Source organism: Lissotriton helveticus, chromosome 5_1, assembly GCF_964261635.1.
Source record: "Lissotriton helveticus chromosome 5_1, aLisHel1.1, whole genome shotgun sequence".
Lineage (NCBI taxonomy): Eukaryota > Metazoa > Chordata > Amphibia > Caudata > Salamandridae > Lissotriton > Lissotriton helveticus.
The window spans coordinates 662028912-662317269 of record NC_136065.1 but is presented as its reverse complement, the minus strand read 5'-3'; the positions used below and the strand labels follow the sequence as shown (position 1 = coordinate 662317269).

General features: G+C 46.5%; 1 protein-coding gene across 1 annotated transcript; it reads right to left on the bottom strand.

Annotated features, from left to right (window-relative positions):
- Positions 1–84929: 84929 nt before the first annotated feature.
- Positions 84930–257150, bottom strand: NDUFB8 (NADH:ubiquinone oxidoreductase subunit B8). The gene is made up of 5 exons (XM_078641066.1): positions 256992–257150; positions 158306–158432; positions 123035–123134; positions 88996–89151; positions 84930–85124 (listed from the first exon to the last, which is right to left on the bottom strand). Exons 1-5 carry the CDS (start codon positions 257104–257106, stop codon positions 85032–85034), a joined length of 591 nt encoding a protein of 196 aa, XP_078497192.1. The 5' UTR covers positions 257107–257150; the 3' UTR covers positions 84930–85031.
- Positions 257151–288358: the final 31208 nt, after the last annotated feature.

Here is a 288358-nt window from a genome sequence, read left to right as displayed (position 1 = left end):
CCACGCCCTAGTTTCAAATAGAACTGGGGTTGTAAAATTGTGGATTAGGCTCTGCCTAGAGTGTGACAGCAAGCCATCCCTCCACATTTTAAACTGTTTTGACAGGTTGGTGCCTGTTATTTTGGCTTGCTTTGGGGTATACACTCCCCCTGCATTGCCCTTTGGGTGTCGATATTTACTTCTCCTCTTTGGGCATATTACCTTTATTAAAGGTCAGAATGACAGAGTACTATGAGGATGAAGAGGCATATTATTACGCTGAGGATGAGCCCGCAGGCTCAGAGGGTGCTGAATATATGGATCAAGCCTTGTACCAGGCTATAGCTCCTCTTAAAAGGCATTTGGCTGAATATGCCACTTAGCAAGGCTGGCTACCTTCTTCAGGTCGTTCCAAGAAGTCGCCTAAGAATCCTCATAAGGCGGATTTTGTAAAATTGGCTAAGAATCTGTCCACCTCCAAGACTTCCAAAAGATCTGCTTCGTCTTTTCAGACGCACCAAGTTTCTACCATGACTGATGATTCTTCTTCCACTGTCACTTCTTCAGATCCTGTAGTTCCACCTCCCAAGAAGAAGACTCGCAAGGAACATTTCGTAGATGCCCCTTCAATTCCTCAGGTGTTGACCTTTGACCCGGATGACATTATTCATCCAAATTCTTCAGCCTGGCTTCCCTCTCCTGAGGTAGCTGAATATGTGCAGTCACATATTCGTCGACCCATTGAAAAGGATATACGCGCACGGTTGCGCTCTGAATGTCCCCGACCGGATCTTGCAGACAAGTTAGCGGATACTCCCGAAGTTGATCCGACTATGGTGACTTACATGCGCAAGTATGCCAAAGACCCGAAAAAAGGTCTGGACAGATCATGGAGGTCCTGCCAGGACAAGTTATTGGATCTTTTGGGTCCTTTGACCAAGATTTTGGACTTGGCGTATTGTGCAAAAAATTCTAGCTAAATGATTGATCCCGATGAATTAGTGGGATGGTCTCAGAGGGCCATCTGCATTTTGGGCAATGCAAATTGTGCCCTGTCCTGCGAGCACCGCCGCTCCATTTTGCTGAAGTTGGACCCTAAGTTGACAGATCTCGCCCCTTCCGAATCAGGTCCCTTGGCGCAAGGGTTTCTCTTTGGCCCTCCCTTTCTGAAAGAACTAACTAACTTTGTTGCTACGTTCAGTGGCCTAGACAAGGCGCAGTCCAATCTGCGTCGTGCCTTCCGTCCGGTTTTCGGACGGGCCGGGCGAAGGGGACGTTCGTCCGGCCGGGGAGGTACCCATCCTACCCAACGAGGTGGTCAGTCCCAGAGAGGAGGCGGCCAGGACAACTATGGCTCTGGCAAAACCAGATTCTATCCTTCACGTAAAGGCAGAAACAACTACGGCAAGGGAAGCTACGGCGGTGCCCAGGGAGGACGTCAAGATTCCTCCAACTCAGGTGAGCTTGATTCTGGCTTCCGAGGTTGTTTTGGGGGGCAGACTGAAATATTTTCTCCCCAATTGGCTGCTAATCTCCAGCGATGCCTAGGTGTTGGAGACGGTGCAAGGCTTCAAACTAGAGTTCTACGAACGCCCTCTCCAACACCGCCTTCCGTTACCCCTTGTTTTTTCCCAACTAGATCAGGACTTAATCTCCGAGGAAGTCGAATCTCTTCTGGCGAAAGGAGCCATCATTCCTTCTTCCCGTCATCCCGACGGCTTCGTCAGCAACATTTTTCTAGTGGAGAAAAAAGGGGGAGGTTCCCGTCTGGTCCTCAATCTCAAAGATTTCAACGGCGGTGTTGTATACCGTCATTTCAAGATGGAGGGTATCCATCTTCTTCGAGATCTTCTTCAAGAAGGGGACTGGAGGGTCCGTTTGGACTTGAAGGACGCCTATCTGTCTGTGCCGATCTATGTTCCTCACCGTCGCTTCCTTCAGTTTCAGTGGTTGGGGAAATGGTTCGAGTACACTGTACTCCCCTTCGGTCTTTCTTCCGCTCCATGGTGCTTTACGAAGCTCATGCGGCCAGTGATGGAACCTATCTGGGCCCGTGGAGTCCGTTTGATTGTCTATCTCGACGACATTCTTTTGATGGCTCATTGCCCTCTTCTTCTGCAACTTCATCTACAATGGTCCATAGAACTCTTACAATCTCTGGGGTTTCTTGTCAATCCTCTGAAGTCAGACTTTCAACCCTCGCAGACGATGGACTTTCTCGAGTTCCGCATCGATTCGGTAGCCTGTCAGCTTCTTCTTCCAGGTCAGAAGATCAGAGCGATCAAAAGAGAGTTGCGCATGGTCTTGTCCAAACAAGTGGTCTCTTTGCGGTCAGTGGCTCGGATCGTGGGGCTTTTGTCCTCTTCAATCCAAGCCATATTTCCGGGTCCCTTACAGTATCGCGCTCTTCAGTGCCTCAAGATAAGGCATCTTCAGAAGGGCCTTCGTTACTCCGATCTCATCCCTCTTTCGAAGGATGATCGCTGGGAGATGTTATGGTGGCTGGACCACATGGAATCTTGGAACGGTCGTACGCTGTTCGGGAAGTCTCCAGACGTGGTTATCGAGTCCGATGCGAGTCTTTGGGGATGGGGAGCCCGGTGCGGTTCTCTGACGACGGGGGGCCGTTGGTCCCAGGAGGAATTATCCCTCCACATCAACTGTCTAGAGCTTCTTGCGGGCTCTTTTGCGATCCGTTGTCTTTCCCCTCAGGCGACGAACTGTTGCATTCTCCTCCGCATGGACAACATCTCAGCGGTGAGGTATGTCAACAAGCTAGGGGGCACGAAATCCAGACTCCTTTCGGAGTTTGCGACGGACTTTTGGCATCTATGCTTGCAGCGCCAGATCACGATTATTGCCGAGTACCTTCCGGGTCGCGACAATCGTATTGCGGATTGGAACTCTTGCCATCTGCGGGATTACAGCGACTGGCGTCTTCACCCTCGGGTGTTTCGGACTTTGGTCCGGACTTGGGGCCAATGCCACTTGGATCTCTTTGCCTCTCGCCTAAACAGACAGCTTCCCCTGTTTTACAGCAGGCGTCCGGTTCCGGAGGCCCTCGCCACGGATGCCTTTTTCCAGTCTTGGCCGCCTCTCCTGTGCTATGCGTTTCCTCCCTTCATGATGATTCCCAGGGTTCTGGCCCGCACGAGGCGTTTTCTCTCGGACATCATTCTCATCACTCTTCTTTGGAGGGCTCAGGCGTGGTTTCCAGTTCTTCTGGAGATGAGTTGCTCTCCGCCGCTCCTTCTCCCCTACAGGTGGAACCTGTTGCTGGATCCTCTTCTCCAGCCCCACCCTCTCATTCTGTCAGGGCATCTCCGTCTTGTGGCGTGGCGGATTTCGGGGGACGCTGGCAAGTCTCAGGCTTTTCTTCAGACGCTGCCCGATTTATCGATGAAGCTTGGGCCCCCAACACACACAAACGTTATGCGTCAGCTTGGAAACAGTGGTGTGATTGGTGTACTCAACGGTCAGTGGATCCCTCTTCTGCAGATGTCACCTTAGTTCTGAATTTTCTTGCTTCTCTTGCTTCTTCTGGTTTGGCGTACAGAACGGTAAATAACTTTCGTTCTGCTATCTCGGCTGGTCACGTTCCTGTGGATAGTAAACCTATTGGGGAGCATCCTTTGGTTTCCAAATTACTCAGAGGCATCCGGATGGTAAAACCTCCTTGCCCTAAGTATGACACATTATGGGATGTCTCTGTGGTTTTGCGTTTCTTGAATTCTTGGCCTGTTAATTCATTGCTTTCTCGTAAGCAATTGTCGGCCAAATTAACGATGTTGCTATGCCTCTTGTCCTGCAAGCGGGTGTCAGATGTTCGTGCACTGGATCTTGCCGGACGCACTTTCTCGCCGGAAGGTGTTTCATTTTCCATTTCTCGCCGTACTAAATGTAACACGTCTTCTGTGTCTTATCCTTCTTTTCCACACAATCCGAAGCTGTGTGTGGTACAATGCATTAAGGATTATGAGGTGAGTACTGCACCTTTTCAACATGATTTGCAGGGTCAACTGCTTATAGCTTTGCAAAAGCCTTTTAAGCCTGTCTGTCCCGCTACCTTGGCACGTTGGGTACGCTGGCTCATGTTAGAAGTGGGCATTGACGTTTCCGTCTTTGGGGCCCATTCTGCTCGGGGAGCCATGGCTTCAAAGGCTTTTTCCTTGGGGGTTGGCCTCCAAGAAATCATGAAGGCCGCTGATTGGTCTTCAGAATCTGTATTTAAGACGTTTTATTTCAAACCTATTGTTGATGTTGCTTCTGTCGTGGTGGATGAGCTTTGAACAAGCATAATCGGAGCCTCCGTCCTGACATAGAATTTAAAATTTGCTAACATTCGTGCCAAGAATTTTCAATTCTATTAAGGACAGGAGGCGAGGATTATCCCACCCTTATTTACAGTCTTTATATTGTATTGATGTATGCATTTTTTGCTATTCTGTTATGTTAATTAATCTATGACTTCTCCCGCCCTGTTTTGAACTTGTACTCCTTCCTTTTGGAATGGCCTTTACGGCTCTGTTTTTTCTTTCCTCCAGGCTCCGACCTTAAATGATATGTGTTGCGAGTTTCTACTTTTCGTTGGACTACTGTTGTTCCTGTGGCTATGGGAGGTTCCTTCGTCCCTTCATCCGGATGATGACTTCTCCGTGGGACGTTCTTAATGGATTGTTGGACTTCTGTTGTTCTTTATATATGGTTCTGGACAAAGAAAGAGGAAGTTGGGACCTCTATGACTCTTCATATACTATCTATGTACTCTATGGTTACCCAGGGTTTATGGGTAATGTAGTTTTTTGCTTTCTTTACTGTGTTTTGATTGGCTGCTGTGTTCAGTAAAGAAATTGAGATAAGCATAATCCTCGCCTCCTGTCCTTAATAGAATTGAAAATTCTTGGCACGAATGTTAGCAAATTTTAAATTGGACAACATACAGCTATTCACTCAAGGGTGTATCATGTGCAAAGTCCAAATCATTTATGGTAAAACATATCTATCTATCTAATATGTATAGGGTACTTCTCTCTATAAGAGTGTCAATGGTTCACCCTAACAATGTTTGATAAGTGAGTTATTTAGACCAAAGCTAGAAATGTTACCCAAACTCTTTGGCCTTCAGCAACAACTCTGAGCTTCGGACCATGCCCTGTGTCGAGAGATTTTGCACCAAGGCCATGTTTCCCTTGAATCCATTGACAATAGCCTTCAGCCCAATATAGTAATCTCTAAAATCCTCCAAACCTATTGCACATGGCTGTGTTTAGTGTTGTTTAACACTATCAAATTTTGTAGTATTATTGTTTTCTGTTGTGTTCATGTAGCTTTGTTCGACAAAGTGTTGCTGTGTTGTTATGTTTGCTTTTTTGCTTTTGTTGTGAGTTTTTGTGCCCTCTTGCGCTTTAGTTGTTTTCTGCTGTGTTGCTGCTGGTTTTCACTGTGTTCTTATGTGGTCCAATTGTTTTAATATTTTGGGACTTTCCAAATTTATGGGTCTCGACAAAGGCACCACTCCTGGAGACCATTGTAACACTATAGAAAGTTGAAGGCAATTTCCAGTAGGCTTGGAGAGTTGATGACTGCTATACACTGGGGCCCATGTTTATTTTTCTTCCACACAACGCTGACACAAAGACACTTTGCTGCACTGCCTTGTGTAAAAGGGAGAAAACAAAAAAGGGCTCAGTATTTACAAAGATATGGAGCATTTCTGCTCTTTCCTTGCACTGACGGACTGTGTGGAGCCTAGGAACAATGCTGGCACACCTTGCACTATAGTGCTGGTCTAACATAGCTGAATCTAGTAATTATTCGCAAACCCTCTGAGAGAGGATAACCCTACAGACCTATCTTGTTAGATATATTTTTGAAACTGTAGGATTTTGAGTTTTCTTTTCAAGGTTTTAAAAGATTTAATAAAACCCATAAAGGGGGGATTAAGTGTCATACTTTAGGACCACTCTCTGGGAAAGCTTGGGTGAGACTTTTCTTGAGTATACTTGATCCACCACAGATTGCCAACTTGTTGGCCAGATAGCTGGGGGGATGTGTTGATTATAGACCTTTGGACAATGAGGGCTATTTTGTTAAAACCTCTGTTTTCTATGGGAATCTGTTTGAATGAGTCCAAAATTGGTGTGATGTTCTATGATCAGACATCAACCAAGCTTCAGTGTTGAGGGCTGCTTTTAACCCGTTAAGTGCGCCCGTCGGCCAACGGCCGTCGCAAGCACTTCGGTAGTGCTGCGCACGTCCGTTGGCCGACGTGGCCCCACCCACTCAATGGAACGCTCGCACCAAGGGTTAATGGAGCAAGGTGAATTATTAAAATCCAGAAAGCATGGAAACATTATTAGAAACTATAGAGAGGACAACGGTTTGTAGAACAGATCAGAGGTTATTTTGTGGAATGATGGATTTAATGCCTCCTACGACGTGTCTGTTTTGGTGGTGAGAATTTTGAGCTTTGGCATTGAAGTTATTTTGTAAATGCATTTTTTTTTAAATGTTCAAACACTCATTACAATTCTTTGCAGTCCATTATGTTAGTTGCATTTAACTTTGTTTTCATTGGAGTTGTGCATTTCATTGCAGTTCAGAACGGGAGCTAAATTTTCAAAGGTTTCAACTTTAGGTGGCTGTGACACATCAATGACAAAAGGAGTTTTAGTGTCTCACCCACTTCAAATAATGTCTTCTAGTGAGGTGATTCTCAGACAGAGCTACCTGTTGTTCACATAGAGGCAACATATGTTTGAATGATTCAGAAGTGAGAAGAGGTGTTCTGTGTATGCATTAAGGAGTGTCAGGAAAAAAGGGACTGTTGGATTACTCCTTGGTAGTAAGGCTAAAGTCCTGATTATGACCTTGGTGATTCGATCGCTAGGACGCAGAATGTGGGGGAGGGGGTCCGGGGAAAAACGCTAAGCCAGTGGCATCCTGACTGCCGCATTTAGAGTTTTGCGCGGTGCTGGCGTCGGTTTGCCTGAAGGCAATGCTGCCACACTACAGTGCCTGCACTATTGTGTGCGCTGTATTGCCATGTACCATGACAGTGCAGGCATGGGGGACACAACACATGCCCCTAGCCACAATACTCAATGGGTTAAACTGCCCAGGGGCCCCTAACCTGTCTTTCTGCCGACCTTTTCATGCAGAGCCCCGCCATGAAAAGGTCGGCGGAAAGGCAGGTCAGAATAGGCACATTGGTGCCGGCATCAACACTGCCTCCATTCCCCGCTGCTTTCCCCACCGCCGCAGGATTCGGGATCCCGGATCCTGGCAGTAGTCTTCTGTCAGTCCAAACGACATTGTCATAATCAGGCTTTCGGACGAGCGAGGAGGTGGTGTTTTAACAATTTCAAAAAGCTTCTTGGGCTAATTTTTGAAAATATTGATCCCATATTAATGAAGATGTTGGTCTCCAATAGGTGATACTAGTATACATTCCTTTTTGATCTTATATTTTCCTATTTTTAAAGTAGAAGGGTATTTCCCTCATATTCTATTTGTTGCGATAAGAAGTTTCCTTTCTGTTGTAATGGAATTTTTGGGCCTTGAGGGGAATCTGCTTAGTGGGTGTCCCAAATGTTCGGTGTGCTATTGGGACAGTGTTGGTGTGGCGTTCTCCTGCCGGCAGTTGCTTGCTGCTTGGCTGGGGGAGCACCACGTTGAGAGTTGTTCTCTCACTTAATAAACCTAACTACGTGAAATACATCCTGCATGTGGAGCTGATTACTTAAATGTTGGCAAGGACTGGCCAATGCAGCATTTGGGGCTCAAGTGTCGCCTGACATGGTCACACAAGAACCCAGGACTCGTTAAAGCTCTTGAACCCAGGACTTTGATTGCTTCAGGTCAGATTGCGTATATAAGCGCATCGTCAACTGTTTGGGCAAGCCAGTACTGTTTTCGGAGCACTATTTAAGATTCTGACGTTTTGGGGAAGGCCGCGCCCACCACTGCAGGTGCACACATTTTCAAGTATTGTTACCTCGGCAACCATGAGGTATGGTTAAAGACGCTGTTGCTGTGTTAGCTCTGACGTATAAGATCTTTGTGCTGTCATGCAACCTCCCATCCCAACGCCGAAGAGCTCATCTGCATTGTCTCACACGACTCGCGTTACCAGGCAACGCATATGTGCTCTCATCTTCTTAGTAAAACAATAGATGGGAAGGTGCACAGCTCAGGATTTGTACCTGATACTTTGGATAAAGTTCAATTAAATTTCAATTAGATGGGGTGCTCTCGCAGGAAGTGTGTCCGTCCAGTCACACTATCTAAATTCAGTAGAAGTAGTGCATACATGCATATGAATGCATCCCTGTGTGAGGCACACCTCTGGATTCATCAAAGGTTGACTCCCAAATTAAAGTTAATTGAGTTTTGTCAAAGTCTATATTTAATTGTTGATATCTTCAAATGTTTTTAACATATCATTTAAACGACTTGCGTCAATATTCATCATATATGCACATTTCATAACTCCAATGCATTTTGGGCTTGTGAGCCCTTTTTCAAGGAGCTCTAAAAAAGGAGATTAAGCAATCAATGTAAACAACGCTGTATTACTGTGTAAGGATTTCAAAAGGTGTCATGCGGTAACATATCCGACAAAGTGCTACCTTATGGGTCACCAGTGTGGAAAGTCGGGGAAAGCGAAAAGCATGCTTAGTGGAGAATCTATCACGCAGTATGGTGTCCACGATAGTACAGCCACAAAAGTCGCCAATGTGAGTTGATAAAGAGCTAAGTGTTCAGTGGAAAGAAACTGGAGTGCTCAGTGTCAAACGAAGTACGACGACTAAAAAGTGATTAAAAGGGTCAAAGGGGTGCTCGGGATGTCAAAACAACTTACAACTGCAAAGTGTGATGAATAGTATCAGCAGGGCTGTAAAAAGTAAACGACATGGCGTAAGGTTCTATTCGCGGTCGAAAAACCTGTCCCATCTAGCTATGTAGTGGTGCGGGAGAAACTTACTTGGGGGTTAGTCTGTGTAGCATGCTGATGTTACGGGTCCATAGAGCGTCCTACGGGAACATTGTGAAACGCGGAAGTGCGTTCATGTTAAATCCGTGTGATTCGTTATACTCGTAACGTGGGGTTAATGAAAAAAGATGACGGACTATCGGGGCGGCCATCTTGGGTGTGTGTACCGGTGGGTGTTAAATAAAGTTAGTGAACATGTGTTGACTAGCAGAGGCAATGCAACTGATAAAAAATTACCAACAGTGTACATACAACGTAAATAGTATATAAACAAACCACAGCAAAGTTACTGCATCAGAAAGCCACAAAAAATGGCTGAAAACGATATGGATACAGACTAAAGTTATACATTTGAGAATTATAAATAACAACTGAATTCAGTTCTGTCATTAAGTCCAAAGGGCTTCATTGATTGTAAACGGTAAATCCATGACATTTCACGTTGGAGTAAAAATTTGTGATTGTCTTTGCCTTCTGTTTTTTGGATAATTTCAAGTACCATGAATTTCAATTGTGCAACAGTGTGTTTTAGTTCGTTGAAATAGACAGCCACAATGGATTTTTCGTTTTTGGTTCTTATGTTCGATTTGTGTTCGTTTATACGAACTTTAATTTTCCTCTCAGTTTTCCCCACATATATCTTTCCACAGGGACATTTTAATGAATAGATGACATTAGTAGAGTCGCACGTGGCATTAACGTTTAGCTTAATGTCGTTCCCTTTCATTGGATGGGTGATGGTATTCCCTTTGATGATATTATTGCAGTTATTGCAGTTCATACAAGGGCATGTGCCTTTATTTTCAGTTATGGTTGGAGGTTGTTTAGCTAGTATTTCCTTGATGGTGTTACTCCACGTATACGCGAATATAGGAGGATCTTTAAATATATCTTGAAAATCAGGCTCTAGTTCCAAGATCGGCCAGTGTTTTAAAATGATTTTCTTATATTTAGCACTCGTCGTTGAAAATTTGGATACTAGTACCATTCTGTTGTCTTTGGGTTTAATGTTTTTTTTTTAGAGCCTCTTGTCTACTGATATTTTGGACACGTGTCTTGGCGTTCTCAAGTATGGTTTTGGGGTATCCTGTTTCTGAGAATCGTTTACTCATTTCATTAATGCGTTGTTCAGCCAAATGTTCGTCAGATGTAATGCGTTTAACTCACAGCATTTGTGAAAATGGCAAGTGGCTTTTTAATGAACCCTGGTGGAAGCTGGAGTAATGGAGTGTGTTGTTACGATCCGTTGGTTTACGGTATAGATCAGTTTTAAACCCATTGGGTGTTCTGGTGATGGCTACATCTAAGAAATTGATTGATTCTTTACTCATTTGCCAAGTGAGTTGAATTATTTCGTCTTTAGTGTTCAAAGTGGTGAGTGCTTGTAGCAAATTACTTTCAGAGTCTTTCCATATGATGAATAAATCATCGATGTACCTGATGAATAGCTTAATGTTATTGTTCCAGTTGTCGTCTCCATAGATGTGTGTTTCTTCATATTCTTTCATGTATATATTCGCATACATGGGAGCCGCACAATTCCCCATGGACATTCCGGACAGTTGGAGATACCATGTTTCGTCATACTCAAAGTAGCTGTGATATAGTGTGAACATCATGAGTTCCATCAGGAACTGTTGCATCGGGGGGTCAATGTTGCTGTTAAGAATGGCTTTTTCAATTGCTTCAATACCACCACCATGGAGGTTGGAGGTGTATAGGGCACTTACGTCTGTGGTGCATAAAACTAGGTGTTCATCTGCTTGAATTGGAACTTCCGATAAATTTTAGCAAAAAGTCCGTGGTATCCCTCACGTAACTTCTCATTCTGGTGACTAAAGGTTGAAGGTACCTGTCTAAAAATTTCCCCACAGGTTCGTGTAGGGATCCTTTCGTAGATACAATCGGCCTAAATGGAAGGTTTTCAATATTTTTATGAATCTTAGGTGTCATGTGTATTGATGGGCTTTTTGGATATTCTTGAAGCAAACATTTTTTTTGTGCGATCATTGATAGTACCTGACTCGTGGGCCTTAGTGACAATGTTTTGGAGTATTTCCTTGAATTGAGTGGTGGGGTTAGATTTCAGTTTCATATACGTATTGTCATCCATGATATGTTCAGTTATTTTTCTGGTGTACATTCCTGTGTTGACAATGACTAGAGCGCCACCTTTATCTGCTTTTAGACATTTTATATCCTTATTAGTAGCAATCTTCTTATGAGTGTCTTGATCTTTTTGTGTTATGTTTTTGGTAACTTTTCTCTTGTAGTTGATTTTTGTCAGATCACGCTTTACAAGGTTTTCGAATAAATCTATGCATTTATGAAAGCATGGTGCTTGGTACGTGCTCTGTGGACGTAATCCCATGAGTTGATCGGGTTCTTCCTGTGTTGTGGGTGGTAGGACGTTGTCAAAGAAATGTTGCAGTCTTAATTTACGTGTGAATTTGAAAGTGCTTACTTCCAGCTCAAGTAAATTAGTTTGTGTAGTGGGAATGAAGGATGTTCCTTTTTCTAACAGTTTCATTTCGTATGGCGTCAAGTTGGTATCCGAGATGTTGATTACTAGGTTTTTTTGGGGTTTGTTGTCCTTCGTCAGTATTGTGCTTCGTGTGTTCGGATGTCCTTTTTCTTTTCTTTGGTTGCTCCTCCTGGGTCGTCTCTTTCGTTCTGGCCTAATTCTAAAAAAGGAACCGAGGTGGATGGATCTTCTCTAGAGGAGGAAGTTTCAGTAGATGCAGTTGTTCCTTGTGCTTGATTTTGCCTAGGTGTGGTGGTAATGGAAGTGTTGGTATTTCTAAATGGACCGGTTGACGAATCACTACCTGACGATGATGTGTCGGTTTGGTTGCTGTATGGTTTGTTTCTACATCTTTGGGCATACACTTCCGCCCACGTATAAACTTCGTCCAATTTATAATCTAGGGTATCTCTTCTATATTTCCTCACTTTTCTCTCATTGATTTCCTTAGTGTGCTTGTCCAGTTGTACTTTTATATCTTCTATGGTTTTGGACCATTCGTCAGTTGTTATGGAGTCAGCTAATTCTTTTTCTATTTCTTTGATTTCTTTTTCAAGGTCCGCCACTACGTAAGATAGTTCTTTGACAATAAGTAGTATAAGATCAAGGCTGCATTTATTAAGGATGGCATTCCATTTTTCTTCAAAAGGGCTCACAAGCCCGAAATGCATTGGAGTTATGAAATGTGCATACATGATGAATAATGACGCAAGTCGTTTAAATGATATGTTAAAAACATTTGAAAATATCAACAATTAAATATAGACTTTGACAAAACTCAATGAACTTTATTTTGGGAGTCAACCTTTGATGAACCCAGAGGTGTGCCTCACACAGGGAGGCATTCATATGCATGTATGCACTACTTCTACTCATCTTCTTAGTGCCTTTCTGACATTACATTATTTGACAAGAGCCGCCATTGCCTGCTTTTGGTGACATGCACACCACAAAGTTGTGGTTAACATATGGATAGCAGCATTCTGGTAAAGGAACAATATTAAGGAGCACCTGTGTTTATTGTGCCAACGGTTGATCAATTAGCTCACGTGAGAGGGACATTTTGAACATTAGCAATGTGGTAATTTTGTGGTTGGTGCGCCCAAAAAAAAAACACTGTTAAAACTTTGTTTGTTGGTGTTCATTCATCTTATATGTTTCCCCCACAAACCTAGAACTGAGACTTTGTTTACTCCAGGACAACGTCCTTCATTGAAACACAAGAGTTGGAGTGAATTGGGCATTTTAGTTTTCTGCTCATTTTGGGTATTTTGTTATCTGTAAGAGTCTATCATTAAGAATAGAAATTGAATAGTAATTATGAAGGTCACAGCGATAAATCCACCTCCAGTTTTCCTCGCTCAACCTGGGGTTCCATCAGTTGACATTTTTGATAATTGCCTTGAAGTGCTAGATGGGTTGGAATTCAGTGCAGGTAGGAAGAAGGCAATTTTCTTCATCACCTTGGGAAAAGACGACCAGCATGTGTTCAAGTATTTACCCAAAGCTGTCAACCAGGCAGGGGGTCCCATTGAAGATGTCGCATGATGAGACAAATTTTACACACAACCCCAACATATGAGAGTCAGTAAATGAGTTTGTCACAAGATTAAGACAATTATCGGTCAACTGTAAGTTTGGCGTCATTGCTGAAGAGATGATTGGAGACCAGCTCATCGGAAGATGCAGAAGAAGTTGTGGGTGGCTAGGGACCCCTCGTTGAAAGATGCTGTTGAGATAGCAAAGGTGGAGGAAGAGTCTGAGTATTGCATGAAGGAAATGGAGCGAAAGGATATCAAGGTGGTGGAGGATGTGTCAGTTGTGAAGGGAGATGTTGCACTCACATACAAGTGGTCAGCAAGGGAAGGTGGTAGGTCTGTCAGTAGTGGCAGTGATTAATAGGATGTGTAGCAGGTGTGGTAGTAGTTATCATTCATCTGAGGCAAAACAAATTGCTATGCTATTGGGAAGGCGTGTAGGCGGTGTGGATGGTAGAGGTATTTTGCTAGGATATGTAAGAGTAAAGACAGCATCAAGGGGAAAGTGGCTGTGGTGATAGATGATGCAGATGGATTATTTGACTCTGGGTCATGTGCCAGAGTGTTATGAGTTACCCAGGAACAGGGCACTGATGCTGGATTAGCCAAGCTTGAGACCCAGAGCAAAGTTCACTTTCAAGAACAGAATAGTTGAGCTGTTGGTGGATTCTGGTTCTCTGTACCCAATAATTACGAAGAGTAGGTTTCTTGAGGAGTGGCCAACTGTGTGCTTGTTGCCCAAAGACATCAATCCTGGAGGCTACCAGGGTGAACAAACTGACATTATTGATTACACGAAAACCAATATTATATTTAAAGATAGGAGTGTAAATGGAAAGGTGTATGTGGCAGGCAGAGTCTGGATCACCCACCCATTCTGGGATGGTACCATCAGTATGAACTTCACATTATCATAAATCCACATGCTCCAAACCAAGTGACAGTGTTGAATATACCACTCTACAAGATATTTTGCATGGTGCAGGCAAGGTGTTCAGGAAGGACATGGGTGAGTTAAAGGGTTGTGTGCATGAGATCAAGTTGAAGCCAGGTGCAGTTACTGTGCAACATAAGGTCAGGAAAGTACCCATAAGGGTGAGGGAGGAGGTCAGGAATATGTTGGGAGAGATACTGGAGAACAGGGTGTAGGAGCCCGTTGAGACATCAAATTGGATTTCTCCTGTGGTCATCACCAAGAAAAAGGACAGAAAGTTAAGATTTTGTGTTTGCTTATGAGGCCTCCATCAGAACATTGTAAGAGATAGTGCCCAGCTTCCCAACATCAACTAACTGATTTTGTTGCTTAAAGGCAAAAAATATTTTTCCATACTTGATCTGAAGCATGCATATCACCAAATACGTCTCCATAAACGGTTCAAATCTCCAACAGAATTTAACAATATGGAAGGCACTTACCACTTTACTATGATGCTGTTTGGTTTATCTTCTGCGGCGTGCGTCTTCCAGAGAATTATGAATAAGATATTTAGGGGTTTGGACAATGTCATCTATTTTCAGGATGATTTATTAGTGTTTGGAGATACTGTGGACAGCCATAATGTAACTTTAAAGTTGTCATTGGATTGTCTTGCAGAGCCAAGGATGGCATTAAGGCAAACGAAATGCAAGTTTTTTTTGGGAAAAAAAATGAGTATCCTGGTCACATTCTATCTGCTGATTGTTTAAGCCACAACAATGATTTGTTATTCTATATCAGGTCTTTGCCAGCACCTAGAGATAAGGAAGAATTGCACTGAGCGTTTAAAAGAACTGATGCAAAAAGGGGTGTGCTTTGAGTGGGGCGTGTTACAACATAATTATTTCCAACGAATCAAACATGAGGTGTGGAATGCTCAAATTATGGTTCCTTTTGATACAAGGTACAAAACAATAGTCACAGTGGATACAAGTGCAACGGTTATCGGAGCTATGATGTCTCAAATGAATAGCACCACTGAATAAACTGTTGCGTTTGCATAGCGCACCATGACTGATACCAAGCATTATTATACAGTCATCAAAAGGGAGGCACTTGATGCAGCTTGGGCCCTGAAATATTTGCGTACCTATAATCGGGGAAGTCGGAATACCCTGCGTTCTGATCACAAATTGCTGTTGAAAATATTACTTCCAGGCAGCATAGTCAATGAGTCCGCTAGGCTAGCTTCACGCCTCCAAGAGTATGATTATGTCATCAAGCATATTCCTAGTTGGAAAAATGTCCAGGCAGATTGTCTTTCAGGTTGGTCAATTGATTGGAAGTTAGTGGATAAAAGAGGAGTTGTATGTGGAGAGAAGGAGCTGTCATGAGTGTACAGAATGTTGTCAGTTGTTGTGGTGTTATAGTGAGTGAATGTGAGTGGACTGAGGCAGTGAAGTACTTGTGGGGGTGATGCACATGATAAGGAATGGTGGTAGGAGGGGACAGTACACTTCCTCTGGCTTTACGACCTATCAGCAAGGTTCTTGACAAACTTTCTGTCGTCGGTGTGCTATGGTAATGAGGAGAGACAAGGTGGGTCCTCCTTTTGGTGTGGTAAAAAGTTGTTTGATTTATCGCACTTGGGGCAAATTATTACCAAGAAACATGTTAGAAAGGAAATCTGGATAGAGATATTGTCAATTGGTGGAGAAAGAAACTGGGCGCAATTTCCGATGGTGGTAGTATCACGGATCCAGGCGTGGCATGGTGTATGCTTAGACTTCATTAGCCTTATGTGCAGTCTCGGACAGGGCAGAAGATTTGCCATGGTTATGATGGATGCCCATTCCAGGTGGCTGGTGGTTAAATTCTTTAAAGAAATTACCACACACGCAACCATAGGAGCCCTACTCGAGGTGTTTGGAGTAGATGGTTACCCAATCCAACTCATCACAGATAATGAAACTCAACTAACCTCTCATGAAATTATGGATTTCTTTTTGTCATGTGGAGTGAGACATTCACTCACTGCTCTATACAATCCTCGTGTCAATGGAATGGCCGAGAGGGCGAACCGCATTCTAAAAGGGGCTCTGCAAATGGCAGATTCAAATTGTATGATCTTTGATTTGGTGTGGTCTTACAGCACAACGGAAAATTCTGCCACTCGTAATTTTTCTTTTTGTGTAATGAGAGGGAGGAAATTGGGTTCTGAACTTTGCCTTTAATGGATGCGTGATTTGATTGCAGGGATGGGCACAGGTACTGGTGGTTTCGGTCAAGGTAGTTGTGCTAGTCCTGAAATGGAGTCCGTTGGGTCTGTACCAAACAATGTCCCTCAGGTTAGCATTGGAAACATGAGGGTTGATTCTGGTGTTTGGGTAGAAATTAATTCTGGTAGAGGAAAAAAGGGGTTCAATAGTTTCTTAGAGCCCTTCAAGGTCAAAGAGGTACAGAAGTGGCACGTTGTACTGTCAAATGGTGAATGTTAGAACTTGAGAATAGTAGCTAAATATGATGGACAAGAGTGTTTGCAAGAGGGAGTTGACGGTGAAGGATACAGTGGCTTCAAGTTTATTAGAGATGAAGATGTAAACTAGTGGTGGTTTGGGGTGAGATTGTTCTTTGGAGATCGGTGCCGATGGCTATAGAGGTGTGCAGTCTATGCAAGTGGGAAGTTTGGTGCACCTGGTGTTAGTAGAATACCAGGACCAAAAAGGCACCAAATCTACCTTCTGGACTATATTTAGTGAATCACACTGTTTTTTTTATAGATGTTTTGCACAAACACAGATGTGAAAACAGAGTCGGTTTTATTTAAGGTCTAATTGTTCACAATCAACGTATTGAGAGATTGTGGGCACAGGTAAACACACTTGATGTTTTTTTCTTCAATGAAGTCCATCTTTTTACAATGCATTTTATTGATCTAAGAAGACTAAATAAAGCAGTTGCTGAGTTTGTAAACAAATGGAATAATCACCATTGGCACACAGTAGGGCACTTAACTCATTTACAGTTACGACTGGTGTTAGGTTCTGTACCACCTCAATGTTAGACACCTTTTGGGTGGGATATGATTATGGTGTTGATAACTATGGGTACACATTTACTGCTAAAGTAAACAACTGTGTACAGGTCCCAGAAAATGTTTTAATTTTAAGTGAAGAAGACAGGGTGGAACTAGAGAATTCAATACATCCTGACACCTATAATTCTAATCATGCAGTAGACATTTTTATTAACACGTAATTTTCTTGCAAATCTAAAAAATAATGTAGCCAATGTTTAAATTCTGAGAATTTTGTTCTGCTTTTTGATACACTCCAATGTCTTGTTTTCCTTTACAAAATACTTTTCTTGTTTGTATGCATCACTGAGAAAAGTATATAGAATTGTCTTTACTAATGTAAAAATTACATATTTTGTATAACACTCGAGATATTTGTGATGTCAATGGTTGTATTCAACACTGTGGATTTAGAATTACTGTAGCAATAACATTTTTTTTATTAAACGTGGCCCTTGTATGTCTCACTGATTAAAATAATAAACTGGGGGAACTCTGAGCTGGACAGCTACTGGAAACAGTTTTATGCTTTAAAATGTTGGTGCTAGTTGCAATTGTGTTTGTCAATGGCCACTTAACATGCAGTAATTGTAAATATGTTCTGAGAGCAAAATCAGTTGCAGATTATTGTCAGCAGAGAATGTAACCGAAACACATGTCTTTCATGATAGCATGAGTGATGGCACGTTCTACTTATGCAGAAATAAAGTTAAATAGAATAAAATTAGTGCTATATAAATCATTAAAACTGTGAGGATAATGTCCAGGCACTGTAAGTTCAAATTAAATACACAAACATACAAATGTAATAGTAAGCATTAATGACAAAGTTTTGGCTTAAAAGGACAGGACTTAAACTGGTTATACCATGTAACATTTTTTAAAAAGCAGCAAATTCTTGGTGACTTATTGGTGGTACATAAAGGGCATTTGAACCCACAGACAGTAGGAATTACTGGTCTTTTCATGTGCTTGATTTTATGAACTGGTGTTTATAGAGGCTCAGTTGCAGAGATTACATTGGTTGGATACATATTGAAATACAGAAAAACAATCTATTTGTCACAAAACTTCAATTTCAATATACTTTTCTTGATTCAATTTGTAGCAAGTACAAAATTAAAAACATACACAAAATATTAAAACTGCAAAGAAAAACTGCTGACGCGGGGTTTTGGTGAATATATGTTAAATCTTCACCCATTCAGGACAAGAAACTTTTCAGTTTATCTAGGTGACATTAAAAACATTCATTATACAACCGTTATTAAAAAAGCATGAAAACGTCATACAATTGTACCACAATAATTGCAGCAACTACCAGTAAGTACCATTATTAATAAACCCCCAACCGTACATATATCACATGATCCATCTATGTTACCATCTTCAGTCATCTCCATAACCTCATATTTTAGAATAAGAACCATAAGAACCTACCTAATAAATCTTCAAAAAGAGACTCTGGGATAGTCGTCTCTCTATTTCAATGGCTTATTGTTCATGATAGAATTCTTTTTAACGTAAACGTTATTCTATCAAGAAAAAATAATATTTTTTATTCATTAAGTACTTAAGTTTAGGGTCACCATTAGTCTAAATTGGACAGAGCACAATATTTTCATAATACCTCCAATATGGCGGCTACGAAAACACACGGCCGGCCACTTTTTATTTGGTCTTCCGCATTCTAGTTGGGCAAAAGGTGTTGCTCATTACAAGCAGGAGTCAACAGATTTATAATAATAATAATCTTTCTTTATTCGGAATTTCAAAATTAGAAATCCATAAAAGCATGATAATACATAATAACACAGTTATAAAAAAGTGCAAAGTGATTGCATATAACAAGTAAGTTCCACATCTGACTTATAAAGACGTTAATTTGTTTAAGGAAATTAATTTAAAGATTTTTTCTGTGTCTATATATACACTTCAGAAAATTAAGGACATGGTAACAGGTAGCTTCAGTGTCCAAAAGCTGTAAACACAGCATGGCAGGGCGACATTTCCTGAGACCCCAGGCTTTTAATAAAGTCAATAACCAAACCTTGCGATGTTCATAATAAAACTTGCAAAACAAGACAGTATGCAAGGTAGTTTGTATTGACTTTTCATCACAGGGGCATAAAGGTGGATTCGGATCCCAAGCATTTGCTGTTGGAAAAGCTACCAGTCTGTGAAACATGTTTAGTCTAAATCTTGTCAGTAGGAGGCGGTCAAAAGTGCCAATATTAAGGTTTAGATAGGGCTGAATTAGAAAAGTAGATTGGACCATTATCGCGTGTTGAACGGGCGGTTTGCCTACTTCAGATTGTAATCTCAGGTTTTCCAAATGTCCCAGGGCTAATGCTTTTAGTTGTTTCTTTGTAAGTTCTCTGATTTTTTCGGGATTTGAATAGTATTGCTCAGCCCCAAGGTCTATGAAAAAGTTCCTGATATAGGCTAACCATTTGATTTTTAGGGCATGGTCCAATGTCATAGCGTCTGCCACTATCATCTTGGTAAGGTCATTTTTTTCCGAAGTCCAGATACGGCGCCATAAAAGTAGCGGTTGAATTTTTGCAAGGTCCTCAATATGTGGGACACCTAGTTCGGCGTGGCAAGCATAAGTTGAGGATCGCTTTGGGGCTATCAGAAGGAACCTTAAAAAGTTATTTTCTGCTATTTGCAAGGAAGTGACGTCCGTGTGACCCCATAAACTTGCACCATACAGGGCTGTCGGTTGGCATTTGGCCCTATATATCGCTAACAGTTCCACGGGCGGTCGTTTCCCCAGTTTTTGTGAAAACGTCACCAATGCCGCTAGCGCTCTTTTAAAGCAGTGTTTCCTCGCTTCCACTTCTACATTTCCATTGTTGTGAGAAAAATGGATAAGGGAATCACCTTCCTCTGTCACCATACCAGGACATTTTTGCTCTGGTTGGGTACATTGATGTAGATTGAAATCTCCTGCCCATATTATAGACAATACACCCCTTGCTCCTTGTTTCTGTCTAAGGGTAGTTAATTTTCCATGAAGGTGGGCCAAAACTCTCTGGAGCTGTATTTCCTCGAGGTTGTTATAAAAATTGATGAGGACTACAAACTCATTTTTAGGTAAAGAGAGACCAATGATCTGGAAGTTAGGCTCCAGTTCGATGATATTTATTTTTATGTTTTGGATGGAGTTAGCTATGTAGATATTTAGTCCTCCCTTTGGTCTGCCCTTTTGTCCCACCAGTGCCGGGGAAAAATATGTCTTATACCCCTGCAAGTGAAGTTCTGATTGTGACCATGTCTCCTGTAGACAGACTATTGAATGTCTGTGTACATGGTGCATGATGGTCCCATCCTCCAGCTTTGGTCGTAATCCCGCGATGTTCCAGGTGATCACGCTCAAGGTTGGAGGATTATTTTTGGAGATATTATCTATTTGTAGGTTGCTGGGAATGGCTAGGTCTTCAGGGATTAAAGAGTTATCTGAACTTGGCGGGATATCTGGAATTTTAGAGGTCTGTTCTTCTGGCTGTGATGGTCAGTCGACACACTCTAGGCCACTATACATATTTGTTAGTGGTAACCCATTCCAGCCGTCCCAGCGTGGGGGTTCTCTATATTTTCTCCACTGTTCTTGCCCTCTCCATTCATCCCTTTCTCTGCCTCGATAACGAGGGCCTACTGTGTACCAGGGTCCCTCTATTTGCGAGGGAGCATCTTGAAGTATAGGTGGGTAAAAGAAGGAAAGACGTTTTATTCCTACCCCCCCATTTAAAGTTTGATACTCTCCTGAGCAGATGTGTTCTACTATTCTGGGGTCCTCAAAGGTAATTAGGACGCAGTCCCCCTGTATTGTTTTTTTGCCATGGCCGACCCAAGTGGCTCTTCTAATCATCAGAATTCTAGTGGAGCAGTAAGGGGGTGGTGGTGGACGATTTATGCTGAGCCAGTGTTGTATCTTTTTCGGGATTTGAATAGTATTGCTCAGCCCCAAGGTCTATGAAAAAGTTCCTGATATAGGCTAACCATTTGATTTTTAGGGCATGGTCCAATGTCATAGCGTCTGCCACTATCATCTTGGTAAGGTCATTTTTTTCCGAAGTCCAGATACGGCGCCATAAAAGTAGCGGTTGAATTTTTGCAAGGTCCTCAATATGTGGGACACCTAGTTCGGCGTGGCAAGCATAAGTTGAGGATCGCTTTGGGGCCATCAGAAGGAACCTTAAAAAGTTATTTTCTGCTATTTGCAAGGAAGTGACGTCCGTGTGACCCCATAAACTTGCACCATACAGGGCTGTCGGTTGGCATTTGGCCCTATATATCGCTAACAGTTCCACGGGCGGTCGTTTCCCCAGTTTTTGTGAAAACGTCACCAATGCCGCTAGCGCTCTTTTAAAGCAGAGTTTCCTCGCTTCCACTGCCTTTTTCCAGGACAATTTATTGTCTATTGTGATTCCCAGATAGCAATATTCAGTTGCAGAGTCTATTTTTTGATTATTGAGGGTAATGTTTTTCAGATGTTTTCTCCCAGCAGCTGCCGTCATCACAAAAGTCTTTTTCACGTTTATGTGAAGGTCTAAAGTACCCATAAACTGAGAATACCTGTTAAGGGTCTTTTGGAGTTCACAGGGAGTCCGTGCCAGGAGGACAGCGTCGTCCGCGTAGAGCAGAGCGGGAATCGGGCGTTGTTTTGCCTGTGGGAGGTCCCGGGCGCCCTTCAAGAGCTCAACCTCCAAGTTGTTGGTGTAGAGGGAGAAAAGGAAGGGCGCCAGGACACATCCTTGTCTGACTCCACGCTCCACTCTAAAGGACGTTGTCAGCTCTCCCTTTGTGCCAAAACGGACTCTAGCAGAGGGCTTGGAGTACATTTCCCTTAGAAAATTTACGAGTGGCGGATCTACCCCCATTTGGGCTAAGAGGGACCACAATTTGGTGTGAGAAACACAGTCAAACACCGCGGATAAGTCCACGTAAATCATATAAAGTTTATCTTTTTTGGCGTGTATGTGTTTTCCAATAATCACAGAAAGGTTTAGGGCTTGCTCCACGGTTCCAAAGCCCTCTCTAAAACCAAATTGTAGTTCAGACAGTATGCCTCTCTCCTCCACCCAGTCCTGAAGTCGCTCCAGGATCACCCTACCTGCCATCTTTCCCAATGAATCCAACAAAGATATTGGGCGGTAGCACGCGGGGTCCTGGCGGTTACCCTTCTTGAATATCGGTACCATGACGGACCTTGTCCAGGACTCCAGGATTCCTTTCTTTGCCGCTGCCGTACACACCCTGGTAATAATCGGGGCCCAAAGGTCTGTGTTATGCTTGAAGAAGTCAGCCGGGACTCTGTCCGGGCCTGGTGCTTTTCCATTTTTGCTTGAGTTCAGGGCCAGAAGGATCTCGGAGATTTCAAAGTCTATTTGAATAGGGTAGAGCAGAGCTTTTGAATTCTCATCTTCAATTTCCTGCTCAGAGGATGGTTTTTGGAAGATTTTTGAGAAGTGTGATACCCATTCTGACTCATCTATCGCAACTTCAATTTTCGGATTTGTGTCGTCAGCCAAAAAAGGGGTTCTTATTACTCTCCAGAAGGCCTGACTATTTTTTTCCTGTGCACTAACATGGAGTTCATCCCATAGAGCTTGCTTTAATTCCGCTTTTCGCTTTTTTCTGACTGGAAGGTATTCCTTTCTTAAAGCGGATATGGTATGAGGATCCCTTTCATCTTTGTTTAGTGCTATTTTGAGTTTTGAATGGGCCTGAGTACATTCTTGATTAAACCAACCTTTTAGACGGCGTGGTCCAGCTTTATGTTTTGCTGTGAGTAGGGACTTTGTTTTTTCCATAATTTGAGCGAAGCTATTAAGGAGTTCCTCCTCTTCTGTCAGTGTATCTAAACATTTCTTAATTTGGGGGTAAACTGATTTGATCAAGTCTTTGGTGATTTCCTCTGGGTTTATCTTCCCCCACTTTATTGAGTACCCGTTCAATTGGCCCAGGTTTATATTATCCTGGGTCAGTGCACTAGCTATCGTCGTAGGGAGAGATTGTTGATGATTTGTAATCATTTCCATTTTAAGAATAGCGTGGTCACTTTGGATGTTGGGTATGACTTCAAAGCTGTTTACTCTGGGTTGTAGACTAGCTGATATTATAATGTAATCAACCGTAGTGCTGAAACCTCTTCCTATATAGGTCGGTTCTAATGAGCTAGTTCTATGATCCGGGATGTTTGCTATTTGAAGGTCCAGATCCGATAGGAGATCATTCTTTGTTTCACCCGCATTGTTGTGAGAAAAATGAATAAGGGAATCACCTTCCTCTGTCACCATACCAGGACATTTTTGCTCTGGTTGGGTACATTGATGTAGATTGAAATCTCCTGCCCATATTATAGACAATACACCCCTTGCTCCTTGTTTCTGTCTAAGGGTAGTTAATTTTCCATGAAGGTGGGCCAAAACTCTCTGGAGCTGTATTTCCTCGAGGTTGTTATAAAAATTGATGAGGACTACAAACTCATTTTTAGGTAAAGAGAGACCAATGATCTGGAAGTTAGGCTCCAGTTCGATGATATTTATTTTTATGTTTTGGATGGAGTTAGCTATGTAGATATTTAGTCCTCCCTTTGGTCTGCCCTTTTGTCCCACCAGTGCCGGGGAAAAATATGTCTTATACCCCTGCAAGTGAAGTTCTGATTGTGACCATGTCTCCTGTAGACAGACTATTGAATGTCTGTGTACATGGTGCATGATGGTCCCATCCTCCAGCTTTGGTCGTAATCCCGCGATGTTCCAGGAGATCACGCTCAAGGTTAGAGGATTATTTTTGGAGATATTATCTATTTGTAGGTTGCTGGGAATGGCTAGGTCTTCAGGGATTAAAGAGTTATCTGAACTTGGCGGGATATCTGGAATTTTAGAGGTCTGTTCTTCTGGCTGTGATGGTCAGTCGACACACTCTAGGCCACTATACATATTTGTTAGTGGTAACCCATTCCAGCCGTCCCAGCGTGGGGGTTCTCTATATTTTCTCCACTGTTCTTGCCCTCTCCATTCATCCCTTTCTCTGCCTCAATAACGAGGGCCTACTGTGTACCAGGGTCCCTCTATTTGCGAGGGAGCATCTTGAAGTATAGGTGGGTAAAAGAAGGAAAGACGTTTTATTCCTACCCCCCCATTTAAAGTTTGATCCTCTCCTGAGCAGATGTGTTCTACTATTCTGGGGTCCTCAAAGGTAATTAGGACGCAGTCCCCCTGTATTGTTTTTTTGCCATGGCCGACCCAAGGGGCTCTTCTAATCATCAGAATTCTAGTGGAGCAGTATGGGGGTGGTGGTGGACGATTTATGCTGAGCCAGTGTTGTATCTTGTTTTTTAATGACCAGTTTGGTTCGTATTTTTGGTCCGTCAGCTCTGGTACACCAGTCAATATAGCAACAAAGGGACTCGCTTCTGGTGGAAGTGTTACTGGTCGTGTTACTGGTCGTGTTTCGCCCTGTTGTTGTCTTTCCCTCGGTCGATATATTTGGGATTGTTTGGTTGATGGTTGTTTGTTTTTTGTGGCTATGCTGGTGCCACTACAGGGGGTACTATTTTTTCCTGGTGGGATTGTTGAGGCTAAGGTGTCTGGTGCTTTATTCTTAGTTGGTATTATAGCTGGGGGTTTCGGGGCTATGGTGGGTACAGGTATCGAGTTTTTTGCTTGGGCCACGGGAATTATATTTACCGGTTTTGGTGCCCCGGGTTTTTGTGCTTTTTGTGAATCTTGTACACGATTTGAGGCAGAGTTAGCTTTCATCGACGCTGAGAGTTCAACTACGGAAAATATGTATATGCCAACCCACTCTGTTTAATTTTGCTCTAAATCATTAGCAACAAATCAAACTCAATTTTGATTTGTTAGGTATATTTATTTTTACCTTCTCTTTTTTAAGTTCACTTCATAGAAAAAATCAATCGTTTCTATGTCAGAAAACAACACAACATATATAACAAATATATACATCAACTTATACACACCATTTACAAAAAAACATTAACCAAAAAACATTATTACATCCACATTCACTGTACACTATACACTAGACTTTCATTATGTACAACCTCATTTATACAAATCTCTTTTCAGCCGTTCCTCTGGCAAATATTAGCTCTTCGCCTTATTGACCCTCAATGATTACAATTAGAGGAACAGTAGTGAACAAAGTCATAGTCAACAGGAGATAACACCATTATCAATTCTGTGAGTCAATGGTTATTAATATTTTTATTTCTTATATTCGCTGTCCTCCGTGAATATAACAGGGACATTTTTCACCTGAAGGCCCCATGGGATGGTCCCACCCCTGAGGTGTTTCAAGAGAAAATGCCCGTGAAGCTCCGTTCGGATATGTTTTTTCTTGAGTCTGATTAGTTTATCCGACTCGTTTTGTTGTTGAGCGGAGGTGCTCAAAGTGATATTATCAAAAGCAGATGAGGCTAGTAGATTTTGAATGTGTGATTCTGAAAAAGACAGTGTGTCTTTTTCCGACATCACCTCGGAGGGGCAAGGGGACCCTCCGCGTTTCTTATGATGAGTAGTTAAGGGGCCCTTTTTAAATGCCCGTATTCTACTCTCGCGGGTATACACCCGCCCTAAACTTTTTGAAGAAGAGGAGTTAGGTTCTTGGAATGTGGGGATGGCTGAACCTTATATAATATGGAAAATATGTATATGCCAACCCACTCTGTTTAATTTTGCTCTAAATCATTAGCAACAAATCAAACTCAATTTTGATTTGTTAGGTATATTTATTTTTACCTTCTCTTTTTTAAGTTCACTTCATAGAAAAAATCAATCGTTTCTATGTCAGAAAACAACACAACATATATAACAAATATATACATCAACTTATACACACCATTTACAAAAAAACATTAACCAAAAAACATTATTACATCCACATTCACTACATCTGCTTTTGATAATATCACTTTGAGCACCTCCGCTCAACAACAAAACGAGTCGGATAAACTAATCAGACTCAAGAAAAAACATATCCGAACGGAGCTTCACGGGCATTTTCTCTTGAAACACCTCAGGGGTGGGACCATCCCATGGGGCCTTCAGGTGAAAAATGTCCCTGTTATATTCACAGAGGACAGCGAATATAAGAAATAAAAATATTAATAACCATTGACTCACAGAATTGATAATGGTGTTATCTCCTGTTGACTATGACTTTGTTCACTACTGTTCCTCTAATTGTAATCATTGAGGGTCAATAAGGCGAAGAGCTAATATTTGCCAGAGGAACGGCTGAAAAGAGATTTGTATAAATGAGGTTGTACATAATGAAAGTTTAGTGTATAGTGTACAGTGAATGTGGATGTAATAATGTTTTTTGGTTAATGTTTTTTTGTAAATGGTGTGTATAAGTTGATGTATATATTTGTTATATATGTTGTGTTGTTTTCTGACATAGAAACGATTGATTTTTTCTATGAAGTGAACTTAAAAAAGAGAAGGTAAAAATAAATATACCTAACAAATCAAAATTGAGTTTGATTTGTTGCTAATGATTTAGAGCAAAATTAAACAGAGTGGGTTGGCATATACATATTTTCCATATTATATAAGGTTCAGCCATCCCCACATTCCAAGAACCTAACTCCTCTTCTTCAAAAAGAGAGTTCAACTACGGCTTTTTCTAACTTAGCCAGGGTATCTTGAATGGGTGAGAGGGATTTATGTAGGAGATTTCCAATTTTTTCCAGCAGGTCTAGATTGTAATTATAGTCAATTTCGTTTATTGGGGAGCCCTCAGATACTATCACTAAGTTTGTGGTAGGTGAAGCATCGTGATGTATACTCACAGTATGCCTACTCTGGTTTCCCAGCAGGGGGGGACTAAGTGTGTTTCCTATTTCCTCTGTAGCAGATGGAGTTAGATTTCTCATTGGTGTTTTATTTGTCGCTACATGATTCTTTTTCTTTTTTATAGCTCCCTCCCTCCTCCCTCTTGCCTGTCTTACCTCTTCTGGTGTAGGGTGTAGATCTAAGTCACGAGTTTTTTCTAAGTCAGAGTCAGCTATTAGTTGAGAATCTAAGAGTTGTGACACCGATAGATCAACTATATTTGGGAGGCTCTGCCTGTTGTTAGTCCCGTCCTCACTGTGTCTTTGACCTTTAGTAGGAATTGGCGTTCTAGCGGTTGCTAGATGACCCAGTGATGATCGTCGGGCCTCCAGGAGGTCTTGGGATACTCTCCGTTCTATGAGTGAAATACTCTGATCTATGAAGGTGTTAGCCTTTGTTATGAAACTGTCTATGGGACCAGTTAATTGTCCTTTTTTTGCTGCAGTCTTACTTCTGCTTCCCCTTGGAGACATGTTTGTACAAGTGGGGATATTTACGAGAAGTTTTTTAATTTTTTCTTTTTTTGAGCTAGGAGTTAGGGGGGTAGCCCGGCCCGGCTCTGTCCGGCCTCTAACGGCCTAAAACGGCCCGCTCTTTGCCCGGTCTTAGCCCCGGGGTTCGCCCCGCGCACGTCCCGCGGTGCGCGTCACTGGGCTTGGTGATATAGTCTAGGGTGGAGAGGGGGCGTGGCACTGGGAGGGGGCGCGGCTCCCCCGGGAAGAGGACACAGCTGTGGATGTTGTATGCTGGTCCTGGCAGTCCCGGGGCCGCACCTCTCGCCTCCTCTGCGGCCTCGCAGCTGACACCTCCTCACGCCGGCAAAGTAATGGGCTGGAACAGTTGATAGCTACTCCTGTAGCACGATCAGAGTTTTAAACGAAGGGACTCCTCGGAACGAGCGGCTCCCGCGAAGCGGGGGCCGCGAGAAGTGAAGAGCGCTTTGGTGGGGGCGGGCACTGGGAGGGGGCGCGGCTCACCCGGGAAGAGGACACAGCTGTGGATGTTGTATGCTGGTCCTCGCAGTCCCGGGGCCGCACCTCTCGCCTCCTCTGCGGCCTCGCAGCTGAACCCTCCTCACGCCGGCAAAGTAATGGGCTGGAACAGTTGATAGCTACTCCTGTAGCACGATCAGAGTTTTAAACAAAGGGACTCCTCGGAACGAGCCGCACCCGCGAAGCGGGGGCCGCGAGGAGGGAAGAGCGCTTTGATGGGGGCGGGCACTGGGAGGGGGCGCGGCTCACCCGGGAAGAGGACACAGCTGTGGATGTTGTATGCTGGTCCTCGCAGTCCCGGGGCCGCACCTCTCGCCTCCTCTGCGGCCTCGCAGCTGACACCTCCTCACGCCGGCAAAGTAATGGGCTGGAACAGTTGATAGCTACTCCTGTAGCACAATCAGAGTTTTAAACGAAGGGACTCCTCGGAACGAGCGGCACCCACGAAGCGGGGGCCGCGAGGAGTGAAGAGCGCTTTGATGGGGGCGGGCACTGGGAGGGGGCGCGGCTCACCCGGGAAGAGGACACAGCTGTGGATGTTGTATGCTGGTCTTCGCAGTCCCGGGGCCGCACCTCTCGCCTCCTCTGCGGCCTCGCAGCTGACACCTCCTCACGCCGGCAAAGTAATGGGCTGGAACAGTTGATAGCTACTCCTGTAGCACGATCAGAGTTTTAAACGAAGGGACTCCTCGGAACGAGCGGCACCCACGAAGCGGGGGCCGCGAGGAGTGAAGAGCGCTTTGATGGGGGCGGGCACTGGGAGGGGGCGCGGCTCACCCGGGAAGAGGACACAGCTGTGGATGTTGTATGCTGGTCTTCGCAGTCCCGGGGCCGCACCTCTCGCCTCCTCTGCGGCCTCGCAGCTGACACCTCCTCACGCCGGCAAAGTAATGGGCTGGAACAGTTGATAGCTACTCCTGTAGCACGATCAGAGTTTTAAACGAAGGGACTCCTCGGAACGAGCGGCATCAACAGATTTATATAAAAGGAAGGATGTTAGCGCTTGTCCTCTCTCTAACGTATCGAGAATCAGAACCATAGAGTCGTTAGGACGCTTCTGTCTTTAAACATGGTGAGTTCAAATAGCGCGATCTCTCTCGGATTTGAACAAGAAAGTAGTTTTCCATGCATTTTTCCCCTGCCGATCTCAGATAGTCGTGCAAGCCGGCAGGGGTATTTTATGTTAAGTTTCAACTTGAAAAATTGTTTATACTTGCCTTATTCTCGTCGATATTTGATAGTGGCTAAGAACAGGAATATCGGTTTGCGACTAACTATATCAGGGTGCATACCGTTAAATTGCATACCTTGTTGAATTTTAGACTTTTTAACAGAGACAAAACACCCTTGACGCACATTAAAAGTTTGAATACACAGGATGATGTAAAATTTAGATATTCGTCTTATCCTTTCTATTTGTTTTTATCATTCACCAGTCCTTTAATCAGCGGCCGTAATTAAACTGTTAATCAAAGCGAAAACACGGCAATACCAATTGGATTGCCAGGTAAGATGTAGTTGCATCTAGTAGACCTTGTCTTGGCTATTCTTTAATCTGAATGTAAAGTCAGATGGCTCACATATATCTCCTATATAATAGGGAAGGCCATGCTAGAAGAAAGAAGGATATTCACGGTGTAGGCGAACAGCAGTTTAATGAATAGGCTGCCCACTTAACTTTTATCAGGTGAGAATTCCCATTTAATATCTGGCAGAATTATTAGGTTTTAGGCAAAATTAAAAAAATATTTATTTTAATTCCCTTTTTTTTGTAGAAAATACTTTATTTATAACACATACGACTCATAGGTAACTCTAAAGAAACAATTGTGGTTTGAAATACATCAACGCACATAAGAGGTGGGTTCAGATTCAGATTTATTTCGCATGGTAAACCTAAATTTAAATACTTAATGAATAATAAATATTCTTTTTTCTTGATAGAATAACTTATTCTTACGTTAAAAGAATTCTATCACAGACAATCAGTCTTTGAAATTGAGAGACGACTATCCCAGTGTCTCTTTTTGAAGAATTTTTGGTAGGTTCTTATTCTAAAATATGAGGTTATGGAGAGTACTGCAGGTGGTATCATAAATGGATCATATGATATATGCATGGTTGGGGCTTTATTAATAATGGTACTTGCTGCAATTATTGTGTTACAATTGTATGATGTTTTCATGCTTTTTAAATAACGGTCGTATGATGAATGTTTTTATTGTCACAGATAAACTGAAATATTTCTTGTCCTGAAGAAGGTAAAGATTTAACATATATTCACCTAAACGCCACGTCAACAGTTTTTCTTTGCAATTTTAATATTTTGTGTATGTTTATAATGTTGTACCTGCTACTTTTCTATTACAAATTGGATCAAGAAAAGTATATTGAAATTGATGTTTTGTGACAAATAGATTTGTCTGTTTTTCTCTATTTCAACATCAACTGTTTTTAAATTTCTCAACATAAGATCGTTTTAATAAAATAATATATAGTTTTTTTAGAAGAAATATTGGTTTGTGTTCCTAGTGTAACAGTACAGCAACTTATATAGGCCAATCGTTTTTCAAGTTGTACATTTACCCTGTTGATAGCTCTTGATTCCAAGTGCCTACAGCATATGATTCAAATAGCAAGTTGCAGTTTTACTTACCTTGCCCAATATTTAATCTGTCAGAAAGGGGTTTATTTTCCTTGTTTGATGTTACCTGTACCCATCCCTTCTCTAAGTACCAGGGTATCTCCCTCCATTCTTGACATTGGATACATATTCATACTTTAAAATTTTTGGCAATGGAGTATAGATTCAGAGCTTTACTTTTTGTACGGTTGTGTTCCCAGTTCACTATACTAGAAATTATTTTTTTGCTGATTGTTTCCTTTATACTTGTCACAAATGACCCTCTTGAGTGAAGGTGATACAGTGTTTTGGCCTCTCCAAAATGAGAAGGTTCTTCATGTCTCACATGATACCTGTCTGTCAAGAAGACAGCATTTACAAATTCCTATGGAAAGACACATTTTTGCAACTGATCCACACATATACCAGTATTATCCCTATGCTCAATATTACACATTTGTAATTTACCTGATTGCCTATCTGCATTGGATCATTCAGGTGATTGATTTAATTTGCTGCCGGACACAGTGAAATAACACATTGTTAATACATTTTACTGGGACTGAACTGGACAAACATTAAAAGCAGTGGTGGAGTGCTCGATAACTAAGGTGAGCCATTCAGAAATGTCCTCAGAAAGTATTTACATGTGCATTAGTGTATCTACAGTGACTGAATCCTCATTTTTCCAAACTCTTGTTTAAAATTATACGGTGGACATGAGGAATTGCACCAATTTACAGGCTCATCGTCTTTGGTTGACTCTGTACACTATGGTACTGCTGTCAGTGTCCAGGGTATGTGCTATCAACCCTAAAACCTTTACACATTGACTAATCAATGATTGGCATGCTAAGGCCATATTGTATGATGTCGAAACTGCACCCAAGGCATGGAAATGTAAAAGTCACCTGAGGACTGCAGCACTTATTGTACACTCCACTCAGTATGAGAAAGCAAACATGATGTCAGGGCTAACATTGTAGCAGACGGCTGCACTGTAATACCTGCAGATCATACTGTTAAAATAACCCTATGTCATATGTAAAAACCTCCCTTTTAAATATTTGTAAGTCACTCCTGTGTAAGTGTTGTAGCTAACACGCTTGGTTGGATGGTATTTAAAAGTGCCAGATGTTAAAAATTAACATGACAATATCCCTACAGCAATAAGTCCTTAAAAGCTTTTTCCGGTTGGCAGGTCTGGTTCTTCTATGTAAAAAACCCAGAGTGATTTCGAATTTTTAATGAACAGAAATAATAAATAGAAAGTTACCATTAATCTGCCTGAGCTGTCCGAAGGTTAAATAGCATTAACATTTGCCAAATCCCAGCCTGCACTCAAGCCTGGTAATAGGTGTGAAAAATGAGTGAACTGCATTCGAGGAGCAAACATTAGGCTGATCTGAATGGGCAGAGATGACCCCTTGGAATTCCACAGAATATTCAGAGGGCATCCTGTAACACTGTAATGTGCAATTCTGTTCAACAGTACTGTTGAGTGACAACTAACGCTTCACATGGAAAGAACAGGATGCCAAGAGAATTATTGTGTATCTAATGCCTTTTACTGAAAGACCCTACTTGTGACATACTAGGCGTCTGTCTCTGGGTTTCTTGTGGGTAAAGTTAGTGCCTCAAACTAAGTTTTATATCTAGATGTGGGACGGCACTAGGGTTACACACCTCACTCACATCCCCACTCTCAGAGCCCAAGTTTAGTGTTGCAAAGTCTGCTGTGCCTTCGTGGATTTGCTCTGATACATTGCATTTTTGGCCTGTTTACAGGAACTACTGCAAAAGCAGGTTCGTCACGGCCTGGGAGCCTTTACTACATTGGTCTGTGTCCCATGGAACTAGGAGTCTCAGAAAATTGCGGGACTTGTGAAAGACTACCAGGCAGACGGAGTCTGCTGCACTTGGCTCTGTGACCTGTGAGACGGACCTGAGGCGTTTGGAACTCCTTCCTCTTGAAACCCAAGGACAGAAAGGTCTCAGAAGATCATGAGGCTGATCCCCTTGGTGGCTCCAAGAACTTAAAAAAAAGCTGAAGAGGACACTTCTGTGAAGAACGCAGTTGAAATTGTACCTGGACTGAACTTTGCGGTTTTCGTCTGCCAGACACCCTGAGGGGCAGATTTATAATTTCCTGCAGTGCAGAACTGCGAGCCACCTTGCTGTGCAATGCTGCCTGAAAGAGAATGGTCAGGATTGCACCATACCTTTGCTTGCTCTGGTGTAGAATGTGCTCCATAGCTCCAACGCAGGCACCGCTGTACCGTGGTGCAAGGGTAATTGTGTTGCAGACATGATTGTTTTGTGCAGGAACAGGAACCTTCCTGCACAAAAGCAATCCTCTGAGGCATTTTCCTCTTTCTATGTGTGCTGCAGAATGCAGCACACATAGAAAGAGGAACAAAAGAGAAGAAATACCGAGATTACTCCTCCCTACGACTCACCTGGGAGGCTTAGCATTTTGACACATTCCCAGGTCTGACAGTAATGATATATCTCAGATTGTGCCACAATCCATGGTGGATGCAGGAGAACACCAACGCTCCATCCATAAAATGCCTCCTTGGAGCAGAGTAACACAATGCAACGATTTGCGCTGCATTTCATTGCTCTAGATTTATCAAGCCACCCAGGGACATGCAAGGAGGCCTTGGATGTGTTGATAATTCTCACTTAGTAGTTGTGTCGCAGTACTCCACCTCAGGTCCTGTAGACCTTATAGGTTCCCTGCTGTGGTTGTGCAGGCACCACAAGAATTTTGGGAACTTAACTTCAGAGCTTCAAGGGGACTGATGGCAAAAATTATTTGATTGGCAGTTCACTGTGTCCGAATGAAATTCCTCAGAAAAACAGTTAAGGACTTTGAAATTATTTCAAACTTCCCTACTTCCAGGCCTTTGATGGGCCAATCTACTTAGCGTTTACAACTTGGTGAGGCAGCCCTGATGTCAAAATGTTCAACAATCTTCTATCTAATGAAATTCCCCTGTCTTTTGAGGCAATGCCCTCCTGTGAAGTCCTCTGGTTGTCAATCGTGGGGGAATCTCTCTTGCACTTTGTGGGTCTACTATTATGTGCTATTGGTAGGATATGGAAGAAAAAGACTTCTTTACTCATAACAGTTCTGAATCTTTTACTTTTGTATATAGACATCAAGACAGTCACAATGAATAATATGTGCTTACATACCGAACATATTTCTTCCAATGCCCTGTATTACTTATGCAGTGAGTCTGTAGCTAGCATGGCTTCAATGAGAAGAGAAATAGAAAGGAGACCAAATTCTTCCCACATTTTCATATATAGAAAGAGGAAAATGCCTCTGAATTGTTTTTTGTAGGGTCCTGCACATAAACAGTCCTGTCCTTAATGCAAGCACCCTTGTAGCATGATGCAAGGGTGCCGGCATTTTTGTTAAGCAGCAACAAGTGTGCAAGCACTGTAGGAGAGCTTAAGAGTGCCATACATTTTAAATAATGCTGTTCTGAACTTTCTCCAATTCACGTATCGCAGTGCAGAAACTTGCATTGCTGCACTGTGTTGCATGAATTCTTAGTATATCTGGCCCTAGACCTGAGCCTGCTGAGCCTGCTGAGCATAGCGCATTTCTTCGCAGCGCTCCAACATTGTGCAGCTCTAAAATTTTAAAATACCGCGTTTTTGCTTTGTTAGGATTTTATTTAGGAATATCCTTTTTAGTTTTAAAAATTGTTGGCCACGCTTACCTACACGCTGCCACCTTCACTCGCACTCTAATTTGTTTAAACACCGCATTTTGCGGGTCCCTCGCCAGAGTCTCATTTTTGGGGGCCATATTGGTTGAGGGCTGAGTCATCGCGCGGTCTAGTCCTCGTTTAGGAGGCTGGACCAACATAAATTGCAGCCATGCCTACGCGCAGCGTCATCGCGCAGCGGGATCGCCGGATTTCCGCCGGAGTTACGCCTGAGTTCAGCCCGGCTGCGCCCGTCCGCGCTGAGGACGGGCTGCAGGTCGGGCTGGACCTGGTCTCCGCTCCTCTGCTCCTTGGTAAGACTCTTATTTGCTATGCTTCATCTTCGCTTCTGGCCCTTAGACCCCCCGCATGCCCCTCTGCATATCGTTTTACTCCGCTAGAGCTACTACATTCTCCCTGCTGTTTGGCCTGTTCTTCTTCCTTCCATCCTCTTGCCATCGGTCGCACTAGCCCCTGCCCTTCTTCCTCAAGGTGCACTGTCTCTTGTAACACGGGGTTTTTATTAAATGTGCGCTCACTGATTAGACATAATCTTGCCTTTCATGATTTTGTGGATGAAAGGCAGCCAGACTGGGTATTTATTACAGAGACCTGGGCCACTGATTCTTCTGGACATGACCTCCTCCTAGCCATTCCTGAGGGCTATTCTCTACATAGACTCGATAGACCTAAACGTAGAGGAGGAGGGATTGCGATTCTTTGCAAATCCTCCTTACTATGTACGGTTACTCCACTCTCCTCGCCCCAAGATCGCTTTGAAGCCCTGTACTTCTGTATCGCATGTGCCCCTTCAGTTTCCTTTACGGGGATACTGATCTACAGGCCGCCTGGTCATAGAGCTAACTTTGCCTCTGACATACTTAGGATCCTTGAGCCATACTTTGGAAAGCCCTCTTTCACCGTTCTGGGTGACCTCAATTTCCATCTTGATGAGGCCCAGTCTAAGGACACGCTCTCATTGGTCGAATCTCTTGGAGCCTGTGATCTTGTCCAGCTTGTGACTACAGCCACTCACACAGCAGGTCACATCCTTGATGGAGTTTTCTCTAATGATCGTAAACTCTCGAGTGGCACTCCCTTACCATTGGTGTGGACTGATCACTTTGCGGTTCCTCTCTATTTAACCTTTTCCACCTCTAATTCCATTAAGAAGGGGACTACCCCTTTCGTTTCTAGAAGAAATCTTAGAAACATTACGAATGAGGCTTTTGTCCCTTTTGTTCCCACACCAGAGGCTCTCTCCCTTAAAGACGCGGATGAGGCAGCACAAGTTCTGCAGGATTCCATCATTAATGCAGTAGAAAAACTTGCCCCTGCATCCCTGCGATATGTAGCCCGGCGGAAGCCATCAGCGCCATGGTTTTCGGACCATCTGAGACTTCTAAGACAGGGCTGCAGAAGCAGTGAGAGGAGATGGAGGAAATCCTGGGACCCCATGGATAGGGAGGCTCATAAGTCTGCTCTACGGGAGTATAAGCTGAAAGTGATAATGGAGAAGCAGGAATACTTCTCCAATCTGACTAGCTCACTCACTTCCGCTAGGGAGCTGTTTAAAATCGCGGACTCACTATGCTCCCTCCAACTTCCTGACCCCGTAGTTAGTTCTCAACGTCTCTGTGACGACATTGCAGACTTTTTTCATAAAAAAATCTTTGACATTCATACTTCCTTAGAAGTACAACGTCTCTCCTTGGTTGGAAATCATCTTCCTGGCATACGCTCCTTTGAGGCATTGGACACAGCTCCTTCCAATCTCTTCTCCGATTTCCCCCCTATGTCTTTGGAGGGACTGAATCTTCTTTTGGACAAGACGAAGTCTTCTTCTCCATTAGATCCACTGCCTCTTAAAAAGTTAAAAGAGTGTAGGAACAGCCTCCTTCCTCCCCTGCTTGAGGTGATGAATAAGGTCATAGCTCAAGGCTCCTTTCCATCAATATGGAAGAAGGCCATTGTGAGGCCGCTCCTTAAGAAGCCCTCACTTGATCCTGGTCTTCTGAAAAATTTCCGACCCATTTCTCTGCTCCCTGCACCGGCTAAAATTTTAGAAGCACACCTGAACCGCCACTTATCTTCCTTCCTTGAAGCCTCGGAGTATCTTGATATCACCCAGCATGGTTTCCGAAAACAACACAGCACAGAATCTGCTCTCACCTTTGTAGTCGATAACATCCGACGCAAGGTTGATGCTGGACAAACCACCATTCTTGTGCTATTGGACCTCACGGCCGCATTTGACACTCTGTCCCCTGCCATTTTAACATCTCGGCTTAGGGAGGCAGGTGTCACTGGTTCGGCCCTGAGTCTCCTCAACTCCTTTCTCCTTGATAGGGAACAGAGAGTGATGCTCGGCAACCACCTCTCCCCAGCAAAGTCTTTGCAATGTGGGGTGCCACAGGGGTCGGCATTAAGTCCGACCCTGTTTAACATCTACGTGGCCCCCCTTGCTAGGCTTGTAAGATCGCAGGGGATGGAGGTGGTATCATACGCCGATGACACCCAGATCATGGTTTCACTCACTCAGTCCTCTGTCATAACATCTGCCTCTAGCTTCAGGTCCTGTATGCAACATGTTGCAGATTGGATGGTTGTCAACTCGCTGAAGCTAAATGGCGACAAGACTGAGGTCTTGGTCTTTGGGAAGGACCATGATATCTGGTCGAGTGAATGGTGGCCCTCCTCGCTTGGCATCTGCCCCACTCCCTCGCAATCTGCCAGAAATCTGGGTGTGGTGTTCGATACTTCACTCTCGATGTCCCTACAGGTGAATCGGACTGTTTCGACCTGCTGGGGTGTGATCAGGACGCTCAATAGAATTCGCAGCTATTTGTCTCTTCAAGCACGCAAGCAGATTGCAGTCGCCCTTGTTGGGTCCAGACTAGACTATTGTAACTCGCTCTACATGGAATCCAACAAGGGCCTTATACATCGACTGCAAATCGTGCAGAATGCTGCTGCACGCTTTGTCTTGGATCTTCCCAGGTCCTCTTCTGCTACTGCTGCGAGAAGAGATCTTCATTGGCTGCCTATTCAGCACAGAATATACTTTAAAATTCTGTGCCTGACCTATAGAGCTCTCGAGGATGGATCTAATGGCGCTATCAGCTCCCTGCTTACCCGTTATCACCCTACTCGGTGTTTGCGTTCTTCGGGTTTACTTCAACTTGTTGTCCCCCGTTTTAAGCTCACCAGATGGGGAGCTAGGGCCTTCTCCGTCGTTGCGCCACAGCTCTGGAACATCCTGCCGATGGAGTTGAAGACCTCACCTTCTCTATCGCTCTTCAAAAAGGCCTTAAAAACGTGGTGCTTCTCCAGAGCCTACACAGGTTGAGCTGCAGGGTTATCTGCTATGAGCTGGATTTGGAATTAGGCGCCTTGACGCCCACTGGGCTAAGTTTGCGCATGACAAAACCCCCTTAATCTTGTGGCACAGTTGTGTCTTCCCGATTTAAACCCTGGATTGTGGGGTGTGATGCGGTCTGGAAGGTGTACACTACTACCTAGATCCATGTTTTGGTCCTATGAAATTTCTGTTTTCATTCTACTTGGGCTTATCCTATTCCTTTAGCCTTCAACATTCAATTTGACATGTTGTTTCTTTGTGCCAGTTTCCCTGGTGGTGTGCTTTGTATTCTGTGTGCTTGGGCTACCTCTTCCATTCCGTCCTTTTCCCTACAGAGCCTTGACCCCTTGGAATTGTCCATTTCCCCACCTTCTTGCACACTTCCATATACTATTTCTTTTTAGATCCAAAATTCCAATCTGGGTCAATCCCCTGCATTTAGTCCTTTACCTTCTCATGTGTACCCCATCCTGGTATTGTTGCCTCAACCCAACTCAACTGGGTAAGAACTCTAGTAGACTTCTCTTCCGGGCCTCCCCTTAATATTGTGGCCTTTCTTTCTTCCACTCCCCTGTACATAATGGGTGCATCCCATGCAGTCTGTTTTTTCCTTTCCTGCTTTATTCTTTCCTTCTGCTAGTTTCTGCCCTGTATCCCTTCAAGCTTTTTCCTTTGCTGTGTTGTGACTGGACTCCTGGACACCCCCACGCTGCCTATTGTACTTTTGCACAATAATGCCATTTTCATCACCTAGTCCCAATGAGACCTTACCTTCATATATATCTCTCCCCTGCAGCACCCCTCTTCTTGTGCAATTGCCTACCTTGTCCCTCTAGCCATTGCAGTCTGTTCCTCACCAGAAGAACAAGGTACTTAAATTTGGTAATATTTTATCAGGTAGAGAATCTATCTAGCCGCAGATTCCTTAATTTAAAATATTCCCCAGACATCAGAATAGATCAAGAGGTATTCAAGGAGTCCCCCTGCGCGCCGGTTGGTGTAGTTGTTCAACTCTGTTTGCAGTGCCTGCGGTGGCAATGAGATGCATGGTGCCTATATAAATGCCACCGCGGAGCACTGATGTCAGTTCCTGTCACGCTCTACTTTCCATGTCAGGAATGAAGAGCCATGATGAAGACTAACTGGACTGAAATTCTAAGACCCATAGAAGGGTGACCCTCACACTGTAATCAGCTCTGAGAGTGTGGAGGATGGGATGACCAGTAAGGACTCTGCGGCTACATAGTCTCTCTACCAGATATGGTGTTACCAAGGGTAAGTAACTTGTTCATCGGATAGAGACTTTAAGCTGCAAGTCCCTTACCTTAAAATAGAAAACCCAAGCAATACCTCCTGCGTGGAAGGTATGCAAAGCTGAGTTAAACCAGGAAATCTTACAAGACTGAACAGACAAAGTGCCCATCACGACAGACCGGACTGCCCTGGCAGTAGCGCTTGGTGGACATGTGCAGAGGTGCCCACGTTGCTGCCTGACAGATGTCCAGGACAGGTACTTAGGCTTACACTCAGTGGAATGAGCACGCAAGCCCTCTGGGGTTGCTTCTTGGCCAATACACAGCAGATATTTATGCAGTGTACCATCTCACTTCAGATGGTCCATTTCTGCACAGACTTCCTTTTCTTAGGCCCTACGTACCCCATAAAGAGGATCGTCTACCTGGAACACTTTTGTGAGATATAGGTATAACAACTCTCTTTTTGAGTCCAGATGGTAGAGCATCTCCTCCTCTTTTGAATGTGAGGTAGAGAAACAAAGTTAGGCAATGTGATGCTCTGGCTTACATGGAAAGGATTAACAACCTTCTGGAGGATGGAGGCATGTGTCGAGTACCAGATTGTCCAGATAGAAGATGATGTAGGGAGGGTGTAGAAAAAGTGCCTGCAATTTGCTTGCCCTTGTGGCCGATGCAATGGGCATTAGAAAAGCAGTCTTGATGGTCAATAAATGGAGAGAGCAATTGTGCGGTGGCTCAAAGGGTGCACACATGAAGTCCCACTGGGGTGTAATTAATGGCCTCGGAGGAAATATATGTTGCAAACCTTTGAGGAACCTATGACAACAGGTGACTTGAACAAAGATTGGTTTGGGAAACACAAAAAGGCTGAAATGGCCGAAAAGTAGCTGTGCCGAGAGCAGGGCCCTGCTGGGCCAAGTATAGACCAAACAGAAGAACCTGAAAAATGGGTGCAGCTAGAGGATTGTTGTTCCTAGATGAACACCATGCAGCAAATTTATTGCAGTGACTGGCGTATACCCACTTGGTGGAGGGACGCTTGGCTGCCAGATTAACATCACATAGTTTTTTAGGAAGTTTCAAAGCGGTCAGCCGTCACTCCTCCATCTCCAAACAAAGGTGAAGGGTGCGCAGGTTTGATGGCAGGACCATCCCCTGGTGCTGCTACAGAAGATCCTCTTGATGATGCAGCCTGATCGGGGGCCTGAAGTACATGCTCAACAGCTAGGGATACCAGACTCTCTGTGCCCAATCCTGTGCCAAAAGAATGACTTTGCCCCGGTCATTCCTGACCTTCTTTAGAACTCTCGGCAGAAGTGGTACTGGCGGGAAGACATACAGGAGCACGGAGCTCCATTCGAGGCGAAAAGCGTCTGAGCGACAGACGACTTGGAAACTCCAGCGCACATAATTGCAGACATTGCGCTTTCTTGGTGGTAGTGAACATATCTAGGAAAGGCTCTCCCCACTCTAGAAAGAGACCTTGTACCACCTCTGGAGGGAGACGCCATTCGTGATCCACTAGGCATCATCCGCTGAGTTTGTCCGTCTGACCTTTAAAGAGCCAGCCAGGTTTTAAACCACCGCCCTGATTTTCCAGCCATTTCCAGAGATGCAGAACCTCTTGACAAAGGGTCTACAGCCCTACCCCACCCTGTTTGTTGCAGTACCAGATGGCAGTTGTATTGTCCAGGAAAACATGCACCAGTCTTATTTTTATTGAAGAAGGAAGAAAGGCTTCTTCGCCGGAAACCAGAGTCTTCCGATCTCCATCTTTCCCAGATGGCTGCACCAGCCCTGGAATGATGCATCTGCCACTGTAGTCAGCTCTGGTTGAGGAAGGTAGAGAGCTTCCACTGACCCAATCATGGTTCATCAGACACTGTTGCACATCTATAGTAGTTACCGCCAAGATCTAGACAATGTTGGAGAGATTCACCTGATGCTGTGCCCATTGGAACTTCAGGTCTCACTCAGGGCGTGCATATGCCAACAGTCAAGTGTTACAAGCAGGATTCAGGATGCCATGAGGCTCAACAGCCTCAGCGTCAATTATACCAAAATCCAGGCTAGAGGCTGATAAATATGTATCACAGTCTAAATATCTTGGACTTGCTAAAACTAAACTGTGCACAGAATAGCTCTGATGAAAGTGAGCACCTTCGAGGGAGACAGGTGTGACTTTGGCACATTGATAGTAAAGCCCAGCAAGTACATGAGGTTTGCCATTGTCTTGAGGTGGGAGACAACTGCCTGTTGTGAAGCCCCCCTTAAACAGCCAATTATCGAGGTAGGGAAAGCCTGGAATCCTTGACCTCCACAGATGTGCTGCAACTACCGTCATCACTTTGTTGAACACTTAAAGGGCGCTGGTTAAGCTGAAGGGGAGCACGTCAAACTGAAAGTGCTCTTGGCTCACCATGAATGGCAGGTAATTTTATGGACAAACAGGACAGGGATGTGGAAATGTGAGTCTTGCAAGTCCAACCATACCATCCAGTCTCCCCTGTGCAGGGCAGACAGGACTTGAGCAAGCATGAGCGTTTTGGACTTCACAGTTTTCAGAAATAAATTGTGAAGGTCTAAGATAGTATGAAGGTCTCTGTCCTTTTTGGGCACCAGAAAGTAGAGGCTATAGAAACCGTGAACTACTTCTGATGCCTGCACCCGACGACTTTGAATGAGACAATGATCACAGGATGCAGCTCTGCAAGTGATACCAGGACCTTCTGGAGTGTCGCGAGGTCGTCCGACATCGAACTACGAGGAACACTCCCTTAGCGCCTTTGGCTCCTTGGCTCGGCAGTCCTTGCAGGTTCTGGAATAATGGTCCTTCTCCAAGCATCATAGACAAACGAAGTGTGGATTTGTCACAGATATCAGGCAGTGACTGGCACCACATGATTCATAACCAGTAGATTTCTTTGAGAATATCCTGTCACACCAGGAGAGAAATTTCTCAAAAATCATTCGACAAAATTCAAGAAAAAACTGTCAGAAAGCGACTAGGGTAGCTCTTCATGAATGAGTGGTATCTGGCTTACAAAGGAAAGAACTGAAGTCAGTGTGCTGGGGCGGCTCCTGTATAGGCTCAGCGCATGCAATTTCCAGCGCTGACAATGCCCATGTGGAGCCGAACTTTGCCACCTACCGACGTGCAAGGGTACTGATCAAAAACATCCGGATTCAGTCGGACACCGAGGGAATAGTCTAAAGCAAGGAATCTGCAGCTAGAAGCCTCAATCAGATAAACCAGTTGCTTCTGCCGTGCCCTTCTCCTTCCCATACACCTTGTTTATGCTTTTATATCTTCCACGCCGGCCCAGGGAAGTCTAAGAAACTCAGTTATCTAAATGTAATGCTAGCAAAACTTGGGCATTCTGACAGATAACGGTGTCCATGATCTGCTAATTTATTTCCTTCAACCAACTGGCGTGGGCGGGCTGCCATTGGTGTGTCTGTAGGCCATAAATTCAATAAAGTTAATTTAAAAAATAAAATTATCACCTTCATAAACACTCAAGTGGGCACCATGGCAACACAAACGCATAGGGCATGAAGCTGAAAGAAGTGTGCATATTTAAACCACTTGGTCCACAAATCATATAAGTTTACAGGAGTACCTGCAATGCTGGCAGTAAACCTGGGAAAAGTCCTGTCACTTTGTTTTTTCCTCTAAGGTAATATTAAGCAGGGACAAAATGATTCGCATCTGTTAAATCACTATTTTGTGTTCCGTGCATTTGTAAATCTTGTTATTAACACAAATCGATTTGTGAAACAGGTGAATAGTATATTTAAAGTTGCCACCTCAACTGCAAATGCACATGAAGCTATTTATTTTTCACCCTCCACCAACAGAACAAAATCAGCACACCCACGGCTCATCATATGCTCAAAATGGCAATACAGCCACTTCTTCGTTTAACAGCTAAATATTCCATTACCATAACATGTCCAATCCGTCTCAGAACTACTTAGAATAAGCGAACCTAAACATGGCAACTTGTTAGAGCCATATAATCAGCCAACTGTGCTTTTAGATTAAACTGCTGGCCCTATCAGATAACTGCAAAACCCTGAAGCACAACCAATCCCAAAACGCACTGCACATTTCAAGGACAGGTTCTGGTTTGCTAGGATCCAATATGAAGCCTTACTTTAGACTATATCAGATAGTTCTACCTCAACCAGGCACTACTGATTAAGTACAACTATTGAACAATGGCAAACAACCCCACACAATGATTAAAAGTAGTTACACCGCTTATTAATCTTCCCATTGCTGAAATGGGCATCCATCCCAGAAATTGCCACAGAACCATGAGTAGATGTACTACCGAGATGCTCATAACATCATACAGCACCACATCACATTCAATTAATTTTATGCCATGTTTAAATACATTTTAGTGAGGATCCTCAGCTTCATATTAGGGAATATTCAAACAGCACCTCAACTGTAAAAGATGCAACACTGGAGAACTGGCATGGTCTCCTGGTATCACAAGAGACAATGGTATGCCAATTATATAGAGGCCTTTAGAACTAACCAGGTTTTGTGTTAAACAGTGAAAGATTAAACTTTGAGAATTTTCTGTCAGATCAGATCACAAAATACTTTATTCGACTCTTGAAAGAGCCAGAAAAGATGGCACAACATGTTTACAGTTTAAAACTTTAAAAGCCAGCAGGCCCTTATACACAGAGATTATACGTTTATAAACAGTAGTTAATATTTGCTACGGATCTTAAAAGCGGTAAAAAGATAGTTTAAAAAAACAGTATATATAATTTCAGTTGTTTCTAATGAGAGTAAATATTCCATTGCCAGTTTGTGGTTTCTGATCCCAACAGCAAGTAAGAGTGGGCGAATAATTCGCTTCCTCTGGGGGGGTAGGTATAAAAACTACAGAATTAAATAAAGTACATAGTGCTTTGGCATGAACGACTATCACAAGGGCATACTGGAAGTGATGCAAACCAAGTGCCTCGATTAGGGAAAGCGACTAGGTAATGAATTATTTTTAACCGCAACGTATTCAGCAGAAAATTCCGCCTTTCATTTAGGTCAATTTGTAAATAAAGTGCGGATTCTCTTTGTAGCCGGTGGAAGGGCCCTAGATGATTAGGCATGTTACAAGTAATTTCTGTCCGTTGATGACTAGTAGAAAAGAGATTTAATAGAGGCAGGTGAAATATTCTTTAGGATGACAGGATTTGTGTTCCATTCTGAGACACCCATTTTAGTTAAATTAATTTTGACATATCTTAACCAAGGTATATCTAGGCTCTTGTGCAGCCCCATACAATCAGCCAATATTGTCCAACAAATGGTAGCCTCACGGTGTTTCCAAATGTTTAACCAAAGCAACAGCGGTTGTAAGGTTTTGTATTAAACAGTGAAAGATGTAACTTTGAGCATTTTTCTGTCTTTTGGGACGGAATTTGCCCTGCATGGTGTACAGTTCTCCCCTGCCCCGACTGTGTATCTGGTATCTTGATTTTTTATATTTGGCCCTAGCTTCATCTTAATGTAGATTGTGCAAGAGGCCTAGGCATGTACTTTAACATGAGCGAGGCTCTGGACATGTCCTGTGACCTGGTGGGGCACACCAACTGTGCTCTCATTTACTAACAAAGTACCACTGATCCTGTCATAGGTTTAGCATGTACATAAGTGGTGGTAGCTTACCAGGCTTTCTGAATCCATAGTTTTGACCAGCCCTTTTTATCAGTATTAGCGAGGAGAGGCCTACTAGGACACTCATGTAATAGTCCATGCACTAACCTAGAACCGGTCGCTAACATGCCAAGTTTATGTTATGTGTATGTGGCCTATATGGTACATGCATGTTGTTTTTAAATGCGCCAGAGTAATGGGCACCTGTGGGTTTTTATTTTGGAAGACACTGACTGTGAGAAGCTGGCCTGGTATATGATGTCCACTAATGTAAGTGGGCACCTTGCCCCAGTCCAGACAACCCCTACGGCGATTTAAGTGGTCTTTGACAACCTTAGAAGCTAAGTGGTAGCTGTGGAGAGTAGCCTTCCGGCTTAGCCTTGAACGAGTTTAAAGCAGCTTGTTTTACCAGAATGCAATCTTATAGTATAGATTAAATGAAAAAGAACCACACAAAGTATTTATAAAAATATGTATTTATTATATAACACTATTTAGTATGTTACAGTATCTCCTACCAGAGATAGACACAAAGCACACAATACTTTAGCAAAGAAATCACAGTAAATAGCACTAACACACAGGGGGCCCTGGGGGGGGGGGGGCAATCAATATACTAAGAAAGTGGTACAAGAACCACGACTCGAGTAAGGACGATGTTGAGCGGACATAGAATTGCTGGGACCCCAAGGAATCACCTAAGGTGAGTAGATATGGACTCTATGGAGAGTGTGTGCAGTGTGGGAACACAACAGTGGTTTCGTACAACTAAGTGTAAGTAATGGTTGGGGTTTTAAAGATTATGGACCCTGAAACCCCATGGAAGACCGAAGGTTGGAGAGCTACCCCACCTGTGGATACCGTGGTACCCAAGTTACCTATCCCAGGGAAGCCAGGTGCATAGGTGTTAAGTGGGGTCAGAAACCGCAGTTGAACCCAATGGAGGACTTCAGGAAAGCGCCGCTGCTGGAAGAGGAGAATGTGTCCGTGGGAATCCATACATGGATTCTTGAAGAAGAAGAGTACCTGAAAGCAGAGGGGACAGAGTCTATGTCACTTAGGAGTGACCAGGAGACTTGGAAGACGAATGCCCTCCGATGTCAGGTGCTTCAGGGATGATGTCAATGACCTTGACTCTGCAGCTGTGGGGACCAGGCGACTCCGAGGACGACCAGGAGGCGGATAATAGCTGTCCCACGAAGGATGTCTAGTACTGGGGGGGGGGTCGGTGTCCGGCGGAAGCACCAACAAGTCTTGGCAAAAGCAACCCACACACAAGGTCAAGAAGTTGCAGGAAGAGGACCAGCAAGGTCCAGGAGACTCACCACTGGCAGGGGAGTCGGGGCAAGCCCAAAGCAATCATGGGAGCCCAAAGACGACGTGGTTGACCCCCCATAAGACCCAAAGGTCGCAGACACTGGAGTCATAAGAGGACCTTGTGCAGGTTTAAAAAACAGGCCACGGAGCACACGGTTCAAGATTTTTGCAGGAGAAGTTGCCAGATGTTGCGGCTGCTTGGAGCCCAATTCACTTGCTGCAGAACTGCCAACAAGCATTTGCACTTGCAAAAGTACACAGTGCACAGGGGTTTGGGTATTGCAGCCCGCACATGGAATTCTGGCTCAAACTTGGTGAGAGGACAGCTCTAGCCTCGAGGGACGTAGAAGCCCACCTCCTATGTTGTTGAACCCTTCGGAGTCCGTAGGAGCTCGGTGCCAACAGACCGGTCAGCAGTGTTGCGGTGCCTGCAAATACAGGGGAGTGACTCCTTCACTCCAAGGGAGATAACTTCGGTAGTCCTTGATGCTTTACAGGCCTTGGAAGGTTCCTGTATGATGCATGGACGATGCAGCAGATGGGAAGGGAGACCAAGTCAGCCCCAAACAGAGTCCCGCGAAGTCAGAGTACCCAGACAGTAGAAATGCAGTGGTATCTGTTCTGAATCTTATCCCACGAAGAATCTAGGGACCTACACTCAAGTAAGCCCTTAAGTACCTTAAGGAAAGGGTTGGGACGATTCAGGGGACCCTCTCAGGGGAGGGTCTGGACAGGGGAGAGGTTACTCCCATGTCCTTTGTCCAGTTTCGCACCAGAGCAGAAATCAATGGCTCCCAGGAATGGTTTGAACTGAACTATGCACAGGGACACCAAATTTACCCCTCATGCAGACTTTCAGGCACTGACAAGAGCATCCACCCAGCCCCAACAGACTAAATCCTGCCTGGGAGGTGGTCACACCTCCCTGTGACAGGGTGCCTATTGTTCCACCTTCCGCTGATCGAGCTTGGCTCAGCAGCAGGAAGGCAGAAATCGGTCTCTGGTCGGCAGCAACCATTTTGTGCTGTCCGGGTCAAGAAGGCTGGAACTGGGAACACAGAGCCGTTTACGGTGTGGGGTATGATTCCAACATGTTTGATACCCAACATGATAGGATTAGTTGTAGCCAGTTTCAAGAAGGGCATCGCGTAATTACACTGTACCCCTCTATATAGTAAATGGCTGCTTCACTGACAACCCGGGAGAATGGACTCCTTAGGCTGCAGGGGTGTCCTGCTCATGCAGGGGCACCCTCTCACTAAGAACCAAGCACCTTGCCCTCAGGATTGTGAAGGCCTGCTATAGGGGTGGCGGATAGGTTTTAAGTGCAGGGACCCTTGGATATAGTAAACCTAGATTTTTAATAAGTGGTGCATGCACCAACTTACACAGGCTGCAATGGCAACTTACACAGTTTGCATGGTCTCTCATGGGTGGCATAATGCATGCTTCAGCCCATGGGAGACCTCTAGGGTACCTATGCCCTGGGTACATAGGTACCCTTATCAGTCCCTAGTATATGGTACACAAGTATCCAATCTGGGATGGTACCTAGGTACTAACTTAACAGCTTAGGGAGAAAGCAGATAGACTGGGGTCCTGATTAGCAGGGTACCAGTCAGACTAGTCAAAAACAGCATCACATAAAATGCAAAAAGTGGGGGTAATCATAAGAAGCAGATCCTACTTTCCTACAACCACTCATTGTGGTAGTTGATAGCCAGGTGCAGCAAGCGCACACCTTTGTGACTCTGTTGTAGGTACTCCAGGCTGGTAACCACCTCATTAAAAGGAGCATCATTCTTCACAAAGACTGGCCTGGAGAACAGCTTGCAAAGGACACTTGAAATAAAAACACCCAAAACCATTTATGAAAGCCCAGAAAATCCACACCCTCCAGTCTGTTTTAACTGAATACATGGATTAACAAAAAGGAGAGTAAGGGATAGTGTTCACGAATGTGAACGGAGAGTACTCCTGTTCCCCTGGGTAAGGATTAGAATAACAAAAGGAGGAGTATCGCCATAAAGAATCACAGGATTCTTAATGGGATGTGTGTAGAGAACAAAAGGAAATAATGTATCCTTTTGTTAAAAACCCCTCACTCACCAACCTAGTGGTGACATGCTTCGTCATTGGGGTCCACCCTGATGACCGAGTGCCACCAGGGTGTGCTACGACACCTGGATTACAGTGGAGCTGGTTGTGAGTGTAAAGTGCAAAAAAAGTGTTAAAAATTGTCCTGGTTTAACTTAGTGACGAGGTAAATTTTATTCATAAGCAACTGGACAATGTTAAAAAGAATGTGGAGATACTGTGAGGGTAATTAAGGCCAAAAGTATCTCAGTATGTGGTCTGGTCTACATGTTTCAACCTTGAAGGAATTTACCAGGTTTTCGTCAGGAGCGATGTAGAAGAAGATGGACGGTCTGCGTCCCCTAAAAGACGCACCCAATCCTTCCTCCTTATGACCATATAAGCAAAAACTCGCTTATGGTACAAGCTCTAGCCACAGTGAGCGAGCGTGGAAAAAATATATAAAAATGAAAAGACCTGTAGGAGAAAAGAGAACGGACAACTGTCACAATATAATGCATTTACGTGCCTGTAACGTTGTGTCGTGTCGCTTCTCCAGTGTCAGCATGCTTCATGCCACTCCCATTGAGTTTCTAACTGTGGCCGGCTAGCAGAATCAGTGCTAAATTATACAGATAGGCGCCGGATTCTCGTGCTGCTAAAGTGCTGCTAAATAGCCCCTAGGGGGACATTCTTGTTGCCATCACATGCACACTGATCAATAAGTGCGTGCTCGGTGGCATACTGTACAGTTATTTCTATCACACGCGCTTCCAATTAATATCGTGGCGTGGTAAACCCTCCTCGCATACATATTCGTGAGGGAAGTTTTTTTTTATAGTGCATGTGTTACCAGTATTACTCACAGGACAGACCGGGACTCACAAACATAGAACATATATAACGAACATACATATATTCGTAATAATGTAGGGCTTACTCCTATTAGGTGTCTTTAGGCATCGGAGGGCAGGGGGTGGTTAAGCCTCGGCTAAAAACATAATCTGTGGATGCAGAGAGGCAAGTTTGAGGGGAAATTGCCGTTTGGGTGGATCGCGTTAGAGAGCGGTACGATCCCAGCTCCAGATTTGCATAGTACATCGGAGCTGAAACTTGACAGTGTACTTACAGTTACGCCGTGATCAGGAAGGCCGTTTACCTACATGCCATGCCCGCTGCCCGCTACAATGGCAAATGGGCTCGTGTTCGACAAAGTGCGGAGCCGGCTTCCGGGGTGGGCGGGGTTACGTCATGGTCACGTGTTAGGTCGTCCGGGCAACCACCGAATGCTTGGTGGGTATGGAGGCTTGCAGAGACCAAATCTCACGCGTCTGAGTGTGGACGCGGGCCGGAATTGCTAATAAAGTTCTCCTAATGGAGAAAGAAAGGTAGTGGCTCAAGGTGGTTGACATGGCAACCGTGATAACCACCGGCTGTTGGTAGACTCGGAGGTCAGAGTGAATTACTTTATGCTACAAAGGGTAGCATGAGGTTAAAAGATAACTACAATGGGCGTAGGTATGCCGATAAATATCTGGGTCAATTAGCCTCTTAAGGAATAAAAAGACGTTTGGCCAGGCACCAATAAAGTTTGAACATTAGATTAATGCCTATGGGTCGGGGCCATGTCAGAGTTGTCAAATAGACCGACATTTCATAATATCATGTGAAGTAGGGTTAGAAATACAGACACACAGAACAGGAGTATCCCAGGCACCCACATAGGTATTGGGTAGTCACCAGGCAACAATTTAGTTTTATTCGTAAAATGAATGCCCATGGGGCGGGGCCAGGCCTAAGTTGTCGAATAGACAGATATTGCCCGTGATATTGCAAAATATCGTGTGAAATAGGGTTACGTATGCTTAGGAAATGCAAACATATATAACAGGAGTATCCCAAGCACCCACTTAGGTGTTGGGTTGTCAGCCGGAAGGATCCGTGCTGGTGTGCACGGAGGAAGATACCGGTGGTTTGGCACCTTTGGTTACTGTGCATCAATAGTAGTCTGTTTCAAAATTATTTGTGACCCTCATGGAAGCAGTGTGAAGTCATTTAAGCACATAGGCCCAAGGAATGTTATCATTCATACCTATTTTGTTCGTGGATAATCTATATATCCAGCGTTGCTCCTTTTCATATAGGCGGTTTTGCAGATTGGGTCCTGGTTGGACCCGCTCTATTATTGTCCATCTCATGTCGTTGGGGGTATGATGTACCTCCAGGAAGTGTTCTGTCAACCTGGTCGCACTCTTCTTACAGCGTATAGTGCTGCGGTGTTCACTGATGCGTTGTTTCACCTTGCGTGTTGTCATACCAATATATGGTTTTCCACATGTGCATTTGATCAAATAAACTACATTACTACTGTTGCAGTTTGTGTGGGATCGTTGTTGCCAGGTTTTGCCTTCTTCCAGGTTGAGTGTTTTTGTGTTTTCCGTCAGATGGCAGACACTGCAGTCCCCGCATCTAAAGTGTCCTATTACATCTGGGAGCCCCCAGATCTGTGTGATGCTTGGAGTAGTATTCGCGATTGTTACTTTCGGTCTGGTATTTACCAAAGTGTCTCTCAGGCTGTGTGCCTTTTTGTATGAAAACAGTGGTTTTTCCCATTTGAGATTGCCAGTGTTGAGTATTGACCAATGCTTGTTGATGCTTCTGCTGATTTGGTTGGAAATTGCATTGTATGTGGTGACACACGTGAGTGGGATTGTTTCATTGGTGCTAGTTTTGGGTTCAAGGAGAGCTTCTCTGGGCTGGTTTCTGGCCCTTTTCTGGCATTTTTGTACAATTTTGGAGGGGTATCCCCGTTGTCTCAGTTTGCTGGTGAGATCCTCCGCTTGGTCTTTGTAGTCAGATCATTTACTACAGTTCCGGCGCAGTCTGAGGTATTGACCATAGGGGAGGTTTTCCCTGAGGGGGCGCGGATGTAAGCTCTCGTATCCTAAGAGGTTATTCTTAGCCGTGGGCTTGAAATAGGTCTTGGTTGTTAGACGTTCATTTTCCTTGTTTATTTCAATATCAAGAACGATCATTCTTTTCTTGTCATAGCAATGGGTGAACCTCAGGTTGGGGCCACATGTGTTGATCCAGGTGATGAATTCCTTGAGTGTTTCTTGCGGCCCTTGCCAGATAGCCAGGATGTCGTCTATGTACCTTTTCCAAAATTTTATGTGGTTTACATAGGGGTTCTCATCTGTTAGAATGTGTTTCTGCTCGAAGTCAAACACATATAGCCCCGCCACGCTAGGGGCAAAAACGCTGCCCATTGAAGTGCCCCCTATCTGTAGATACAGTGATCCCTCAAATAAAATAAAAAATCCTTTACAGGGCAAGGGTGGCGCATTCAAGTATGAACGTTTTTGGTGTGTGGTGGGTCCAGGTACCGTTATCAAGTGTTTTTTTGAGGACAGTTATTGTTGCATCTTGTGGTATGCTCGTGTACAGGCTTTCGATATGGAAACTTAGAAGGATAGTATCCTCATCCACATTGATATCCTCCAGGAGTAACAGTAGGCTTTTTGTGTCCTTTAAGTATGTAGAAGTGGACTGGACTAGAGTCTTAAGGAAAAAGTCGCAGAACCTGGATAGCGGTTCTAAAAGTGAACCTATCCCTGATACAATTGGTCTCCCTGGTGGGGGGATTGTCCCTTTGTGCATTTTTGGTACTATATAAAAGTATGGGGTTTTTCCTTCCGTTTTGCACAAGTAGTCTGCTTCTTGTTTTGATATCTCTCCTGCAGCTTCTGCGGTTTCCACAAGTTGTAGGATTTCAGCCCAGAGTTCCTCAGTAGGGTCTGATTGGAGTGGTTGGTCATTTCTTGCATCTCCTATTAGTCTTGTGCATTCTGCAGTGTATGTTGATTTGTCCATTACTACCGGGCCCCCACCTTTATCTGCTGGCTTAATTATGATCGTGTCATCTGATTTCAGCTATGATATAGCATTGCTTTCTGCTCTGCTGGTGTTCTGGAATTGCGTGGCAACTGTTATTGCTTCAATGTCATTATACACTGCTTGCTCAAAGGTGCTGATTTCCACCGGGTTGGTGTGTGGTGGTGGTGTGAAAGAGGACTTAATTCTCAGTCTGGTTTCATTGGTCACTTTTTCTGTGTCTGTAGTCTCGTGTTTATCAAAGAAAGCTTTCAGTCTCAGCTTTCTGAAGAATGATGCCAGTTCGCAGTGAAGTTTGAACTTGTCCAGGCGCGCTGTGGGGACAAAACCTAGTCCTTTGTTGAGGACCCTCGTTTCCGTCTCCGTGAGTGGCCTGGAAGATAGATTAGTTACTAGGTCTTCGCATTGTTTGGTCCCGCTTTGGTCACTCCTGCTTTGCTCCTGGTGTAGCTGCCCACTGGGTCTTCCTCCTCCCACTGTACATTGTTCCCTGTTTTTTTCCATCATCTTCCGCGTCTGCCTCTGGCTAATAAAGGAGGGCCGAATTGGTTTTGCTGGAAAGGGTGCGGTTGGAGCGGAGGTTGCCATCCATACATTGGAAATTGTTGATGTGGTTGGAATGGCCCTTGGAACAGGGGGTGGCTGTATTGTGGCCATTGGTGGTGGCCTCTGTAGCCTCTTTGTCTTTGTCGTGGGTTTCCATTTCCGGATCCGCCACTGCTATTGGAGGTATTACTCGAGGCATCAGAGTCTGGGTCAGGTGCTGAAGATGCTTTATAGTCAGCGTCTGAATATGGGTATGTTTTCACAAACGAGAACCGTTTGAGGACTTTTTGGAATTTTTGGACTTTTTGCTGCGTGAGATTGTCCCTATATTCACTGATTTCCTTGTTGAGGTCATCTAATTTCTTTTTGTAGCCTGTGATACTGGCCTTAATTTGGGCCTCAGTGACTTGTATTTCTATCATGATCTTCTCTGATAGACGGAGTGCAGTTTTGAGTATTAGCAAGATCCAGTCGTGGGTGCAGTGGCAGGCGATGAGGGCCCAGTCTTTCCTGAACTTGGGTCATCCAAAAAGATCCGTGGCCCTGAAAAGGAATTTTTTTGAATTTGAGGGATCACTGTATCTACAGATAGGGGGCACTTCAATGGGCAGCGTTTTTGCCCCTAGCGTGGCGGGCTATATGTGTTTGACTTCTAGCAGAAACACATTCTAACAGATGAGAACCCCTATGTAAACCACATAAAATTTTGGAAAAGGTACATAGACGACATCCTGGCTATCTGGCAAGTGCCGCTAGAAACACTCAAGGAATTCATCACCTGGATCAACACATGTGACCCCAACCTGAGGTTCACCCATTGCTATGACAAGAAAAGAATGATCTTTCTTGATATTGAAATAAACAAGGAAAATGAACGTTTAACAACCAAGACATATTTCAAGCCCACGGCTAAGAACAACTTCTTAAGATAAGAGAGCTTTCATCCGCGCCCCCTCAGGGAAAACCTCCCCTATGGTCAATACCTCAGACTGCGCCGGAACTGTAGTAAATTATCTGACTACAAAGACCAAGCGGAGGATCTCACCAGCAAACTCAGACAACGGGGATACTTCTCCAAAATTGTACAAAAATGCCAGAAAAGGGCCAGAAACCAGCCCAGAGAAGCTCTTCTTGAACCCAAAACTAGCACCAATGAAACAATCCCACTCACGTGCGTCACCACATACAATGCAATTTCCAACCAAATCAGCAGAAGCATCAACAAGCATTGGCCAATACTCAACACTGGCAATCTCAAATGGGAAAAACCACTGTTTTCATACAAAAAGGCACACAGCCTGAGAGACACTTTGGTAAATACCAGACCGAAAGTAACAAACGCGAATACTACTCCAAGCATCACACAGATCTGGGGGCTCCCAGATGTAATAGGACACTTTAGATGCGGGGACTGCAGTGTCTGCCATCTGACGGAAAACACAAAAACACTCAACCTGGAAAAAGGCAAAACCTGGCAACAACGATCCCACACAAACTGCAACAGTAGTAATGTAGTTTATTTGATCAAATGCACATGTGGAAAACCATATATTGGTATGACAACACGCAAGGTGAAACAACGCATCAGTGAACACCGCAGCACTATACGCTGTAAGAAGAGTGCGACCAGGTTTACAGAACACTTCCTGGAGGTACATCATAGCCCCAACGACATGAGATGGACAATAATAGAGCAGGTCCAACCAGGACCCAATCTGCAAAACCGCCTATGTGAAAAGGAGCAACGCTGGATATATAGATTATCCACGAACAAAATGGGTCTGAATGATAACATTCCTTGGGCCTATGTGCTTAAATGACTTCACACTGCTTCCATGAGGGTCACAAGTAATTTTGAAACAGACTACTATTGATGCACAGTAACCAAAGGTGCCAAACCACCAGTATCTTCCTCCGTGCACACCAGCACGGATCCTTCCGGCTGACAACTCAACACCTAAGTGGGTGCTTGGGATACTCTTGTTATATATGTTTGCATTTCCTAAGCATACTTAACCCTATTTCACACGATATTTTGCAATATCACGGGCAATATCTGTCTATTCGACAACTTAGGCCTGGCCCCGCCCCATGGGCATTCATTTTACGAATAAAACTTAATTGGTGCCTGGTGACTTCCCAATACCTATGTGGGTGCCTGGGATACTCCTGTTCTGTGTGTCTGTATTTCCTAACCCTACTTCACATGATATTATGAAATATCGGTATATTTGACAACTCTGACATGGCCCCGACCCATAGCATTAATCTAATGTACAAACTTTATTGGTGCCTGGCCAAACGTCTTTTTATTCCTAAAGAGGCTAATTGACCCAGATATTTATCGGCATACCTACGCCCATTGTGGTTATCTTTTAACCTCATGCTCCCCTTTGTAGCATAAAGTAATTCACTCTGACCTCCGAGTCTACCAACAGCCGGTGGTTATCACGGTTGCCATGTCAACCACCTTGAGCCACTACCTTTCTTTCTCCATTAGGAGAACTTTATTAGCAATTCCGGCCCGCGTCCACACTCAGACGCGAGAGATTTGGTCCCGGCAAGCCCCATACCCATCAAGCCTCCATACCCACCAAGCATTCGGTGGTTGCCCGGACGACCTAACACGTGACCATGACGTAACCCCGCCCACCCCGGAAGCCGGCTCCGCACTTAGTCGAACACGAGCCCATCGGCCATTGTAGCGGGCAGCGGGCATGGTATGTAGGTAAACGGCCTTCCTGATCACGGCGTAACTGTAAGTACACTGTCAAGTGTCAGCTCCGATGTACTACGCAAATCTGGAGCTGGGATCGTACCGCTGTCTAACGCGATCCACCCAAACGGCAATTTCCCCTCAAACTTGCCTCTCTGCATCCACAGAATATGTTTTTAGCTGAGGCTTAACCACCCCCTGCCCTCCGATGCCTAAAGACACCTAATAGGAGTAAGCCCTACATTATTACGAATATATGTATGTTTGTTATATATGTTCTATGTTTGTGAGTCCCGGTCTGTCCTGTGAGTAATACTGGTAAAACATGCACTATAAAAAAACACCTTCCCTCACGAATATGTATGCGAGGAGGGTTTACCACGCCACGATATTAATTGGAAGCGCATGTGATAGAAATAACTGTACAGTATGCCACCGAGCACGCACTTATTTATCAGTGTGCATGTGATGGCAACAAGAATGTCCCCCTAGGGGCTATTTAGCAGCACTTTAGCAGCACGAGAATCCGGCGCATATCTGTATAATTTAGCACTGATTCTGCTAGCCGGCCATAGTTAGAAACTCAATGGGAGTGGCATGAAGCATGCTGACACTGGAGAAGCGACACGACACAACGTTACAGGCACGTAAATGCATTATATTGTGACAGTTGTCCGTTCTCTTTTCTCCTACATGTCTTTTCATTTTTATTTATTTTTTCCACGCTCGCTCACTGTGGCTAGAGCTTGTACCATAAGCGAGTTTTTGCTTTTATGGTCATAAGGAGGTAGGATTGGGTGGGTCTTTTAGGGGACGCAGACCGTCCATCTTCTTCTACATCGGTCCTGACGAAAACCTGGTAAATTCCTTCAAGGTTGAAACATGTAGACCAGACCACATACTGAGATACTTTTGGCCTTAATTACCCTCACAGTATCTCCACATTCTTTTTAACATTGTCCAGTTGCTTATGAATAAAATTTACCTCGTCACTAAGTTAAACCAGGACAATTTTTAATTTCAAATTTGTTTTATTGGTTTCAGTAGCAACAATATACAAAACAGTGCATGAAATACGTGTCAGGTATAAACAGCAATCAGGCGAGGAGTTACGCAATGTACAGCAGTCTCTTATGCGATTGCCTGTATTCAATGAGTTCGTAATGCAGTGCAGGGAGTTAAAACACTCCAATCGGCGTGAAAAGGAAATCATGGTAAGAAAAACCCCAAACGTTAGCCCCGTCCCCTCCTCCCAACTCCCCTTCCCGCCCCACCCAGTGTGCCGAACCAAAGGGACATACAATGTCATAGGCCTATATCGATCGGTATCATCAGTCAGAGGAGGTTGCAGGATCCTTCGCAGTGTCAATGAGTCGTAGAATGCGCAGGTACTTGGGGCACGTGATCTCATTGAATTCTTTGGACAGAGGGAAAGTAACGGAAGCCACCCTTTCTGATAAGCAGCGGTGGAGTGTGGAGTGTGGCGTGAATGCGCTCCATGCCCAGGACAAACCAGATTTTATGTAGCCAACCTGTATGTGAAGGTCTGGTGGTGGGGCCCCACAGGGACAGGACATGTTGTGTAGCGGCTTGCATGGCGACCCCCATCTGACGGCCCCTCTGGGATTTTAGGGGAAAAGTGAGTGCGTTGGGTAGGCCCAGGAGGGTGTACGCTGGGAACCTGGGGACTTCTGTGTGGAATGTGGAGTCAATCTCGTCCAAGACAGACTTCCAGTAGTCCTGGACCTCGCGACAATCCCAGAGGAGGTGTGTCAGGGTGCCCTGTTCTCCACACCCCCTCCAGCACAGCGCACTTCGCGCGGGGTTACCCTTGTGGAGCCGGGCCGGCGTAAGATGCCAGTATATGGCCAGTTTCGTCGCTGCCTCCCTAGAGGCCGTGTTGCGTGGGGTGTGGGCAGCCCTGTAGTATACAGACCGCCATTCCTGTGGTGATAAGGCCCTCCCCAGTTCTGCCTCCCATCTCTTTTGGCCCGCTGATTTACCTTGGGGGGAAAGTCGGAGTGAGCATCTTGTAGAGGTCTGTTATGAGGTGTTTGTCGGAGTCTTTCGTCACCAGCCACTTCTCAAAGGTAGTCATGGGTCTGCCGACCAAGGGTGCGACCTCCGCCTGGGTGAGCCAGTGACGGAGCTGGAAATATTGAAATAAGTGTGGGGAAACGACATCATAGCCTTGGGTAGCGTCTGTAAGGGTGAGGAAGACATTCAGGTCGAAAAGATGACCGGCTGAGAAGTTACTGATATTGCGCCATTGCGGGAAGGCTCCGGGGGTGTTGCCCGGTGGGAACTCCGGGTTATCCAGGATAGGCGTTAGAGGGGATGGGAAGGTGGTGAGACCTCTCTTGACCGCCACCGTGTTCCAGACCTGCAGGACAGTACGGGTAATGGGAGATTTCAGGAGGTAGCGTGGCCGGTGTTGCCTAAGAAGAAATGGGACTTTCCAAAGAGAGGTACCTGCCATGGCTCTGTCCTGAAACAGCCAGCGCTTTTCGGATTCTGGCCTGAACCCCTCCACCAGATAGCAGAGCTGCGCCGCCTGAAAATACTGCAAGAGATTGGGGATGCCCAAACCTCCCTTGTCCGGGCTTCTGTATGCTAGGTGTTTGTGTATACACGCTCGTTTGCCCCCCCAGATGAAATGTTGGATATCGGACTGCAGAGACCGAATAGTGCCTGCAGGGGGGAACACCGGGAGTGTCTGAAAAAGGTATAAGATTTAAGGCAAGGTCGTCATCTTAATTGCTGCAACACGGCCCAGTAGGGAAAGAGGTTGTTTGCCCCAGCGTGCGAGGTCGGATCGAATCCGAGAGGACAAAGTCGTGTAGTTGAGGGCTAGCGTTGAGATCGTGGAAGCTGTGAGGGTGACACCTAGGTAGGGAAGCTGTGCCGTTGACTGAATTCCCCCGCCGTACGCAGGCGGAGTAGCTTGCGCTTGGGCATTACTGCCTAATGGCAATATAAGGGATTTCCCTCTATTGATTTTGAAGCCAGAGACGGCACCGAAGGCCTCCAGTTCCGCCAGAAAGGCAGGAACGGAGCGGTCCGGGCTCTCCAGGGCGGCGATGATGTCATCCGCATATAAACCTATTGCGTGGGGCTCTCGACCAAAGGTCATTCCGTGTATGTTAGGGTTGTCACGTATTTTTTGCGCTAGAGGTTCTACGTAGAGGGCAAATAGGAGGGGGGAAAGGGGGCACCCCTGCCTCGTGCCTCGCTGGATCACAAAGGGGTCAGAGCGTAGAACTCCTATGCGGACACGAGCCTGTGGTCAGTGGTAACAACTCGCAATCCAGGCCTGGAAGCGGTCTCCCACCCGGTAACGTCGCAGGACTTGCTGTAGGTAGAACCAGTCTACGCGATCAAACGCTTTCTCCGCGTCTATAGTCAATAATACGGAGTCGGAGTTCTGGTAGTGGGCTTTATCAATGAGGTGTAGAAGGCGTTTTGTTTTGTCGCTGCATTGGCGATTAGGGACAAAGCCGGACTGGTCCGGTTCCAGAATGCCCGGCAGGCATGGGCCCAGGCACACGGCCAAGATCCCTGTGAAGATCTTCAGGTCGAGGTTAAGTAGGGATATGGGGCGAAACGCGGAGCAGTTAGTGGGTTTTTTGCCCGGTTTAGGCAGCACAATGATCTCGGCCGCTAGCATGTCTGGGGGATAGAACTCGGTCCTTCGAAAGAATTGAAGAGTCGGGTGAGGATTGGGGCCAGTAATTGGCTGAAGGTTTTATAGAACCCGGATGAGAATCCGTCTGGTCCCGGGGATTTAAGAGGGCAGAGGTGAGAGATGGCAGCCAGGACTTCATCAAGGCGGATGGGGGCATCCAGGGAGTCCACATTGGCTTGTGACAGCTCTGTGATCTTCGCGGTCACGAGATATTTACCAAACTCGTCCGACGAGACAGAGTCCGCCCCGTACATAGTGGCATAGAATGTTCTAAACGCTTCAGCAATTTGGGACTCGCCGGAGATGTCCTGACCGGAGTCATCTGTTAGAGTAGAGATCTGGGATCGTTGGGTTTTCGCCCTCAGGGCACTGGCGAGCAAGCGGCCCGTTTTATTCCCCCCGACGTAGTACGAATGACGGAGGCGAAGGGCAGCGAATTCGGCCTGGTCGGTATCCAGGCTGGCCAGCTGGGCCCTGGTGGACTTCAGTTTTCTCCAAACCCGAGGGGCGCCAGTACGGCTGTGAACCCTCTCGAGTTCAGAGACCTGAGCCGTGAGGTCGTTCCTCTTCTCTTTGCGGTCCTTGGCCTCCGCCGCCGCGATGGCCATGAGTTCGCCTCTGGCCACCGCTTTCAAGGCCCCCCATAGGGCGGTCACATGGGTCCCAGGGATGTCATTAGTGGCATATAGCCATGTCCGAAATGGGGTGGCTGAGTGGGCTAAAGAATGGTGATGGATTAAACCCAGATCAGTTGACTGGGGGTGAGTGTTTGATTTGCTCAAACGCTCCGTCCATCATCCCCTTTTGTATCGCTTTGTTCGCCCTAAGTGTGGCAGGGTATGCTCAGACGTGAGTCCCTTGCTCACTTGGCCACTGGATTCAAGATAGCCTGGCTGATGAGGATTATGAATCCGAAACCGGTCCCAGGATGCTTGTTTCCGGTCCATGGAAGACATGGCTTGGCAGTTCGGGCTGGACTGTTCCCATGAGGCACAGGGTCAGACTGATTTGCATATAGCCATGTCCGAAATGGGGTGGCTGAGTGGGCTAAAGAATGGTGATGGATTAAACCCAGATCAGTTGACTGGGGGTGAGTGTTTGATTTGCTCAAACGCTCCGTCCATCATCCCCTTTTGTATCGCTTTGTTCGCCCTAAGTGTGGCAGGGTATGCTCAGATGTGAGCCCCTTGCTCACTTGGCCACTGGATTCAAGATAGCCTGGCTGATGAGGATTATGAATCCGAAACCGGTCCCAGGATGCTTGTTTCCGGTCCATGGAAGACATGGCTTGGCAGTTCGGGCTGGACTGTTCCCATGAGGCACAGGGTCAGACTGAATTGCATATAGCCATGTCCGAAATGGGGTGGCTGAGTGGGCTAAAGAATGGTGATGGATTAAACCCAGATCAGTTGACTGGGGGTGAGTGTTTGATTTGCTCAAACGCTCCGTCCATCATCCCCTTTTGTATCGCTTTGTTCGCCCTAAGTGTGGCAGGGTATGCTCAGACGTGAGTCCCTTGCTCACTTGGCCACTGGATTCAAGATAGCCTGGCTGATGAGGATTATCAATCCGAAACCGGTCCCAGGATGCTTGTTTCCGGTCCATGGAAGGCATGGCTTGGCAGTTCGGGCTGGACTGTTCCCATGAGGCACAGGGTCAGACTGATTTGCATATAGGCATGTCCGAAATGGGGTGGCAGAGTGGGCTAAAGAATGGTGATGGATTAAACCCAGATCAGTTGACTGGGGGTGAGTGTTTGATTTGCTCAAACGCTCCGTCCATCATCCCCTTTTGTATCGCTTTGTCCGCCCTAAGTGTGGCAGGGTATGCTCAGACGTGAGTCCCTTGCTCACATGGCCACTGGATTCAAGATAGCCTGGCTGATGAGGATTATGAATCCGAAACCAGTCCCAGGATGCTTGTTTCCGGTCCATGGAAGACATGGCTTGGCAGTTCGGGCTGGACTGTTCCCATGAGGCACAGGGTCAGACTGATTTGCATATAGCCATGTCCGAAATGGGGTGGCTGAGTGGGCTAAAGAATGGTGATGGATTAAACCCAGATCAGTTGACTGGGGGTGAGTGTTTGATTTGCTCAAACGCTCCGTCCATCATCCCCTTTTGTATCGCTTTGTTCACCTTAAGTGTGGCAGGGTATGCTCAGACGCGAGTCCCTTGCTCACTTGGCCACTGGATTCAAGATAGCCTGGCTGATGAGGATTATGAATCCGAAACCAGTCCCAGGATGCTTGTTTCCGGTCCATGGAAGACATGGCATGGCAGTTCGGGCTGGACTGTTCCCATGAGGCACAGGGTCAGACTGATTTGCATATAGCCATGTCCGAAATGGGGTGGCTGAGTGGGCTAAAGAATGGTGATGGATTAAACCCAGATCAGTTGACTGGGGGTGAGTGTTTGATTTGCTCAAACGCTCCGTCCATCATCCCCTTTTGTATCGCTTTGTTCGCCTTAAGTGTGGCAGGGTATGCTCAGACGCGAGTCCCTTGCTCACTTGGCCACTGGATTCAAGATAGCCTGGCTGCTGAGGATTATGAATCCGAAACCGGTCCCAGGATATTTGTTTCCGGTCCATGGAAGACATGGCTTGGCAGTTCGGGCTGGACTGCTCCCATGAGGCACAGGGTCAGACTGATTTGCATATAGAAATGTCCGAAATGGGCTGGCTGAGTGGGCTAAAGAATGGTGATGGATTAAACCCAGATCAGTTGACTGGGGGTGTTTGATTTGCTCAAACGCTCCGTCCATCATCCCCTTTGGTATCGCTTTGTTCGCCCTAAGTGTGGCAGGGTATGCTCAGACGTGAGTCCCTTGCTCACTTGGCCACTGGATTCAAGATAGCCTGGCTGATGAGGATTATCAATCCGAAACCGGTCCCAGGATGCTTGGTTCCGGTCCATGGAAGACATGGCTTGGCAGTTCGGGCTAGACTGTTCCCATGAGGCACAGGGTCAGACGGATTTGCATATAGCCATGTCCGAAATGGGGTGGCTGAGTAGGCTAAAGAATGGTGATGGATTAAACCCAGATCAGTTGACTGGGGGTGAGTGTTTGATTTGCTCAAACGCTCCGTCCATCATCCCCTTTTGTATCGCTTTGTTCGCCTTAAGTGTGGCAGGGTATGCTCAGACGCGAGTCCCTTGCTCACTTGGCCACTGGATTCAAGATAGCCTGGCTGCTGAGGATTATGAATCCGAAACCGGTCCCAGGATATTTGTTTCCGGTCCATGGAAGACATGGCTTGGCAGTTCGGGCTGGACTGCTCCCATGAGGCACAGGGTCAGACTGATTTGCATATAGAAATGTCCGAAATGGGCTGGCTGAGTGGGCTAAAGAATGGTGATGGATTAAACCCAGATCAGTTGACTGGGGGTGTTTGATTTGCTCAAACGCTCCGTCCATCATCCCCTTTGGTATCGCTTTGTTCGCCCTAAGTGTGGCAGGGTATGCTCAGACGTGAGTCCCTTGCTCACTTGGCCACTGGATTCAAGATAGCCTGGCTGATGAGGATTATCAATCCGAAACCGGTCCCAGGATGCTTGTTTCCGGTCCATGGAAGACATGGCTTGGCAGTTCGGGCTAGACTGTTCCCATGAGGCACAGGGTCAGACGGATTTGCATATAGCCATGTCCGAAATGGGGTGGCTGAGTAGGCTAAAGAATGGTGATGGATTAAACCCAGATCAGTTGACTGGGGGTGAGTGTTTGATTTGCTCAAACGCTCCGTCCATCATCCATTTTTGTATCGCTTTGTTCGCCCTAAGTGTGGCAGGGTATGCTCAGACGTGAGTCTCTTGCTCACTTGGCCACTGGATTCAAGATAGCCTGGCTGATGAGGATTATGAATCCGTAACCGGTCCCAGGATGCTTGTTTCCGGTCCATGGAAGACATGGCTTGGCAGTTCGGGCTGGACTGTTCCCATGAGGCACAGGGTCAGACTGATTTGCATATAGCCATGTCCGAAATGGGGTGGCTGAGTGGGCTAAAGAATGGTGATGGATTAAACCCAGATCAGTTGACTGGGGGTGAGTGTTTGATTTGCTCAAACGCTCCGTCCATCATCCCCTTTTGTATCGCTTTGTTCGCCTTAAGTGTGGCAGGGTATGCTCAGACGCGAGTCCCTTGCTCACTTGGCCACTGGATTCAAGATAGCCTGGCTGATGAGGATTATGAATCCGAAACCGGTCCCAGGATATTTGTTTCCGGTCCATGGAAGACATGGCTTGGCAGTTCGGGCTGGACTGCTCCCATGAGGCACAGGGTCAGACTGATTTGCATATAGAAATGTCCGAAATGGGCTGGCTGAGTGGGCTAAAGAATGGTGATGGATTAAACCCAGATCAGTTGACTGGGGGTGTTTGATTTGCTCAAACGCTCCGTCCATCATCCCCTTTTGTATCGCTTTGTTCGCCCTAAGTGTGGCAGGGTATGCTCAGACGTGAGTCCCTTGCTCACTTGGCCACTGGATTCAAGATAGCCTGGCTGATGAGGATTATCAATCCGAAACCGGTCCCAGGATGCTTGTTTCCGGTCCATGGAAGACATGGCTTGGCAGTTCGGGCTAGACTGTTCCCATGAGGCACAGGGTCAGACGGATTTGCATATAGCCATGTCCGAAATGGGGTGGCTGAGTAGGCTAAAGAATGGTGATGGATTAAACCCAGATCAGTTGACTGGGGGTGAGTGTTTGATTTGCTCAAACGCTCCGTCCATCATCCATTTTTGTATCGCTTTGTTCGCCCTAAGTGTGGCAGGGTATGCTCAGACGTGAGTCTCTTGCTCACTTGGCCACTGGATTCAAGATAGCCTGGCTGATGAGGATTATGAATCCGTAACCGGTCCCAGGATGCTTGTTTCCGGTCCATGGAAGATGTGGCTTGGCAGTTCGGGCTGGACTGTTCCCATGAGGCACAGGGTCAGACTGATTTGCATATAGCCATGTCCGAAATGGGGTGGCTGAGTGGGCTAAAAAATGGTGATGGATTAAACCCAGATCAGTTGACTGGGGGTGAGTGTTTGATTTGCTCAAACGCTCCGTCCATCATCCCCTTTTGTATCGCTTTGTCCGCCCTAAGTGTGGCAGGGTATGCTCAGACGTGAGTCCCTTGCTCACTTGGCCACTGGATTCAAGATAGCCTGGCTGATGAGGATTATGAATCCGAAACCGGTCCCAGGATGCTTGTTTCCGGTCCATGGAAGACATGGCTTGGCAGTTCGGGCTGGACTGTTCCCATGAGGCACAGGGTCAGACTGATTTGCATATAGCCATGTCCGAAATGGGGTGGCTGAGTGGGGTAAAGAATGGTGATGGATTAAACCCAGATCAGTTGACTGGGGGCGAGTGTTTGATTTGCTCAAACGCTCCGTCCATCATCCCCTTTTGTATCGCTTTGTTCGCCTTAAGTGTGGCAGGGTATGCTCAGACGCGAGTCCCTTGCTCACTTGGCCACTGGATTCGAGATAGCCTGGCTGATGAGGATTATGAATCCGAAACCAGTCCCAGGATGCTTGTTTCCGGTCCATGGAAGACATGGCATGGCAGTTCGGGCTGGACTGTTCCCATGAGGCACAGGGTCAGACTGATTTGCATATAGCCATGTCCGAAATGGGGTGGCTGAGTGGGCTAAAGAATGGTGATGGATTAAACCCAGATCAGTTGACTGGGGGTGTTTCATTTGCTCAAACGCTCCGTCCATCATCCCCTTTTGTATCGCTTTGTTCGCCCTAAGTGTGGCAGGGTATGCTCAGACGTGAGTCCCTTGCTCACTTGGCCACTGGATTCAAGATAGCCTGGCTGATGAGGATTATCAATCCGAAACCGGTCCCAGGATGCTTGTTTCCGGTCCATGGAAAACATGGCTTGGCAGTTCGGGCTGGACTGTTCCCATGAGGCACAGGGTCAGACTGATTTGCATATAGCCATGTCCGAAATGGGGTGGCTGAGTGGGCTAAAGAATGGTGATGGATTAAACCCAGATCAGTTGACTGCGGGCGAGTGTTTGATTTGCTCAAACGCTCCGTCCATCATCCCCTTTTGTATCGCTTTGTTCGCCTTAAGTGTGGCAGGGTATGCTCAGACGCGAGTCCCTTGCTCACTTGGCCACTGGATTCGAGATAGCCTGGCTGATGAGGATTATGAATCCGAAACCAGTCCCAGGATGCTTGTTTCCGGTCCATGGAAGATGTGGCTTGGCAGTTCGGGCTGGACTGTTCCCATGAGGCACAGGGTCAGACTGATTTGCATATAGCCATGTCCGAAATGGGGTGGCTGAGTGGGCTAAAGAATGGTGATGGATTAAACCCAGATCAGTTGACTGGGGGTGAGTGTTTGATTTGCTCAAACGCTCCGTCCATCATCCCCTTTTGTATCGCTTTGTTCGCCCTAAGTGTGGCAGGGTATGCTCAGACGTGAGCCCCTTGCTCACTTGGCCACTGGATTCAAGATAGCCTGGCTGATGAGGATTATGAATCCGAAACCGGTCCCAGGATGCTTGTTTCCGGTCCATGGAAGACATGGCTTGGCAGTTCGGGCTGGACTGTTCCCATGAGGCACAGGGTCAGACTGATTTGCATATAGCCATTTCCGAAATGGGGTGGCTGAGTGGGCTAAAGAATGGTGATGGATTAAACCCAGATCAGTTGACTGGGGGTGAGTGTTTGATTTGCTCAAACGCTCCGTCCATCATCCCCTTTTGTATCGCTTTGTTCGCCCTAAGTGTGGCAGGGTATGCTCAGACGTGAGCCCCTTGCTCACTTGGCCACTGGATTCAAGATAGCCTGGCTGATGAGTATTATGAATCCGAAACCGGTCCCAGGATGCTTGTTTCCGGTCCATGGAAGACATGGCTTGTCAGTTCGGGCTGGACTGTTCCCATGAGGCACAGGGTCAGACTGATTTGCATATAGCCATGTCCGAAATGGGGTGGCTGAGTGGGCTAAAAAATGGTGATGGATTAAACCCAGATCAGTTGACTGGGGGTGAGTGTTTGATTTGCTCAAACGCTCCATCCATCATCCCCTTTTGTATCGCTTTGTTCGCCTTAAGTGTGGCAGGGTATGCTCAGACGCGAGTCCCTTGCTCACTTGGCCACTGGATTCAAGATAGCCTGGCTGATGAGGATTATGAATCCGAAACCGGTCCCAGGATGCTTGTTTCCGGTCCATGGAAGACATGGCTTGCCAGTTCGGGCTGGACTGCTCCCATGAGGCACAGGGTCAGACTGATTTGCATATAGCCATGTCCGAAATGGGCTGGCTGAGTGGGCTAAAGAATGGTGATGGATTAAACCCAGATCAGTTGACTGGGGGTGAGTGTTTGATTTGCTCAAACGCTCCGTCCATCATCCCCTTTTGTATCGCTTTGTTCGCCCTAAGTGTGGCAGGGTATGCTCAGACGTGAGTCCCTTGCTCACTTGGCCACTGGATTCAAGATAGCCTGGCTGATGAGGATTATGAATCCAAAACCGGTCCCAGGATGCTTGTTTCCAGTCCATGGAAGACATGGCTTGGCAGTTCGGGTTGGACTGTTCCCATGAGGCACAGGGTCAGACTGATTTGCATATAGCTATTTCCGAAATGGGGTGGCTGAGTGGGCTAAAGAATGGTGATGGATTAAACCCAGATCAGTTGACTGGGGGTGAGTGTTTGATTTGCTCAAACGCTCCGTCCATCATCCCCTTTTGTATCGCTTTGTTCGCCCTAAGTGTGGCAGGGTATGCTCAGACGTGAGTCCCTTGCTCACTTGGCCACTGGATTCAAGATAGCCTGGCTGATGAGGATCATGAATCCGAAACCGGTCCCAGGATGCTTGTTTCCGGTCCATGGAAGACATGGCTTGGCAGTTCGGGCTGGACTGTTCCCATGAGGCACTGGGTCAGACTGATTTGCATATAGCCATGTCCGAAATGGGGTGGCTGAGTGGGCTAAAGTATGGTGATGGATTAAACCCAGATCAGTTGACTGGGGGTGAGTGTTTGATTTGATCAAACGCTCCATCCATCATCCCCTTTTGTATCGCTTTGTTCGCCCTAAGTGTGGCAGGGTATGCTCAGACTTGTGCCCCTTGCTCACTTGGCCACTGGATTCAAGATAGCCTGGCTGATGAGGATTATGAATCCGAAACCGGTCCCAGGATGCTTGTTTCCGGTTCATGGAAGACATGTCTTGGCAGTTCGGGCTGGACTGTTCCCATGAGGCACAGGGTCAGACTGAATTGCATATAGCAATGTCCGAAATGGGGTGGCTGAGTGGGCTAAAGAATGGTGATGGATTAAACCCAGATCAGTTGACTGGGGGCGAGTGTTTGATTTGCTCAAACGCTCCGTCCATCATCCCCTTTTGTATCGCTTTGTTCGCCTTAAGTGTGGCAGGGTATGCTCAGACGCGAGTCCCTTGCTCACTTGGCCACTGGATTCGAGATAGCCTGGCTGATGAGGATTATGAATCCGAAACCAGTCCCAGGATGCTTGTTTCCGGTCCATGGAAGACATGGCATGGCAGTTCGGGCTGGACTGTTCCCATGAGGCACAGGGTCAGACTGATTTGCATATAGCCATGTCCGAAATGGGGTGGCTGAGTGGGCTAAAGAATGGTGATGGATTAAACCCAGATCAGTTGACTGGGGGTGTTTCATTTGCTCAAACGCTCCGTCCATCATCCCCTTTTGTATCGCTTTGTTCGCCCTAAGTGTGGCAGGGTATGCTCAGACGTGAGTCCCTTGCTCACTTGGCCACTGGATTCAAGATAGCCTGGCTGATGAGGATTATCAATCCGAAACCGGTCCCAGGATGCTTGTTTCCGGTCCATGGAAAACATGGCTTGGCAGTTCGGGCTGGACTGTTCCCATGAGGCACAGGGTCAGACTGATTTGCATATAGCCATGTCCGAAATGGGGTGGCTGAGTGGGCTAAAGAATGGTGATGGATTAAACCCAGATCAGTTGACTGCGGGCGAGTGTTTGATTTGCTCAAACGCTCCGTCCATCATCCCCTTTTGTATCGCTTTGTTCGCCTTAAGTGTGGCAGGGTATGCTCAGACGCGAGTCCCTTGCTCACTTGGCCACTGGATTCGAGATAGCCTGGCTGATGAGGATTATGAATCCGAAACCAGTCCCAGGATGCTTGTTTCCGGTCCATGGAAGATGTGGCTTGGCAGTTCGGGCTGGACTGTTCCCATGAGGCACAGGGTCAGACTGATTTGCATATAGCCATGTCCGAAATGGGGTGGCTGAGTGGGCTAAAGAATGGTGATGGATTAAACCCAGATCAGTTGACTGGGGGTGAGTGTTTGATTTGCTCAAACGCTCCGTCCATCATCCCCTTTTGTATCGCTTTGTTCGCCCTAAGTGTGGCAGGGTATGCTCAGACGTGAGCCCCTTGCTCACTTGGCCACTGGATTCAAGATAGCCTGGCTGATGAGGATTATGAATCCGAAACCGGTCCCAGGATGCTTGTTTCCGGTCCATGGAAGACATGGCTTGGCAGTTCGGGCTGGACTGTTCCCATGAGGCACAGGGTCAGACTGATTTGCATATAGCCATTTCCGAAATGGGGTGGCTGAGTGGGCTAAAGAATGGTGATGGATTAAACCCAGATCAGTTGACTGGGGGTGAGTGTTTGATTTGCTCAAACGCTCCGTCCATCATCCCCTTTTGTATCGCTTTGTTCGCCCTAAGTGTGGCAGGGTATGCTCAGACGTGAGCCCCTTGCTCACTTGGCCACTGGATTCAAGATAGCCTGGCTGATGAGTATTATGAATCCGAAACCGGTCCCAGGATGCTTGTTTCCGGTCCATGGAAGACATGGCTTGTCAGTTCGGGCTGGACTGTTCCCATGAGGCACAGGGTCAGACTGATTTGCATATAGCCATGTCCGAAATGGGGTGGCTGAGTGGGCTAAAAAATGGTGATGGATTAAACCCAGATCAGTTGACTGGGGGTGAGTGTTTGATTTGCTCAAACGCTCCATCCATCATCCCCTTTTGTATCGCTTTGTTCGCCTTAAGTGTGGCAGGGTATGCTCAGACGCGAGTCCCTTGCTCACTTGGCCACTGGATTCAAGATAGCCTGGCTGATGAGGATTATGAATCCGAAACCGGTCCCAGGATGCTTGTTTCCGGTCCATGGAAGACATGGCTTGCCAGTTCGGGCTGGACTGCTCCCATGAGGCACAGGGTCAGACTGATTTGCATATAGCCATGTCCGAAATGGGCTGGCTGAGTGGGCTAAAGAATGGTGATGGATTAAACCCAGATCAGTTGACTGGGGGTGAGTGTTTGATTTGCTCAAACGCTCCGTCCATCATCCCCTTTTGTATCGCTTTGTTCGCCCTAAGTGTGGCAGGGTATGCTCAGACGTGAGTCCCTTGCTCACTTGGCCACTGGATTCAAGATAGCCTGGCTGATGAGGATTATGAATCCAAAACCGGTCCCAGGATGCTTGTTTCCAGTCCATGGAAGACATGGCTTGGCAGTTCGGGCTGGACTGTTCCCATGAGGCACAGGGTCAGACTGATTTGCATATAGCTATTTCCGAAATGGGGTGGCTGAGTGGGCTAAAGAATGGTGATGGATTAAACCCAGATCAGTTGACTGGGGGTGAGTGTTTGATTTGCTCAAACGCTCCGTCCATCATCCCCTTTTGTATCGCTTTGTTCGCCCTAAGTGTGGCAGGGTATGCTCAGACGTGAGTCCCTTGCTCACTTGGCCACTGGATTCAAGATAGCCTGGCTGATGAGGATCATGAATCCGAAACCGGTCCCAGGATGCTTGTTTCCGGTCCATGGAAGACATGGCTTGGCAGTTCGGGCTGGACTGTTCCCATGAGGCACTGGGTCAGACTGATTTGCATATAGCCATGTCCGAAATGGGGTGGCTGAGTGGGCTAAAGTATGGTGATGGATTAAACCCAGATCAGTTGACTGGGGGTGAGTGTTTGATTTGATCAAACGCTCCATCCATCATCCCCTTTTGTATCGCTTTGTTCGCCCTAAGTGTGGCAGGGTATGCTCAGACTTGTGCCCCTTGCTCACTTGGCCACTGGATTCAAGATAGCCTGGCTGATGAGGATTATGAATCCGAAACCGGTCCCAGGATGCTTGTTTCCGGTTCATGGAAGACATGTCTTGGCAGTTCGGGCTGGACTGTTCCCATGAGGCACAGGGTCAGACTGAATTGCATATAGCAATGTCCGAAATGGGGTGGCTGAGTGGGCTAAAGAATGGTGATGGATTAAACCCAGATCAGTTGACTGGGGGTGAGTGTTTGATTTGCTCAAACGCTCCGTCCATCATCCCCTTTTGTATCGATTAGTGGCTATATAGTCAGTGAGGCGTGTGTGTAACTGTGTGGTGACCTCCGGTCGGTGTAGTAGGGTCTCGCGCAGCCGCCATAAGCCAGCCGGGCGGGTGGGTGGGTGGGTGGGTGGGTGGGTGGGTGGGTGGGTGGGTGGGTGGCCCTAGGGACCTGTAGGGTTAGTTCCACAGCGTCGTGGTCAGAGAGCGCCGCCGGTGTGATGGTTATATCTTTAAGGGTGGGGAGTAATTCAGAGGAGCCCAAGAAGTGGTCCAGTCTGGCGTAAGTGTGGTGAACGTGGGAGTAGAACGTGTAGTGAGATGCAGTGGGATGAAAGGACCTCCATAGGTCCACCAAGCCCTCGTCGTGTAGCCAGTATTTACCAGCGGACGTTATGGCACCCGTGTCCCCATATCGGTGGCCTGATCTATCCATGTGTGAGTCCATCACCAGGTTGAGATCCCCCCGATTAACAGAAGCGAAGTAAGGGGTTGAAGAGACTCGGAGACAGCTTGTTTCAAGAAGGGTTCCTGACCGGAATTCGGTGCGTATAGTGAGGCAATGGTGAAGCGCTGCCCCCCCACCAGGAAGGTGTGTGCCAGTAATCTGCCCTTAATCTCTCCCACCCTGTCTCCCACGCTGCCGCGGAAGCCCCTAGAGACCAGAATAGCCACCCCCGCTTTCTTTGTCGGCAGCGAGGAGAAGAACTGTTGAGGGAAAGCGCGTGAGCGCATCCTATGCCAATCTTTAGGTAAGAGGTGGGTTTCTTGCAATAACCATGCATCGGCACCGGAGTTCTCTAGGTAGGAGATCACGGCCCTACGTTTGATCGGGTTGTTCAGGCCTTTGACATTAAGGGTTAGCACCTTCAAACTGGACTCCATGATGGGGGAGCACAAAGATCCCAATGTATGTGAGGCCTGCTTACCTGGTGCGACCAAAGATGAAGCGAAGGGCGAGGTAGCCCCAAACAGTTCCCTGGCACACTGGGTCCCACCCACACCCCCAACCCCGATCCGAACCCCCACCCCACCTCCGCAAACCCCCCCAGAACAAACAACATCCCTCCCCACCTCCCCGAACCCATCCCTCCCCACCCGTTCCCAATACCCCAAACTTCAGCTTTACATCCTCTGCTCCAGGCCCCAACATGCAGGTCAGGATGATAACCCCCCTGCCCTCCCTCCCTCCCCCGCAACCCCCAAATCAGAACAAAGTATAGTCCCAGTCCTGCCAATCCTTGCAGGGCTGTGGTAAAATTACGTCATGGGGTCATCTCCAATAGCGGCCAACGCGGGCCCCCGCCCGTCACCCCCCCGCCATTCAAGCAGAATGTGTGCCAAGAGCTGGCTCTCCAATGGGTACCCTGTTCATTCCGGAGGGGAAGTCTCTCGGGCCACCTCAGCCACCGCCGTCGCTCTCTCCCGGGCGACCTCCAAGGCGGCGGGTTTCAAGCGAAGCAACGGGGATCTTCTGCGGCGCACCGTTTGCCACCCTCCCCTGGTCGGTCCCGTCGGCTCTTTTACTACTGTGTCGTCTGTGTCCAATTCCAGGCCAAGAAGAGTGCAAGTGTCCCTCAATGAGCGCATTTGGTGCAAGGTACCGTTCCATTTGAAGATCAATCTAAACGGGTGACCCCAGGAGTATGGGATTTCTTGTTGCCTTAGGAAATCCGTTGCTATTTTGAACTCCTTCCGCTTTTGCAGAGTGATGGCCGATAGGTCCTGTTACAGGGCGACAAGGAGACCTTTAAAGTGGAGGGGCTGCGCACGTCGAGCTTCTCTGAGTATTCTTTCTTTGAGCGGGAAATCAGGGAGAAATGCCAAGATGTCAGGTGGTGGAGCTGATGCCCTCCGAGGAAGCCCTACTCTATGTGCGCGGTCAATGCGGATGGTGAAGTCGGCAGGCTCGCCCAGAATGTCGCGGAAAAGTTCCTGCAGATAGCCGGTGATGTCCGACCCCTCCGTTTTCTGAGGGACTCCCCGAACCCGTATGTTATTGCGACGGGAGCGGTTTTCAAGGTCCTCTGCGTGGGCCTGGAGATCTACCTGTTGATCGGTGAGTCGTAGGATCTCTTGTTGAAGCTGCTCAATCTCAGCACTTCTGGTTTGGTCGGCGTCCTCCACGGCCGCCACACATTCCCCGAGGCCCTCCACCTCCCGCCGGACTTCTCGGACCTCCCCCGCCACCTCTTGCTTCAGGGATTTAAAGTCTTCCCTGAGGGAATTAAACAATGATTCCAGGATGGATCTGGTGATAGGCACTTGGTCATTGGCCGGCTCCGGCGGCGTCCCCACGTTTTTCGGGGATGGTGGGTCCTTGCTGGACCGGGGTTGGGATTTGGCCAATAGTTCCGGGAGTGTCTGGGTCCCTTTCTTCCCCCGAAGGCTCGCCATATTATGGTTGCAAATGGGCCCGGTTAGGCTGCGGCACTGGAAGAGGGAGAGCGTGGGGGGAAAGCGCAGCGGCTCCGCGGGGTCCCAGGAAGTGGCAGGCCGCGTTCTATCCTGTAGGGCACAGACAGGCTGAGGGCCCTCACACTCCGTCGGCGGACGGGATCAACCGAGGACAGCGGGCAGCAGGAGACACCCCCAGAACAAGTTGGTGAGCTTCCCACACCACTGGAAGCTTGTGGAAGGGAGGCTGGGGGGGGTACTCTCGTGTGTGGGGCAGTGCGGGCCAGCGGGGCCGGACTCCCTCCTGGATTGCTGGGCCGCAGGTGGCCCCTTGGCAGCCGGGCTTCCCCTCTCCCTCTCAGTTCATGAGGCACTGTCTCCGGACCCAGTCGGTTCGGGCTCCGGGAGCTCGAGTGTGCTCCCCGGGTTCCCCCGCAGCACCCACCTCCTCTCTCCTCACCTCTGTGTTCAGTGCTCGTATATTGGGGTACGCACAGTTCCAGCCGCTATCGCCACCACCTCCGTCGCGCCGCCTCTGGTGGCGGGCCCTGTGGGGAAGCAACGGTCCCACGCCTCAAGGCCGGGGTCTTTATGCACTGTGGCTGCCGCAATGGACCCCAGCCGAGCGTCCTGTCAGCAGGGAGCCGCAGCGCAGCTTCGGCGCTCCCCTCGGCTAGGCCTCAAATACGGGGCCCGGACCGCGAGTCGTCCAGTCGGGCCCTGCCGTGCTCGCCACTGGGTTGCTGTATCTCCTGCAGGTTGTGGCCTTACTGTCTCGATCCCCACCAGGGGTATAGTCCGGCAACCACCAGCAGCGGGGGCCAGGCTCCAGTGCTCAGCAGCCTGAGCGTCCGTCCTCGGCAGGAATGCCGCTCCTAGGCCCAGGAGCCGGGGCCTCGATTTTCGCGGCTCCCGGCCGATCGTTCCCCCGGTTGGATCGCGGGGGCTGGGTCTTCAAGACAGCTAGGCAGCAGTCGCCGACCCCCTGGGTGGCGTGGGCAGCGGCGCCAGGTGTTAAAGCGCCGAAAGGGCAGCGAGGGCTCTGCGATGCATTCCACCTCCTCAGATGGCCACCATTACAGGGGAGCTCCGCCGGAGCGTCCCCGCCACGAAGAGCCACTGTATGTTCAAGAAACGTCGCAGCCCCTGGAGGAGTGTCGCCGATGCTAGACATCAATGTCAGAGACAATCTGGGTGCTGGAGAGCCGTGGTGCTAGTTGTAAGGGCTTTCGGCGGGATACGGGACGGGGAGCCGCAGAGACCCACGTCCGACTAGGTCGCCATCTTGGACACGCCAACCAGGACAATTTTTAACACTTTTTTTGCACTTTACACTCACAACCAGCTCCACTGTAATCCAGGTGTCGTAGCACACCCTGGTGACACTCGGTCATCAGGGTGGACCCCAATGATGAAGCATGTCACCACTAGGTTGGTGAGTGAGGGTTTTTTTTTTTTACAAAAGGATAAATTCTTTCCTTTTGTTCTCTACACACATCCCATTAAGAATCCTGTGATTCTTTATGGCGATACTCCTCCTTTTGTTATTTTAACTGAATACATAACTGGAAACCATTGACCCACTTGTTGGTCCAGCTCCAAGTTCTCTTTGACCAAGGAAGGGAGCGCTCAACTGAGGAATGCAGTGCTACCAGAGCTGGTGTCTGGCTGAAAGCCAGATTCCAAGAGGTGAGGGGTCATCACCAGAAGTCTTGTCTTGTTCCTCTGACCTAAAGAACCTAGAATTGTATCTGCCTGATGAGAAGGACAGCGTCTGCTAATTGAGCAGGTGTCTGTCCAGGGAGAATCGGAAGTAGTTTGACACCCCGATGATTTGTGTGTTTTTCCCAACAGGAAGACTGAGGAGAGTAATCTGTCTGTCCTAAGGAGTGTGGGCACAGTCTTTTCATTTTAATGGTTCCAGGAAGGAAGGGAGACAACAATTTTGCATGAGAAAACTGTGCCACTGCAACAAGGAACTATGCCTGAACAGACTGTGCTGCTGCAGCAAAGAACTGTGCTGCAAATGGACTCCGCTGCATTGGCAAAACTCTGCCCTAGGCGGAATATGCCACATTAGAAACAGCACACAAAAAGTAGACTTTCTTGCAGTCTGTGGCCTAATCCCCTTGTCTTTATCAAGTCCAAAAGCAGGTTCATAGAAAGCCAGAGGCATGTGTCTTCACTGGAGTTCTGATACCTCTAAGTATAGCGGCGAAGGTTCTGCTGCTACCGGCTGTGTCCTCTACCCACAAATGGGAAGAACCTTCCGTCAGCACGTCACCTCTGGGAAAAGGGAGCAGTATGTCATGGAAAATGACATGCGGCATGGATTTCTTGTCTGACGACGCTTGCATGTTACTCGGTAGAGTGTGTACGTGCTAGGCTTAGGGTCTGGAAAACTAATGCTTTGAATGGTGATAGTACTTAACAGAGCGCGCAAGATGGTTATATTAGCAATGTCTTGGTCATCAGATTACAAATCCATTTTAAAGGTCTTATCCACCCTTTGTGCCGACCCGCAATACGGCCCGAACACAAGACAGCTAATACAGGTTTCATTGTCCCCCCACATGTCCCAAAGCCATGGTGATAGAAGGGGACATGGAAATCGCCTTCGACTTTACATTGTTGGGAATATTTGTATGCTGTCATCACTAGCATGGGGTTGGGCAGAGGTTACCTCACATGGACCAAAGTCCCCTATAGAGATACCATTATGTGTGTGAAGACCAGTGCCTTCATCTTGGAAGCTTCTGCATTGAAAGGGGCACCAAGCAGGGATGCCCCTCATCACCAGCGCTCTTTCCTCTCACTCTCCGGCACGGCGAGGCACATTGAGGGTTGCCAATAGATAACCGCACACTGTATGTTTCCCTATACTCAGCTGACCTGCTGCTCTATTTTTGCGGAGAGCCCCATAAATGGCGGGAGCACAAGAAGCTCACAGTTTGGCACAGTGTCAAGACTGGCGGTACACTAGAATAAATCCCATATATGCCCTGTCCACGAACCAGAGGATGAGGCACAACCACCAGACAAAGGAGAACACTTAAATTGGGAAACACACCTTTTGCTACTTGGGAGTACAGGTTTACTGTACGGAAACCCTATTGCTTGAGGGTAATCTAAGAGCAACACTTGCCTCACTATATCAAATTATAGCACTCCGTCATAAACGACCTCTGTTAGCTATGGGTCGAGACGCTTTGACCAAGATGGTGAAGTTTCCCCGCCTACTGTACTACTTCGCTACAGTCCAAATTCAAGTATCCCGTACCATATTTAACTAAATAGACAATCTACTATTATCCTTAATCTGGGGCACATGTCATAGAATTTCCCTTGCCAAATTTCTGCTTCCTACAACTAAGGGCAGTCTTGCAATTCCTGAACTCTATTATCTGGCTGCACAATTGGTATGGGCACCTAAATGGAGAAAGACTTGTTGGAGTGGGAGCACTCCCACACTCTGCTTCAAATAATTCTTCATCCTTTACACAACTCACAAAACACTACACCAAATAATCTGTTAGACACTCAAATATGCTTGGCCCAGGGCATTGCAGAGAATACACTTTAAATACCTATATACCAGAGACCTCCCACTAACTAACGGCTGGGTCTATCCTACACCCAATGGGGACTGGAGGGGTTGAAGGAATGGGAGTAGGGGTATCTGAACCATGGAAGACCTCTTTGAGAACAATGCACTCAAAACCCTTTCAGGATCTACTCAAGATATTTGAGTACCCCCACACACTATTTATTAACACATGGAGCAATGAGGGCTACAATCCAGGCATACTGGCATAAGGGGACTGACAAGCAGATGACCTAGGAACCTTTGCAGATCATTTTCACCACGATTGGTACAATTAAAGTCATTAGCTTACTGTAAAAGAGCGCTCTTTCGACAAGCCAATGGAATGCTGAGGGGCCTGCGAAACAGGTGCACGGCTGACAGACCTTCTGATCTTGAATAGAGATTGGCCCACTATTTTAGAACATACCCATGCACACAAAGGAATGCTAGGTTTAAGTTCATCCAATATTATTTCTTACAGTTTACCTCACACCTAAAAAAAAAAAATTTGATGTTCAGTGCAGCGCAAGCAGCGTGTCCAAGATGCAATAAGGTAGACACTGATTTTTATCACATGATCGGTCATTGCCCTGCCCTCTTCCGTTACTGGGACACGGTTATTCAATACATGGCGACGGCCACCAGCCACCATATTCTTAAAACACTGTCCTATTGTTTGCGGGGGCTTTTCCCTAGGTCCAAGATAAAAACAATAACTAAATCTCAATGTATTGACTTGGCACTGATCCGAGCCCAACGCCAAATTGCATTCTCCTGCCCTATAACATTGGACAGCAGAGGTGCTGAAATGGGCAGACTATGAATAATCGGCCCTTCGGAAGGGGGCTCTGCGGGGCATGCAGTCTAAGGAACATGCACAGACGCACAAGTTACTTACCTTCGGTAACGATATATCTGTAAGAAACAGTTGTTAGTATTAGATTCCTTACCTTAGAACATCCCCAGGCATCAGACTGGATCCGGAAATTTTTGCGTAGGAGTACCCCTGCGCGTCGGTAGGCGTCGTCCGCGGCCGTCGTAGGCGCCGTGATGACGTCGGAGTACTTAGACGCCGCCCTCGCGCGCTGACGTCAGTCCTTATACACAGCTTTTTCGCGCCAGAAAACGCAGAGCCATGATAAAAACCAACACTGGTGCCATGAAACTAGGGCCCTGAAAGGGATGACCTTAACCCTAGATATCGGTTCGCAGAACGGGGAGGATGGGTGGGTCGGTAAGGAATCTAATACTAACTACTGTTTCTTACAGATATATCGTTACCGAAGGTAAGTAACTTGTGCATCTGAAAGAAACAGGTTAGTATTAGATTCCTTACCTTAGAATAGATACCCCAGCAATACCAACCCCGGTGGTGGGTCTGCGAACCAATAATCACACCAGAAAGTCCTGGAGAACGGAACGGCCGAAAAAGCCATCTCTCCGCACTTGGCTGTCCAGGCAGTAGTGTCTTGCGAACGTTTGCAGCGAGGCCCACGTAGCTGCCTGACAGATGTCCTGCAAGGGGACTCCCCGGCCCAGGGCAGTAGTAGCCGTCTTGGCCCGAGTGTAATGGGCTCGCAGCCCAACAGGAGGCTCCTTTTTAGCCAAGGAGTAGCATGCCTTGATGCACAACACGTCCCACCGAGAGATGGTCCGTTTGTGCACCGCCCGTCCCTTCTTCGCGCCCACGTAACCAACAAAGAGTTGGTCATCCACCCGGAACTGGCGTGTGCGATCAAGGTAGAAGGAGAGCGCACGTTTTGGGTACAGACAGTGGAGCCTCTCTTCCTCTTGAGGGATGCGGAGGCGGAAAGAAGGTGGGCAAGGTGATAGCCTGCCCGATGTGGAAGGCTGTGACTAACTTGGGAAGGAAAGAGGGACGTGTACGAAACACAACCTTGTCTGGATGGACAGAATGGAAAGTAGGTTTGGAAGAAAGAGCCTGGAGCTCACTTACTCTCCTGGCAGAGGTGATGGCAACCAGGAATGCAGTCTTAAGGGGAGAAGACGAAGAGGACAATTATGAAGCAGCTCGAAGAGAGCTCACATCAAAAAAGTAAGAACAAGGTTCAAGTCCCACTGAGGAATCATGAAAGGAACAGGAGGGAACATATGAGTGATGCCCTTCAAAAACCTATTTACAACTGGGACTTGAACAAAGAGGGCTGATCAGGGAACCTTAAGAAGGCGGAATGGCAGAAAGGTAGCCCTTGATAGTGCCCAGAGCAGAGCCCTGCTGGGCAAGAGAGAGAAGAAAGAGAACCTCAGAAAGAGGGGCAGAGAGAGGATCCACAGCCTTTGCTGTGCACCATGCCACAAATCTGTTCCACCTGCAGGCGTATACCGTTTTTGTGGAGGGACGCCTGGCTGCCAGAATCACATCACAGACTTCAGGAGGCAAGTCAAATGGCCTGAACTGTCGCCGCTCAATCTCCACGCATGGAGGTGGAGACTGGACGGGTTCGGGTGGAGGACCGTCCCCTGGTGCTGCGACAGAAGGTCCTTCATAAGAGGCAGACGAATCGGGGGATCGACTGACATGCTGAGTAGCTTGGGATACCAGTATCTTTGTGCCCAGTCCAGAGCCACAAGGACAACTTGGGCCCGGTCGCGCCTGATCTACTTCAGCACTCCGGTCAGAAGTGGTATAGGCAGAAAGGCGTACAACAGACAGCAGCTCCACTCGCGACAAAAAGCGTCGCCGAGCGAGTGCCGCCTTGGAAATTCCAACGTGCAGAACTGATGACATTGCGCGTTCTCTTCTGTGGTGAATAGATCTAACCAAGGCTCTCCCCACTGCTGAAAGAGGCCTTGCGCCACGTCCGAGTTCAGACGCCATTCGTGAACCATCATGCACCGACGGCGGAGTTCGTCCGCCCTGGCATTCAGAGAACCTGCCAGGTGTTGAACCACCAGGGTCACGCCCTGATGTTCCAGCCACTGCCAGAGACGCAGAGCCTCCTGGCAGAGGGTCCACGACCGCACCCCGCCCTGTTTGTTGCAGTACCACATGATGGTGGTGTTGTCCGTGAACACCTGCACTACACTCTCCTGGACAGAGGGGAGGAATGCCTTCAGTGCAAGCCAGATCGCCCGCAGCTCCAGAAGGTTGATGTGGAGCCGGGACTCCGCCGGAGACCAGAGGCCTCTGATCTCCACCTCTCCCATGTGGCCTCCCCAGCCCTGGAGAGACGCGTCCGTCACAACTACGTGCTCCGGTTGGGGAAGGGAGAGGGATCTGCCGCTGACCCAATCGCGGTCCTCGAGCCACCACTGCAATAGTCGTGCAGTGCCCTCCGAGATCAAGACATGGTCGGACAAATTGCCTTGATGCTGGGCCCACAAACTTCGGGGCCCACTGCAGAGCCCGCATCCGCCACCTGGCGTGATGCACCAGAAGGATGCAGGAGGCCATCAGCCCCAGAAGCCACAGCGTCAACCTGACCGAGACTCAGGATAATGGCTGAAAGATCGGAATCAGAGCCTGAATATCCCGAACCCGCTGTTCGGAAGGATAAACCCGAAACTGCTCCGATGAAGAGGAGCTTCTGAGAGGGGCACAGGTGCGACTTCGGCACATTGATGGAGAACCCCAGCTGGTGCAGAAGGTCGGCCGTAGTCTGGAGGTGGCTGACGACTGTCTGGGGCGAGCCCGCCTACAACAACCAGTCGTCGAGGTAGGGGAAGACTGAAACCCCTAACCTGCGCAGATGAGCTGCGACCACCGCCATCACTTTCGTGAACACCTGTGGGGTGCTGGTAAGGCCGAAGGGGAGCACGATAAACTGAAAGTGATTTTGGCCTACCGTGAACCGCAGGTAACGCCGGTGGGCCGGCAGGATGGGGATGTGAAAGTACACATCCTGCAAGTCCAACGCTACCATCCAGTCTCCTGGGTCCAGGGTAGCTAAGACCTGAGCCAAAGTCAGCATCTTTAACTTCTTCTTGCGGAGGAAGCCGTTGACATCCGTGAGGTCCAAGATAGGGCGTAGGCCCCCTTTGCCCTTCTTGTGAACCGGAAAGTAGTGGGAATAGCAACCACACCCTACTTCTGGCCCAGGAATGCGCTGGATGGCCCCCTTGGCCAAGAGGGCCGTAACTTCCTCCTGCAGAAGTTGCAAGTGATCCCCCGACACACGGTGGCATGGCTGGAGGGGTCGCCTCGAACGGGAGGGAGTAGCCCCTTCGGACGATTTGCAGCACCCACCTGTCCGAAGTGATGGTGCACCAGTGGAGGAGGTGATGGCGAACCCTGCCCCCCACTGGCATCAAATGGGCCTGAAAGCTCGGACTAGGAGGGCTTTGAGGCAGATGCTGCGGGAGTGGATGTGGACTGGCCTCGCCGCTGTCCCCGGGCACCGCCACAGCAGGGACCACGTCCGCCGCCGCGCTGAATGTTAGTCTGCGGCCCGTGGCTGGCAGGACGTGTGAGGGCGCCCCTTCCTTGGCTACGAAAGGAGCGTAAGGCAGTCTGCTGCGGACGCGGAGCCGACAGGCCCAAGGACTTGGCCGTAGCCCTGGAATCCTTAAAGCGTTCCAGCGCATGATCTGCCTTGCCACCAAAGAGGTGGCTGCCATCAAACGGCATGTCCATGATGGTGTTCTGGACATCGGCCGAAAAGTTGGCGGACCTCAACCAGGCATGGCGGCGAACCGCCACAGTCGTGGACATCGCTCTGCCCAGTGAGTCCATAGTATCCAGCCCACATCGGATGGAATACCGTGCCGCGTCTCTACCCTCCGCGAGGTCTTGAGCAAGTTTTGCCCGGGCCCCTTCCGGACACTCAGGCAGCACGATCGCAACTGTATCCCACAGAGAGTGGGTATAACGGCCCAAGAGGCACGCGGTGTTCACTGACCGCAGTCCGCAACTAAGGGACAAGAACACTTTCTTCCCAAACTGTTCGTACCTCTTGGATTCCCGATCTGGGGGAGCAGTTGGGAATGCGGATTGGGAAGTAGAGGCCTGGATAACCAGGCTCTCGGGGTGGGGTGGGAGGACAGGAAGCTAGGGTCACCCGGGGCTGGGCGGTGGCGCCTGGCGACGTGCCTATCTACAGGAGGGCCCGTAGCGGGCCTGGACCAAGTGCCCAACAGGACGTCCATGAGAGCCTCATTAAACGGCAGCAAAGGCTCCGGAGAGACAGCCTGCGGTCTAAGGACCTCAGTGAGGATATTAGGCCTCACAGTAGTGACGGGAAGCGTTAAGCGCCAAGGCTTTAGCTGCCCTCGTCCGCACCACACTATAAGCTGCCCCTTCCTCCGTAGCCACGGTAGGAGGGGAGACAAAACCAGTGTCAGGGGAGGTTTCCAGACCACTGGCCTCCCCTAGCTCCTCTGTCCAGTCCTGATAAGACTGTCACTCATGTGCCAGAGGGTCCTCAGACACCTCCCAACCCTCCTCGTACTCCATGTCCTGGTAGGCAGGGTCAAAGGATGGAGCCGGACCATAGTAGAACAAGTCTTTGGCCGGCGCCGAATGCGGCGTCGAGCGACGCTGCTCCGGCCCGAATGAGGGAATCGGGGATGACGTAGTCTGGAGACGGCGTCTGGGACGACACCCTGGAGGTCGGCGCTGGTGGAGGGGTCGTGAGGTCGACCAGCAGCGACCCGGATAATGCGGATCCGGCGTGGCCTGGCGGCATCGAGACCAAAGTCGACGACTGCGCCGGGCCGAAGCACCCGACGGCGCCGAAGCCGCCGGCTCGCCAAGGCCCCTAGTCGGGGTCGCGGGGCCCGAAGGTGCGCCAACAACCCGCGAGGGAGGGAAGTGAGTCCTCATGGCCACGAGGAAGTCCCGAATCTCCTCCGGCATTGCATTAAGCCCAGGATTGGCGGGTGTGGGGCTGGCTGCGACGCCTGCGGCTCCGCGTGGGCGTGCCTCTTACCCGAGGACTGGGAGCCCGACGAGTGGTGACGACTCGGCGAGCTGTGATGACTCCGGCCCCGCGACCAGTCCCTCGACCTCCTCCTGGACCGGGACCTCGAACGGCACGGTCCGACTGCCAGAGCGCGAGGCGCTTACGGGACCGCTCCCGCCTAGCCTTCGACGTCAAGGCCCGGCAGTCGGGGCACGACTTGTCATCGTGGTCGAGCCCCAGGCAATGTAGGCAGCTGCGATGGGGGCCGGTAACCGACATCAGTCAATCGCAGTCGGAGCAGGGCTTGAACCCGGGCATCCCTACCGGCACCTACGGAGTCGTTCGACACGAAAAACAGATCAAAAAAGGATCGAAAATCCTTCTAGTGATGCCCCAGCAGGTTATACTCAATGCCTTGCATCCTTCATTAATTCAGCACTCAGGGGTGTGGCTGGGTCACCGAACAAGATGGCCACTCAACTTGATCCCTCGACCCCATAATATTCAACTCAACATTCTCCCATCCTTCTACAACGCATCACAGCACTTACCTCACCCCAAATATCAGCCCTAATATTCCCACTGCAGAATGTTGGGCGAACGACAAACACAGGCTCTAAGGAACCAATCCGGAACAAAGGTTTTAGGCAGAGGCCTGATAAACCAACCCCAGCGTTAATACACCTGAAGAAATAGGGCAGTGGATGAATCACCTGGAGCTGTCCAGCACATCCTTGCCTGGGTGCCTGCATCCAGAAACTTGTTCCTACAGGGTTGAGTTATGACTGATTGCCAGCTGTGCTTGACAAGGTCAGCTGCGGCCTCAGACACTGAGCCGGTCGATGCCCATGCCATGGCGTCAGAGAATGTGGTAAAGGATAACCAGCCTCTTCCTGGGTCCTCTAGTGCTGAACCAGCGATGCACCACTTTAGAGTAGAAGGGAATCTCCGAAGGTGTGAATTAGTCACCAGAACCCTCCTGTTAAGTTCAAGTGCACTCATCGCACAATACTGGAGCAGCATGCCTCCAGTGCGACACACTCTTCCTGGGAGCTGGAAGGAGTGCATCCAGAGATGCAACCCACCACAACATGATCTCGTATTGGGGGCTCAACGATCTCCACTGGCCCACTCCTTAAATAGCTATCAATTTGAACATTACACTAATCCTTGGCCTGCAGTGGAACTGGGAAGTGGACCTTGGCAAGATGATACCTTTACAGTCTGGGTCCGACCAATCCACCATTGCCTCCCTTAGGCCTCATTGGACCGGAATGAACACCCTCTTGCGCTATGCTTCCTCACTGCATTGGCGTGGACTGCTAGTGCAAACACTATCTGTTGCCAGACCCCACTTGGTGGCCAGGCACAGCCTTTCACTTTATTTTCCTTCAAAATAATTACTCAGACCGAACCCACCTTCCTAGTTGCTCAACTTTAGGACTACTCCAGTCCCTCACTGCACATGGCAACCTCAGAAGTAGGAAAGGAGGAAATTGTATCAACCAGTCAGCAAGCACGGTTGACACCCAACTTACTTTTTGGTGCCCTCACAAAATGATCACATTTGATCAAAAACAAACACAACTGTCCTCTAAAAATAAGTAACACCTCAAACTATTGAGGGCCTGGAGGACGGTCTGAACACCAATTGCCTCAACACACTCTCCAATGCTCAACAGGATGAGATACAACCAATTTTGTTGCAAATGCGTACTAGTTTACAGGTTGTAAACACTAACGTAAATAGCCTTGCAACAAGTCTTGATCAGATGACAGGCTGTATTGACAAACAAGTCGCAAGACTTGACGCCACAGAAAGTAGAGTCTGAGACCATGAGGATGTCCACAATAAACTCAAAGAAATTTGAGAAAATTGAAAAGACTCTACTGAATGTCGAAGCCAAGAATGAAGACATTAAAGTGAGATTACAATGAAATAATTTACCCATAACTGAATCCTCTGGAATTGGCAGAGTGGAAACATTTGTTGAGGCTCTAATTGACCTATTCGGTATAGCACACCATTAAACTCGGACTTCTTTGGGGTATTAGGTATTCAGCAAACGAGCACGGTTATAAATACTGTTAAAAATAGTACCATGTGCAGTGTTATTAATATCATTTTTGAAATGATACTTCAAAGGCGTGAGCGTGTAATTATTCTTTGATGAATCAACAATAAGTGTTGTTTTTTCATTTTAAATACTAGATTGCCTTTTATTTCCCAAATGTGTGGCGAGATGCAGTGTCAGCTGACTAGCAATTGGTTTATATTAATTTGGATGACTCGTTAAGTGGCTTTATTCTTTTTATAAACAAAGAAACTATGGGATGATGTAGCAGACAGGCAGCGTTCAAGTGCTCATTTAGCTAGGTGACACTTAACTGCAGCCTCTGCCCGTTATACTCAAACGGTCACCTTTACATTGGCCTTCAGACTCCACTTTGTTCCTGCAAGACAGATGCCTCCCATGTCTGTTGCTGTCTGGAGTAATGCTCACTCTAAAAGTATCAATACCAAGGGACACAAGCTCAAAAAGACCCTGTTAACTACGGCTAATGACATCAATGTTCACGCTAGAGCAGGGTTTCAGCCTAGCAAAACACACTACCATCTCACGCCTCACATATCACATGGAAACTACCACACCACAGGCAATCTGATACTCAACAAAACACTTACAGCAGCAGGCCTTTGGTGTATCCACCGACTGAATGCAAACGTGCTCCCCTCATTTACTGCATACATTCGGCTTGAACCACAACTACCACCACAGCAAGGCCTAATAGACAGGCAACGGGTCACAGCAAGATCACAGAATGCGAGCGTCAAGGAATATACATGGACAATCGCGCTCTCCGTTTGCAAAGCTGGTTGCCAGTAAATGGCTCTGTGGGTTAAATACTTGTTTAACTTGCTAAAAAGTCCAATGTAATCATTTATTCTCCTAAAGTTGATAAACTAAGTGCTTTGAAATGTAAGACACAGAAGAAAGAGCTTGAATAAATATATTTAATTCAGACCCAGTACTGTTGCGAGTAAGGAAAGCACAGCCTGCAGGAACCAGTTCAGTACAGAGTTTTCTTGGGGGAAAAACAGCTCATATTTCATAATGCTTCTCTTCTTCAGGTTTTTTGTTGGGGTCACCACCTCTCTCCAAGTATAGGTTATTGTATGGATACTGCTTTGGTCCCTGTAAAAGAAAAGATTGATAACTATATTAAATCTAAATTTAACAGTGAAACAATGCTATTTACAGTGCAACATCATTGTACCCCGAATTCATTAGCGTGCTTTAGAAACTTTTTTTTGGGTTTGGAATAGAGAAATCTTTATCTGTTTTGCTATCCTCAAGTTTCCAAAAATACTAATAAAAACAGACACATACAGGGGATTTTGGTCAGCCCTCTTCTTCCATGGGTCTTTTCACATAGCATTCACATGTTTTCACCCACCATAGCATACATTGTGGGACAATGGTATGGCCAACTTCATCCACTGGCTGCCTTGCCTTGCTCGTGGAATGTTTGCTTTATTGCATGTGCATAGCCACCGGAAAAAGGAGTGCACTTAAGTGCCAGAGTTGCTGTGCCTCGAAACTGGTCCCAGGATGCTGGTTTCCAGTCCAGGGAGGATCTGGCAAAGCAGTTCAGGCTGGACTGTTCCCATGAGGAACAGGGTCAAGACTGATTTGCATATGACTTGATCCATACTGGGGTGGCGTAGTGAGCAGAAGAACAATGGATTTAACCCAGATCCTTGTGACTGGGGGTGAATGTTTGCATTGTTCAGCATTCCGTCCATGTTCTGTTCCTTTTGCTTCTGAAATGCTAGGCCATCATTAGTTTTATATTTTTACATGCGTGCCAAAAAAGAAGCGCACACTATCCAAGGTCATGTCTACTTACTTTGTCAATGCAAGTCCTACTATAGGGATGTCCTATCCTGCTAAGATAGCACTTCCCATATTACTTACACTATATAGTAAGCACACGGGTTCACGGTAACCCCTACATAAGCTGTCCAACTTCTGGCCCAGCCATTTCTAAACTACAGGTTCTGTATACCAGTTTCCTTGATTTTATGTCCAACCTTATAGAACACTTTCATATTCTACACTTTAATATATGGGGCTGAGTTCTGCCTGCCACTCCACACCAACTTCCTCTTAAGCCTGCAAAGATTCCAAGCCCGAAGAGAAACCAGTAACGATGGAAGAGGTAAAGCACCAAAGATGTTGGTCAGCATGGCCTCAGAAAGCATAGTGCTTTGAAAAAGATGGAGCCAACCTCTTTCAAAGTGGTTTGGAAAAGCACTCATGCGGTTTTTTAACCATTCTGTGAGCATTAATACACACAGAGTAAAACAGTTGCTGCATAAAGTATTATCAAGTTCTTCAAGGAATCTGCAACACTGGGTTTTCAAGCCTCTTTCTGGGATGGCACCAGATGAACAAAATGATAAGAGTCCTGTAAATATCTAGGTTATCGAGTTAGGTTGTGTTAGAGGAACCCTTTCAAGGTCACTTCACAGGTAACACCTGTGACTCACCAATCATTATGACATAGTGTTCACTTAGATAGCTTTTGTCAATGAAAAACACTTAAACATCACTAGAACTTAATTCTACAAGCTCGTAGGCTTAAAGATTTTGTCACACGGCAAATAGAAAATACATGTAGAGAAGAGCACCCTCAGTTGCTGTTTGAAGGATTTCTTGTTTAAGACACCAAGGACGGCATTCCACGAGTATAGTTTTGGTTTTATTTGACCGTGGAGGTATGTAGGGTACCTCATTACACTGGAGCTGCAATGATTTCTACTTTATGGTTTTAGAGGAATAAGTGCGACATATTTTGCACTCCTTTACCAGATGTTGATCGTCCACATGTAGCCTTTTCTTCCCACAGATTTTGCAGGATCTCATGAGGCCTTTCCTAGAAGCATCATACATAGTAGTTGTAGGTAAATCTTCATTTATAAAGAAGAAATTAAATGAGCAGAGCTCAGGGAGACTCCCTTTCCACGACATGTAGTAGAAAATCTGAGGAACTCAGACTCTGTTGGGAGTAATCTAGTGGATCCTGTCACTTGATTGGTTACAGTTCAAGTTTGGTTCTTTACAAAAAAATAAAAAGGACACAGAGAGCCTATTAAACTGACTTTCCATTGCCATTATAGCCTATGATATGGATACTGATTTACTATGGTACGGTGTGACTCACACTTCGAAGATGGGGAATGATTCAAGCATGTGAATCTATGGTAGAGCCAATACTGGAGAACTTGAGTCATCCGCCATGCAAAACACATACATTTGCCATTGGTACTGGAAAAAAGGTAACTGGGCAAGAGTTAAACAAGGGGGCAATGAGAGTTATGTGCAGAAATGGCAAATTTCAGTGCCTTTGTACATTTGAGCAAGAACCAAAACTCAGTTTTTTGCGTGAATACATACATATGTATCTCATGACCAAGGGTTCATTCATGATCGACAGCTTGTATTGTACAATATTGGGTATCCTATGCAATTCGGTTATCTCCTACTATTCAGCCATCTCTGGGACTCCTACCTCTCACGTTTGGTGATCTCTACAAGTCTTGGCACTGCTTCCTCACAGAGATCTTTATCATATTCCTAGCCTCTCAATGAATGGAGTGTCATCATAACCCAGGCTTAGTACAGCAAAGCCAAATTGATTTTGCTGTGCTGCAGTAACAAACTAACATATAGAAGGAACAAATGTGAGTTTAATGAGAGCACCCACGTACAGCGTCACCACAGGAAAATAATCAACATCAGCCGATAATAACACACCATGATAAGACAAGGTGGGTGCTGGAGGGTCATTCCCTCAGACATCCATTCTGCAGACTGTGGGGTATTTCGTGGAGTCCAGTGCTCTTCACGAGGGGGCAGGAGAAAGCCCCTACCTGTAATGAGCATTGCCCTTCCAAACCAAGTAACAAGTGGCTCAGTTAAACAATCACTGTCTTTACTTACGATTGCTGCTACGTTTTTATCAAATGCTTTGTTATAATTTAAGTTGGCGGAGTTCATTTTACACATGTTTATACCTGTAGTTTATGCAAATTATTTGAGACCACTCATAAGCTGCACCAATTAATTATATTAAATGTTCTGCTTGCTGTTTTATGTACACAAAGGGGTGCTTTCTGGGTTTGCATTTGTGGATGGAATGTATACAGTCGGGTACCATTCACTAAAGCTATAGAAATAACATCTAATGGCTCAAACAATTTTAGACCTCAACTTTCACAATAATGTTGTCAAATGGTAATTACAGGTATTGTGATGCATGTTGGTCACTTGTACGGGGATGCCTCACCACGCACTGGGGTTGCGTTTTGCAAAGTGGCCAGTATCTGCCACTTCTTTGAAAGTCAAAGTATCTTTAAAAGGATTCTAAAAAAAAAAGCCACATTTCTTCAGTGCAGATTTTAAAACTGTAGTGGGGCCTCTCAGCAGATTTGTTCTTTCTACAGGTTTACATTCACAGGTTGCATGGTATCCAAAATAAAAACCACAATAAACCTCCGCCCCCTAGATTCCTATAACCCTTCATAAAACATTGACTTGGACCGAGCAGAATAACCTTTTCTTTCCCCTTCACCTTCTGCATACCTCTCGAGTATCTAGACTACTTTAAGTCACATGCCTGTGTGCCTTAGTCTTCTTTGAAACCATATCCCAGCAGCCAAACAATAGATGTATTCATTCGATCAACAGTGTGCTTTTTACATAGCCCCCACTAAAGATCACACCCTCCTCATTAAAGTACAGAAATAAATTGGAGTAAATGCATTGAAAGGGTTTCCTTGAGAGCACAAGACAAATTCCAATAACGACTAGACTAGCAACAAAAATTGGGTTCTGGAGTAGTGTGCTAGTTGCTGTAAAGAGCTTCAATGCATCGTCCGGCTCATGCAATACAAATTCAATTTTAATTCAATATAAAATATTTTCGTCATCAAACAAGCATTTTCACCAAGTCTGGCAAATGTGCTCTCATAGCTGCCTGTAACAAACTCATAAAACTTACCACTGGCTGGTATGAAGGAAATTGTTCTCCAACCCAAAACAAAAAGAGCATGGCACCCATAAAACCAAAAAGCTGTTTGCACATGGTGTTCCAATCGACAGGGGTTGGAGATGTGTCCACGCGGTTCCTGATGTACATGTCAAAGTGCCAATGCATCTGAAACAAAACAATGCCATTACTATTCAGTTTCATAGACTGGTAAATTGTTTTGTGTAGTCTTGTCAAATCACCACGTTTACAGTGCATTTAATCACACAAAGGTAACTGGGCAAGCAAACATTACAAGCAACATAACCTCTAACCAGTTTTTAAATCCAAAATTGCGCTTGCCCTCAACGCACTCATTGAGGGCAGTTATGCTACATTTCCACCAAGCAAAGTCAAGCCCTAAACATTTGGCTTCGATCGAATTTCAGGCAGCTCAGTGAAAGCAGCAGAGGCACATATGTAGTGGGTCATCTAACAGAGCCCTAGCCTTCACATGCACAAGTGTAAAGGTAACCAGGCTCTTTCTCTAAGAGGCAAATCAAAAGGATTGTGTAAATAGAGACATGCAGCCCTGCAAGTACCATGCATCATCTGTTAGACGAACGCATTCAGTGGGGTGATCCACATCAATGCATTGAATGCAAAGCCACGCATAACAGTGCCTTCTCAGCTGTGAAGCTGGAGTGCTATGAGCACCACTGATAAAAAGTTGGCTAGCTCTGCGCTGCTTGCAGGTAGTAACGCTTGGGGGGCTGGCTTGGCTCTGTTGTGTTGGCTTAGGCAGTGCACAAAACAATGTACCAACATTCTCACCCGCGGCATTCACCGACGTAGCAACTCAGTGATGAGTTCACCAATAGACAGGACGCACAGCCGCACGAGCAAGCGGCAGCGCACACCGTGCTGTTGAGCTTCGCGGCTGTAATGATGTGAGGACCTGCTGCAACTGGACCTAGACTGGAGTGGAGCAGTACTGCAGTCCAGCAGCCATGTGAATGACACGGAACGAGTCATCGAGCCCTACACTGCAGTCGCTACAAGGAGTTTAGTGCAAGGGGGGGGGGGGGGGAGGTGGGGAGGGGTCTTTGGCAGGACAGTCATCCTGATAGGCTAACCCTTTCCACTGGTGGCGCTGCTTGCTACAGACTACTAGTAAGTGTGTCACTAGAACACTCTCCAATCCTGCTCCACTTTACTTTAAGCACGTCATCATGAGCCAGTTCAAGTAAAGTTTTAGCTAAGCCTGGGGCATCAGAGCATGTAGCTCCACCTTGAAATGAAATGAAATGCGATATTTATAAAGTGCAAACTGTCACTCTGAAAGGAGCCTCCTGGCGCTGTACACATAACAAACTTATTATACAAATAACTTTATCCTAGGCAACTATTAGGTCCTGAGAGAATAGCAGGTACTATGAAATATCAATTGTTGTAGCCAAGAAGTAAATCAACTAATGTAGTGCACATATTAATATCAACAATAAGAAAAATAATTATTCATGATTAATTTATTGAAAGTACAAAAATTCTTAAGCAAACCATTGACATAATTAAAAAAATCACACAATACATCATGGATGCACAGTTTTACATATAACATCAATTTAAATGTATACATATATATTAAAAAACAAATTAAAAACCAGACAAGTGGACAAATCACCCACTTGTCTGGTTTTTAATTTGTTTTTTAATATATATGTATAAATTTAAATTGATGTTATATGTAAAACTGTGCATCCATGATGTATTAATTGTGTGATTTTTTAATTATGTCAATGATTTGCTTAAGAATTTTTGTACTTTCAATAAATTAATCATGAATAATTATTTTTCTTATTGTTGATATTAATATGTGCACTACATTATTTGATTTACTTCTTGGCTACAACAAATGATGTTTCATAGTACCTGCTATTCTCTCAGGACCTAATAGTTGCCTAGGATAAAGTTATTTGTATAATATTTGTGCCCTGACCTAGGAACTATCTAGCAGTATCAGGGGGTCCCTTTGTTATATATTACAGATAACAAACTTAGCAATGGAGAATGGAGACCTAGATGAAGGCTTGACAGAGTTAGTCTGGTGCTCCATTAATCCAGGTCTTTAGGTCCTTCCTAAACTGCATTTCAGGTTCTATCGATCTCAATTTGTTTGGCATGAGACTAAAGGTCTTTGCACCCAACACAGTTGCAGATTTCCCTACCCAGAGCCGTGCACGTATTGAATAAAATTCGGCTAAGTGAGGAGCCCTGTGGCACTCCTGTCGTGATGGTGCATTCTGAGGAGAGGAAGGGGCCAAAAGAGACTGCTGGTCTCCGATTGGACAGGAAGGATTTTATCCAGGCCAGTGCCGTGTCGGAAATGCCGCCAGATTTTAGTCTGGCCAAGAGTATATCATGGGAGATGGTATCAAAGGCGGCAGACGAATCAAGAAGGATCAGCACTGCCTTCCTGCCATTATCTGTGAAGAACTTCAGAGTGTCTGATATCTCTATGACCGCCAATTCTGTTGAATGTTTCCGGTGAAAGCTGGATTGTCGAGGGTGGAAAATCGGAGATGTTTCACAGAAATTGGAGAGCTCCTTATATACCATTCTTTCAGTAATTTTCCACAAAATTGGCAGTAGGGATATAGGCCTAAGATTGGAAAAATTGGAAGGGTCCATATTTTGATTTTTCTTTAGTGGCTTCACTATGGCAAGTTTCCACTCATCAGGCACTATGCCGGAGGACGGTCTGACGGGCTGACTGTTCAGGTTGCGGCTGGTGCTGTGACGGCTGTGGCGCTGGGGCAGCAGCGCAAAGCGGCACCTCCACCGGAAACCGTTGCTTTAGTGACAACCCTCTTCATTTATACCAAGACACATTTGCTGCCCTCAAATTTCCCCTTTGCAGGGGGTTCTTCATCAGAGATAATTGTAAATGAAAGCAATGTTTTAACGTGTTTTACGCTGCGCTGACGTGGCTGTTAATGCAACGTCGAGAGAAGGTGGCACGAATTAACCCTATGCTTTGTGGTCTTTGGGGCCTGTAGGTGGTCATAATCCTGGCTGGGCAGTGGGCGCAAGATGTTTTTATTCAAAATGAAAACCATGCATCTGACCATCGTTCATCCAAGGCCAAGAGCACACCTTCCTCAGTCCGCATCCCTGTGATTCCCCCAGTTTGAAGATTATTGCAGCTATCGTCGGTTTCAGCCCGTCCTGGCAGACAAGTCTGGTTGGCATTGATGTGGGCAGTGTCAGAGTGTGAGGTATAGGCAGAGATCATTTTAAACTGCATATAAAATAACAGCGGGCACGCACTTAAAAAAAAAAAAGGCAAGTGCAATTTAAATCAGTCGATTTTTTTTTTTTAACATTACCAAGCCTTAACCTTTTCCATTACACTATGATTTTTTCATCACATCCACCATACTGCATAGAAGAATTAGAAGAAAATTAACGTTATCTTCTCTTGTTTTTCATCTGGAATATTATGTCATTCAGAATGTTGTGTAGTGTTACATGAGCTATAGTCAAGTGCTGGCTATCTGACTGCAGAGCTGCCCTGTTCTTGGCGTTTCTCTGTACCTTCCGTTATCGGTTTTAATAACACTAACGTGTACTATGGTATTGCTACGAGCGAGGAAGATGAGACTTCCTTCTAGTAACAAGTTGTCTACTTGGAGACAGGTTTCTCTATGTGTCATGTCAGTTAAAGCCCTTCCATTTCTGCTGCTTTGCAGCGGTTTTAAGATCTTCTTCGTGTTTCTTGTTGCTCAGAAGGGTGTAACCTCGATATGTATGTTTGGTCATTGTTTGATTTTTGCTCTCAAAAAAAGTGTCAGTCACTCATTGCACGTCACTCATAATTACACTGATATATATATATATATATATATATATATATATATATATATATATCTCCAAAGCAATCCTTACTCCTCACATCAAGAAGACACGAAGACAGCAGGATCAAGGCTTCTTTATTTAAAAAGGGCCTCCTTCAAGCCAGCGACTAAAGAGACCCGTTTCGGCTGACTCAGCAGCCTTTATCAATCTGGTAGGTGCCATCTCATTTCAACTTCTATAGCCAGTCCCCATTGACAGACACAGAAAAAATCCAATCACCCAATGTGAAAATGTAAAATACATATGTATACATTCATCATGTAAAACAATCAATACAAAAGTACATAATGAAAATTGCAATAAATGAAAATTATCTTTAAAATGCAAATTGCATTAAAGTATGCTGTGTCTGCCTAATGCATAAGCAATTCACTATTGATTGTACACAAATTAAACGATTAGCATGAAAAATGTAACACCATGTCTAGCGATGTTTAGGGGAACATCCGCTATTATTAAAACATATCCTTTCTTATGGCGCCAACCCCCTCAGGTCGTGTGTGTGTGTGTGTATGTATATATATATATATATATATATATATATATATATATATATATATATATATATATATATATATATATATATATATATATATATATATATATATATATATATATATATATATATATATATATATATATATATATATATATATATATATATATATATATATATATATATATATATATATATATATATACATATATATATACATACATACACACATAGATATATTTTTTTCATACTCACACAAGTTACAAATTGAGGATCACACTTGCCCGAATACACTGTACCGAATGAGACCTTATACACCTTTACTCGGTCTTATTAGCAAGGTAAAGCAATTTGGTGAAACCCCTGGAGTGTACACCAGAGGGGCAGTGAGAAAGCGCGGGTAGAAAAAGTTCGTTTAATCGCAAGTCTTTTGTGCTCCTTCCTCTTTAAATGTCTACCAATTATAAAATGTGATAGCACTGCCCCCTAGTGGCTCTTGCTCAAATTACTGTCAGATATTTTAAAACGGGAGTATAAAGTTCCTCCTCAGATAAAGGATTCAAACTCCAGCATGACCAACGAAGTTCTACCCAATTCTTAAATTGTTGTGTGTAATGCTTAGCTGGACAATGACAAGCTGTATTCATATCCCTACTAAGCTTGTGGTATGCACAATGTAGGGGTTTTTATTACGAAGGATAGGTAAGCACTGCCTCACGTTAGTGAGAAAGGATTTTCTCTAAATTCATTAAAGGTATACCATCCCTACGTACGTAAAAGATTCACGAACACATTTTTAAAATAAGTTATAGAAGACAATCCCATAATGATTTATAAGTGAACTGTAATTCCTTAAAGTCGATGGCATTCTTGTGGTGCTTGCTGTGCATGATAGGGCTGCTTACAGAGTTCTCAAAATGATTTTTTTCTTTTTTCTTTCACATACCTAACCCGTATTCGAATACCAATTCCTTTTCTTTTTTATTTAAAAAAGTGATTTACTATCATTGTCTTTCATTCAGTTATTCGAAACGTTATACCTTGCCACGATTAATTGGGATTATTTTTGATATTCGTGAACAGTACAATAGAGTAGCAGGTTTAACCTCTACAAGCTCAGATGCGCACAGCCAATCATGCAAACAGATTGCGCAGTGAACACTGATCTACAACGGTATTATTTCTAGAGTCTAGGCTGCGCTTTACAAAGGGGTTATGTTTAGTAAAACATTTTTTTGAAAAAGGACTTATTACTTGCTCTAGGGCAAAGATTCCCAATCTGCTGCTCAGGACTTACTGGCGAGTCGCTAACAGATGTTTGGTGGGATCAAGAAGTCATGCTCTACATGTAAATAATATTTAAAATGATGAGCCCTATTTGTGCACCTGTTTGAAGGTGCTAAACAATGTCCATGACTCCAGTTTTAAAACAAACACTTGTGAGCATTCCTGCATTCCTAAGCAAGACTCCGGTTGAAACCTTTCAATATTGGTTGCTGCTGTTTTTTTACTTCACAAAGCCATTTCAGCAGAGATTTTGCTCACTAAATCTAATCACACACAACAATACCCCTTCAATTGAGAAATATAGATGTGGCCTGACTGGGTAACCAGTTTTGTGTCCCTAAATTGGCTCAACATCCTTTGATTATTGGAAAATCACTTAATCTCCAGTGCTTCTGATAAAATTAATCTAACCTTGTGCAATGTAATCTGATGCCCTTCGGCCGTATTTGCACTATAGAAAACTGCAAAATATATCTATGGATATAGGCTTATGGGCCTTGTTTTACCCCCAAAAAAATCATACGAGTCCTTAACCGGTACTCTGCTGCAGAAGAGGATGTGACCCAACGGCTAAAGCGGTCAGCTTTGAAGCAGGGGACCTGGTTTGAGTCTCGGCAGCGACGCTCAACATCATGTGATTGTGGGCAAATCACTTAATCTCCCCGTGCCTAACAAAAAAATAAATGTGTCAGTCTATAAAGCTCTCCTATACAAAAAGGATTAGTTACTTACCTGTAATCCTAGTTCTCTTCCAGGGGTATCCTCATCAAAGTCATAAGCATTAGAATATTCCCGCCCATGTGCGGGACCCCGGAAACACTATATTATATGTGCCCCACATATATATACTCATATATATATAAATACATATATACATATAACATGCAATAGCAGCCAATAAAAACAGAGCTGAAATATGCTGTGTAGAATTTCCACCATACATGTAATAATAATAAGCATTAGAAACATGAGAAACAACACAAAGTTTGTTTTAGAAACTGTTTTAATGCTCAGAAAGCAGTAGAAATTCTTATAACTCACTGGGAGCAAAGAAAGCTCCCAGGCTGCATTGCAAACACACAGTCTAAAAAGACTGAAAAGCTAACCCGTAGCTACATAGCAATAAACTGACACCGTGCCTTTAAGGCACTCATGACCCCCAGTATCCCATCATGCCTCAGGGGTGACCGTTAGGTCAGTTGTTCTTTTCGGAGACTGAAAATAAACCCAATAACAAATAGGTTAACCATATCTCCTTATTAAAGAATGTCCTTTGCCCGGGGAGGCGGGAGGGTTGCTTATGACTTTGATGAGGATACCCCTGGAAGAGAACTAGGATTACAGGTAAGTAACTAATCCTTCTCTTCCAGGGGATCCTCATCAATAGTCATAAGCATTAGAATAGAATAGCGAGCCTCACCTCATCTCCCTGCGGGCAAAGGAGTAACAATACAGTAATAAACCATATTAAGCCTAGTTTTCACTAAGCTTGTACAGGCCGTAGGCTACCCAAATAGATTCCTCAAAGAGGCTTGTCCTACTTGAGTATCGGCCCTGGAATCAGACTCGAGACAGTAATGTCTCGTAAAGGTATGAACTGATTTCCAAGTCGCAGCCTTGCATATCTCCGACATTGGAATGTCGTGCAAGAAGGCTACTGTAGCGGCCTTCCCTCTAGTGGAATGCGCTTTGGGTGACTGCAACAAAGGCTTGCCTGAAAGCTGATAAGCCAATTTAATGCAAGAGACAATCCATCTCGCGATGGACCTCTTGGCCGCTGGAAAACCTGTTCGCATTGAACCATAGTTCACAAACAGTTGATCCGTTTTCCTAATCCCTTTGGTCATTTCCAAATAGAACTTAAGCACTCTTTTAAGATCTAAGGAGTGAAGTGACCGCTCGGCTGGGGTCGTAGGATTTGGAAAAAATGAAGGGAGGGAAATGGACTGATTTATATGAAAATCAGAGATGACTTTAGGTAGGAAAGCTGGATGAGCCCTTAGGACTACCCTATTGTGATGAAAGATAGTGTATGGTTCTTTCGCACAGAGAGCTTGAATCTCGCTGACTCTGCGAGCAGAGGTAATCGCCACCAAAAAAGGCCGCCTTCCAAGAGAGATGTTGGAAAGAGGCCTTGTGGATGGGCTCAAAAGGTGGTGACATTAACCTGGATAGCACCAGGTTTAATTCCCATGGAGGAGAAGGATTTCGCACAGGGGGATACACTTTCTTCAACCCCTGGAGGAAGTCCTTAACCACTGGAACCTGAAAGAAAGAAACCTGATCTGGAGATTTTCTGTATGCTACTATGGCTGACAAATGCACCCTAATAGAAGCGTATTTCAAACCAGCAGTAGCTAGGGAAAGGAGGTATGGCAAGATGACGTCCTCCTGTCCTGTAGTCGGATCAAGGTGATGATCCCTACACCATAGGAAAAACCGCTTCCACTTAAACGCATAGGACGTTCTCGTGGAAGGTCTCTTAGCCTCCTTTAAAATGTTCATGCACTCAGGAGGCAAGTTCAAAGGTCCATATTGCAGGACCTCAGGAGCCATGCTGTTAGGTTCAATGATGGGAGGTTGGGATGCATTATCCTCCCGTTCATTTTGCTCAACAGGTCCGGCCTGCAAGGGAGTCGTCTGTGTGGACACACAGACAGATGTAGAAGGTCCGGGTACCACCACTGCCGCGGCCAATCCGGAGCTATCAGGATCATTTCCATGTTCGACCTGCAGAGCTTGGAAACTACTCTCGGAATCAGAGCCAGGGGAGGAAACGCGTAAGCGAACGTCCCTGACCAATCCATCAGCAGAGCATTCCCCTGAGTTCCAGGCCGGTGGAACCTGGACGCGAAGGCGTGGCATTTGGAGTTTTCGTCGTCTGCAAACAAATCTATGGCTGGACGACCCCAGCAACGAAAAAGCTCTTCCACCACATCGTCGTTTAGCACCCAGTCTGGCTGATCTTCGAAGTGCCTGCTGAGTGCGTCTGCTTTTACGTTCAACTCGCCTGGCAGGTGCACCGCCACTATCATGAGGCCTCGAGAGAGGAGCCAATGCCAAATTGCCTGAGCCTCTCGAGACAGAGGGCGAGATCTTGTGCCTCCTTGTTTGTTCAGATAGAACATGGTGGTCGTGTTGTCTGTCTGAACTAGGACTGAGTTGGACTCTATCGCTGGTAAAAACGCTTTGAGAGCCAGGAATACCGCTCTGAGTTCCAGCATATTGATGTGGTATGTCTGCTCCTGCGCAGACCACAGGCCTTGAATCTGAAGCGGACCCATATGCGCTCCCCAACCTTGTAGAGAGGCATCCGTCACTATCGACTGGTTTGGAAGAGGCTGGTGAAACCGAACCCCCCACCAGCAGATTCTTTCTCCGTGTCCACCATTTGATGGCGTCTTTCGTCGCTTGGGAGAGCTTGATGCGATCCTCCCAAAGTCCTGTCGCCTGGTCCCATTGATCCTCCAGGGCCTGCTGTAGAGGCCGCATGCTCAGCCTTGCGTTTGGGATGAGAAAGATGCAGGATGCCATGGAACCCAGCAGGGATGCGACTTGTCGGGCTGTTGGAAGCCGAGAGTCTATCAGAATTCCACATTTCTGGTTCAGGGAAAAAAGTCTCTCCTCCGAAGGAAACGCTTTTCCCACTTTTGTGTCCAGAACGGAGCCTAGGTAGTGAATTGACTGTGTAGGCCGCTGGACTGACTTCTCCAGATTCACATGGAGACCGAGCCTGTGCAATTGGAGAAGACATAGATGTAGATCGTGCTTTACCCGCACTGGAGACGGACCTTTTAGGAGCCAGTCGTCCAAGTATGGGTATAGGAAGAGTCCCTTCTTGTGCAGAAAAGCCGCCACCACCGCCATGCATTTGGTGAAGACTCGTGGTGCGGACTTGAGACCGAAGGGTAGCACCGTGTACTGATAGTGTTTGTTCCCTACGACAAACCTCAAGTACTTGCGATGTTGTTGAGCAATTGGGATGTGAAAGTACGCATCTTGCAAGTCCACCGAACACATCCAATCTCCGACTTGAAGATGTGGGCATATTTGGTGAAGAGCCAGCATGCGGAACTTTTCTCTGATGATGATCTTGTTTAGAAGTCGTAGATCGAGTATTGGTCTGAACTTGTCCTCCTGATCTTTTTTGGGGACAAGAAAGTACCTGGAGTAAACTCCCTTTCCTCTTTGAGCGAGAGGAACCTCCTCTATCGCTCGCTTTTGTAGTAGGACTGTTACCTCTCTTCGGAGCAAGCTTATTTGGTGAGGGGAAGCGCTCTTTGGAGGTATGTTCTTTGGAGGAGCAAGGAAACATAGTTTGTATCCATTGCGCAGTATATTCAGCACCCACTGATCCTTGGTGATGCTGACCCACTCTGCCAGGTGTTGTGAAGCACTTCCTCCCACTGGAGTGGGCAACGGCGCCAGAGGAAGCCACTGATCAGGCTTTTCCTCCTCTTGTAGTGGTAGAGGATTGTTGATGACCTCCTCTACCTCTGCCAGGTTTACCTCGAAACTGGGGTTTTCCTTGGGCTTTACTTTGGGACCATTGAGGGGTTTGAACCCTCTGTTGAGCCCCTCTCCCCCTGTTGGGCTTGAAACGACGCTTGAACTCTTTCTTCTTTTCCAAGCCCACCGCTTTCACTGTGTCCAGTTCCGTCTTCATTCGGGTCATTTCTTCGTCCGCATGCTCACCGAAAAGAGCGGAACCAGAAAAGGGGAGATTAAGGATGCGATGTTGAGCATCCGGCTTCAGGCCCGTCAAGCGTAACCATGCCGATCTCCTGGCACAAACCCCATGAGAATAGGAATGCGCCGACAGGACAGCCCCATCCGCAGCCGTGCTTATCATCTGATTCGCCACCAGACATCCTTCAGTCACGGTCTCTTCAAAGTCCTGCTGGTCTTCTTTTGGCAGCTTGGCTTTGAACCTTTCCATAGAGTCCCATAAGGCTCTGTTGTACCGACCCAGAAGTGCAGCCGCACTAGAAACCTTAAGAGTCGACGCAGCTGAGTTGCAAACTTGCGACCCCAGGAGTCTTGCGTCTTGCTGTCCTTGTCTGGGGGGACGGAAGAAGAACCTGCCACTGCGTGTGTCTTCCTCGCCGCCGCCACAATAACAGAGTCTGCTGGCGGGTCCGATCTTACAAAAACCCGGTCAGAAGAGGCCGGTTTGTATTTCTTTTGGATGCGGGCTGGCACCGCTCTGATAGCCGCCGGAGTTAGGAATACCTCCTTGACAGGATCTATAATCCCCGGAACTAATGGCAGTAGAGGACGAGTGATCGCCTTTTTGTGTAAAGTCTCAAAAATGACTGTCGTGGTAACCTGAGGGACAGACATTTCAATGTTCAGCTTCTGAGCTCCTCTTTGCAAGACGTCCAGATACATGCCAATGTCATCCACTGGGGAGGATCGGGACGTAGGACTGTCCGTCAAAGTAGGGGAGTAGTCCCTCTTGGAAGACCTGGTAGAAGAGGTAGAGGAAGTAGACGGAGTTCGTCGACGTCTACGGTGGACACTGTGCCTCCTCTCTTCGGATCGTTTCGGACGCACTTCTCGTCTAGGAGAGCGAGACCTGACCCGCTCCTCTGGGTCTTTTCTGGGAGATCGGGTCCTTCTGGGAGATCTAGTTGGTGTTCTCACCGGAGATTTGCGCCTGGGAGGGCTATGCTTGTCCATCTCCTCCACTAGATCCTGAAGAGGAGACCTGTGCTTCGAGCTGGCGTAGTCCTGCATACGTTTTGCAGCCCCAGAATCACTCCAATGATCCAAAGACCTATACCATCTAGGTGAAAGTCTGACTTTATCCGCCCAAGGGTCCGTCCGACGCTCAGGTGACTTGCGTACTGGACTTCTGGACTTCGAAGAAGTAGTTGAGGAGCCAGAGGACCTTGAGGTGGAATGACGGGAAGCTGACTCCGTTACCATCACCACATCTGAACATCTCGACGCCGAGCGATCTTCCCTCGTGGTCGAGTGCTTTCGGGGAGTCGGCGGATCAAACAATCTTGTTTGCGAGGATGTATGGTCTCTCGACGTCGAGCGGCGATGAGCAGCCGCCGACGGAGTTCCACGTCTCGACGTCGAACGGTGAGTACCGGCCGTCGACGGAGCCCTCTCCCTCGACGTCGAACGACGATGCCCAGTCGTCGACGGGAGTCTCGACGTCGAACGACGATGTCCTGTCGTCGACGAAGCACCCTGCCTCGACGTCGAGTGACGATGTCTAATGGTCGACGGAGGTCTTTCTCTCGACGTCGAACGGTGATGATCAGCCGTCGACGGAGATTTCTGCCTCGACGTCGAATGTCTGTGCGACGACGGTGGAGGGGTATTGGACACCCTCGACGCCGAGAGCTGACGAGACACCGACGGAGACTGCATCCTCGACGCCGATCGACTCTTCCCTGTCGACGGCGGAGGGGTCTTGGTCCTCGACGCCGAACGTCGCTTCTTCGACGACGGCGGAGGAGTCACACTTCTCGATGCCGGTCGACGTCTGGATGACGACGGCGGAGGGGTGACCTCCCTCGACGCCGGTCGTCGCCTGGTTGACGACGGCGGAGGGGTCCTGGATCTCGACGCCGACTGTCGCCCGGTTGACGGCGGCGGAGTTCCCTTCCTCGACGTCGGACGTCGCCCGGTTGACGCAGACGGAGGGGATTTCGACGATGGAACTGGATCCTTCGACGTCGTCGACGTACCTGGTCTTCTCTTCGACGGCGAGCCCGCCGTCGACGGTAGTTTAGACGATGAATGATCCACCGGTGGTTCTTTTCTCAGCGCCGAGCCCGACGCTGAGGGTGAGGGGTATGAAGACTTCTTTCTGGAAGATGAATGAGTCTTCTTGGAGCCCTTCCTCACCGGAGATCTTCCTCTTGATGACCTATGAGCTAGGCCATAAATGCGAATCCTCTCCCTGTCCTTTAAAGTTCTTCCTGACAGGTGTTCACAATGAGGACAGGTGCCTGGATCATGTTCCTCAGGCAGACACAGGATACAGACGTCGTGGTTGTCTGACTTGGCCTTCTTGTTGCCACAAGAAGGGCATTTGTCAAAGAGTGAAGGCATTTTCAGGAGAAAATGCTCACCAAATTGACTGAAAAAGACAGTATCTTACTTGACTATATGTTAAATGTCGAGTAAGAACAAAAAATTGTCAAAAGTGAAGAGTTTTTCTGTCAAAAAACAGGAAAATTAGTGGAGCTGTATAACCAGGGTCCTTCTCTGAAGGAGCCGGAAAGAACAACTGACCTAACGGTCACCCCTGAGGCATGATGGGATACTGGGGGTCATGAGTGCCTTAAAGGCACGGTGTCAGTTTATTGCTATGTAGCTACAGGTTAGCTTTTCAGTCTTTTTAGACTGTGTGTTTGCAATGCAGCCTGGGAGCTTTCTATGCTTCCAGTGAGTTATAAGAATTTCTACTGCTTTCTGAGCATTAAAACAGTTTCTAAAACAAACTTTGTGTTGTTTCTCATGTTTCTAATGCTTATTATTATTACATGTATGGTGGAAATTCTATACAGCATATTTCAGCTCTGTTTTTATTGGCTGCTATTGCATGTTATATATATATATATATATGTATTTATATATATATATATATATATATATATATGAGTATATATATGTGGGGCACATATAATATAGTGTTTCCGGGGTCCCGCACATGGGCGGGAATATTCTAATGCTTATGACTTTGATGAGGATCCCCTGGAAGAGAATAGGAGGATTCTCAAATTTAGTCAAAATCACTGGTATCAACACCAAGATTTTTAAGAAGCCTTGTGATTTTATTGAAAGGATGTCACAGGCCAGCACCATACTCAAACTATTCCATTTCCAGACTTCAGTGAAGTTCAATATCTGCCACTTTTACGGGCAGGTTAATGTCTTGGCAACAGTCCTATATTGAATGGTGTAGTCAAGGTTGTGGAGTTTTCAAACAATTGCTTTTATTATATTGAAAAAATTACTCAACTCATGTTCATTAAAGCTAGGTAAGTCACGAACATTTTTCATTCTAATATTTGGTTTGTAGTTCTAAGAAGAGTAAAAAGCACTGCTCTAGGTTAATGATCCCAGGGTTTAGCCAGTAAAAGCCTTCTGATAGCAAGTTATGATACAATATACTACCAAACTAGTTATCAACGGTTTGGATCTGGGAAAATTGTTGGGCAGGAAACAGCCAAATTGCTATGGAAATCTGCAATACACTAAAGCAGAAAAAAGAAGTCCCTACGGACACTTTCGTAAAATGAAAGGTATGTAAGGTTCTTTGATAAAAAAAAGAACCTGAAGTTTCCTTGCTCATCTAGTTTTCACGATACCTACTGAGAAGGCAAACTCTGGTGCATTTTTTTAGGAAGCTTCAAATAAAATCTTTGTTGCGTCTACAAGAGGTTCTGTTTTCTTTGGCCATTCATGATTTGCTCTATTGTACATATTTCTGGTGTGGTCAATGGTATCAACAGCTGCTGATAGGCCCACAAGAGCCAGTGTCCTGACACCGCCTCCATCAACCTCATGCCGGATGTCTTTAATTACTCATGGAACTATCAATTCTATGCTGTTAACTGGCCTAAACACAGGCTGAAAGGGATAAGGTTTTGCAGGATATTGCAAAAGGTAAATAAGTATTCTTTAAAAAAAAAATCAAATTATGGTAACTAACAAAGTCATTTGAGTGAAATGCTTAAAGGCAATTTATTTTAGCGGTGGTTTGATTGCAGATTATTCTCTGCATTAGGCATTTCACTGCTTAGAGGTATTAAACAGCATGGTTAGGTCATCGACATTTGATGCCAGTTGCAGATTTTGAAAGGCAGAATTGCCAGAAGAAACAGTTAGATTTGTTTTGCTAACAGTCTGTAAGGTATGTATGCTTGCTTTTACAGCGAAATCCTACCACCTTCTATGATCGATTCCTGCGCAATCTGAGCAATATATTTTTGTTGCAGTTTACATAGGAAGTGGTGAGATTGTCTGGAGAGCCAAAGGGTTATTATTTAGGATACAATCTTTAACAATTATGTAGAAATGCGAAGGCCGTTAATAATTTTGACAATTAGTATATAACTTGAATATTTTTCAAAATATAAGTTTTCGGCATAGTACTTCCTACAAGTTTTTTCTTCATTGCAGTTTTTGATGCATTTATTTTCAGTTCATAGCAGAAATATTTGATACACCATAGGTATCTTGAATCTGTGCCGAACTTGTTTGAATGCAAAAGACACACAGATGACAGAGGGAATGCAGAGCAAATCAAACATTCTACCCCAGTCAAGAGATCAGGTTAAATTCATCGTTCTTTTGCTCACCATGACACTCCAGTTTAGACCCGGCCATATGCAAATCAGCCTCGACCCTGTTCCCAGTGGCGTAGCAAGGGGGGGCGCTCCGCCCCAGGCGGCACCTTTTTTGAGGCGGCCGCGCGGCACTGGAGGCCCGTTGCGCCCTTTAGAATTTATTTGGGAGATGCTGTCCATGGGCACCGCACCAGGAGATAAAGTGATTTGTCTAGAATCACGTGTTGTTGAGCCAACGCCGAGACTCGAACCTGGCTCCCTAGTTTGCGAGTCCGGAGCTCTGTCCGCTGCCCTGCATCCTCCCTCGCCTTAAAACAATAGTTATTGGCCGCGCAGCTTTCCCATGACTCACCTGCTGATCTTTCAAATGTGATCATTTCTAGCCTACGAGGGTGAGAATATGGTAGACGGCCATCTGTGGATGATTTATGTTTGGTGTAGTGGGATGTGTTGTAAAGCTTGGATAAGCCTGGGCGAAATTTTGCGGTATGCATTTCTTGAAAAAGCGCAAGGGGATTTAGCCGAATTTAATACTCCGTAGAGCCGCACTAGTGTTTTTTCCTGTAATCGCCCTGAGTGCCCGTATTTGGACAGCTTTCCCCCCCTTTTACTACAGATGCATTAGGGCCTGTATCTCTCTTTTTACCCAAAAGTGCATAATCTCCTTAGAACGCAGGTTCTGCCATTACAATGGTCATGTCCTAATCTTACCTATCCATCTGGATGTTTGTGTCGCTAAGGGTTACACCCTGCCTGATTGGTGACCTCTGGTCCCCCTCAAACATATACTGGGTTCCAAAGTGCCACATCTGACAGTTTTGCCTATCACTACACCTACCTCTTCCAGGAGATTATGCAGCCTTCAGAGAATGTCTACATTGAGGAGGAGGCTTTGTGCTTCCTGCCTTGGGTTGGTAACTTCTAGGAGACAGTGGAAGCCTCCATTCATAGAGCGGTAGCGGAGGCTATGGCCCCGGTTAAACAGCGTCTGTATAGCAAGGTCATGGAGGATTATGTAAGAATAAATTTTGCGTGCCTTAAATGGGCTTTTCTGGCCCACACTCAACCCCGAGCCGGTCCATGGGGCACGGCAGATGATTTGCTGGACTGCAACCCCCTGTTCTCGCCAGATGTTGGGGATGGTGAAGATTCCCACAGGGATTCTGACGGGAATCCATGTGGCCTTGCGGCCTTGGCAGCCTCTTGCAGCTAATGATGCCTCAGGCCAGCCTTCTAATGACATGACTTCCGACATGCTGGATCCTGGCAACATAATACATATGCGCTCTGTGGAGTGGACCCCGGTGACTTAAGGGGCAAACTACTTTGAGGGTCGGTTGTGTAAAAGGCACACAGTCACTGGCGGGCAGAATGTCCCAGACCTTCATTGGAAGGGAAATGAATATGCTACTTACCAGTATGCATCTGTTCTTGGCATGTAGGGCTGCTAACATTCATATCTTAGCATTAGATCGCCGCCTAGTGTTGGGTCCGGATGATCGCACATTGTTGTCCTGGAAGAGTCTTCGAAGTATCCTGAGATAGGTGGCTCCTCCCCTGGACTACAGTGCGCATGGGCATCGGCTCCATCCCCAGATTGTTTTTCGCCATTGTGGCAGGAGATGGAGTGAAAAGTGTAAAGGATGTCCATGCTAATGAATAAATACAATAGTATATCTGCAGCTGCGACAGGCACCGGGGAGGAGGGCGGGCGATATGAATGTTAGCAGCCCTACATGCCAAGAACAGATGCATACTGGTAAGTAGCATATTCAGTTCAAGGCATGTGGGCTGCTAAATTCATATCTTAGCATAGAATACATAGCAGTCCCTCCATCAGCGGCGGTTGCCCGTGCCAGCTGCAGAAACCTGAAAAAGTGTTTTGAGAACAGCCTGTCCTACAGCAGCTTGCTGCTTGGAATGCACATCAACACAGTAGTGTTTTGTAAAGGTGTGTGGTGTAACCCACGTGGCTGCTCTGCAAATATCCTCTAAAGGAATGTTCCCTAGGAAAGCCATGGATGCCCCCAGTTTGCGTGTGCAGTGCGCCCTTGGGGGTATTGTTAAAGTGCGCTTGGCCTTTTGATAACATATCTGGATGCACTTAACAATCCATCTGGCTATCCCTGCTTTGGAAATAGGGTTGCCTTTGTGTTGTGGTGCGAAGGCAACAAAAAGTTGTTTTGTCTTTCTAAAGGGTTGTGTTCTGTCTATGTAGTACATCAACGCCCTACGTACATCTAAGGTATGGAGCATTCTTTCTGCCACCGTTTGCGGGTTTTGAAAGAATGCTGGCAAGTCAATAGTTTGGTTTAGATGAAACTGTGACACCACCTTCGGAAGGAATTTGGGGTTAGTGCGTAGCACTACCCTATTTGGATGAATCTGAATGAATGGCTCTTGGATTGTGAGCGCTTGCAGTTCACTGACACGCCTCAGAGACGTAATAGCTACCAGGAAAGCCACTTTCCACGTAAGGAACTGGAGTTCACACGAGTGCAGTGGCTCAAATGGCGGTCCCATCAGTCTGGTGAGAACGACATTGAGGTTCCACACCGGAGCTGGCGGTGTTCTTGGGGGAATGACTCGTTTCAGACCTTCAAGGAAGGCTTTAATGGCGGGCACTCTGAAGACAGAGAGCTGCTGCCTGTTTTGAAGATAAGCCGCTATGGCGGATAGATGTATCCGAATGGAAGTGTACGCTAGATTGCACTTGTAAAGATGCAACAGATAGCAAATGATGTTGGGGATAGATGCATCTAGCGGGTTGATGTCATTGGCTGTACAGTAAATGACAAAACGCTTCCATTTCGCAGCATAGCATGCTCTGGTAGTTGGCTTCCTTGCCTCCTTGATGATGTTCATGCATTCTGGAGGTAGGTTAAGGTATCCAAACTCTAGGACTTCAGGAGCCAGATCGCCAGGTTGAGCTGTTGCGGATCTGGATGCTGAATTTCTCCATGGTTCCGTGTCAAAAGACTGGGCGTGAGGCGCAGTCTTTGATGCGGCACCACTGAGAGTTCGAGGAAAGTGGTGTACCAAGCCTGGCGCGCCCACGTTGGAGCAACTAGGATGAGAGTCATCGCGTGTTGCCTTAGCTTTCTTGCGACCAGCGGTATCAGAGGGGCTGGCGGAAAAGCGTACGCAAATTTGCCTGACCAGTTCATCCATATCGCATTCCCCTGCGACTGTGGGTGAGGGAACCTGGCGGCAAAGTGTTGGCATTTTGCGTTTTCTTTTGTGGCAAACAGGTCTATCTCCGGATGACCCCACTGCTGGAAGTACGGGTGGAGGACAGATGGGTGTATCTCCCACTCGTGCATTTGATGGCTGAACCTGCTGAGCAGATCCGCCATCTGGTTGTCCTTCCCTGGGAGGTGTTCTGCCATGAGGAAAATGTTCCTCTGAATGGCCCACTTCCACATGCTCTGAGCCAGATGAGACAGCTGTGGTGAGTGGGTGCCTCCCTGCTTTTGAATGTAGTACATCGCAGTCATGTTGTCCGTCCGGACTAACACTACCTTGTTGCACAGATGTACAATGAAGGACTTGATCGCCATGAAGATTGCCATCAGTTCTAGATAGTTGATGTGCATCTTTTGCTGCCGCGTCGTCCATAGTCCCTGCACTGTGTAAGTGAGCAGATGAGCTCCCCATCCCTGGAGAGATGCGTCCGTTGTCAGGATAATCTGCGGCACAGGCTCTTGGAACAGTCGGCCCTTGCAAAGGTTGTGTGGAGTCCACCAATGCAGAGAGTCGTATGCCCGACTGGTAACCAACACTAGGTCTGTCAATTGCCCCTGAGCCTGTGTCCACTGATTTGCTAAGCACTCCTGGAGCGGGCGCATATGTAACCGTGCGTGAGGGACTATGAAGATGCAGGAGGCCATCATGCCTATTAACTGCATGAATACTCTCGCCGGAAGCGAGTGTTGTGGTCTGAACTTTTGGATCAGAGACTGCATGCTGTCTATCCTGACCTGGTTTGGCTGAGCCATGGCCGTCAGGGTGTTGAACGTCGCACCTAGGAACTGCCGGACATGTGCTGGTTGTAGATGCGACTTTGGGTAGTTCAGCGAGAAACCCAGATCGTGAAGAAGGTGAATTGTAGTTGACATGTCCGCGGCGCACTGTCGTTCCGACTTGGCTTGCACGAGCCAGTCGTCGAGGTAGGGGTAGACATGGATGTTCTGCCTCCTGAGGTGCGCTGCTACCGTCGCCAGACACTTGGTAAACACCCTTGGGGCTGTGGTGACTCCAAAGGGTAAGACCTTGAACTGGTAATGCTTGCCTTGAATAGTGAACCTGAGGTATTTCCTGTGGGACCGGTGTAGTGGAATGTGGAAATAAGCATCCTTGAGATCTAAGGTTGCTAAGAAGTCCCCTTGGTTTAGCAAGGGAAGAATCTGCTGCAGTGTGAGCATGTGGAAATGTTCTGACAGTATGTACAGGTTGAGGGGGCGTAGATCTAGAATGGGTCTGAGAGATCCGTCCTTCTTTGGAATAAGGAAGTACAGGGAGTACACCCCTGTGCCTTCCTCTCTCACCGGCACGAGCTCGATTGCTCCTTTTTGCAGCATCACCACCACTTCCTGCTGCAATAAGAGCAAGTGCTCTGCGGACATAGGCCTTTGCCTTGGCGGGATGTTGGGTGGAGTGGATTTCAACTCTAGGCAATAACCATACTGGACTAGTTGTCGCACCCACCTGTCTGTGGTGATGTTTCTCCAGACGGGCAGGAACTGCTGCAGTCTCCCCCCGACAGGTGTTAAGTGGTCGGGGGGCAGTGACGGAGAGTCACTGTTTGCTTGGGGTAGAGGAGCGGGAGCTGTTGTTTCCTCTGCCGCGACCTCTGTTGCTGTTATTTCTGTAACCTCCCTTGTTCTGCTTTTGGAACGAGGATTGTGCTCCACCTTTTGAGAACTGAGACTGTTGACCCATTTGTCCTCTGGTGACTCCACGTGCACCTGAGCGACGAAAATTGTTGCCACGAAACTGTTGCGACTGGAGGGCCCCCATGGACTTAGCAGTTTCTGTGTCTTTTTTTTATTTTTTCTAGGGTGGTGTCAACATCTGGACCAAACAGACTATCAGGATTGACTGGCTGATTGAGAATGGTTGTCTGTATATCTGGTTTAAACCCCGAGATGCGGAGCCACGCCTGTCGTCTCAGCATAACGCTAGTGTTGATAGCTCTAGCAGCTGTGTCTGCGGCGTCAAGTGCACACTTGATGGCTGCGTTTGAGATTAGCTTCCCTTCCTCAATAAGCAGTTTGGTGCCTTCTTGGAACTTTGGAGGCAAGTGTTATATAACCTGTTCTAGGGTGTCGTAATGCGCCCTATCGTAACGTGCTAAGAGTGCCTGTGTATTGGCAATGCGCCAAAAGTTTGCGGCCTGCGCAGCTACTCTTTTGCCCCCTGCCTCTAGCACTTTGGACTCCTTATCCGGGGGAGGAGCTTCACCCGTTGTCTGGGAGTTGGCACGTTTCCTGGCATTGGCGACCACAAGAGAGTCCAGTGGCAACTGTCCCCGAATGTATGCGGGGTCTGCAGGTGCAGGTCTGTACTTCTTCTCAATGCGTGGATTGACCACTCGTGCCCTGGTAGGCTCCTTAAAGATATCCCCCGCATGCTTGAGGACTCCCTTAAGCATAGGCAGCGTTTTTACTGTCCTTTCAGAGACTGAGAATGTGTCGAAAAGGAAGTCTTCTTCTATCGGGTCAGCATGCATGTCCACATCATGATTGGCCGCTGCCCTCTCAAGTAGCGCATGAAAACCTGCTGAATCCTCAGTGGGGGATGCACGTGCATTAAAAAGCTGCGGGTCCTGCCCCACATTTTGGGTGCCCTGGTCACCAGTGTCATCATATGAATCCGGTTGTGCATCTGGTTCATTGATAGGGAAATTGTATTGTTCATCCTCATCATACCCCTCACCCGCAGAGTGTTCTGGTGAGGGAGTAGGGCTCCGTCTTGGAGGAGGCAGGATTGGTTCTGTGAGGCCTGAAGCATCAAGGGGCACCCTTTTCTTTTTCAGTGGGATGACATATGAGTCCACTGACTCTGAAGTTATTTTCCTCTTATAGAGGGTCAATTTGCCGGTGTCTGCGTCGATGAACTGCTCTGAATCATCCTCTGATTCGAGAACCCGACGTGGAAGTGGGCCAGCCGTTGAAGAAACCGTCTTCTTCGGTGCCGATTTGGTGGAAAAGGCTTTCGGCGCCTCCTTTGGCGGCAAAACAAAGAGAAGTTTACCAGAAGGCTTCGCTGGATTGTCTGTTTGTGCCTTCGGCGACGAAATCGGAGCCGACGGAGCAGAGGCCTTCTCCCTAATTCGCTGTAGTGATGCGGCGACGAGGGACGCCTCACTCTCAGTTGGTTTTGGAGCCGACGAGGACGTTTTGACCTTTCCTTCGGATCCGACGCCTTTGTGGGCCTTGTGGGCTTTCGACGCGGAACCCGCTGACACCGACCCCGAGTCCTGGGACCGGTGCGCAGACGTGCCAGTCTTCGTTTGCGTAGACTCCGTGGAGCCGGCCTTTGCGGGCTTGGACGGCGGCGCCGATGCTGATCCGTGCCGACCATCTTTTTTAGAGGACCCCTCCTCAGGCGTCGATTTCGAATGAGCAGCAGCGGAATCGAGGGACTTCTTCGACTTCTGCGGACCGGAGGTCGACGGAGTCGATGGATTAGCGGGGACAGTCGTTTTCGCTGGCACGGCAGCCATCTTAGGGACGCTCGAGTCCTTAAGTTTCGGTTTCGTTTTCGGGTCGGCCATTTTAGATGGAGTCGATCCCGATGCTTTCGGTTTCGGTTTCGATACAGTCTGCTCAGCAAGTAAGTCCGTGGCCGGGCCATAAGGCGGGGCTGTGGCTTGCGGCATGGGGTCGTGGGTAAGGCCTACAGGCGATCCCGTGACCCGGTCGGTATCCTCGAAACCTTCGGGGCAGAGCTCGTCCCCTGAGCTATCCGCCGCGGCCCCATAAATCTCTTCGTCGTCTCCTACCTCGTCGACGTATTCAAGGCCTTGACCCACGACACCGTCGTCGTCTACCGGATCCGCCTCGACCTCCGTCTCGGGTGGGGAGATCTGAAGATGATGACCCTGGTCCTCTTCATCTTGGTCGCCGAAGATGTTTTCCGGATCCGGGGCCGCTTGTCTAGCTTCCATGCGCACCGCGCGCCGAAGCTTGAGAGTCTTCTTAGACCGGAACTGTGCACAGGCCTTGCACTTGCCGTCGTCGTGGTCAGGCGAAAGGCATTTGTTACAAACGGGGTGTAGATCGATGTGTGGGTACTTGGACCCACAAAGCGGGCAGTATTTAAACGGGCTCCGCTCCATGTCTGAAAAGTTTTGCAGTCGAGTCGCGATGAGAAGGCCTCAAAGTTCGAAAAGCGAAACAAGACTCCGCTTATTCCGGCTCCAAGAGACGGAAGACTCGAGACCGTACGCAGACAATACCGACGCAAAAAAACGAGGCCTTTTGGCCGCTAAAAGATAGTTTTACTCGGTTTCGACAGAGAGACGTCGAGACCACATCCGAACCCAATGGCGGAAAAAAACAATCTGGGGATGGAGCCGATGCCCATGCGCACTGTAGTCCAGGGGAGGAGCCACCTATCTCAGGATACTTCGAAGACTCTTCCAGGACAACAATGTGCGATCATCCGGACCCAACACTAGGCGGCGATCTAATGCTAAGATATGAATTTAGCAGCCCACATGCCTCGAACATGGGCCTTACTCCCGAAATTGACAGGAGGATGGCAACCTTCTTAGCCAAATTAATCAAGGATCCCAAGAAAGGGATTGAGTGTTCCCAGCGCTCCTGCCAAGATCAACTTTTGGATATTTTTGGGCCACTAACCAAGATTTTGGATATGGCAGAGGAGGCCAAAGTTTCAGGCTCCTTGATTGCCCCTCAGGTCCTGTCTGGCTGGGCTCAGAGGGCCATAATCTTTATAGATAACGCCAACTCTGCCCTGTCTACAGAGCGCCGCTGTCCCCTACTCAAAGGGGATCCTAAGTGGGGAGACAGCGTCTTCGGAAGCAGGACGGTGGCCAGGTTGGGGGGCGTTTTTGGAGATGGTTTTATTAAGGAGCTGGGAAAGTTTGTGACCATGTTCTCTTACAAGACCCAAACTTCCGATATGAGTATCTTCCACCCTTGTGTTTTCAAGGGGCCACCCATGGTAGGGGCTGCTTTGCCAGCCGTTTCTCATCCCAAACCTTCTCCAGAGGGGGAGGCTCCAGGCGTGGTCAATACTGGACCGAGCCATGTGTGCGACATTCTACCCAAAAAGAGCCTGGCGCTTCTGCAGCAGAGGCAGTTCAAGAGGGCAAAGCTCCAACCCCTCCAATAATGGGGAGTATTCACCTTCTTCCCTTGTAAGGGTAGGCGGCTGTCTGGCTCAGTTTTTCCACAGGTGTGAGTCTCTCAAGACATATGCATGTGACCTTCAGACTGTTCAAGGCTTTCAGATAGAGTTCTATGGTTCTCCACAGCAGGACACCACCCAGCACCCGATAAGATTCTCCACAATGGAGAGAGCTTTAAAAAAAAAAAAAAAAAAAAAAGGAGGTCAAGGCCCTCCTTGACAAAGGGGCCATATACCATACTATTCATCCCTCATAGCTTCTTAAGAAATATGTTCCTGGTCGACAAACACGACGGACGTCAGCGACCAGTGATCAATCTCAGAAAGTTCAATGAATGGTCGGTGAACCATCACTTCAAGATGGAGGGTTTCCCTCTTCTGACGTGCTCCAACCATTTGATTAGATGGTGTGCCTGGACCTGAAGGATGCCTTCTTGACAGTGCCAATTTTCCAACCTCACGTCAGATTCCTGCAGTTTTGCTGGAGGAACCAGGCTTACGAATTCCTCACACTTCAGCTCCGTGGTGTTTAACTAAACTCCCCAAACTGGTGGTAGGACACCTTGGAACACAAAGGATGAGGCTCATCATTTACCCGGACAACATGCATGTTATGAATCGATGCCCATGACCTCTGTCTTTGCAACTGCAGTCAGCGGTCAACCTTCTGGAAGGGTTAGGGCTTGTGATCAACAAGAGCAAGTCCCTTTTGCATCTGTTGCAAATGAAAGAGTTTCTGAGGTCTGTTATAGACTTGGAGCCTTTGCTTCTTTCATCTCCGAAGATGGCAAAGATCCGTCACGAGTTGAGGCAAACTCTCTCCAGAACATACACCTCTTTGTGCAAGATAGCGAGACTGGTGGGCCTACTGTCATCGTCGATTCAGGCGTCTCAAGGCCCATCATCTCCGGTGTGGGCTCACATACTTTCTATTGGTGCCCTTGTCAAAGGAAACTAGGGAGGAGAACCAATTGTGGCTTTCCCAGATGGAGGCTTGGAATGGGAGGGCAATATTTGGTTCCAGCCCCAACTTGATAATAGAGTCCCACACCAGCAAACTAGGATGAGACGCTCGCTGTGGAGAGTTTTCCAGTTTGAAATTGGTCACAAGACGAACAGAGGTTGCACATTCACTTTTGGAGCTACTCGCAGGTTCCTTTGAGTTGTGTTGGACCAAGAACAGCATTCTTGCGTCCTTCTAAAAATGGATACGTCTGTTGTGTGTTATATCACCCACCTAGGAGGGACCAGGTTGAAAGCACTGTCAGACCTAGCAAAGGATTTCTGGCAATTCTGCCTCGACCATCATGTATTGATCACAGCACAGTATCTTCCCGGGCAGTCGAACCAGGTGCCAGATTGGCACTCTCGCTATTGCCAAGACTCCTGTTTTTGGAAAGTAGACCCAGAAATCTTCTCCATTATTTCAGACAGGTGGAGGCTGTTTTCTGGCTGGATGGCTAGTACAACAATAGAGGGGGCAAGCCCAGGTATGAGCTACATTTGCCCGTGATAGTGTAGGCACCCTCTGAAGTTAAATAGGTTCATGGGCACAGCCCAGTTGGCCATCCAGTCAGGGAGAAAAATCATCTTCCCACACCCAAGCCCTTTGTCCGCAAAACGCAATACACCACAGGGGAGCCATCACCAGTCAGTTGCCACTGAACACGGACATAAAAGCAAATTTGGCTCAGGCTGGAAAAGAAAAACTTTCTAAAATGTATACATTTTCAAAATACTAATATATAATTAGACTTTGCCATGATGTTGGATTTTACATTACCATGAAAATGATTAGTAAATAATTTTTCTAGCTATTTCCTAAGTGAAGTTATGCATAACGTTTTACATTGTAACCCAGTGGGTTTTTTGCACTCCTTTTCTAAATACCATACTCCTTGCTCTATGGGCATGTAGGGCCTACTTAGGGATTACTTAAAAGTACTAAGAAGGAAGGTTTAGGCATGGCAAAAGGTTCATTTTGTCAAGTTGAACTGCCCATTTTAATACTGACTACCCAGGTTGGAGGGGTAGGTCTGGAGACATGATTTGCATTGTCACTTTAGTGGTGGCACAATATATGCTGCAGTCTGCTAGTGACATTAAACTTACAGGCCCTGGGTACACTTTGGTACCATAAACTAGGGACTTATGGGCAGGTTAAATGTGCCAATCAGGAGTGTAGGCAATTTCAACATGTTTAAAATGTTTTCGGGGTCAGAGGATAATTTTTTGTGTCTCTCCAGAAAGGTGCAGAACCTCTGAAATTCTAATATGTGAGATTATGATACCAGACTACATCTCTTGGTCCGAACCTTAAAAACATGTACAGCCAAGCAATCTAGTCCTCTGTTTTTACCTGAATCATGGTAATGGTGCTGCCAGTTTAATATCTAGCAGAAGGGCATTACATTTCAAGGATGCTTGAATGAAGAATAGCCTCTCAGGAAGGTAAGCAGAATTTAAAGAGTGAGGGCAGGGTTCCTCTTTCCTGCCAAGGCCACTGGCATGGATGTAAGCTCAGAGTTTTGCTTAAAGATAAGTTGGGCACCTGAATGCCAGGCATATAATCTGGAATCTTGTGCGAAAAAGTCTAGTGCTGGTACTCATTCAGAATAGCCATACATTTCTCAAATGGACGTACTGCCGGTACTCAAGGTGAACATTATCAAGGTCAGCAATAAAATGATAGAAAAGAAGATATTGTTGAGGATGCTAGTGAGAAGGTCTGTTTGCAAAGAAGCCTCATGTGAGACTGGATGGATAGCTGGTGGAGATATGTATAACACCTTTGAGGAGGCTAGTCAGAACAATGACATTAACTTACTTGAATGGCTTTCTATAGAGCTGACAGGCCCCAATGGTACTGCAACTCAAAACAATGATAAAGCATCATTGCACAAACAGGTATAAAAGGCAGTCCATCATACACTGCTTAACAATGCATTAAAAAAAATTATAATTTATTTGGTCCTCATATGAGACAAACCAACAAAGGATGTATGTTCCGGTATAATCAGGTTCTGGAGTCAGGTCGTGTACCCACAGCCTGATGAGTATTTCCTTCCCCTGATGCACCTTCCTTCAGCCATTATCAGGGAGGTAATGGGGGTGCCCCCAACTTACCTCTCTCCTTGGATGAGGATGTCTTAATACTTGGACCATTGAGTGACTATTGCCCAATTGTGATTTGAGTTATACAGTACCAGACGTTCCCAGGTGCTAACGCTCTTTACAGACCCATTTATACAGTCCAATCTACCTATCCGCCTGCTGACATTAACCAGGCTGTACAGGCTGGCAATGTGCTGGAGACCCAATTAATACATATTTCCCTAAGTCTATTATTATCAGGACTAATAGGAGCTGTTCTTGCAATTTCCTATTCTTCCCTTTGAAACCCGCCTCTTCAATTATCCCAAATATAATCAAAGATACGCTTACCTCTATTCTCCTTTTCATGGTAGCTGTTAAAAACGTACCCACTTCTAGCCAGTACGCTTGGGCTCCTGGGCACTGCCAGAACATATGCACATCATCCGCTCTCTCCATTCCGCATTTTGGGCAACACCTAACTTCTTGGGAGACCAGTAAACCCCGAGTAAAGTAACCAGATGATTTTTCCTTAAAGGAGCGTAATTAACAAATGACCAAAGCATAGTCATTGATACTTGCCAAAGAGGTGATGAATCTGCTGTAGGTAGTGCTCATTCTATTTTCCTTCCGGTGATATACAAGAGCAGTCTTCCTCTTGAGCGAGCATCCAGTACCACTTGGTCACCTCTTTCTTCTGCAGGATGGTGCCGCAAATTGTTTTCTCCCAGTTATTTGAACATACCACATTTACTTGATCTCGAGCCCAACTCACTAGTTGCAGGTATTTAAACCTGTACAGCTCATTATTTGTTTTCTTCACTAAATAGTCCCAGGCGATTAAGTTGTTCTCATCCGTCAATTGGACACATGTCTCTATTGCAGCAACCATTTGTGGTGTAGTTAATGAGTCTTGGAGACACAGAAGAGTTCCGGGAGATCTCCAGATTGGAGCCATCCGACTATAATAGGGTATACCTAAAATTCTTCGGACGTGAATCCACAACTTGCATGCTTAACTGGACCTTTATGAAAAATTTGGGATGTCCATATTATAAGAGAACATAACTTCCTTGTTCTGCAAAGTCCTTGTTTAAAGTTCCATAACCTGTTGATAGTTTTGTTAACAATATTCTAAAGTTTTTCAATTGGAAGACCCAACAGTACAGCTCAAAATCTGGAAAAGCTAGACCGCCATCTATCTTTTTCTTGCGTAGCTTTTTCCAGGAGATTTTTTAACTTTTGCTGGCCCATATGAAGCTACTCAGTTCCCCATGTATTTTCCTAAGCCATTTTGCCTCAAAGTGCAGGACTAGACCATTAAATATGCAGGTAAACACTGGAAGAATCATCATCTTAAATAAGTTGACCCTTCCGATAATGGATAAGGCCAATTGAGACCAAAGCTGTAGTAGCCTCTTGGTTTCCCTCATAAGCTTTTGAAAAATTACCTGGGCCATGTCTTCCACATTTTTAACCACCTGGACTCCTAGATATCTTATCTCTTTTTTCACACTTTTTTCCAAAGTGGCATCTAGCTGTGCATTCCAGCCCATTAGCTTGTTTTTTTCTTTTTTGACCTGATATCCTGCTACCGCCCCAAAGTCTTTACTATGTGCATAATGACAGGGAAGGTTTCTATGGGGTCTTTTGTGTATATCAACAAGTCGTCAGCATAAGGGCCTTCTTGTTAACCCAGTCTTGGTATTGGAAGGGCCGAATCCTTTATTCTCTACTGACTCTCCTAGCCAAGGGCTCGATGTATAAATTGAACAATAAGGGTGATGGGGGCAACCTTGCAGAGTGCCTCTGCCTATCTCCAAATGTTGAGTAAGGGAAACCATTGATTAAAATCCTTGCTGAATGGCATCTATATATATTTTTTATTGCATACTGAAACTTATTCCCCAGTCCATTCTATCACATACCTGCATGAAGAGAAGACCAGCTGGCCCTGCCAAATGCCTTGGGCAGCGTGCCCAGTCATGATAGCTAGGGGGAGGTTTTTATCTGTGGCCAAAACTATGGCGCAAAGAAAGTCATGAGTGAGATCATTTAGCTGTCTGTCCTTCATAAGCATTTCTTGAGATATGCCAATTAGCTCTCCCATTAATTTATCGAATCTTTTGGCCAATATGTTTTTGTATAACTTTTAATCATTAGTAAGTAAGGATATCGGCCTATACCACTCACATTTCTTAGGGTTTTTGTTTGGTTTCAGGATTAATGTTATTATGGCATCATTCCGTGCATCTGGGACAGGTGCTTCTTCTATATAGGTTGCGTCGGTACCCGGGCGAATTCGTCCGCTAAGGATTTATATACATAACTTGGAATTCCATCTGGCCCTGGACCTTGTCCATTCTTTAAACGTTGAATTGCATTACATACTTCAAGACTGATTTGCTTATTAAGATATTGCTATTGGTCTTATGCCAATTTTGGTAAAGGATCACTTTGCAGCCAGGAAGTAATTTGTTCATCTGTTACTTGAACCTCTTCCTTATATGTTTTGGAAGAAGCCGGTAAAAGCCCTCCTAAGGTCTTGCTCTTCATAGCAACGTTCACCCGTTCTCTCCAAAACTACTTCTTTAAAAGAGTTCCTTACCAGGTCACCCCTTGCCTTCTCGGCCAGTAACTTCCCGAACCCTACACCGTATTCGTAGTGTGCAAGTTTCTAGCAATCCATTTTTTCTTAACTGTCCCCTCTAGATGCTCTACTAGCTCTTTTTTTGCTTCGTCTGTTTGCATTTGCATTTTTATTATTAAATCTTGGTTGACCTCATCATACAAATCTTTGTGTCAGGCAGTTATCCTCTTTTCTATCCCTCGGATTTTATTATTGTTTCTATAAGCTGCGTAATTGATTAATCTCCCTCTAATAAAAGCTTTATAAGCATCCCAAATATTTTGCGGGGGCAGAGTCCATATTTAAATCAAAGCATACTTGGGTATCCTGCTTCAAATTAATTAGGATCTCCTGCTCTTCTAATAGAGACCTACCCATTGTCTATTTAGGTCTGGTTGTGCCGTGATCGGAGGCTAACTCAAAGTTTAACTGCAGAATGATCTGATAAGTGGACTAGTTGATGAGTAACTACCTTAACCTTATTCCTTAATCTAGAGTCGATCAGAAAATAGTCTATGCGGGAAGCCTGGCCATATTTCTTGTTCTGGTGTGTGTGTACCCTTTATTTCTGTCTCCTGGGATCTATCAATCTCAAATTCCTCATTACATTCTGTATAAAAGCTCTCACCTTGGGTGTATTAACTGTCGGCCAGGAGGTGGATTGATCTAATTCAGGGTTGAGAAGTGCATTAAAGTCGCCCGCCATTATAATAAGATTCTTGTTGTTTAAAAGTTGTTGAAACAGATCCTGTAGCGATGATGGAACATCTATTTGGACCTATAATAACTTATCAAGGTGTATTTTACGCTATGAATTCGGATTGTGGCGATTACCCATCTCCCTTTAAGGTCTGCAGTTACTTTTATTAATTTAGCTTGTGCTGAATTTTTTATCAAAATTGTCACCTTTTTTATATTACAGTCCGATTGGTGCATGGAAACTGGTTAATCCATCTGTGTCCCTTAATTATTGACTCCCACTCGGCCTGTCGTAAATGCGCTTTTTGTAACATTATAAGGTCATATTTTTGACTGTTTTAAAAATGGAAGGATTCTCCCTCTCCTGCCCGGTACTCTTAGGCCATTTATATTCCAGTTTAAGTCCCTCAGGCTGTGTGTTTTATCTAAAGCAGCAATCTTCCTAAACCCACCCACTTCCAGCACTCCCTTTTCTGTTCATGTCTGTCACACATAAGGACCATGTATTTTCTTTGTTTTTCTCCCACTGCTTCCCACCCCGTGTGCTATTTACATTATGTGTGAAACATTTCTCCCCCTAATCCCACTAACCCCCCACCCAGGGGAACCCTCCCTTTAACCAAAATGGGCATTTGAGCATGCCCGACAGCTCTCATCTCTCCGGGTTATATTGTGTGTCCTTGAAGTGCCTATGGGCTTAGCCTAGCATTACGCTTTTATTTGCTTCATTAAATTCTCAACTTCCTCCGACTCTTTAAAATGATACATATTATTGTTCCACATTATTTTTAATCTGGCTGGGAACTTCAATTGAGCCATAGCTTCTAAAGACTTGAGCTCTTGTATATAATATGTCTGCCTAGCTCCCATTGTCGGTTTGTGTTTCTTTTGCTAAATCTGAGCGAATGCGGAAAGACCAGCCATCTTTAGAGTATGAGCCTACTTTTAATGCTTTAGAAAGTGTATCACTGATTTGATTTAATAGGTGTTAAAATTTATGAGAATTTTTCTAGGCTGGTCTCTAGTACGATTCCGCCTAAAGGGATCCCTTTGAATTTGTTGGATATCCTGTTGGAGGTCTAGGTCCCTGACATTCTGTATTAGCTCTTATCAAATTTACAATAAACTCTTTCAGGTTCTAGCCTTCTTTTCTCTCGGGATGTTAAGAAACCTTAAATTTGTTATTGTCTAATGTTTTAATCTTCTCCTGGAGAGCGGTCTCTCTCTCTCCTTGAGATTTTGGATTTCTTTGTTGTTACCCGCTACCTCCCTTCTCATGTCTTCTGAAGAGGTTTCCAGATTTCTAATCCCATCGGTTAACTCAGTTACCTTACTTTCAAGACTCTTACAAGCTTTGCAGATTTTTGCTTGATTTGCCTCGGACATGGCAAATCTATTTTTAATCTCTTCAGAAAGTGTGTACAATAATTCCCCAATGTTTTCCTGCCTTGTAGAATATGATGGTGTGCCCTCCACAGGTGGAAGTGTGGGCATTCCTGGTTCGATGAGGGATGCTGTTTCAGGTTGCACTGTTTCTTCTTCCAGAACCTGATATCTGTTTGTTAAGGATAACTTCTGGGAAGTTCCAACGTGATGTTGTTCCATTTTGCTAGTACTGCCTGGGGGACCTAAAGCGCCTGAATAGCTGGTGGGTATATTTTCGCCTCCCCCGACTTTGAAAAAAGACATTAATGGGGGTGTGATTTTAATTTTACCCCCGCCCCCTCCCCCAACTAGGTCTGATATATTCCCAGAGTTGCCACCTCTTTAAAAAAAAAACGTTTTTATACATATGTTCAGAGGTGTGGTCTTTGGAGGGTGCTCGTAGCGAGGAGTTGGGGACCTGTGATGAGGAAGACATAACTGGTGGGGGGGGATTCCTTAACCCCACCTGGTTCCTCCCCCTTTGACTGAGTGTCAGAAAAATTGATACGATGATTCCTTAAAGTGTACCGGTTAATAGATGATATTCTTGACTATGCAGTTGAGACAGTCAACATTTTCTCTGTTTTCTCCCTCTGCAGGTTTTTTTTAAAGTAGTTGGGGACTTCCCGAGTGGCTTTGCTTTTCTCCCTGGCACTGGTGTCTTTTTAGGGCTCATGTGCCGGGAGGAGCCACGAGGATCCAACAGTGTCTTCCGTGATGGCAGCTGCGGCAGCACACTTGTGCTGAATCTGCCGCCTGGTCCCGGAGGTGCAAGCGTGCTGCAGCCCACCGATCCCGACCAGGAACCAAGAAGAACTGTGCGTAGCCACCCACGTCTCGGGAGGCGGTGTACCGTACAGCTTCCCCAACGCTCACCAGCCTCAAAAAGAATATAGAAGAGGACAAAAGGGCAAAAGAAAGGGAAATAAGCAAGGGAAAAACCAGAGCGAAGAGAAGTTTGCAGTTTTTTCTAGGCGTGGTCGGCTCCGTCCATCAAGGTAAGTCTTCTAGAGAGAAGCTCACAGCCTGCTCCTTAGCCGGCTGCCATGTTCCCCCACGCAAGAACGTCCTCGAGCACCTTGCTGACAGCTCAGTCGGCGCTCTCCCCTTGCAGTTGATCGCATTCGGATCCACTGCTCAATCGCTGAAATACTCGGGGTTGACCCACCGGCTCCCCTCCAGGTTGTGATATATCCTCCTGTCCTACCAGACCCCAATACCCCCCCACCCCCCCTTCTTGATAAAGACCCGCCGCGACCACCGACTGGGGCGCATCAGGCTCGAAACGTCGACGCTCAATATTGGTCAAGATACCTCCAGGAACTTGCACAGCAACCATCTGTTTTCCTTGGAGTATTAACTCAAAACTCTGGCCTTCCAACAAAAGAACTCCCCCCTGTATAAATGTGTATATACGTGTCACTGAATTCAATGCACTGGTCACTTTGTTCACCTACAGTCACTTTTCACCACATGTTTTAGCATTAATTGAAACATAAAACGGAATGAAGTAATTCCTGCATATTTGTGATTGTGTTTTATTATATAAAGGTTTGAACTTCAGTTGTTTTCAGAGAGGTTTACTTTATTGTGTAATGAGCTGACCTAGCCTTCTTTCAAAACAATTCTTGCTGCTACCCAACAGAACCACTTTTGTTTTTAATCATGTTCCCCCAGCAGCAGCAATGCATTATCACACAAGTTTCACTAGCGTCGTTTCGGAGAGTGAAGCATGGGTTGCATATGTTAAATAAAACAATCACATCAATTAGTAAACTTCCAAACAGGAGGTATTACTTGCTAGTAATCTAAGGCAGTTAGTTTGTCACTAGCAACAAGGAAGTTATGTTTTCAAAACTACCTATGTGTATTGCTGTTCACTGTGACAATTTACCAAGTGTTGTCAGATTGTCCAAATCAAATGTCCTCCACACAATCCAGACTATAGCAAGTCTTTACCATTTCAAACCAAAACATGGTTGTTTAAAGAAGACTCCATGTAACTAGTTCTTTTGATAGCTCTACTGGATGAACTTGACTGCAGCAGATAAACATGGAACAAAAGAGAAATACACATCACCCAATAGCTCAGAAAAGGAGAGACTTCTAGGACTGTTGGAGGACATGTAATTGGATACAGTGACATTTCCTTTCTATACGGAGTCCATTCCCTGAAGGAAACAGTTCTGCAAACTTGGTATCCATCACCTCTCCCAAAGATTGAACGACCCCCCTGGTAAAGTGAGGCAAGATATTACACAAAATGTTGTGACCCAGGTCTTGAAGAATGGCTATTGTAGTTGGTTGTGAGGAGTTGATTATCCAGATAGGATTGGATGACAATCCCCAGCAATGATGTTAGGCTACTACCATCACTGGGCACTTCAAGATCACTTGAAACGCTGACTTCAAGCAGAAAATAAGGAATTGGCCAACCAAGAAGCTCAGGAAATGCATGCTCTGCGAGTTTGCAGCACACATCGTATTACCTTCACATAAATGAGGAAATATTTGATGAAATCTCAGTCAGTGGGGTGCAATCCATGGGAAACAGAGCAACCTTTACATAAAGTAATAGATCACTACAGAAGGTGCTTGCAACAAAGACGGCATGCCCTTGATATCCTTGACCCAAGTTACATAATAGGAAAACAGGCACTTAAATCTGGTTTTTATTAAGCACAAGCTAAAAGGAAATTACTCAAAATATAAGTTGGCCACGAGGGAGTAAAAGTAACAAAATACTACAGGTTTAAAGATAGAGAAGGGTTACTTTGGAAAGTGATAAAAGGGGGGAGAAGTGTGGTAGTAAAGAATGTTTTGCCATACCGGCTCGCCCCAGTTCCTCCGAAGGTCCGGATGATCCCATGAATACCAAGGGTCTCTCTCCTGCTGAGATTTATCTGGTAGTTTAGGATAATCACCAAATCTGTCGGAGACAAAATAGGTAAATAAGAAGTTTATCAAAGATGAAGAAAATACTTTTACTAGATAAACCAAGGAGAACTTTATATTTGTTATAGTTACTGTTAGTTACACAACCGTTATCGAAAATAAAAAGTCAAAACCAAATATTACAACAAAAAAAAGAAAAGAAAACTCCAACATTAGATATGTACCTAATATTCATTTATAATTTTCAGGGAATAATATCTTGTGTATGTCTGAGGCTTACTCATAGGACTCCCAGCTGCAGAGTGCTGGGGAAAGCAGCTACCGAGCTCACTTAAGAAGTGACCCTTTTGAGATTCTCTTTATTAAATCCCCTCTACCCTGCCTCGACCCATTGCAACCTCGTGGCCACCACCAATGACTAGGCCTCTTGAGAACAAGTCTGGCCAATCTATACGACAGTTGCCCACCTCACAGAATGCTTGGCCATTCCATTGGAAGTGACTAGAGACACGGGGTGCTAGGAGTAGGCATCCTCCAACGTGTACTGTTTAACACAAAAAGAGCCGCTCCTAGTATGATGACCTAAGTGCTAAGGTGTAAAACGGTTAGTTTGTGAGTGCAGGCATCTCACAAAAAGTGAAGGACTGGTCTCACACACCACCTGGTGTCATGCTTCATCATTGACCAGTCCTCGCCCTCTGAAAACTTGGTTTGATAGAGGGCGGGCATACACCTGGAGACAGGGATGCACTTCTAAAGCTAAGTGGGGGCCCTTACAAAAAGTGAGGTTAAAAACCCATTACATATGCCATACTTATTTTAATGTAACTGGCAACTGTATGGTGGTTAAAATAAATGGTTGGTATTGGGGATTCTATTGTCCCCCCCACCGTGTTATAGATGGTCAACATGTTTCTGCCTGCTGGCCCCTAGGGGTCCTTGGCATTCATCTGGACCTATGCTGAAAAACGGCTCCGCCCTTACCGTGCTAAGCTGGTGAGGGTTCCACTGGGTGGGGTGAACACTTTCACACACCACCGTGTGTGGGGTTAAAAGTTAACGCGTGTTGGGAAAGAAACAAATAAAAAGTGAAGAACACACTCAAGTGATGCAAAAGCACTTTTGGTGAAGGTCATCTGGTATACCACATACTCATACAGTAATAAGTGTGTGGCTATAAGTGCAACTCATTGTGACATTCATCTGTGCACTTAGAAGAGAAAGGGGGACACAGTCCCCAAAGCTTACCCTAACTGATGGGACCTACAAGCCCCATAGGAGAGTAAGGAGGAGAGACCCCTTTGGTCAAGCACTGAAAATGAGGAGAGAAAGGAGAAAACCAGGGGGGTCAGGGATCTGTTACAAGAAAGTCCTGGAAGATCCAGTTTTCAAATCCATGTCAATACCTAGATAAATGTCTGGAGTCCATTCTCAAGGGTTAACACCACATTCATTCATCCCAGGCATACTCTTACTGTGACTGGGGAGTGCTCCCGCCTCTGCGCCTACAACCGATCTCCTTGCTTCCTCGCTGGTAAACAAGGAGAAAACTCCGCGCTATTTGTACCCTGGATTTCCGGAACATAATCACTAATTGGGGCTAATTGGTGAGGTTCCGGTGTCGGGAGGTCCGCTATGTAAAAAGATGCCCGACTCGCCTGTTGCTTGTTTAAGGACTACGTAGGCCCTTACAAGGACATCTGCTGTCCCCATGATTGTTTGCCTGAGTCTTACGGCATGGCCCGGAGCCGTTCTTGCTGTTAACGTTAATCTCCCTTAGGCGGGTGCGCGCCTGGTCACAGAGGAGGCTTATGATCCCGCTACTGTGGGCTGGTGCATGACGCGATAGAAAGAGTCTACTTATCGCGCATGCGCACCACATTTCCCTTTTGGGGAAATGAGCCCGGGTTACTGTGCCTAACGTGGCACACTATTGCAGCATTAAGAATGGCAGCTCTTACTGAAATCCCACTTTGCAGGACAGTAGCACCTGCTGTTAAATTAGTGGCAATCAACCCCCCCTTATCACTTATTCGCTGCGTCTGATGTAGAGTATTTTGTTGTGGAATCTACAATAGTGCTGATAAAAGCAGAAGAGATATTTATATATATATATATAAAACTACAGACAGCACCTGTTTCTGAGACAAATATCGTTTCAAAACTTTTATTCGATTAACATTCAGTTGAATCATAAAAAGTACATCATAAAAATCGAATGAATTGTTTAAAACACAGAATTATAATACAGATAAAAAACAGTAATATTTAAAACATAATTAAAAACCTGTATTTACAAGTTGATCGATAAAACATCAATTCACATCAAATCAAGGAGAAGGGAGCCCTATGTTACAGCGTATTCTCAAACATGATTTTAGAAAAAGAGCTACACATTTGGCTACATATGGTGAGTCTAACAGCTGGAGTGCCAAATAAGCTGGCCGACATGTTCTCAACCCCATTGATCGAAGAAGTGGGATGATCCAGCGCTTGCGAGATTGCTCATAATAGCGACAGAACAAAGTAAGGTGGATGGTCGATTGTGATGATACACCATCGCACGGGCATTTTGCCAGGTCATGTGACCAATTTAACACATTTGGGAAGGTAACAAGGAGAAACAAGCATTGCAAATGCAATAGGTCTCGCATTAGAAAAGTTGGAGTTATTGGTCTTGTAAATGACATATTTTATTTATTTGTTGGTTTTTAAAATTGCTAAATTGATGGCTTTGGCATTTACAATGCCAATAGTTATAACTTTCGCGAATGTGACACCTATAGCATTTGGAATGCAACATGTTTTGTATTTACGTGACTTAGATGGCAGCTCTGGTCGTTAGGCCACATCTCTAGAGAGCAGGAGAGTGCAGCAGGGGAGAGAAGCACAGCAATGCAATAGGTCTCGCATTAGGAAAGTTTGAGCTATTGGTATTGTAAAGGACACATTTTTTATTTATGTGCTTGTTTTGAAAATAGCGAAATTAATAGCTTTGTTATTTACAATGCCAATAGTTTTATCTTTCGCAAATGTGACACCTATTGTAACACAATATGTGTTGTGAGGGTGAGTGAGGGTGAGGGGTTGAGGGTGAGTGGTTGAGGTTGAGGGTGAGTGAGGGTGAGGGGTTGAGGGTGAGTGAGGGTGAGTGAGGGTGAGAGGGTGAGGGTGAGTGAGGGTGAGTGAGGGTGAGGGGTTGAGGGTGAGTGAGGGTGAGGGGGTGAGGGTGAGTGAGGGATTGAGGGTGAGTGAGGGTGAGGGTGAGGGTGGGTGAGGGGTTGAGGGTGGGTGAGGGGTTGAGGGTGAGTGAGGGTGAGGGTGGGTGAGGGGTTGAGGGTGAGTGAGGGTGAGGGTGGGTGAGGGGTTGAGGGTGAGTGAGGGTGAGTGAGGGTGAGTGAGGGTGAGTGAGGGTGAGTGAGGGTGAGTGAGGGTGAGTGAGGGTGAGTGAGGGTGAGTGAGGGTGAGTGAGGGTGAGTGAGGGTGAGTGAGGGTGAGTGAGGGTGAGTGAGGGTGAGGGTGAGTGAGGGGTTGAGGGTGAGTGAGGGGTTGAGGGTGAGTGAGGGGTTGAGGTTGAGTGAGGGGTTGAGGTTGAGGGGTTGAGGGTGAGGGGTTGAGGGTGAGTGAGGGTGAGGGTGAGTGAGGGGTTGAGGGTGAGGGGATGAGGGTGAGGGGGGGAGGGTGAGTGAGGGTGAGGGTGAGTGAGAGTGAGGGTGAGTGAGGGGTTGAGGGTGAGTGAGGGGTTGAGGGTGAGTGAGGGGTTGAGGGTGAGTGAGGGGTTGAGGGTGAGTGAGGGGTTGAGGGTGAGTGAGGGGTTGAGGTTGAGGGTGAGTGAGGGTGAGGGTGAGTGAGGGGTTGAGGGTGGGTGAGGGGTTGAGGGTGAGTGAGGGTGAGGGGTTGAGGGTGAGTGAGGGTGAGGGGTTGAGGGTGGGTGAGGGTGGGTGAGGGTGAGTGAGGGTGAGGGGTTGAGGGTGGGTGAGGGTGAGTGAGGGTGAGTGAGGGTGAGGGGTTGAGGGTGAGTGAGGGTGAGTGAGGGTGAGTGAAGGTGAGTGAGGGTGAGTGAGGGTGAGGGGTTGAGGGTGAGGGGTTGAGGGTGAGGGGTTGAGGGTGAGTGAGGGTGAGGGGTTGAGGGTGAGTGAGGGTGAGGGGTTGAGGGTGGGTGAGGGGTTGAGGGTGGGTGAGGTTGAGGGTGAGGGGGTGAGGGTGAGTGAGGGTGAGGGGTTGAGGGTGAGTGAGGGTGAGGGGTTGAGGGTGAGGGGTTGAGGGTGAGGGTGAGGGTGAGTGAGGGTGAGGGGTTGAGGGTGAGTGAGGGTGAGGGGTTGAGGGTGAGTGAGGGTGAGGGTGAGTGAGGGTGAGGGGTTGAGGGTGAGGGGTTGAGGGTGAGGGGTTGAGGGTGAGGGGTTGAGGGTGAGGGGTTGAGGGTGAGTGAGGGTGAGGGGTTGAGGGTGAGTGAGGGTGAGGGGTTGAGGGTGAGTGAGGGTGAGGGGTTGAGGGTGAGGGGTTGAGGGTGGGTGAGGGGTTGAGGGGTTGAGGGTGAGGGGTTGAGGGTGAGTGAGGGTGAGTCAGGGTGAGGGGTTGAGGGTGAGTGAGGGTGAGTGAGGGTGAGTGAGGGGTTGAGGGTGAGGGGTTGAGGGTGAGGGTGAGGGGTTGAGGGTGAGTGAGGGTGAGGGTGAGGGGTTGAGGGTGAGTGAGGGTGAGGGTGAAGGGTTGAGGGTGAGGGGTTGAGGGTGAGTGAGGGTGAGGGGTTGAGGGTGAGTGAGGGTGGGTGGGTGAGGGGTTGAGGGTGAGTGAAGGTGAGGGGTTGAGGGTGAGTGAGGGTGAGTGAGGGTGAGTGAGGGTGAGTGAGGGTGAGTGAGTGAGGGTGAGTGAGGGGGAGGGTGAGGGTGGGTGAGGGTGGGTGAGGGTGAGTGAGGGTGAGTGAGGGTGAGGGGTTGAGGGTGAGTGAGGGTGAGGGGTTGAGGGTGAGTGAGGGTGAGTGAGAGTGAGGGTGAGTGAGGGTGAGTGAGAGTGAGGGTGAGTGAGGGGTTGAGGGTGAGGGGTTGAGGGTGAGTGAGGGGTTGAGGGTGAGGGGTTGAGGGTGAGGGTGAGTGAGGGTGAGGGGTTGAGGGTGAGTGAGGGTGAGGGTGAGGGTGAGTGAGGGTGAGTGAGGGTGAGGGGTTGAGGGTGAGTGAGGGTGAGTGAGAGTGAGGGTGAGTGAGGGGTTGAGGGTGAGGGGTTGAGGGTGAGTGAGGGTGAGTGAGGGTGAGGGTGGATGTGGTGGTGGATGTGGTGGTGGATGCGGTGGTGGTGGAAGTGGAGGTGGTGGTGGATGTGGTGGTGGATGTGGGGTGATTGCGGCTTGCAAGCTTATTCCGCTCACGTTATGCAGTTTCAAACATGATTGCCACTATTACTCTCAAATTCACTTGGCAGCAAACTGGTGAACTAATTAAAAGAAAGTCGTATTCAGCGTTATGGCCGGTACTTTATTCCAGCAAAGTGGCAAGCCAGTACACACCAATGAGCTAGTAAAGCTAAAAACACACCACATGGCACAATTGCTGGCTGAGCGAGCAGAAGTAAGCCAAACAGCTTTCCCATAGCTAAGGAGAGCTGAGCTCTTTTTGTAGCAGCACGCATAAGAAAAGTCCCGTATTTTCACCAAAACACTCTCTGATAATGATCAGCCGAATTCAGAAGGCTTCCTGCCCTCATATATTCCCAAGAGAGCAGTAATCTTATAAGGAAATGCTGTCATCACACCTAAAGCTACGGATGAGGAGAGCTTGCTGGAAGACATTCAATTAATGAAAAAAAAAAAAAAAAAAAAAAAGGAGACACGGCCGGCCGGCCGTGAACTGAAAGCACGGCCGGCCGGCCGTGAAAAAGCCTTTGATGACGCAGGGGGTAATTAGGGGAGGAGAATGGCTGGGCTGAGGCACAGCGCCAAGCCTTTGATGCAGCAGGGGGCGGAGCGGGAAGAGCTGCTGGAGGCACTAAGCTGACGATTTGATGCTGTGCACGCGTATTTTAACTAATTGCGCTTGCGCATTGAGTTAAAAGTGCACTTGCACTTCATCAAATCGCCAGTGAATCGCCAGTGTAGGTAAGCTTTGTTTAAGCCCCCATAGTCTCGCTCTGCTCAATGCGCATGCGCTTTGACAGGCGAGACCTAAAAAGGAATTAAAACGAAACCTAGTTATAACAAATTTTTCGTGGTTAGATAAAAAAGAATGTTAAGTAAGGCTGGATGCCGGGGGAAGTTTGAACCATAAGAATTTGCACATTTGTTGGCTTTGATACTTCATTTAAAAGGCGGAGATTTCTCATATGATTTAGACAGAGAATTTTCAGCGCCTTTCTACTGATGTCTGATATTGAGGATGGTTCAATGAAGTAAGATGTGCGGTTCAAATCCTTTAGGAAGTTGGAAACATACGATAGCCAGGGTATTTTTTTCCAACTCGCCAAGGATAGGCAGTCTTGTAATAAGGAACGGGTTAGGTGGCATTGGGGTTTATTCCATATACGGTGCCATAAAAGAATCGGCTGGCATCTGATGTTATCAGTTATGTAATCGATACCTAGCTCGATATGGGAGCCGTATATTGGAGCACTTTGGGGAAGTGCCAGAATGTATTTTAAAAACCCATTTTGGACCAATTGTAAATCGTCTACGGGAGCATAGCCCCAGGCGCCAGCACCATAGGTTGCTACGCTATGGCATTTTGCGTAGTAGATTTTAAGCAACTCTTTTGGGGCTGGTTTGCCCAGTTTTCTTGAAAAGGAAACAAGAGCTGAAGTTGCTCTCTGAAAGAGCATTTTTTACTTGCCACTGCTTGCTTCCAAGCTAACTGGTCGTCCATTAAAATGCCTAAATAAGGATATTCCCTAGCACGCTCCAATCTAACGTGTTCTATAAAGATGGGTTTAGGGTTCTTTGCCTTAGGACCGAAGTGCATGACATAGGTCTTACTTTTGTTAACTTTTAACCCCAAGGAGAGCATGAACTGGCAATATTTGTCTAATTGTTTTTGTAACTGTATTAATGTCCTTGCTAAAATGACGGAATCATCCGCGTATAATAAAGCGGGAATTGGGCGATGATTGATAGATGGTAAGTCCTGGCTTCCTTCCAGCATGGCCGTTTCCACCCCATTGGTATAGAGGTTGAACAGGAAAGGGGCCAGGACGCACCCTTGCCTAACTCCTTTATTTATTGTAAATGAGGGTGTTAATTCACCGCCTATCCCGTATCTCACGCACGCTGTGGCGTCAGAATAGAGCTCACGAAGGAATTTAATGAGGGGGGGGATCTACCCCCAGTTCACTAAGAATGGACCACAACTTAGAATGTATCACACAGTCGAATGCTGAGCTGAGGTCGACATACACTATGTATAGGTTGCCACCTTCAGCCCCGGCATATTTGCCTATTAAAAGGGTTAAATTTAATGCCTGTTCGACTGTGCCAACTCCCTCCTGGAATCCGTACTGGAGGTCGGTCAAGATGTTGTTCCCCGACGTCCAGTCCTGGAGACGTTCCAGGATCAAACGCCCTGCAACTTTCCCCAGGGAGTCCAGGAGAGAAATGGGCCTATAACAGGCTGGGTTGTTACGGTCCCCCTTTTTAAAGATAGGGAGCAAAATGGAGGAGGACCAAGAATCTATTAGGCCAATTTTGGAGACTGCCGCCATCACCTGGGTGACGATGGGGGACCATAATTCAATGTTGTTTACAAAAATATCTAGTGGGACTCCGTCGGGGCCAGGCGCCTTACCAGTTTTGGAAGATGTTATTGCGTAAATGACCTCGCTTAGGCTGAAGTAAAGTTCGATGGGATAAACTTGTGCCTTAGTAGGGTCATTTACTGGCTTGACCGTTTTTGTGATGTCAACTGGGAAGCCCCCGAAATTTTTTTGAGAAATGGGTCACCCACACGTCAGCGGGCACAGCCACAACCAGGTGCTGGGGAGTTTTAGCGTCAGCTACAAAAGGTGATTTAACGACGCGCCAAAACTGGGAGCTGTCTTTACTTAGGCAGCTCTCATGCAGTTGGGCCCATACATTTTTCTTTAGTTCCTTTTTGCAATTTTGTTGAGCCATTTTGTAGTCCTTTCTTAATTTGGCTATCTCAACTATGTTTCTGTTTGGATTATGTAATGCTTTTTTAGGGCAGAAAGCGCTTTTCGACAAGCTGAATCAAACCATCTTAGGGATTCCTGAGTACCAGGTTTGTGATTGCGGAATAACACAGACCGCATTGCTGTTAAAATCTCCGAGAAACTAGATAGGATCAACTGAGGTGGGGAGTCCTCTGCCAAGCAATTGTTTATCCAGGGAAGGGTTTTGGATATAACGTTGCCACTGATAACTACGGGGTCGATTTTGGACCATTTCACAGAAAAGCCGTTGACTTTATCCATGGCCAGCGATTGGTGGGTTAATTGGCTGATCCTAGTAGGATGAAAAACATCAGTATCTATGGACAAAGTGATGCTATTAGGATAATGGTCACTTGAGATATCAGTACCTGTAGTAAACTGTTGGAGTTTGCCCTTTAGCGCTAGTGAACATAAAATAAAATCAATAGTGCTGAACAAGCCCCTAACGTGGAATGTGGGTCTGAATTCAACTGAAGGGTCCACTAAGTCATTAGCATAATCTAGTTCCAGTGTGAAAAGACTATCATTCAAGGCATTGCCTAAGGGTATGTGCGTGAAATGAGTTAGTGGGCAGTCGTATTCATCTAAAAGATCGCAGATACCTTTCTTATGGTTGGTACACAGAGGAACATTGAAATCCCCCCCCCCCCCCATATCACATAGCATACATATGTTGGGTGCTTGTTACGTTGTTCATTTATAACTGAGGAGATTTCATTTACAGACTTAACACATTCAGCGGGGCAAAGGTTGTTATAGAAATTAATAAAAAGATGTAACATACAATTACTAAATACAACCATGATAATTTGAAAGTTCGTAGTGGTATATAAAACAGTTGATTTCTTTGAGGGTAAATTGTTTGAAATATACACCACTAAACCTCCCTTAGATCTGCCATGAGTGGTAATGCCAGCTGGGGAGTGGAACGTTTTATAGCCCTGAATGTGTATGGGATCTATAGCCCAAGTTTCCTGTAGACAGACTATTTGATGAGTGTTTACTGTGTCCAACCATGGTTTAAGGTTTAACTTTGAACGGAGACCCGCTACATTCCAAAATAGAATGGAGAGCTGTTGGATGGAGGGAATGGACTTTCTGCTGTTCAACATGAGGTCAGCAGACAAAATTCCTGGGCGGGGAGAGGTATGTATTAATGGAGCAACGGGATGTGCTATGATATAAACCTCTTTCTTAGAAGCAGGAAATTGTGCTGATATGGGTAATAAGGTTGGTGCTTCTGGAGTGAGTAGAGTACCAGCTGTGGGAAGTGGAGTCAAAGAGTAATATGGTTGTTCTGGCAAATTAAACCTTGGGGAAGGGGAATCGGTGCATTCCTGTTTACTGTCGGATAATGGTCAATCCACCATTTCCAGGCAGTCATATCTGTTGGTCAGTGGCACAGTGACAAATATCAAATTTATAATGTCTCCATGGAAGGCAGGTCGCTGCATTGAAATTGAAGCACACGCATAGCACACGCATTGATTCATCCATCTATACCAGGTTAAGTATGGATTCTCTTAGTTCACAAAACATCCAACTTCATGCACATACACTCTGACAGGCTGGGGAGCATAAAGGTAAAATTTATATCATCACAGTTGTTCACGTGTTACAGAGGTGTGAATGACGTAAGTGTAGTAAATGCGGTTTACCAGTGGGCTCTGATGGTGGAATCATTGTTACTTTAATTTAATTTTACTTAAGGGCAGGTTGGTGTGCTATGCCAGTTGGAGCCAAGGTATCTCATCATTGTGAGGAAAATTGAATTTTGCCTTGTCATATGTGCCTACGTGTTCCCCATCCTATGTTGTATGTGCATGATCGATATGCATATGTCCCCCTATGATCGATTAAAGACGCAATTATAGTTGTGTCCAACTCTAGTATGCCAGTTTCCAGTTCTCGTGATAGCAACAAGTATTAGGCCTATGTTGCCACGTTTTACATTGTGCACGTTAATTCATTGAATTGTCCCAGTTTCTAGGCCTCAAAAGGGCCCGGACACCAGATTCAAGCTCCAGTCTCCTGAACCCACTCCGAGGAGCGATGCAGCCCCCACCTGCATCCCTGACCCTTCACTTACTTCCTGCCGCGCAGCGCGGTGCCCGGCCTGGCTCTGCCTGCCTGTCTGCCAAGAATATGTTATGCCTCTAGTTATCAGTTCAGCTCTTCATCTTCACATTCCTAAGCTAGCGAACCGCATAAACAGCTTCAGCTATAGTCTAGTCTTTCTGTCTCCATGTAAGAGAATTACTGTATTAATATTCATGAAGATTCATAGCACACGCAATACATGTAGAATATATGCATGCACCAGCCTTAGTGTCAAGTAGCCTTTGCCCTGATAACTTTTAGATTCTATCAACATGTACTCCAAACACCAGATACCAGATATGCTATAGGTACATGTCGTCCTGACACCACAGACTTTAGTCTCCTCTTCTAGTGCAGAAGTCATAGCCCCCAGTTCTCCCCGGTAACACGTCATTGTCCGTTTGCGCGCACCACTAGGTTAAAGGTTCCAGCTGCTCAGGTAGCCCCCTCCATGTATCCACCCACTTTATGACACTTCTGTGACGTTCTCATCACATGTCTACGTGCACGCCCTGTGCACGCCTTCTTTTCACTCCCATGTGTTCTTATCTTACGCTTGTCACTTGTTACGCCTACTGTATGTAATGTAATTGTGATATTTTACTATATATACCTTGTACTGTTAATGAGACGTTGCAGCTGCCTTCTATGCCATTCTATTTCAGGCTGTTCCGATCCTGTCCCTTCCCTTGTGCCTGATTAAAGCCTGTTAGACTCAGATTCCCCGGATCCTGCCTCTTATTTATTGAGCTATCTGTTATTATTAATGTATTCAAAAATAGTACCGGTAATTAATTATTTATTTACCACATAAATGGCGCCCGAATAGGGACGAGCCCCTTCCCCACGCGCCGGCGATGTAACGCAGGCCCCCTGACCCTTCTACAGCCGTGACGGAACTCTACCGTGCACGTGCAGATATTTCTGCTTCAAGTCTCCCTCAGGCCCACGGAGGAGACGGAAACTGCGGTCCGGCATCCAGACGAGGCGGTGAGGAATGCGGTTCGTCCCGACCAGAGCCCAAGCCGAGAGAGCAAGGTCCGAGGTATCCGGAGGCCCACCTGTTTCTGAAGTCCGAAGTTCGTAGTCCGACGTCGTAGCAGTCCAGTCCAGTCCGAGGCCTTCAGTTTCTGCTTCCCGGTGAGTACCGTTGCGGGGGAAGTATCTAGACAGGTTCATTAGTTTGTTCCTGGTCCGATGGGTTTGGGTACACAGATCCAGTCCGAAGTATTCACCTAGGTGGATACGGTATGACGTGTCTCTTTACGAGACCGGTATGTTCTGTACTGTTTTAGCAGTGCATCCAGTAATTCTAGTAAGTCCGTTCTCGAGAAAATCAAGTGTTATGTTTTCAGTGTATCAGGTAGTATTCTGTTCGAACTGTTATTAATGTATTTCTATGTCGTGGTATGAGTGATTTGTTTGCCATTTCATTACTGTGATTATTGTGTATTGCAACTCAGACATGCCTCTGTTTTCGAAATTACGTCAGATAAAAACCAGAAAAGGGTTGCTCGAAGAAGCAGTTCCTGTCCCTCCTAGGGACAGTCCTGGACATTTCATGTATCACAAGCATGGCTTAGATGCCATATTATATCTAGACTTATGGGCGGATTACACGAAGGATCTTGAAGAGAAATATAGATGGCCTGTATCAGGTACATGGGATGCCGAGTGCATCATGCGAGTAGAAGAAGCATTATGGAAAAAGAAAGCCAGACAGTCCCAGAAAGATGCCATCGAGTTATGGCGCAAAGAATCTCATAGAAGAACCGAAAAAGAATTCAGAAAAACAGAATTAAGTAGGGAATCCTCAGAGAAAGCCCAAGAAAGGGAATTAATCGAAGAAGGTGAACGAGTCAGAGCAGAACAGTCAGACAGACAGAGAAATGCCCTTATTAAAGGTATGTATCCTCTTCTTGCCGAGGGCTTGCCGAAGGCAACCCCGGAAGCACCCTGTAATTTACCGCCACCATTGGTCCCGATTAAGCTACGTCATAAACCGACCACAGCTGAAATTTTTCTTTCGTCCTACTTGGACGACACAGTCCCAGCATATGCAAATCGTATTCCGCCCGTTCACCCTCAGCATCCTGTAAATAATGTAATTCCTGTTCCTCCAGCCACTGGTCCCGGGGACCAAGTTAATGTGCCAGTACCCCCGGACCAGCCCACATTAAATGTACCCGGTTTGCCAGTCTCTTTACCAGCACGTACAGTATTAACTGACGATTCTAGTTCAGGAGCAGCGGGGGGGAGGTGCTCCTATCACCCCGCCTCAAGTAAGACGACTGACGCCGCGAGAAGCAGCGTTACAGCGTACGCCAAAAGTGGCTACATACACAGACCTCAAGCGACTTCTTACTGACTGTATATATGATCCAGTTCCAGGCGAAGATCACATGGTATTATATTCAGTACGTTTAAGAAGGGTTGCCAACTTTTTGGTCACCCTGCCCGACATGAAGGAACATCTAGACAGAATATATCGTTTTGTCCGTACAGGGGAGGATCCAGGAAGTATTCACGAAGCTATGGCACACAGAAAAGCAGAGATTCAACATATGATTTTACAGTTCTTGATTAACTGTTTAATAAGAGAGCAAGATTATCCTGATAAAGATAAAGACGAGACGAAAGGTCTGACTAGGTGGAGTGACAATATAGCCGAGGGAAAACACAGGACACAAGGTAGTGTAGAAAGTATGTACAAGAAAATTCGTAAGGAAATTATAAGTATACACCAGAAGGAGGAAGCAAAAAGAGGAACCGAGAAAGAGAATGACTCTTCTAGTGAAGAGGTAGACAGCGAGAATCCCTCCAGAATAGCGTATGTAGGTAGAACTAGATTTTCCGACAGACATTCACGCCTGGATTACAAGAAAGTTTTTCCTCCTCCAGTACCAGAACAGTGTTCTCTTGAACAAGTATTCCAGGCCACCGATCAAATTCTGAAATCACGAATAGGTTATAGCGAGCTTAGTACAATGCATGAACAAGAACTAGCCCGATCAGCAGTCCGATGGACTAGTGATTCTACCACGTTTCCAGATGAAATAGTGGCCCAAACGTTTCTGAAACTGCCCCCAGCCGAGCAGCGTCTGGTGGGTACGTATATGATCCAGCACCTCATTACACTGTATGAGGATCAGCATTCTGATTCAGGTCCTTTACATGATGTATTGAACGAGTTACTCCTAAACAGATGGAAAGGTCTAGGTACCGATTTAATTAGTGTCATATTAGAACAGCGCCACAAATACAGAACGTTCCTGAATCCACATTTTGTTCCCGTTCCACCCCCAGAAAGAAAATCATTCTACATAGACAGACAGAATCCGCTATGAGAAGTACATCCAGTTAAGGGAGAGGGGGGTGGTCTAGAACGAGTATTTGTTTACACCCCTATCACGAAAATAGAACTTCTGGAAATGAAAAAGTTAATACCCTGTCACGATAAAGATCCAGCAGGGTTCCACCGTGAATTAAAGGACATGCTCCGTATGGGAGAATACACGTATCCTGATATCATTAAAATGTTAAAGGTCCTGTTGCCTGCGGGCATATATGAAAAACTCAAAGAAAAAGAATGGGAGGTGGGAGAGAAAAAGATAGATTGGACCGCATTAGAAACTGAAGATAACACACGAGTTCCAGGTACCGGTCTTGGGGATAAAGCTAAAGCATTGCCCGAATTGTTAATCCAAGTTTTGCCAAGATTACTAGCCACGAAAAAGGAAGACTGGGATGCCATCTCAGCCTGTAAACAGAAACAAGACGAAGATACTAGTGATTTTTATTCTAGATTTGAGAAATGTTTCATTATTAATAGTGGTCTGAAAACAAGTAGTGAATCGTATCCACATCTTTTTGTTACCAAGCTAGTTGAGAATTCAAGTCCACAAGTTAAAAATCGAGTACTGAAAGTCGAAAGTACCTGGCAAGCTAATACTCCGTCACAGATGCTCCAGATGCTACAGTACCACCAGAACAGAATTAGGGAAGAGCAGGAACATGAAAGGAGACGTATGAAAGACACGAAAATGAAAGTACTAGTTGCACAGTCTGTTCCGCAAGACAGTCAGAAGAGGGGTCCGAATCAAGCTAGTCATCCTGCAGCTCCCGTTAAAGGGACCTGCAATTACTGTAAACAGCCAGGTCATTATATAAACGAATGTGCAGTTCTGAAACACAACATAGCTACTGGTAAAACGAAAGAGAGACCACGTCCGCCTAGACCAGAACAAGTTTCACAGACTTCCCAGCCACCGCAGAACGCACCACAGACAGTTACAGTACCGCAGCCTATAGCTGCAACACAACACGTTACACAGCAGATGTACCAGTACGCACAGTCAGAGTATCCAGATTATCAGCCGTATTCATGAAACAGCCTAGAGAGGGAGGTTGGCTTGCCTCTCATCGAGATTCCTGTAGATCAAGAGGGTCCCTATGTACACAGTCAAGTATTAGGGAAAGACAGAAAGTTTCTGATTGATACAGGGGCAAGTAGGACTACCATCAGTCATGACGAGGTTCCAGGGGCTCCACTCTCAGGCTCTAGAAATGTTTCCCTTGGATTTTCAGGAAAGCCTATTGTTAATGAAATATCGAAACCAGTTACTCTAGAAGTTGGTCCATTGTCCCGAACTACAGACTTGTTACTCACGAAATCATGTCCAGAAAACTTACTTGGTATAAAGACCCTGAAAGAATTAGGAGCAGTTATATGCTGTTCCCCAGAAGGGGTGCGATTGTTTTTGCGAGATTTTAAAGGTCATTATGTATTACGTGATTTTGATCCAAGATTATTGAATGTACCACAGCATTTATGGGCGCAAGGTACAACTGATTTGGGTTGTATGCACATCACACCCCATCGTGTCACTCTGAAGAAAGGTGTTGTATTACCACGAATCCAACAGTACAAATTGCCACCTGAGGCTGTAGCAGCCTTATCCAAAATTATTGACGAGCTCATTGCTCAAGGAGTAGTTGTAGAAACTGACTCCAATGTATGTAATTCTCCTATCATTCCGATTCTGAAACGTACTGATCCCAATGCACCTCCAGTTTATCGATTAGTGATTGACCTTCGAGAACTTAATAAATGTATCATACCCCAGTACCCAGTGGTTCCAGATATTTCCTCCCTATTGACTGCCATTGATTCCGAAGCTACGTTCTTTACTGTTATCGATCTCAAGAACGCTTTCTTTAGTGTCCCCATTCATCCAGACAGCCAATTCCTTTTCGGATTCTGTTTAAATGGAAGAAGCTACAAATTCACACGAGCTCCTCAAGGTTTCACAGAAAGCCCTAGCATTTATAGTCAAGCACTTAAAAGACAACTAGACAATATTCACATGCCAACTGACACTGCTCTGCTCCAGTATGTCGATGATCTATTGATCACAGCCCGTTCTGAATGTGACTGCGAACGTGCGCCACTTACAGTTTTGTATTTCCTGGCCGAGATGGGGCACAAGGTGTCCCCTTCCAAACTACAATTCTGTGTCCAGCAAGTGGTCTACCTTGGACACTTACTGTCCAAGAGGGGTAGGCAGTTGACACCAGACCGTATCCAGTTAATAGCACATCTTCCACAGCCCAGGACTCAGAAGGAGGTACGAGCTTTTATCGGCCTCACTTCTTACTGCAGACAATGGATTCCTCGGTACGCATTTCTAGCCAAGCCACTGATACAGTTAACGACACAGGAGGCAGCCGTATCGACTGTCCTCCCTTGGACCCAGGAACATACACTTGTTTTCAATGAGTTAAAGAAAGCTTTATGCCAAGCACCTGTTCTAGCAACGCCAAACTACAGTAAGCCTTTTACACTTTTTGTCACTGAACGTGATGGTACTGCATTATCTGTTCTCACACAAGATCAAGCAGGACAATACAAGCCCTGTGCTTATTTTTCTAGCACATTAGATCCAGTGGCCCAGGCTCTGCCTGCGTGCCTGAAGTCCGTTGCAGCCACAGCTCTAGCTATCAGACAAAGTGATTCCATAGTGTTAGGACACTCCCTGACAGTACAAGTTCCACACTCCGTGGAAGTACTTTTAAACCGAACACAGACTCAGCACTTGACAATTGCACGTTTAACAGGTTATGAACTGACACTGTTTCAGCCACACATAGAAATCAGACGCTGCAACATTTTAAATCACGCTACACTGTTACCGTCAGTTACCTCAAATCCTGCCACACATGACTGTGTGGAAGTTGTTAACACCATGACAAAGCCAAGACAAGACTTGACAGACATTGCATTACCTGATCCCGACCTGACACTTTATGTGGATGGTTCATGTATGAGAACAGGTACAGGAGAACTAGTAGCCGCGTATGCAGTGACTACTGACACTGAAGTTATAGAAACACATCGTATTGACACCCTGTCTGCTCAAGCAGCAGAGCTCGTCGCTCTGACTCAAGCCTGCATACGAGCTAAGAACCTGAAAGTAAACATATACACAGATTCACGTTATGCATTCGGAGTCGTACACGACTTTGGAGTGCTCTGGCAAGAAAGAGGTTTTATGACTTCTCATGGAACCAAGATTCAGCATGGCCCCCTCATTCAAGCTCTGTTAGATGCAATACATTTACCGACAGCTATCGCTATCATGAAGTGCAAGGCACATACGAAAGTCACTGACATCATTTCCCAGGGTAACGATCTAGCAGATCGAACAGCCAAGCTTACAGCTCAGACTCCAGACATTCCAGTTAACACGACACAGACAGACATTCCAGATCAGACTACTTGTATGACAGTTAAGGACCCTATACAAGACGTACTAGATATACAGTCACATGCTACTCCCGATGAAATGAAGAAATGGTCCGAACAAGGAGGGGTCCAGACAGATCAAGGATGGTTGACGAAGGGAAAAGCCACATGGTTTCTCCCCGACTCTATGGTTCAAGTCATTATTAACACCGCACATAGTCCAGCACACTTAGGAGAAAAGGCCATGTTAGACAGTATTCAGAACCTCTGGTTCAACAAGCATTTACGAGCAGCAGCCAAGCAGAAAGTGCGTACCTGCATGATCTGTTGTCAGTTCAATCCAGGTAAAGGTGTCCCGGTGGAACAAGGTGGATTCCATCCTCCTGACCACCCTTTTGAAGTCCTCCAGATGGATTATATTCAGATGGAGCGATGTCGAGGTTTCAAGTATGTCCTCGTAGTTGTATGCGCTTTGTCCAGATGGACAGAAGCATATCCAGTTCCAGATTACACCGCCGCGACCACTGCCAGGCAGTTGGTTCGTGAGTTTTTCCCCCGCTATGGATTACCTAGGGTCGTGTATTCAGATAACGGCCAGCCATTCTCATCCGAGCTCATGAAACAAGTATCTCTTCTGTTAGGGTACCAGTGGAAGTTCCACTGTGTACGACATCCCGAAGCAGCCGGTCTCGTAGAGAGACATAATCAGACTCTGAAAATCCGCATTGCCAAAGTATGCGCAGAGAAAGGCGTAGATTGGATAATAGCATTGCCAGTCGCCCTTTTCTATATGAGAATGGTCGCTCACTCCCGTTCAGGTCTGTCCCCTTATGAGGTAGTGTTCGGTCGTCCCCCAAACATGTGGGGTACACCTAGACCACGTACAATTACAGATGTCGACAGTAATATGCTGACAGATTACCTGGCTTCCTTGATGTCTGCACTACTCTCTTGTCGTTCACAGGTTGCCGCTGCTTTTCCAGACAACACCCAAGTGAAACCGCATGAGGTCATACCAGGCGACCTCGTCCTCGTGAGGAATTTTGATCGTTCAAGTCCGCTGGAGCCCCGCTGGAAGGAGCCAAGACTCGTATTGCTAACAACAAGGACGGCCATCAAGGTGGAGGGCCGGAAGGGGTGGTTGCACTCCAGTCATGTGAAGCGATTCCATGGACTTCGGCCAAAAACTTTTTTCAAAGACTGCCCCGTTCTCAAGGACTGCCCAGATACTGAATCTAAGCTTCCCCTGTTAGAGAAAACTCCGCAGCAGGAGTATAAAGAAAAGTTAAGGTCTAGTAAGTCAGCCAGTTTAATTGTCTAAGTCCCTCTCGGGTGAAACGGTTAGACAGGTTCCTGACATGTATGAGATAGACCCACACAGTGAGAGAGTTAGTCTAAACTCTAAGAGAATACGTTATTGTAAGAATGTTCGGAGTAGATGCATTGTTACTCTGTTATTCATGATATTTCTGAGTCTTATGGTTACCTGCATAAGTTATGCCTTACATTTATGTTTTCCCATTAATTCACATGTACATTTTTCTTCTAATGTTACAGTAGAGCACACTTTTAGTGACCTGCCTCCTCACGAGTTATCCTATCGTCTTGCCATGCGCAATAATACGTTTATTCGAATGTTACACTATTCACATCAGACCAGCAATGCCACTAATTGTTGGGTGTGTGGTCGACTCCCCCCTTTCCAGACACCGAAGGGAGTTCTGCCACTCTTTCCTTATCCGTTTTCACACAATGGTTCGTGTGGAGCATGGTCCACGTTAACGTCATCCTCAAATGATATGTCCCTTCTGAATAGAACATGTTTCCCAGACAAGGAAGGTCTTTCCCATAGAACAGGGTTGGATCTAGAAAATGAAGTATATGATCTAGGTAATTATTCCTCGAATTTCATGGTAATGAATGTTCAGTCCGAGACTACTCCAGATTTGCCTGCTATTTCAGTTCTACCCGTGAAAGCCGAATTATGTGTCAGAAAGAATGGTTCCGCACATGTAGGTCATAGTGATTGTACTACTGTGGTCGAGTATAGTGACAGTGGGAAATCTATTTTCAAAGCCTCACGTCATTCTTATTTTGTGTGTGGTCAGACCGCATATGTTCGTCTGCCCCTCGATTGGGATGGAACATGTTACATTGCCTTCCTACTGCCACCAGTTTTCCTAGCCCCATCCGATTATCACAGAAACACACATCTAGTACACGTTAGACATAGAAGGGAGACTGAGTCCCCAATTGTCGATCAAACTGAAACTGCCTTGGAACAATATCAAGATTTCAATAAAGGTTTCTTTTTCTTCATAGGTCCTGTCCAGAATAGTAAGTTAATACGTAGGCTAACCAGAACCCTTGAAGCAGTAGTGAATGAGACTACTTCCGCTCTAGGTAACTTAACCGAAGAGCAATCTGCTATGAGATTTGTCGTGCTCCAAAATCGTCTCGTCCTTGACGTCATACTGGCCGATAGGGGAGGAGCTTGTAGAGTCATCGGATCTAGTTGCTGCATTTTCATTCCTAATAACGCACCGTCTGTTTATTCAGCCATAACCAGACTTCATAAAATTGCCCATCAGTTACACCAGAATCCAGGCACTTGGACATGGTCCGGTTGGCTCTGGAGTATAATATCTGCCTGGGGATGGAAAGTATTGTCATTCCTGGGTATAGCAGTAATGATCATATTCAGTTGCTGTCTCTGTTTACAATGTGGCCCTGCGATTTGCGGCTTGTGTGCTACCTCTTGTATTCCTAGTCCTAAGTCCCGTTCCAAGAAAATTCGAGACGAGCAAATGATGCTATATGAACAGATAGATGGTATCATGAATATTGATGTTTCCTGATGGAAACGTAGGGCACAAGGAGGGAATGAGGAAAATTGAATTTTGCCTTGTCATATGTGCCTACGTGTTCCCCATCCTATGTTGTATGTGCATGATCGATATGCATATGTCCCCCTATGATCGATTAAAGACGCAATTATAGTTGTGTCCAACTCTAGTATGCCAGTTTCCAGTTCTCGTGATAGCAACGAGTATTAGGCCTATGTTGCCACGTTTTACATTGTGCACGTTAATTCATTGAATTGTCCCCGTTTCTAGGCCTCAAAAGGGCCCGGACACCAGATTCAAGCTCCAGTCTCCTGAACCCACTCCGAGGAGCGATGCAGCCCCCACCTGCATCCCTGACCCTTCACTTACTTCCTGCCGCGCAGCGCGGTGCCCGGCCTGGCTCTGCCTGCCTGCCTGTCTGCCAAGAATATGTTATGCCTCTAGTTATCAGTTCAGCTCTTCGTCTTCACATTCCTAAGCTACCGAACCGCATAAACAGCTTCAGCTATAGTCTAGTCTTTCTGTCTCCATGTAAGAGAATTACTGTATTAATATTCATGAAGATTCATAGCACACGCAATACATGTAGAATATATGCATGCCAACAAAATCAACAAGAGAGATAGGGCGCGAGTAGACACTCCTGTACCCCAATAATTATATTTTAAACAACGAAGGAGTGACTTAATGAAAACAAAATAAGACAAAACAAGGTGTGTTAGGTTATGCAATGGTCCCTACCCGGTTGGCGTAACTGTAAGGTTGGAAAAATCCAATCCTAACAATCAGGAGGTCGCAACCCAGAAAAGTAGTATAACTACACATAACTGGAAAGGACAAGTAAACCTCTTTGTTAAAAGGACCCTCACTCACCACTAGTTGGTGACATGCTTCATCATAGGGTCCCCGCTGGGGTGGCCGAATGCCCCCCCAGGGTGCTACAACGCCTGATTTACAGCGGAGCGGGTTGGTGTTGAGTGTGACAGTGGTTTAACTCAAAAGAAATTGTTGCAAAATAAGTGAGTGCAGAATTTAAAAATTACTAGGTTGAAACCCAAACAAAATCTTCAATGTGGGCCAACCTGTATCCAGATTAAAAAGGGCGGACAAAATAGGTTCTGAATTTGGAGACCTGTGTCCTTGAGTGAGATATAAGGTCAACATGTTTCTGCTGTAAAAATGCAGGATCGCACAGCATTCGTCAGGACCATAGACCAATAGCACTCCGGTGGTATGTACACACTAAGGTACACCCTCCCGTGAGGCACTTGATGTAAAAAATTGAAAGAGTATGATGTAATTACTCACGGATATTGCCCGTGTCGGCACACTGTGATTCACAGCAGCCCGAGTTACCTGTAGAGAAAGGAGAGGGACACACTAACACATAGACACACAAATCAACATGTTATCCATTTTTACAACATGTAGCAAGGTAACGTGAGAATTATCACATCACCTCTGTTTCCTTAACACCCTATTAGAGTGGTAGGATAAAGTACCCTCATAATCATGAATTCGATATAGAGGGATGTCTAGTTACAGACTTCTAAACAAAAATTATTCATATTAGAATAGTGGAACCAAAGAGGGAGGTTCCTGAAACGCAGTAGATTTATTTAAATCAGCGTATTTTGGGCTAAAGTTTTAGAAAGGCTAAGGATTTCTTACCCCTCCATAGTTTATACTTAAGCCGGGTATATAATCAATAATTAAAGCAGACAAAATATATTATTTTGGAGACTCATAAAACGGCAAAAGGGGGGGCCTCACAATGTGGAAACCAGAGCGACAACATGCATTAATCTGCAAGGTTCAATAGCGTGTCAGCAAGGAGCTCAAAGCACTTACAGCTAGAAGGAGGGAAATTCTCTTCATGGGTCAAGACAGCACGGGAATTGTTCACGCGGTGTAAAATCTAGCGTGTAGAATATATGCATGCACCAGCCTTAGTGTCAAGTAGCCTTTGCCCTGATAACTTTTAGATTCTATCAACATGTACTCCAAACACCAGATACCAGATATGCTATAGGTACATGTCGTCCTGACACCACAGACTTTAGTCTCCTCTTCTAGTGCAGAAGTCATAGCCCCCAGTTCTCCCCGGTAACACGTCATTGTCCGTTTGCGCGCACCACTAGGTTAAAGGTTCCAGCTGCTCAGGTAGCCCCCTCCATGTATCCACCCACTTTATGACACTTCTGTGACGTTCTCATCACATGTCTACGTGCACGCCCTGTGCACGCCTTCTTTTCACGCCCATGTGTTCTTATCTTACGCTTGTCACTTGTTACGCCTACTGTATGTAATGTAATTGTGATATTTTACTATATATACCTTGTACTGTTAATGAGACGTTGCAGCTGCCTTCTATGCCATTCTATTTCAGGCTGTTCCGATCCTGTCCCTTCCCTTGTGCCTGATTAAAGCCTGTTAGACTCAGATTCCCCGGATCCTGCCTCTTATTTATTGAGCTATCTGTTATTATTAATGTATTCAAAAATAGTACCGGTAATTAATTATTTATTTACCACAATTGAGTCCACGTACGCAGCCTGTAGACCCACCTCTGTTCTGAAGTTTCAGATCATTTTTGTGTTTTTTCATGACTTCAAGGATTCCCCATCTCAGGTTGCTACCCTTATGATTGGATTCCCAAAAATGTCTGGTCAATTTCATGTTTGTTTTTATGCATCGTATCGTACTACGATGTTCGTTAATGCAAACCTTAATCTTCCTGGTGGTCATGCCCACGTACATATGACCGCAGGGGCATGTCAGGAGATATACCACGTTTTCGGTGTTGCAGTTACTAAAACTGTTGAGTTTCCATGGATTTCCCATGCATATGTCCACTTCTTTGGTAGTTATGGTGAGCGAGCATGCTACAGAGCCTCCACAGGCGAAGTGGCCAGTTGGCCTCTGTGTGTTCCATAGGGTGACCTGGTTGTTTGCCAATGTTGGGGGGGGGGGGGGGGGTCTTTTGCACGTACTAGGACATCTCGGATGTTCTTGCTTCTTTTGAAGACAAAGAGTGGGGATGACCATTGCTTGTCGGTTCCATTCAGAATGTGTCAGTTCTTTTTGATAAGCCTTTGTACAGTGTTCGAGATCGGAGTTTATGTTGTTACACATACAATGCGGTCTTGCTTCTCCTGATTACTGTCCTCCAATAGGGCCTCGCGGTTATTATTCCTAGCTCTTTTTTTTGCTTTGTTTACCATCTTCTTAGGGTAGTGTCTGTCCACCAGCTTTTTGTTTGACTTCTTCTTCCTGTATAGCAACATTTTCTGTCTCTGAGCAGTTTCTGCGTACACGTAAAAACTGGCCTACTGGCAGGTTATCGCGTAGTGCTTTGGGGTGATAGCTCTCATATAGTAGGAGGCTGTTTTTGTCCGTTGGTGTATTATGTACTTTTGTTCTGATGACCTCTTCAGTCATGATGATGTCCAGGTCGAAAAAGAGGGCGTGAGCTTTGCTGATGAAATGTGTGAATCTCAGATGGCTATCTTTCGTGTTTACCCAGTCGACAAAGCTTTGTGCTGTGTCCTCACCCCCTCTCCATACGATGAACACATCACCGATGTAACGCTTCCATGTTGTTATTTGGTCAGCGAAGGGATTGTTGGTGTTAAAAATGTAGTCTTCCTCGTATTGGTGCACGTACAGACATGCCATGCTAGGGGCAAAAGTGCTGCCCATCGATGTACCTGTGACTTGATGGTAAATCACTTCTTCGAATTCGAAGAAATTCTCCGTAAGGGCAATCTCTGCACACTCCATGATATAATGTCGGGGGTGAGGAAATTCCATTCAAAGTTCAGCAGGATTTCCTCAACTACTGCCAGGGTCCGCCTTTGTGGGATGCTCGTGTACAGGGCTTCGATGTCCATAGTAATAAAGCTATCTTCCGTGCTGTTGATTTGTAGATCTCGAAGTAGGCACAATACATCTTTGGTTTCATTGAGATAAGATGGAGATTTCTGGACTATCATTTTCAAAAACCAGTTGCAGAATTGCGAAAGAGGCTCCAGGATCGATTCAATGCCTGAGACTATCGGTCTGCCTGGAGGTGGTATTCTCTCCTTGTGAATTTTGGGAAGTGTATAGAATCTTGGTGTTCTTGGGGTCTCATTAATGAGGAAATCAGCTTCCTGTTTTGTAATCCAATCATGGCAGAGTGCCTCATCCACCATGTTTTTGATTTTGTTAATCAGACGCGGTGCTGGGTCTTCTGTGTGGATCTCATAGCTGGTGCCACCTGAGAGTAGCCGGTTACACTCCTCCTTGTACATGGTTTTGTGTATCAGCACAATCGCACCCCCTTTGTCAGCTGGTTTTATCGTCAGGTCTGTGGTGCTCTTCAGATCTTCCTGTTTCGTTCTTTGTTTTGGAAACCTTTTTCCCGTCCAAAATTGATTTGTTCCACTTGTTTAAGAACCCGTTGTTCAAAAGCTAGTATGTGACATGGCACAGTCTGATTGAGGGGTACAAATGTAGATTTCTTCCTAAGGGCTGTATCCCTCGCCTCGGGCTGTTCTACTTCTTTGTCCCCAAAGTGGTTGCGGAGTTTGATCTTCCTGAAGAACTGTGCTATTTCAGTATTGAGTGTGAAAGGGTCGTTTAGGGGTGTGGGGAGGAAAACAAGGCCTTTGGAGAGTACGGTTTCCTCATCTTTGGTTAGGTTGGTTGTGGTTACTCAGATCAACAATATTTGTTAGTCTAGGCTTGTCGATGGGCCGTTCCCTCTCCCTCTGCTCCTGGTTCCCATGGCTACTGGAGGTTGCCACCAATAGAGGATTTTATCTCCTTTATTAATCTGATCCTTTGCAGTTTTTCGAAATCTTCGACTGTCCTTTTGTAAAGACAGTATTTACATCACCATAAAAATCTTCTATTTTGCTTCATCTTTCAAACAATTTGGTGTACCAAGCCTATTGATTTAGCGATTCGTTTTAAAACTCAAACCCAAAAACACTGCAACTTCCCCTAAATACTTGCAGTCTGGTAACCTTAAAGCATACACCAAGAATGCACTACTTCCCATAGGGATCAAATTTTTATTCAACTGCTTCCGGTCCCACTAACCTAAAATGTGGGCAATAATTATGACAACAAATATAACCTTCTCCCACTCTGTCTCTGGTCGCAGGTTAGGCTGCAGAGATTTGGAGGCAAAGATGCACAATCATTTACCATCTCACTTGCATGTGTACCATCAAAAAATTCTGTAAATACATCTGCTTCCTCAATAGTTCGAGACTCATTGAGTGGTAAAATCTCAAATGGTAACTTCCCCTGTGGTCATGATACACTCAGGAGAGGTACTCTTGAATCTTTGTTAGATTGAGGGCTAATGTTTGTTTGTCACTGCTCAGAATTACTACCAACCACACAGTAAGTTGTTTTCAATTCCATTATCTATTAGTATGACATACACATGGAAAGTATACAAAGTATACTGTTCTTATGCGCATTACATTCTTGCCCAGTAGGCAGGATTTATTCATTCTTTTTTTATATAACCATGCTATATGGTTTCTCTTAAACGGTAACGACACTTCAATGCCTACCACTTATTTTCATAGTTGGTACATTACAGACACCTATATACTTGTATCCGTTTCGTCACCAACCATTCTACCCACTTTTGGCTTCATATCTCAGTTTTTCTCCTCGTTTTTGCCCATATGCCTCACAATTCTGAGTGGCTTAATGCTGCAGCTGCTTGCAGTGGAACTGGATCTGCAATGGAACTAGATCGACCTTGACCCAGAGATCTTCTTACATTTCTATAAAGTTAATGTGCATTACATTTTGATGCCCCGTTACCTTACTCTAGAACAGAGGTTTTCAAACTGTGGGGTGCGCCACTCTGGGGGTCCAGGAATGCACTCCTGGGGGAGGTGGGAGGGGGTGTTGCAAATACCTCTGTAAGTACTTGTAAATAAAATGGCCTGGACGATTAACATTTATCTTGTGCATTTCCTGGTTGCCTTCATTTCCGTGCAGGGTTTAAGTGTTTAAAAAAAATAACTGTAATCTGTGCCATGGTTTTCATAGTGAAAGACTTAAACAAGCATTTGCAATGCAATAGGTCTGGCATTAGGAAAGTTTGAGCTATTGGTATTGTAAATGCCAAATTTTGTATTTATGTGTTGGTTTTGAAAATAGCGAAAATGCCAATAGTTATAACTTTCGCAAATGTGACACCTATAGCATTTGTAATGCAATATGTGTTGTATTTACGTGACTTAGATGTATTGATAACAATGGCTTTTAATTATTTTTAATAATTGATACTTAAAATAAAAGTTATTGTAATTTATAATGACAATAGCTTAAACTTTTGTAAATAACTTTTGTGAAGATTATGTTCAGTGTATTTTGTGACGAAAATCCAAGAACAGAAGTGAAATATTAACATCTTTTTGTGACATTTGTAATAAAGCTTGAAACACTGAGAGAAAATATTTGAACCAGTTGTTGTTGAATGGTTGCACTGATTGATACTGTGGTGGTGCTGAGTGATGCTGTGGCGTTTAATGATGCTGTGGTGCCCCTGAGTGATGCTGTGGTGGTGCTGAGTGATGCTGTGGTGGTGCCGAGTGATTCTGTGGTGATGCAATAGATAGAAGGAGGGTGATAGATCAATAAAGCGAGTGCGATAGATAGAGTGAGTGCGATAGATAGATAGATAGAGGGCGATAGATAGATAGATAGAGGGCGATAGATAGATAGATAGAGGGCGATAGATAGATAGAGTGAGGGCGATAGATAGAGTGAGGGCGATAGAGTGAGGGCGATAGATAGAGTGAGGGCGATAGATAGAGTGAGGGCGATAGATAGAGTGAGGGCGATAGATAGAGTGAGGGCGATAGATAGATAGATAAAGTGAGGGCAATAGATAGATAAGATAGATAGATAAGATAGATAGAGGGCGATAGAGTGAGGGCGATAAATAGCTACCCTGTGTGTATGCACAGAAGTTCCAGCACGGCATGGACTTTTTTTGTCCATGTTGTGCTGGAACTTCCTTTGACATTCCTATTGCGTTGTCTATTTTATAGGCACAGCAGTGGGAACGGCAAAAGAAAACTCCCACCAATAACTAAAAAAGTCATTATACAGTGGGCGCTTTTCACGTGGGTTTGGCATTGCGCCGGTCCCGCCTGGGGTGACCTCTGTGTTGCTGTGGAACTACGTTTTCAGTCATGCACAAGAGATGCCTCATTAGAAAATGTGCTTCCAATGCTTAAGCTGGACTTTTACGGGTTACCCAGCGTCAAAGGACACTCGTCCGCAAAAACAGGAGACCTGCATTGCTATGTGTTCCTTTATGTGCAGAGTGGTGGCCTCTGAAGCTGGAGTCCTCCATTCAAGTCCCAGCCATGCCACAACTTTGTGATTGTAGTGCAAATGTGTTAGTGTGGACATGTAAAAAAATATTAATACAGCCCCCCCAAACAATGCAAGTGAAAGCAGTATGTGAAGCATTTTCTTATTTCAAACAAGACGGACCTTGCATGTGAGGCCTTGTTTATTTACCTTTATTCCACCTCGAACAATGCTGCATTTCAATTCATTTGTTAGACAGTTTTAAACAATGTTTGTGACTGCCAAAACACAGAACATGAGCAATGTACACAGAAAAATATTCAGATTTTAGCTTTAAGGTGTCCAAAAAAGCAATCAAGAGGGCAACATTTACAATCAGTGTTACATTTTTTGGGGATCTCTGTGCATCCATAGGCTGTAGTAGAACAGGGGTCCAACCTATCTTGGAGTTTTCTAATCCCCAAGTGTCCTGCTAAAGACACTTCATGGGCCAGTGACAACAGGAAATTCCTGTGCACTAACGGAACCACTAGCCTCTTGCTAGTTCCTGGCTCAGGATTCACTGGTTCACTGTAAAGTAGACCATCCTCCCAGCCAACATAGTGTTTTCCGACCACCCCTTTGCTGACATGTCCCTGGGTTTCCTTCCTAAGTCCTACAAGTGTGGGGCACTTCTGTGCATAGCAAACATTTTCCTGGGTGGGCCACTCAGCAGCTAAAAAGCTCTGAAGATCTAGAAGTAACCCAGACTCCAGCAGCTGCTCTGCTTCGGAAGCCTCATCCTCCCCTCCCTCTGGAGCAGAAGAGATTACCTGAATGGCCATTGCCTTCATGAAATTTGCCCTGTCCTGCAAACTATCTTGTCATGGCCCCTGCAAATCGGAGATGATCCGAGACGGATTTGCAGCCTGTGCTCTGGTTAATACAGCGGATGTTGTGCAACCAATAAATGCTTCTGGTCCTAGCTCCAAGCCAGGGGAAATCAGGTGATTGCCACAGAGACACCCAGCGCCTTGCTTTTCCCTTATTGAAACATCAATCAAGGCCGCCTTGCGGATTCTCCCTGCAAGCAGATACTCCATACTCTCTGTACTGGCTACCAAACCTGTATCCTTGGTTTCATAGAGTATCTCCTCAGGCTTAAGGTACTTCCTCACAGCCATAGTGAGGAAGGCTCTAGTATCATTAAGTGCAGACACTTTCCTCCCACTGATACTAACTTTCTGCACAAATTCCATTGTGTTAGGATGTATGTGCTTCAGGGCATCTGAGTCCCTTTCCCAAATGTCCACGGCTACAAGGACAAGCGCAACCGGTCTCTTTACCCATGTGTAACATGCTTCCTATCAAGGGTGTTGCTGGATTTAGTTCCTTCTCTTGACAGTCTTTTTAAAAAAAAGTCACATCTTGTGGAATCCAAAGCAAGCCATTACTTTGTAAGGACTTCCTTGCCTTCCCTTATCCAGAGTCTTCTTTATGGCTACACTATTAGGATTCCCATGTGTCCTGGGCCCTCCTCGAGAGCCATGATTATTACCCTGACCTGATCATAAAGTTTGAAACTAGTCTGTGGCGATTTCTTCTCCACTATTGGCTTAGAACTGTGCTGTTCTAGCCATTTGAGAACCCTGACAGCGAACACTACAAGTTTGTTGGATCCCCTTTAGCCAGATCAGTCTGGCATTGACTAAGTGAGGGTCAGCACTCCTCCTTGAGTCGCTCTCTCATCATCAGCTGGTGAAGGGAATGAAAATCCTTGGCCAACGATCCTCTTACCCCCTCATTCCAATCATGTAATACAGCACGAATCCAAGTCTCAGCGGAACAACATTAACTCTCTTTATCATCACTGAAGCTCTGCAGGTGTGGAGCGGTTTTCAGTCCAAACCGCTTAACGAGAGCTTTCTTTATTTGCTCCTCGACCATCTGGTCTGCCAAAATATTAACTCAATGATTGCAGTCCCTTCCAATGGCATGAGTTCCATTAAAGCAGCTGCCGTAGGCACCTCATTTAAGGCCTGTCCTTTACAAGCCACTGGAAACCTCACAAACCATTAAAAGAAAATACTGACCTTCCACAAACACATGCACAAGGTTCTTTGAAACTTTGGCCTAAACCTGGTCTAAATTGGAAGTAGAGTCACTTAACCCCAAATGAGTTGTCAATGCTGCCATCCTACGTACCTCTCCTTCAAAGACTAGCTGATCCCTTTCCAGTTCTCCTATTTTCTTCTGTTTCTACTCCCTTTCTCTCTGTTTGTCACATTTGTTCTTCCTGTGTCCATTCCTCCCATCTCTCATGCCTCCTTCCCTCTTGTTCTCGGTGAGCTAGTTTTGGGTTCTCCCTCTCAAACTCTGGCTCTCTCATCTTCCTCAGCCTTAGCTATCCAAAATGCCAACTGTAAGCTCAGGGTCTCTACTAGACTCAACCCACCCAAGGGGTTTACTCCTTGAATTGGTGTGAGTGGTACCCTAGAAATTTGAAGTGGTGTACACATCGGAGATATTCTAGAAACTAAAAGATGGCGAGTGTCTTGGTGAAACTATGGAAAATGTATTAGGGGACTTACTTGGCGTATGTCTGGGACACATCTGTGCTAAGGGGATCCTAAAGCCTGAATCCACAGAGTTCTCCTCACAGGTTCCTACCATGGTTCCCTACCCAGAGTTAACTACATCCTTATCCCTTTACTCAACGACTTAAACTTGTCCCTAATAAAATTAGCAAGGACCTATCTGTCCCTACTCCTAGGAATGCTCTACCCTCTGTACCTACATAACTCCTTCATCTAATCTACGGACATGGTGCCAAGGTAAATTCTCAACCCTGTGTTTTTCATTGTCTATGCGTGTTTAAGAAAAAAACTGGACTTATTGCACTACTGGTGAAAACTAGTACTGGCTAATGGCACCTCTGTTTTTAGGCTCCTAAACGTTAGGCACTCCACTGCTTGCTGTCAATTGTCAGAACCCCGTTCAGAGAGCCACGGGACACACAGGGGTTACTGGGCCTGACAGTGGGGGGCTGAGGCCTTTTACTCTTGATGTCCCAGAGCTTAACTTACTATGGATCCTGAGCAACTGGGCCAAGTCCCCCTTCCGAACTTTACTCAGTGGTAGTTGTGGTCGAGCATGCCAAGGCTCTCTCTGGAATATGATGGTGGTGGGTGTAAGTGTGAATACAGGTTAGTGAACAAGACTCATAACTCAAAGAGTGTGCAGCAGGGTCAATAAAATCAATGTCCAGTCAAATGCTTATTTTTAAATAATTTTTATTTTGGACTCTACGCAAAGTAGTATTACAACATACATGAACAATAACACATTTCCTTTGAGGTCAGGTCTCTAATGTTCTGTTTACTAATCCCTGTCCCATCCGCTCTATGTAATGTGGTAGGGGTTATTCCCCATTCATTGGTAGCTACATCCAAAGAACGCTCCCTAGTAGGCCTTAACTCAAGAGCCACTCAGACTCTTACCAAAGTAGTCAAAAGTGTCTTGGTAGACCCGTAACCAGTCTTACACGCTCCAGCAACGAGGAAGGTTGCAGTGTTTCAGTGGGCGCCCAGACCACGGGCACATACTCTGGTCCTGGTGGAAGAGTTGGTTGCAAGCTGGAGGAGTGGCAGCACTCTGCATGTGGGCTCTCTTTTGAGCTTATACTGCTGGCTCCAGCAACGATCAGAGGCGATACGGTGCTTCTCCTGCACAGTATGTCTGGTGCTCTCCAACAGGAAGTGTGGGGGGGGGGGGGTGACCGACCGATCCTCAAAAATTCTTGATAGAGGCACCTCGTCTGGTATATGGGCTAGCAGTACTGCTAAAAGAACAATTGATAGGCAGAATGCAGAACAATGTCATACATTCACCCCAGTACAGAGATCTGGGCCTAAATCCATAGTTTGTTTGCTCACCATGCCATTCCAGTTAGGACCCAGCCATCTGCAAATCAGTCTTAACCCTGCGCCCAATGGGAACAGTCAAGCCTGAACTGCCAGACCAGGTCCTCCCTGGACTGGAAACGAGCACCCTAGGACCGGTTTCCGTCTTTCAGCCCTCATCAGCCAGGATAGCTTGACTCCAGTGGCATGGAGAGCATGGGACCCACATATGGGCATACCTGTCCCACTCGGGGTGACCAATGCAGAAAGAACAACTGATGGACAGAATGCAGAACAATGTCATACATTCACCCCAGTACAGAGATCTGGGCCTCAATCCATCGTTTTTTTGCTCTCCATGCCATTCCAGTTTGGACCCAACCATTTGCAAATCTGTCTTGACATTGCGCCTTATGGGAACTGTCCAGCCCGAACTACCAGGCCAGGTCCTCCTTGGACTGGAAACAAGCATCCTAGAATCGGTTTCGGGCTTTGCATATGTTGCCCTAAGTGGGAAGGGTATGCTCAAACGTGGGTCCCGTGCTCATTACACCACTGGATTCAAGCTAGCCTGGCTGATGAAGGGTGATGCCCTGAAACCGGTCCCAGGATGCTTGTATCCGGCCCAGGGAGGCCCTGGCTTGGCAGTTCGGGCTGTACTGTTCCCACAAGGAACATGGTGAAGACTGATTGGCATATGGCTGGGTCCGGACAGGGCTGGTGTGGTGAGCAAAAGAATGATGGATTAAACCCACATCTTTCTGACTGGGGGGGAGGTTTGCATTGTCCAGCATTCCGTCCATCAATTGTTTCTTTTGCATATGTAGCAGTACCGCTACCAGCTAAGGCGCAAGCCCTCAACACACGATAGTCCATACCACAGGGGCTCTTCCTAGCATACAGGGTCGCCACTAGGCTCTGCACAGGACTCAGCACTTGCACCCCAGCAATACTTTCATGGCAGCCTCTCCTGGCATACAAGGTCATTGCAACAGGCGCCGCGCAGGCTTCACTCGTCTCACCCGGTACTCTGCTCACGGCTATCCTCATGGCGGCACTCTCCAGGCATACAGGGAGGGAGAGGGGGTCACTGACTAGAATTTGCACACAGGCAACACCCGAACACTGCAGCAGCCGTCCCCTCAAAAGCTGCACCAGGAGTACACATGATTGGGCTCTCCAATGGACCTATCTCCCTCCAGAGCAAGTAGCCTTTGATTCCTTGGGTGATGTCACTTCGCCCAGAAGGGTGAATAGCAGGCCTTGGCTCGCTGTCCTAGTCACAGAAAGAAGTTTTGCAGAACATCTACTCCTCACACAGCCTGGCTTCTTGGCAAGTAACAAATGTTGGCATCTCAAGCTCCCCTTATAATAGTCTATTTCCAGACACCAAATGTGATTTGGGATCTGGGTCTTTGAAGTTTTATGTTGGGGTTCTGCTTCTTTTTAAGTACACCCTTCTCTCCTCTCTTAATCCCCATGAAAGGATGGCTGTCACAGCAGAAGAGACTCTGAAGCGGATAGTCCCACAACAGGCCATGGGAGTGACTAAAGTTCACACCTGGAAGTCAGTCAAAGTGATATGTGCATCAAAAGGTTAATCCCGGGCTCCCAGCCCTGCTCTTTATAATGACCTTATCAGCCTCACCTCCTTCCTGAGAGGCCCTTCCTTGTAATCTCTCACTGAATCAAAGAGCATCATTTTAAGTGACTGAGAAAGTCTCTCTCTCCTTTCTTCAGTGTGTCCCACACAGGTCACAGGGATGCAGCAATGCATAAATTGTCTGTCGAGATTCCTCTATTTCCCGTGTTTTCACCCAGTAGACTTGGGCTTCGCAAAATGGAACCCTGCGACCTCCACGTAATGTACCATTACGGGAACACTGGCACTCAGTGTATGCATACAGCACAAAAACTAACTAGTACTGTTACCTCCATGCACTGTGTAACTCCAGGCACACTTGCATCCAGCACAGACATTCACACTGCATGCACTGCTTAGTACAGTAGCCTTCCTGTATTGTGCCATACTGTGCTACTTGCGAGAACACACATTCTTCAAGCGTGCACTGTACAACACTTCATCCTTCATGATTGTACTTTTCGCGAACACACTCGTACAAATTGGACAGCACTACATCTCTCATGTAATCCATTCTATTCTTCTCTGGTATACATACACACAGTACAAGCACTAAGCATGCATGCACTGCACAGGACAGCTCTATTCCTCTTCTGTTCCCTTTACAGTCTCACACACACACACACACACACACACACACATCCGGCTCAGTCACCACTCTGGCGCTGTGCAGCATTTAACATTTAACTGATGTAGGCCGCGGTGAGTTAAAAACCGACCAGCAGAACTTTAAAAAGGTTGAGTGAGCTGGGAGGCCACACTCCTGAGACACGGGTTAAAAAGGACCTGTTCACTCTTAATTATCACTACATTGTATGCTGCCCCCGGCACGCTTGGGCAGCTTAACACCCGGTGAAGGTAGTAGCCTTCCACCACTATGAGAGTAGCACTTTCGGCGCCCCACCCAGTCCAACAAGACTGCAATTTGCAAGACAGCCCTATGTCATGGCGCACATGCATGCTCCATGTTTGCCTATGACAACGACAACAACAAACACAGCATCAGTGATCGAGACATCAGTACAGCTGGGCACTCAAGTTAGGGATACAGGTCCATAACCATGCAGAGAACTTTTCCGGCCCAACAGAGCCCATCAGTGGACACATATTTTAGGTCACCAACAAGCATCCAAAGTGGGGTGGGGGAGGGGGGGGGGGTTTAAGGTGAAGGGGGAGGAGCAGGAGGGGAGAAAGATGGAAGAAGGGAGGCGGGAGGAGGTGGTTGTGTGTGTATTATTCACATTCTAAGAAGGGATTCCATTATTCCACGGATGGGCGTCTGAAATGCAATATCATATATGTATAATTTTAGTAACCAAGGCATTTACTTAGCCAACACCTGTCTGACATGTATTTAACAAAAACAGATTTTGTATTCTATGGCATGAAAAACTGCCTCTCTCTAACCAGCTCCTGAGAGGTTGATAGATCTGGGCAGCAGCCAGTTGCATACCTGCACAGAGGCCCCAAGTCATGGATGAGCAAGTTCTGGCTTAATAATAAATGAGCCTTTCACATGCAGATACTTGGGAGTGTTCACCTATAACATAAAATAATCAATACTATAGGTCCATGGCTAATATGTCCGGACAGCGCTGTAATCAGGTGTCACGATGATCTCTGAGAGATTGGCAGACTTGGAGCACAGGCTATAACCTGTCAGCATCACCACTGGCAGACTGAAAGGAATAAGAAATGGATCACATCTCAGAACTCCACTAGTTTTACCTTGGAAACGCGATATAGTTGGGTAAATGTCCAATGCACACTTATATCCGATCGACTCCCTCAGCACTACTACCTCATGATGGAAAATTAAATAAACAGAAAAGGGTTATTTGTGAAGGGCAAATTCACCCCAAGGGCCCTTTGGTGCTAGTATTTCCCAAGTCATTTGGTTTTCATTTCATCAACCAAGGAAGGTTGAAAAGGTGAATGGACTCACTGGGATATGAACATGTTTCTGGGGGGGGGGGGGACACTGATTCCTGCGGTGGATGCATTCAGTGACCAACAAGCCTCGGATTTAATTAAATAATTTCCTTGAATTAAAAGAAAAATACAACTAAAATACATATTTTGATGTAATTTTATGAAGACAAGATATATTGGCGACCTTGTTGCTCGAGTAACTTATTTAAGTTACTCAATCTGTTGGTCTAGGGACAATTTCATGAATTTTCAAGGCATCTGTTACCATTCATAATATACCAGAACAAACTTAGCCTCGTGGGTTAATCTGCAGATGGTACACAGAAAATTAGAAAAGCAGGGACTCACACCATTCCTGGACATTAAGTCATAGTAGCTATGACACAGAACAGACAAAACGGAACACACATTCTACTACAAGCCTAATTCTAAACAATGGACATTAGCAGACCATATTATATTTGCAACACAGGTACAAGTTATTTACGTTGATAAAGACTGAGTGTACTTCTGGTTTGCAACACAAGTTAGCACTCCTTGAGATACAATCACCTTACGCAAGACTCAAAATCTTACCCCATTCCGTCGTCTGGATAAGGCTCATAATCTTCCACCCTCATGTTGTACTTTTTAGCTGCTGCAGCTCTTTCTTCTGGTGTCTTTGGGTACGGACCAGGAAGCATTTTCTTGGACATTCCAGAAGCTGTTAAATTGGACGGAACCAAACATGAGACTAATGTATTCAAATCAAAAACTTGAGTCAGTGCATTCATGCTTTCGGCAAAGTGTATAAAACACTTACAATGAACGACTGATCTACATACTATAGTTGGAAGTGGCTGCTATTTGCTTTTTTAAGGTTTGCCTCAAAGCCCAACTTCAAATGACCAGAAATATAGACGAAGGCAGAATGTGAACTTAGTAAACAGGAGGACGTAATCATTTATTGGATTATTATAGGGATTATTACACACAAAGAAGGTCCCAGGGGAATAGTTTATAGACCCTACTGTTAAGCCCCCTGTATAGAAGTGACACCAACCTAAAATTAACAGAGAGTCAGAAAACATGCAATCAATGTACCCAAATACAGTTGTACAGGAAATAGTTATTAAACTATGCGAGTTCCCATCAGTCCACCATCGAGACCACCCTTCATCATCTGGGATCTCTGGTGCATAATTTCTGTCACATTAGCGGCTGAAAAAACCTGTGCTGGTGGATGACTAAACCAGGCACAGGAAAAACCACAACAATATTTACAGATGTGAAGCAGAAAAAGCGTATCTAGATGGGAACTAAAAATAGCAGTGCGTGAGAAAAAAGTGTGTTTGTGAAAGTGAAAGAAAGATGCTCTAAAATTAGGTAGTGGTCGGGAAAACAATTTAATAAACACCCTCACACTCCTAAATCAATAAAAACAGTGCAATAGTGGTTTAACAAATAGCCACTAAAGATGAAAGGTCGACATGTTTCTGCAGACACCCGGAGTCTAGTGATCTCCTGCTGCTTCCTCGGGACCATTAATGCTACTGCTAGAGAAAATAATAATAAATAACAAGAACCATATCACCTGAAAGTGTATGTATCAACATCCTCTCATCCCATTTGATGAGAAGGAACCACTCCACCTCACCTGGCACGAGCTCAGGTAAATGGATGCACCGCACTAAAAACAAACAACAAATCAAAAAGATGTATCCACACCTAAATGCATTCCTAAACTGATCGATCCTAGCATGCTCCACACCAAGCATCACATTCCTACCAGCGCCATGGAACAGCACCTGGTTAGTAAGCCATAGTTCATAAAGGGTAGATATGAGTTGATGACAGCACTATATAAAGTCATCACTGTTTCCAGCAAGTGTAAACATGCATACGCACTTAACTACAATGCCAGAATGTTACGCGGGCAATATTGCATGTGAAAACGGAACACAGCCTTTCTCACTCATACGCATACATGCCAGCCTTCTTACCTCTCCGTCGGTGCACCGGTCGTCCCTCTAAGCTCTATCGTAGGGAGGAAGCGACTCGGTGCACCGGCGAGGTAGATAAACCTTTCTCGCTTCCGCATTCAATGCGCACCAATGTCCAACGCCCCCTGCGCGTGATGACATCATGCGCCTACTCGTTGCTTGGTGCGCTCTTGCTGTTGGGAAATGTAGTTCCCGAGTACTCTCTGTCCCGTGACAGAGTATACCGAGAAACCCCGCCATGTTAAAGCGTGGTTTTTTTCACTGATTATCTTATATCTGCAGCCAATAGCAGGGAACGCATTTTCATATTGAATGCGCTGCGTAAACAACAATTATTACGATTGAAAAATCATATTAATGATAGTTTAGTGAAAATGCAGCAATATTTTTTGAAAATGCAAAACTATTTGCATTATGGAGAGGATGTATCCTTCTTTCTAATACTGAGGAATCCAATAGCAAGAGAGCATAGGGATGCCACAGCTCACGTTTAAAATATTGCTAGCTGTTAAACCGATCCACTGCTTTTCACTTTATTTGACATAAAACAAGAGAGCGGACGCAAAGTTTAGCGCCAGAGCTTTTCGGGTTATACATAGAATTTTGGAGCAACTGCATGAAGGCACGGTGATATTTTACTAAGAGGTTATATTAAGAGACTTGAAATGATAGTGGTAGTAAAAGCATTCTTGCATTTGAGTGATGAGGTGCTATTCACCATGCCACATCTGCATAATTCAGTGATGACTCAGGTCATCAACTCTGCAAAATTCCAATGTATTGTGCTAACTTGAGACAATAACCCAACCTAGAAATTAGGGTGCCCCATGACACTTTACTTCATGTCAATTTACGCAACTTGAGCTATTTCACTAATACCAACACCAGCTTTATGCATCACCAAAATAGAAGCCTCATAGATTCAAGTAACTGGACAGTAAAAATTGAGAACTTTGCTGACAATGCAGGAAAACAAACTAGGTGCAGTGAGGGATATGTCAGTTTGAGAGTTTGCAAAATGATTTAGAACAAGTTCCCAAACGATATAAAAAAACAGTCACCCCACCAACAATAAGCAAATTCTGTGGATGAAATTATGAACAGCGATAAAATGCCTTCCATTCATTAAAAGTGGGGAAAATGGATAAGGATAATAGTATCGTCCTATAATTCTATGCAAGATCTTAGATGCCAGGGATGAACTACATGCTGTTAGGGCACTAAACAGAAAAAAAACATAATGCCCTCGTCAGATTTATATGAAGTAAGGTAAGTTTTGCATGTTAAAAGTTTACATAGTAGCTTTTACTTCAACATACTGTGAAGGCAATGGCCAAAATGTGAGCCAACATTAAGTTTCTTTACCACCTTCACATTTCATTTGTCTTAATAAAAGGGCGTATGCTTATTTGTTGGAAGCCAGTATATTACCGCTTATAAAAGCAATAGCAATGGTCGATGAAGACTGCAAATAACAGATCACAAATAATATCTGTTAACGGTTCTTAAAAAAAATAAAAAAATAAAAAATACCTTGAACCTGCTGCTCTTCACTTTATTATGGGCCCTGCGTTATTCAGCTCAAAACCAAGTGCAGCCTCCTTTGTCAATCTAAGCAATGTGATCTACTCTTTTTATGAGGATATTTTACACTGGACTGAGGCACGACCCCTTCAAAGGATTACTGCCCAGTTTGCAAAGCAAATTTATAAAATGTTAAATGTAATTCACAGGTGGATACGAGATTTGCACCTGTACACTGTATAAAAAGAGCAAGTAATAATGGAAAACATGGTTATCTAATATGCACTATCAACTCTTCATATTTGATTAAAACTAACGTAAGTTTGGCTGAGTGTTACGTCTACAGACGAGTCAGCATTGACTGTCACTTGCACTCTTTAATTTCAAAAAGATGAAAAATTGTATTATTTCTTTTATGCTAGCAACGTCAGTCTCCGAACTGCATGCAACTATACTGTTTATTCTACAAGTGCAGATAATGTTCTCTATCTGAGCCATCTCCACAGTATAACGACCTGGGACCAACGTCTTATCCAACATGTTTTTGATGATCTCATATTTAAATTATTTTTGGCATTTAGACCATCGATTTTTTTGTAATCCAACACTAATCCATATAGTTTAACATCGCTGAAAACCATATATATGATGCATTTTGTGCACAAGGCACTTAGTCAGGGCAAAGTAAACTGGTGCCTACAGAGAAGCAATCAATAGAAACAAAACAGTACGCTGGACTAAACAATAAAAAATGAAATGCACAATGAAATATATTGGGCTCTTGTCATTATTTTGTGCAACCTGATCAAGCAGGGAACATTACACATGGCCGTTTTTAACCCGGGGTCTGGAAAACTCCGAGTGCCAGCAACACCCAATAGGAAGGCCCATGACTGCTTATAAAATTAAACATTAGCAAATGTTATATATTACTCAGTGGCGTATGCCACTGGGTAGTTATTGTTAGCTCAGTGTTTCCATGGGAAAGGCGTTTTATGTGTTGCTAATAACTTTGGCACAGTTTGACGAATCTCGGTAAAACGTTCCAAAAAAGTGCTACTTTTTTACTAGTTTTTGCATGGAAAGCTTGGGGGTGATCAGTCAAGCGGTGACAGAGGAAAAAGGGGGGTTCCAAAATGCTAAATCCCCATGAATCTTCCATAGACCTCTTTAGCTAGACCAGCCGCGGCCCGTGGAGGGAGTTAGGTGGGGCAGGGAGGCGGTGCGGGGGAAGGGCAGGGTGGACAGTGGTAAAAACTGGAATATGGATAATTGCAGGTAAGTAAACAATTTAAAAAAGAAAACGAATTTCGTAGCGCACCATGCATCGCAAAATGCGATGCAGCTCGCGCTACGAAATTCGTTTTATTTTTTAAATTGTTTACTTACCTGCAACTGTCCATATTCCGGTGTTTACCACTGTCCACCTTGCCCCTCCCCCGCACTACCTCCCTGCCCCACCGAACTCCATCCACAGGCCGCGGCTGAGCTAGACTCTCCCAATTTTGAAAACATAGAACACTTTGACTAGCCCAGGGAGCTTTTTTCCCCCCCTCGGGCCATCTCTCTACTGCAGGAGTCAGACTCCCACTGGAGCGAGTGTTCTGATTGGCTGCCAGCAATATGAGAAACATTTTGCTGGCAGCCATTACAGGACTCATGGACTTGGCCCTCTGTCCTGAAGTAAATAAAATAATATAAGGGGACCGAGTATTGGTATCCTGCCCCACTAGGCCCCAAGGCGGGTGGGGGAGGACCTTCAGCAGCCTCCCATGGGCCAAAATAACAAATAATAAAACAGAAATAACAGCAATTTTTACCACATTCCCATGGGACTCCTGCAGGACACCCCAGACCAACTCCCCCACCCCCTTCTTTCTCAGGCCATTTCCAACATCAGGGGTCACATCCCCCGGGTCCCAATGTATTCTTTAAGTGGAGGGGATTCCCTCCAAAGCCTCGAAAGGTCACAGAGACCCTATTAACCAGGGTGCTAACCTTCTTAAAGGTAGTGGTAACGGGGGAGCAGGCGGTCCACATAACAGCCATTATTGGCCTCAGATGCAGGCAGAAAAACCTGTGTTTGCTCCTAACTGGCGGGAGCAGTCTGGGATCCCATCCAGAGCCTCTAAAGGTCTCAGAGACATCATCCCCCAGGGCCAGTCCACCCCCTGGACACAGTGGTTTCCCTGCCTGCACTGGCAGAAAAACCTGTGTTTGCTCCTGACTGGCGGAAGCATTTTTTTATCTCCCGCTACGCAGGAGCAAACACAAAGTCTGCTCCCAGTGGGTGAGAGCTTTGAAAATGCTGCCGCCGGCTGGGAGCAGACTTCTAATCAGTTTCCCTGCACACACTGATGCGGGCAGGGAAACAGATCAATATATTGCTCGCGCCAGACGGGAGCAGCATAAGTAGCTGCTCCCTGCAGGCAGGAGCAATGCTAGCTCCTGCAGTATGCAGAGAGATGGCTGGGGCCACTGGAAGCTTGAGGCCCCCTCCCCATGACCCCAAACGTTATGATGGATGGTGGGTGGCCTGGGTGGGCCTTGAAATAATGTGGGCCTGGTGGATGAGGTCTCTGGTGCAGAAAACATCCTGCCTTCTCTTTTATGCAAGTTTCTGCCCAGGGAAAGATCCCCCGGGAATATAATTGCTCGAGGAAGGTGGGGGGGGGGGGGGCACGTAGTCCCTCTCCCCTTTACAACTAAACAACGGCCCTGGGGATGGGGAACCTAGGGCCTAAAGAGGCTCAAGGACAGGAGCTGCGTTGAGGATCGGTTCAGCACATTATAGACCGACTTTCCACCCTATGCCGAGAAGAATGATGGATTGAGTGGAGGAGCTAAGAGGAGTTTTGGGGTTAAAAGACATTCAGTCAGTCTGAAATCATTTACAGAGGGAGCTAGACTTATTCTAACAGCCTTCCGTTTTTCCCACAAGGAGTTGAGCCACGTTTTTGGGAGTATTGTCAATTGTATGTTGAAAGTAAGTAAGAAACCTATTGGCTCTGGACTTCGATATGCAAAAGCGTCCACTTTGACTAGCATATACAGTCAGAAAGACAGGCCTTCTGTACCCAAGGGAGGACACTGGCATGGACCTAGGAGACACTTGACATGGGTAAGACATACAGACATTAATGGTGGGGCAAGAAGACATGCACAAAGGGATAATTAACACGTTGACACTGACAGGAGATCCACACAAACATTCAAAAAACGGACTGGGAGAACCAATATTCAAGGACTGGAAAAAGCTAAATGGACACATGGAACCTAGACTGGGGTAAGGCACGGGGCATGAAGGCTCAAGGAGAGCTAAAGGGAGACACGGACACTGCAGGTCGAAGTATGACTCACACTCGCAAGGCTAGAATAGTGATTCGCTGTATTTATAACAATTTTGCTTCCTACTTAGAAAGCAGAACAGAGTTAATTTTAGACTACCTCCCACATATGAGGTTTTGAATATGTAAGAAAAAACACTTCTTGGTCCCGGATTGGTCCATTTTCATAACCTGCGAGTCAAAGATTCTGCACTCCGTTACTAGGGGTATAGACAATGTTTTGAAATATATGAACAATACCATCAAATAGCCTTAACAATGGGACCTTACAACATAATTCACCACAATAAAATACAACACTGCAAACTAGCACACCACAAACCACAATTCAATCAACATAAAAAAGGCAACAAAGAAATACAATAAAAATGAAGAATGCAACGGAGCATCACAAAATACAACACATTACAAAATGGCCACACAGAATTAAAACACAAAAAGAAAGAAAAAAGGCACAGCAGAAGAGCACCATACAACAAGAAATTCCACCCATCACCCATGCCCCACCCATCATCCAAAAGACTAGCATAAACTGAATTATTAACTTAATGGTGTTATGTGCAAATTTACATGTGGTACTTCATATATCAAGTACGGACTGCACTATCTAGTTACATGGTGTAGGTCTATTCAATCTTTGGGAGGTCACATGTTCATACAGCTTGTGACATCTCTCATAGGCCATACATGTACACAATATGTTGTGTGTTAGCTTTGTTAATACCATTTTCCTACCTCTTGATGAGGAGCTAAAACGATTTAGGTTATTTGAGTAAATAGCTACTTCATTTGATGTTAATAGTCATAAGAAAATGGTGGCATCGTAGGAGGTAGTTGTAAAATATATGTGTTTTGGTGTTGTTTGGTAGGGTCAGAGATTTACTCTATGCTTAACACAGCCGCATACAGAAGCACCTTATGCGTGAAAGATCATGCAAATGGAATGGAATTAATAATTTGCATATACAACTAAGGGAATGTGTCTGTGAAATACCAGAGTCATGAATTTGGGTACAGCCAGCTCTTTAATCCTTTAGTAAATTCTAGGTGATGTATGATCTTCAAGGTGTCCCTCAGATTTGTGTAATTGCTTAAGATTACATCATCTTTAGTGAAGTAATTTTACATCTCAGCAACACTGCTCAGAAGTGAATGACACAATTTGCCTATCTGTGCCCCAAGCTTCTGTATGCTTTTTTTTATAATTTATTTTTATTGAGAAAAAAAAAAGAAACAATCGCATCAGGCGAACAACAATGAACATCATTGTGGGCTTTTGGTGCGTCTTACGTACAGATTTATAAATTATCGTATGCATACAATTTGGGATCACTGGGATATCTGTGCCTCTATTTCTCTTTGACATATTGGGGGTGTGCACAACTCACCACGATAACTGTTCCAAGCCCCCCAAATCTTCCCCCATTTCTCTAGACAACCACTGGCCACATATACTGCTTTTTCCCTGAACATGCACCAATCTAAATCCTCGGTCCACTTAATAATCCGGGGCGGCCGGCTAGCTCCCCACAACTGAGCAATATTTCGCTTAGCCACCATATTTGCCAACGTCACCCACTGTTTCAGGTATGCATTCAAATCTGTGGGTTCCCATATATTAAGTATGCATCTCCGGGCCTCAGGCTGTACCCCCACCCCCCAACACCTCCTTAATTTCATCATGTATCTTAACCCAAAAGGTTTGTATCTCCTCAGAGTGCCATAGTATATGCATGAAAGTCCCCAGTTCTCCACAACCTCGCCTGCATTCTCCGCTCGCCGCTCGTCCCATATGCTTCAATCTAGGCCCCGTGATATAAGACCTATGTAAGATCTTAGGTTGCACCAATCGGAGCCTCATCTGAAAGGCCACTACCTTAGGGGAGGAGACCGCCCCTACCCAGTCCTCATCATCTAATTCCAGTCCATCCGCCTCCCACGCTCTTCTAAGACTTCCCAACGGGTCCGCCATATTGTTTACCAACTTCCTGTATATCAAAGAGATAGTCTTTTACGGGATGTGTCCATCAAGCACTCGGTCCTCAAGAGGAGAAGCCTCCGGAAGTTCCATATCTCTGGGTATGTGAGCAAGAAGAGCATGCCTAATCTGCTGGTATCGAAAGTGTTCGCTATCATTTAAATTGTATTGTTGTTTTAAGGTGTCAAATGTCTGCACACTGCTCTTCCCCCACACATCCCTAATCTGACTGACTCCAACGAGGTCCCATTTATCCAATCCCTTGGATCTCCACAAGCTCCCTAGCTTCTCTGAGCAGAACAGGGGAGTGGCCAAAGTCAATCTTCCCTCCCATCCCAGACCTCTGGTAGCAGCGTGCCAAACTTGTACAGCGTGTGCTGTCGGCCCCGCCAGCGTGAACCTCCCGGGCCTGGCATACAGGGCTTTAAGAATATCACCACCTGGCGCCTGTCCACGATCCATTGTGTAGCCTGGGTCTCCAGGGGGGCCATAAACCATATGATTCACAGCCGCAAGGTGTGAGGCCCAATAATATTTCCTCAAATCCGGGAGGCCAATGCCCCAGTCATACCACAAGAAGGTTAACTTGGCAAAAGCTATACGGGGTCTGCCGTCCAAAGAAGCTGCCATTGTAGCGTCTCTATTTCCTTAAAATAGGATAGTGGCACCGGGTCCATTGTGTTTTGGAGTATATATAGGAACCGAGGCGAGGCCATCATCTTAAATAACACTGCTCTCCCAGGCAGTGACAGGGGGAGAGCCCTCCAACTCTCCACATCTTTCTTAAACAGATTCAAGGGGGGTCTTAGATTATTAGTATATCTCGCTTTCGGATCCAAGGTTGTATATATATACCTAAGTACTTAAATCCCCCCAGTTCAATCTTTATAGGGCATGACTGCGTAATCACAGGCGGAGCCCCGGATAGGACGAACAATATCGACTTCGACCAGTTTATAGCAAACCTGGAATATCTGCCAAATATGGCCAGGACATCCCAAAAATGACTAAGGGATGCCCCGGGGTTGGTAAGGTACTGTCATGTATTCCTATAGGTTCTGAATCGATCCCCCTATTCCTGACCCTATTCTAGTTAAACAAACCAACAAGTTAACTAGCAGTCAGCCCATGAGGCAGAAAACCCCCATGATGCAGATACCGTTATCTGACGCAGTCACACTACGGCACAGGAACGTGTTATCTGATTAGGTCATAACGCTTGCGATCTAATTAGACAAGCGATATTCCTCCAGCCCCTGATAAGGCATACGGAGTTCTCATAACAAATCAAACCTATGACAACCTGGGCAAAACCCTGCGGCCATTGTTTTGATTTCACCGAGAACTTCTGTAAAAGAATGTGCTAACGATCAAGTCGTATGACATCCTTATTGACGTATCTATGTCCATCCTTACGTCAATCTCGGCACCTTAAAGGTATAAATATTACCGATCTTGCCCTATGCAAACACACGCGTGGTGACGAGACGGAGCAGCCATACTTGCCGAAGCCAAGAGCAGAGCAGACCCCGCTGGCAGCAGCCCCGCCTTTCTGACGCGCTGAGAGACGCGCTGCTTTCTCCTGCCGAGAATCCAGCACCGGCGTTTCTGGGCAGCCCTCGCAGGCAGCCTGGAATATCGAGACCAGAGAGAGAGATACCATTCCTCATTCATCCTAACTTCCAGGTACAGAACTGAATAACCCCTCACAGAGAATTCTTTAGTTATTCACTTGGCAAAAACAAACTTAACTTAAACTGTAACTTTCTATTCCCGCCCTCGTATTAGACTTAGGTCAGGTACACGGGGTAGGTGTATTTAGAAACACCAGTTGAGTACGTTTAGTCAAATGTATATATGTGTATGTAATATATTTTATTCATTTTAAAACATCATATGGCTTAGAAACCATATCAATGTTTTTACAGTATTATTTTATACTATTGCTTTTAATGTATGCACTTTACTTAGCTATAAGTATTGCAATAATATCGATCCATTTCTCTTGTATGAGAAAAGAGACTGATCAATAAATAACACCTTTTTATTGAACACGCCCGTCTCTTCCTTTTCTCTACATTCTGATGAGACTAAGAATGCACGTACTGACTGAGTAAAATAAATTGCCTTTTGTTCACACGACTCTCGAGATTTACTCTTGATTAGGGGAGAGCAAAGTTGTCATGTTCTATGGTTGTCAGAAACTAAATCCCTTCTTGTCTAATCAGGGAAGTTAAGTCCTCCTTGAACATTCGAGAAAGTTTCTAGTGAACTCTGAGCTAAGCTGGCAAACCCAAAACTTTAAGTCTAGTATCGACAGTAGTAGACCTAGTTAACGTCTGGCCTAGGCCTTTACTGCTGTAGGTATTATTCCAATGCGCAGAGCCTATTGGGATGATAGGAACTACACTACATGGCGCCCAACGCGTTTGGAAAGGGCGATAAAACTAACGTAAGACATTTAGAGTAACTCAGTCGTGCTTTCTCACTCAGACCCCTTTTCCCAAATACTCCAAAGACGTCTGGAGTGGGTGAAAGGTTATATCCGCCAGACCTCGCAGGAGGGAACTCCTATGTATGGTTCTTGGTATAAGTCAACGTTGAAGGATAAACAGTTCCTAAATATTGTGCATCTAACCTTTATTTCCATAAGAAACCTGATCTGCAAACAAAAGAAATAACCTTCAGGACAGTAAAATGTCAGACAATGAAGAAGAAAGAGAGGCAGTTAGATTAGCAGCTGAACTCGCAGCGGCTGATGCTGCAGCACTAGATGCGGACGGGGATATAATACTCATCCCGGTCATCAAAAGGAGATCTATAACCCTAAAACTTATAGAAAATGGACTGACACCCAGAGGTGGCACAGTCATATTCGTAATTGAGGCACACGAATATCGGCAGACAGAGGTATACTATTCATGGATACATTTTCCAGCAGCAAATGCTGTAACAAAGTACTTCCACTATTACAAAATAGAGGAACCTCCTAATGAGTACACTCCTTTCGAGGAGGTGGAAGTACCACTCAAATTCCAAGAGCATTTGCTCTTATTTGATGGCGCCCTAAAACATAACAATCACATCACCAGGCTCGGTCCTTTAGGTAGACCAGGAGCAACGTGGCCGGTCCTAGCCGGATACACACCACATCCAGACATCAATGGGATGTCTGTAGCAGAGCTGTTAACACAGCTAAAACAATTAATAAAAATTCATAGACAATTAGTTCAGTATGTGATGCGGACTTCAAAAATTCAGCCAGCGATTAAACTTCCACAGCTGACCCCTCACCAGGGGAACACAAATAAAATTACACCACAGAACATCCAATCCTGCCTAGGTAAAGTACCGGCTAAACGGGAACAAATACCATTCTGGTTGGCACAGAAATTTACCCAAATTGAGGCGGTGTTTCCTGACACCACCCCGCTAGAAAAGCACAGGATTCTGACTATCTGTCTCCCAATGGGAATCGCACCACACATTGAGGACTGTGACACTTGGGGTACAGTCTTTGCTTCCATCTACACAAAAACGCACGGTGTTCCATCCATTTCGGTAATACCAGATGTGCTAAAACAAATTCAAGATGAATATGGTCCTGAACCCGCTTTAACTCTTGGTATGAAATTACTGAAAGACTTCAAGCAGGTCTCGGCTATATTATTAGCCAACATAAAAGGTGAAGCAGCAAACGTGGCGATCCGCCAGAGGTTAAAAGAGACAGATATAGCAGACCAACCAGCTGAAATTGCCAGAATCATAGAAAAATCCTATGAGGAACTAGGCAGAGATAGTTTAGGTGGAATACCAGTAAAACCACAACTGACTGAAAGTCCAGAAAAAATATTTTTTAATAATAATTCACCAAAAAAGAACTGGGATGGAAACAAACAATCCAATCCTAAAGAAAAGAAATTCCAGTCCAGAGGAAGGTCTCCTAGGCGAAGAGAGAAATCTCCGAACCAAAGACACAGGTCACCCCAGAGTGACCCCTCTGGGAAAAGATATAACCTTAGAAATAGGGATAATATAAAGAAGCCAGATAGATATCAAGACATTGATACACGTCCCTCTCAATCTTTTCAGACTTCCTCGCTGAAATCGGAAAGAAGAGGACGATCAGAACAAAGAGAAGAGCACACCAAGTCCAAAGACAAGGAACCTGCTCAGCTAAAAAAGAAATTACAATTTCCAAAAAAGAAGGTAGCCAGTATCAAGGTAGTTAACAATGCCGAGAATACTGAGGACACAACTGAAAAACGGAGAATGGGCTCAGACAATGCTAGACAGTGCAGCAGAAGTGAGCATAGCTCGCAAAGTCCTTATGAATCATCTGGAGACAGTGGACACGAATGAATATCTTCAAGTGGAAACTGCGGACACCAGAGTTAGCAAACCTCACAAAATATACGAAATAACATTGCGTATAGAGGGGGATAAGACTAGGAAAATAAGGGGACTATTTTGGGATAATCTCTCCAAGGGCTATGATATCCTTCTAGCTGAAAAAGACTGGCCACCAGAGTTTGTCAGGGAGTGCCCTCATGGCGAAGAAGTAATTATGCCTGCCTTCTCAAATCAAATTCCAATTCATAAAAAATACACACTTGCTAGAAAGTGGGCAGTGGCTCTAGCTCCTGCTTTATATAAAAATCACGTGGGATGGGATGAGGATTCTCCTCCTCACAAAATCCAGTTAAAATCACAACCTACTGCACAAAGGCAGTACCCAATTAAGCAAGAAGCTAAAAAACAGGTAAATGAAATACTAGATCAGCTAGAATACCAGGGGGTGATTGAAACTTGCACCTCACAAATGAACAACCCTTTGTTTCCGGTCTCCAAACCAGACAATTCATATCGTCTAGTTTTGGATTACCGACACCTTAACACATGTTGCAAAACTTTTGCAGTGCAAAACTCACACAGTGCTGCACTAATGAATAACATAGTGCGCAAAAAATACAAAACAACATTAGACATCTCTAATGGATTCTTTTGTCAAAACATAGCACCAGAGAGCAGATATTTAACTGCATTCTCAATAAATGGCACTCAAAAACAATTCTGTCGGTTAGCCCAGGGGTACAAGAACAGCCCGGGAGCATTCTCAGCGAGAGTAACAGAATTACTACAACTATATGATGATGAAGCATTATCTTATGTCGATGACATTTACTTAACAGATGATGACTTGGAGACTCACTTGAAAAGAGTGAACACCATAATACTTGGGTTCGCAGCAGAGGGTTACAAATTCAACTTTAAAAAATCCAGAATTGCCCATCTGAAAGTCTTATACGTAGGATATGAATTATCAAGTATAGCCTGGCTGACAATTTTCTAGGAACTAGAAGAATTAAAAAATCTAGAATATGAAGAAACATATCCTCTGCCAATCGACATTCTGCCTTTACGACATTACGCCTGTGTAATCTATACAGACGGACATGCTCAACCCTCCGTTTGGGGAGAACAGGCATACAACCCCACATGTGAGATTACAAAAGAAGTGTGGCGCGGAGGTAAACTAAAACCTCTATTAACAAAGACACACTCAGTAGAAACTAATTCAGAACAACAAACTGAAATATTAGCATTGAAAATGGCGCTAGATAATGCGGATCGCGAATTCCCGACACTTATAGTGTCAGATTCATATTACTGCGTCAAATCATATAACAGCGATTTGCAGACATGGATTCAAAACGGTTACAAAGATGACACAGATGCACCAATAAAGCAAAAACTGCTCTGGGAACAAATAGCTCTTTTACAAAAAGAACTACCAAAGACTCACGTGACACACTCACTGAGTCATCAGCGTGATGGCGTTCACGTTGCAGGGAATTCATTGGCTGAAACAGCCGCAGCGGCAGCCACTAAATCGGCTCCCGTAGTTCGAAAAAAGCGTACATTAAAATACATTGACGGTGAAACAGTGCTGGCGGTGAAAACGTCATCAAAAGGCGACTGCTCAGCGTTACCGATCAACTATCCACTCAATTATACATACATAATCGATGCAAACTCCGTCCCTTTTGCTCGAATCCCTGGAGTGGGGGATAGAGTGATTCCAAACATGGACAGGAGAAACTTGTTAATCGCAGACGCACACATGGGCGAGGGTCTCAGACACCTCAAACTAAAAAATTCTCTGGAAGAATTACAATCACGGTACTGGTGGCCAGGCATGAGCCTGCGTCATACCATGTTTGTAAAAAACTGCCCAAACTGCAACAGAGATCGCAGTGGGGAGAGAAACAGTTTAATACCTCGTCGTTCTACTCCAGAAAAAATCAGGAGTAAAAAGGAAGGGTTGCGATTAACTTATACAGGCTAGTTCCACTTATAATGTAGATCACCAGCACTCGGCTGACGTCCGGACTGTTATACAAAGATTTGCGAGTCTAAATGGCATATACGCTAAGAGCATGCTACGTTTGACCATTGTTTTCACTCTAGCCCAACAGCCTGAGGGGAAACATGACCAAATGAGCATAGCCCAGCGGGAATCTTCTCACTTCCTTCCTGAGGGTACGGGATGGTGTAAAGAAAAAACCAAGGCATAAAGCAATCTATAGCGGAAAGGATATTAGGTTCGGGAGCTGGGTGGGTCAAACATCTAATAAGTGTCCAACGTAGTCTCAATAACTTGCCAAGAAATTCTCTGAAGGGATTCAGTGCGTACGAATTATTATTTGGAACTAGGATGATGATCTCTGACATTGATAGTCAGACTTCAGTGGTGAAAGAAAAAAGCTTTGATATCAAAGACCGTTTGGCTATTTTGCAGGACTTAAACAAAACAAGAAAAGACCTGAGCAACATAAAGTTGAAACAACAGCCAACAACCACTGAAGAACCACCACCTGTCCCAGCAAGACCTGTCTGGATTCCAAAAGTCGGGGATCTAGTCAGGGAAAAGATCGCGGTAAAGAAGGAATTTGGGCCTTCTTACAGAAAAACAGTTCCTGTCTTGTCTGTCAACGGGACAAGATCAGTTGTACTACCGCCACTTGCTGGAAAAAAGGAGAACCGAGTTGTATCCATCGACCTGGTAAAACCACAACATGTGGCCGATAACAAACAGTAGGCCAAGTGGACTCCCAATAAGTAGCAGAACACCAAGGTTTGCTACCAGTACAGAGGTTCTAACGAAGAGGCTCATCACATTCGAAACGCCTACAGAAGAACAACAAGGACTATGCAGCAATGCAATAGAACTCAGACCTCTGAAAACCCAAATAAAAACATTTAGCAGAGACACACCAATCTATAATGAAGTACCAAGTGAAAATGCAAGAAACAGAAATCCTGAACCAATTGGAACAATTGACAGAACAGCATCCGGCTACTTCATAAACTTCGATTATTCCTCTGAAAGCTTCAGTGAATCAAAGACACAGCCATCATCAAAAACCTTTAAAGATAAAGCTAAGGAACTTTTGAAACAACTGAAAGAAACATATCTGATTTCCCCATGGATTGAATTTTGGGTGGGTTTTGGTGCATTTATCCTCATACTTTGGCTCATCATGATACTAACATTGGGACGCTTCATTGAGGGAAAATATGCAAAAATGGACACAGCAAGTCAGAAAATCAACTTGATCCTCAAACCACACACATCTTCACACGTCGAGAAAAGAGAACTTTCTTCAGCCAACTTCACAGCCAATCCGATACCTGGTGGGGTAGCCTGGGACAACACTGACTATGAAATTTATGGTCCGGTCGAGATCCTGAAATATCCACACCAAATTAAGATCTCCTTGAGTGACTTTGCAAAACCAAACTCATTTGCTGATGATTGGGACTTCGAAAGCATTAATAATATGATGTCTGACTTAGTAATGTCTGCTAAATTTACCGAACATGATTATTTGCAGGGTTCTACAAATTATGATAGTATGTATTGCTATAACCACTATGGTAACCAGTTTTTACATAGATCTGCACAACCTAGAAATGTTTTAAATTATAATCAATGGGAACATTGTGCAACACCTCCAAAAGGGAGCTCAAGAACCGTTTACGACAAATATTCATATTTTTCAGGTTTTAACACAAGTAATGCTGAAACATTTTATTTTAAATTGTCAAACAAAACAGGGACCAAGACCATGATAACCAACACAAAATTGTTATATTCAGACTCATTCTTTGAAAAAATGAATACTTTTGGATTTGATTATTGGGACAAAAATGTTGAATTGAAAAGTGTTTGGGGTACAAAAGAATGGCAAGTACAGGGTATAGAAGCTTTGTTTAGAGCCTGCATGATCCCAGAACAAATGATATTTTTAAATGACACTGTTCAACAAACCACCTGTCTTGGCCTAGCCAAAATCAAAGATTTAAGTAAACCGTCTATTCCAAAGCCAACAATGTTTAGCAATAACTCTGATACAGATGAAGAGATAGACGTACACCATATATTAAACCAAAACAGAACACATCCTGATTGGAAACAGTGGTTGATCTGGCCCACAGATACTAATAACTGTCAAGACAGATTCCTGAACAAAACACAGGGGTTCAAAATGACCAGGCCAGACCCTAGATATCCTCAAAGACATCACCCAGGGATAATAACAACCTACAGTGTGGGCAAATTATGCCTTCAGTGGCTACAAACTTCCACACTGGCAGAAATTAAGCAACACCTAACTTTACTTACTGATGGTGCTGACTTGCGTGATTTCACTTTGGGACCACGCAAACAGCGTCAAAAGCGTTTCATAGCAGCCTCTGTATATGCAGCATACAATGAGGCCTGGAAGGTTACTCAAATTGAAACAGCAGAGAGAATACGGGAAATTGACCGTATTAATTTGGAAAAATCACTTTCTGTAGTGGACAATGGGTTAATGACTCTGTCCTCCAGAATTTTTTCTTTGGACAGCATTGTGTCTTCAGCAATCGATATATTATCGCAAGACTTACTGTTATTACAACACGGTCAGTCACAATTGCGTTCTATTGTACAGCTTGGCTGGACGTTACAAAATCTGCGTTCAGGCTATGTGCCTTGGCGTCTAATCAACACAACGTCACTATTCCAAATCTTTAACCTTACTGATAGACAAATCAGTATGGCACAAAAGGGTGCTGATTATACAATCTTGAGCATTGAAAAACTCGAAAGATTACCAGTGACAATGTCAGAACGACCTGTCAGTGAATGGATAATACATGGGATAATAAATATTCCAATCTCAACCTTCAGGTTTCAATACTGCCAAAAATATATACAGGCTGGCATGTACGAGAAATTGGGAAAGGGGTACCTTAAAACAACATGGAACCTGCCCTATTCACATGCATGTGTCAGTAATAAAGGACAGAAAGTGTTTCTTAGTGGCAACAATTGTGCGATGTCACTGAGTGGCACACTTCTGTGTAACGGAATTAGTTTGCATGGAGCCTGTGAAGGGAATTCATACAACCTTTCATGTCACCAGCAAGGCGCACCTGCAACAGAAATAGAACCATTCTTTCAAAGACTCTATAATGGGAGTTACATTCTTATTGTAGACCGTAGATGTTGTAGTCTTATGCCCGGGACTCCTTATCTAGTAACTACGACTGCGAAGGTCAAGTGCTGTGGACGCTCATTGTTCCCCAGCTCCTTCCCAGACAGGGAGGCAAGGGCATGGCCCGATTTGAAAATTACTTCTATTCGAATAGATACTTTAAGCAGAATGAAAACAGTGCTTCTTCAGACGCCTACCAGGCTCACGTCATCAAAAGAAACGTATGATCTACAAGTCGCAAGGACGACTGCAGAGATACATACATTATTATCAACTAATTCCCCCGTACATTTCGCGGAAATCCTGAATGAAATCTTAAATATTTCTTATACCAATGGGGTCTCAAAGGTATTTAAGACAGTATTTTCGATGGCATTAACACCATTCAAAGCTTTACTGGGTATTTTTCCAGATTTCGTCCATTCGATTTTTGGCGGACTTCCCCTGATCTTGGGACTAATTGCAGGAATCCTATTCTTAGTCCTTATTTTTCGTTATGGCAACCCATGTCACAGACAAAACTCTTGCGACAAGGGAAGAAACAATCCTAGCCATTGGATACCGGGACCGGATATCAAAAATCCTGGGACTCTCCCGGCTTAGAGACCTGAACATGACTTGGTTTCTATCATTTCGACCAATGTGGCAAAGATGTGTTTTACCTGTATTGAGGTGTCTGCTATGCGGAGAAGAATGCGTGTTAGACACCTGTCTGACGCTACAATCGGATGCGCCGATGGATGCAGAAACATTGTTGAGCCCGATCAAGGTTCATGCTTTGTGCTGCCCTCAAAGGCTACCAATCCTGATGACGGCATTCGTGGAAGCTTCACCACTACGATTGATGGGTAGTGAAGTTCAAGATGAAAGCAGCATCGAACAGGTACGACCTTCTGTCAGCAATGCGAATCAGAATGTCAATGGAAACAATCATGCACAAGAATGCATGATTACACCTATTTCCGAGTTAGTGGAACTTTCCCAGGAAGCTGTTGACAGTTTTTTCGAAAGCCTAAATGATATGATGTTCTCACCCGAACAGAAATAGAGACTTTTGAGCAAGCTCGCACACGGCGTTCCCTGAATTCGGCCTTCAACTTTAAAAATAAAGTCACATGAACAGATTTTCACTCCAGTTCACGGACAGCAACTCTTTCAGAAGCCCCAATTTATTTTTTCGGTTTTTCGGGACACTTATCTTCTGCTTAAAGTAAGAAACTATTCCTAAAGAACTAAGATTTCTATTTTTTTAGATACTTTATAGACTTTAGCTGCCCGCTGGTATGTTCACAAATATTTTATTCTGTGATGGAATGGTCTCGAAACTTTTTTCTGTATTTAAGAAACCATTTCATGTGTAATTCTCATATACCAAATAAGCAATAATGTATACAAATGCGTGATTAGTTTGGCATTATTCCATAGCTTGAGTGCATACAGTATATATGTCTGCAAATTTTCCGTATATTTGAAGAATTTCAAAATGCATTTATGTATTTTGGGATGGTAAGGTATACACACTACTCTATAGTATGTTGTACTATGTTATACTATGCCTAGATTAGTAGATATGTCCATAGTTAGCGTGGAGTGGGTGTCATGTATTCCTATAGGTTCTGAATCGATCCCCCTATTCCTGACCCTATTCTAGTTAAACAAACCAACAAGTTAACTAGCAGTCAGCCCATGAGGCAGAAAACCCCCATGATGCAGATACCGTTATCTGACGCAGTCACACTACGGCACAGGAACGTGTTATCTGATTAGGTCATAACGCTTGCGATCTAATTAGACAAGCGATATTCCTCCAGCCCCTGATAAGGCATACGGAGTTCTCATAACAAATCAAACCTATGACAACCTGGGCAAAACCCTGCGGCCATTGTTTTGATTTCACCGAGAACTTCAGTAAAAGAATGTGCTAACGAGCAAGTCGTATGACATCCTTATTGACGTATCTATGTCCATCCTTACGTCAATCTCGGCACCTTAAAGGTATAAATATTACCGATCTTGCCCTATGCAAACACACGCGTGGTGACGAGACGGAGCAGCCATACTTGCCGAAGCCAAGAGCAGAGCAGACCCCGCTGGCAGCAGCCCCGCCTTTCTGACGCGCTGAGAGACGCGCTGCTTTCTCCTGCCGAGAATCCAGCACCGGCGTTTCTGGGCAGCCCTCGCAGGCAGCCTGGAATATCGAGACCAGAGAGAGAGAGATACCATTCCTCATTCATCCTAACTTCCAGGTACAGAACTGAATAACCCCTCACAGAGAATTCTTTAGTTATTCACTTGGCAAAAACAAACTTAACTTAAACTGTAACTTTCTATTCCCGCCCTCGTATTAGACTTAGGTCAGGTACACGGGGTAGGCGTATTTAGAAACACCAGTTGAGTACGTTTAGTCAAATGTATATGTGTATGTAATATATTTTATTCATTTTAAAACATCATATGGCTTAGAAACCATATCAATGTTTTTACAGTATTATTTTATACTATTGCTTTTAATGTATGCACTTTACTTAGCTATAAGTATTGCAATAATATCGATCCATTTCTCTTGTATGAGAAAAGAGACTGATCAATAAATAACACCTTTTTATTGAACACGCCCGTCTCTTCCTTTTCTCTACATTCTGATGAGACTAAGAATGCACGTACTGACTGAGTAAAATAAATTGCCTTTTGTTCACACGACTCTAGAGATTTACTCTTGATTAGGGGAGAGCAAAGTTGTCATGTTCTATGGTTGTCAGAAACTAAATCCCTTCTTGTCTAATCAGGGAAGTTAAGTCCTCCTTGAACATTCGAGAAAGTTTCTAGTGAACTCTGAGCTAAGCTGGCAAACCCAAAACTTTAAGTCTAGTATCGACAGTAGTAGACCTAGTTAACGTCTGGCCTAGGCCTTTACTGCTGTAGGTATTATTCCAATGCGCAGAGCCTATTGGGATGATAGGAACTACACTACAGTACAACAGAATATCGTCCGCATAGAGTGAAATTTTATCTTCCCATTCCGGTGCCCATGGTTCTGTATGCTTTTAACTAGAAGTAGGTGGTCTATGTTGTCAAAAACCTAACAAATAAATGCTAAAGGGACATACGGTATTCCTTATGAGAAAGGACTTTGTTCTGGTCAAGTAAGTAAGAGATCTGTGAGAATCCAGAGTTTATAAGTTTAAGTTTATTTAAAAACAGTCCAGTGGATACTGATCTACAATTTGCTGGATCCCACTGCTTAGGTGCTGGCTTCTCTAATATGATACAGAAAAGGGGGTGGTGATGAACAGAGTGTCTGAATTAAGCAGACCACTCTTACCCAGTCCAAAGATCAGGGCTTGATCCATCACCGTTATTTATCTCACTGCCCCATCCCAGCTCAGAACCTGGCTATATGCAAATTAGTCTGTCCCTGGCCCAGTGCATCATGGGAACAGGGCAGACCAAACTACCAAGCCAATTCTTCACCAGAAAGGAGACAAGCTACCGGGGACCGGTTTCTGGCATTTCAGCCTCTTCGGCCCGGCTTGCTTGAATCCTGATGGAGCAGTGAGAAAGGGACTTCTCTAATATGGGAAGTGTTCAATTCACATGGGGTGAATTGAGGATCGCTGTGGACGGGAAGGCAGCAGAAGTTTCTAGAAGAATGCTTTCATATATGATATGAGAGCGAGGGCCCGTAAAAGAACCTGCTATGTTTAGTAGCTTGGATTAGATCTTTTTTTTTTTTTTATAATTAGCAAGCTGATGGAGAACACTGTTGGGAGGATTGTAAGAGTATCAGGATATAGTGATGTCTGTAGTTGAGGGGTGCTGCTGTCTGCTTTTGAGAATTAGTGGGTTTCAAGGATATCCTAGATTTTTTTAAATGATGTGCTGAGTGGTAGAACTACAGAACGTTTTCTACACTAGTTGAAGAGCATGTTGGGTTATGAAATTCAGAGATTTTTGGCACGGCATGTAGCTTCTTGCGTGCAATGAGAAGAGTGGAATCTACTGACTTTCTCGACGGATGTTCAGTATATTCTGTTCAGCCTGTTTTTATCATTCTGGTTGGGATTTTGCTCCCCTGCCTTTCAAGACTTATTTGTTTTATGTCCATACTGAACCATCATAACTTCCAGCAATGTGGTTGTTTATATGGGAAGTACAGCATCAACAGCCTTTGTCAGCCACAGGAGTAATATTTTATGGACATCACAGGATCCAGAGGTTGGTAGCATTGATTTTTGCTCGGAGTGTGTGTATGGTTAGTGTCCTCCAGGGCCTACTAGCTGTAGGTGTAGTTTGTCCTACTGGAGACAATGGTTTACTGGGTAAGTTAAAGCTAATGAAATTGTGATGGCTACAGGTAGTGGGGGTAGTTTCCAGTAAATTAAATTAGTCCTTCTCAGGCAAAGTTGCATCTCTGGTTAAGCGCGTCAAATGGGTGAGCTTTGAGACTAGATGATGGAAAGCTACCAATGTTCCCTCCAATTGTTACCCCTGTGTGCGGCAGTGAATGGTCTTGGTGCACTGCAGTCAAGGAGGCCATTTGCGTCAAAGACATGCGACAACTCACTAGCCAAGCGAGTGTGTACCAGAATCAGTGGTATTTGTCAGAAGTGAGATCACTCACCCTTTAACCCAAGATGACACCTCACGGATGACACATTGTCTGACTTTTAGCCCTCCAGCTGACATTTACTGATAAGTCAATAGGGGATGGAAGGACCAGAAGTGGACACTACGGAAAGTTAACAGATCATTTATTGAGTATTGTATTGCAATTACATTCATATAGTGCTTATTAGTCCTAACAAGGTATTGAAGTGCTTTATGCCAACCAGCACTTTTGCTCGGGAGCCAAGGTAAGTGGTTAATCCAGTAGTTATTTTTGTGAAAGGTTTAGTCTAATTCTCTCAAGGAGACCACTCCATGTCTCCATGTCCACTCAAGTGTTTATGAGGTTGATTAAAATTAGTATCAGTTAGGTATGATCCTTAGTGAGGGTCGGTATTGGAGTTTGTTAGAACCGGGAGTCTCTGGTTGGCAAAGGTAAATACCTTGGCCCAAGTAGGGACCCCTAGCTCCGGTCAGGGCAACGGAATAACCCTCTGAGATAACCCCTGCTCACCCTCTAGGTAGCATGGCGCGAGCAGTCTAGGCTAAACTCGGAGACAATGTGGATAACCTTTGCACTTAACACAACAGCAATTCCCAATCCACCACAAACTGAGACCACACAGGTAAGTATATATAAAATATAACTTTATCTAGTTTCAGCATGTAAATGAAGCAGTTGCATGATAATCACTTCTTTAGAACAGATAGCATTTCTAGTTTAAAGGTTGCACGTTAAACACTTCACCTAGAACAAGGTTGCACTTAATTCTTAATTGGTCTTTCTTAATTTCAGGAAGTTCTCAAAACAAATGTCTCTAGTCTCTTAAATCAGCACTCAAAGATATGGCCACTGATTTATGTTATCAAAAACGCTCTCCAAAATGATGAGTAAACAATGCCAATGTAGAACAACTATCCCCCAAGGGTCCCCTGGCTTCAGGGACCACAAGCGCTTCTTGCGCGGCTCACCCGGTATCCTGGGCGAGGGGGGACTTCTTTCCTTGTGCTTGTGGTGACGCGGGTCCCCCAGGGGCACCTCGCGGGTGCCGGCTCAGTATTGCTCCCGCCCGGCCGGTCTCAGGACGCTCTCCGCCCGCTCTGGATCCTTCACAGAGCAGCGGGGGGCAGAGACGGCAGGCCAGGGGCTGGAGCACTCACGGGGATCCCTCGGCGGGGTCAGGTCACGTCTTCCCGGGCCCGGCGGTGATCTCCCTGATTCCTCGGCTTCCTCGCGAAGGCAGCCAATCCCCTCGCGGCTCCTCAGGCGAGCCTCCACAGCACCCGGGAGTCAGCCAATGGCAGGGCGGCTCCCGGGACAGTAAACGATGACGCTCCGCGACTCCGGCCAATCACGGCCCAATACTGCTGATGACGCTGCGCCGCACGGGCCAATCCCGTCGCGGCGTTAGTGAGGGGGCTCGGCTCCCTCAGCCAATGGGGTCGCGGCGGCTTCGTTCTTCGCCGCGGCCGCTCCTGGTCACAAACAGCCACTTCCAGGGGTGATCCTGGCCCCGGGCTGCGACGGTGATTTGGCGGCAAAGGGTTTCATAGGGCGCTGGTCAGAACTAGACCCCCCTCTCGACCTTGCCGCCACCTGGGAGCAGATTTCACGAGGGGAGGCTCCACAAGCCTCCAACCCTCACGATTAATGTGCCGATGAGCACACCGATCTCCTCCTCACGCCCCGCAGTCCAGCACCACGCGTCCTGGGTCCCAACAGCACGATTTTGCAGCTGTTTCCTGGGATAGCTTTAGGAACCTTTAGCCCTGGGTTCCCAGCAGGAGGCCAGCTCTTCTCAGGCCCTTGGAGATTCAATTGTAGACACAGCTCACAGCAGAGTCTGGCAGTTTCAAGTAGGCAGGGTCACAGCACTTCAGCAAAGTCCCTTTCTTCTCCCTAGCTTCCAGGTGGACAGCAGAACAAGTCAGCCCTTAGAGCACACAGCAAGGCAATCTTCCTTCAGTTCTCTTAGCTGCCCTCCTTCCAGCGAGGGTTCCTTCTTGCTTGCAGAATTTCAGAATCTAATCTTCTGCAGACAGGGGTCCTTTCCTTATACCCCCAATGTCTTTGAAGTTCTTGGTGCATGGAGGCCCTGGGTCCAGTCTAAACCAGTTCTGGGGGTTGCGGAGCACTGAGGTGTCTCTGGCTTTCTTCTTCCTGTCAGCTTCAGGGCCAGGGGGGTCAGTTGACCACCAGGAGAGAGCGAATGTGGGGGAGGTAGGCAGGCACAGCCCAGCACTTATCTGGCATTCCTTCCTCCCTCCTCCCAAGCAGGCAGATGTGCCCTTTCATCCCCGGGATGGCTCCGACCCTCTCCTCTGGGGCTCTGCAGCCCCTTCCTGTCACATCCAGACCAGGCAGACATTCCACAAACCCAGGCACATAGAAAAAGGTTTAGACAAGAGAACAGCCACTTTCTAAAAGTGCTATTCTCCAACACAGGATTTAAAAACACCCTTCACTAAAAGATGTGTCATTAAATTCTGAGTCCAGGGATATCTTTCATGGATGTTCCATCTTGTTCCTATAGGGAGATAGGCTGGGATCCAATGGGACCAGCCTCCCCAGGCTACCCTAGGGAGCCCTACAGCCCTACAGCAGTGAGCACACAAAGTGGCTGCTGCTCTCTACCAGAGCATGTTACCTGCACTAGTACACGCTCTACCCTATCCATTCACTGCACCCTACCCAGGGGGGTACCTGGAGCCTTCCATAGGGGTGGCTGATGTGCACAGACAGGGGAGGGTTAAGCCCAGCCAGTGGGGACACTGGCCGGGCTGACATGGCAGTCACTGACTGCACACAGGCTCCGCGCTGGCAGGCCTGAGTCACCATTTTAAAGCTACTCATGTGGGTGGCGCAATCCGCGCTGCAGGCCCACTAGTAGCATTTGTCATCACCGGCCCTGGCACACACAGTGCACTTTACTAGGGACTTCGTGGTGCTACAAATATGCCAATCAGGTATATTCAATCAATATCACAATTTACAGAGGGAGCACTTACCCTCTGACACTGATCAGCAGTGGCAGAGGGTCCAAAGCATCTAAACCAGCAAAAACGAAATCCAGCACAGCATCAAAACACATGAGTCAGAGGCAAAAAGATGGGGGAAGAACCACGCCAAAAGGTGTCAGGTCTAACAGAGTTCATGCAGATCGTCGGAGCAATCAGTAGATGAGCTAGATCACATTAGGTATTGCTAGGTTGCACAGTCTAATTTACCCAGATGGACCGGTTTCACGCTTTGAGATGAGATGTGGGCAATCTGCACAAACACAATAACAGATTTTGAGGCAAATATGCACATGACTCAGAGGGAAAACATGCAGAGGATGAACAGCAAGGACAGAGTCATTCAAACAACAAGCATTAGCTTAGCCAATAGGTCTCGCTTTTGTGACCTTATAAGTAAGTATTTAGTTATACAGCACAATATCTTTGGTGGAACAATATTAACTGTTGCATGGTTAAACACTTATAAGGCCCCAAAGGCAAGACCTATTGGCTATGCCAATGCTTGTTTTTTTTTTAAGGGCAAGCAGAGCCATCCGGCTCCGGCAGCCACTTAGAGGTAGAGAGAGAGGTGTGGAGAGAGAGAGAGAGAGAGAGAGAGAGAGAGAGAGAGAGAGAGGTGTGGAGAGAGAGGTGTGGAGAGAGAGAGAGAGAGAGAGAGAGAGAGGTGTGGAGAGAGAAAGAGAGAGAGGTGTGGAGAGAGAAAGAGAGAGAGGTGTGGAGAGAGAAAGAGAGAGAGGTGTGGAGAGAGAGAGGTGTGGAGAGAGAGAGAGAGAGAGAGAGAGAGGTGTGGAGAGAGAGAGAGAGAGAGAGAGAGAGAGGTGTGGAGAGAGAGAGAGAGAGAGGTGTGGAGAGAGAGAGAGAGAGAGGTGTGGAGAGAGAGAGAGAGAGGTGTGGAGAGAGAGAGAGAGAGAGGTGTGGAGAGAGAGAGAGGTGTGGAGAGAGAGAGAGAGGTGTGGAGAGAGAGAGAGAGAGAGAGAGAGAGAGAGGTGTGGAGAGAGAGAGAGAGAGGTGTGGAGAGAGAGGGAGAGGTGTGGAGAGAGAGGGAGAGGTGTGGAGAGAGAGGGAGAGGTGTGGAGAGAGAGGGAGAGGTGTGGAGAGAGAGGGAGAGGTGTGGAGAGAGAGGGAGAGGTGTGGAGAGAGAGGGAGAGGTGTGGAGAGAGAGGGAGAGGTGTGGAGAGAGAGGGAGAGGTGTGGAGAGAGAGAGGTGTGGAGAGAGAGAGGTGTGGAGAGAGGTGTGGAGAGAGAGGTGTGGAGAGAGAGAGGTGTGGAGAGAGAGAGAGAGAGAGGTGTGGAGAGAGAGAGAGAGAGGTGTGGAGAGAGAGAGAGAGAGGTGTGGAGAGAGAGAGAGAGAGAGAGAGAGAGGTGTGGAGAGAGAAAGAGAGAGAGGTGTGGAGAGAGAGAGAGGAGAGGTGTGGAGCGAGAGAGAGAGGTGTGGAGAGAGAGAGAGAGAGAGGTGTGGAGAGAGAGAGAGAGAGAGAGAGAGGGAGGTGTGGAGAGAGGGGTGTGGAGAGAGGGGTGTGGAGAGAGAGAGAGGGGTGGAGAGAGAGGGGTGTGGAGAGAGAGAGGGGTGTGGAGAGAGAGGTGTGGAGAGAGAGAGAGGTGTGGAGAGAGAGAGAGGTGTGGAGAGAGGGAGAGGTGTGGAGAGAGGGAGAGGTGTGGAGAGAGAGAGAGGTGTGGAGAGAGAGAGAGGTGTGGAGAGAGAGAGAGGTGTGGAGAGAGAGAGAGGTGTGGAGAGAGAGAGAGGTGTGGAGAGAGAGAGGTGTGGAGAGAGAGAGAGGTGTGGAGAGAGAGAGAGGTGTGGAGAGAGCCACAGAGAGGTGTGGAGAGAGAGAGGTGTGGAGAGAGAGAGAGGTGTGGAGAGAGAGAGAGGTGTGGAGAGAGAGAGAGGTGTGGAGAGAGAGGGAGAGAGAGAGAGAGAGGTGTGGAGAGAGGTGTGGAGAGAGAGAGAGAGGTGTGGAGAGAGAGAGAGAGAGGTGTGGAGAGAGAGAGAGGTGTGGAGAGAGAGAGAGGTGTGGAGAGAGAGAGAGAGAGGTGTGGAGAGAGAGAGGTGTGGAGAGAGAGAGAGGTGTGGAGAGAGAGAGAGGTGTGGAGAGAGAGAGAGAGGTGTGGAGAGAGAGAGAGGTGTGGAGAGAGAGAGAGAGAGGTGTGGAGAGAGAGAGTAGTGTGGAGAGAGAGAGAGAGGTGTGGAGAGAGAGAGAGAGGTATGGAGAGAGAGAGAGGTATGGAGAGAGAGAGAGAGGTGTGGAGAGAGAGAGAGGTGTAGAGAGAGAGAGGTGTAGAGCGAGAGAGAGAGGTGTGGAGCGAGAGAGAGAGGTGTGGAGCGAGAGAGAGAGGTGTGGAGCGAGAGAGAGAGGTGTGGAGCGAGAGAGAGAGGTGTGGAGCGAGAGAGAGAGAGGTGTGGAGCGAGAGAGAGAGAGGTGTGGAGCGAGAGAGAGGTGTGGAGCGAGAGAGAGAGAGGTGTGGAGCGAGAGAGAGAGAGGTGTGGAGCGAGAGAGAGAGAGGTGTGGAGCGAGAGAGAGAGAGGTGTGGAGCGAGAGAGAGAGAGGTGTGGAGCGAGAGAGAGGTGTGGAGCGAGAGAGAGAGAGGTGTGGAGCGAGAGAGAGAGAGGTGTGGAGCGAGAGAGAGAGAGGTGTGGAGCGAGAGAGAGAGAGGTGTGGAGCGAGAGAGAGAGAGGTGTGGAGCGAGAGAGAGAGAGGTGTGGAGCGAGAGAGAGAGAGGTGTGTGGAGCGAGAGAGAGAGAGGTGTGGAGCGAGAGAGAGAGAGGTGTGGAGCGAGAGAGAGAGAGGTGTGGAGCGAGAGAGAGAGAGAGAGGTGTGGAGCGAGAGAGAGAGAGAGAGGTGTGGAGCGAGAGAGAGAGAGGTGTGGAGCGAGAGAGAGAGAGGTGTGGAGCGAGAGAGAGAGAGGTGTGGAGCGAGAGAGAGAGAGGTGTGGAGCGAGAGAGAGAGAGGTGTGGAGCGAGAGAGAGAGAGGTGTGGAGCGAGAGAGAGAGAGGTGTGGAGCAAGAGAGGTGTGTAGAGAGAGGTGAGGTGTGGAGAGAGAGAGGTGAGGTGTGGAGAGAGAGAGAGGTGAGGTGTGGAGAGAGAGAGGTGAGGTGTGGAGAGAGAGAGGTGAGGTGTGGAGAGAGGTGTGGAGAGAGAGAGGAGTGGAGAGAGAGAGAGGAGTGGAGAGAGAGAGAGGAGTGGAGAGAGAGAGGAGTGGAGAGAGAGAGAGGAGTGGAGAGAGAGAGAGAGAGGAGTGGAGAGAGAGAGGAGTGGAGAGAGAGAGAGAGGAGTGGAGAGAGAGGGGTGTGTAGAGAGAGGGGTATGTAGAGAGAGGGGTATGTAGAGAGAGGGGTGTGTAGAGAGAGGGGTGTGTAGAGAGAGGGGTGTGTAGAGAGAGGGGTGTGTAGAGAGAGGGGTGTGTAGAGAGAGGGGTGTGTAGAGAGAGGGGTGTGTAGAGAGAGGGGTGTGTAGAGAGAGGGGTGTGTAGAGAGAGGGGTGTGTAGAGAGAGGGGTGTGTAGAGAGAGGGGTGTGTAGAGAGAGGGGTGTGTAGAGAGAGGGGTGTGTAGAGAGAGGGGTGTGTAGAGAGAGGGGTGTGTAGAGAGAGGGGTGTGTAGAGAGAGAGGGGTGTGTAGAGAGAGGTGTGTAGAGAGAGAGGGGTGTGTAGAGAGAGAGGGGTGTGTAGAGAGAGGTGTGTAGAGAGAGAGGTGTGTAGAGAGAGAGGTGTGTAGAGAGAGAGGTGTGTAGAGAGAGGTGTGTAGAGAGAGGTGTGTAGAGAGAGGTGTGTAGAGAGAGGTGTGTGTAGAGAGAGGGGTGTAGAGAGAGAGGGGTGTGGAGAGAGAGAGTGGTGTGGAGAGAGAGAGAGAGAGAGAGAGAAAGAGAGAGAGGGAAAGAGAGAGAGGGAAAGAGAGAGAGAGAGAAAGAGAGAAAGAGATAGAGGTGTGGAGAGAGAGGGAAAGAGAGAGAGAGGGATGTGTAGAGAGAGAGAGGGATGTGTAGAGAGAGAGAAGGATGTGTAGAGAGAGAGAGGGATGTGTAGAGAGAGAGAGGGATGTGTAGAGAGAGGGATGTGTAGAGAGAGAGAGGGATGTGTAGAGAGAGAGAGGGGTGTGTAGAGAGAGAGAGGGGTGTGTAGAGAGAGAGAGGGGTGTGTAGAGAGAGAGAGGGGTGTGTAGAGAGAGGGGTGTGTAGAGAGAGGGGTGTGTAGAGAGAGGGGTGTGTAGAGAGAGGGGTGTGTAGAGAGAGGGGTGTGTAGAGAGAGGGGTGTGTAGAGAGAGGGGTGTGTAGAGAGAGGGGTGTGTAGAGAGAGGGGTGTGTAGAGAGAGGGGTGTGTAGAGAGAGGGGTGTGTAGAGAGAGGGGTGTGTAGAGAGAGGGGTGTGTAGAGAGAGGGGTGTGTAGAGAGAGGGGTGTGTAGAGAGAGGGGTGTGTAGAGAGAGGGGTGTGTAGAGAGAGGGGTGTGTAGAGAGAGGGGTGTGTAGAGAGAGGTGTGTAGAGAGAGGTGTGTAGAGAGAGAGGTGTGTAGAGAGAGGTGTGTAGAGAGAGAGGTGTGTAGAGAGGTGTGTAGAGAGAGGGGTGTGTAGAGAGAGGGGTGTGTAGAGAGAGACAGGGTGGAGGAAGCACGTGTGTACGGGTACAGGAAATGGCGTAGGGTCTCACCCCCAGGTAGGAAGTACACAAAAAGTAAGGGTGCCAGGGGTGAGCCACCCAGGTAGTTGCTCGGAAGATCCACTAAGGGATAGTGGCAGTGGATTCTACAAGTAAAGAAGCGCCATGTGAGAATCAATGTATGTAGAAATCGCTTCACAATAAGTAGGTCCACTAATGATCGAGAAAGTAATATCAATATGCGTTAATTATGGGCCATAAGAAGGAAGAATTAAAATTCACCATATCAAGCTCAATGCATGTAAATATGGGCCACCGTGAAGGAGGAAAAGCCAAATGAGCATCAAGAATGTGCCATTATGTAGAGAATAAGCTCACTGTAAGTAGCGCAACAAAATTCTATTAGCCATGCAAAAGTGTAATGTTTCGCAGTTGCCAAAAGTCCGCCCGTCTGCTTCCTCTCCCCGGGCTGGTTTGTTACTCGGTCACGCCCACGGCACAACCTCCGGAAGACACCACTAACACCTAAACTGCCCTAATTTAGGCCCTGCAGGCAAGAGGAGTGGTACGGGTATTGAAAATGGAAACGAAGATAGGAGGGAAAGAAAGGGGTGGACAAAAAGGAAGCCTGTTAAAGGGCAGCAGAGATGAGGGGGAGAAGAAAGAGAAGGGTGGAGAAAGGAATGTGGCCGGAGAAGAGTTAAAGCAGGGTGGAGTTGGACCAGAGGATCGGAGAAGAGACGCCTCTCGGAGCCCACCATGCTGAGTCACAGTCTAGCAACATCCCCGTTCTAAGACGCCATAGAAGAAATGTTTTTAAAATGTTACATGTTGCAAAGCAGGCACAATTATATAAGTTGCAAAATGGAATATCTGTACAGAGACAACTCTTGCAGCTGGGCGGGATTGAGCCTTGAAGAAGTAAACAAGTGGGGGGGGGGGGTGGGGGGAGTGCAAGTGCGCACTTAGCATCAGTAGTTTGCTCTTTTTCAAAGCACACACTCTTGCTTGTGGTGCGCCGCTGCGCACTCCCGCAAGCTGTATGCCACCACAAGCACGAGTATGTGTTGGAAAAAGAGCTGTACGACGGCTAAAGGTCTCCTATGCAGCACATGCGGCTGCGTAGGCGAGACCTAAAAATTGGTGACAATTGAAAGTTTTAAGTTGTAAATCAAGGTAAAAATTTTCGGGGAGAGTTTTAGGAACAGAGTAGACGTTTGACATACCAAGCACTCGAGGATACCAAATGGTAAAAAGAATGAATATGCTACTTACCAGTATGCATCTGTTCTTGGCATGTAGGGCTGCTGACATTCATATCTATAGCATAGATCGCCGCCTAGTGTTGGGTCCGGATGATTGCACATTGTTGTCCTGGAAGAGTCTTCGAAGTATCACGAGATAGGTGGCTCCTCCCCTGGACTACAGTGCGCATGGGCATCGACTCCATCCCCAGATTGTTTTTAGCCATTGTGGCGAAGATGGAGTGTAACAGTGTGAGCGATGACCATGCTAACAGTAAGTGTCAATTCTGCAGCCGCTACAGGCGCCGGGGAGGAGGGCGGGCGATATGAATGTCAGCAGCCCTACATGCCAAGAACAGATACATACTGGTAAGTAGCATATTCAGTTCGAGGCATGTGGGCTGCTGAATTCATATCTATAGCATAGAATACATAGCAGTCCCTCCATTATCGGCGGCCGCCTGTGCCAGCTGCAGATGTTTGAAAAAGTGTCTTTAGAACAGCCTGCCCTACAGCTGCTTGCTGCTTGGAGTGCACATCTACACAGTAGTGTTGAGTAAATGTGTGTGGGGTAGACCATGTGGCTGCTCTACAAATGTCTTCCAAAGGGATATTACCAAGGAAAGCCATGGAGGCCCCCAACTTGCGAGTGGAGTGGGCTCTGGGGGGGACCGTTAAAGTGCGCTTAGCTTTTTGATAACAAATTTGAATACACTTAACGATCCACCTGGCTATACCCGCTTTGGAAATGGGGTTGCCCTTGTGTTGGGCAGAAAAGGCAACAAAGAGTTGTTTCGTCTTCCTAAAATCTTTGGTCCTATCAATGTAGTACATCAAAGCTCGTTTGACATCAAGAGTGTGGAGCATTCTTTCGGCCACAGTCTCTGGGTATTGAAAGAACACAGGCAGTTCAATAGTCTGATTGACGTGGAACTGTGAAACTACCTTAGGAAGAAATTTAGGGTTAGTGCGCAGCACCACCCTGTTTGAGTGAATCTGTATGAATGGCTCCTGTACAGTGAGCGCCTGGAGTTCACTTACACGTCGCAGCGACGTGATGGCTATTAGGAAAGCCACTTTCCATGTTAAGAACTGAACCTCGCAAGAATGCAGAGGCTCAAAAGGTGGGCCCATCAGCCTGGTGAGGACCACATTAAGGTTCCATACAGGAGCTGGTGGGGTCCTGGGAGGAATGACCCGCTTCAGCCCTTCCAGAAAAGCTTTAACGCCAGGCACTCTGAAAACTGAGAGACGCTGCCTGTTTTGGAGATAAGCCGCTATGGCGGATAAGTGTATCCGAATGGAAGCATATGCTAGATTGCATTTGTAAAGATGTAACAAATAACAAATGATGTCGTGAGTAGATGCATCTAGCGGGTTGATGTTGTGTTCTGCACAGTAAATGACAAACCGCTTCCATTTTGCTGCATAGCAAGCTCTGGTGGTGGGCTTCCTCGCCTCTCGTATGATATCCATGCAGTCGGGAGGCAAGTTAAGGTAGCCAAATTCTAAGACTTCAGGAGCCAGATCGCCAGGTTGAGCTGTTGCGGATCTGGATGCTGAATGTCACCATGGCTCTGCGTCAAAAGCCTGGGTGTGAGGTGCAGCCTTTGATGCGGTACCACGGAGAGTTCTAGAAACGTGGTGTACCATGGTTGGCGTGCCCACGTTGGAGCAACCAGGATGAGCGTCATCGAGTGTTGCTTTAGCTTTCGTGCCACCAGCGGTATGAGAGGTGCTGGGGGAAAAGCGTACGCAAATCTGCCTGACCAGTTCATCCATATCGCATTGCCCTGCAACTGTGGGTGCGGGAACCTGGCGGCAAAGCTTTGGCATTTTGCGTTTTCCCTTGTGGCGAACAGGTCTATCTCTGGATGACCCCACTGCTGGAAGTACGGGCGGAGTACTGATGGATGTATCTCCCACTCGTGCATCTGGTGGCTGTACCTGATGAGCAGATCCGCCATCTGATTGTCCTTGCCCGGGAGGTGTTCCGCCATGAGGAAGATGTTCCTCTGAATGGTCTACTTCCACATGCTCTGAGCCAGATGAGACAACTGTGGAGAGTGTGTACCTCCCTGCTTTTGAATGTAGTACATGGCAGTCATGTTGTCCGTCCGGATCAACACGACTTTGTTGCACAGATGTACCTTGAATGCCTTCATCGCCATGAAGATTGCCATCAGTTCTAGGTAGTTGATGTGCATCTTCTTTTGCTGCGTTGTCCATAGTCCCTGCACCGTGTAGTGGAGTACATGAGCTTCCCATCCCTGGAGAGATGCGTCCGTCGTCAGGATAATCTGTGGCACAGGCTCCTGGAACGGTCGGCCCTTGCAAAGGTTGTGTGGATTCCACCAATGCAGAGAGCTGTATGCCCGACCGGCCACCAACACTAGGTCGTTCAACTGTCCTTGAGCCTAAGTCCACTGATGAGCCAAGCATTCATGGAGCGGACGCATATGTAGCCTCGCATGTGGGACTATGAAGATGCAGGAGGCCATCATGCCTATCAACTGCATGAACACTCTTGCTGGAAGCGAGTGTTGCGGTCTGAACTTCTGGATCAGTGACTGAATGCTGTCGAGTCTCACAGAATTCGGCTGAGCTGTGGCTGCCAGAGTATCTATTGTCGCGCCCAGATACTGCCGCACATGGGCTGGCTGAAGGTGCGACTTCGGATAATTCAGTGAGAATCCCAGATCGTGAAGAAGGTGAATGGTGTGGGACATGTTGGCGGCGCACTGCTGGGCCGACTTTGCTTGGACAAGCCAGTCGTCCAGATAAGGGTAAACGTGAACGTTCTGCCTCCTGAGGTGCGCAGCCCCTGTCGGCAGGCATTTTGTGAACACCCTGGGCGCTGTGGTCACCCCGAAAGGGAGGACCTTGAATTGATAATGCTGATTCTGAATGGTGAATCTGAGGTATTTTCTGTGTGATGGATGTAGTGGAATGTGAAAATATGCATCCTTGAGATCCAAGGTTGCGAGGAAGTCTCCCTGATTGAGCAACGGAAGAACCTGCTGCAGCGTCAGCATGTGAAAGTGTTCTGAGAGAATATACTGGTTTAGGGGTCTGAGGTCCAGTATGGGTCTGAGGGACCCGTCCTTCTTCGGGATTAAGAAGTACAGGGAGTACACTCCTGTGCCTTCTTCCTCCACCGGAACGAGCTCGATTGCCCCTTTTTGCAGCATGACGAGTACCTCCTGCTGCAATAAGTGCAAATGCTCTGTGGACGTAGGACGGTGTTTTGGTGGCATGTTGGGTGGAGTAGATGTTAACTCCAGACAATAACCGTACTGGATAAGTTTCCTGACCCACCTGTCTGTGGTGATGGATTTCCAGACTGGCAGGAACTGTTGGAGTCTCCCCCCGACAGGTGTTGTATGGTTGTGGGGCAGTGACAGGGCGTCACTGTTTGTTGGTGGCGGAGGAGCGGGAGTTGTTGTTTCCACGACCTCTGCCCTTGGTGCTGTTGCCCCGATAGCCGCCTCTACTCTGCTTGGTGTAAGAGGACTGCGCCCCACCTTTAGTGTATTGCGTTTGCTGGGACATCTGGCCTCTGGAAACACCTCTATTGCTTGAGCGACGAAAAGTACTGCCCCTAAACTGTTGGGACTGGAGAGCCCCCATGGACTTTGCAGTCTCGGTATCCTTCTTTATTTTTTCCAGGGTGGTATCCACCTCAGGACCAAATAATCTATCAGGGTTTACAGGCTGATTGAGGATGGTGGTTTGTATCTCCGGCTTGAACCTGGAGATTCTGAGCCAGGCCCGACGTCCCAACATCACACTTGTGTTAATGGCCCTGGCCGCGGTGTCCGCCACATCCAGTGCACATTTAATAGAAGCATTGGAGATGAGCTTCCCTTCTTGAATGAGCATCTCCGCTGCCTCTTTATACTGATCTGGCAGATGCTATAACAGGGTCTCTAGTCTATCATAGTGTGCCCTGTCATATCTGGCCAAGAGTGCCTGAGTGTTTGAAATACGCCAGATATTGGCCGCTTGAGCCGCCACCCTCTTCCCTGATGCTTCTAGCACTTTAGCTTCCTTGTCAGGGGGAGGAGCATCACCAGTGGTTTGTGAATTCGCCCTCTTCCGGGCATTAGAAACAACCAGAGAGTCCAATGGCAACTTGCCCTTGATGTAGGTAGGGTCGCCAGGTGCCGGCTTATACTTTTTTTCAATCCTAGGGTTGATAACCCTGGCACGTGTGGGTTCTTTAAATATGTCTGCAGCATGTTTCAGAACCCCTTTTAGCATTGGGAGAGTCTTGACAGTCTTTTCTGCTGTGGAAAAGGTATCAAAGAGGAAGTCCACTTCAATAGGGTCAGCATGCAGCTGGACGTCGTGGTTTTTAGCCGCCCTCTCAATTAGAGCATTAAATGCTGCAGAATCCTCAGTAGGAGAGGTTTTGACATTGTACACGAGTGTCCGGGGCAGTTTGCTGATCCCCTGGGTCCCCTGCATCTGCCCAAGAGTCCTGGTGATCCTCAGGATCAGTGTTGGCAGGGAAGTTATACTCCTCATCATCACCTTCCCCAGCCTCCACATCTGAATAAGTGGGTGAGGGTGTAGCAATTGTTCGAGTCCGTGGAACAATTGGCTCAACCAGAACCGGGGAATCCGTAGAAGGCTTTTTGCGCTTCAAAGGAATCGTGTAGGACTCCATAGGCTATGCCGCCGTGATCTTTCTCTTGTAGAGGGTAAGTTTACCGGTGTCGGCGTCGATAAAGTGTTCCGACTGCTCCTCCATCAGGGGTTGTCGATGCTTCGAGCTCCCAAGTGGCTGAGAAGGCTTCGACCCTGTAGACACCTGCACGGGCGCTTCGTCGACCGACCTTGGTGCGAACGCCTTCGGTGCCACCTTCGGCGGTAACGTGAACAGGATTGGCGTCGAGGATTTTGGCAGCTTGCTTCGGGGTGGAAGCATCCTTCGGATCGACCGCAGAAGCCTTGTTCCTGATGCGTTGCAATGAGTCCGACACCTGCTTCGTGAAGGATGCGGACGGTTTTGTCGACCCGACAGACGTCCTCGGTTCACCAGGGTGTGCAGACTCGAGCGTCGATGTCTTGGCCTTCTCCGGTCGATGCGCGGGATCAGCCCTCAGAGGCGTGCCGTGTCATTCTACGGTGTCGACGGCCTTCTGTGCCGACTACTTCGGGTCGGCGGCCTTGGCAATTGGTTTCGGCGCCCCAGTCTTCGGCTCAACATCCTTGTTCGATTTGGGCTCGACGCCCTTGACCGACTCTGGTTCGACGCCCTTGCTCGACCTCACCGGGTCGACAGCCTTTTTCGGCTTTGGCTGCCCCGACATGTCGGAAGGCGAGGAGGCGGCCAGAGGGACAGACGTCTTCTGTTTCAACGGCGTCTCCATCACTTTCGTTTTCGTCGACACCGAAGCTTTCACTTTCGGTTTCGGTTCGACCAACGGCGGCTCCGTAGAAGTGTCCGTAGCCGGGCCCGTAGGCGAGGCCGTGGATCTGGGTGGAAGGTCTTGGGTAAGGCCATGTGGCGATCCCTCGACCTGAACCTTGGTTAGTGTTCGAACGGGGCATAGGTCGTCGCCTGAGCTATCTTCCGTGGCCCCATAGGCCTCATTGTCATCTCCTACCTCGTCGACGACTTCTTCTGCATCGAGCACTTCGACGTCTGCGTCGTAGTTGTAGTCGATCTCCTCCGCTGGAGTTGAAATCGGCTCTCGATCTTTCTGCTCGTCTGCTTCTTCCCTCTCGAAGATGTCCACCGGTGCCGACTGCTGGGCCTCCTGGCGCGCCACGCACCGAAGTCGAATCGTCTTCTTGGATCGAAAACGGGAACAAGCCATACAATTGGCTTCATCGTGATCCGGCGACAGGCACTTGTTGCACACCGGGTGGACGTCGATGTGGGGATACTTCGATCCGCACACGGGACATTTCTTGAACGGGCTCCATTCCATGATGTGTCATCGAAAGTCTGGTTGCGTTGACTGGGCCTCGAGCACCGAAGAGTCACGCGACTCCTCAGGATGTCCGACTCGGGAACTGAGCCGGAACAGAGCTGGGCACCGAACGCAAAACAATACCGACGGTATAGGAAAAGGCCTTCGGGCCTTAAGAAAAGTCTATATCGATTCCGAACTGGATATATCGAATATGCATCCGAACCCAATGGTGGAAAAAAACAATCTGGGGATGGAGTCGATGTCCATGCGCACTGTAGTCCAGGGGAGGAGCCACCTATCTCGTGATACTTCGAAGACTCTTCCAGGACAACAATGTGCAATCATCCGGACCCAACACTAGGCGGCGATCTATGCTATAGATATGAATTCAGCAGCCCACATGCCTCGAACACATCATTATTTGCATGTGATAGGGTTCTATATTGGGCACCTTGGGTAGGCCCTACAACACATTACTCTGTGTGAAAGGGGTGTTCCATGGGTGTTGCTGTGGTTGTTCCCATATGCAACATCCATGAAACCGGACAAGCCCAGATTTAAAAGGGTTCGTAAACATGGGAATTAGTCCCACTGGAGGCGAAAGAGAGGCACAACAAGGAGAAATACTTTTATTTCTCCCCCTTTTTTTTTCCTATGTGGGCTGCATTGAGCAGATGTGGTTGACGGTTCCACATCACTAGCGCAGTTTGTGCCTTACTCTTGCCAGACAGTTGTTGTTGGTACTCAGGGCACAATATTCAAGCTCTTCGTTGGAGGAAAAATATTTTCTAAAATCTTTTGCCAACACTGGACCATATAAAAGATATACGATAGATACAGCTTGTGGTTCTCCTTTTTCATTATTCATACTGAATCCGAAAACACTTTCCAGAGGAGCTCTTCTCCTTTTGGATGCCCTGAAGAAGCCCGCCACAGGTGAAACGCGTTGGCTGTATTGGCTTCTCATTATAATATCTGAAATAAAGGATCGAATATTTAAAGATTTCCTCTTATTTCATCTGTATACGTCCAGCATTTGTGCTTTCAACACTCTAAAGTTTGTTTATGTTGCCTCTCAGAGCTTTTTGTTTCATGCATTCTTCACACATAGAACAAGGAAAACGCCTCTTGTGATTGCTTTTGTGCAGGAAAGGGTCCGTTCCTGCACACATATAATCACCCCTACAACGTAGACACTATGGCACAAGAATGCCTATGTTGGCGCATGGTAGTCTATTGTGCGGCAGCGCAGGGGAAAAGGACAGGAATGCGCTGTGTCTTGTATATACAGTGCATTCCTGCCCTTTTATTAGGTCTCACACCTGGCGATGCAGCGCGAAGCGCTGTCTCGCCTGCGAGGCCTATAGTCATCGGCTATGCTTTCAAGGAGATAGGAGATGGGCACGCGTAGCATGCCGGAATCGGATGAGAACGCGCGCACACCCACACACACACACACAGAGACGCGCACACACACACAGACATGCGTGCACACACACAAACACACTAGCGCACAGACGCACGCACGCACGCGCACAGACACAGGCGCGCACACAGACACGCGTGCATAGACACACACAAACATGCGCGCACACACACACAGAGACACACGCACGCACACACAGACACACGCGCAAACACAGACACACAGACATACGCGCACACACCCCCTAGCCCCCGACTCACCGAGCTCCTTCCGCTGCTACAGGCTCTGTCACTCCGCCGCATCACCTGACACACGCTGCTCTTCCTGGAAAGTAAAGGTACAGCCTATCATGCTGGTTGTCCCTCTCTCCCTCGTCAGCAGGTCTGTCTCGGCAGCAGGCGGGGCTCTCCACGAGCACGGGAGTCCCACTAGCTCACACGCTCACTTCCGGCTGGCTTCACGGGCACAGGAGCGCGGGGTAGGCTCCCATCTACATCCAGTCTTTTTGCGGCCCGCCCCCGTCCCAACACAGGTTGCCTGGCTTCCTGTCCAAGCCGGGCTGCGGCGGGGAGTTTCTCAATGCGTGACTTGTGTCTTTTGTGGCAGCTGGTTTTACGTTTACAATAGTGTCACAATTGTTTTTTTCTATTCGCTGCTTCAAATTCAAATTGTTTTATGCAACATGAACTACAACAAAATATGTTTTTTGTTTCCCATCCCCAGAAGCACACTGCACCCCCTTTCCCATCACTACAAATTGCCGCTCTCATGCTACGCTAGCCCTGCTTAGTCTTCCCCCGCTACCCAGTTTTTATGGGGACCACTGATTCACACGTGTCGACCCAGGCTGGAAAGCTGCAATAATTTCCTGTCTCCGTTTTGGGGCCCAGCCTTCCTCCCTGGTTGATACGTGCAGGTCCGGCCCATAAATCCCACATGTGCGCCCATAACCCTACAGCCCACCTCATTTTTAACGAGGATAAAGCGGCCAGTCTGCATGCAGCCAGTCGGACCATTGTGTGTTATGCAGCAAGGCAACTCAGTGGGTTAAAAATAGTCTTAAGGACGCAGGTGCAAAGTTTGCAGGGCTGGCAAGCCTTCCATCCTTCCAAGGTCAAGCAGATGTGTTTGCTAAGAACAGAATATAATTCCGGAAGCACAGCGGTGGCAGACAGGCACAGAGGCCACTGCAATGAGCACGTCATTGCTGTGTTTTAAGTGCTTTGCTCTGCATAGACAACCTCTTCCATTTAAATTTCAGAGGTCGATACGGGTCGGGGCAGAGCAGTCACAGTGAGTGAGGAAGCTGATAAGGCCAGAGTAGAGAGCATTACAGGCCCCTGTTGTCTCAATCGTACCAAAACAAAATAAACAAAATCGAATTAAAAAATAAAATGGAATAAAAGCCAAGGAGACGCATATAGTTTCAAGTAGGAAATCTTCAAACACAAATAAGAGAATAAACCAGCCAAAACCACGCCATGATTGCATGCGTTTCCTAAAGTATAAGCTCATTGCCTCTCAGCGCTATGCATGGATTTGGTGAAAGCGATAGCGCTTTCTGTGTGTTTGGGGTGAGTGACAGGCGCTTTGTGAGTTGGTGCAAGTGAACTTTACTGGGAGGGGAGGGTAAAGGGTCTTTGAGTGGATGTGAGAAGTTGGCCTGATAAATGATGTTTCCAATTCTGGAACCACCCTGTATCAGTCCAAACAACCCTTATGGTGTCTGGTTGTAAGTCAATCTTATTAGACAAGCTATCCTAGGGGTAGCATGGACTAAGCAGCCTAAAGGCTTAACTTAAGAGGTCGTGTTAAGCGAGCTGTTTTACCACATACAATCCTGTAATACCAAATGAAAGGACACCACACAAGTATATATTATAAAAATATATGTATTTATTACTAAAAACAATCCCCAGTATTCTTTATGAATGAAGGGGCACAAGCGTTAAATCAAAAGTACAGTCTAACATACAAAGTTGCACAATTTTGGATGAGGCCTAGGGGCCACTCAAACCATATACTAAAACAAGCATTTACAATGCAATGGTTTCGCCTTTGGAAAAGTTAGAGCTATTGGCGACCATAGACAGAGTGGCTGTGTGCAGGGGTGAAAACATAACAAAAGCCTAATTTACAAGTAGATGGTCTTAATTGTCTTTTAAAGACCTGTTAAGTACTCGGGTGCGGCTGTAATTCGGTCGTCGCCAGCCTGCAAAGCTGTGTCAGCCCAGGCTGACACACACGAGGGTGGGGGGAGGGGGGGCTGAAGCCCCGTGAGCCCAATGGGTGTTGCGCGCCTTGCTTAGACCCACTTAAAGCCCTGGGTGTGTCCAAAGAGGTTTGTTCGTGTGCTGATACTTTTATATAGAAAATACTACTCAAGTGTGAGTGTTAACACCTGGAGGCTGCGTCACAAATTCATATGCGCTATAGAAGTTTCCAGCCAGGAGCAAGCTTACTGTAGACGAGACCCTTAAAATTGACTGCCTTTCCGCTGACACGTGGCTTTGTATTAGCCCTCCACCACCTGCTGCATAACCAGCATCTTTTCACGCAAAACATGGATTTTTGCTCGCACGGACTCACATGTTAAAGCACCGCACACAGAGTATACAACCTAGTGCTCACGCTGAAAAAGGTCACTGCCACTTTCCTGCTTTTATAAGCGATACGTGGCCAATCAAAGATGGGACACTGTTGACTACTGACAACCTCATGAATGGACTGGGGGTAAGAACGTTGATGCAAGAGCAGCATAAAAGCTTCAATAAGTATTTCGACTGAGTTCTTGCTTAGAGCAGCAGTCATTTCAAGGGGCATGCCGTTTTAAAGATTCCCTAATATGTTGCAAATTTCTACTCGGGGAGATAGCTTGGAAGTAAATTTAAAATGGCTCGTCTGCTCTTCAATGCAAAGCTAAGCCCTCAGATGCTTGAGAACAGTATCCCCTCTTTCATCTGTACCTCACAAAGCTCCTTTCCCGCGTGCAGTCAACTTTCAGCACAAGCATTTGCAATGCAATATGTCTCGCATTAGTTAAAAGCAGAGCTATGAGCTTTGCAAATGTAAAAGTAATGCGGCGAACAAACTACTTTTGTTCCTATTTATTCACTTTTGTAACAGTGGCAGCATGCCGCCGCGCCGCCATTACTACAGAAGTCAATAGATTATTTATTTTTTTTAATGTTGTAATGTTGTATTACTTTTACATTTGCAAAGCCAATAGCTCTGCATTTAACTAATGCGGGACCTATTGCATTTCAAATGCTTGCTTTTTTTTTAATGCAGGTGAATCTGCTTGAAGTGGGGACTATAGGAGTCCCCACAGGCGGGTACAGTGTTTGCCTACTTCCACCTGTGGAGTACATGGAAACAATGGGCTCGAGTCGGGGGTCCACGCAAGGTGAACCGCGTCCCCCCACTCTTTTCACAGGATGGACGCCGCCCCCTTGCCAAGAAACTGGGCCACACAGAATTATGCTGAAGGTGTCCCGGTGTAAATTTCAGACACCGGGACATGTTCGGCACGTGACGTCACGAGGTCATTTGCATACTATCAGTCCCCCCACTTCTTTTTATAGGACTTGTGCCCTGCAACCAAACCATGTGCACCTTGCACTAAGTGTGCGCACTTCATAGAGAAGCCCTATTAATGCACCCAGAAGGGACGTGAAAATTGTACATTTTCGGAGGAGGCGCATTCACAATTTATTTTCCTTACAGGTCGCGCGAGCAACTCATGACTCTTCCGTAATACGAAAACTCTTCAGGGGCGAAAACAGCCTTTGCCACACGGCGATTTTCTGTAATGCGGCCCCAGGAGGTGCGTTTTTTCTTTTCTATTTACTGCAAACGACATTATAACATTACATATTATGATGCAAATAAAGACAATTAAGAGTTGTAACCTGTGCTTGAAATACAGAGAGAGAACCGCGAAAGGCGCTATCGCACAATATACATGTTGTAAATAAAAGAGGAAACACCCTCTTAAAAGTAGTAAAACCCCGAGAGTATCTGCTGAGATTCGCACACATCAACACTGAGCAAGTTTTCTGCAGTGATGGGGGTTTCAGCTGAAAAAGAATTCCTTCAAAGCAGATCCCACGCCCATGCCTTCGTTTCTAGCAGGCAGCTTCAGGCTAAAACCTTATCGCAACAATAAATAAAATGAGTTAAAACAAGTAACCCTGATCATCAAGAGAGCTGCCAATTTGTGATTTTTTCAGTGTGTGAGGAGGGGTAGGGCGCTTAGTGCCAGCTAAGCGGCAAAGCCGGGGACACTTTTAAATTCAATGTTTCAAAGCTCGCTCTCTCGCACCTCCTAAAATGTAAGCTTTTGAGACTGCGGGAGATGTCCGGGAGGGTTCACACCTGCTAATGGACACCAGCTGAGCACCACCCCAAACAATTAGCCGGAAATCTTCTCTCTGCAGGGGTTTCCAGCTAATTTTTGCAGATGTGCGATACCCGTGACCCGTATATAATGTGACACACAGTGGCAACCGTGTGAGTTGGAAGGTCTGTAACGTAACAAATATTTGCATGCCAAAACTTTACCAATGGAGAAATTCACTTAATGATGAAAAAAAACATGGTGATGAAAGTAGAAAAAAAAACATTCTAGAAAAACGCAGTCTTTAGAAGCATTCATTGTACTCACCTGTTGCACAGGAGGGCCTTGAGCAAATATATCTTCTTTCTGCTTACAAAGAAGTCCCTCGATTGCAAACCAGTCCTTCCTCGTGCTGAAGACAGCGAGGGAAGAATGCTGAGCAGGAGACGTTCGTGAAGGACAGAAGCCTTGGAGATTGGGGTGTGGTTTTGAAAAGAGAAAAAACAAGGACTTATTGCACATGCACGAATGCGCACTAAAAAAGGCTGCAGCTGGGGAGCACAAGCCTTGGAGATTGGGGTGTGGTTTTGAAAAGAGAAAAAACAAGGACTTATTGCACATGCACGAATGCGCACTAAAAAAGGCTGCAGCTGGGGAGCACAACTGGTAATGGTGGTAACGCTGCCGTGGGAGTTTCAAACTGAATGAAAAATTACTTCGTGCGCAAGCGTGAAATGACACGCATGCGCACTAAAATGGCAGTACAGGGGGAGATCGAAAATACCTGGATTTACAAAATAGGGCATCCTGCGTATGCGCTTACTGATACGCATGCGCACAAACGAGGGGGAAGATCAGCCAAATGGGAAGATCGAAACTACGTACACCGGCGCATCAAATGTATTCGAGCTCGAAATAGCGAGCATCGAGCATTGTGAACAAAATAAACAAGTCAGGTCCCGGGCCGCGCTGTGATTGGCTGACGTCACGGGGGTGTCCCGGGCCGGCAGCCAATCACAGCGCGGCCCGGGAATGACGTCACGGGGGTGTCCCGGGCCGGCAGCCAATCGCAGCGCGGCCCGGGACAAAGGGGCGGGGCTTAAAAAAAGCACCAGAAACGCCCCCGAATCGCGTTTTCGTGAGAAAGCGCGATTGACAGCCTCTGCCTCCCAATGGCTAGCCTCCATTTATGGAGCTAGCCAATTGGAAACAGAGGCTGTCCTAACCTCACTATTAAAAACAACAGATTTCGATCTGGGAGGGGCTTCGCCCCTCGCCAGGTTACGAAACCTAACAAGCATTGGAAATGCAATAGGTCTCGCAGCATTAGAGTTAGTGCTTTTAGAATTGTTTATGGGTTTTTTTGTAAATCTTTAGCATTTTTGTTTCCTGTAGCCAATGCTAAAGAATTTAAAAAAAAAAAGCCATTAACATTTCTAAAAGCTCTAACTCAAATGCTCCGAGACCTATTGCACTGTGTGAGGGTGAGGGGTTGAGGGTGAGTGAGGGTGAGTGAGGGGTTGAGGGTGGGTGAGTGAGGGGTTGAGGGTGAGTGAGGGTGAGGGGTTGAGGGTGAGTGAGAGTGAGTGAGAGTGAGGGTGAGTGAGTGAGTGAGTGAGAGTGAGGGTGAGTGAGGGTGAGTGAGGGTGAGTGAGGGTGAGTGAGGGTGAGTGAGGGTGAGTGAGGGTGAGTGAGGGTGAGTGAGGGTGAGTGAGGGTGAGTGAGGGTGAGTGAGGGTGAGTGAGGGTGAGTGAGGGTGAGTGAGGGCGATAGATAGATAGAGTGAGGGCGATAGATAGATAGAGTGAGGGCGATAGAGAGATAGAGTGAGGGAGATAGATAGATAGATAGATAGATAGATAGATAGATAGAGTGAGGGCACCTAGAAAAAACGGGGCAAAAAAGTCCCTTTGTTCACCAGACACAATATCTTTGTATTCTCAATGTCGGCCATTTATTGACAATCATTTATGGTGGCTGGAAACCATTGATATAAAGTGTAGAAGTGAGTTTTTAATCACACTTATTTACGTTTTTGATTACTATGGGAGGATAAGTGCAAAGTCTGCTGAAATGGAATATTTCGATATAGTGCACTGGCCCAAAAAAAAGTTTGTAGAAAATGGCCAGAAAATGTGGGCTTACGGCCAGCGGTGCTGATTTTAGAAGTGGTGAGATAGGCTCGATTCTCCGCAGCTCAACATCCTGTGATTCTGGGCAAATCACTTAAAGTCTCGATACTTAACAAAAAAAACACATGAATGTGTGCCCTTGTGTAATGTAACTGGTGCTCCTGTACACTGCTCCAGTGCATTCGGGTCAAGTTCACGCTAAAAACAAGCATTGGAAATGCAATAGGTCTCGCAGCATTAGAGTTAGTGCTTTTAGAATTGTTTATGGGTTTTTTTTTTAAATCTTTAGCATTTTTGTTTCCTGTAGGCAATGCTAAAGAATTACAAAGAAAAAAAGCCATAAACAAATCTAAAAGCTCTAACTCAAACGCAGGAACATTAACTAATTCTCCCACAGTCACAGTATACAGAAAGCCTGTGCGGTTTCCTTTTAGTATAATGACTCCACCTTCTGAGTTGTTTGCGTTGCGCCAATACCACGAAGAAAGCCTTAGCACTCTTGAGGGGACGCAGCTATGTAGGTTCTGGTAGACCGAACGGTGGATCGTGTCATTATGGCGGCGTTTTTCCCATTGACCGTGTATTGTGAATCCACCTTTAACTGTACCGGGGGGGCCCCGAGAAGACGCAGCTATGTGGGTCTTGTTGATCGGGGATCGGTGTGATTAGGGCAGCGCATTTACAATTCACTACGATGTCATATTGGTTTTCCTAGGAGTGGTTCAGGGGTGGTCAGCTGTTCTTACGTTTTGTGGTCAGTGCCAGGATTACAAGGTATGCAGAGATTGAACTAGGGAGTGGTTCATCAATATTAAACTGGCAAGGCAATGCAGGGACGGGGCTGGCCAGAGTGCAGCCACGTGACAGGCAGGTTGGGTGCCGGGAGAACCAGATGTCTTAGTGAATGTCTTACTGAATCGGGGTGGACACTTCAGTTCTGTCTGTGTTTCCAGCAGACGGTGACTGGCTTGCACATAGTGCAGCCACCTAGCCGGGGCACTGGTGCACTTTATTTCATAAATTGGCAAGATTTCCTCACAGCTGCTTGCGTTTCTTGAGAATGCTGCACGTTACTTAAATATTGCTTAGGAAGCTCTATCTTGCGACTGTGAATGGAAGGGGAGGGAACCCTGACGTAGCGAAAATATTGATAGGCTGAAAACTGGTGTTTATGCTAATTGGTGGTAACAACTGCAGGCAGCAAGAACTAGGCAGTTCGAGATTGGTGTAGACAGAGCACAGAGGTAGTCGTTTGCAAAGGTCCGAAAGGCGGACAGTAGGGCCTTCAGCTGTAGCGGTCGTCAGGGTTGCTGAGGAGCAGGGTTTGAATTTCGGCGGGAATGCTCGACATTGTGCGACTCTGGGCAAATCACTTAATTCCACAATGTTGGTGTGCCGTTGTGTAACGTACTGGAGCTCGTGCGAGGGGCTCTGATACCACATGGCTAACCGGTTAGTGGTAATATTGTGACGGGGGCGCGCAACATCTTGCAAATCTGGGGAAATCACTTCATTCCTGCATGGTGACGTTGCTAGGGAAGCCATCAGGTTTGGCACACCAATGAAATAGGGGTAAACCCGTTTTTGGGGGTCGAGTTTGGCTGGGTCGTTCAGCATGTTGGGTTTGGGCCAAAGCACTTGATTATCTCTACTGTTGTGTCGGTCGATAACGCAAGTGACGGAGGCTGGTGCTCTGATACTCCCATTGCCAATCAGTTGTAATCTAACAATTGGGGCGAAGTGGTTGGTGTTAAATTCATCTGAAGACTTTTAGTGCAATAAGTGGCCCTAGTGCGCGCTTAGAAGGGATGGTGGTGCAATTTGTATCTTAAGCCTCGGTGCAATTTGTATCTTAGGCCTCGGTGAGGGGGCGTCACCAGCATCGGGATGGCATCTATTACATGAGGTGGGAGAAAAGGATGGGGGTGGGCGGGGAGCGTAGGGACGGCTCAGAGGCCTGAGGCAGAGCGCACCATATGGAGAGGGAGGGGGGTGGCAGTGGGAGGGTGATTGATGGGCGGGGCAGTGCTGGGGAAGCCTTTGATGTGGCCTGGCGGCCGTGGAAGCCGGGCCTTTGAAGTGAAGCTAAGCTTCACTTCAAAGGTGTCGGAGGAATGCGGGCGGCTGTGCACGCGCTTTTAAGCTCAATGCGCATGCGCATTGAGCTTAAAAGTCACGGGCACTGCAAGGAATCGCCACGATTCCTTGCAAGTTAGATAAAGAGTAGATGAGCCCCTATAGTCTCGCTTGCTCGATGCGCATGCGCATCGACAGGCGAGACCTAAAAATGTGTAGAAAATCATAAACACTCTGTTGAAAGAGTTAATTTGAAAGCGGTCTGCATGCAAATCCCTCTGTATGTTTTTGTAATTTCGGTCAAATTCTTGTCAACGGACATGACAATGTGTAAACCGAAAAAATATATATGCCACTATGTTGGCGAAGTGCGCTGTAGTACACATTAATCCATTGCCGTTTTCGACATTTCTGTTTCAGCCATTAAACACAAAATAACGAAATCACAATATTGCACCCATTTTAAAGTTGATACCGAGAAGAAGGCGAGGCGCTACAGTCACCAAAGCTCTGCTTCATATGTGAAAGAACACACGCACGTGCATTTCCATATAGCTTCCGGTTGAGCATAGTGACATGAGTGGACAGGTACTGTCCGGTACTCAGTGCCTGCGACTCTAGAACTCATAAGGGAGAGTACCTTAATTTCTCAGTAGAGGTGTAATAATACTTTGAATGGAAGCTTACCAGCGCTCAACATGGCTGGTGGCATGGGAGAGAGGAGTGGCAGAATGCAGGGGTGGATGGGAAAAGGAAAGTGAATAAAGAGGGGGAAAAATAAAGAGTGCACGGGAACGGAGAAGAGAGAGATGGTAAGAGAGGAAAATGAGAGAGAGTGGAAGGGCAGTGAAAGAGAGCGAGAGGGGAAGATAGGAAGAAAGATAATGGTAAAATTGGAGCTGGAGGGAAAGAGGGCGGGAAAGACTGGGAAGAAGCGAAGGGAGAGAAGACGAGACAGGGAGGGAGAACAGTGGCAGAAGCAGCGTCAGTGGAGAGGTGGGGAGAGAGAGAGGCGAAATCACAATATTGCACCCATTTTAAAGTTGATACCGAGAAGAAGGCGAGGCGCTACAGTCACCAAAGCTCTTCTTCATATGTGAAAGAACACACGCACGTGCATTTCCATATAGCTTCCGGTTGAGCATAGTGACATGAGTGGACAGGTACTGTCCGGTACTCAGTGCCTGCGACTCTAGAACTCATGAGGGAGAGTACCTTAATTTCTCAGTAGAGGTGTAATATTACATTGAATGGGAGCGTACCAGCACTCCACAAGGCTGGTGGCATGGGAGAGAGGAGTGGCAGAGAGCAGGGGTGGATGGGAAAAGGAAAGTGAATAAAGAGGGGGGAAAAATAAAGAGTCCACGGGAACGGAGAAGAGAGAGATGGTAAGAGAGGAAAATGAGAGAGAGTGGAAGGGCAGTGAAAGAGAGCGAGAGGGGAAGATAGGAAGAAAGATAATGGTAAAATGGGAGCTGGAGGGAAAGAGGGTGGGAAAGACTGGGAAGAAGCGAAGGGAGAGAAGACGAGACAGGAAGGGAGAACAGTGGCAGAAGCATAATTGGAGAGGTGGGGAGAGAGAGAGGGGGTGGAAGGGCGGCACGAGGGAACGCAAGAGAGGGGATGAAAAGAGAAATACTGAAAGGGAATAGGGGGGCAGGAAGGGGAGGAAAGGTAGATGTGGAGCGGAATCGGACCGGAAGTGTGGGGTCCATGGGGAAGATGCTGCGGGGACGATGAAAGGGAGAGACGGGGAGAAGCTGGGAAGGGACCGGAGGGGTGGGAGGGATGGGGTGAGAGGCTGACAGGCGAGAGACGCTGATTCAACCGGGTCTCACCCGGCCGGTCTCACTCCGCGGGTAACAACCTGTGACATAACGGAGGGGAGAAAGAGAAGAGAGAGCGGCGTGAAAAGAGGCAGTGGGGAGGGCAGGGGGGGGCAGGGGAGGACTCGGTGGAGAAGAAGAGAGGGGGTGAGACAGGGAGGGAGAGAGCGAGAAAGATCGCGGAGGGAGGTAGATGGTGAGTGGAAAGAGAGAGGTGATAAAAAATGCAAGCAAAAAGAAGAAAAAAAAAAGAAAAAAGGTGTGCACAAAAAAAGAGAAGTGGCAGCTCTGGGCAACGCGGCCGTGAATAATTAGGGGGGAGTAGAAAAAAAAGTACGGCCGGGAATAGAAATGCCTTCGTTATATATCACAGTATATACACCAAACCCCTCCTTCCTATTACAAACAAATGAGGCAGATTGGCATGGCCAATCCATGTTAGAAAGATAGGAGCCACGATAGGATGGGAGCTTGCCGAGGCAGTCAGAAAAAGCAAAGCTGCAATGAAAGACAAGCATACTTTCTGGTCCGGTAAAGTTCAGTGTCAGATTACACACGACAATGCCACGGGACTATCACTAAAACTGTTTTCATTGTCAACAAGCTCTCGGCATTGCGTGGCGGGAGGGGGCGGGGGGAACGTCGAGTCAAAAAAACAAGTGAAAGCGGGATGTAAGTAGGGGGGAGGAGAAGTCTGGGCAGGCAGGATGACTCAGGGGAGGGGGCGGAGCGGGGCAGAGCGGCATGTGGGTGTGAAGAAGACGGGCCTTTGAAGTGAAGCTAAGCTTCACTTCAAAGGTGTCGGAGGAATGCGGGCGGCTGTGCACGCGCTTTTAAGCTCAATGCACATGCGCATTGAGCTTAAAAGTCACGGGCACTGCAAGGAATCGCCACGATTCCTTGCAAGTTAGATAAAGAGTCGATGAGCCCCTATAGTCTCGCTTGCTCGATGCGCATGCGCATCGACAGGCGAGACCTAAAAATGGTATAAGAGATACCAATCGATCAGTGGTTAGGCCTAGGGCCTAGGGAATCGCTGGGAGCAGTCAGGACTAGCAATGCTGAAGTCGGGAAAAGCCCGCGGGATTCGGGTGCAGCACGTAAAGTGCGGCTTGCATCAATGTAAAGTCAATGGTGCGTAAAAAGTTACAAAGTTAGAGATTAAGGACACTTCCGCTGAACCTAGAGGAACAAAACTTAAGACACAGACCCTAGAGGTGTGTACCAGTGTGGGGACACCGGCGTTGCAATGTTACCTCACCCACAGGAAGTGGGTGCACAGGGTCGAAGTTGAGTCGGGTTTCCTCACGCTGGTTCTTGGTGCTTGGAGCTGAAAGGGCTGCAGGCGAGGTGAAAGAGAAGTGTCCGGTGGAGTCCAAGGGTGGACTCACGTTGAAAAGTACCTGAAAGCAGAGGGGACAGAGTCTGGGTCACTCAGCAGTGACCAGGGTGGAACCAGGATGGAACCAGGCAATGTCGGGCGCAATCAGGTGGTTGTCGAGGAGCTTCTCTCCGCTGCCATGTGGGCTCTGGGGCATCTGCGACATCCAGGAGCGGGTCACGATCTGTCCCACGTAGGCTCTCACCGTCGGCGCGGTCGGCTTCAAGATTGGAGCAAACAACACTTGGCAAGAGCAATCCACGCGAAACTGGGAGATTGCTTCTCACTCGAACCAGGAGGGTCAGAGTGGGGGCACCTTTTCAGGGGAGCTGGTGCAAATCTGGAGCAACCAGAATCGCAAGTCAAATTTCAAGTTTCGTCGGTACAGGGGCCACAAGCCGGCTGGCAAGTGACCGGATCAACGCGTTGAGCCAAATGGAGCAGAAGGGCCCCACGCAGCACTCGTCGAGTGTGGAGGGCTGAACTTCGGTGCAAGAGTGGCTCAGGGTTGGGGCTTCTCAAACCCCGGTGCACAGCTTCGAGGATCACTCGTGGGCTGCACGGTCAGCGTCTCGTGGTCAATTCAAGATGGCGTGCCCCCCGCTTCCGGTCGCCTCCACGGGTCTCAGCTCTGCAGGGACTGTGGATCGGGCTGTTGGAAGGCAGGCAAGCTTGATCTCGTCGATCTCTGTCGCTCGAGTTCCGGCGGGAACTGCAACAAAGCAGACGTTGAAGGCTGGATGGTGCCTGTTTGCACAGGGTGGTCACTCCTTGACCACAAGGGAGATTCTTCAGTCTTCTACGTTGAGTAGGATGTCGAAGGGTCCAGAGTTTCGTTTCTTATGTTTCATCAGGATAATCTGAAGTGCATTGGCACTGCTCCCACTCTTATTCGAATCTGGGGGGCTGGATTACCTGCTAGGTCCCCTCCTATGGGTGGGACCCAGGAAGTGGGTGGTTACACCCCCTTCCTTTGATCCTGGCCGCGCTGGGACGGGGGCTGGAGTGCCCCAGAACCGGTTAGGCCGGATTATGCAAGGGGCAGCCTTGTGCTCCCCAGGCACTGTCTGGTTTCTTTCAAACCTCCCTGCTACAATCCACTATCTCCTGTCTGAGGGGGTGTAACACCGCCCTGCGACAGGAAACCCTTTGTCCAGGCCCCCTTGGCTGAGTTTCGGTCAGCTGCAGGGGGTCAGACCTGTGTCTGTGGCAGAAGCATCCATTTTGTGGATGTGAGGCTCTTTTTAAAATTAACCGCATTTCAGCAAAGTAACATGTCTTCTCCCTCTAGAGGGGTGGAATGCTATCCCCGTCGCCAGAACTGGCGAGGGGATAGTATTCCAAATCGTATGACACCTTACACGACATGTTTTGATAAAGCCAAACCAAAGTTGCTATATAACCGCGAGGATTATAATGCACTTAATAGTATATGGTATGGCATTATCCTGAAACAGCTTAGGGAGTTGTTCCCGACAGCTGCAGACAGGCTCAGCTCATGCTAGAGCTCCATCTCACATTAAACCACGCACTCTGCCTCCAGGATTGATGAGGCCTTCCATAGGAGTGGCTCACAGGTTTATATGTGTCCAGATATAGGTTTAGATATAGGGATACTATACCTAAGCAAGGGGTGATTACACCACCTTGCCCCAGCTGAGTGATCAGCCAGTTGTGTAAATTTAAGAACCAGCCAGGGGTGGCAAAAGATATGCTGCAGCCCCTGGTAGGCCTTGGTGGCACCTATGCCCTGAGCACCTATAGTGCATGGTACAGGGGCTGACAAGGAGTCCATTTCCAATTGTGGTATGTACCTATAGCACATGTATTAAGAATTTAGAGAGAGAACAGCAGGCTGGGGGTCTGATTAGCAGGCCCACAGCCTCAGTAGTCGAAAACCAGTGAAGCAAAAAGCAAAAATTTGGGGTGACCATAGGATAGCAGACCCTACTCTCCTACACAACCCCCCCCCCCCCCAAACGCAGGGACATTAAACTAACCTTGACCAGATAAGTCTTCATGTTCTAAGTGGAAGTACCTGGAGAGACCATCTGCATTACCATGGTCAGTCCCTGGACGGTGCTCCACTGTAAAGTCCATCCCCTGTAGGGAAATGGACCACCTGAGCAGTTTGGGATTTTCACCCTTCATCTGATTTAGCCACAAGAGGGGCTTATGGTCTGTCTGAACTAGGAAGTGAGTTCCAAACAAGTAGGACCTCAACTTCTTCAGGGCCCAAACCACAGCAAAGGCCTCCTTCTCAATGGCTGACCAACGTTTCTCCCTGGGGGTCAGCCTCCTGCTAATAAAAGCAATGGGCTGGTCTTGACCATCTTGATTAAGTTGTGAGAGCACAGCTCCCACCCCCAACTCAGAAGCATCTGTCTGTACAATGAACTGTTTGGAGTAGTCAGGACTCTTCAGGATAGGTGCAGAGCACATGGCCTTCTTCAGGTCATCAAATGCCTTCTGACAGCTAACTGTCCACTGAACCTTTTTTGGCATCTTCTTGGATGTCAAGTCATTTAATGGTGTCACAATAGACCCATAGTTTTTCACAAACTTTCTGTAATACCCAGTCAGGCCCAAGAAGGCTCTGACTTGTGTCTGGGTAACTGGAGGAGCCCAGTCCTGTATGGTCTGGATTTTGCTCTCCAGTGGTTGAACCTGACCCCCACCTACTAGGTGGCCCAGGTACACAACCTTACTCTGCCCTATCTGGCACTTAGTAGCCTTGATAGTCAGGCCTGCCTTTTGCAGGGCCTCCAGAACCTTCTTCAGGTGGATCAGGTGATCCTCCCAGGTGGAGCTAAAGACAGCAATATCATCTAGATATGCTGCACAAAAGTCATCCAACCCAGCAAGGACTTGATTCACCAACCTTTGGAAGGTGGCAGGTGCATTCTTCAAACCAAAGGGCATCACCACAAACTGATAATGTCCACTGGGGGTAGAGAATGCTGTCTTGACTTTTGACTCCTCAGCTAGTCTGATTTGCCAGTAGCCAGCTGTCAAATCAAATGTGCTCAGAAACTTGGCAGAAGCCAATCTGTCAATGAGCTCAACTGCTCTTGGAATGGGATGTGCATCTGTCCTAGTGACAGCATTGAGGCCTCTGTAGTCCACACAAAACCTCATTTCTCTCTTTCCATCTTGGGTATGAGGTTTTGGCACCAGGACTACTGGGCTGGCCCATGGGCTCTCTGATGGCTTAATCACTCCAAGCTCCAACATCTTTTGCACCTCAGCCTTGATACAATCCCTGACATGGTCAGGTTGCCTGTAGATCTTATTCTTGACAGGCAGACTGTCACCAGTGTCCACCTCATGGGTGCACCAGTTTGTCTGGCTGGGTGTGAGTGAAAACAAGTGTCTGTGGGCTTGCAAAACCTGTCTGCAGTCCATCTGTTGCTGGTCAGTGAGGCTGCCTGCCAAGGCTACTCCATCAACTGAACCATCATCAGGGTTCTGAGAAAGCAGGTCTGGGAGAGGGTCACTCTCTTCCTCCTGTTCCCCATCTGTGGCCATGAGCAAGCTCATGTCCTCCCTGTCCACAAATGCTTTCAAACGATTCACATGGAGCACCCTGTGGGGGCTCCTAGGGGTTCCAAAGTCAACCAAGTAGGCGACTTCTCCCTTTTTCTCAATGATAGGGTAGGGTCCAGTCCATTTGTCCTGGAGTGCTGCTGGGGCCACTGGCTCCAACACCCACACCTTCTGCCCTGGCTGGAACTCAACCAGAACAGCCTTTTGGTCATGCCAAGCTTTCTGCAATTCTTGACTGGCCTCCAGGTTTTTGGATGCTCTTTCCATATACTCAGCCATCCTGGAGCGGAGACCAAGTACATAGTCCACTACATCTAGCTTAGGCTTTTTGAGAGGTAACTCCCATCCTTCCTTCACCAAACATAGTGGACCCCTCACAGGGTGGCCAAACAAAAGTTCAAAAGGGCTGTAGCCAACCCCCTTCTGTGGGACCTCTCTGTAAGCAAAGAGCAAGCAGGGTAAAAGAATGTCCCATTTCCGCCTAAGCTTCTCTGGTAATCCTTTTATCATTCCCTTGAGGGTCTTGTTGAATCTCTCCACAAGCCCATTGCACTGTGGGTGATAGGGTGTGGTAAACTTGTAGTTTACTCCACATTCCTTCCACATTGCTTTTAGATAACTAGACATGAAGTTAGTACCTCTGTCTGATAATACCTCCTTTGGGAAGCCCACTCTTGAGAAAACTGCAATGAGGGCTTTTGCCACCACAGGTGCTGTGGTGGTCCTCAGGGGAATTGCTTCTGGGTACCTGGTGGTATGATCCACTACCACCAGTATAAATCTGTTCCCAGATGCTGTTTGAGGATCCATGGGACCCACAATGTCTATTCCAACACGTTCAAAGGGTACCCCCACCACAGGTAGTGGTATTAGGGGGGCCTTTGTTGTGCCACCTGACTTACCACTGGCTTGGCAAGTGACACAGGAGCGACAAAACTCCTTGACATTTTCTGACATATGAGGCCAGTGAAAGTGTGAAACAAGCCTGTCCCACGTTTTGTTCTGGCCTAAGTGTCCTGCAAGGGGGATATCATGGGCCAAGGTAAGAAGGAACCCCCTAAACTTCAGAGGTATGACCAACCTCCTGGCTGTACCAGGCTTGGGGTCTCTAGCCTCTGAGTAAAGGAGTCCATCATCCCAATACACAGTATGGGTACCTTGGGCATCCCCTGCAGCCTCAGCAGCAGCCTGCTGTCTGAGGGGTTCAAGTGAAGGGCAATCTAATTGAGCCTGCCTCAGGTCTGCTCTTGAGGGTCCCCCTGTCCCCAGAAACTCAACCTGGTCAGGTTCAAGTTCCTCAGAGAGAGTCTCCTCTTGGACTGCAGAATCAGTTTCCAGTGAAACTTGATCCTCAACCTGGGGCAAGGTGGAAGGCTCAGCCTTTCCTCTCTTGCTCCTTCTCTTGGGTTGTGGTTGGTCTATTGTTTCCAGATCCACCACTGGTTCAGGAAGGCACTTCTTAGCCTGAGACCTTGTCAATGCAAGGACATGAGCTGAAATCCCTAGCATTTCTGCATGAGTCCTGTACTCCACTTCTGACCAAACTGAGCTTTCAAGATCATTGCCTAACAGACAGTCTACTGGGAGGTCTGCACTCACAACAACTTTCTTTAGGCCATCTACCCCTCCCAAGGAGAAGTTCACAACTGCCACACTATGGGAAGTAGTGGAGTTGCTGGCATTGGTCACTAGGTAACTTTCACTTAGTACAATCTGTCCAGGGTCCACAAAGTCAGGTGTCACCATTGTGACACTGGCACATGTGTCCCTGTAGGCCTGAGCCAGTTTCTCATTGATTAAAGGCATCTGCCTATATTTGCCCAGGTTACTGGGACTCACTGTAGTGGACAAAGCTAGGTCCACATCATATAGGAGAACTGCCTGAGTAGGGATTCTGACTAGGCCAGATCCCACTTCAGTACCCAGGGTTAACCCTACTACACCCTTTGGCTGTGTTCCACCACTGCTTACTGAACTAGGGGGTGCATGTGCTTTAGGAGCTACAGTGGTGGGGACTGGATTGGTTTTGGTGCATTCACTGCCCCAGTGTGAAATTGATTTGCAGTTATTACACCAAGGTTTCTTTGGGCCATTATTCTTCTTTTTCTTGTTCCCATTTCCATTTTGGGGACCACCCTCCTTATTATTAGTTTGGGGGCCTGAAGACTTCTGGTCCTTTTCTTTATCTTTCTGATTCCCACCCTTCTGGTCTGTTTTCTTCTGGTCACCACCTTGGTTCTGGGGTTTCTGCTTAATCCTTGTTCTGACCCATTTGTCTGCCTTCTTTCCCAATTCTTGGGGAGAGGTCAGATCAGAGTCAATAAGGTATTGATGCAACAGCTGGTTTGTACAGTTATTAAGGATCTGTTCTCTCATGATAAGATTGTACAATCCTGTATAGTCTGAAACTTTACTTCCCTGCAACCAACCCTCCAGAGCCTTAGTGGCACGATCCACAAAATCAGTCCAGTCCTGAGTCTGTGCTTTTTGGGTGTCTCTGAACAACAACCTGTATTGCTCAGTGGTTAGGCCAAACCCTTCAATAAGAGCACTCTTCAGGACAGAGTAGTTTTTGGCATCCTCAGGTCTAACTGTGAGGAGCCTGTCCCTCCCTTTCTCTGAAAAGGAGTACCATAAAATTGCAGCCCACTGATCCTGAGGAACCTGCTGTACCATGCAGGCTCTCTCAAGAGCAGTCATCCATTTGTGGATGTCATCCCCTTCCTTGTAGGGGGCCACAATTTTTGTCAGGTTTCTATTATCATAGCTCCTGTCTTTTTCTCTAGGAAATATGCTGCCACCAGTGGCATCTAAGCCACACAATTTCTGCTCTCTTGCCAAGGCAAGTCTAGCTTGAGCCAGGGCTACCTCCTCCCTCTCTATTTGGAGTTTGACAGCTCTCATCTTGGCCTTATGCTCTATCTTTTGTGAGGCAGTCATGCCTCTCTGAGATTCTCTGGAGGCACTAGAAATATGAGAGTCCCCTGATGGAGATCTCACTCTTCTGTTGCCTGGGAGAATGCTCTGGTGGGACCTGGGGAGGTGCTGGCCCTCTCCATTTCCCAGTAGGTTTAAGTTGGCCTGGTTAAGCCCGGTGTGTATCACTTACAACGCAACTTTTACGTCGTAATGCTGTTACAACGCAGCTATTACAACGCAGGATCCATTACATCGGATGCCATTACAACGCATGGCATTACATCGCAGATGCTATTACAACGCATACTATTACATCGTAAATATTGGTAAGTATATAATTTTTTTTAATTTTATTTAATATTATACAATTGATTTAATAATTATTAATTATAAATAAAAATAAATAAAAATATTTATTTATGTTTTTAAATATTATAAATTAAATTTATTAATTTAATTAATTTTTTTAATAAGTATGAGTATAGGAGTATATGTTTTGGGGTGTTTGGGTATTTTTATGTTTTAGGGCAGGGTTTGGGTTTTGGGGTACAGGGGTGTTTTTAGGTTTCAGGGCTAGGTTTGGGTTTTGGGGTACAGGGGTGTTTTTAGGTTTTAGGGTAGGGTTTGGGTTTTGGGGTACAGGGGTGTTTTTAGGGGTACAGGGGTGTTTTTAGGTTTCAGGGTAGGGTTTGGGTTTTGGGATACAGGGGTGTTTTTAGGTTTCAGGGTAGGGTTTGGGTTTTGGGGTACAGGGGTGTTTTTAGGTTTCAGGGTAGGGTTTGGGTTTTGGGGTACAGGGGTGTTTTTAGGTTTCAGGGTAGGGTTTGGGTTTTGGGGTACAGGGGTGTTTTTAGGTTTCAGGGTAGGGTTTGGGTTTTGGGGTACAGGGGTGTTTTTAGGTTTCAGGGTAGGGTTTGGGTTTTGGGGTACAGGGGTGTTTTTAGGTTTTAGGGTAGGGTTTGGGTTTTGGGATACAGGGGTGTTTTTAGGTTTCAGGGTAGGGTTTGGGTTTTGGGGTACAGGGGTGTTTTTAGGTTTTAGGGTAGGGTTTGGGTTTTGGGATACAGGGGTGTTTTTAGGTTTCAGGGTAGGGTTTGGGTTTTGGGGTACAGGGGTGTTTTTAGGTTTCAGGGTAGGGGTTGGGTTTTGGGGTACAGGGGTGTTTTTAGGTTTCAGGGTAGGGTTTGGGTTTTGGGGTACAAGGGTGTTTTTAGGTTTCAGGGTAGGGTTTGGGTTTTGAGGTACAGGGGTGTTTTTAGGTTTCAGGGTAGGGTTTGGGTTTTGGGGTACAGGGGTGTTTTTAGGTTTTAGGGTAGGGTTTGGGTTTTGGGGTACAGGGGTGTTTTTAGAGTTCAGGGTTGGGTTTGTGCTTAGGGCTAATTAAATTATAATTACCATTTATAAATTAATTAAAATATATTTATTAAATTAAATTAATTAAATTATAATAATTACATTTTTAATTAAATTAATTAAATTAAATAAATTATTTTAATTAATTTAATTTCATTACAATTTTAAACATATTTAAATTAAAATAATTTCATTATATTAATTAATTAAAATTAATTACAATTTTTATTAAAATTAAATTAAATAAATAGATTTAAATTTATTAAATTAAATTAATTACTATTTTAAAATGTATTTAAATTAAATTAAATAAATTAAATTAATTAAATTAACTTAATTACATTTTTTTTTAAAAGTATACTTACCTATACTTACGATGTAATGCCATGCGTTGTAATAGCATCTGCGATGTAATGCCATGCGTTGTAATGGCATCCGATGTAATGGATCCTGCGTTGTAAAAATTCCGATGTAACGGAATGCGTCTTAAAAATCAGCGTTATAGTGACACCAATCCAGCCCGGCAACTACAACCTGGTTAACCCCTTGATCCTGATCTTCAGGTTCATCTAAGTCTGAACCATCCTCCTCCTCTTCCTCCTCCTCCTCTTCCTCCTCTTCTTCTTCCTCCTCTGGAGTGGTATCAGTTACAGGGGGGTTCACTCCATCTCCTGACTCTAAGGGAACTGCATTCGCCTTTTCTAAGTCATCCTGTTCTAGAATGGCTATCAGGGAAGGACTGGTGGGACTTCTGCCCCTTTTTAACCCTCTTGAGATGCACAAGGCAACCAAGTCTTTGTGGGTTAGCTTGTCATAGCTGGAAGTTGCCTTGGTAAGGTCAACTGTCACAGAACCAGACCCTGAGGCCTTTCCTGTGTCAGACATGACTCTAGTGTGGTGTAAGTGATGCACCTACCTACACTAAGTGTTTCCCTACTGTACCTTACTAGTGAGTTGTAGTCAGGGTGTGCTAATCCCTTTACTCTGCAACTACTAAGTTCAGTAGAACTTAATATGCTAAGCTTTTGATTTATATGTACCTAGAGGTACTTGATGTGATCTTTCAATTTGATAAAAAGATTGCAATGGTAAAACAACAGCAAGCTCAAATCCGCACCGCTGCTCACCAATGTGAGAAGTTGGCCTGATATATGATGTTTCCAATTCTGGAACCACCCTGTATCAGTCCAAACAACCCTTATGGTGTCTGGTTGTAAGTCAACCTTATTAGACAAGCTATCCTAGGGGTAGCATGGACTAAGCAGCCTAAAGGCTTAACTTAAGAGGTCGTGTTAAGCGAGCTGTTTTACCACATACAATCCTGTAATACCAAATGAAAGGACACCACACAAGTATATATAATAAAAATATATGTATTTATTACTAAAAACAATCCCCAGTATTCTTTATGAATGAAGGGGCACAAGCGTTAAATCAAAAGCACAGTCTAACATACAAAGTTGCACAATTTTGGATGAGGCCTAGGGGCCACTCAAACCATATACTAAAAAAATGGTATAAGAGATACCAATCGATCAGTGGTTAGGCCTAGGGAATCGCTGGGAGCAGTCAGGACTAGCAATGCTGAAGTCGGGAAAAGCCCGCGGGATTCGGGTGCAGCACGTAAAGTGCGGCTTGCATCAATGTAAAGTCAATGGTACGTAAAAAGTTACAAAGTTAGAGATTAAGGACACTTCCGCTGAACCTAGAGGAACAAAACTTAAGACACAGACCCTAGAGGTGTGTACCAGTGTGGGGACACCGGCGTTGCAATGTTACCTCACCCACAGGAAGTGGGTGCACAGGGTCGAAGTTGAGTCGGGTTTCGTCACGCTGGTTCTTGGTGCTTGGAGCTGAAAGGGCTGCAGGCGAGGTGAAAGAGAAGTGTCCGGTGGAGTCCAAGGGTGGACTCAAGTTGAAAAGTACCTGAAAGCAGAGGGGACAGAGTCTGGGTCACTCAGCAGTGACCAGGGTGGAACCAGGATGGAACCAGGCAATGTCGGGCGCAATCAGGTGGTTGTCGAGGAGCTTCTCTCCGCTGCCACGTGGGCTCTGGGGCATCTGCGACGTCCAGGAGCGGGTCCCGATCTGTCCCACGTAGGCTCTCACCGTCGGCGCTGTCGGCTTCAAGATTGGAGCAAACAACACTTGGCAAGAGCAATCCACGCGAAACCGGGAGATTGCTTCTCACTCGAACCAGGAGGGTCAGAGTGGGGGCTCCTTTTCAGGGGAGCTGGTGCAAATCTGGAGCAACCAGAATCGCAAGTCAAATTTCAAGTTTCGTCGGTACAGGGGCCACAAGCCGGCTGGCAAGTGACCAGACCAACGCGTTGAGCCAAATGAAGCAGAAGGGCCCCACGCAGCACTCGTCGAGTGTGGAGGGCTGAACTTCGGTGCAAGAGTGGCTCAGGGTTGGGGCTTCTCAAACCCCGGTGCACAGCTTCGAGGGTCACTCGTGGGCTGCACGGTCAGCGTCTCGTGGTCAATTCAAGATGGCGTGCCCCACGCTTCCGGTCGCCTCCACGGGTCTCAGCTCTGCAGGGACTGTGGATCGGGCTGTTGGAAGGCAGGCAAGCTTGATCTCGTCGATCTCTGTCGCTCGAGTTCCGGCGGGAACTGCAACAAAGCAGACGTCGAAGGCTGGATGGTGCCTGTTTGCACAGGGTGGTCACTCCTTGACCACAAGGGAGATTCTTCAGTCTTCTACGTTGAGTAGGATGTCGAAGGGTCCAGAGTTTCGTTTCTTATGTTTCATCAGGATAATCTGAAGTGCATTGGCACTGCTCCCACTCTTATTCGAATCTGGGGGGCTGGATTACCAGCTAAGTCCCCTCCTATGGGTGGGACCCAGGAAGTGGGTGGTTACACCCCCTTCCTTTGATCCTGGCCGCGCTGGGACGGGGGCTGGAGTGCCCCAGAACCGGTTTGGCCGGATTATGCAAGGGGCAGCCTTGTGCTCCCCAGGCACTGTCTGGTTTCTTTCAAACCTCCCTGCTACAATCCACTATCTCCTGTCTGAGGGGGTGTAACACCGCCCTGCGACAGGAAACCCTTTGTCCAGGCCCCCTTGGCTGAGTTTCGGTCAGCTGCAGGGGGTCAGACCTGTGTCTGTGGCAGAAGCATCCATTTTGAGGATGTGAGGCTCTTTTTAAAATTAACCGCATTTCAGCAAAGTAACATGTCTTCTCCCTCTAGAGGGGTGGAATGCTATCCCCGTCGCCAGAACTGGCGAGGGGATAGTATTCCAAATCGTATGACACCTTACACGACATGTTTTGATAAAGCCAAACCAAAGTTGCTATATGACCGCGAGGATTATAATGCACTTAATAGTATATGGTATGGCATTATCCTGAAACAGCTTAGGGAGTTGTTCCCGACAGCTGCAGACAGGCTCAGCTCATGCTAGAGCTCCATCTCACATTAAACCACGCACTCTGACTCCAGGATTGATGAGGCCTTCCATAGGAGTGGCTCACAGGTTTATATGTGTCCAGATATAGGTTTAGATATAGGGATACTATACCTAAGCAAGGGGTGATTACACCACTTTGCCCCAGCTGAGTGATCAGCCAGTTGTGTCAATTTAAGAACCAGCCAGGGGTGGCAAAAGATATGCTGCAGCCCCTGGTAGGCCTTGGTGGCACCTATGCCCTGAGCACCTATAGTGCATGGTACAGGGGCTGACAAGGAGTCCATTTCCAATTGTGGTATGTACCTATAGCACATGTATTAAGAATTTAGAGAGAGAACAGCAGGCTGGGGGTCTGATTAGCAGGCCCACAGCCTCAGTAGTCGAAAACCAGTGAAGCAAAAAGCAAAAATTTGGGGTGACCATAGGATAGCAGACCCTACTCTCCTACAGTGGATTTTTGAGGGCTTGAAAGACGCCAGAGTACCCACAACGGAGCCTCAAACCCGCCCCTATGTAAACATTAATACGCGGCCCAGGCTAACAAGCTGTACGGAGTCTGCAGTATAACTCAAACAAAGGGAAGCTCGGGAGGGCGCCAAGAAGAAGGCCTGTTACTGTACCGAAATACCGTGGGCCCAACAGGCATGACCTGCACTCAGGCAGTATACACAGGGCCCTACCGAACAGTTGACGCCCTCGCCTACCTTGACATCTGTAACAGACAAGCACCTGCAATTACGGCATTGTTGCTGTGCGCAGAACACAAGCGCTACCAAACCTTTCCATGGGCAGAATAAGCGCTATATAAATCACTGCAACATAAGAAACATGTACAGTATTTTATTCAACGGCCTGTGCGCATATGGCGTGATCACTGCAAACCTGGGCAGGATAAAGACCTGTGGGTTGTGCGAGACCACCGGAGGCTTTACTCACTGACTGCTTACTCCACGCCCAAGCTGTAGTTAAATCTTTTATCCAATGGAGCAATTTTTAATCAGAATTAATATTATTAACACTAAATATCAAAATCGGAGTTTATCACCCAAGGCAAGGGTCCTCATAATGTGGCCGTCGCACGGTTGAAAGGCGGAGTGCGCCTCAGACATGTGAAAGAAACAGATCTCTGCGGCGGGGGTACAACCTCCTTAAGCACCTTCCAGTGTTTCCAGCTTACAGCCTGCTATCATCAAGATGAAGCCAGGCAGAAGGCTCTAATTTGTAAGCGTGAGCTAATGGCTGCTAGGCAAAAGGAGTTTTTCATAGCGCATATTAGAACTTGAATTGCGTGCAGGCACTTTGGTGGACTTATACTGTGGATCAGGCTAAAGCTTAGGGCGGTAGGCCTCAAGCGTCCCACATGTGAATGCACTTCTCGCGCCGCCGTTGGTGCGCCTCGATTTGTCAGAGGCGCTAAACTTCTCTCACTGGCTCCTCCCCCCCCCCCCCCCAAGATGACATGTTGAGCCTGAAACCTAGACCAGAGAAGCAAAGAGCCACCAGCCGCTTCAGATGAGTCATCCTCAGGCAGGCCTCACACGTGGTAGCAGCTGACTGCCTTTGGCAGTCTGGGGCCCAAGCTCCCCCCCACTCCCCCCCTTCCAAACACGCACCCAATCCAGGGCCCTTTTCACACAGAACACACAAATGTTCTGGTGTTTCCACTTAAGACAGACAGCATTTAACTCTGTGTCACTTTCTTCTAAGTGGACATTTTGTACCACATCCCCTCTCTCCACCATCCTCTAAAGGGAGGAGCACTCGAGGGTCTCTTTAAAACCCAAAGACAGACAACACATTAAAAACAAGCATGTTGTACTTATAGGCCATGCTTATGAGAAGCAAGGCTGGCAGTCTATTTTACTGCCAGCCTTTCTCATCGTAAGCAAGGACTATATGTCCAAGTGCGTGTTTATGCAACGATTGCAGGTTTTAAAAACAAATGAATAAAAGACATTGTCATTTACAATGTCAATAGCTCAAACTTTAATAATGCGAGACCTATTGCATTGCAAATGCTTGTTTTGACGCATGGCAGTGTACCAGAAAGGCTTGCTGCGCTGTCATGCGTAAAAATATTGTAAATGTGGCCCATCGTTTTTAAACACGAACCACTAGTGAACTAATAAGCAAGACAGTTGTGATGTAAAGCCTGTAGGTGGCCCATATAGTTAAAGAGCTACATCATAGTCTATTAAAATCACACACACACAATATGTTTTTGTACAACTGGTATCCTCACATATTTGAAAGTGCTTCCATATGCAACAATGAAGAAAAAGTACTTTTGGTGAAATAAAATATTTGCCTAAGAGCGCACAAGTTAAGCAGCGAAGCTATGGTTTTAGCAGGTTTTACTTTGTACAAATCAGTCACTTAATGTCATTACTCTTTTATGCTAATGCTTTGATTTTACCCTGTTGTGCATTTTTATGCTGCTTTTTTAGCACTAATTATATTGTTTTTGTAAACCTGGGAAGATAAAGTGACCTGCCAGAATCACAGGATGTTGAGCGCTGCTGAGATTCGAACTTGGTTCACCAGCTTCAGAGTCAGCAGCAGCTAAGGCCAGGAGGCCGCAGGAGACACGTGGAATTTGGAAGGACTTATAAAGGTCTAAGTGCATCTCCATAACAATGCACTCCACACCAGCAGGACAGCGGAGGGTACTGGTAACAGCCGCCTGGCTCTGAAGTTATACTTTGCCCTTTCAGAGGCCCCCATCTGAAAAACTATAGAAGAGCAGGTGTCCTGCTTCTATGACAGCGCGCAGCAAGAGAAAGTTTCCTTCAGCGTTAATTATTTAAAAAGCGCGGGAAGTCTTTTTCTGGATACGTGCTCCAGCAGAGGCCCAGCGCGCCTGCAGACAGTAGGGTGCACGCACCTTAAGGGAGCATAGGAAGCCACTGCCTCAAGATTAGCGAGGAAGCATGAAATGTGATGCAGCCCTGTTGTATCATGCAGGTGCTGAGATTCCCCACGATACAAAGTTTTGGGTAGCCAATAGTAATGGGCGATAATGATTCCAACGGAGCATGAGCAAAAACGGAGGGGTGTAGGGCTTGTCAGCAGAAGAGGAGGAATTACAGTCCAGCCTTGCTTTAGGAAGGTGAACAGAAAGTAAGTCACAATTCACATACCGAGACCAAGTGTTCGTCAAATGCTATAGACTGATGTTTCTTTCTTCCATGATTCCCCCCTGAACTGTAAATGGTGAAAAGCACAGCTGAAGACTGGAAACTAAGTGGCAGAAAAATCTGAATCCTATTTATTAAGAGAAAAACCAAGTTCTCATAAAAATATACACCAAGGCTTTCATTACTGCAAAGAAAATCTAGTTGGACTGCAAAATCATTAATGCCTCAATCCAACTATCTGCACGTCTTAGATTAGTTGAAAGGCACCTTGACAATATGTGTAACGTGTTTGCTATTGTTCCCTATAAAGAACTACATTATAGTCTGAATCTCTACTTTGCTAATTAATTTCAATTCAATAAAAACGTTATTTCGGTCGGTGTGACCTTAAAAGTGCAAATAACAATACATCATGATTTGATTAAAGGCCTTAATAGACAGTACCAGGGTTCTTTTGGCTTTACGGCAATGCTCGTTATACCATGGATGGGGGATCTTACGGTTTGGCCTGTTAATTTTTAAGTCGGAAAAAAAAGTCTAATGTGACTTCTCCTAGTTTGGCATGGTTCGTGGCGGCCATCTGGGGATAAATTCTATCCCCATTGAGGGAAATTGAGTTAGACGCAGTCAGACGCACCGGAATCATAGCTTCATAGAGGGTGCTAAGTTTGGCTTGTGTCTGGCTAATATTCGACCAACGTACTCTTCTCCTACAGTTTGAGAGTGTCAGCCTATCATCGATGGGGTTTTAAGTACTTGTGACACTCCCAGGGTTAAGCTCATTAGGTTCAAGTACTATGGTACTATGGTCACTATCAAACCGTGATATAACTTTAAAATAGATTAGCCTGTGCCATGATTTAGAGTCAATTAAAATATAATCCAATAAAGAACCTCGATCTTTTCTATGGAAGGTATTATTGCAGGAGGTATCAGACGGTGTTCTACCATTGCAAGCTCTTAAGTAGTGATTCAGGACAAGACAGTTCATCTGCATCAACAGAGGGTACCATTTTTTAACCGGCGGACACCTAGTCTCTGGGATAGCCCAATATTTGTCCTCATCGTAAAGGCTATCATAGTACATTCCCTCAAGTGGCTGGAACTGACAATTAAAATCCCCTCCTAGAATCACCATATGTTCATCTGCAATGGTAGCTAAAAAAATAGTTAGGTCTTCCAATGTTTTTGACTCCTTACCCTGGCTAACTGGTCTAGAGTACACGTTTAGAAGGACTATAGAGATCTTTGAAGGGAAATACAAAATGACACACAAGATATCATTAGAAGCTGTGTCAATCTGTTTGGCCGTACAGCCTAGATGTACTCCCACCCACATACGAAGCCCTCCCGATGGTCTTCCTTTTCCCCCTGTTGTTGCAGGGATGCTAAAAGAGGCAAAACCCAGTTTTGAGACACCCCTCTGGCCCACGTCTCCTGAAACATGCAGATCTCATGTTGATCAATGAAAAGGCCCCAATTGGTGTCATCTATCTTACTATTCTTACTAATTAATTTCTTAAAATATGTCAGACACCGACTGTGACTGATAAATGGCTAGTTGCATCTTCCCTAAGAAACAGACATGCCCATTCACAACCGCCTACAGTCTATCTATTTAGTCATTTTGGACGACACTACTAATGTATCATTTTTGTTTTTAAACTACGTTCTCTTTAGGAAATCCAACACCTGCCTGGCTGCTCAAGAAATAAACTTCACTCTTTTCTCCCATTATGCACTTTCTTACCAATTTATATCCTGGAGTCAGGTCAACCCAAGTCACTTAAATGTCTAGTAACCCATCTTATTAAGAACCCTGTCTCCCCCCCCCCCCCATGGTCTGATCTAGCTTATTTACAGACAATCAACAATCACCCTACCAGCTCTTGCAATGATACTAGAAAAAACCAACATCGAGTTAGTACAACCATGTCTCATCCTATCATTGTACAGTCCGACTTTAGCCTTCAATATGGGAGAGAAACGTCTCTTTCTTACTCATAGGATTCACTTCATTTTTATTGACGAGGGTACTGCCTCCCTACTGCTGACGATAAACCTATCTGCGCTTAGGACTCAATAGATCAACTCATCCCCATAAATCCAATAGCTGTCAAGTTAGGAGACTCAGATGACACATTCAAATGGTTTTAGTCTTTCCTGGGCAAGACATCACAATGGGTCATGCTTGATCAATTTCTATTTGCGATTAATAAACCTGAATTCAAAGTCAATCAGTGCTCTGCATTACCTCCTACCCTTTTTAATATTCATTGGCGTTCATCATTTTACCTACTTTCTGAAAACCACGTATCCTGCAATGAAAGTTAGACAAACCCTAGATCAACATCAGATTACCTCATCATTCCCACCCTTGTACTGATCTGGAACAGTTGCTGTGGGATAGACAGAGCTAGATTACGTTCATTTATCTCCATCCATAGCACGCTCATGGTCCAGCTTTTCTTTTCCACTTTGGAATGCTAAACATCCTTGGGTTATATCTTGTGCCCATAGAAATAGTGAACAACTCATGAATCTTCTATGACATGGATGCCTTAATTAGGCCACAGATTAAAACAAATGGTTAGTTAAAAACAGTTCCACCCCCCCCTAAAATATTCTAGCTACTTCTTCCTCTCCTCAAGGGGGAGGGAGATAGAATTGGGGGGGGGGGGAGCTGGAGTGATAGCTGAAGCAGTAAATTCCCAATTGACTACGGCAGCAATCTCTAGATCAGCATTCTCAGACCCCCCTAGACCAACGTGAAAGGATCCAGAATGCACAGGCCGTTAATGGCTGAGACCAAGAAACTATGTCTCGTTTGCCTGTAGAGCATTACTTTGTCTACATGTGACAGGTGTTGTCACATTTAAGATGATGAACATTGCTTTTAAGTGCATTTGGCACTTAGCTACTTATCAACTCCGATTAAGTACTACATCCCAGTGACTTACACTACAAAATAGCACTTGCTGAGTGGTTTTATAATTCAGTGACTTACACTACAAAATAGCACTTGCTGAGTGGTTCTATAATTCAATCTGAACATGCAGGAAGAATGATCATTTGCAAAGCAGGCTCCTTTGAAACGCAACTCAATAATGTCACAGGACGTCAGCCTCTTCAAATCATAAATAATCTTCAGGAAGATGCTGAAGGCTTGTTTACCAATACAGTATTTAAGCATAAATAATCTTCAGGAAGATGCTGAAGGCTTGTTTACCAATACAGTATTTAAGATCAGTGCCAACATACTTCTGTGGTTGGTGGGCGCTTCATTACATTTTTTCTGACAGTCATCCTTACCCTTTTTTTTCCTTTGCCAATGTGAAACTAAATATCGTTTGTTCATTTCCCTGCTTAGTAATCTCAGAAAAGTGTTTTGCATACTACTTTTCAGTGTGTGGGGAGTCTCCCAACATTGGAAAGTCATTTCAATAAGTAGCTGGACCAACCTTTGCCACTACCACGACCATTACAATCAAAACCTATCAATTAGGTCACTTACAGTGGCCAATGTGTGTTTTACGTCGATCATAAGTAAGCTCCTCATCGTGCCACAATGTATTCGAAGGGGCAGTTTGAACCAGTTCCTATTAATAGCTAATGCATTCCAAAGACTCAAATGTGAAACTCAAAAGCTCTAAAAAAAAAGTCACTTGCATGGAGTCTGCCCCATGGAGTTTTCCTCAAGTTCCAACCACAAAAGCACATCAATCCAAAAATGTTACCAAGTGCTTGAACATACAGCGGTGCCATCAAACCATACATTTTTAGAAGCACGTCAACGCCATTTTATACCAAAATCATAAATATTGACAAACACTGGACCAATAACACAGACCTGACCTTTACCATTTTTTTTAGAAAGTCAATAACAAATGGTGGTGTTCTACTCACAAACTTGCCACAGCAGATATTTAACCTAAGTGGCAACTGCAACACGTTCTAGTAATTCTGGCTTCTTAGCCAAAAACAAGTTTGCATGCTGGGCTTGGTGGATTAATGTTCCCCTTAATATGTCTTACACGGTAATACCTGGCATGAAAAAAGCTTATGGATACAAATTCAAGTCTTGTTTAAGGTCTCGTGTAACATGGTGAAACTTGGCTGCTGTGCCACATCAACTGATATTACGCTAGTTTTTGGCTAATGAAGTCGGTGTTGTAATTAGCATGTTTAGAATGCAGCTATGTCATCCTTCCATGGGCTGCCTGTCATCATGCAAAGTGGGAAGTGTAAAGTTCCCTGATGACCGTTAGAGATTAAGACTGTTGAAGGGTGGCTGCGTCTTTCGGTTGGCGAGAGCTGTGATCAATAAAAGCTTACTTTTGGCACAATTCTTGTCTACTGCTTTTTAGGTCTCGCCTGTCGATGCGCATGCGCATCGAGCTTGCGAGACTATGGGGGCTTAAACAGTCTTTAACCAACTTGCAAGGAATCGTGGCGATTCCTTGCAGTGCCCGTGAAATTCAAGCTTAATGCGCATGTGCATTGAGCTTAAAAGCGCGTGCACATGCCCCCAGCCGCCTGCTTGCATGTATTTTCCCTCAGTCGCACTCCTCCCACACCCCCGCTCCGCCCCCTCCCCTGCCTGCCGTGTCGCATTTCTTAAGTTCCCTCAGCCGCACTCCAGACCCCTGCTGCTTTCACACCCTCTCCCCGCTCCGCCCCCTCCCCTGCCCGCCGTGTCGCATTTCTCCTCCCCCCTCCCCTTCTCTGCCTTCCCTCCGTCTTGTTTTTTATTTTACCCGCTCCGCCCCCTCCCTTTTCCCCGGAGTCACTTATTCCTCTGAAGAAATGACACAATGCTTTTAACAATCTCACAATTTGCACTCGTGTACCACTACCCCCTCTCTTCTCCCCCTTCCTCTCTCTCACTACCCCTCCCTTCTTTATGTGCGCACGCACCACGTGAAATCCCAGCGAAAAGTTAGCAGCGCTGAAACCCTCCCAATCTCAGCCCGCCAGAATCGCTCTGGATGAAGGCAAAGCTTCTAGTGGCTCCCTAAGCTGTTTTCCTCTTACATACTCGGCTCAATCAGCGCTGCCGCACGGAAGCATTTTTTTCCATTTATTCCTCTCCGCTCCGCCCCCTCCCTTTTCCCCGGAGTCACTTATTCCTCTGAAGAAATGACACAATGCTTTTAACAATCTCACAATTTGCACTCGTGTACCACTACCCCCTCTCTTCTCCCCCTTCCTCTCTCTCACTACCCCTCCCTTCTTTGTGTGCGCACGCACCACGTGAAATCCCAGCGAAAAGTTAGCAGCGCTGAAACCCTCCCAATCTCAGCCCGCCAGAATCGAAAGCTTCTAGTGGCTCCCTAAGCTGTTTTCCTCTTACATACTCGGCTCAATCAGCGCTGCCGCACGGAAGCATTTTTTCCATTTATTCCTCTGAAGGAATGACACAATGCATTTCCCGATCTCACAATTTGCACGTGTGTAGTTGAAGTTGATCCCAAAACATGCCCTTTCACGTGAAAACCGTTTCTTCGTCCTTTTTCACAAGCGAGGGATCATCCCAGGTAGGAGGGACCAGAGGGAGAAAGAGAACCGCAACACCTCATTCTTTTCTCGAACCCTCACTCTCTCTCTGCCTCCATTGCTCAGGTTTCCCTCTCGTCTTTTGTCTAGATCATTTCCATCTGCCCCTTTGCAAAGCTGGTTCCGTCTCTTTTTTGCTTTCCTTTTCACCCGTCTCTTTTCTGTCATTCTGTATTTTCTGTTTGCCTCTCTCAACTACAAAGAATTTGACAACTATAAAATTCACACACAAACATATAAGCCCCTTCATACAGACTCATGAACACTTTAACAGAACAGATGCACCCCCCTCCCCCACCACAAAGCGCGTCCGCTTCATTACTTCATGCGCGGCCTCTCCTTAACCTAATCTACCTCACCATCTATTCTGTGTTGTCAGACTGGAAGGCACCTTCGATGCATCTGCTACTATTTGCTTGACGTCCTGCGCGCTCCTCTCATCCTGTGTCCTACAAGTCCCTTCTTTTATTTTAATTAAATACCGGACCATTTACTTGCAAAAAAAAAAAAAATACAGACTGCAAGGCGCCTTCAGTGCATCTGCTACTATTTGCTTTAACACAAACTAACACTTTACCATACTGCACTTCCTGCTTTCTCCCTCCCTACCTCCCTTTTTCTTGAGTCCCTTCTGCTTTAGCTACATGCCACTACTATTTGCTTGCCATCTTTCGTGCTCTTAACCCTCCCTTTCTCCATTAAGCCCTTATTGTTTTTTTATAATACATCATACCATTTGCACACAATACTACCTTACTCTTACGCAACTGCTACTATCTTCTTCTCTCCCTCCCTGTCTCTACCTACTACAGCATCCATTTTAATATAACAATTTGGAGCTGTACTGCAACTTTTGTATTTCTACTACTTCTCATTATTGTTTACTTGTTTTTATATGTTATTACAATGCTACAATTGTTAGTTATTTCTGTTAAATAACACGACAACACACAAAAACAATTTAGTTCGCCTCTACAAATATGCTCACATTCCTTTTGCCTTCCATAACTTTACTATCAACAAGTTGCTGCTCTTATATCTTTTGCCCCCCACTCTTCCTTATCCATACTCTGCCATTCACCCATACAATCTTCCTTCACACACACAATACTTTTGAAATAACTTTCTCGCATATTACCTTTTAGCACTCCATACTAACAAGCATTTTTGCTGCCTACTCCCACAGTCCCCCGCAGCCCAAACTCACACGTTGCACAAAACTCCATATTGTATTAAAATAGCGTGCCACTTGCCAGCCGCAATTAACCTCCTGGTCCAAGTACGCCCACCCCTCCCCTGGAGGGTTTGAATGCGCATTGTTTGTGTTGAGGAAGGTCACGTGAGCACTCTCTGCAACAGCCCACCCCCAAAAGGCACGTGCTCATCTCCCAGCTGGCTGCTGCTTTGACACAGGCCGACACTTCCTGCCGTGCGTTCCTTGCCCCCACCCCGAAAGAATTTGAGATGGCATGTTTGACCTCCGACCTTGCTTATCCATCCCAGTCCTCTTCTGTTCTTAATTTCAGCTTCTATACCCCTGCACACCAACTGTTTGAAAACCACGTAGGGTATACTTATACTGGGTTAGACTTTGGCACGTCAGTAATGGGTTTATGTGGTCAGCGGAATCTTTTTGGGGGTGGAAATAGGGGAAGAGGGTGTTATGCCAGGCACCCTTTGAGGCCTTATTGCCTCCTTGCGCTTTCACCAACACATCCACCATCACCTCCACATCCACCACCACCACATCCACCACCACCACATCCACCACCACCGCATCCACCACCACCGCATCCACCACCACCGCATCCACCACCACCACCACACCCACCACCACCGCACCCACCACCACTACATCCACCACCACATCCACTACAACCACCACCCCATCCACCACTACCACCACCACCCCATCCACCACCACCGCCGCATCCACCACATCCACCGCATCCACCACCACCACATCCACCGCATCCATCACCACCACATCCACCACCACATCCACCACCACATCCAACGCCACATCCACCACCACATCCACCACCACATCCACCACATCCACCACCACTTGACCACCGCATCCACCACCACATCCACCACTCATCCACGCAACGCCACTCACACACGCAACGGCACTCACACACGCAACGCCACTCACACACGCCACTCATCCACGCAACGCCACTCATCCACGCAACGCCACTCATCCATTTGCAAAACGAAAAAGGTCAAACTCTTCTATTGCGAGACCTATTGCATTTTCAATGCTTGTTGAGCTTGTAACACTGGCGATGACTGGCTTGGGAGGAGACAGGAGTCTATATTCACCAACCTTACCTGAACCCACGTCTGAAGTATTGACAAGTTTTACCTAGCAAGGTTACCAAGTAAGGTGCTAGTACATTTTTTTTACAATAAAACCTATTCCTGTAGCGATGGACGTTGGCTCTATTAGGATGCCTGAATGCAAAGTCAAGTTGGATGACAGATAAATAGTGGTTCTAGCTGACTCTGGTTCACCATATACTATCGAGGAGGATAAGATCTGTAAAAGAAATTTGGAGATGAACTATTCACCATGTTTCCTTCCCCCAGATATAAACCCAGCGAGTTATGGGGGTTCCAGGATTGATGTTCTGGGTTATGCTATCAAGAGAATCACATTTAGGGGAAGGAGACAGTTGGGAAGGTGTATGTAGAAAAGAGAGGGGACAATTCTCTAGGTTGGCATATTCAACATGACATAGGAATCATTAAATCCCAACGCTGCTCAACCTGTTATGTTGGTATCGCCTGAGCAAGAGCAAGGTGATATATTGGACCGATTTCTCAGTGTGCTCAGTGACAATTTGGGTCTCATTAGGAATTTTGGACATAAAAATCTTTTTGAAACTGAATGCGGTTCCCTGTGTTCATAAAGTACGGAAGGACCCCAATCTCATGGTTAAGCCATTGAAGGACGAACTCAATAAGCTTGTTAAACATGGTGTAATAAAGGAAACTGAATCCTCAGAATGGCTTTCTCCAATTGTTTTTGCACCAAAAGACGTGGTAAAGAAATCACGATGTGTGTAGATCTTAGAGACTGTAAAAAGTACATTTGGGTCGATAGTTAGCCTCTCCCCAATATCTTTGAGGCCTTGACGATGCTGGGAGGCGCTAAAGTATTTAGTGTGTAGGGCCTCTTGTCCGTGTACCATCAGGTAAAGCTACATGATGATTGTAGGCACTTGACGTCGTTCGCAACACAGTTGGGAGCATACTGTTATATAAGGATGCCGTTTGGGTTGGCATCTGCAGCGGCATGTTTCCAAAGGATCATGAACAAGGTGCTAGAAAATGTGCCCAGCATACTTTTCTTTCAAGATGGTATTCTCACCTGTGGTGAAGATCAGAAAGCTAATGTCACTACTTTGTCAAAAGTATTAGAGAGGTTGGAAAAGGCAGGGTTAACGCTGAAAAAGGAGAAGTATAAGTTGCGTGTTGGAGCTGTCTCATACTTAGGACACGCAATCTCAGCCGAAGGAATCAAGCCTAAATTGGAGTTGGTGAATTCAACTGTTAAGGCGCCAGGGGATAAAGATCAAGTAAGATCTTTCCAGGGAACGGCGGAGTTCTACTCCAAGTTTATACCAAACTTTTCTGCATCAGAGCCCTTCTAAAAATTGTGCGAGGTTTGAGTGGTCTGCGGAGTGTGGTGAGGCTTTTGGGGCCAATAAAATTTGCACTGGGAAGATGCTCACCTTAGGCATTTCGATATGAAGAATCCATATTGATCACAGATGCTAGTCTTAAGGGCCTGTGGGCTGTTCTCTCACAGATTGACAGTGGGGAAGAAAATGTAGTGGCTTTTGCATCACTGTTGCTCTGGGATGCTGAAGGACCTTATTCTGTCGTATAAAGGGAGACTTTGGTGTGTGCCTAGGCAATTTGACATTTTAAATTCAATTTTTGGGGAATGCCTTTTGTGGTCAGGACTGATCTTAGGCCTTTAGTCCATGTATTTTCCACCAGAAAAGATGATGACTTTACACCTAGGATTAAGAGGTGGATTGAAGGTTTAAATGATTTTAATTTCTGTGTGGAGTACATCACTGGTTCTAGAAATAAGACGGCTGATTGTCTCCTCTACCACTGGACGTAGACTCTTGAGCTGAAAAGGTCTGAGCAAATCAGTTGGGTTTGTGAGAATGCATTACAAGAGAAGGGAAAATGAGGAGACCAATGAGCTCAAAAAGTGTACTGTTAAAGGTTGGCCTGAATACAGAACGCTTTGTGAATACATGAAGGGATTTTGGAATGTGAGGGAATAATTGAGTTGGAATGGTGATTTATTTCAAACTTCCAGGTTGATTACACCCAGGGACCCCTAAGAGTAAATATTGAATTGTCGCATGTAGGCCATTTAGGACAAAGGCTCACCAAGGCCAGAGTGAGAGAATTATACTGGTGGCCTCGGTTACACCAGCAAGTGGAAGATGTAGTCAAGAATTCCGCTGCATATGCTAGGAACAAGAGAAAGACAGGGAGTAAAACTCACCTGTAGAGATTCCCTAAGAGCCATGGAGGAAATTGAATTTGGACTTTGCTGGTACTTTTCATCGTTTGCCACCTAATGAAAGGTATGTGATAGTGTTAGTGGACTACATGTCCAAGTGGGTGGTTACGAAATGTGTTGGATCACTGGATACTAAGGTGATTACGTTTTTAAAAGAACAATTTGTTCTGGAAGTTGTTCCCCAGGAAATTATCACAAGCAATGGAGTCCAATTAGTTTCACATGAGATAAAATAATTATTTCAGAGTTTGTCCATAACTCATTTTAAAACAGCTTTATATACTCCACTGGCAAATGAGTTGGCTGAATGTATAAAAGTGTGCTGTCATCACCACGCCCTTTTGTACCGCTTTGGTCGCCATAAGTGTGGCAGGGTATGCTCAGACATGAGTCCCTTGCTCACTTTGCCACTGGATTCAAGCAAGCCGGGCTGAAGACGGCTGTAATGCCAGAAACCGGTCCTCGGAAGCTTGTTTCCGGTCCAGGGAAGGCATGGCTTGGCAGTTCGGGCTAGACTGTTCCCATGAGGCACAGGGTCAGACTGATTTGCATATAGCCATGTCTGAACTGGGGTGGCAGAGTGGGCTAAAGAACGGTGATGGATTCAACCCAGATCTTTTGACTTGGTGTGAGTGTTTGATTGGTTCAGATGCTCCGTCCATCACTACCCCCTTTTGTACCGCTTTGGCCGCCATAAGTGTGGCAGGGTATGCTCAGACGCGAGTCCCTTGCTCACTTTGCCACTGGATTCAAGCAAGCCGGGCTGAAGACGGCTGTAATGCCAGAAACCGGTCCTCGGAAGCTTGTTTCCGGTCCAGGGAAGGCATGGCTTGGCAGTTCGGGCTGGACTGTTCCCATGAGGCACAGGGTCAGACTGATTTGCATATAGCCATGTCTGAACTGGGGTGGCAGAGTGGGCTAAAGAACGGTGATGGATTCTACCCAGATCTTTTGACTGGGTGGGAGTGTTTGATTGGTTCAGATGCTCCGTCCATCACCACCCCCTTTTGTACCGCGCTGGCACACCAAAGGCAAGCCAGTCTGCGCCTGTCCGCGTCCGGAACGCGGCCAGAGATGCTGCTAGTTCCAAGCTAGTACTCTGATACAGATGCTGCTATTTCCAAGCCAGTACTCTGATACACTAAAAAGGAGTTAATGGAGTATAATAGAAATGGTAAGACCTGTAAAACCCAGCTCTGTGTTGAAAATATAAAAGGCACTTTAATGTGCAGCACGTGTAGAGTGACCCTGGCTCACAATAGCAGTAACACCAGGCAGGTGTTTACTGAAAATTTAAAAGCCCTGCCCAAGCAATTATATTGTGGACTCAACGCAAGGTCAATAGTCAAGAATGCATTACACATTCACGATTTACTTATCAAACTGAATTTAGACTGCCTATTTGTTACAGAGACTTGGTTGAATGAAAGTTCAAATCCGGATATTGTGCAAGGTCTCCCCCTGGGCTACATCCTGACCAGACAAGATAGGATTGGTCAGAGAGGAGGTGGACTAGCAATTATTTATAAACAACACCTGAAACTCTCGCCAAGCAACCCCACAGAACTTATAAAAGCGGAAAGCGTGTCCTTCTGCTTCCAGCTAGATTGTAGAACTACGTTTGCGGGGGTATTGCTTTACAGACCTCCAGGCTCCTGTACTAAATTCCTGGCCACCCTAGGGGAAAACATTAGCTCTCTAGTGGTCAAACACGCCAATTTTACTATTTTAGGAGATTTTAACATCCACTTAGAGCACAGCTTTCCAAACTGTGTGGCGCGATACGTTACTGTGTCGCGCCCCATAAGTAGGTGTGTCGCGCGTGGGATATTTCTGCGGACGTACGGGGCGTCGGTGCACCTTGCACATTGAGGAGCGAGCGGGATGTTCATTAGAGGTCGATCGAGTGCCTCCGAGCAACTCAGTACCGCCATATTAGTATCCGGGAATGTAATGAGAGCGATGCATTCACCCCATCTAGAGTAACCCTGGGCTTCACGAAGAGGCTCACAGCGCGCACAGTGCTCTCGCTCATGAAGGCGTCCAGCTGAATGTCTGATTTATACAATTTGACTTTAAGGCTGAACATGTGGTGTTTTACATATAGATCGTAATGCATTCACGCCAGCAGAACTGACAGTGGAGGGCGCTAGCGTGCAGCCAGAACAGAGCAGAACGCAGAACGCAGATCGGAGCAGAACGGAGCAGAGCGGTAGCAGCTGAGACCGTGGCGAGCAAGACGCCATCGCCGACGCCACCGCCATCACCATTTCAGCGGTCGTGACAAGTTGATCCCCGCTGGTAAAAACAGCCCCCCCCCTGGTGCGAGCTTCTGCAATAAGCGGTGTTAAGCCTGGGGGCTGCGGGGGGCACTGGACAGCATGCGGATACGGATACAGCGGTGAGGCGGCGAGACAAGGTGAGGCCCATTGCACCAGCGTTTCGCTCTGCCCCCTGCCTCCTGTGTTTGGCCGTAATCGGACACAATCCCCCGCCTGCAAAGTGAATGAGGAAGGGGGGCGAGGGGAGTGTCGGAGTGGACGGCGGGCAGCTACTACAGGTTGTGGTGCTTACAGATATCTACTAGCTGACTGGGGCACGAGTCAACTCTCACCCCATATTATACTCGGCACTTGGACTGCCGGCCGCTCCATTGAATTTATTTATGGAACATTGGATACTGATCTTCTGAACTGGAAGAGTGTTGCTGCCAGTGGCCAGTAGAGCGCAGCAGAGAGCTAAAAACAGTGAAGGAGAAACAGAGTAAAATCAGAGTAAAATCGAAAGCCTTGACAGACCAGGCTACTGATTACAGCTGCAGCAGGCCCTCACAGGTGGGAGGTTTTTGCACTGGCTGTACCATTGACTGTATTACTGGCAGCATCTTAATGCATTTAAAGTATAAACGCGTATAACAAGCATTTTACTTAAAAATTTTACTTTACGCATTTTAAGCATTTTTATATACCTTCACGAGAGGAATTGAGCTGTTTGTTTGTTCCTTTGCTAAAGGAGTGAAAGTCCGTCCTGCATTTCATCTCGCTTGTTTCCCGAAGCCTCCCCTCAACGAGGACTCGCTGGTGTGAGCAAGCCCTGCATTCGGCAGGGCTGGTGGCACGCTCCCAGCTAGAGACCTACGGGTTGAGGCTCGGGACATAACCTTTCAGCGAGCCGGGGGACTGCGAGGACCAGCATCCTTCAGGTAGCTCAGCTGGTTCCTCTTCCCCCGGTGCTCACGCCCACGGACACGCCCACCAACCACTGCGAATATCATTCGTGACACCCGCTTCGCGGGCGCCACTCACCTTCACGAGAGGAATTGAGCTGTTTGTTTGTTCCTTTGCTAAAGGAGTGAAAGTCCGTCCTGCATTTCATCTCACTTGTTCCCCGAAGCCTCCCCTCGACGAGGACTCGCTGGTGTGAGCAAGCCCTGCATTCGGCAGGGCTGGTGGCACGCTCCCAGCTAGAGACCTACGGGTTGAGGCTCGGGACAGAAATCGGCCTAATATAGTTATCGCTAGTAACGTGAAGAGTGATAAAGGTAGGTTCCTGACGTTCCTCTAACAACAGAAAAATCTAATTCCTGGCGAAACTAGTTACTAAGTAATTATATCAAGCCGAAAATAAGTTCAGAAATGGGTTTCAAAAAACTGCGATCTCGCACACTATTTATGAAAAGAATGGGTACTGAGAACGCAGTACGGAAATCTTCTGATAAAGCTATAAAACAAGGTTGAATAACTCACACCCCGGCAATTAGCACATATTTCTCTGCCCTTACAACTAAAGAGGAACCAGAAATACATACTTCGGAAAAGGAAATTACTCTCAATTTATCAGTAACCACTGGGGCAGCAGAAAATATCCTAACGAAACCTCAATCACGAGAAAAATCGCCCCTTCTGGATTTTGAGTTAAGCAAAAATTTAATCTGCACTCCAAAAGACCTTCAATCCTTGGATCACGAGGCAACTCATTTAAAAACCTCAACTCCTATAAAAAGCCGCAGGAGCTTTTCGTTACTCGAGGAATTATGTACAAATAAATCAAATTTAATGAATCGAAAGTGAGAGCTTAGGTTAAGCAACAGTCCTCCGAAAAAAACGTCTTCACAAGTTCTTTCACTCGACTCCTCATTGGACCCTTTCAATTTCAAAAATGATAATATCATTAATACAGTTACACCAATGTCAAAGGCCCTTTTTTCGCTCCAAGAAATATTGGAATCTGTTTTATCTTTTTTGGGAAATATCTTAGAAAATTCTGATCAAACCTTGGACGTTCAAATAGGTATATTAAAACATCTAGTTGAAGAAAAAAGGAAAAAATAACTATCTGAAGCGGAGAAAAGTAATTCGAAACCAAAAACCAAACATGCGCAACAGATTACTTCAAACAAAAACAACAACGATAAGGAGGAAATAAAACGTGATTTTGGTACTCAGACGTCGGAAATCCAAACACAACAAAAGCAAAAATTGGATAACCTAAACGATTCAGTAATATATTCTATAAAAAATTTATTCAAAGAAAAACCTCAACAAAAAAATCAATACCCAATCTTTTCAAAAAAAGGTATAACAGTTAAACAAAAAAATGATTCTGTATTAGATGACCAGAATACATGCATCAATAATACACCGAGTAATGAAAAGGGAGAAATAATTGTTAATAAAAAAACGGAAAATGACCAAAAAGGAGGAAAAAGAAAGAGGATAAAACCAACAAGAAGGATCCAAAAAAAGAAAACTCGCAAACTAAAATTTAGAAAACTTACAACTATCTATAAATCTCAAGAGGAACAATCTGATGATGACATAAAGCCTCAAACCATTGAAAATCAGGAAACCAGAAACAGAAATCTTGAAGATAAGAAGTAATTATTGGATCCAAGAGCAGAAGAGTACGCTCCACTCAGACCATCAGTACAAACAGGCCAAAGAAACATAAAACCAAGTGAAGAAATTATTAGGTACAGACAAAAGGGTGAAGAGTCACACTCCAAAACTCTACAATTTGAGGAACTTTTTCCTACCGACTCAGCTCCACTTAACAGAGGAAGGATAATTAACCTTCTACAACACATAGGGTCTTTACAATCACTGACCAGTAATGAACTTGACTTAGTAATCTTTCCCAAAAAAGATAATATTAAATTAGTGACGGTAACATTCTGGTCATCAGTTATACCAGGGATCATACTTAACGAAAAGGAGATATTACACAAACATGGATATGACGTAGTTGAAAGAGAAGACCTAATGGTAAATAAAAATCCAATATGGTACAATGACCAAATACGATCAATCTCCAACTCTTACGTCAAAAAAGTCCATAGAAATGGAAACGTTATAGAAGATCTAGGAATACTGCATTCAGGAACAACCTGTTCAGGGAAAGATACCCTAAAAATTCAGGTGGATAATGGAGAAAGGGCAGTATGGTGCTATGACTCAAAAGAAATCGAAAATAATAATAGCATAAAATCTTGGTCCTGGGTCTCGGAGACCTTGAATAGCAACAAAGTCACGAGCACTCTACGACAACCTTTTTAGCACTGGATTAAAAATCATATCCTGGAATATCGCTGGTAGAACTAAGAATAAAATGTCTGAAGTCTCGATCTACCAGCCTGATATCCTGATGCTACAAGAAACCTGGGCGACTGATCCCTTCTCCGAAAAAGGCTATTATGTCTACGATACTCCAGCAATACCCACCAAACGTGGTCACGCAAAAGGTGGTTTGGCCATTCTACTTAGGGAAGAATACTCGTGGATGCAGGAAATAGTAGATACAAAACTAGATAATCTACAGTGCATTAAAATCTCCCTCAAAATACATAGTACAGTCGCCGAAAAGGCAATCTTGCTCCTTAATGTATATGCCCCTCCAGGCAAAAAACTAGATATCATATTTTTAAATATTATGGAAAATATTATGAAGATAATTGAAGACCAACTCTATTTGTCTTACTTAATTGTGGGAGATTTCAATGGTAAAATCTCCAATTCTGAAATCAACAAGTGGGCAAAATTATATATAGAAGAATCAATGGAATTTATGGTTCCAAATTTTCCAAAAGGAATATTAACTGACAAAAGAGGTAAATTGTTACTATCATCACTGCCTAATTTAAATGGGGTAATACTGAATGGCAACACGGAAGGAGACATCCCGGCAAATTACACCAGACGGGGCAAGGGAACTCTCTCCATTATTGACTATATCATAAGTAGTATGGATTTACTGGAAACAGTTACAAATTTGAATACCCAGTTTTCTCTTGAGAGTGATCATGCCCTAATGCACCTAACCACAGACTGGATACCTAAATCTACACCAGCCCGTCACATCATCCATTATAAAAGTACTATAATGATAAAAAGTGAACAGAGACGCATATTCTGGAACTCTTCGACGCTGGATAAAATCTCTGCATTGATCGATCACTCCCAATTCCTAACAAAAATATACGCGGATAATCCAATAGAAAACTTTGATCTTATCATTAAGGATATCAAACATTTTATTTTAAATGTGCTACATCAGGGAACAACAGGAAAAAACGAGAGGAAAGATAAAAACAAAAATATTTCTCAGAACTCTGTAATAAAGAAAAAGCTCAATAGACTTATACGTGTTCAATACTTGAACTCCTCATTATCAACAAAAAAGGAAATAAATAAACTAAAAAATCAATTGAGACGAGAGAACCAAAGCCACAAAAAAGCAATGCAGGATCGCAATTGGGTTAACATACAAATAGCAGCAAAAAAAATATAATCAGCGCAAATATTGGTTCTTAATTGCAAAAATAACAGGAACAAAAAAGATAATTCAATCCATACCGGTCCCACCGAATGATTGGGAAACTTACTTGTCAGATCTGTATAAAGCAAATCTATCAAAACTAGATGAAAATATTGAGGACTACATTAAAGAAAAAGATAATCGCTCAATAATTAAAACCACAGTAATATCTGTTGAAACTAACATTTGAAGAGCAAGAAGCACAGGTGCCTCTGGCCCAGATCAGATTCCGATCAAAATTTTGCAAGCAGACCCAAAGGAGTGGAGTCAGTTGTTATGCCCCCTAGTTAATTATATTTTTAAAATCGGCCAAGTACCTAAATCATGGCAGGGGAGTATTATTATCCCCATACATAAAAAGGGGAGCAGGATCCTAGCAGGAAACTATAGACAAATAGCTCTTATGGACGCCGCAGGAAAAATATTTGCAGCAGAAGTACTAGATCGCTTGAAAGACTGGGCTTTTTCGTTGGGTCTGATACCAATGTTCCAAGCGGGTTTCAGACCGAAACATTCTGTTACAGATAATATCGCGATTATTCAGGCCACTCTAGATAAATATGTAACTCGAAAAACCCAGGTTGTATATGCAGCATTTATCGATTATTCCACGGCGTTCGACCGCGTTGATCGTCCAACACTATGGAAAAAACTAAGGAGGTTTGGAATTCAAGAACAACTGCTGCAAACCATAGTAAACCTTCATACTAATACTTGGTGTCAAGTCCAAATGGGGGGAGAAAAAGGCCTAACAAAAATAATTAAAACTGATAACGGACTAAAACAAGGGTGCCTTTTAGCCCCGATTCTATTCTCCCTATATCTAAGTGACTTGCCACATCAACTGCAACAGGGCACTAGTTTGCCTCCAAAAATCGCTAAACAAAGCATACATGCATTGCTTTATGCTGATGGCATAGTGTTGTTAGACTTAACACCTTTCGGACTACAAAGATCCTTGGATATTTTGCACAAATACTCCAAAGAAAATGTCTTAATCCCAAATATAAAGAAAACAAAAGTTGTAGCTTTTTCGGGGAGGAAACATAGCGCTAAATACAGCTGGAGGCTTGGAGGAGAAAAGATCGAAGAGGTCAACGAATATCCCTACCTTGGCAGGATCCTTTCGAAGAATCTAACAAATACAATTCAGATAAAAAATCTCCAAAGGAAATCCGAATTTCATGCCACAGCCCTTTCAAGACTCTACAGTGCCACTGGGAACAGGCATTTTTCCTCAATGCTAAAAATTTACAGAGTAAAAATACCGCCTTTATTATCTTATGCGACAGAGTATATCCCAATAAAGCAATGGGGCTTTATGGATCGCAAAGAAGGAAAAATTCTAAGAAGGATCATGAAGGTCTCAGTCTCTGTACCTGTTCAAGCACTGAGATTAGAATTATCCATCACAAGCGCTTATGCTACAGCAGTGGCCAATGTAATCAGGTGGGCCTACAACCTATTGCACGCTAAAGAGAATACTTTAAGATCATTGCTGAAAAAAGAGACTTTTGGGTTGGAAGCAAAAAAACAAATTTTTCAAGAGAATATGATTGTTGCATTCCAAATGGCAAAAATCAGTCCAGACATTCTGCTCACCTGGTCAACAGCGCAAATGAAACTTTTTCTAAAATGTTTTACTCCAAAACTGAGCTATGAACTAGACATTGAACATTGTAATAAACTATCTACTTACAAACCCTTTGCAGACCTACTGGAATATAAACAAATCCAGCCGTACACTGGGTTTACCTTAACGCATGGTGCGAGGAGGGTGATTACTATGCTTCGACTGGGCATCCTACCTGTATTAGCATTTATATTGAGATGGCTATCTGGAAGATCGCCAAAATGTACACTATGCGAAGGGGGTGTTCAGAATGTTGAGCATTTATTATTCGTATGTCCTAATCTTAATGTAACCATAGCCCGTGCAAGATACCTAGACCCTATCTATCGTTCCTGCAGAATTACAACGGTGAAGGAACTTATGATATTGTGCAAGCAGCCTCCGAATTAATTTGTATGCTATAATTTTTATAAATTTTTAAAGTTCTTTTTACCTTTATATTGAAAAATAATGGAATTTTTAAATTTGAAAAATTTGAATGTGTAAAAATGTATAATTTGTGGTCCTCTGTCGAGTACCAACACAAATAAAACTTTTTTGACTTTTTGACATATAGATCGACTGAAAGAATTCACGGACTAATTGTAGGCAAAGCAATCATACTTGCCCTCAAATTGAACTGTGATCTTATATCTTGCGGTTCGCATGCGGCCTCATTCAGCAAAAATGCTCCTGCAAAATCTTCCGAGATTGTTTTCTTAAAAGTGGCTGAAAATAGATGAATATTTACATTACAGCTAGTAATTTACTGCACCTGTGAGGTTCCACTGACCTCATTTTCCACCTAACATCTAGAATATGCTGAGTGTTGTTTTTTTCTTTATGCTAAAGTAATTGTTCAACCCGTTTAAGCAAACACCACTTCCGAAATACAGTATTGCTTTTCCCTCCATAACTTAACTCACTTATCTCTCCTTTTCCTCACCGTCCTATTTTTTTAACTTAGAGATCTTAAAAACTCTGCAGTTCTTTTTTCTTATTCATTCGTTGCCTCGTCCTCAATTTCACTGCTGCCCTGTTCATCACAATGTTGAAGCTCATCTGACAACTTCACTACTCTTGCTCATCTGTTCTGTTTGACTTTGATTGTTCAACTGGCAGTGATCCAGTTTAGACTCCGTGATGTGTGCAGTCAGTTAGAACATCAGGAAAGAAATCCGATTCATGATCTGTGCACATTGTCCAGTGCCTTGATGTAGCTGGGCATCGGAGTATGCTATGCACTTTTATCAATCAATGTTTGTAAAATGTGCGAGATCTAAGCATAATTCATAAGTTTAATTCCGTCATAAGTGCCTTTAAAAATTTTCTTTTTTTAAACTTTTCTTTCTGTGATTTTGGGCAAATCACCTAATCTCCCGGTGCCTAAAATGAATGCAACGCAACTGGAGCTCGTGTAAAGCGCTCTGACACCTTCGAGTCGAGTTTGCGCTATATAAAAAAAAAATAATACATTTGATTGTGGGGTTGTGTGTGGGTGGAGTGGTGTGTGTGGGGTTGTGTGTGTGGGGTTGTGTGTGTGGGGTTGTGTGTGTGGGGTTGTGTGTGTGGGGTTGTGTGTGTGGGGTTGTGTGTGTGTGTGGGGTTGTGTGTGTGTGTGGGGTTGTGTGTGTGTGTGGGGTTGTGTGTGTGTGTGGGGTTGTGTGTGGGGGGGTGTGGGGGGGTTGTGTGTGTGTGGGGGGGTTGTGTGTGGGGGGGTTGTGTGTGTGGGGGGGGTTGTGTGTGTGGGGGGGTTGTGTGTGTGGGGGGGTTGTGTGTGTGGGGGGTTGTGTGTGTGGGGGGGTTGTGTGTGTGGGGGGGTTGTGTGTGTGGGGGGGGTTGTGTGTGTGGGGGGGGTTGTGTGTGTGGGGGGGGTTGTGTGTGTGGGGGGGTTGTGTGTGTGGGGGGGGTTGTGTGTGGGGGTGTGTGTGTGGGGGGGGGTTGTGTGTGTGTGTGGGGGGTTGTGTGTGTGTGTGGGGGGTTGTGTGTGTGTGTGGGGGGTTGTGTGTGTGTGGGGGGTTGTGTGTGTGTGGGGGGGGTTGTGTGTGTGTGGGGGGTTGTGTGTGTGTGTGGGGGAGGTTGTGTGTGTGGGGGGAGGTTGTGTGTGTGGGGGGAGGTTGTGTGTGTGTGGGTGGGTTGTGTGTGTGTGGGTGGGTTGTGTGTGTGGGGGTGAGTGCGGGGGTGTGTGTGTGAAGGGGGTGTGTGTGTGGGGGGGGTGGGGGTGTGTGTGTGGGGGGGGTGGGGGTGTGTGTGTGGGGGGGGGTGTGGGGGGTGTGTGTGGGGGTGTGTGTGTGTGTGGGGTTGTGTGTTACACAGTTAGGGGCCTATTTACATGTCCCTTGTGCCGCCGGTGCATCAATTTAACTATGCGAACCACCCCCCTTAGGTGGTTCAGGCTCGCTAGCTGCGCTCACTCGCATTACCGTGTCCCTGAATTTTTTTTCTTGCAAAAAGGTGTGTCACCAATATGAAAAGTTTGGAAAGCTGTGACTTAGAGGCTAAGGATACTCCCAACAACAGACATTTTCTGGAAACAATCAGTACTTTGGGCCTAAAGCAATTAGTAGAGGGTCCTACATACGATGCAGGACATACCCTAGATGGGATTTCCACAAACATGACCAGCCTGGCCTCTGAACCTCTTATGACACTCTCTTGGTCTGACCATAGGGTCATTCAATTTAAACTGGATTATAAAATAAACCCAGTTGAGAAATCTCCGTACAGGCTGGTCCCCTGGGAAGACGTAAATAGAACAGTATGCTTAACAATAGGGAATTACTACCCATGGCAGAAGCTAGTATACCCATCCTCACGGGCAACCCCTCAGTAGATAACGATAGATTTAATGAATGGATGACATTTCTTGTAGATAATTTATCGCCAACTGCATGCCCCAGGAAGAGTCCCATATACAAAGAGTCTTCACCCTGGTTTACTCCCTGTCTAAAGGATGAACAGAGCTAATGCAGGAAACCTGAAAGAATTTGGAGAAGGATTATGTACCAGATAAACTTATTCTCCTTAAAGTTGCTCTTAGACAATACCATCATCAAATAAAGGTGGCAAAAAAGGTCTACTATTCCAAGGTAATTAATCAGGCAACGGCTAACCAGAAACTTATTTCCAATATTGTCAAATCTTACATGAATCCTAAAATATTAGACCTGGAAATCCAACCGTCACAAGATCTGTGCGAACAAATCGCAGACTTTTTTTAACAAAAAATTCACAGACTTGACGAAAGAATTCAATGAACCTATCCCCATGACTAATAATCCCTCATTCCCAAGTATTACAGGAGATGTTTCTTGTTTTCAAGGAATCAGTATGGAACAGTCAGGGCAAGCTATATTATCCTGTAAATCAAGGTTCTCCATTTGACCCTTGCCCACCTAAAGTACTACATGCACTCGTTGACATCATCAATCCAACTGTAAACCATCTGATTAACTAGTCATTCGAATCTGCTTGTTTACCAGACAATTGGAAGATTCCTGCGGTAAAACCCCTGCAAAAAAAGAAAATTGCAGACCCCACTACTCTATCCAATCTTAGACCCATATCACTGCTACCCTGGATGAGTAAATTAGTGGAGAAGTTGGCAAATAACCAACTAAAAGACTTCCTGCAGAAAGAAACTCTTTTACATCCCAAACAATCTGGTTTTAGACCAGGCCATTCAACAGAATCAGTGCTGCTCCATGCCACGGAAACCTTAAAGTTTGCCTTAGACCAAGGTAGAGATGCAGTACTGATTCTGTTGGATTTATCAGCAGCGTTCGATATGGTCTCTCACAATATTCTTAGAGACAGACTTAAGATGAGTGGCATCACTAACAAGGCACTTGCCTGGTTTTCGTCGTTTTTAGAAAATAGACGCAACATTGTGACCCTTGGTTGCCACAAATCCCCAGAAAAACAGCTATCAGCCAGAGTACCGCAGGGCTCCTACTTGAGCCCGACATTATTTAATCTTTACATAACCCCACTGCTTACTTTAATTGACTCCTTTGGTGTTGAAGCTATAACATACGCAGACGACACCCGGATCAATCTTACCCTAGACAAAAACTCCACTGATGCCGAAGAGAAATTTCATTACTGCCTAACGGCAGTTATGAACTGGATGAAATGCAACCATTTGAAGTGCAACAGCCAAAAAACAAAGATTTTGCTGTTTGGGAAGGCCAACATCTTCACGCCTAGTCAGTGGTGACTGGCTAATACAGTTCCACCGCCCAATACTGCGGTTACAGCACGGAACTTAGGAATCAAGTTTGATTCAACCCTGTCTTTCCATAGCCAAGCACTGGTAGTGGCAGGCATGTGCTTTCACACAATTAATACATTGAGAAAGTTCTTAGACCTACTTCCAATGAATGCTAGGAAGTCAGTGGCTGTTGCACTGGTCCTGTCTCGTTTAGACTATTGCAACAGCCTCTATGCAGGAGCTAATAAATCAGTCCTGAAAAAACTACAGGTGGTCCAGAACGCTGCAGCCAAGTTGGTACTTTGGCTCCTGAGGTGATCCTCATCAGTGGCAGCACTCAATCAGCCGCACTGGTTGCCAATTCACAAAAGGATTTTATTTAAAGTCCTAACGATCATATAGAAAGCATTCAAGGCAACGGGGACTTCTTATCTCAGGTCGAGAATACACCCTTACTCCACTCAGCGTCTCCTGCAATCATCCTCTGGTAACTACCTAGCTACCCCCAGTTATTGTTTGGAAACTAAAGGGGGAAAAAACCATTGGGGTACATGGTACTAAGGCCTGGAATTCTCTTCCATTACAATTGAGATTGATACAATCAGAACTTCTTTTTAGGAAACTATTATAAACTTGGGTATTTTCTACACCTGATAAATTGGTACTCTCTCTTATCTGAGCTCTTCCTTCTTCTAGAACTGACTCTCGCGCTGCTCACTATCATTGAGCTTCATACTCCTCCCTCCTAGACACTAGATACTCCTTGGAGTGAATGTTGCCCTTTATAAATACTGCCGTTAATTCATTCATTCATAATGGCGTTGTGTGGAGCATGTCCAGGTTGGCGAAATGGGGAGAAGCAAGTTGTGATAACATTTTATTCAGTGTTAATGGGGATATCACCTCTGCGCAGGAACAATTTCTTCCTCCCACTGCATTTTCTAAAGAGTCTGGTGATGGTGGTTTGACCAACCAACTCCCTTTTATTAGGTCGAGGACCTAAAGGCTGCGCTTTCGCAGTCTGGGGTCGGAGATTTAATGTTTCTTAGTAGGGCTGTAGAACCCGCCTCCCTGCCCTGTCTCTCCTCCATTGGCTGGCTTCCTAAACGGAGGCCAGCCATTGGAGGAGAGATGCGTCACTCCGATTTAGCCCCGTCCTTTTCGGATTTGGGGGCGTAAGTTTTGCTGTTCTTTAGACAGTGACGTTGTCTGTCACTCAGAAACAGAAAACCACGCCCCCATTCCGAAAAAGACAGAAGCTTTCGGCCGCCATTTTTTTTTTGTCCCGAAGACAAAGGACTCCCTTCATCCTCGCCTGTGCTGCCGGGCTCTATTCCGCCTTGTACCGATATCTTATTCACTGTCCCTTCGTTATGTGGTGGCCCTGGCCCGACTTGTTTGTACTCTGCAGTGATGGCTTGGAAGCTAGAAACCCTAACCTGGAGACGGACGGAGAGACTGCTCTGTTGCAGCCGCCATTTTTTTTGTCCCAAAGACGAGCTGCAGGACTCCCTTCCTCCTCGCCTGTCTGTGCTGCGTTCCAAGAAGAGGAATACCGAGGTAAGGACCTGCACAGGGACATGTGGCGGGAATTGGCCCTTCATAAGGAATCTCCAGAGCTCCCAGGGCCCTGGGCTGATTTTCTCTCCCCGGCCTCACCTGCGTTTCGTAGCACCATGCAGAACCCCGTATTATCTGGAACTCCGTCAGGGACCTACTTGCACACAGCCTCCCAGACGGAGAGCGCTGTGGTCCGCTTCCTGGCTGCAGGGCCTCTCTCGCCATCCTGGAGCTTCCTTGGCCGGTGCACCGTCACTGGAGATCTTGATGGGGCTCACTCTGGCTGCTTGCAGGTCTGTCTCGCTCTCACCGCTGTCCTCGTGGCGCAGCTGCACTTCTGCGGATGTCCCTGACCCTCGCTCCCAGAGGCTCGGATCGTTGGTGTGCTTCGATGGCACCTGTTCTTCAAAGATGTATCGCCTGCATTTTACTTTCGCCACCGCCGGTGTACTCCGGCTGTTCCTCTCTTGTCAGGGTGTCCAGCACTGATTTTTCCCAGGTATTTAGTGCGCCCCTTGGATCAGGGGTTGGGGTTTCCCTGTGTCTGGGTGATGTTATTCTCCGTGATATCTGTGTAACGCATTCAGCCGGTCCGGCCATTATTTGCTAGCGTTTTATTACTAAAAGAAACAAAACTGCAAGTCCCAGAATGCAATGCGTAGCTAAAAGGCCGGGACTGCGCCTGAAGTGTTATGACATGAAGTGCTTTGGCAGGAATGGGGGAGGTTGCATCGGTCTCGATTTCAAACTTGTATTTCCATGCAACGTTCAGAGCTAAACCCACCCCCCCGCCCCTGGAAGTAGCTTATCCCTGTTTCTGTTTGAGTGTTGTGAAGTGTTATTGGGGGGAGTGGTCGAGTGGGGTGCCGTGCGAGGAGCGCAGCTGGTGGAGAGGGCTTGTCACTTCCCTCACCAGCTACGGACATATTTGGAAGGGGTGAACACCCCAGGGCTGAGACGTGGCTCTGGAAAGGCTTCCAGGTGACTCCAGGTCACCAGTGATGCAATGCACCAGTTCTGGGCTTCTCTTTTACACATTGTTAGTTTTAGAGTGTGTGAATGTTGCTTGTTTCGTTTCTCTTCCATCACTCTGAGGTAAAGTTTATCACTTTGTATTAAAACTCTTCAATAAACAACTCCTCAGAATCGCACCCTCCCCTTCAAAAAACGACCACCCCCCTTCTTGGCCCATACGCACAGGACCGAGGGGGTACTCCACTCCTTCAGCCCCCACCCCCAAAACCAGACACTAACCCATGCCTCGCCCTTCTAAAACAAAACTTTCTCTTCCTGCTCCCACCACTCCGACCCCCCCCCCCCATGCCTGACCCCCACCCCGGGAACCATTTGTCCGAGATACGCTGATGTTACCAGCACGCTAGAGCAGTGGGTTTGGTACCGGCTGGTGAAATGTGTGCACACAGAAGCACAGACTACTCCTTTCACCCACCTGGGGGTGGTAAAACTGAAATCACTTTTGAATGGGGGAAATTACTGTATGGGGTTAGTCTATCTCCAACGTCTCGCGTAAAAACGCTGTAAAGCACACTCAACAATCGTCAGTATAATCAAGTGCTCGGGGTTCAATGTTTAGGTGACGGAACGGATATCCTATGACATGTTTATAGCTCAGTGTACAGAGTAAACCGTCTCTAAGCGCTGCAGTGTTTCTGGACGCGCAGAAGCGGACACGAGGCGCAAATGACAAGCTCATGCCAACGTTCCCACCCTCTAGTCCACTGTTTACCTGCGCCGAGCAGGTTTACCACGAGAGTCCGGGAAGCTTGGAGTGCCGGAGTGGAGTTTCCTTTACAGCGAAATGTGTTCTTTTATTTGCATTTGTCACAAGTCGGGTGCGCATCCTTTGGGAGGAGTGGTGGTCTCTTAGCTGGTCCCCAAGGGTCTGACTGAAACTCTGCAGGAAGACCGTTCCAAACAAGCTTTCTTTTACTCTTTCTTCCTCCCTCCGCCAACATGGCGTTTAAAAGAGGTGTTCTAGATCAGCAAGGAGTATGCGGGGTTCCCAGCTTGATTCCGATATATGGAGTGGATGTATGATTCTTGCGGATTCTTTTTTTGGCTCTGAACTGCGCAGTAAGTCTGGAGAGCAGTAAACGTGTGCGTCTTTCATGTGTTTTTCGGACCTACATGCTTTAATGTCTGAATGTCTGGGTGAAAAATTGATGCCTGTCTTTCCAGTCACACCTCCTCTCACCACTGTTAGCCGGTTCTAGTAATGCCTTCCAGTTAATGCCTTCCTTGACTTTATAACTTCTGAGATGTCATCCTTAAGCGATTTGCTTCGAGACATGTACTGAACTGTACGTTTTGCTGCAGACTCTTTTGCCAGGGTTACCATCTGCCTTGCTGTCTCATAATTGGGACAGTGTTGAGCAAATTATTACAGCTAAAAATTGGCCTCACTTTTCTTTGGAAGCTGAGTAGATCGTGGCTGTGTTGTGTTGGCAGGGAAGAATCCTATCATCTTGGGGTGGTTTTTAGGGCTCGGACCGAAGGCTGGATTCCTTCCGTTGGTTGCTGGCTTCCAGGATATTAGCTTATTATTTAAAAATAAAAAAACAAGACCACGTTATTTTTCAGATGTCTGCTTTGAGCTGCCGCCCCGGAAGCTAATTTTCTTCCGTTTTTCTTGCCTCTGCCAACCTGTTTGTGCCGTTTTTCTTGCCTCTGCCAACCTGTTTGTGCCGTTTTTCTTGCCTCTGCCACCCTGTTTGTGCCGTTTTTCTTGCCTCTGCCCCCCTGATTGTGCTCGTTTTCTTGCCTTCTGCCCCCTGATTGCACTAGTTTTTCTTGCCTTCTGCCCCCTGATTGCACTAGTTTTTCTTGTTTTCTCTGTTACTCAAGAGTGCATCTTCTGTGGCCCTCCACTGCCCGAGAGAGCAGAGGGTACGGGGGCAAGCCCGTGCCTTGGGCATCCTTAGCTACCCCGTGTGTGCTGACAGATATGGGTGGTTGTCCTGCATAGAGGGATTTTTTGAGAAACTTTGTGTTTACGTGAATTTAAAAGACTTGCCGGGAATAGGACTATTGATTTGGGGGCATGATGAGCATTGAGCAGGCTAGGGTTTAATACCTATTATTAATCCATACATTATTAGTCATATCACACAGAATGTTTTAGTAGATGTCTGACAGCCCGCGCGGCCCCACCAGACTTTTGTCCAGATCCTGTTCCTCGGCTCCACAAGCCATGGTGGAGTTAGTAAACGACCTCCTGCAGCTGCAGGCCGTGGGTGCGTGGAGGGACCTGACGACCAGCGACCAGATGCGGGCCGCCACATTGCTGCTCGACACCGTGGAGAAAGGGGCCTTCGTGCTGGCGACAATAGTCCCGGAGAACACCCGACAACCACCATGAGTACCACTTACGTCCTCTTTTAGAGTCACACAGCACGACGGAGGGCACAAGCACACTCCTGCCTGGCAAAACTTAAACTGCACATTTACTGACGAACTAAAAAGCACCAGCTTTGTAGTTTTTGTGAAAAATCTATATTGTGTAGGTAGCAATAGCGTTTGTTGGTCCCACAAATGAAGCAAAACGTTTCTTTGGGGGGGGTCTAAAGAACGTTATCAAACCTCTTCCAAATGAATTCGTCCCTAAAGCACTACAGCTGAATGAGTTAAGTGAAACCCTCAACACATTCTTTACCAATCCCCCTGGCAGACCTATAGTTTCTGCTTGTGGTTCTATTTTAGAACCTTTGGGAGCTTACGTTGACTTTTTCATTAAAGAATTTGTGCCCCAGACCGCCTGCTATGTAAGGGATAGCATGGCTATGATTAATCTGGTTGAGCACTTTCCTTTTGATCCCTTACAGGACACTCTTTGCACCATGGATGTAGAGTCGCTCTACACGAACATCCCCCAATCGGTGGCCCTCCTAGTGATACAAAAAACTCTTGACACTCGCCCCCGTCCACACAGGGTACCTACACTATTCATTTTACAATTACTAGAAGTATGTCTATCCAGGAATTTCTTTATCTTTGATAACACATATTATCAACAGATCAAGGGGACCTCAATGGGGGCTATTTTTGCCCCCAACCTGGCTATTCTCTTCATGGATGCCCTAGAAACTGGATCAATCCTAACTGATGAGAATCCCTTTTGCCCTGGAATAAAATTGTGGCGGCGCTATATCGATGACATTTTTATCATCTGGACCCTCGATATAGCAACGCTCAGCCAATTTTTACACTGGCTCAATAACAACTGTGCCGATCTCAAATTTACCTTGACTCACGATAAAGAGCAAATCGCTTTCTTAGATCTAACCATTTATCATCAGGATGGAGAACTCCTTACCCGGCTCTATAGAAAGCCTACTGAACGGAACACCCTGCTTAGCTATCAGAGCAATCACCCCAGGGCATTAAAAGACTCCCTCCCATACTCTTAATTTTTAAGGATCAGACGGAACTGCTCCTCTAAAACAGACTTTTTCAAAGAAGCAACCGTCTTGGCAAACAAACTTAAAAATCGCGGGTACCCACGCTGACTGATCAAAACAGCAACCAAAAGAGCATGGTACTGTCCACGAGAGGTCCTATTAACACCCAAAACCCGTGCGCAAAATGATAGGATAGCCTGTGTCACAACTTTCTCCCCAGTATCAAATAGGATCAGAAAATCGATTCTGAAACACTGGCCCACTATAAATGCAGGCACCATCAGACTAGAGCGACCACTGTTCGCTTTCCGTAAAAGTAAAAACCTTAGCGACCACCTAGTCAGAGCTGCACTCCCTGTTTCCCTACCCCAATCTACCATTGAATCCACCTGGGGTCTCCCCCCTGTAACTGGGCATGTCAAGTGTGGTTCTTGTACTGTTTGCGACTACACAATTGAAGCGCGTGACTTTACCCACAATGGCACCACTGTCTCAATGAAATATCTCACTAATTGTAACAGCAATAATGTTATTTATGCTATTCTTCGTCCATGCCCAAAAATGTATGTTGGTCAGACTACACAAAAGGCGAAGACCAGGATTTCCCAACACAGGAGCCGCATCAGATGCAGAACTGCTAATGCACCCCTGGTGGAACATTTCTGTGAAGCACACCACACTGAGGATGACATTAGATGGACAATTCTTAAAGTGGTCAAATTACCGCAAAGAGGTGGAAACCTAGCCCAGCTGCTAAATAAAGAGGAACTGAAAAGCATAATCCAGTTTGACACTATACGCACTGGGCTCAACAGAAATGAAGATTGGACCACTTTGCTATGACTCTGCCTCACACTGCTCCAGACCAAAGTCTGAATAGTAGTTCCAAAAACGGAACTTTTTTCATTGAGACCGCTAATGATCATGTATTTTTTCATTGAGACCGCTAATGATTATGTATTTTACTCTTACATTAATGGAAAGTGTTTTATTCTCCCATCAGTGTAACTGGTACCGTCTGCTGCAACATTGCATGCTTTTAATGTCACGTACTGGCATGCTTTTCTCACTTCACCAGCTGTTACTATCACCACTCTAAGATGGCCGCGATCCTTTCACATCCCTAGGACCACCCCTTTCTCTCCGCCCACCCGTTCACGTGACTGCGCTTCTCACTGGTGTTAAATCTTACGCGCCACCAGAGCACAACACGACCGGACCATTTTGACATCCAGCCGTCTATACGAGGACAACGCTCCTTGATGCCGGTAAGCTTTACTCCTCCCTTCACAAGCCTCGTTCGGAGTGCTCACCATCAGCCCGCCTAACTGTCCATTCTCCACCCTCTCCATAGCGGATTCGAGATTCAATCAGAACCGCTGGGTCCTACTGACTGGTCGTCCACCCGACTACTACCGTGGTATGTACCTACACCTTGGTCTGTTTCCCACATACCAATGGTAATTTACTTGCCCTGATCCATTGGTCTTCTTTTCCCCTAGCCCGACTGCCCCCCACCTAGGAGGTAACAGGCTGACTCCTCAAGATTACTATCACCCCCGCACGTACTTGTCGGCACCCAGTACCCACTGATCACTGCACAGATCCATTCAACCCACGCTTCACTAGCCACGTAATTGCGGTCACTCCTCACCCATAACGCGGGTATACGAAATCACGACACTGTGTCCACGTCGTCCTTTATATAACCGATGCCCGACGTTTTTAATGCACGAACTGCTCTACTTCGGGTCTACTTCCAGTGCACTGCGATTCCGAGTATTTTCATAATTATATGTGCTAAGCATTGTTGACCCTCTCTCTTTCGAATAATTGAATGAATTCCTTTTGGCAATACTCTAAAAACTGTGTCTGATGCTCGACGTTTTTAATGCACGAACTGCTCTACTTCGGGTCCACTTCCAGTGCACTGCGATTCCGAGTATTTTCATAATTGTATGTGCTAAGCATTGTTTACCCTCTCTCCTTTGAATAATTGAATGAATTCCTTTTGGCAATACTCTGAAAACTTTTTTCTTTTCCCTGTCTTCTTCTTCATACAGGCGCATTTTTACCAGGCATAATAATTTTGTACAGTCCTGATGATGATCCCATTGTACCCTTGAGCGCGGGATCGAAACGTCGACCTTTTGTAGTAGTTATACAGTAGAACCAATGTGTATCACAATTCCTGTATGTACTACTCTGGCAAAACACTTGTATTATCAATCTAAAAGTGTCCAGATTGCTCACTTCTCTCTTGCCTGCGATATCTTCTCCTCCCCACAACTATTCTTTACTCTTCACTGTCTCTGTCTTGCGGTAGAAGCACAGGATTGTGCTCTCTAAATGTCTGTTATGCATTATACAATCCAACTATTGTTATGAAAATAAATTCCATGTCCGGCTGGACTTGGATAAATACATAAGCAGCTCATCACGGCTTGTCTTATTATCACTATTGTATATTTTTAAAATTGCTTTGGATCACTGTCCTTTTGAAACTGACTCAAACCCTTGGTCCATAGCCACTAATAGGGCCCCCCTTGTTTTCTTTAGAAACTTTTAGAGTCACACAGCACGACGGAGGGCACAAGCATACTCCTGCCTGGCAAAACTTAAACTGCACATTTACTGACGAACTAAAAAGCACCAGCTTTGTAGTTTTTGTGAAAAATCTATATTGTGTAGGTAGCAATAGCGTTTATTGGTCCCACAAATGAAGCAAAACGTTTCTTTGGGGGGGTCTAAAGAACGTTATCAAACCTCTTCCAAGTAGAATTCGTCCCTAAAGCACTACAGCTGAATGAGTTAAGTGAAACCCTCAACACATTCTTTAACTCACTTAGGCAGTGATCAGCTAACACATACACACTGCATTTATGTTGTCTGTGTGTCTGTGCATGGCTCTGTCTGTGCGTGGCTCTGTCTGTGCGTGGCTCTGTCTGTGCGTGTGTGTGCATGTGGCTCTGTGTGGATAGCTTTTTTGGTAGGTGGCTCTATGTGTGGGTGGCTCTGTCTGTGTGAGGGTGGCTCTGTGTAGGTGGCTCTATGTGAATGACTGTGTGGGTGGCTCTGTATGTGTGTGTGGGTGGCTTTGTGTGTGTGGCTCTGTGTGGGTGTAAATGCAATAGGTCAAGCATATGCGAGCGATTAAGCTATTGGCATTGTAAATGACAATGCCATTTATTTAACGATTAAGCTATTGGCAATGTAAATGACAATACCTCTGTGTGTGTGTGTGTGTGTGTATGGGTGGCTCTGTATGTTTATGTGGCTGGCTCAGTATGTGTGTTGGGTGGCTCTGTATGTGTGTGGCCGGCTCTGTATGTGTGTATGTCTGTGGCTCTGTATGTGTATGTCTGTGGCTCTGTATATGTGTGTGGGTAGCTCTGTATGTGTGTCTGGGTGGCTCTGTATGTGTGGCTCTGTATGTGTGGCTCTGTATGTGTGTGTGTGTGTGATTAACTGTGTGTGTGTGGCTCTGTGTGGGTGGGTCTGTATGTGTGTGTGGTTGACTATCATTAGCTCACTCTCTCTCCCTACCTCACTCGCTCTCCCACTACCTCATACACTCTCTCTCACTAGCTCACTCTCTCACTACCTCACTATCTCTCTCTCACTACCTCACTCTCTCACTAACTCACTCTCTCTACCTCCCTACTCAACTCTCTCCATCTCACAACATCACTATCTCACTACCTCACTAACTCTCTCAATACCTCATTACATCACTCTCTCCCTACCTCACTCTCTCACTACATCACTCTCTATCTCACTACCTCACAACTTCACTATCTCTATCTCAATACCTCACTCTATATCACTACATCACTATCTCTTTCTATCTCACTCTCTCACTTTCACTACCTCACTCTCTCTCCATCACTACCTACCTCACTCACTCTCTCTAACTAACTCACTCTATCGCTCTCACTACCTCACTCTCTCAACATCACTACTCCGCTAAATCTATCTCACTAACTCACAACTCACTCTATCAAAGCCTCAATACCTCACTCACTACCTCAATCTCTATCTCGCTACCTCACTTCACTCTCTCTCTCTAACTCAATACCTCACTCTCTCTATATCTCACTACCTCACACTCTCTTTCTATCTCACTAATTCACTTTCAATATCTCTTTCACTACCTCACAACCTCACTCTCTATTTCTATCTCACTACCTCTAACAACACTATCCCTCACAAACTCACTCTTGGACTACCTCACTCTCTCTGTCTCTCACTACCTCACTCTCTATCTACCTCACACTCTCTCTCACTACCTCACTCTCTCTAGCTCACTACTCCACTCTATCAATCTCACTATCTCACAACTTCTCTCTCTCAAAACGTAACTACCTCACTCTCTCACTACCCCACTCTATATCTCACTACCTCACAACTTCACTCTCTCTAACTCACTACCTCAATCACTCTCTCTCACTACCTCACTCTCTCTCTTTCTATCTCACTAACTCACTTTCACTCTCTCACTACCTCACTCTCTCTCTATCTCACTACCTAACAACATCACTCTCTGTTTCTATCCCACTACCTCAAAACATCCCTCTCCCTCACTAACTCACTCTTTCACTACCTCACTCTCTCTCTCACTACCTCACTCACTATCTACCTCACTCTCTCTCACTACATCTCTATTTCACTACCTCACTCTCTCACTACATCTCTATTTCACTACCTCACTCTCTCTCTCACTATCACTACCTCACTCTCTCTCTGCTAATGCAATAGGTCTCGCATATGCAAGCAAATAAGCTATTGCCAATACAAATGACAATGCCATTTATTTAGGGATACAGAAAAAAAAATGAGCAATGCAATAGCTCTACCTATAATATTGCCTAGACCATTACATTGTAAATGCTTGTTTAACAACATGCTGGTATAAGTCCACATTTGTATTGGTAGAACTACTAGATTACGAAAGTTAAATGGGCTAACTAACACGCATGGACTATGCACCTTGTTTGAGATGGATTCAGAGCTTGAGAGACATTTGTTCCTTCGCTTTAGGAAATCCTTTTTAATGGAAAGTCGGGTCCAGTAGATAGATCATTGGCAGTATACCACCGAAGGCTGGCGAAGAAATGTGTTAGACTAAGTTTTTTTTAAGTCACATCGCTGAAGGTGACCCCTTTATTCACCTGTCATACTCTATGGGGTCATTTAAATACCGCCACCACCCACGATCACTCACCAGCACGAGCCCCGATTGGCTTCAATACTCCAATAGCCCCTCTTGTCCTCAGCCCCGCAGCCACTGCCTGGAGGCTCATAGCCCGCAACCACCTAGTACTGTGGGCCGCCATCATGCCCTCAACACACGGAGAGCGCAGGCGTTACATTACGTCATTCTGGGGACGCGACAGAAACTGCGCATGCGCAGTATAGTAATATCACACAGGATGCGCAGGCGTAAACCTTCTAAATGTCTACATGGGATTGTTTGACGAACAGGCTTCTGCGCATGATCGGCAAAGGCCACTGTTTTGCCCCAAAAGGGGGCGTGGTTACGCATAAATTGAGAACCCTAGTACTTTTGTCGATTGAAAGAATTTAGGTGTTGTCTAGAAGCACTGCATACATGCCAACCCTCCCGATTCAGGCGGGAGACTGCCGATTTGAGGGCTAGTCTCCTGCCTCCCGATTCTTGTACTGAAAAACCCGATTCCATGTGGATAACTTGAGCCCTCCCTAAAGCTATTCGCTTAAATGTGAGCTTGGGCAGGCCCTGGGGCGAGGACTGCGGAAAGGAATTTCGCCTGCCCTCGTCCTGCGTAAAAGTATTCCTTGGTGGGCTTGAGCAGGCACTAGATATTGGTTTCTTGTGACTGGAAGTAGGCAGTGCCAGAAACCTGCTCCTGCAATAATACTGTCACACTCCCTCTGCCTGCCATAGCATTTCTGTGCTCGTGACACACATTAAGGTAAGAAAAAAAGAACAAGCATTTGCTATGCAATAGGTCTCGCATTTATGAGAGTTTGACCTATTGGCATCATAGCTGCCAAGGTTTCAGACTGCCATGTGTGACATGGTCATCATTTCAGAGTAATTATGAGTGACATTTTAACGACTATGAGTGACACTTTCTCTCGAGCAAAATCAAGCTATGAAGATGAGGAAAACATACAGGAGACATTACACTCATTTAAGGAAGGTGAAACTCTAAATTAACTGGTGCACAGCGTAAGAAATAATTGTTAAATGACTTCCATTTATTATAATCATGTCTAAATCATATACTTAGAATTATACAAATATGAGAAAGCGCCTTTTCAATATTTTAAATCAAGGCTCTGCACACAAGCCCAGCAGCTGTGTTTTTTTTTCGGTTGTGTGTTGTTTTGAGGCTTGTGCTTCCAGCCTTTTCCAAACACAGATTACCAGCCTTTGCGGTGGGTTCCTCCTTCCCGGCAAAATCAGGAGAGCTTAGGGTCTGGGCCTCTCTCTGACTTCACGTGCGTGACCTGTCCCAACAGGGAACCGATGTCAGAGATGCCCCAACGTATGTCACCTGACCGAGTAGTGCCAGACACAGTAACTTTAACATACTTGAGCCGCGGCCGAAGATACATGATACTCAACAGCAGTGTTTCAACCAAAAAAAACACGGATGCCTCACGCCTGGAATCCATTGCCCTTTGCTGTTTGGGTAAAACTCTTGGGAAAATGAGTCTGTCGTCTTACTACCAGGTTTCTTTGATGGTGATGCTCCCAGACTTTGTAGATTGCCGTCTGCTGATCTGTCAATGTAATGTATGTTTTCCTATACGTTTTAAACGTTTCCTGAGTTGCAAAAACTATTATCTTAAAGGTCAGAATATGTTTTAATATAATGAATTTCCAGGTGTCAATTGGGCAAGGCACTTTTGACCAAGCTGCACGCACATTCAGAATACGCATGGATTAATCAGAACAAGATATGGTATAAAGAAGGTGTGCATTCCCACCCCCCTAGAAATGTTAATATAATAAATGCCATCAGGCTGCTAATTATTTAAGCGCCCTGGAAAAGCGAATAGGTACTTTTATCAAATCGGGGGCCTCTGCTCAGTGAGAACGAGGTCTGGGAGCCATATGGACGTGAGCAAATTTAAACATTTAAAAAATAGAACCCTTGGTTAAAAAGGACAGGATGAGTAGTTCTATTATGTATATATTCGCCAACGCAATTGAGCAGGAGCCTGAGCAGGAGCCTAATGCTTTTTTTTATGGACGCATTGTGAGAAGTTGGCCTGGCATCTGATGTCCACTATTCTAGTGGGCACCTTGCACCAGTCCAAACGACCCTTACTGATGGTAGGTTTAGACAACCTTTATAGAAACCTATTCTAGTGGTAGCTGTGGAGAGCAGCCTTCAGACTAAGTCTTGAAGGAATGTAAAGCAGCTTGTTTTACCAGTCTATAATCTCTTGAATGATCAAGTGGAAGTACATCACACAAGGTATATCTCAAATATATATGTATTTATTCTAAACACAACCCCCCTAGTCTCTTAATGAGGCTAGAGGCAAAAGTACAATACAAGGACTTTAAATAGCACACAGTAAATAGCACAGTATACGTTATGCCCCAGGGGCCTCACAAACCACATACTAAAATAGTGGTATAAGAACCATGTAAGGGATAGAAGCTAGGCCTAGGGTCTGTAGAACCGCTGGGGCAACCAGGAACCACCCAAGGTAGGGATGCAGGAGGCCCACGGGGAACGCGTGTAGTGTCTAAACACAGCTGTGGATCACCTATTGGCTTCTATGGAGAAATTACAAGTTACAATTTTAAAGATTAAGGACACTTCGGGGTGAACTACGATGGAACCCTTTTAGATTTAGACACTTTGAGAGCCAAGCCCCACGGGAGCACCGGAGTACTCGTGTTACCTCACCCAGGGAAGCTGGGTGCATAGGTGTCTTTTGGTGTCGGGTTTCGTTGTCGATTCCAATGGAGAGCTGCGAAGAAGTGCTGCAGGCGACCAGAGGAAAAGTGTCCGGGTGGATCCAAGGGTGGATCGGAGATCTGAAGAACCTGAAAGCAGAGGGGACAGAGTCTGGGTCACTGGCCAGTGACCAGGATGGGGACAGGAAGATGCCAGCCAATGTAGGGTGTTTTCAGGTGAAGAAGGTAAAGCTTGACTCTTGAGCCACCAGGACCAGGAGGCGTTGACGACGACCAGGAACTGGATTTGAGCTGTCCCATGAAGGATGTCGAGTGCTGCAGCATCGGAATCCAGATTGGACCCAACAGGCCTTGGCAACAGCAACCCACGCAAGAAGACAAGATTGGCTTTGGTGCAGACCAGCAAGGTCTGAAGTACTCACCCTTTGGAGGGGAGTCAGGGCACGTCTGGAGCAACCAGGAAAGCCCAAGAAACAAAGGATTGTCCTTTGTGGGAACCCACTAGCCAACAGACTAGAGATCGCAAAGGAGTCTCGAGCTGCGGTGAAGAAAGGGGACTCACGGGTCACTCGTGGAGTGCTGGTCTCTCAGCTTCGGTGCAAAAGGTGCTCGGGGCAAGGGCAATAAATAGCCCAATGCACAACTTCGGGAAGTAGGTGCAGTTGTAAAATGGCAGGATGTCCAGGAGTTCCAGTCCCAAGTCTCTCGTGTCGGCTGCGGGTCTCAGCTTTGTTGGGATCTCGTGAGGGCCTCAGAGATGTCTGGAAGTCTGTGTCCTGTGTCGCAGATTGTTTGGGATCCTGCGGGAGCCTCGAAAATGCAGACCAGCAAGATGCTCTTAGGTGCCTGTTTGAACAGGGAGGTCACTTCTTGACCCCAAGGGAGATTTCTTCCATCTTAAAGTCGATATGGAATGTCGAAGGTCCAAGATATATGTTGCAGAGTTTCGTCCAGGGTAATCTAAAGTCCTAGGGACTGGGGTCCTATACTTATACTAAGTTTAGGGGATGGACTAACTCTAAGGTCCCTTAGAAAAATGGGGTCGCACACTGCTTATACACCAGCGGGATCGCCCCTAAGGACCATGGTAATTGTAGTACCGTTTTCTGCGATGCATCTTCTTTCGAATTCTCGAGTATCTTCAAGTCTTCGCCATCCCTGTACACGTGTTTCGGGGTATTTACCCATCGTCAGCAGGGATTAGGCCATCTTCTGGGGTTGCTGCGTGCTGCCAAATATTACCAGGTATAGTACCATTCAAAGGCACGCAGGTGCGGGGTCCCGAGCTCGTCAGCCCACGGCTCCAAGGAGCATAAACATTAGAAAAATGGGGTCGCAAACTGCTTATACACCAGCGGGATCGCCCCTAAGGACCATGGTAATTGTAGTACTGTTTCTGCGATGCATCTTCTTTCGAATTCTCGAGTATCTTCAAGTCTTCGCCATCCCTGTACACGTGTTTTGGGGTATTTACCCCTCGTCAGCAGGGATTAGGCCATCTTCTGGGGTTGCTGCGTGCTGCCAAATATTACCAGGTATAGTACCACACAAAGGCACGCAGGTGCGGGGTCCCGAGCTCGTCAGCCCACGGCTCCAAGGAGCATAAACATTATAAAAATGGGGTCGCACACTGCTTATACACCAGCGGGATCGCCCCTAAGTACCATGGTAATTGTAGTACCGTTTTCTGCGATGCATCTTCTTTCGAATTCTCGAGTATCTTCAAGTCTTCGCCATCCCTGTACACGTGTTTTGGGGTATTTACCCCTCGTCAGCAGGGATTAGGCCATCTTCTGGGGTTGCTGCGTGCTGCCAAATATTACCAGGTATAGTACCACACAAAGGCACGCAGGTGCGGGGTCCCGAGCTCGTCAGCCCACGGCTCCAAGGAGCATAAACATTAGAAAAATGGGGTCGCACACTGCTTATACACCAGCGGGATCGCCCCTAAGGACCATGGTAATTGTAGTACCGTTTTCTGCGATGCATCTTCTTTCGAATTCTCGAGTATCTTCAAGTCTTCGCCATCCCTGTACACGTGTTTCGGGGTATTTACCCCTCGTCAGCAGGGATTAGGCCATCTTCTGGGGTTGCTGCGTGCTGCCAAATATTACCAGGTATAGTACCACACAAAGGTACGCGCCTGAGTGGTACTAAACCTGGCAGATATTTGGCAGCCACCGGCAACCCCAGAACACGGCCTATCCCTGCTGACGAGGGGTGATACCCCGAAACACGTGTCCAGGGATGGCGAAGATAGCAGAGAATCGAAAGAAGATGCATCGCGGAACACGTAACTACATTTACCGCAGTCCTTAGGGGCGATACCGCTGGTGTGTGAGTAGTGTACGACCCCACCCCCAATTGTAATGTTAAAGCTCCCTCGAGCAGTTGGCTGACGAGCCTTGGACCCCGCACCTACGCGCCTGAGTGGTACTAAACCTGGCAGATATTTGGCAGCCACCGGCAACCCCAGAACACGGCCTATCCCTGCTGACGAGGGGTGATACCCCGAAACACGTGTCCAGGGATGGCGAAGACAGCGAATATAGCAGAGAATCGAAAGAAGATGCATCGCGGAACACGTAACTACATTTACCACAGTCCTTAGGGGCGATACCACTGGTGTGTGAGTAGTGTGCGACCTCACCCCCAATTGTAACTCTAAGGTCCCACCTATGGGAGGACCTGGGGAGGGGGCAGTTACACCCCTTCCCCTTTGTCCAGTTTCGCGCCGGAGCTGGGGCAGAGTGCCCGAGCAACCGGTTTGAACTGGGAAATGCATGGAGCACCTTGTGTGCCCTAGGCAGTGTCTGAAAAGCATTCAATGAATGCAACCCACCCTGCCCCAATACACTAAAGCCTGTCTGGGGAGGTGCTGGCTCCTCACTGGACAGAAAACCTATTGTCCAGGCCTCCCCTGCAGGAGTTTCGTCCCGCAGCTGGAACTCCGGACTCGCGTCTGTGGCAGCAGCAACCATTTTGTGATGCTGAGGCTCTGTTTAACTTTAACTGGGTACACCAGTATGTACATGTCTTCTCCCTCTAGAAGGTTGGAATGCTGCCCCCACCACGACAACTGGTGGGGGGTGGGGGGGGAGTATTCCAAAGTGTTTGACACCAAACACGACATGCTTTGGTAAAGCCAAACCAAAGTTAGCATTAACCGCGAGGATTATAATGCACTTAAGAGTATATGGTATGGCTATATCATAGAACAGCTATAAGGAAGGATTTCCGAAAGCTGTAGAGTGGCTCCACTCATGCTAGGGGCACCCTCTCACACAAAACCAAGCACTCTGCCTTCAGGATTGTCAAGGCCTGCCATAGGATTGACTTATAGGTTACTATGTGTCTATCTGTATAGGTAGATATAGGTATACTATATCTAAGTAAGAGGTGCTAACACCACCTTACCCAGGCTGCAAGTGCAGACCTGTGGTGCCATTTTGGAAGGCTTCCCAGGGGTGGAATAATACATACTTCAGCCCCTGGTAGGCCTCTGGGGTACCTATGCCCTTGGTGCCTAAGGTACCATATATTGGGGGCTCACAAGGTAACTCAGTAACCAATATGGTATGTACCTAATGTACATGGAATCAATTTAGAGAGAGAACAGCTAGGCTGTGGTCCTGATTAGCAGGGCCACAGCCAGACTTAAGTCGAAAAACCAGTGAAACACAGCAAAAAGTGGGGGTAACCATAGGAAGCAGACCCTACTCTCCTACAGACATTCTTCTGTTTTGTGTTCGTCCTTTTTCATATGTCGCCCTAGTTAGTTAAAAATGATGTCACCCCACCTCCCTCCCTTCAGATCCAGACACATCCAGCTAAGTGCAAAAGTAGTCTGACTCGAGTGACGGTCAAATTTTTTTTCATAAATGTCACACCAGTATAATTAAGTGAGTGGCCTGGTGTCCGGAGCGCCGCCTGCTACTGCGAGCTCAGTTAACAATAGCTTGCAGTAGTTAATAAACTAGAAGAACAGCGAGTACTCTGTAGCAAACAGAAACCAGTTAAATAATTTTAAAAACATACACTTAATGTATAGATATGCAGCTTTGCCAGTTCACCCTTGAGCGGAGCCTCTCTTCCTGCTGTCGAGTACATCTTCCCGCCCACGCTGTCAGGACTCCACCTCCGTAAGTGCTCTCTTACCAGATATCAACTTTTCCAGTTAGATGCTGGCAGAGTTATGGCGTTTCCCTCCATGCGAGGGAAACTCTTGCAAACAGTTTTTTCTATTATATGACGCAGCTCACAAACCAGCGAGCGCAGAGCAGCGCCGGTCCTTCCTCAAAAGTTCCCTGCTAAGCTTTCCGGCCGCATGATGTGAGTCAGTGACGTCCCCCTCTGCACCACCAGACTGACATCAACTACTTCGGATCATCAGCTGCTCCCCCTGTTGCATTATTCTGTCTCCTTCAGTGTAAATCATAATGCATACTGTATAGCGAGATGAGCACTGCCGACGACGTGGCACGGCTTTAGGCTCCTGTGCACGCCGACAAGGTGACTGCCCGCCGGAGCACGCACTCCTCCAGTCCCCACTTCCTGAATAATCCCCCACCTCACTTCCTTCCAGGACGTGAGGTCACACCTCTCACCACCCCGCGGGGCCAAAGCGAGTAATCACCATGCAACCACTGAGGGCAGGCCTGCCCTGGTGTCTCAGTATTGGGCACAGAGCTACGTCGGCTGGGTGGCCGTAGGCCTGGCTGCAGTAGTCAGTGAGTGATTCAGTCCTCTCCTGCGTGGTGCGGGTGGGAATATCAATGCCGTAGGCTATTTAAGATACATTGTCGCACCAAACAGTGCACAATATTAACTGTTACTAAGCCTGTACTGGTGGCAGAGCCCGGGGCCGAAAATCTGCAGGGAGCAGCAGAGCCGGCACAGGTCAACAGCACGCCCTCTATCAGCATGACGTAGACTTACTTCAGCATTGGTACAGCAGACAGTGAGTTACATTAAAATGCGTGACAATGCATTTCAGTGCAGTGATGCGGAACACCACACTGAAATTCGTTAGAGTCACGCCTGATGCGTGATACTTGGCAGTAATGTGCCCCCCCCCCCCCGAATTTTAGGGTCTCCTACGCCACTGTGTGCTTTCCCCCCAGAATTTTAGGGTTTCCTACGACACTGTGTGCAGGAGTTATGGATAATGTGCTGCATGGTTAAACACTTATAATGTCCCAAAGGCAAACACAAGCATAAAATACATTATCATTTAGAATATTGACTGACAGCCTTAAGTCTCGCAAATGCGAGCCCTATACATTATCATTTAGAATACTGACTGATAGCCTTAAGACTCGCAAATGCGAGCCCTATTGCATTGCAAATGCTTGTTTTTCCACGGCGTTCCTTATCTTGCCCTCCTCACCTCCCTCGTACACCACTCAAATGTTCAATAAATAGACAATTAAATAGGAGGAGTGGGCGGCAAATTGTTTTCGACCAGGTCGCTCTGTGATCAAATGTCAGCTCCTCTTAACGCTTTAAAATGGGAAGTTCAAACTGAATTAGCATTTCAACCAAAGGACCGTAATTTTGTATTTGAAAGATTCGAATGACCACTATGCATGAACAAAATGTTTTTACAATGAAAGCACAATCAGCAAGAAGTTTCTGGTTTGGATCTACCGCCTGCACAGATGCATTCTGGGCTGCATACCTGATATAAAGGGGAGGTGACCCTGCTGGTTAACCCTACCAAAGAAACGTACCTCAAGGAACCAGAGAATATTATGGCTAAACAGCCTCGGGCTTATGTTGCGGCAAACAAAACCAGTAGTCTCACCTCAGTACAACCTAATTACTTACCTCTGGGCATTTAGCTTAAACTCTCGCAAATGCGAGACCTATTGCATTGCAAATATTTGACCTAAAAACATATCACTCAGATGCAAATCTATAAGTGTGCGGCACTGGGTTGAACTACGGGTAGCACAGATGTTTACTGCATGCGGCTTCAAAGCTCAGGGAGAGCTGTGCACTGCAGGGCTATTAAAGTGGCACTGCAAGCGGTAGCACAGAGGTGTACTGCACGCAGCTACAAAGCTCAAGAAGAGCTGTGCACTGCAGAGCTATAACTGGCACTGCACGCGGTAGCTCAGATGTGTACTGCAAGCAATAATGTGAGAGGTCAGAGGGTGGGCAGGGCCTCAGCAGGGCTGCCAAGTCTACGTGAGTAGCGTTTCTAATAGTCAATGGGCCCAAGGCAGATGGATATAAACCGATTTCCCAAAATAGCCAAAATGTGTCCAAAGCGGAGTTAACTTCACTGCTTAAAGCGCTAGCGCCCGGGGCCTGGACAATTTTTGCCACAAGTTACGCCCCGGCCTCGGCCCCCTTCCCAAATGCTTGGAGTGCGTTTTAGGGGTCTTAGACCCACCCAGCACTGAAGAAGGCGCCGACTGCCATTCTTAAAGCAACTGTCTTGTACGTGCAAACATGATTTTCTGCTGCAGAGAAAGAAAGCTCTACTGTACCATTGGCTAAAATGTTTCATGTGATTCTATTTAAGGAAACCGATAAATCACTTTTAATGCCATGTGAGTGGACATGTGTCCTGGTAAATGAAAGAACTATTACAAAACCACAGGGAGGAAAATTACCCAAACGCATCTTGGCGCTAGAGGGAGTCACTGCACTTGGTGTCCGTTGTAAGGGCGGGTATTAGACCGTATTCTGCGGCTGCTGTTGGTCCCCCCTCAGCCGTGTGTGGCACAGGCCTGAACCCCGGCATTCTGACTGCTTCAGGGGCATATGCGCCATTAGCGCCCTGGTTATTCCATAGCTGCTTTTACAGGATCGCCCAGAAGAGGCCGGTAGGTGCTGTTCTGTCCGCGCAAAACGAATAAACACGTGAATGGATGCACAAATGAATGAATGAAGAGTGAACCGCTAGGGCCTTTTGTGTATTCATTGGTCGGGGTGGTGGCAATGCGGCCCGCGCTTTAATTATAACATTAAAAGTAAAGCGGGGGTGCCGCGATTATACCAAAAGTACAGAAATAGAAAAAAAATCTATTTCTTTACCTTTGGTATAATCGCGGCACCCGCGCTTTACTTTTAATGTTATGAGTTAAGCGCGGGTGCCAAGATTATACCAAATGTAAAGAAATAAATGTTTTTTTCTATTTCGTTACCTTTGGTATCATCGCGGTACCAACGCTTTATTTATAACATCAAAAGTAAAGCGCGGTTGCCGCGATTATACCAAAAGTAAAGAAATAGGAAAAGAAATTCTGTTTCTTTACCTTTGGTATAATCGCGGCACCAGCGCTTTACTTAGAACATCAAAAGTAAAGCGCCGGTGCCGCGCTTATACCTAAAGTAAAGAAAAATAAGTGGCGCGCGCGTCACGCCTGTGTCTGGGCACGATCATTGCTCCTGCCACGGCCTATTGGTGTCTATTACGCGCTTGGTGCACGTAATAGACACCAATAGGCCATAGGAGGAGCTATGCGCGCACCTCGGATATAGCGTGCAGTCTTTTATTAAAAGACACCCGCTAAGGCCAATGGGCTAGCACAAACGGAAAAGCACACGCACAAGCGTGTGCGATTCGTAGGTCAGTGCTGAAACCCCGTTTGTCACCTACTAAATGCCTCGGCTGCGTGAGCCAGTGCAATGCTAGGCACAAGACCTAAAAACAAGTGCAACGCATCAATAGCCCCTGGGAGAAAACATGTGTTTCAACCAAGGTTTCTAACTCTGTGTTTGTTTGAACTTTGTAAAACAACGAAAATTAGAATGTTGATGCAAATCTTATTCACACTCTAATCTCCCTGTCCAAGAATTACCTCTGACATTAACGCTTAACTCTGTGTCCTCAATTTTTTGGGGGAGAATTAGAGCATGTGACAGGAATCAACTTTTTTTTGGGGCCGTTTCACATAGTGCTTACAAAAACGGAGTTTGAACTCTGTTTTTGTTAGCGCCAACAATGAAATGCTGATTCTCCCTAAACTCCAGATGTGGTGTTAGGGCCAGAGTTGCATACTTTGGAACTGGGGAATCAGTTTCAAGTCCCAGCATTGGCTCAACATCCTGTAATTCTGGGCAAATCACTTAATCTCCCCATGTCGATAAACAATGAATGGTAACATTGTGTAATATAGCTGGTGCTTATGTAAGGCACTCCAGTACCTTTGGGTCAGTTCATGCTACATGAAAAATGAACAAAAAGGTAAAACCAAATCATTAGCATAAGTAAAGACAAATAGTAATCTATTTAGTGGCTTATTTGTAAATTGTGGCTTCCCGTTTAAATTGTGTGATCTTAGGCAAATACTTTATTTCACCAAAACTCATTTTTCTTCAAGATCACATATGAAAGTACTTTCAAATATGTGAGTTCAGAATATCAGTTATAAAAAAAACGATTGTGTTTGATTTAATAAACCATAATGTTGCTGTATAATATTCTGGGCAGTTTACAGGTTTTACAAGACACATGACTTGCCTCTTAGTTTAATAATGGTTTGTGCCTCAAAACTATCACTTGTATTTCTTAGTACAGTGCTGTAATGTGACTTTTTAATGTTAAAGCTTCTACATGTTAGAGAAATTGTCAGTCAGTTAATAACTTTATTTCGGCCACTAGGACCATAGTTAACCTAAGTCTCGCCTTGGTCATCTGGGACCCCCACTCAAAGTGCTCTGATAGAGTAATACCCAGATACTTGAATATCCTCACCCTTTCCAGGAGTGTACCATTTAGGGAAGGATTTGGACGAGTGGTTTTGGGGGGATTGAAGACCATATATTTGGTCTTAGTTAGGTTGATCTCCAAGCCCCTCATGTTTCAGAACTCTGTAAAGCCATCAAGAGTGTGTTGTATACCCGTTGACCATTTAAACAGTAGCAGGGTATCGTCTGCAAACATCAACTCAATTTTAGAGAAATTAACTTTTTTGATTTTTGAAGAGATTTTGTCATATTTTACGTGATGTTTGTTGTATGATGTAAATAGCAAACATTCTCAATGCTCAGCTCGTGCACGTGCCCTAGAAGCCAAGCCACACTCCTGGCTCAGCTCTCCCTTTTAATCTGCTGGTTCTCCCCTCTAAGAAAGCTATATCTTTTAATATCAGAGGTAGGTACCCATCTACTGGCTGGCTGAACTGCACAGTCTGCAACTAGAAAATCGGGGATCATTGCTTTGTCCTTAATTCTTGGAGGGGGAGATTATAGTCTGTGACATATATCAACATGTTATTTTTGGCAGTTTTACACAGCACAAACCAACAATAGGAGTTTGGAACTGGTAGTGTTTCACTAGCACTATCTATTGTGCTGCTGCTAAAAATTCAAATGCTGATTGCCTGTTGCACAGGCTCTAATCTCCCCTTCCAAGAATTAAGGACGAAGCATTAACCTTTGATGTTAAAGATAGTACCCATCTGGTAGTTGAATTGCACAGCGTGAATCTGGAAAGTTGCAGATTATCCCCAATTTCTCTGCTCGACCAAAATGTCTGAGCCATCGCTAGTGCGTGGAATACAAAGCATGTCCCTTTATTAGCGGCCCAGCCATCTTCCTGTATAGTTTCAGAGATTCATTGGTACTTTGATAACTTTCACCTTCTCCTTAACAGCATCCAGTAATGTGATTCTGTAGCCATTCCATATGCACCCTTCTGCTTTGGGTCTCTATGTGTGGGATTATGAACATTCACAAATTTTGATGACAGAAGACACAGAGCTAGATGTGTATTACACCTACCCTTTATTATATTTATGAAGGAAGTGGTATAAGAATCACAACTCGAGTTGACACAAGTCAAGAGGACCTAGAATTGCTGGGGACCCAAGGAACCATCCAAGGTCAGTAGATAGGGATCCCACGGAGAGTGTGTGAAATGTGCGAACACAACCGCGGTCTCCATACAGTTCAACGTGTATATTAGTGCACGGGGCATGGTGCAAACAGTGCTCTAATGTGCTCTCATTTGGTTTGTGCTAATTGAGTGTCATTGAGTGGTGGTGTGCATGTGTATTGTAATGCTGTGTATGACTTGGCATATTCTGAACAGTGGCCCATGTCATATGACGTGTCATTTTGGAGATGCATGTAAAATTGGATGTCAGTGATTTTGTTATTCCCAGGTTTCACAACATGTGAGCGTTTTTGAAATGTGCTATATTTTATTGTTTGTAATTTCATCTGTGTATTTATTCCATTTATATATGGTAGTTTAGGTTTATGTCATATTTAGAGTGATGGTTTTTCTTCCATTTCTAGGTGAATTATATATATATTTTTTTACTTTATTAATGTTTGCCTTTCTCCTGTTAGTGTTATAGCCTGCCTGCATTGGTTTTCAGAGTGATTCTCTTGCAGTGTCTGTGAGTGGCATACTCCAAGATTTGGCTGGAGTAGATTTGAGCCTGTCTGGGCAGTTGTACTGCTTGAATAGATGTGGGTGTAACTTATGAGCACTGGGTCTGCCTTACACTTTTGTAATAGTGGTTATACATGTTCATGGCCCTCCTTGTTCCCCCTTACTTTTTGTACCTTTCCCTTTTCTCCCATTTTGTAGTAGATATTGTTCATTTTTCTGACAGTCCCCCGCTCTTGCTACCCCCACACATACTACAAAGTAGTAGGTCTACGTGTGTCTGAGTTCTACTTGTAGTGGTAGGAGCCCTCCGAGAAATACAGCAGATTGAGGTGAAAATCTACTGTGTGGATTTTGGCAAATAGCCCTTAGTTATTTGAGACGCAGTTCTACAATAGTATTATTCTGAAACTCCCAAATTGCCTTGTAAATAGCCTATCGTTTATAGTTTCAACAGTTATAGTGTCTATGGCCCAAACATAAATGTTATCATTGACCGTCAGAGGCAATTGGAACATTTGAAGGACAGTCGCACAAAGCAAATATGCGCCTTCATCCAAAGCAGTTCTAGATTACCTTCAGGGCACGTTCCCACTCTAAACTCTAACACTCTATGAAGTGCAGAGTGACTCTGCACTTCAAATAGTGTTAGTGTTTCTAGAGTGAGAACGCAGACTGGTGCAGAAAATGTTTCTCACTCTGAAGCTACAGGCCCTGGCATGCGTGACGCACCTCTGAGAAGCCTACACACGGAGTGCCAGCAGTGGGCCTAGCTTCAAAAACATAACAATAGAAATGTTTCTGATGCTAGGCCCTGCTGGCACACAGCGTGTATATTGCTCAAAGGTGCGTGGCACTGGCAGGGCCTAGCTTCAGAAACATTTCTGTCTACATGTTGTTATATGACATCCCTTTATTAATGTAATAACTGCACTTTCACAATTGCTTTATTAACCTTCTTGCTTCTCAATTTTACAGAAAATGCACCATTTACCCACTCTTTTTTAAAGTTTTCTCAGGGGGAGAACCCCCCCCCCGAACGCACTTAAGATGTTCGGGCTCGCAAGCTGCGCTCGCTCACCGCAGTGCACTCCCACAGATGTTTACACGCCACAGCTTTCAAATGTCACCAGACACCACTGCCTGCAATCCATTTTGTGTTACACTAGACCCGTTTTGTGTTATGCGTTATTCAGGTCTTTCCACACGCGCATATTTCTCCCTCTTATCGAAGTTGAAATGTTGGCATATGAAAACACCTGCTGAGCACATTCTTGAATTTGTAGTTTTGCTCCGAAAAAACGCAGATGTACAAATTTAGGAATAGCTGGGGGGCAGAATTTGGGTAAGCTTCCTAGCGTCCTCTCCAGCATGGGAGCTGGCAAATGGAAACGCTGTACACGGAGCTCTCACGTCTTTAAACACAGCATACCCTCACCCACTGTACTCATTACTCATAAACGTTAATATTTGTAGTGTCCTCTAGGACACGTTCTAGTGTCTGTCAGGCTATGAAATTCCCAGCCACTCCCTTGAGGGCCCCGGCAATAAAAGGGCCTGGGCGCACGTGCTCGTGGCCAGATACTGCACTACATCACCTGGTGCCATGTCCGTTATTTTCATGATGAGGGCCTGAGGCCCGACACCACATTGGCAATGAGCGTGTCGACACCCGTGCGTGCGCTGGCTGCTCCTTCACTCGCCTGAAAGAGGGAGAGTCTAGCCCTTGTTTAGGGCACCCCCTGCTGTTAGCGGAACATTTCCTGAGTGCGGGGAAAAGTAAGAAAAGTGTTGCAGCACACACAGCTTTTGAGGAGCCCCCACTGCTGACCCTCGCGGAAAAGGACAAGGATCCTACTCCCGGAGCTCCTCCGGTGCCCACGTGTGCGCAGAGCCTACACCACGAGTTGAACGGTCGCAGTGCCTGCAGGTGAGCAGAGCATAAACCAGCAAGGCTGCGAGCCGTAGTCCATAGCGCCTGCAAAGCCACGCACAGCCCACAGCGCCAGGAAGGCTCCGGTGGCCTGCATGTGAAGCAGCCGCCCCTACGATGCAAACCTCAGGAGAGACGAGCCGCTCTGCCCCAGTCTGCAAGTTAAACCCCAAGGCGCGCTCCTGAAATGCCCTCGCAGGTGACGGGACTCCTAACCTTACCACTAATAGGCCACAGTCCCTTCCGGCCTGGCCCCCGCCAGCCGAAACTGAGGCTACCCCAGCGAAACAAGCCTGCATTGGCACGGTGAACTCTGTGCTGCTGGTTGATTACCCCCTGCGCCCACGCATGCAGGAAGGTCCAGGCGACGCCTGCTGTGCGCGCCTCCACAGCACCCCAGCACGTACCGAATAGCAGCGCTCCGGCAGGCCGCCCCCTCTGCTGACATAATCCCTGCGGGAAAAAGAAACAAGCATTTACAATGCAATGGTTTCGCCTTTGGAAAAGTTAGAGCTATTGGCATTGTAAATGACAAATTTTGTATTTATGTGTTGGTTTTGAAAACAGGTAAATAAATGGCATTGTCATTTACATTGCCATTCTCTCGCAAATGTGAGACCTATTGTACTCTACGGACGAGCTCAGCAGACAGCAATTACTACCACACACACACACCCAGAGCCCCACACACACACACACACACACCCAGAGCCACACACAGACCCAGAGCCACACACACACCCAGAGCCACACACACACACACACCCAGAGCCACACACACACACACATGCATGTGTGCGTGCATGCATGTGTGAGAGAGAGAGAGAGCTTGTGTGCGTGAAAGAGAGAGAGAGTTGTAGTGAGAGCGGGTATATCCAGTCAATGAGAGGGAAGGCGCTCCGCGGCACCAGTTCTCATGCAATCTTTTTGTGTTTTAGGTATTTCAAATGCTGTGTTTTTCGTACCTCTGTAATATACACATCGAGGGACAAGCGTGGAGCGTGGAGTAGAGCAGGAAAAGGTGTGAGGGAACGCACACACACCACCCTAGCCTTTCACAACCACTGCTGACTCCGCAGCTGCAGGAGAATCATTAACAGGCACCAGCCCTGAGCAGCTGGAATGGATGATGCACCACCACTGCTGGAGACTTGACCGGGAGCAAAGGCCTGCCTGCTGTCAAGCCATGGCCCTATTGAAAGCAGTGAGCACCAATAAATGCCTTACCGTGCATAACAGAAGTCAAAAGTGCTTCGGCACTGCAAACTGCCAACACCACGCTACCAGTGCTGGAGGCCTGAAAGGGAGCAAAGGGGTCCTTGTATCATACCACAGTCAAGCTAAAAGCACTAGTGACGGTCTTACTGTAAACAGCAGGAGTCAAGGGTGCTTCTGCACTGCACACCACGCACTACCCCCGCCACGCCACCAGTGCTGGAGGCCTGTCAGGGAGCAAGGGGTCCTTGTATCATAATAAAAGCACAAATGAAGGACTTACCGTGCATAGCAGGAATCAATGGTGCTTTGGCACTACACACCAAAGAAAGAGAGAGAATGCATGAGTGCCTGTGTGTGTGCGCGCGAGAGAGAGGGGGGGAGAGAGAGAGAAAGAGAGTGGGCGTGGGTATGTGTGAGAGAGGAAGAGAGAGCGTGGATGTGTGCGTGCATGTGTGTGAGAGCAAGAGCGCGCATGTGTGTGCGTGGGTGTGTGTGAGAGAAAGAGAGAGAGTGAATGTGTTTGTGTGTGTGTGTGTGTGTGTGAGAGAATGTGCATGTGTCTCTGTGTGTGTGAGAGAGAGCGTGCATGTGTGGGTGCATGTGTGTGAAAGGGGGAGAGAGAAAGAGAGCAGAGAGCCTGCATGTGTGAGTATGCGTGTGCTTATAAAGGACATCCAAGTGCCGAAAGGGGAGAAAGAAGGGGTGAGTGCATGCCGAGGTGACAAGAAGGACTGGGCGAAAAGGGAGGGGGGAATGCCAGAAGGGAAAGTGATCAGGGGGGGGGAAGCACGCGAGTGTTGCACGCGCACCCGCTCACATGCACTGCAACTGTAGCCAGCATAGTGCATGCTGGACACTGAACAGTAAAGGAAGTAATATGCCAACGGAATGCTGATGTAAGGCATTAAAACGCAATATGTGCGATGTTGTCATGATCGGTTTTCTTGAAAAAATAGTTTTATAAAAGAAAGAAAAAAGTACAACATATTAAAACAAACAGGCTCCTTCCAGCCAAAGCAAACATCCGGTCTCCTAGAAGAAACATTCGAGTTTTCACAAACCGTGTACAGCAGGCCAATCTTTGCAGAGTTTACCAGCACAGCCAGCAGAAACGCAATGCATGGAATTCGCCGAGGAATGCACTGTAAGCTAACTAAACAAGTGTATCACGAGTTTTAATTTTACTCACCATGTAATAAGCTGTTAAGTTTTTAGAACATTTTTTTGTGCCTCTGATGACGTTTTACAATGACCTGAGAGTGAAGTCTATCGTGATACGAACCCGAGTATTGTTTGGCCCCTCCCAGCCTTGCACCTGTGCTCTTTCTATACTCCTTATTGGACTGTGCGGGCTGTGCCAGTGCGCTCGTATAGCGCTCAGCATCTCGGGATAATGTCTGTGCATAATTCTCTAAACCATATATATATAAATACATGCACATATCTACCAAGTCGGGTGTAAACCTTTTAAGCGAACGTTACTTTGCAGAGGTCGGTGTGCGGCAGTTGCAGGGTTAATAATTTGCCGTCTCCTATACACCCAGCAACTAGTGGAAGGGCACGCCTGGACGAATGGTGACAGGGCGCAGGGCCCCAGCAGCCCCCTCTAAAGAGGCCACAGAGTGGGGACGTGGGCGCAAAAGATGTGACCTCTTCATTGCAGTTCGCAGCCTCCGCGACTCGTACATTCTACTGTCATGTCTTGTGCCCCGATATCTGTGTCCGTGGTCTGCAGGGGAGGGCGGTACTGCGAAGAGACCTCTGCCCCTATGAAGTAATGGCACACCGTAAACAATTATAGGAGAAGTAATCGTCTTTATTTGACAACCCCACAGCGAGAACCAAGCAGACCCAGAAGTGGAAGAATACCCATCATTCCAATAATGATAATAGAGTATACAATATGTGAAGAACATAAAGTAAACGAACCCACAATACTACACCCTCCCATAGCGCCGGTGAGGGAGAAGATCGGCGCTTTGCTCGACCGCTTTTGTCCCTTCATGTTACTCGTTCCGGCCTCCACACCTTCCCTTGTTAGTGCCCTGCCCCGGCGATGACTAACGCGCCGGGATCACCCTGCCCCGCCGCGGCCTCGCGTGGAAGATCCTGGCGGCCTTAGGAATCATCCCAGGGGCGGCTTCGAGAGCTGCACTAGCATAGCCGCTCTGCTCTGCCCTGCTGGGGGTGGACCAGTACTGCCAGGTTGTCAAATCAAACGGGCCTTTTACTGCTATGACCTCGTCTTTATCTATAAGCTATCCAGCCCTTCTTTCCTCGTCAAATTCAGGTGAGTGCAGCGGTGATGCTAGTCGGGTACCTCACTAACCACAGCGCCACACCAGCTTGTTACTGTCTGCAAGCGCTTTGACACCTTGTCGGCACTAGAAGACGATAAACAAATGCTCTATACACGGGCCATGACGTCGGACACCTCCTGCTTTTTAGTGGTTCATGACCGACTGCTGGGAGACGGTTTGTGTCGGGTGTATCGGGAGCAGTTTAGGGGGTAATGCCAAATTACTGACTGCTCAGGTCTCCGCTGCACCATGGATTGTTTAATTAGCGTCTGGGCGCTATACAAGAATAACTGGGGTATGGCCGAAGAGCTCGAGCACGTGAGGTTTAAAATCTTAAGTGATTAGAAGTTAGTGTTTTTTTGTCCCTTTTTTCCGCGCAGTGAAGGCTTCAGGCTCCACTTGACCAGAGCGCTACTGATTCAGTCAGTAGCCCAGCGGGGTCTGGCTGTGGCCCACCCACTGTGCCCCTTCCTTTGTCCGTGGTGTGCAGGGCCCCTGGGCGCATTCAGCATGATAAAAGGTACATACGGAGTGGGTCAAAGGTCGGCTCCTCCAATCGGTTTTCGAGGGAGGAGTTGATCGGGGGCCCTGGAACTGTTCATAGTTTACCTGAGATCGAAATTTAATTCCGATGCCGAGCTTCACTGATGGAGGAAAACACACGACTGGTAAGGCCGATTTGTTCTTGAGGCAAGAGAGGTTTGATTATGCAGCCGGCCTATTGATAGAGCTTGGTGATGTGAGTGTTTTTAAGATGTTTATCTGCGAAAACTTGTATAATCTTTTTGGACTGCTTTTACTGCAAGCCGCGGGAATTGTCTTCTCCCCTCGTGGCTGAGGAATCATTTGCCACCGCCTCAAAAGGGTGGCATTGTATGGCGGGTTACAGTTTTTGAGCTCGAGGCTCTACCCCCATTTCTTTTAATTTTAAAAAGGGCAGGAACGGGCTCACGGATAGCGGGAGGGGGGGCGGGAACGGACAGCGGGAGGGGGGTCGGGAAGGCTTCCTCCATTGGCGGTCGGCCGCGGAATGGCCAAAACAAACCTGGACAACAACAAAAAATAAACCCCGCCCACGGCCGCGATGACGATCGGAAAGGGGTGGAGAGGGAAAAAATCGCGGGAACGCCCACGAATCTGGTCCAGCCATGACGGACAGATCTCTGTTCCAAGGGCTAGCCTCCATTTATGGAGCTAGCCAATGGAACAGAGGGGCGGATTCCAAGCCACACTGTTTCTAACATTAGATTTCACCTGCGTGAAAAGCCTGCGCAGTGCGCAGGCTTTCACTTAGGCGAAACCTAAAAAGAAGAGCGCAGTAGACACTCACCCTGTACCCTCTGCCTCGAGTCGCGGCGAAAAGGAGGTACAGCCGATGTGTGAACTCGAGCCCCGCAAGGCCGCCTCTGCCTCTAGCAGCGCCCACGGGATAAGGAAGAGCGTGCCCAATGTGAATCAGCCCTAGAGACCTCAGGTGAGGTCGCCTGCACTGCACCCGTCTTGGACAGAGACGTCATGGCAGCCGCCGAGCGCATAAAGATAAGTTTCAAGCACCATCAGCCCCACGGGGGGCTTCCAGCATGGAAGAGCTGCCGGGACCTGTAATGAGAATAGCGCTGCACTGCCACCTGGTGGCCCTCTGTCACCGCTTTGACAGAAGAAAAGGATGGTCTGCCTGCCTGAGGAGTCACGTAGTGCAGGTAGTGACTTCTTGGCCCACACCTACTTGCAAGAGTGCCCAGTGCTTGCCCTCACCTGCCTCAAACAAACTGTACAGCTCCGGGGCCATCTGCCTCTCTTTCAGCAAGAAGAAAGGCCGCAGCAGTAGAGAGACAGCTGGTGAAGACCGGGAGCATCCTGCCACCTAGTCGTGGTCTGATGCACCACACCCTGGCACAAGTGCACTAAGTCGCACGACATGGCAAAGACATTTAAAAAAGCAGATACGGGATCAGCAGTGACAAGAGAGGCCCAGACAGGAGACTCCCAGCTCAGGTCTCCACACAAAGGCATCCCAACGCGAGGCAGCACAGCAAAAGGAAAAGCACAGCACCTAAGAAGGTGAAGAAAAGATGCAGAGCAGCCCCTGCCATGGAACCACAGACCGCAGCACCTGTGAGGAGGAGCACAGCAAACAGTGTCAGCAAGGCTGCCCCCAGCTCACGCAGGGGACAAAAACGCAAACACAGGTTTTTATCCCCCATAAGACCCTGCTCATCGACCAGCCTGTACCACAGCATGCAGCCAGAGAACTGTTTCCTCAAACAGGGGACAAGTGTATTCCCCTGAGGAAAGAGGCCCTACGACGAGGAGAAGTTCCAGATGAGACATGCGAGTGTTACTCCACTGGTGGATGTCAATTATTGCAGCATGGGCAAAAGAGCACTGCCTGCCACCTTTGGAAAGCTTGGGGAGAGACTGACAAATCCCACCGGGAGGCGCTGGACATGCAAAGCACAACACAAGCAGCACTGCCAACGACAGCTACCACTAACAAGGATAGAAGCTTGACCAGACAGCAACGTCTCAAGGTAGCTCTCCCCGCCAAAAAGCACAAAAAATACTGGTGCAGAGCGCGCACCCCCAGCAGCTGCCCAACTCCACCCCAAGTGAGAAGAGCGCGCCACACGCCCCTGGTGGTGAACAATCACCACCGCAAGAAGGAAGAGGAGGCACGCCAGCTGCCAGAAGAGAACGCCCAAGAAGAAGACGGAGTGCATTAAGTCCGAGGTGCGCAGCACGTGCAGGCGCCCTAGAGATAAAGACATCTCCAGACAGAAGCACTGCTGAATGCAGCACGGAGAGCAGCTACTGCATCAGCGAAGCCCCGCAGTGGGCCGAAGACAACACAGAGTGCCCTCCCTTGCACTGCCTCAAGATGGAGGTGTCGGTGATCCAAGACGGGCAAGAAAGGAGTTGCATACTCCACGTGGCAGGCCGCCACAGCAACATGTGCTCCAACAACAGGCGACATGTGGCCAGACGTCACGTCGCACAAAAAGCCAGGAGCACGTCACACGAAGTGACCAGTCTCGACAAGCACACCGGAACGAACACAATGGCGCCGCCTCAAGGTCCAAGCGCAATGCCATTGAGGGAAGAAGAGTGACAGCCCCGTCAACCCGAAGAACCAGATGAACACAGGTGCACTGAACAGACTAACAAGGGGAGAAGACCGAGGTCTCGCACAGCAAGCCAAGAGCACAACCCAGACACACCAGACAGCCACAAAGGCAGACCGACGTCCATGGACACAACCTCACGGAAGAACCATACATAAGCAGCAGCAAGCACAAACTGCGTCTCTCCCCAACGCTTCCCCAGACGACCGTCCATCTCCGAGTGTCGGCAGTCTAAGTCCAACGGCATCCCTTCTCCTGACCTCAGATGCCATGGGTGAAGATCAGCACCGAGTGTCCTTCCTCACACCACCTCAAGATGGAGTCAGCAGTGGCCCCGACACAGGCAAGAGAGGAATCGCACACTCCACGTGGCGTGCCGCCACCAAAGATCAACCTCTATAAGGCGGAGACATATGGCTGCTAAGTCCCTCCTGATATCCAACTCTCCCAGCAAGTCACCGCCAGCTGTTATTCCGACTCACCATAAGGTTGGTAACCGCCATCATGCCTGCCCTCTGCACATGCGTCAAACAACACTAGGCCCAGAGTACCGATGGACTGGAGTACTATACCGTTGCCACACCACCACAAAAGAAACCAGAGGCTACCTGCGAACCTGGCCTGCACCTGAACCGCGGTAGCGAGAGCATGTCTTGGCCAAGACTCATCCACCCTCGAAGGTTGTGCGTGCGACTAAGTAACGGCTCCTCTGTGGTCCTGCGGCTGCCCTCACTCAGCACACACGCGGCCCCAGCGCAGCCCTCCTGCAGTCCCGTAGCAACCCCGACAACGGGCCTCCCCAGGCGGGAGAGGGAGAAGAGACATTGCCCCACCATCAGGTTATCGGTCACAGCCAATCGGTTCAACAGAGACATTCGATCTAGCAACAGCTCCCTGAACTCTCACCATGGACTCCATCCATGCTCATGATGCATCCCGTTGTATGAACTGTTAGAAATCACCACAGACCATCCCCGACGTCAGCAAAGTGGAGCCATGTAAGACACCTCATCATCAGGGAGCTGACCGTATGCAGCCAGCAGTCGTGTCCTGAACCTCTCAGGTTAAACTACGAGTGCCCGCTGAGATGGTCCTGCTGCAGGCAGAGTCACCAGCCCATGTCTGACGTCTTCCTGCCACCTGACTCGGAATGCTGATGGACCCTGTGGTGTTTAGTTGACTGTTTGTTTTGTCCCCACAGGTTGGACTAACGTTTGTTATTGTTCTTCAATAAAGTTGGGGAGGAATGTAGTGTCCTGCAGGACACGTTCTAGTGTCTGGCAGGCTTTGACATTCCCGGCCACTCCCTTGAGGGCTGGGCACACTTGCACTTCCACCCGTCCATCACGGGTGTCACGAGTTGCGTGGCCCTGACAATAAAAGGGCCCGGGCACACATGCTCGTGGCCAGATACTGCACTACATCACCTGGTGTTGTGTCCGATATTTCCATGATGAAGGCCTGAGGCCCGACACCACAATAACTGCACCTAATCACATACCTGCCAACTTGAACAAAAATCTCACTGTGAAGAAGGGGTGGAGCTTTGGAGAGGGCAGGGCCTCGAAAAGTACCTAAGAGGCCCTTTCGAACCCCACCTTGCCCCAAGCTCCCTCTTCTCGCCCCCCCAAAAAAGCTGGTGCTGATGGCCTGGGGTGTTTTCAATCCCCTAAATGGAAGTCGGATGTTTGAAGCCTCTGCAAATGAGATGGAAAACCTCTATTTACAGTGGTTTTCAGCTCATTTTCCCTGCTACTGAGTGATATAAACTCCTCACCAGGTGACCGTGTGATAAGAGCTGATCTCATGTGTCACACAGTGGCACCGTGTGAGTTGGCAGGTATGGGAACACCTCCCAGCAAATTACGCAATTCCTCTGTTGAGTCCGCTCAGAACTATAAGTGTCCTATCACACATAGTCTTTCAACACTACACCTCCTCCTTTGATAAATAAAAAGTATAAACACCAGTCACATCATAGTTCTTCAGTAAGTCGTCAAGGCGCTCACACTAGTCTGCCAGATTGAGTGGTATTAGGTAATTGAGATGCACTCTAGATTATGCACCAATGGCACAGGTTCTGATGCTTGATCTGGGCTATTGGGGCCGGGTCGCCTCATTCATGATTTCAGGAGCTGACGAACGTCGAGGTAGGTGCCTAAAGTATGATGAGTCCCGTTGTTATAAAATACATATAAATATCCATATAAATTCATGTGTATGCACTTTAAAAGATATCATGATTAGATATTTCAGATTAACATGAGGCCTGGAGCTCAAAAGGGCTTCCTATCTGACCTTCACTGGACAAGCTTCAACAAACTATTCTGTACCCCCTTACAGGTCACCTTGCTTGTCTTGGCTACATGATATGCAAGTGTTACACAGTGCAGAGCCTGTCTTTCTGGTCTGCCCATATCTGGCTGTGTTGCATGGTGCAGACATTGCACATCCATGTCAGCCATATTTGGCTTGGTGCCTTATTCTAGTTCCGCTGACATGGCATTACTTTAGGTATATAACACCATGAAATCTGTCACTCTGGGAAGAAGCAGTCTGAGAGCACCTAAGGTGGCAGATCTGACTTCTTCCTGTCTAATTAGCAATGATGCATGCTTTTGGTACTATTAAATACATTTCACTCTGTTTCTGAGCAAACCTGCTGTGTCTGGTGAGTTTCATTTATTTGCTTCTGGGAGGGTGCCAGTATTTCCCCATCACCCGTAAGGTGGACTTTCCGGAACAATGCATCGTCACCATGTGTCCTTTACACATCACAACCCCCAGAGGATGGACAGCAAATGGAGTGTGTTGTACCTACTGTAGCCCTTCCTTTGTGCCTCATATTCACTGTCCCCTCTAGAATCCTTCACTGACATTCTGGGGTTGTTCCTGCATGGACATTCCAGTTTAGTCAGTTGATCCCTGGCCTGCTGTGGAAGTGTCCTCAGGCCTGTATCGAGACGAAAATTTGACCTGGACCCCCAATGAAGCCATGGCATCCTTGTACGCCTTGGAGGCAAACGCTGGACCCATGTCCGAATGGAAGGTACCACACGCAAAAATTCCCACAAAGACACGCAAATCCCTCACGGCAGTTCTAGCATCAGCGCTCCTTTGAAGCCACACCCTGACAAAGCGCGTGCAAGAGTCAACTGCTACTAAGATATACTTATATGCAGTATCAGAGGAGAAAGGACCTGCAGTGCTCCAAATAAACACACATGGTTTATTAGATATGTACAACTGAGTTTGGGGCGGGCGTGCAGCAGAAGAAGGTTTAATTTGCTGACAAATGCCACTTTGAAGGACAAAATCACGCGTTTGTTTGTCCAAACCCCGCCACCAGTATCGTTGCTGGAGGAGAGATACAGTAGCTGTCACGCTGGCATGTGCCAAAGCTATCCCGGCGTGGGCTGCTGTAATCAAAGCCTGTTTGCGGTCCACGTTGGGTATCAACCTGTCACTAACATCGTTAATTCTCACATAAGGAACTTTATCAGGACTTAAATGATAAGAGTATTTTGAAGGAAAACCCCTAGGATAATTACCTCCCTTCTAAGTTGCGGCAATAGCTGCCAAGATGTCATCATCAATCTTACTTTTGGAACGAGTAACCGCTGCCACTGCAAATGTTGCTACTGCTGTCTTTGCAGCCTCATCTGCGAGACAGTTGCCAACAGCGTGAACTCCAACGCGCTGATGACCCAGAGTATGAATTACAAAAACGAGTAGGAGTCGTTCTTTGAGCTCAGCCATTCAAACCCATATCATTTGATGTTTTATTGTGCGACCCTTGGAGTCACGATAATCATTTTGAGTCGAAAAGGGTAGATTGTCATTGAAAGACTGTACACAGTAGTAAGAATCACTCACGATAAGAGTAGTCACACTAGAGTCCACGTACTCCAACACAAGAATCAAAGCACGTAGTTCTGCCAACTGGGCGGTACTGTCCCCTAATGTCTGTGTATGCACGACATCGGACTTGAATTCACCATCCACCATAGTACCAACCACAATAGCGCAGGCCGCGGAATTCGCGTGTCTAGAACCCGTAGCCGCTTGCACACTTCCGTCAGTGTAAATGATACAACGAAAAACCTCAAGTGGGCGCATAGTCAGAGGAGCAGGATGAACAAACTCATACTGCAAGAACTCCTGAGTCTGCAAAGAGGAATCAAAAATTAACCGTTACATCCGGGGATGTCAAGAATGAAGCCCATTGTATCCACCGAGGGTGCAAAGCCTTAGAATTTGGTACACTGGCCTTTGTCACTGCCTCCAAGGCAGGATACAGAGTAACAACCACAATGCGCTTTCCCTGCGAGAGTGCACCTTCCTTAAGAATCGCCATTTGCACTGCTGTCAAAACTTTTTCCACAGTGGAAAACCGCAACTCGGACGAAGTGTACAGGTGTGACTTGTAAGCGATAGGGACTGTGTCTCCCTCTTTTAAAGTGAGGTACTTGAAACCCACCGCCCCTGACATGATTCTTATCACGAGGTTGGTGTGGTTATCATGAGTCGACAAGAATTTAGATTCAAGTAGGTCAGCCTGCAAAGATTGCAAGATGGCTGAATGTTCTGGCAGCCAGCACAATTTCGATAAGTAGGTTGTATCTGCGCATAGAGCGGCTTGATACGCTGGGCATATTACGGAATGTATGTATGTCCAAAATTCAAAAAGCCCAGTAAGGTTTGTAGCTTTTTCAGCATTGTGGGAGCGCGCAAAAGTGCGCATTTCTCCAAGAAGTGAGGAGCCAAGCCCCTATCTTCATTGTTGAGCTCGTAGCCCAGGAACAACACTGTGTACTCCGCAATGTGTGATTTTGCAAAGTTGAACTTATAGCCAAAGTCCGCAAAACGGCAAATCATGCAGTCAACACGACACAGATGCGGCCATAATTCGTCGTCTGTGAGATAAATGTCATCCACATACGAACATGCATCTGCGTTGAGGCTCTTAAGCAGAGAGATGATTTTGGGCGGCAAAAACGCCTGGACTGTTTTTGTAGCCCATGGCCAATAGAAGGAATTGGCGTTGTTTGCCTCCACAGGAAAAACTCATCCACTGACTACTAAGGGGGGACAAGTTATGGACAAAAAAGCCATTGGAAATGTCAAGTGTGGTTTCGAACCTTTCACGCACAAGACTATCCACAAGAGCAGAACTGTGAGTATTCTGCACCGCCGACGTACGACAATGTGAGTTTAAGTGGCGGTAATCCAATACCAAACGGTACGAGCAATCTGGCTTGGTCACAGTAAAAAGTGGGTTATTCATCGGAGACACAGACGTTTCAATTACACCCTGATATTCCAATTGTTCAAGGATTTCGGCTACAGAGGCCTTTGCCTCACGCCGTATGGGGTATTGGGGTTGTGGCTGTGGCATGGACCGCAAAGGGATCTCATGTCGAAGGGAACATTTGCCCCATCCACAGTGAGTACGGTACAACGCCGGCGCAAGCGTCTTAGCCCAATCTTCTGCAAATTGCAGCGCCTGCTCCTTCGGCACTGTGTGTGCGAAAACTGGGAGGATCACCTCCTCCCCTTGTGGAGCGGCCAATACAAAAGGTGGGGGCCAGTCGACCTCCGCCAACAAAATATCATAGGTAGTTGTTAGATTTTCCCCAAAAAACCTTTTATGGTACGTTCTATGTCTCCCTCAATTACAAGGACAATTTCATAAAGTCTTTCAGGGGGAGTCACTCTAGTGTCAGCTGTTTCACTACCAGTCGCTGTCACCCTCAGTAGTGGACGCAGTGCCTCTCGAACAATGGTATTCTCCGCCGCACTGTCCAGCAGCGTCAGCGCCCATGTCAGATTCCGAAGCTGCGTTCTCATATTCGTGGCATATCTCGCTGTTACAGCAGCAACTTTCTCTGCCGCCGCCTCCTCCACCGGTGGCTGTTACTGATGTTTCCTGCAAAGAGCGAGGAGAACGTTGTTCAGGAACCTGAAACTTATCAGGCGACCTAATAGTACTGCGGTCATGCAAATCATATTTACGCCCAACAGGGGCAGGTGTAGGTGAAGCGGGACGGGAACCCTGTTTCTGCTGCTGCTGCTTTCCCTGTTTTTTGTTTCTGAACTTTCTGGCGGTCATCTTTATCAGACGACCCTTGCTGAGTTTGCTGTTGTTTTTGTTTCTTTGCGAAAGGCTTAATACCTAAACTATTATGGCCTGCGGTCTTATAAGCCTCCGTAATAATTTTCGGTAACTGACAAGGTTTGTCGGCATCGGGGACATCGCGCAGAGCATTAGAGACTTGGAAACTTACCGCATCCCCCTTGACATTTGCAAGGACGAGATCGTGTTCCATATCAAACTCTCCCACGAGTCGCATCCCCAACTCCACAGCTGCCTCTGGTCCGTGCTCATCCTGAACACGCTTGATCACAGCGGGCAAAACAGTCATTGACGAGATGCCAAAGCACCTAGTATAGACTGCCGCAAAAATCACCCCCCAAGTTGTACACTCAGGTAAGTCACTAAGTCTTTCTGCAAACTCACGGTGAGAATCCTGTGTTTCTCAACAGGACTAGTATTTGGGAACACTGCTTCCAGTTGTTCAAATTTCTCGGCAGGCCAAAAAGGCATCTCTTCCTTATCCTGGGGACGCTTGCCCATGACCGCATTAACCATGACTGGACTAAGTGTGATTCCGCCACCGCCAGCTGGATGCACCGCACCCCCCGGGGCCCCACCCGGGAGGTTGCGGGTGACCCCTAATAACTGCTACCGAAGAGGCATACAGGGGTCGCAGTTGCTGAGCTGTCAACTGCCCCGCCAAAGGATGCGGAGTGTAAGCAGCTAAAACAGGTCAAGTAGCACCTGGAACGGACAACGGCCCTAGTCTGACCGTTGAAATAACGTGTGGGAGGGCACCATTAAACCAAACAGCATGCTGCCAAGCAAAAATCGGAATTTCTACTGTCCGATATGTAGCGTACGCTGCAGGAGCATCAGCAGGGGTATAAGTGTGAAAAACACCAGAATTAGCATCCACCGCGGGAAACGTGACCCATGAGTAATACAACTCAAACGGGTACGCCGCGTCAGCAGAGACTATAAAAACAACTGCCTGTCCCTCTAGTGAAACAAGGTATTCCTGCAAATAATTTCGCACAGTCACACGACTATGTGCCGGGATATCAACCGCAGCCATATCAAAACAGTAATAGAGAAGTACAATACAATACTATAACGCACAACTGGCTAGTAATTCAAACAGTAAACCTTTGAGAAGTATCAAGCTTGAAATAACCTATGTAATTATTGGTAGGTTTTATATCCGTCACCACCGTCAACCGTTAACGATAGTGAGGGGGTCGGAGACTGATATAAGCACTACTCAAGTGTCTCACAATAAGACCACACTCGTTGGCGGCGCCATGTTGCAGGTATTCTGCTCAGGCACAGAACTGTGCACAGAGACTCAGGACCTTAGTGAATTAAGGTGTACCAAAAACTCACATTAGTACCCAACATCCCCTACCAGACTAGCAATCAGTGTCACATTAGCTCTTCGTCCTATAGCAAAGTAACCAATGATTAGACAACCTAGAACATGCGACTTAGGACCGTCTCAGGAATGGTGGGAAGTGAGAACACTCTTTTGTTATACTCTCATACCAGTCCACAACAGGAGTATAAAAGAGACACGGTAAGGTTAAAATATTTATTTTAACGACGTGATCTCAAGCGCAGTATTTTAATCAACATAAGCATACACATGATTAAAAATAATATGGTCAGCATGGTTACAACTCCATAAAATACAAAAGGACGAATCATATTACAATGATAGTGCAAACAGGTGATAAAAGCGCCTAGTTTAAACACCCTCCCTATACAGGAACTATATATTATAAAACTATAGAAGGTCTCTTGAGCTTTGTTAGGGGGACCCCATTTACCTGTCCGCTCAGTAAGTGTAAATTACATCAGGACTGGTTAGTCTCTCTGCATGGGATGTACGTTGTTACAACACATGCTTTTACTACGCATGCCTTTACAACGCAGGTTTTTCAACGCAAGTCGTTACAACGACTTGCGTTGGGGGTGCTGGATAGTGAATAGTTTAATTTACTATTCCAACTCCAGTCCTCGTGGATAGTAGGGAAGGTGCTGGATAGTAAATTAAACTATTACCTATCCTAGAGCGCCCCCAGCGCAATTCGTTGTAATGACTTGCGTTGAAAAACCTGCGTTGTAAAGGCACTGCGTGGTAAAAGTTGCGTCGTAAAGGATGTTTACCCTCTGCATGCCTGGAACCTTTCAAGTGTGTTCAATTCTTGCAAGTGTGCTATGATAAAGGCGCCAGAATCCTACTTGGCTTGCAGCTGCCAAAATGTTGTGTCTAGAAAGTGTTATGGTAACCTTGGTGGCGCAGCACTCACTGTACAGACTGGGGGCACGATGTATGTCTAGAGATGTCGAAAAACAAACCTTTTTCCATGTATAGACCTTCGTGAAGGCTAACTGCAAAAACAGCTAAGCAGTGTCTTGTGCAAAAAAGCAGCAAAAGGTAAAATGGCGTTTAAACTCCTAATAAGCCATGCTAACTTAACATGCACGCAAAAAGAGGCCCATAAACCACACTACAGCAGAAGGTGTCCCCTCCGTCATCATCACTGATAATGGTACGCAGCTCATTTCACGCGAAATGCAAAATTTCCTTACCAAGTGTGGGGTGGCACATCATCACACTTCACTTCTGAATCCACAGGGGAATGGCCTTTGTGAGAGGGTCAACGGTGTTAAAGGGCAATTATTCAGATGGCGTGTGCTAGTGGAGGGCTTGCCCATACCATGGTAGAGGAAATGGTGTCGTCTTACCGTACTACCATGCATGAGCAGTGTAGTAGGTCTCCTTTTGAGTTGATGTGGGGGAGGTCTCCAGGTTCCAAATTGGTCCCCTTGTGGATAAAGGAGTGGGTTGCCAGTGGAGGGGAGAGGACAGCATTTCCATTGAGTGGTTTTTGTTCTGGAGCCCTTCGTATTTGTGATGGAGATTTAGTCAAAGTCAGGTCGAGTAGGTTTAACAAAGGCCTGTCCAAGTTCAAGGGTCTTTTTAGGGTAGAACATGCGTGTGACGAGGAGGGTCGGAACGAGAGCCTGTTAGAAGATATGATGCTTATAAGACCCACCAATGGCTCCTCACCGTCTCTCTCCCCACAGCAACCAGGAATATCTTCGTTTGGACTACCTGACACCGACACAGGGCCGTGTTACTTTAACTGGGCGGAGTTTGCTGGAGTCCCCGCCCCTTTTTCTGACGTCACGGAGGCGGAGGAAGAAATGCCCGGGACTTCCAATCTGCAGGTGTGTTATTCACCCGGAGGAGTAGAGTGCAGAGAGAAGGAGGAGAACAGCGTATTGAAGAAGACGAGTGAAGTAGCGGACGGAGAACAGCCCGCGAGCCCGAGACTCACGAGAGGACGCCTGAAAACAACAGCCTGAAGTGTAGCCGAGCCGGGAGGCCAACGACAACACGCTCCGCCCTGCCACTCGTCTGGAGACGTGTGGCTAGCACAGGTAGGTGCTCGTATAGCGGGTTGGGCGGGAAGAAAGGTGTAAACCATCCCCTCTAACACCGGCAAATTCTGAACACTACCCTCCCTGAGCACTGTCAGCACACGTATCCCCGAGAGTTGTGAAACACAGAGGGGTTCTCACACCCTTTCCCTGAGTGCACTATCGAAACGCCCCGAATTTAAAGCTCCATTTC

Coding starts and splice junctions, on each gene's coding strand:
- NDUFB8 (XM_078641066.1), bottom strand. CDS start 257,106: ATGATGGCGGCCCACAGTACTAGGTGGTTGCGGGCTATGAGCCTCCAG. Junction 123,135..158,305: donor TATCCAGACGACGGAATGGG/GTAAGATTTTGA, acceptor TGTCTCCGACAG/ATTTGGTGATTATCCTAAAC. Junction 85,125..88,995: donor TTCCTTCATACCAGCCAGTG/GTAAGTTTTATG, acceptor TTTCTTTTACAG/GGACCAAAGCAGTATCCATA.